We start from the raw sequence: 243,793 nt of genomic DNA, 5'->3' as shown, positions 1-243,793 counted from the left end.
TGAGGACTCCACAGAGCAGCTTATGACATGGCAGCTGCCCTCAAAGTGAACGATGAGAGAGAGAGAGAGCGCCATCAAGAAAAAAGTCCCAACAATCAATGTGGCCAGAGGACTGCACAAGCCTGGGGGCCGTGGATCGCTGGGCACCATCTCGGGGGCTGGCTACCACAGGCTCTATGGGCCACAAACCAAATTCAGAGATGGCTTGATGTTTTTCATGTACCAAATAAAGAGACTTCTATTTTTGTTGCAGGGTTTAGGGATGAATAAGTAATAGGCACACAGAAAATAACCCAAAACATGAGGCAATTATTAAGTCCAGGAAAAACAAGAGTTTGTACGAGAAAGATGTTGTTATGATACGTTACTGGGCCGTGAGTAGCATGAACGAAGAAACAATAACACACACACAGAATTAGGATTCGGCCAAATGGAGATGAGTGGAAGGAAAGTGTGTGTGAACAAACTCTCAACAGCAGAAAGTCAGTGGATAATTTCTAAATCTGAAAGAAAAAGAGCAACATTACCATGTTGTTTAGAAGTAAACACCAAAACAAACTAACTAAAATAACAACATTTTGCCTTGGAGAAGAGGAAATCAGGAACAGAGAGGGGTGGGGGGGAAGGAGCTGCTGGTTTTTCATTACAAGTCTTGCCCTCCCCCACATCCCTGCGTCCGGCCTGGGTCCTCCCGCCTGCCCACAGGGCCCTCCGCGGGCCCCCACCCTTTTCTTCCCTCTCTGTTGCCCTAGGTCTGCTTGCCTGTCTCTCTGGGACAGCGAGCCCACCTTCACTGCCCCCTTTCCCATTCTTCAGCCTGTTGGGTGGGGTAGGATCAGATGGAGGGGGGCCCAGCCCCGTCCCCAAGCAGTAGCTGTCCCTGTCCCCAGCACCGCCTATGGTGGTAAGAAACTGCCAGAAGTTGCTCCTGCTTCCTAGGGAGGTGAACTGGGGATAGCGGGCTGTGCTCCATCATTTCCATGACACCTTGCCTAATTACCCAGTGTGCTATTCATTTGGATGTCAGCGCTGCCGCATGCCTGTGCCTTTAATTAATAATTTGGTAAAACTCCATGCAGGGCCTGGCCAGGGCAGTGCAGCAGGAACTGCTGGGGCTGGGACAAATCTGGAGGGGGTGGGCCCGGCTAGTAAGGGACTCCGCCTCCCCCAGCGAGTGCAGAGGCCTTGGGCTGGAGCTTAGGACTCTGGCTCCTTGTCCACCTGTTCCCACCAGGCCCTGAAGGCCTAGGGGAAGCCCCTGCAGGGACCCATCCAGGAAGAGGCAGGAAGACAGACCCCGAGGGGTGCATGTGTACCAGTGACTGGGGTCCACGTGGGGGGATTAGTTCCCCTGGAGCCCAGGGGCCTTTGGGCCCTGGAGAGTTGGGACCCCAGGAGCCCAGGAGGAGGAGTGAGGGATGCTCAAAGGTGCTGAGGAGCTGGGCTAAAAACCAGGCTCAAGGGCAGCCCCGGTGGCGCAGCGGTTTAGCGCTGCCTGCAGCCTGGGGTGTGATCCTGGAGACCCAGGATGGAGTCCCACATCGGGCTTCCTGCATGGAGCCTGCTTCTCCCTCTGCCTGTGTCTCTGCCTCTCTCTTCGCTCTCTCTGAATGAATAAATAAATAAATCTTTAAAAAAAAATAAAAAATAAAAACCAGGCTCAAACAGGGGTTGGGGGGGATGTCCCTGGGACAGTTGGGATCATGGCCAGGCCTCCCCCTGAGGCCTGGCTTTGGCCTGATCGTGAAGAGCCACTCCCAGCCCTGGGTGCCCTGTATTCCTGAATGCCCCAAGAGAGGGGAGGGTGCATGGGCTGGGGTCCCCAGAGTGGGGAGACCCAAGGGGCCCAGGTGTGACCTGCAATGGCCAGGCCAACCCACCTCACGGGAGCCTCTTATTCCCAGCCCTTGAGCAGGGTGGGGACTTAGGGAAGGGGCGAGGAGGCCACTGGGTTAACAGGAAGATCTATTTGGATCGGACTTGAATTATTGAGTGGCTCAAGACTTATTCTTGGCTCTGGGGCAGGCAGTGGTCTGTGAAGATAGACATCATCTCGGCCCTATTTTTAAGGTTCTGTGGGAAGAAGCTGAGACACCACCCACCCAGCGCCCCCACACGCCCTCTGCACTGGGGCGAGAGAGCAGAGCAGAGCTCCTGAGGTGGGGGTGGAGGGGGCAAGACATGCCACCCAGGAGCCCCCTCCCCACACCCACACCTCACGCTTTCTGGGTCTCCCGAGAATGACCCTGGCTCGCAGGTCCCCACCTGCCCCTCCATCTGCGTCCATCTGTGTACACCGCCCTGCCACCGCCCCTCTGCTGGACCTCCCAGCCTGGCCCACGTCTGACCCCTGCATCCCGATCCCTGAAGCCCAGCCCCTTCTGAGAAGCCCTGGCTGTTTTCCCACTCGTGTCCTCAGGGTGGGCGGGCTCTCAACAGACTGCCAAAACCCTCTACCTCTTTGAGGCATCTCTGATCTGTGCTCAGTGCCTTGGTTGGCCATGGGAAGGGCTGAGGGGCCACGGCACCCCACACTTCTGTGGGTTCTCTACGGGCAGGCCAGCACTGCCCTGATATCAGAGCCGGACAAAGACATCACAAGAAAACTACAGACAAATAACCCTTAGGAATATCGATCTGAAAGTCCTCAACAAAATACCAGCAGATCAAATTCAGCAGCACAGTAAAAGGATTATACATCGTGACCAAGTGCAATTTATTTCAGAAATGCAGAGTGGCTCAAAATATGACAATGTAACCCATGCAGCACAGCACATGACGGAGTGAAGGAAGGCGATCGTTTCGACAGGTGCAGAGCAGCAGACAAACCCAAGCCCCGCTCGTGATAAAGACACAGACTAGGAACAGAAGGAAGCTCCTTCAACCTGAAAAGGGCGTCCGTGAAGAGCCCGCGGCCCACGCCGTCCTCACGGGGGACCGAGAGGTTCTTCCTAAAATCGGGAGCCAGACAAGGACGCCTGCCCTCGCCACTGGAATCCAATGTCCTACTGGAACTTCTAGCCAGACAATCAGGCAGGGAAAGGGCAGAAAAGACATTCAGATCGGAAAGGGAGAAGTAAAACTATCTCTATTTGCACATAACATGATCTTACACGGAGAGCACCCTGAAGAGTGTGTGCACACGTGTGCAACACGCACACACACACAATCCGAGCTAACAGATTGTAGCACAGCTGGAGGATGCAAGACAGAATCAGATGTGTTTCTGCACACACTAGCCACGAACAATCCAAAAACGAAATCAATAAAACAATTCCATTTGTAATGGCATCAAAAGGAATACTTAGGGACAAATTTAATCAAATGAAGTGTAGGACTTGTGCACCGAAGGGGCGCCTGGGGGCGCAGTTCAGTGGGCATCCGACTCTTGATGTCGGCTCAGGTCATGATCTCAGGGTCGTGGTGTCGAGCCCCGCATCAGGTTCTGCGCTCAGCAGGGAGTCTCCTTGGGATTCTCTCTCTCCCCCTCTGCCCCTCCTCCCCACCGTCTCCCTCCCTCTCAAAACCAAACAAACAAAACCCAGAGACTAGCGCGCTGGAAACCACACGGCCACGTGGAAAGAAGCTGACGAAGTGAAGGAAAAGCACCTGGGTCGGTCGGCGCCGCGCCCATCAAGTCCAGCTGCCTCTCAGCCGAAATGGACGAGCTGGTCCTGAAACTCTTACGGAATTGCCGGGGACCCCGCAGAGCCTATAGAAACATTACCTCAGAGTGGGCCAGAGATCGAAACGGAAGGGCTGAAGCCACAGCATTCCCAGGACGTCTCCCTGACCCTGGATTAGGCAGGGGTTTCTTACCTTCCCTTCCTTCCTTCCTTCTTTTTTTTCTTTTTTAGATTTTATTTATTTATTTATTTATTTATTTATTTATTTATTTATTTATTTATTTATTTATTTATTCATGAGAGACACACACAGGCAGAGAGAGGAGCAGACTCCATGCGGGGAGCCCGATGTGGGACTCGATCCCGGGACCCTGGGGTCATGCCCTGAGCCGGAGGCAGCCGCTCCACTGCTGAGCCCCCGGGCGCCTCTAGGCAGTGATTTCTTAAATATGACGCCAAATGCACAAGCAACAGATACACTGGACTTGATCAAATTAAACAGCTTTCATGAACCCAGAACACTGCCTAGGGAGTGACGAAGCAGCCCCAGAGCAGGAGAGCGTGTGAGTCACGTCCCTGAGAAGGCAGCTCAGCAAGAGCACAGCCCCACTTCGGACAGGGCCAAGGATTTCTGTAGACATTCCTTCCAGAAGGACGACAAATGGCCAAGGATCACTCAAGAAAGTGCTCCACGTCCTCTGTCATTAGGGCAATGCACGTCCCCCCCTGCTCCGGGATGGCCAGAATCAGGAGGGCAACAAGAATGTCGGTGACGGAGTGGACACGGGAGCCCCACGGCCTGCTGGCGAGGATGTGGAAGGGCACAGCTGCCGTGGAACGTGGCGGGAAAACTGCATGGCTCTTCCCCAAAAGGCAGACCCACGGCTGCCAAAGGGCCCAGAAGCTGCCCTCCTGGGTGGACGCCTGCGAGGAAATCCCAGGTTCATACAAACACCCGTCTACCTGGCACCCAGAGTTGCCAGGCAGGGGTGGGGGGTGACTGCTAACGGGGACGGGGGCTCCCTCTACAGTGACAGGGCAGCCTGGGAACTAGACAGCAGGTCTGACTGCACAAGAGTCTGTATCTAAAAACCACCAAATTGTCCACTTAAAAAAAAAAAAAGGCTTAAAATGGCAGCTTTTGTGATGTGACTTCAATTTCACAACGAAAACGACTCGGGTGAGTGGTCCGCAAACTTCTCTCCAGGCTCTGGTCTGGTCTTCCCTGATGGGGAGGAAAGAGGGATGGGGACGCCACGGCGCCAGGGCTCTCAGAAGAGCCCCCTCCCACCCCGGGGGGGAGCCAGGGCCACCTGCCCGCACCTGCTGCGACACGACGCCAATCCTCCCAGCCCCCAGGAGGCAGGAGAGACGGAAGGCACGGTCTGGGCCCAGGAGGCCTGGTCCTAGGAGCCCGTCTGGCCCTCACTGACCCCGCATTCGGGGGGCCTGGGGTGGTGGGAGAGGCTAGGAAGAGATGAGGACTCCTGCTTCCCGTTTCTTCCTTCTCGCTGGAGTTGACAGCACAGCCCCACAGACAGACGGCCACCAACCCCGGCCGCCACGGGCCAGCTCCCCTCGGCAGGACTGGCGGAGCCGGGCTCCGCGGCGGCACCGGTGTCTGTAGGGCGCAGCCTTGCCCCGGCCGGTTGGTGAGGGGCAGTAGGGCCAGCCGCCTCCACCTGCACTCCCGACGCCCCACACCTGGTCCCGATGCGCCCCGGGCGGGGAGAGGCCCAGGTGACGTCAGGAGGGCAGCGGGTGTGGAGAGCCCTGCTGCTGGTGGCGGGCAGGAGACCTGGGCAGCGGGCTGGCCGCCTGGCACAGTACCCCACGCTCTGGGCACTGCCAGCTCTCCCTGTCCTGCCTCAGACCCTCCTCCCAGAAAACAGGTGTCCTCCGGGCCTCGCTGGGCCTGGGGACGGGGTGGGGAGAGGCGCTGAGCCCGACGGTGCAGCCCTGCTGGCTCTCAGGACCACGGCTGGCCTTAGCTGCCGCGTGACCCGCCCCTGGAGGGGCCCCACTGGGGCTGCTTGTGCCGGGGACCCCGTGCCCCTCACACCTCACAGAGGCCTACCCGGGACAGACGCTGGGGTGCTGGACTCCCATGTGTTTGTTTACAGGGAACAGGGCCCACCACTGGGTGAGAGACTACATGTAACCTCACACCTCACCCACCAAACCTGGGGTGCTTATGACCCCGGAGAGAAGGCAGGCCCCGAGTGCGAGGTCATACCTCGGAGCTCCGTCAAATGCTGTGTCACACTTTCCCGGGGGACAGCCTTGTGCCTCAGTCCCAAAGCAGGGAGAACGGGGCCACCTTGGCAGAGGTGAGCTGGAAGTCCCACTGTCAGGATGCTGGGGTGCAGGGTCTGAAGTCGGGGGCATAGCACCAGGGCCCGGGGTCCTGCTGAGGAGGACAGCTGGGGCTCCCTGCACACCCCAGCCCCGATGAGTCCCAGGCCCAGGATTGGGAGGAACGGAAGCTAGGCTCAGAAAGGAGAGGAGGTGCCAGGGGAACACCTGTGGAGGCAGCAGGAGTGGGACAGGAGGATGGAAGCCAGCCTGGTCCTCCCCACAGATAGGAGTCCCTGGAGGGCCCCTGTGGAACATGCTGGGACCTGCTCAGCCCACTGGGCCGGAGGAGAGCCCCTGAGCATCTTGGTGGCACCCCACAGCCCCACCTGTCCTGGGCAGTCCTGCTTCCTACTGAGAGGCCCCAAACAGGAGCCGCGACCCTACGTGCCTGCCCCCAGCCACCTGGCCTTCCCTGGTGAAAGCAAGAGGGGACGGCGGCCAGCACCCTGCCGGCCCAAGCCGCAGCCTGCCTCGCTCACTGTCCCCCCCCCCCCCGCTGCTCCCGGGGGTCTGGGTCCCCAGAGAGGAGCTCACTTCCAAAGGGAGGTGCTGGGGCAGGAAGCGTGGAAACCCAAGGCCGTCCCAACCGGGACCAGCAGCTCTCTGACAAACAGCAAGAGTGGCAAGAAATCATACTTCCCAGCGAATGCCAGCGTGGGGAGGGAGCCTGGGGGCTGCGGCTGGGCCTGCCCCCCACCCACAGCCTCTCAACAGTGAGACACGAGACCCAGACTGGGTGGGGGGCATGTCGCGTCCCCACAGTGGAGGCGGGGCCTGTGCTGAGAAGGGGGGCGCAGCGAGGGGACGCTGATGGCAGTCCAGCCCAGGGCAGACGTGCCCCACCGGCTTCCCAGACGGGGCTGCCCACCTTCACAGCCCCTGCTCGGAGCGGAGGGCCCAAGCCCCTCCCCTCAGATACCAGCGCGGGTCCTCTGGCATCCAGGCTGCCCCATGTGTCCCTGTGCCCTAGCGAACCAGCAGCAGGAGAGCTGGCAGATGGGCAGGGCAGCTAGGGACCGCGCCCCGCCACCCCAGCCGGTGCTCTCCTGGGTCAGGGCGGAGGGGACTCAGTGTGGCCGACTGGTCAGGGGTGGAGACCAGGGGAAGAGCTGGTTTAAAATGAACCCTGGAAAATAAAAAAGCAAAAGCCAAGGAAGCGGTGGTGTGTGCGCCGAGGGGGAGACGGACGGGCGGCCAGGGACAGACAACGCAGTCTGGCAGTCTTAAGCCCACCTGGGCACTTTTAGAAAAAAACAGAAAACACCAAAAAATCCCCCTGAACACTGAACGCCCCTCTCCTGCTCTTGGGGAAGCAACGTGACACTCCCTCCAGGTCTGACGCTCTGTGGCGAGTGGGCGGTCTCCTGCAGGTGGTCTCTGGCCGAGCTCTTGGCCGCCTCGTGACGAGACCTCGGAGCAGGACGGGCAGTCCCCGGGCCCACCCAAGCTGGGGCAGGCCTGCTGCCACCCCGTGCGTGGTGTGGCCAGCGTGCGCTGGGGCCTGGGTGCCCCACCCATCATGGGGGCGCCGTCCCCCAGTCACGACTCCGAGCAGGAGCTGGACGTCAGACAGCTGGGAGTCTCATGTGACCGCTGCACCCCCTACTGCTTTCCGGTGTGTCTTCGGGCCTCAGCTGTGTGTCTCAGGGGGGCTGCCCTCACCTGCGGGCTCTTCCGAACCTTCCTTGGGGCACACCTTTGGCTTCTGTAGTTTCTGGCTCCTGGTAACGACATCGAGGAGGGGCAGCATCAAACGCAGAGGCGGCCCGCAGTCCCCCTTGCTCCCCGGGGGGCCTGGAAGGTGCTGCTGATGCAAGAAGGCACAGACCCCCTGTGCGCTCCTGGGGCCAGGCCCCGCACCTGCGCGAGCTTAGCTGGGCCTAGGACGGCCCCGGACTGCGTGGAGAAAGGAGCTGGAGGTAAAGCTGATGGTGACTGCTCTGGGGCTCGCTTGTCAATGCCAGGCCCGGTCCGCATGGAGCGTGGACAGTGGGCCACAGCACCTGTCTCGTGGCAAGCTGTGGCCAGGGTCAGATAACCATCCCCACCGGCCGTGACCATCCGAGCCAGGCTCTCCCACCTGATCTTGCCAGCCCACGAACAACTACGTCTGGCACACGGATAAGGAAACCAAGGCCCAGAGAGCGTCACCACCGCAGCAGCCAGGACGAAGCCCGGGGCCACCTGACTCCCACGGCCTCCCCGTGGAGACCACGACCCAGGGCCGCGCAGGCAGTGGACAAGGCCGGTGGGGGCAGCCCTGGTGGGCTTCAGGAATTCCCGCTGGACTGGAGTCTGCCCAGGCGCCACACCTGCTGCCTCGGCTCTGCCAACCCCCAGGGACTCTGCGTCTCCCAATCGGCCCCACGGGTCAGTGGCCCCACCACAATTGCCCCACACCGTGCCAAGTGCCCCCAGAACTCACCTCTCTTGCTCTGGTGGGGGCCTGGGGCTTCCCAGGGTCCTGCGGATGTAGTCTCGAGAGCGGATGTCAGCCTGGGGAGAGGGTGGCTCTGTGAGAGGTGGTGGGCCCTGGACAGCCTGGCGGAAACACTCTTGTTCCCCAGAGAGCCCACGGAGGTAACACCAGCCATCGCGGCCCAGCCTTTGGGACAAGGACTAGAGCCCCGGGGGTGACACGATGGCAGGTCCCTGAGGGCCTGAGTGGATAGGCTCAGGAGGAGGCCCCGGGTCACCCCCCAGGATCCAGTGGAGCCGCTGGGCTCTCACTGGGTTTGTGGCCTGCGCTTCCGTGCGCTTTGCTTGTGCCCCAGCCCTGATCTCCCAGGGTCCTCCTAGCCCAGCTGGCCTGTCCCTCTGGCTCTGGTCTGCACCAGTGCCCCCTGCCCCCCGGGGAAGTGTCGACGGAAGGTTCTTCCAAGTCACTGGAATGGACAGCATCGAGGCAGACCTGAGGGAGGGGGGCTCAGGCCTGAGCGGAGACCCCCAGGCACTGCCCCAGAGGCCTGGCCTTCCAGCCCCCAGAGAGCCTCAGGGCCCCAGGGCCTGGAGCCAGAGCCAGAGCCATGTGCGGGCTGCTGCTGCCACCTGCAGGCCACCCTGCACACCAGCAGCGGGGGAAGGTCCTGGCCCCCAGAGGCGGTGGCATCTATGAGCAGCAGGGGCGGGGGTGGGGGTGGGGATGCATCACCCCGTGCTGAGCCCTGTGCACCCGCTATCTCCAGGCAGTGGGCCCCGGGGCCCAGCCATGTCGAGCTGACCCAGCACAGGCCGTGGGGACACGGGGGAGGCAGCAGGTACCGGGGCACCGTGGTGGGAGGATTCCAGGCCCTTGGCCCTCTTGACCTACCGCAGCACCAGCAGGAACCTGGGCTCCAGGCCTGGGCGGCACAAACCAGCACCTTGTCTAGACGGGCTCCCCTGGCTCCTCTGAGCCACCCACAGAGCCTCTGCTTGTGACTCACACCCAGGTCCCTGTGGGGAAGCCTTGCTCGTGGGCTTGCACTACCCTGGCCTGGCTCCGGCCACACTTTCCTGAGTTTCCTGCTGAGACTCATTCCCACCCTAGGGCCTTTGCGAATGCAGGTCCTTGGGCCTGGACCACCTTTGCCCCTCCTCAGACTGGTCTCTTGCTGAGGAGGGCTCCTCACGGGTGCTCATTCCATGGCTTCTCTGGGACACATACCCACCCGTGACTGCTGATGCCCGGTCCCCACCCAGGCCACTGACGCAGGCCCACGGGCAGCTTGTGCTCACCTCTATCTCCTACAGGCTGAGGTTTTTCTCAGCCGAGCCAACCTGTTCCCCAAAGTTCTGCTCTCGCCCACCCCCGCTGCCGATTTAGGTGCTGGGGGCCCGGCACAGCCACCTCCTGCCACTTCCTGAGGACTGTGCCAACACAAGCCTTCCTCAGCACTGCCTGCAGCCCTGCAGGGGGCTCCCTCCCAGGCTGCTGGGCAGGTCGGGCCCTGAAGGGCTAGCCGGGGGCTGGCAGGGGTGAGCTGCCACCAGCTGAGGCTCCTGATGACCCCAGGACGGGTGCAGGAGGCTGAAGTGGCATGTAGGAGCACAGTGGACCATGGGGCCCGGCAGGGCAGGGCCCCAGGATGAACTCTGGTCACCCCCTAGGGCGTCCCACAGGTGCTCCTGCTGAGTGGGGAGCAGATGGTGCATGTGGCCCACCCACCTGGCGCACGGGCTCCGGGCTCCGGAACCTGCAGCAGCTTCGGGTCAGGCGTACAGCAGACTCCAGGCTTATCCTGTGGCCCACGGAGACGTAGAGGGGCTTGCTGCTGTGGCTGTGGCTCTTCAGGGCCTAGGACAAGGAAGGCAAAATCAGAGCACAGTAGAGACAAGCCCTGGGGGCTCCAGGACAGATGACATATCAGCAAGTGCAGCCCAGAGGTCCTCTCAGCACAGCTGAGGGTGGTGGTGCGGGGGTTGAAGGCACTGGGCACACCCTGTGTGGGTTGGAGTGGCAGGGGGAGGTGGACAGGGTCTGGTGCACACGAACAAGTGCCTGCATGTTTGTGGGTGCCGCCTCCTTGGGGTGCGGGCCGCTGGCCACTCACCATGCCCAGGACAGTCCCAGAGCCTCCTATCAGAGGAAAGGTGTCTCCTTCAGCCTGTAGAAGTCGTATCTAGAAAGCAGGAAGAGAAAGCATGGAAAAAGTCTTTTTTCGGTGAAGGGCAGGCCTGTGTTTTTGGAGTCGGACGCTAGGCAAGGAGGGGAAGGGCTCAGGTCCGCACATGGTCTGCAGCCGCTTCTTGCAAAGCCACGCAGCCTAATGGCTGTCCTGCGAGCGGACTTGGTGTCCAGGAGGACATCCCGGCGCCATCTGACCCTGACCAGGCCCTCGGAACCCAGTTCTCCCCTCCTTGTTCTGCGGCTGAGGAATCGCGGGGCCTGGAGAAGGGGCGGCAGGCAGTCCACCCAGGCCACAGTGCTAAGGGTGGAGGTGCCAGGCAGGGACGGAGGCCTGGCGAGCGCCCACCCTGCCTGGCTGGTGGACACACAGGTGCTCCCCTCGGGCCAGGACCACTTCCTGCTGCTTTGTCTCCTGTGAGGAATTGAAGTATGTTTGATTCGACCCAACAAGTCTTTTAGGGGCGAGCATTAGTCCACTGAGTGACTCAGAAGCCTCCTAAATTTGCTCTGGGCTCCCCGTCAACTCCATCAACAACTGTTCTGTGCAGGCACAGCATTGCCTGGAGAAATGAGACAGATGTGATCATTGTTCTCCGAGCCTGCCACCCAGCGGTAGAGCTGGATGTGTCCCCGGGTCTCTCTGGAGTGGGGTGTCACATTCCCAGTGCCAGCCTTGAGGCCAAACGAGGGAGATGCTGGGAGAAGGTGGGGCAAGGAAGCTCCGAGGCAGGCCGGGCAGCAGCTTCCTGCAGGCCCCGCGCTGGGGGCGGGGAAAAGCACAGAGGGCCACACGGACTCCCAGACGCCCTGTGCCCAGTAACTGGAGGGCCTTCCCCTATAGGAGGTGCCACAGCAGCACAAAGGTGGTGGTGATGGGGAGGCGAGCACGTGCCCAGGAGGCTGGGGGAGCTCAGCGGCTACTCCTCCACGCTGGCAGTCTGCGGTCGTGCCCCACGACCCACGGGGGAAACAGGGCACGCACAGAGAGGTAGGGAGCCAGGATGGTGAGGAGCGCGCCAGCAGGCCAGGGCTGGACCAGAGGTGTGTACGGGGCAGGTCACTGGGGCCGTCCGAGCTGCATGCCCCCCAGGCCCTGTGCTCGCCCTCCCCGCGGGCAGGCCATCGCCCCATCCCTCACCTTCTCCTTGTGCTGGGCGTTGTTCTCCAGCCCGTCCACCTGCAGGAGTTTCTTGGCCACCCCAATGCAGGGCAAGTCCGTGAGGATGCCAAGGTGGCAGGCCACCCCAAAGCCTACAGGGGCAGAGGGTGAGGCTGGGCTGGAGGGTCAGCGAGCCTACCAGGCTAGAGACTGTGGAGACGGAGGGCAAATCAGAACCCGCTGAGTCTCCCCAGGTAAACAGAGGCCTGTGGGCAGACTGAGGACCGGGACAGGACTGGGAGAGCCAGCTCGACAAGGGACATGGCCCCCTGCCCCAACCTCACGGTTGTCGGGCTGGGGTGGAAGATGCTCCTTCCTCCTGGAGAGGTCAGGAGCCTGATTAGCTCATGATACTTCACCCCAGTTCTCCTCCCACTTTCTGGCACTTTCTATCCTCCTGTTTCTTTGGCAGCTGCCGTCAGGCCTCTGCGTCACCCTCCTGACACACACTTGGGGCTCCCGCCAGGCAGTGCGCATGTGGGCACCCAGCTCCCCCTGCGGACCCACGCCCAGGCCCATGATGGAGGGGGAGAGCTCCCCTCTCCCTCGGTCGCTCTCCGGAGCCGGCATCCCAGTGCCCAGTTGGGTGCAAGCTTCTCGGTGTCAGCGGGGAACGGTTTCGGTAGAAGGCCTGTCACCACTCAGTGGGCAGCCCATCAGACAGGCCAGCGAGGCAGTGGTCAGGGTGCTGGCTGGGCAGGCAGGAAGGAGGCGGGCTGACAGGAAGCGGGACTCTGCTGGCCGGGAGCCCGACAACGAAGTCAAGGCCAGAAAGTGTGGCCGGGGCCCGGCTGGCAGCAGAGGGGCCTGGGCGGGTGCGCACACTCTGGGAGGACGGGTCAGAACTGGCCCCTCCTGGGCCCTGTCTTTTGGGAGCAGGATTACCTCGGTGGTGGAGAACCCCATTTCCATCCACAAAGAGGACCTGGAAGAGCCACAGGGGAAAGTCAGTCAGCCGAACGGCCCTCACCCATCAGGCCAGGGAATCCTGCAGCAAACAGTCTGGGATCACCACTCCCGGGACAGGCGGCTTTTGAGAAATTCTGATCCCTCCCCTCCAGGTCAAAGTACATCTTCCCAGCGAGGTCAGAGGACTCCCCGTGCAGTGCGGGATGCAGCCCGCAGAGGCCGTCCCTCCTGGGCGGAACCGAGGGCCCTTTTTGCAGTCGGGGTACCTGCCTGGGGCACCATGTGGGGCTCCTTCTCCTGCAGCCGCTGCACCGCATCCACCAGGAAGGGCACCTCTCGGAAGGCCAGGAAGCCCGACATGTAGGGAGCCGTCAGGTTAACCATGCTGCAGTCCTCATACACCACCTGTCGCCGGGCATCCAGGTCACGGGTGGGCGCAGCCTCGGCCCTTTGTCTCTCAGGCCTGCTGCTGCGGCCATCCCCCTCCCCAGCCCCCGGGCCCACTACCTCCAGCCTCGCCTATCTGGGGGGAGAGTGCCTGGTGTCAAGGTGATCCACCGGGGATTCAGCCTGCAGCCTCCCGAGGTGCTCGCACACCCGCTGCACCAGGCCCTCCTCCTGGGGCGCCCTCTGTCCACCGCGTACCTGCCTATCGGGGGGCTCAGGGAAGACAAAGGGCAAGAGGCACGTGTGTGCCACCAGAGCAAGGGCTTGGATGTCACTGTTGCCCATGAGCGGGGACTCGGGGGAGGAGAGGCCGGGTCTTCACAGGGCCTACAACCGCATGAAAGGCAACCCCGGCTCTACGAAGGGAGATTTCAAAGAATCCAGAAAAGGACAAGCGGCTTTCAGAGCTAGACAGTGTGAAAGAGGAAGGGTCCCGAGGGACAGGCAAGTGTCAAAGAGGCAGTGAGGCCGCCGGAGGAGCCAGCAGGGCGCCGAAACCACCACCTGAAGCTCCCTTGTCGCAGGCCGAGCACGGGGGCGGGGGCTGGGGCAGCCTGGGCACCATGCAGGGCCTCGGAGCGCTCGGGGCCTCGGCCGACCGCGGCCCAGGGAGAGGAGCCCGGCAGCTGGCGGCGGCGCCCACGGCAGGGTGACCCCACGGGGACGCACTGCAGTGTGGCCTCTCACATCGTTGCGGCCGCTCACGTCTGACCTGCCCGCAGAGGTTCCAGAAACCCGAGGTGCCAGAGCCCGGCAGACACCCAGCCCGGGGCGCACAGAGCCACGTGGCCTCCCCGCGGGGCACGCGACAGCCAGGGCACGGCAGCTGCGGGTCCAGGCCGGGCGAGGACAGGCAGGGACCACGGCAGGCAAGGACGGCACCGGCGGGGGCGCCACCCAGGCCGGCCTCCACATGCCCGCGTGAACACGATTCCCCGCGTGACCTCGGACGGCGGCGGCCCACACTCACGGCTCCACAAACACATGCTGCCCATGGGCGGTGCGGCGGGGTAGACGGCCCATCCTAAATGTGGGGGGGAGCGCGGGCAAACCCCAAACACTAGGGACGGACACGAACAAAAACATGGGCAGATGGATGGCCAGAGCACGTGACTGAAGGGGAAACCAGGGCGGCGGGGCCGAGCGAGTGGAGAGTGCGTAGGAGCCTCCATCCGAGCAACATTCCAGAGAAAAGGAAAGGTGACTCCACATGGTCAGAGCCAGCCGTGAGCTTGGGAGAAAGGGCCCTGGGCCCTCGACCGTCAGCTCAGGGTGAGTGAGAGAAGAGGAGGAAAGGAAGCGGGTGCCACACTGGGCACCCCCTGCCCCGAGCCCACGTGACCCCAGGGCAGCAGGGGACATGCACTGCCCCCTGCTCCCCACCCCCACCCCCGCTGCCCCAACCTTACTCCCCAGAGAGCAGGACCAGCTCGAGGCGACCGGGGAGACGGGACACGGACAGGGTTCTGGAGGTGCTGCGGACCCCGAGGTCTGCTGTTATGTAGGTCCCTCAGGACAGGCCTGTAGGGGGGCCCCCAGGTGAGCTGTCAGCACCTGGGGAGACACCTGCGGATCCCTCAGCGTGCACACACATGCACAAAATACGACATCCATCGGCAACAGCTGGATCTAAGCAGAGTATACGGTGTTCAACGTGTCATTCTTCCAATGTATCCACGTTTACGCATTTTGAAGTTAAATATCAGGAAAAAGTGAAAAACCTCAATTGCGTAATGGGTGTGTGGGCACGATCCGGACGGTCAGTAATCTCCGAGAAGATCTGCAGGTCTCACCCTAAGTCGGTGACGTGGCCCCGAAATACCCCGTCTCTTCGGTGCACTGCGGCCCACCGAACTCAGGTGCAGCTCGGTTCAATGCTGGCGCCTGATGCAAAGATGGACCTGCTGACTGCGGGCCCGCCAGAGGCCCAGCAGCACGGGAGCTGCATGTCACATGGGCGAGCCTCTGAGGACACAGCGGACCACACGGATGAAGCAGAGTGGTGTCCAGATGATGGAAGGGTGGACGTTCAGGAAGGCGGGTCTGCGCTCCGCTGCCCGAGGCACAATCGACAGGTCACAAACATTTCAGCTTCCCACGGAGAACACACTAACCAGGTGTCCGACCATGGGATGGGCTGTTGTGAGGCCCCCATTCATCAGGGGTGCTGAGGACGGGATTCCTGGCTGCACAGAAGACGCACCAGGGCCTCCCACCCCGGCTCTACTCTGTGATCACAGGGACGCTTGCTGAAAAGATTTCCAGGTTGTACGCTTGGAGATTTTTTTTTTTAAAGGAAATGAATTAGGGCTCTGGAATCTATATATATATATACATACATATATATATATTTTAAACTTTATTGAGGTACAATTTACTGCTATAAAGTTCACTTGAAGTGTATAATTCAATGTTTTTATTTACGGAGCTGTACAACCATCTGATGCCCCACAGCACCAATAAACCTTGCCTCTGCTACCAGTCACACCCCATCCACCCCTCTCCCTAGCCCTCAGCAACCAGGCATTTACTTTCTGTCTCTGGATCTGCCTATGGGGTTTGCATCTCTAACACAACTCAGGAGACTGATGGGGGCAGACCCGTGATCAGGCTTTTAGGAGCCTCTGCACCACACTCCGTCCAAGCTCCTTGCCCAGTCTAAGCTCCCACAGCACAGGACGACGAACACTGACCCCATCCCAGGGGCAGGCACTCTGCTCTCTGCCGGGGTTACAAGAGGAATACAGGATCACCCCACCCTTGAGAACCCAGTCAGTGCAGGAACTGTTAATGCAACGGAAGAAGCACCGCATGAGACAGAGACCACGGACAGGGATGAGAGGTGGCTAATCCTGCAGCCAGGACAACAGACGCGGGAGTACATGAACTGTCTTGAGAAGGGAGGTGTCCTAAGAACAGCTAACATCTATCTTTTGAGGACTTACAATGTGCCAACTAACTGCTTTCCATGGGTGATGCCATTCATCCCTCACAGTGGAGCTGGCTATCAACAGTGCCACCATCCTCAAGTTAGAAGAGGAAGTGGAAGGCCTGGGAGTGGGGGTGAAGTGGGAGGGGCAGACGGGAGGTAGGGACGCAGGCAGTCTGGCTCCCGAGGCTGTGGCTTATCCCCAAGGCCATCGTACACACTGGGCAGGGACTCTGGATCCACTAAGACCCTATATCCAGCCCTTAGCACGCAGCGGGCGCTCAGTATGTTTTTGCTGAGTTTGACTAATGGGGTCTTCCAAGTAAAGTGGAGAGACACAAGCAAGAACACGCTGCCTTTGGGAGCAAACAGACGACAGGGAGGGTGAAACTCTGAGCAGCAGAGCAAAGGTTTCCTCGTCAACTTCTTTAGTCCAGGCTTCCTGAACTGTGGTCCCCCAACGAATCCCAGGCATACTGCTGAGTGCGTGTCTGAGTGCCTTCCCTATGGCAGGCGTTGAGCTAGGTGCCCAAGGCTACAGCTGGTGGACATGGCAATATGGTTGCTATCACCGTGGAGCTCACATTCTGGGAGGGGAGACACACCCACCAATTCCATCCAGTGCAATAAAGAGGAAAGAGAGGATACTGAGTAACTCCTGGTCTTGCGGGGTGAGGGGGGTGCTCACTGGGGGACCTGAGAAGTGAGCAAGGGTTAGCCAGGAGTAGAAACATCAGTGCAAAGGTCAGGCAGGCAGATACAGCATGGCACGTTTGAGGAATCTGAAGAAGTACTCTGGGGTGGGGAATGGGGGTTGGTGAGTCACACCTACAGCTTTACACTCAGTATGGTCAGATCCCAAAGGGTCCTTATCCTTATTAGCAAGTTCAACCCCACAGAATCGGCACTGAAATGTTTCAAGTGAACTAGGTGGTGACGTGGTCATATTTACTTTCTAGGAGAATCACTTGCAGGCAGCATGGAGAAGGCACCACAGAAGGCGATCCTGAAGGCAGGAAACCCAGTGAAAACTCCACTTGTCCCCTGCAGGACAGGGGACAGGGGCGTAGCCAGGGAAGTGGCGGCGAGGATGCAGACAGGGGGCCAGATTCCTGCAATATTTAGGAGGTGCATAAACGGGGCTAGCGTGGGACAGAGCGGGACTCCATGTGTGAACGCATCTCTGGGGATACAGAGGTGTCCAGGCCGGGCAGTTCGGGACGTGTCGCTGTGGGGTCACTGACATGGGAAGGCCCAAGAGAATAATTAGCCTGAAGTAAAGACGTGAGTCAGGGATCCCTGGGTGGCGCAGCGGTTTAGTGCCTGCCTTTGGCCCAGGGCATGATCCTGGAGACCCGGGATTGAATCCCATATGGGGCTTCCTGCATGGAGCCTGCTTCTCTGTCTCTCTCTCTCTCTCCGTGTCTATCATGAATAAGTTTTAAAAAAAATCTTAAAAAAAAAAAAATAAAGATGTGAGTCAATTCAGGTTCTAATTCACAGAATCTCTTTTAGTTTCTACTGCCCCGCTTTTTTCTTCAAAGGCTTCCCAACCTAATAAGGAAATCCTACAAAAGGAGAAGCAGAGTTCTACATGGGCGCTGGTCCCCGAGCCCCGCCTCTCTCACTAATGCAGCCCACGCCAGGGAAGGGTGGCCCCCGCGGGGTTACCTCGAGCTCAGGGTAGCTGAGCACCACCAGGGAGGCACAGGCGCTGGCACTGTCGCCCTTCACAAAGGACAGGTCCACGCCCCCGACCCTCTGCAGGCCTGAGAACGCGGGGTCCCGCTGCCACGCCTCCGTGTCCTGCTCCACGAGGAGGGCCTTCAGCTGAGCTTGCTCCCTGAGGGCAGACACATGTCCAGTGGCCTCCTGGCCCCGAGCGGTCCGCAGGGCTTGCGGATCTTTCCTAGGGCACTCCCGGTCTCGGGGGACGCCCCTGCGCGGCCTCACCCCTACCTTCCTGGGGTCGCTCCTGCGCGGCCTCACCCCTACCTTCCCGGGACGCCCCTCCGCGGCCTCACCCCTACCTTCCCGGGGACGCCCCTGCGTAGCCTCACCCCTACCTCTCCCAACCCCCGCCCAGACCCGGCGCCGGAAGCGAGCGCCGCCGACCCTGCAGACTACAACTCCCGAAGGCCCTTTCTTCTGCGCGCCGGAAGCGGGTCGGGCCCCCCGCAGCCCCAAAGCCGCTCCAGCCCCCCGCAACTTGGCAGTCAGCCCGCCCCATTACCGTTTCCAGAGCGACAAGATCTCCTCCGGCGGCTTCTCCGCAGCCTCCCGCGCCATGGCGCGGCCCCCAGGGCTCCTTCCGGTTGCGTCGCTTCCATCTGGCGTCACTTCCGGCGGCCCGCGCGCAGGCGCCTGGCGGTCTTCCCGGCCTTGGCGCGGCTGGCGGGGGCGCGGGGTGGGCGAGGCTTTGGGACGCCGCCGCCTGCCGGCGGGAGGCTCGCTGAGCCCCGCTGCCCCCCAGCCTCGCCCCTGCAGCAGGGCCGCGCGGGGGGAGCCCGCCCGCCGGGGGGCCGAGCGCTCCCGGGCTCACGTGGGCAGAGCCCTCGCGGGGACGGACGGGGAGCTGCGAGCCCTCGCGGCCTGGGCAGGACCCGCCCCGCCCCCCCAGCGCGGTGTGCAGTGCACAGCGCGGGCAACGGGACTGACCTTCCCTCTTGCCATTCTCTCTCCGGGCGTCGCCCGGCCCACGGCACAGTGACTTTAGGTCTGGGGACCTCGGGGACCTCGGTGAGCTCCTGAGAGCAGGACGGAGCCCCCGCGGGCCCAGACTCCGGGGTCGTGGGAACATGGACTGGAAGCCCTAAGCTCCTCCGCTGAGTGAATACTTGGGCCCTGCCGCCTGTGCCAGGGCCTGTGCTGGACGCGGGGGTTGCAGCCTCCTGGGGCGCGGCTGCCCGAGGCGGACGCCCTCGGGAGGCCTCTGGGGCATGGCTACAGGGAGCCGGGCCAAGGGTGCAGCCCTGTCAGGGTCCTGGGGTAGGCAAGGCCACCGCACCTAAGGCGGCCAGTGAGGCATTTGGCCCACAGTTAATATGCTGGGGGGATTCAGAGAAGGGCAGGGGCAAGAAGGGTGGCCCCGGCGCTGGCATTCGGGGTACCTGGGACCGCTGGGCACACTCCGCAGGGCGCAGGCTGGGAGGCGGGGCTGGGGAGGCCGGAGGGCCCTCCCCTCCCCTCCCCTCCCCTCCCCCTCCCTCCCCTCCCCTCCCCTCCCCTCCCCTTTGGCCTAGATGGCTCCCACCTCACAAGGAAGCGGGGTCCTGCTGTCCCCAGGACCCTGACACCGTGAGCTCAGCATTTGCCCTTTTCTGGTTTTGCTGCTTTTCCAGTGTCAACGGGGACTTGCGATGCTGGCGCCCGAGCTTCATTTAGTGACCGACCGAGATGGACCTGGACAGTGCTGCCTGAATCCCGGAACCCCCGGCATGTCCCACGCTGGCTCCGTTAACAGATGAGGAAATCCCGCAGCCCCGGGACACGAGGTACAGCGTACACACACACACACACCAAGGTGTTACACAGGAGACAGTGATCGGCGGTGGAGACTTACGGGGGAGTCACACCCGCCTAGCGACCGTTTCTGCCTGGGCCGAAAGCAGAAGGAGCTGGAACCGTCCAGGCGGGTGGACGCGATTGGGAGATGGGAACGAGGAGGAGGAGGAGGAGGGAAAGGGGGCAGGGGACCCCGGGGTGGGCTGGAAACATCCTGCGGAAAGAAGAGCCGTGTGACCTCAGGGGCAAGCCCTCTGGAAGCCCACAAGTCCTCCGCCGGGCGAGCTTTTCTGTTCAGAAGAAAACATGCAATTTCCTCCCTAAAGTGGTATTTTAGCACTCCAGCTGGGAGCTTACTGCGTATCCCTTGCCTATATCTTTGTAAATATTTTATTTATTAATGAGAGAGGCAGAGGGAGAAGCAGGCTGCACGCAGGAAGCCCGATGCAGGACTCGATCCCAGGACCCCGGGGTCACACCCTGAGCCCAAGGCAGACGCTCAACCACTGAGCCACCCGGGTGTCTCTCACTTGCGCGTCTCTATTTCCTTTGACCGAGGCGGAACCGTTGCACGTGTCAGCAGGCGTGCTGCTGTCTTCCAGAAAATGTCTTAGGCAGGGAGGGCGGGTTTACTGTGAGGCCGAGGCCAACGTGTTTGCCCCAGAGCCTGGCGCCTGGGGACCGGGGGCCAACAGTGGACCCCGAGCTCTGCTGCTCTTGTGTCCCGACAAACATTTACCGCCCACGTTCTGCACCATAGTACATTTAAAAAAAAATTTTTTTTAAAAGCCACTGAGATGTTTTTATTTGAATCTTTTCAGATAAAGTTTTCCAAATATACAACATGCTTTACTAATTTCTCAAACAAAGGATACTTACCACAGTTTAATTTGTTTTGGAGTTCAAGATTATCATACTAGATGTTCATTATTTTTTTTATCCACAATAACCTAATTTGACAATTGTTTTATTATTTATTTTAATTTTTTAATTTAAATTCAATTTGCCAACATACAGTAAACCCCCTGTATTCATCCCATCAAATGCAGAGTGCATTTTGTTTTTGGAACCTTCCACTCTTATGGATGCGTCTACTAGTTCATTTTCACAAAAAAAAAAACCCTCCCAAAACCTTTACTCCCCAAAGCTGAGTTGATGTCTACTTGCCATAAATAGAAGCTCTGCCCTCAAAGAGGAGGATTCTTTTAGCAGCAAAACTCAAGTTTATTGAAAACAAGTATGACAAGTATAATAAAATTTACATTTGCCTGTGCTACGCCAGTGTGTTTTTGTACAAATGAGATAATGCTAGATAAGACAGTTAAGGCTTTGAAAGCATAGCATACAAAACAAAATCATTAAAAAACCTTTCATAAAAGTAGGGGGGAAATTCCCAGCCAAAAAAAAAAAGCTTTATAGCACAAGATTGTCACCGGACTCCCCCGGTAAGGTGTGGCACGGTGAGGACGCAGAGCAGCACCTGATGGCCACACCAGCTCCGTCCCAACTTGGAGGTATCAAAGGAATTCCAAGTGCAAGTCGAGGACCTGAAGAAGTTCCCCCCACCCCCTTGGTCCACGAAATGGGCAACCCTGGTGGAAGGTGGGGGGGTACCTGTGCATAGTCTAGAATCTGAGCAATCCTAGTTTACTCGGTGCAAATGGATGTTGTATCAGGTTAATCTCTGAGGGGTCTGGATTCCCGTGCATCCCCTTCATCAGACCCCGAGGAGCGTGGGGGGCAGTTTCTTCGGCCTGAGGCTTCCTCCACTGTAGCTACAGAGTCCCAGCGGTCCTGGCAGCATTTTCCGCTCCTGCAGCTCTCACCCCGAGGACCCGGTTTCAAGTTGATGGAGTCATTAACTCATTCAGAATGTAAACTGAAGACATTTGCCTGTGACTTGTCAACAGCAGTCGTCCCAGTGCCGATGGGTGCTGAGCCACCTGGGAGCAGGAGACCGTCCGGAGGCCACAAGTATCCGAGGACATTGTGCAAAAGAGACCCAACTCTCACAGTAAGAAAGGCACAGGATCAGAGCTGGTTGGCTAGTCTTTTCCTTTTTTCCTTTTTCAGAAACTTAGTGGGTTCTGTGTTCTGAGTCTGTTTTTATGCCGTGGCTGAGATTCAGAGGAAGGACCGGAGAGTCCCACGTCAGGGACACTGAGGCCACGTCAAGACCACGCATATATTTAGCAGGAGGCTGGACCGTCCAGAAGTTCCCATGAGAATGCCGGAAGCATGCCTTTGATCCAACTTTAACTGATAAATCTTTAGAGTCAGAAGCAAATCTGGCCGTCACTCCAGGCTCTTCATTGTGCAAACGAGGAATGGAAGGAAGAAGCAAGCGGGACTCTCCCCGTGCGTGTAGGGTGCGTTAGCGAGAGAACGGAAGCAAAACCAAGAATGCTGCTTCCTCGGCCTGCGTGGCCCCCAGGCCTCCCCTCCCGGCAGCGCCCCCAGCCCCGGGAGGGAGGTGAGGCAGGCCAGGACCGCGCATCTGTTCCAGGAGCGGTGTGGCGCAGGGCACAGCACGCCGGGGCGGAGGACGGAGGAGCCCGTGTCCCCAGTCGCCAGCAGGGCGGGCTCTACGTTGCCTGCCGAGCCCGCTTCAGCCCGACAGCCAGGCTCCAGGCGGGGACACAGTTGCTCAGCAGGATCTCCTCTGGGAACTGGTACTCTAGCTCAGGAGGAATTTCACTGTCTTTGGTTTCCATGTAACTTACTAGGGTGTCTCTCAGGCTGAAAAACCAAGGAAAGAGCCAGAAGGTTAGGCGCTGTCCCTTGGAAGGCCAGGGCAGCCTTAGCGCTCGTCCCTGGGTCCAACCAACGACTGAATGCCTGAGCAGGGCCTAGGGCCGGGGCTTGGGGGCTCCAGGACACACCTGCTGCTCCCCACGCCGCGCCACACAAACACCCCGGAATGGAGCTGACCCTGGTGGCTGCCGGGTCCCATCCCCTTAGGTGCTCCGCGAATGGGACCCGCCTTATGAGCACGCAGCTTTGCCATTCGAAAAAAGCTTGTATTCCATTTCATATTTTCGGTTAGCAAGATGCTAAATTCTCTAGGAAAGAGATCTTTGTCTTCTACGCTAAAAGTCCAGGAGAGTAAAGACTCGTTGAATATGTTCAAAGAATACAAATGTGTGCATATGTGTGCCAGACAGCGTGATGGAAGAAACTGCAAATACGAAGCGTGCTGGCGAGGAGCATTGGGATTGGACCATCCATGTAGGAAAACAGGAGTGGTAAGTCCCTGCCTCACACCACACATAAAAAATAAACCGGTCAACAGAGCCCGCGTACAACATGAAACCATAACTGTACAAGACAAAGTATGGCAGGCTACTTCGCACCCGGGGGGGTGAGGATGACCCTGGTGGGTGCATTTTCCTAGTCCTTATACAAAGAAGCTACCAGGTCTGGCTTCCTTGAAATTCAAGACTGAGGGAGAGCATTTGTAACATAACAAATATGAGGTTAATCTTAAATCTTTTAAGAGGATGAGAAAGGATAGCCCGAAAGAAACATAATGGATGTCAAGAAATAATTCAGGGGAAGATACAAAACTAGCAGATACATTGGAAAAATATCTAGGAAATAGGAAGATACAAGTGAAAATGAGACCTGTTTTTTGGCCAATGGATTGGCCAAAATGGAGAGTATCCAGCGTTGGGTATTCTCATATACTGTGTGTTGGTGTGGCTTTTTCTTTTTAAAGATTTTATTTACTTTTTCATGAGACACACAGAGAGAGGCAGAGACACAGGCAGAGGGAGAAGCAGGCTCCATGCAGGGAGCCCGACGTGGGACTCGATCCCAGGTCTTCAGGATAGCGCCCTGGGCTGAGGCGGCGCTAAACCACTGAGCCACAGGGCTGCCCAGTGTGGCTTTTTCTGTCGAGTTTAAAATGCACATCTCTCTCCTCTCTCTCTCTCTGGTGTTGAGTTATGTACGCTCTTTATATGTTTTGGGTACTAACTCCCCAATAGATGTGTCACCTGCAAAAACCTCTCATTCCATAGGTTGCCTTTTGTTCATGATTTTCTTTGCTGTGCCAAAGTTTCTATTTTGGTGTAGTCCAAATGGTTTATTTTCTGCTTCTGTTTCCTTTGCCTGAGCAGACATTTCTAGAAAAATGTTTCTACAGCTGATGTCAAAAAACTACCGCCTATGTTTTCTCCTAGGAATTTTATGGTTTCGGGAGAAAACAGAACCCTCATGCACTGTCGGTGGGAATGCAAACTGGTGCAGCCACTGTAGACAACAGTATGGAGGTTCCTCAAAAAGTTGAATATAGAGCTGCCCTATGACCTGGCGATTGCACTACTAAGGATTTACCCCAAAGATCCAAATGTAGTGGTTTGAAGAGGCACCTGCATCTCAATGTTAAGCAGCAACGTCCACAGTGGCCAAACTATGGAGAGAGCCCAGATGTCCATCAACGGATGGATGGATAAAGAAGACGTGGAATATTACCCAGCCATCAGAAAGAATGAAATCTTGCCATTTGCAACGACGTGAATCAAACTAGAGGATGTTATGCTAAGAGAAGTAAGTCAGAAGAAAACAAGTACCGTGTGATATCACTCATTTGTGGAGTTTAAGAAACAAATCAGATAAAGAAAAAAGGAGGAAACCAACAAACAAAAGAACCAGACTCTTAAGTACAGAGAACAAACCAGTGGTCACCAGAGGGGAGGTGGAGGGACGGGTGACACAGGTGAAGGGGATTACGAGTACTCGTAGCCTGAGCAGCACTGAGTAACGTACAGAACTGCTGAATCACCACATTCTACACCCGGAACTAACATAACATTACATTAATTACACTTCAATAAAAAAAAAGAAAAATAAGTAAAATGCACATCTCTGACCTAAGTACACTTGTTATAACAAGAATATAGGATTTCTGTAATTACTTTAAAAAACCCAACAGAGACCAAACCCCAGAGGCCAGCCCGTGGGGTGCCCGGAGTGGGTAAAACAGCAGGGCGCGGGGCTCCTGAGGTGAGGCGGGGGCCCCCTCCCCATCTGGGAAAGATCACGGGATGGACCGCGGGACACCTGCGCAACCCTACGTACCTCCACTCAGGTCTGAAGTTGTCCTCGGCCTGGGGGCTCTTCAGTTTCAAGATCATCATCTCATGGAGCTCCAGGAGGAAGGCGTCGAGGTCCATCTGATTCAGGAAAGTGCTGAGACACTTGGCATTTTCTGGGCTGAGACCAACTTTGTACCGGCTGCTAATTTCCCTGAAGGGCTCCTAGAACACAGCAGGAGGGAGGCAGCAGGAGCTGGGGGGAGGGGGAGCGCCCTTGCAGGTGCGGGTGCAGGTGCGGTGGGAGCGGAGCTGTGCTCACCTTTTGCAGGCGGAGCAGCTGTTCCGACCTGTGGGCGGACAGGATCTGCCAGAGGGCGATGGCATGCTTCAGCTGGCATCTGTTGAAGGCCTGCAAGAGCAACGGGCTCCTGAACAGGACGTGGGGCTGAGCGCGAACAGGCGGGCGTGGTGGGGCTTCTGCTCCCCTGCTACTCGGCTCCCCGACCCTCAGATGCCTCCCTACCCTACCACCAGCCACGGCCTCACCTCCAGAGTGTCCCCCCATCCCCACCTCAGGCCGCGTCTCGGGAGAGCCAGGTGGCCTCAGGTGGCTGCAGTGCTGCAGGGGGGCGGAGGGGGGTTGCCCAGCTGCCACGTGCCTTAGTCAGAGTCTTGCGCTGCAGGTGCGTCTCTGCCTCTGGCCCCAGAGTGCGGTCTGTGGCCCCCCCCCCCTTGGCACCAACCCCGCAGGAAGCAGGAGGGCAGTGTGGACTAGACGGTGAGGTGACCCCAGCCAAGACCCACCTTTAGTACCAGTTCTGCCTGGTCGCCCATGCGCAGCATGTCTTGGACGTACTCATTCAAGGACATGTTGGGGTCACCGCCGGCCGTGCTCAGGAACCCCAGAGTGACCTCTATGACAGACAGAGCCTTGCAGCCATCGCTGTAGGATGGCAGCTGTCCGCGGATGGAGCTGATGGTCGCGTTGGGGAGGGGTTTCTAGGGAGTCAAAGGCAGGACAGGGGTCCACGGTTGGGGCTACCCGCACATCGCTACCTGGCAACACCGCTTACCTTCTTCGCTGCCAAGGGCACAAGGTGGGACGACCCCGTGAACCATAATGACAGTTAACACGTCGTGACTCCTAAGTGGCAGCGGTACTCTGGACTCTTTACAGACACAGACCGAAGTCACGGAGCCCTCAAAACAGTTTTGTGGGGATATTCACGTGGATGCGTACACACGCCACACACACACTCCACACATGGGAATCCAAACGCCAGGAATAGGTAAGTTCTCTGGACCTTGTGCGTCAGCCTACCCGGCGTGACATCATCACTGAGAAGCTAGCCAGGATTTCAGCAGGAACGCTTTGGCTGATTGTCCTGCTTGCACCCTGGAAAGGGCGGCGGACTCAGGGAGCTCAGGGAGGCCACCCTGTGGTGCTCCGGGCCAAGGCCCAAGCGAGGCCCAGCAGTCCCCCTAGGAGGAAAGCACCACGATTCAGGCGGAAGCACCATGCAAATGATAAGGTGCAATGCGATCACCTGTAGCATTTTGTTCTTGATCTCCATGAAGAGCTGTTCATAGTTCCAGTCACGTCTGTACACCAGAGTGGGTATTCCCTAAATTGAGAAAGAAAACAGTCTTTGGAAATGGAATCCGCCGTGGGGTTTCCTGCACAGTAACTCCGTGGCAACGCCGTGCTGTCCTGCGCATCACCAGGCGGAGCGTGCCGCTTGCTGCCGTGTGACATCTGCATTTCACCCGCGGTCTGCGCCAACAGAAATGCAGGGAGGGGCCTGGGCCTCGCCTTAATGGCCACGCAGATGCCAGCACGCAGAGCACTGCAGGCTTGCGAGGCGCCGGGGGGAGCAGGAATGTGGGGGCCTCTGGTTGCTGCAGTCGGCCAACCACTACGGGCCACGGCCTGGGACAGGGCAGCGCAAGCTGACGTGATGCCGTGCCCACGCAGCTCAGGGCCTAACTGTGGGCAGTGAGGGGGCTCACGGATGCACAAGGTCTCCACCGGGCCCAGAAGGAACAACACTGGCCCGGAGAAAACGAAAAGGAGAGACATGATGGGTGCACAGTGTGTGCAGGGAAGGAGGGCAGTCCGGTGTGCAAGGTCACAGGAGTCCACGCAGTCTGTGAGCAGTGGCCGGAGACAGGCCTGACGAGCAGCGTGGGTGTTACCCTGCACCCCCTGGGATGCCCGCCGGGGATCGACTGCCAAGGGGAGCAGTGGGGGCTGCGTGGTAGTCACAGTAGGGATGGGTGCAGGGAGCGGGAGCTACATGGGGCGGCCGTGGAGCCAGGTGACAGGCTGCCCAGGGAGAGGAGAGCCCAGGTGCAGCCGCCAGGGGCTGTTGGGGGAGAGATCCAACAACCGGTCTGCTGGGACCTGAAGATGAGGGGGACGGAGGCCCGGGAGCAGCTCGGGAGAGCCGGGGGCATGGCCTCTGGGGGAGCACGGGGCTGCACAGGCATTCCCACCCTGCCTCGCTCGGAAACCACGAGTGGGACGAAAACCACACTCGGGCCGACTTCCCCAGAACAGACACGCCAACACAGTGATCAGCCCGGGGTCTGCCTCACCATGAGGGTGATCCTGGGCTTGCCCTGGAGGAAGCGGCTGGTGACCTGGCGCTGGATCTTCTCCAGGTCGAACTCCTGCAGTGTCTCCTTGCCCTGCTCCACCTGGTACTGGCAGTTGGACAGGATCAGTGGCATCAGGTCCTGCTCGACCTCGTAGCTGATCACGTGCAGGTCTGTGACCTCAGAGGCGTCTACGGAGTAGCTGGGGGACGACGTGGAGTCTCAGCATCCAGTGTGCCCCCCAGAGCCTGACCCAGGGGCTCACGTGTGCCCTGTGCCCTGCAGGCATGCAGGCGCTCACCTGTTGTTTTCGTCGGAGAACTTTCCCACCGCATAGACCATCTCGTTGTGCAGGCTGATCAGATAGCTGACTAAGGCGGTGGAACAGAGGCCCAGGCCGCGGCGGCGCGGCAGGATGACCTCGAAGTTGGTGTCCATGTCCAGGTCGGCACTGCAGTAGCTGTCTGGCAGCTTGATCTCACCTTCGCGGGACAGAGTGTTCTGAGCAGAGAGGCCCCCACCGGCCCTGTCTGGCTGCCACTCGCAGGGCAGCGGACACCTCGCAGCCACAGGGCTGGAGCTGGGGACGCCTGATGGCTCCGCCTTCCCCCTGACTGGCGTCCAACGTTCCCAACCCCGTCCTGAGTCTGTATCGACAGACCAAAGGTGACCAGGGATTTATTCCTCCCGGTAGGTCATTTCGTGGGTCCCAGCCGCCTCCACCCAGAGGGTCACAAGTGACACGCATGGGGCATGGCACCGTGGGATCGCAGGGCAGAGCTGGGCGGGAGGCAGGGGGCGTGGGGCCTACCGTTGGTCTGCAGTGATCTCCTCAGCTTATTCCAAGTTGACAGAAAGATCTGGATTCTTCTGTGAAACAACTGCTTCAACCCATCTGTCATACAAAAAAAAAAAAACACTTCTTGAGATCCCCGTGGAAGACACCTGCCCCGTCAGGTCCAAGTGACTACACCCCAAGCTCTGGAGAGGAGCATCCCATGGCGCTCCCGGGGCTGGAGCTGTGGCAGCGGGTGTGGCCGAAGCACAGCCTCTGGCAGGCTGGCGGGATTCACGCACCTGCCACTTTGCCCTAAAAAGCCCACAGCGTGTAGCACCTGGACGGCACTGATGGCACCTCTCCCGACCCAGCTGCAGCAATCGCCCAGGTCCACAAACACTGGGGAGCCGACATCTCACTAGGGCAGAGCCGTACCTCCCTGGTGGCTGCTAATGAAGGATCGGATGGACTGGTAGTCGGCTTCGGAAGCGTTCTGGAACCGCCTCACTAGGTCCTTCTGCAGGGCCAGGATCTCAGGCAAGAACCTCACGAGTCTCAGCTCTGCCTCCTGGAGAGGGAAGACGGCCCGGCCACGTGTTAGTTCACCTAGAACGTGTCCCTGGGGAGACTCTGGGGCTGGCTCAGGACCCGTGTTTGTCTGCTCGCGGTCTGGGCAACGTGCTGGGTCACATGACGCTGCGTCGGGCTGCTTGGACGGGAGCGAGGCCGTTGTGTCCCTCACAAGGGCCCGCTACCCACTCGCTGAGCATCCTGCACTCCGAGAATAGAGGCATGAACAGGACTAAGCCCCTGCCCTCGTGGGGCCGACACCTCATGTGGGTTTGCCAAAAGCTCGTGAAAGAAATTGGCGTCATGAGCCCTTGGGAGGGGCTGGGTGCACAGAGAATCTGCTGAGAGCAGAAGGGCCGGGAACGTAGGCTGCTGCGTGTTGTCTGAGGATGGGACCCAAGCATCTGCAGCGGAACGGGACTGGGCGCTTCCACGGGAGACCTGGGAAACCCTGTCCACGGGAGCTCCCGCCCTTTCACCGGCCGACAGACACTTCTGCTGGACTGGGAACGCTGCTGCAGAGGGCATCAGCCCAGCAGCCGACTGGGGAAGACCAGCCTGACCCGGGCCGTGTTTGCGGTCTGACGACGGGGCCAGCTCACCGCACTGCCCCCGTGCCCCAAGGCCAGGTTGGGAACAGGGGAGGTTTGGGGCCATTTGATCCTGGTCATGCACTCCTGATGAACACTTCTTCCTTCAACTGACACTCACGGATGGCCGGGGGCTCCTGGCACCAGGGACAGGTGGGTGCGTGGTCACAGCGGGACAGCCTTACCTTCTGCAGGAACTTCCAGAGGATGGGCACGCTTTCTTTGCCGTTCTTTTGCTCCACAATGTGCTGGAGGTAGTCAACGGTGACCTTCCTCCTGCAGGTCCACATCTTAGAGCAGTGGAACACGCTCTTCCGGGGCAGGTGGGGCAGGAAGACTGTTGGGTCCTTGTACACGATTCTGGCCACAGGGTTGGAGCTGATCCGTTCATCTTGGCTGATGCTGGCAGTGACCGTCAGCAGGGCTTTCTCCAGGTGCTGGGCGAGAGAAGGGCCCAGGGGCCCCGAGGTGAGCCACTCATGTGGGCTCGGACACCCCGCAGCTTCAGCAGCGGGCCAGTTGGGGAGTCTGCCCTACGCGGCCCAGCGCCCTAGCAGGTGGTTGCACTGGCTGTGTCCATTGTGACCGCTTACAAGCTCCTCGTGTGCAGGCTTCGTCTCCCCAAACAGGAGATTCAGAGGCCTGTGTTCTAAGCCTGATCTTTTACTGACTTTTACTTCCCGTTGAGCTCATAAACTCTCAGTACTGTTCTTATCTGACAGTACTGTTCTTATCTGCATGAGAGTTTGTCTGTCTGTCTGCTGCTCCCACATCCTGCTGTAAAAGGTGGTGGAGCGAGAGCCACCTGCACCTTCTGGACTCAGAGTAACCCCTCCACCTGCCTGCCCAGCCTCAGGGGAGGAGGACGCAGAGACAGCAGGACAGTGGAGTGTCCGGGGGTTCAGCCCTGGGCTGGGGCGCGGCCAGAGCCCCCAACAGCACCTGCGCGAGGGACACTGGCCCGAGCGCCTGCGACACACCCGGGACACCTGCCTGCAGGCTCCCAGCAGGGCTGCCGGCCACCGCGTACCTCCAGCTCAGGGAGAAGGAGGGTCTGCATGGCTTTCTCCCAGCTGTTTCTCTGCTCTCGGGTCTCCAGGTTTGCCTTGAAACAGAAAGGCCCTACAAGGGAACATGTGAGTTACCCAAGGAACGGAAACCACGGCAGCTCCGTGAACACGACCTAAAGGTGACACTGAAATCACACACCCTTTCAGGGCCGGGAGCAGGTGGGGTGCCTCTTCCTAAATTAACCTGAGTATTTAGAAATGGTTCCTGCTGTTCCCACCAACCCCATGATCTTGAGAAGAAACAGATAAAAAAAAGAAAACCAAGTCACTCCCGATGCCATCACTCAGAACCGTTTTCCTAAGTTACCTTATGGAGCGTCCCTATCTATGGATTTCAGTTTAGCTCAGTGACCACCAGGGTTTGCAGCCCACGTTTCCACACAGCAAACCGTGGACATGTCAACATGGTCAGGCAGCCTGGGCAGCCATGTCCTCAGGAAAAGCAGAAGGCCCCACAGACAGACCAGGGGTCCAAGGAGCACACATCTCAATAAGTTACCAGACACTGATGTCCGGCCAGTGATGACTCACACATGGCCCGTCCCGGAGATGGTGCACAGCACAGCAGGCTGGCGCCCGAAACTGCTAAGCCTCCCCGCGGCGTGTGCCCCTAACACCCCTGTGCACACGACCCTGCTAGCTCAGGTCTTAACCCGCAGGGGAAACGCAAGGGCGAGCCATCCTTCTGTCCGCTCTTCCACACCCGTCTCCCAGCTCCCTTTATCTGGCTCAGGCTCTGTGAGCCCTGCCCCTGCCCCCCCGCAGCACCCCATGTGCTCACTCCAGCTGGAGAGGCGGCGCTGCCCGCGGAGGAGGCTGCACAGCATGAGGTGCACGGTGGTGGTGGCCTCGTCGGCGCTCCTCCCCAGCGTCTTTGCCAGCTGCTCCAGGTCCCTGTGGATGTGCCGCTGCAGAAAGCTGCTGGGATCCCGCACTGGAGGCTTGATGATGTTCATCACAGCCTGTGAGACATAAGACCTAGTGTGTCGGGGGCCGGCACGCCCCGTGGGCCCCAGAGGGCAGGCCGGCACTGAGCCAGAGGCGGCTCCTCAGAGGATGCTCGTGAGGTGGCCGGAGCATGCATCAAACGAGCGGCAGAGCAGACGGGGCGCGGCCTGGGGACCACTGCCCTCGACATCGTCAGCGCGACACAGACCCTCATGGCTCTGTTCTTAATGCATCAAGACCACGCAGCACAAAACCCGTCTTCCTTCCCCAAGATGCATGTTTGTAAGCTTACATGGGAATGGCCTCATCCCAAACTCATTGAACCTACTATACTGTGTACAAACCTAAAAAAAAAAAAAGAACTCTCAGAGCCCCAACATTTTGCTCTCACAGTTCATCAGAGGAGGCACAGGATGCTCTTTTTTTCCCAGAAAGGTAAACGTCATGGTTACAGGAGCCTCTCTGCTCCCGGGTGCACCCCGAGACGTGGAGTGCTCATTTAACATGGATTTTAGGGGCGCCTGGGTGGCTCAGTTAGTTGAGCATCCAACACTCGGTTTCAGCTCAGGTCATGATCTCAAGGTCGTGAGATCGAGCCCTGTGTCGGGCTCTGTGCTCAGTGGAGAGTCTCTCTCCCTCCACCCCTCTTCCCTGCATGCTCTCTCCCTGAATAAATAAAATCTTAAAAAAAAAAAAAAAGACACAATGAGATGAGCACTGGGTGTGGTTATACTATATGTTGGCAAACTGAATGTAAATAAAATAAAAAATAAATAAATGGCTTTTATGTAACCTGATGGGTGGTTCCCCGCCCCCCTCCCCCCGCCATCGTACGCCGCAGCGGGGAGATGAGGACGTGCAAATGTACGGCTCTGCAGACCAGCACACGGCTCCGATCCACGGGAGGTGGCCAGTACTTTGTAGACAAAAGGACGCACTGTGAGAAACCTACAGTGGTCGTTACAAATGAGCGACGGACCCATGGCTTAGCAACAGTGGGCGTGTTGTACCTCAGGCCTCTGGGTCGCTCCCAGGAGCAGGGCCAGGTGTGTGAGCAACCGGATGAGCAGGAAGACGTCCGGGGCCAGCTCCCGGTCAGACACCAGCACCTTGTCTCTGGACGGCGGGGCTCCCAGCACGTGGCCCTTCTGTGTTCTGTCCGTCTTGTCTCTGCAGAGGACGAGAGAAGACAGGGTGGACACTGAACACGGTCATCTCTCCTCAGCCCTAGGGCCATACCCCGGATTCCTGGGAGTTGGAAGCGAGGTTCACCGTTTTGAGGAAAACGGCGTTCCGGGACATATCCTCACGCGCCCACACTTCTCACTTTGGGGTCTTTGTATAGCCTCTCCTTCCTGGATGACCACAGCCCGCCACGTTCTCAGCGCGACATGGCTGAGCCAAGTGGCTAACTGTGCAACCCCGGGGGCCGTGTGTCGGGACAGAGGTCCACACCTGCTTCTCCCCCTGAAATCAGCACGGGGAGGGCAGCAGGCAGGCCAAGGACAGTCTGAGTGTGGGACATCGGGATGTGGGCGCACCCGTCCCATCTTCCCAAATTGAATACTGAGATCAAAGACCCGGCAGGGAACTTCCTGTCACACCTAGATGGGAGGCACAGTATGATAGATATAGTCTGTGGCAAAAAATATTGGAGATTCTGGAACATTCTGAAGGTTTGTGGAGATAACAGACTAGGGCATTTTAAACAATCATGGCACCAGACTAGCCCATATGTGTGATGGCCACAGGGCGGCCCCACCTGCCATGGGGCGGGGAGTGGGGGGTGCACGGGGAACCACACTCTTCTCGATCGAAGGCTGGCATGCGGACCCCAGCCGTGCATGTGGATTCTGGGCTGTGCCTCCTTCACTTCCCGCAAGCAGTGAGGAAGCTAAGAGTTTACAAGTGAGACACTATGGGTTTAGATAGACAAAAGCCCGATTTGTGGCTTTGCGGCCTTCAATGTCCCTCTGAATTAGGTCACTTGTATGTGTCCGACACATTCCTACAGGGGACACAGCCCAGACCCAAACGGAAGACATCTGGATAACACATCTTACCGTGTGGTCTGCTTTACATTCAAGAGCCCAGTTAGCCAGTGACAGGTGAGACACCTCACCGTAGCCCAGGGACCTGGGCCTTGAGGTCCGATGTGACATGGGCCCAAATGCGTAACAGTAACTAATACTGTACTTTGCATCAGTTTATCCACTGGAATAGAAACAGCCCCCAAACCCGTGGTTCACTCTCTTAGGAAGGAGATGCCCTCTTACGTACGTGATAACATGAAATCCGGTCTCAGGACTGTGGTTAACCCCTCCAACTTGGACACCACAGTCAATGCAGTGGCTCTTCTCCATTGGCTTCCCGCACTAGGACAAAGGACAAAAGCGCCCGAGCTCAGTTTTGGAGGAGGAGTGCTCCATGCGCAAATGCACCATGCAGGCCAATCCACGCTTGGCTCCGGGGGCAGCTGAGGGCACTGGGATTGCTCATTTTCCTGCAAACACGTGCTGGCGGCGGCAGGAGCCACGGGGCACAGGGCAGGTGCTCCATGCAAATATGGTGCATGTGAGGAAATCTGGACTCTTGAAGCAGAAGTGACCATTTGAGTTTTATTCCCAAATAGATACTTTGTAGACAAATATGTGATCTGCCTTCCTTTCTCACACTCATTGGTCTTCCCCACTCCCCCGACCACCACTCCAGGGCTTCACTACCTAGCGCCAGAACACTACTGCAGCCTCCAAACTGAATTCCTGAACTCAGTTTGGACTTTGTTTAAAATAATATATATATATATATATATATATATATATATATATATATATATATATAACCATATGATCTGCTCCTTCGCAAGCCTCATTTTTCCAAATCTGGCTGTGGGCTACTGCAGACTGTGAATCACAGCGTGTCACAGAGCCAAACCAGCCTCGAGCCCCAGACCTCAGACCGTCAGAGCCGAGAGCAGTCCTGGGAAGAATGTGCCTCGAACTACCTGCTTCGCAGACAAGGAAGTGAGTAAACCCCAGAAACGCACAGCGTATATATCGGGTTTTCTCCTTGAGGTCTCTCATTTACTCTGTTCAGTTCAACAGCCTGTTGCTGGGCAAGCAGACACCTCGAAGGGCCCTGGCCGGATGCTGCGGGATGCAGAGGTGAGGAACCCACAGCTCTCTCCACCAGGGTTTAAGCTCCAGCGTCTCTTTTATCCCGTCCTTTGGTGTCTAGACCACATCTCCTGTCTGGGCCAATGACCCAGCCTACGGACCCACCAGTCAACACCTTGCCATCACAGGAAGACACGCATCGCTGACCCCATGCAGCCGGGGCTGGGCACAATGGCTAGCAGCAGTTTTGACTCCCAGAGGGACTTTGGCAATGTCCGGAGACATTTCTGGTTGCCACATGCGGTGTGGCTGGCTTCTGGTGAGTTGAGGCCAGGAATGCCACTCGGCGCCCCACCACAGCTCATGACAGCCCACAATACAGAGGTAGGTCTGGAGATCCCCTGCACCATTTAGATGTTTAGCTGGAGCACCGTTAAACAGCCCTGGAAAGAGTCTATGCTCTCTAGAAGGTCACGACCCTCACCAACCTCTTCCCCCACGTGCTCCTGCTCAGATCTAGAGGAACAACGTTAGAGCCCTGCAAACACCATCCCAAATACCAAGACTCACCTCTCCCACAGAGCACGGGTGACCGTTGGGACACACTGTTAAGAGAACAACAAGACTCACGTTGGCTGGTGAGGTTTTACCTAACGGCCCGAGGAAAAGAAAGCCAACACTCTCCTCTCAGGCCAAATCAGAGCAGGATGTACAGTTAACATGTCCTGAGCACGTTTGTAAAAAATATGCATGAGCTTCATTTGATGGAGCAGAGGGAAAGTCCGTTACAGTCTCCTATGGGGCTGCTCTGGGAGGCAGGGGCAGCCCATTTTACACTCTCCTTTTCTTTTTGATTTTTTTCTTTTTAAAGAGTAGGACCTTTAAAAAAGATTTTATTTATTTATTTATTTATTTATTTATTTATTTATTTATTTATTTATTTAATTGAGAGAGAGAGAGAGAGAGAGAGAGAGAATGTGGGGGGGAGGGGCAGAGGGAGAGAAAGAATCTCAAGCAGATGCCCTGAGTATGGAGCCTGACCCGGGGCTCGATCCCACAACCCTGAGATCATGACCTGAGCCCAAGCCAAGAGTTGGATGCTTAACCGACTGAGCTACCCAGGCGTCCCAAGAGCATGTTTTATGACAACTTTTATAGCTGGTTTATAAGGATAATTTACTCGGGGGCACCTGACTGGCTCAGTCAGAGGAGCATGAGTCTCCTGATCTTGGAGTTGTGGGTTCCAGGCCCATGTTAGATGTAGAGATTACTAATAAATAAATAAAGTTAAAAAAAAAAAAAAAAAGAGGGAGCCAGGAAAGGCCTGGCTTTACCTGTTTAAAAAAAAAAATAAAAACTTAAGAAAAAAAAAGGATGTTTTTCTCAGGCAACAACAATTTGAGCTCCCAGTTCTGTGTCTTGAGAATTGTCCTCAGGTCAAAAACTCGGTTGTAGGGATGCCCAGGTGGCTCCCTGCAGGGAGCCTGCTTCTCCCTCTGCCTGTGTCTCTGTGTCTCTCATGAATAAATAAATAAAATCTTTAAAAAAAAACAAAAAACAAACAAAATAAACTCCACTGTAGCAGGAGCCGGCCCCTGCCCAAGCCTCTGGCGTGGCTCACACTCCAGGCAAGGGAAGCGCATGCCACGCGGATCCCACCCCGGACTCAGGAAGGGCCTGGTGTGCGTCCTCCGCAGTCAGCCGTGCGCCCTGTGTCTGCAAAAGCCCCGACAGCAGAACAAGGCAAACATCTGGGACCTTTGGGCACAAACCACGGGAGCCTCGTCAATGCGCAGAGGATGTGACACCGTCTCAGACCCCGACACTCACTGTACCAGGAGAGGGTCTCCAGACCCTTCCAATTCCGAGCCTGAACCAGCAAGTCTTCGGGCATCGTCGGAAGATAAGAGTTCTGAAAAGCCGAGAAAGAGAGAAGGCTGCCGGAAGGCGAGAGATTGGGCCAACTGCCACTGCCCTGGGCAACAGGGGGACTCTGGACTCTCCCCCTTGTCCACCTCCAAGGTCTCCAAGGGGCAAAGAGAACAAGGCTCTCCGTGACCGTGGACTTGGGTATCAAGTGGGACACAGGCCAAGAGAGGAGCCGTGACACGGACACTTTCAAAAGGGCCCCGGGGACAGGCCGCCAGAGATGCCATCCCCCCAGCCGTCGCCCACCTGCCGGTCTTACCACCATGTCAGCCGGGGAGAAGGCCAGACTCTTCAGGGGTTCCAGGATGTCACCCTGTCCACACAGGAGGACAGCTGCGGTGTGAACAGCCAGTTCTGCCACTGTGCCCTGGAGGCTGCTGTCCCTGGGACCTGTCCTCAGCAGGGGCAGCGTGTTGTTCACCAGGGATGCTGCAAAATGCCTCATGTGCGGAGAAGAAAAGATCTTGCCTTCCTCGATGAACGCGTTCAGAGCCTCACATTGCTGGCAGGAGAAAATAGATCGAAAAATATATCAAAGAAGAAGATGAATGTGAAGCCAAACGTTTGTTCTTAAGTCAGGCGTTCGTGTGGATGCAACTATGCCTCAATATGGAGGAAAACACGGTTCGAGGGGCAGTAATCAGACAGGAGCGTTTCCATCTGCAAACAGCGCCGCACGGCCGAGCGCTAACTGCGACATTCTACTTTGTGAACAACAGCATCTCATCTTTTTGACTTTGCTTTTTATCATCATCCTGAAAGTTCTGGGTCAAACAGAAAGTTGCTCCTCCATGTAGGACAGCTGAGGGGCGCCCGGGGGGGTGGGCAGTCAGCTCAGCATCTGACTCTTGATTTCAGCTCAGGTCGTGACCTTGGGGTCATGAGATCGAGCCCCGCGTCGGGCTCCCCGCTCAGTGCACCGTCGCCTTGGGATGCTCTCTCTCTCCCTGCCCCTCCCCCGACCCTCTAAAATAAATTAGTGGGGATCCCTGGGTGGCGCAGCGGTTTGGCGCTTGCCTTTGGCCCAGGGCGCGATCCTGGAGACCCGGGATCGAATCCCACGTCGGGCTCCCGGTGCATGGAGCCTGCTTCTCCCTCTGCCTATGTCTCTGCCTCTCTCTCTCTCTCTCTCTCTCTCTGTGACTATCATAAATAAATAAAAATTAAAAAAAAATAAATAAAATAAATTAGTGAATCTTAAAAAAAAAAGTTGAGGGATCCCTGGGTGGCACAGCGGTTTGGCGCCTGCCTTTGGCCCAGGGCGCGATCCTGGAGACCCGGGATCGAATCCCACATCGGGCTCCCGGTGTATGGAGCCTGCTTCTCCCTCTGCCTGTGTCTCTGCCTCTTTCTCTCTCTCTATCATAAATAAATAAAAATTAAAAAAAAAAAGTTGAAAACCCCATCCTAGATTAAAAAAAAAATGGGGCATAATTTATGGCTTTTACTTCTATTCAGAAAAGTCCCTCTGGATATGGAGATGACGTGCACCTCCTCAAATGCAGACACTCACCTCTGGCTTAGGGTGGAGGCTAGTGTTGCAGGATTGGTACAGCACGGCAACCTCTCTGAAGAGCACTAACAGTAAGTGGGCCGCCAACTCAGGATCGTGGTTCCTGCCCCCCTGAAGCAAGAAATGAGGACGCCAGTGAGGCTCCAGCTGTTACACAGGCCCGTCTGCGGCCAGAGTCCTGCTGATGCAGCCCGACACCCTGCACCTTGAGGGCTGCCGCTGGCAAGTGACTCTGAGACCACGAGGCTCATGGACATTCCGTTGTGACACAACGGAGATTTATCAGAGTTTATCAGAGTGCTTAGGACCCAAGGAACAGAAATCACCGTCTGTTCTTTTTCTGACCACTTCGCTGCCCCTCGAAACTTCAGAGTAGAATGAGGCTATTTATTAACTCCCTGGCTTCCCAGCCCAGGGCCAGGGTAAACAGGGACTCTAAGAGGAAGAAGGACCAAAACTGCATAAAGATTAGATGCTAAAGACCCTGCCTCTTTATGAAAATAAACACCCTCGTCGTGCCGCCAGGAATCCTGGATGTGCATGGGAAGGAGTTTCCCCAGTGCTGCCCGCACCTGCCATCAGGGTGACCTCGGAGGAAGTAATGCACGTGAGCAGTCAGGAGGGCACTGCAACAGCCCTGGCCTGGCAGGTCAGCAAGGTCCAGCAAATCTGTCCCCTAACTCAGTAGCTAAAGGGCTCCTGTCTGGGCCAGGCACGCCGCGGTCGTGGACACGCGACGCCCAATATGGCGAGTGGCTTTGGGTGCCTCTTCCACAGCGTCATTTGACGCCAATGAGGCAGATGAGGATTCCAAGGGGCGCTGTGTGGTACAGAGGGAGGCCCGGGGCTGGTCCTACCTTCAGAACAGCCACAGTAGTCAGGGGCTCGTTCTGGAGGATGGCTTTGCCCACTGTGTCACGAAGAGCCTTATATTTGTCACCATGCACCAGGTATCGATCCATCTGGCTTAGCATATTCTCCTGCAAGCCCAGGAACACAGGGGTTAATCACAGGGGAAGGGGGTGAGGGCACAGTTGGCAAAGAATCATCTGGATAGGTAAATGATCCGGGCATGACAGCCAGAGGTCCAGCCCTGGGCATGACAGTCCCCTGCTGTGTGGGGCGGCGCCGCCTCCTCCTCCTCATTGTCCAGTGCAGAGGTGAGAGTGGGAGAGAAATGGGGGAGAAGGGGGAGTGGAGGAGGCGGCGGCGCAGACTCCATCGCTGCATCTTGCCTGTACCGAGGGTGAAGACCAGGGGCAAGTGAGTGCTAGTAGGTCGACTGCTCCCACTGGCAGCAAAAAATGCAAGCTGGGGTTTTGTGCTGTTATATTGTTGTATCATCCTCAAAATCATGCTTTCTGTCTCTGCCCGCCGAGGAGAGCAAGGACTTCTGCAAGCTGAATTACTTTTAACTGGTGGAAAGTGAAAGCCACAGAACCATTCTTTGGCTTTCCACATGTCACATTGGACCAGAAGCGATGCCTTAGGTAAACTTCCCTGCAGAGAGGCCCCACACCAGCAGCAATGCACGCACCTGTCCCCTACGACAGGCCGCCTCAGCGTCATCTCGAGCTGGGTCAAGTTAAGCGAAGCGAGACACAAGGGACCAGAGCAGTCACGGGGCAGTGTGGGGGTGGGGGCACAGGCCAGGTGTTCTCACCTCCCGCAGCAAGGCCTCCTCCGGGAAGATCCAGCGTGCCGGATGGCCCTGTGCACAGAATTGCTGCACATACTCTATCCCTCGCTGGCTGGAGAGCTTCCGCACCAGGTACACCCGGTACCAGTCATTCTTGGCTTGTCTGCAGAAGCGCTCGACCTGCTGCAGGTAGCACTGCTTCTCCCTGGCCGTCTCTGCAGGGCCCAAGAGAGGGGTGAGTGACGGCGGCAGAGAAGACCTGTGGTCGCCTGTCTCGGACACCGAGCCAGGCAAAAAGTGGGCGCCCTGGTCTCTAGGAACTCACAGTGAAAAACACCGGAGAAGGGGACACAACGCAGACTGGGATGGTTCTGAGAACCAGTTTCCCCTGCTCCCCCAATCTCTGAATAATGGAGTCTCGAAGCCTGGGGTAGAGAAAGGTGCAGAAGGGGACCTGCCTGAGCTGTCCTGAAGCTCGCTGAGGAAGTCGGAAGCCTTGTTGAGACACAGGCGGATGCGGGTCATCTCCTGCAGGTATTCCACGGAGGCCTCGCTGGCAGGCTCTGGGCTGCACCACATCGAGTAGGTCTTCAGAAAGGCTCCTTCTTCTCTCAGGTACCTCAGCTCCTCGCTGGTAGACAGAGCACTGGTCTTCTCGTACAGTGAATCCTAGGGAGGAAGGCACCAGGGGAAAGAAAAGGGCTTTTTTTTTTTTTTTTAAAGATTTTATTTATTCATGAGAGACACAGAGAGAGAGGCAGAGACCCAGGCAGAGGGAAAAGCAGGCTCCCTGCAGGGAGCCCGACGCAGGACTTGATCCCAGGACCCCGGGGTCACACCGTGGGCCGAAGGCAGGTGCTCAACCACTGAGCCACTCGGGTGCGCCAGGATGTTGTTCTTTTTCATATGCACATTCTCCAACCTTCCAAAATCTCCAAAGCATGACGGTGGAGAACAGGAAGGAAATACCCTAAGTTTGAGGGTAACTGTATCGAATCACGGGGAATGAACATCCCTTTTATTTCAGGGACAGGAAGGAGGGGAAGAGAAAATCTGGGGGAAAAAATATGCCGTATGATCTCCTTTTCTCACAGGCCGTGTGAAATCTGGGGAAGCAACAAACATACAGAGAATAAAAAGAAAAGCGGCTGTAGGCTGGCCAGTGGGAGACGGGCATGGTTACCTGGGGGTGGGGGGACGTTTCCATTCTCTCACCCAGGCCCGTGCGTCGCAGTACACACAGCCATGGGGGACAGAAGCAAGGTTGCTGAAACAGCCCCCACCCCCGTTTTTAAATATTTTATTTGTTTATTTGACAGAGAGAGAGAGAGAGAGAGAGAGAGAGAGAGACAGAGGAGTCGGGGGAGGGGCAGAGGGAGAAGCAGGGAGCCTGAAGCAGGACTTGACCCCAGGACCCTGACGTCATGACCTGAGTGGAAGGCAGATGCTTTTCTGACTGAGCTCCCCCAGGCGCCCCGCTGAAACCCTATTTACGTGTGTGCCTGCAACTGTGTCACTTCACCGACAAAAGTTATATTCTGTAAATTTTCAGACACACTTTCCACTGCATCAACCATATGGTGCAGCCGGTTGGCAGGAGGCGAGCAGGACAGGTCCGGGGTTGTGCTTACCTCCAGGCAGTTGCTAAACAGGATGTACAGCTCGGTTTTATCTTCAGTTACCAGGGCCTTCTGCTGTAGCAGGGACAAGTAAGCCTGGATATAATCTTTTACTTCTTGGAAGCTATGGGAGGAAAAATATGGTATCTGGTGATCTCGGGTTTTATCATGTCAAAAAAAAAGAAGAGAGACACACACAAAGTATCGGTCAACCTACCTACCTATCCATCTCTCTCTCTCCCTGTATAAATATAGACATATAGTTTGTAATATTTTATTTGAAATACTTTAGTGCAATATCGGAGGAATACAAAATTCCATCTTTATACCGGCTCTTCCCAGACTTTCGGGTTTTAGAACTCCTTAACAGTCTTAAAAATCATTGAGAACCCCAAGAGGCTTTTGTTTATGTGGGTTGTATTCATTGATATTTACAATAGTAGAAATTAGAATTGAAAAAAAAAGAAAACTATTAACTCATTTAAAAAAAAATAACAAAAATAAATAAAATAAATAAATAAATAAATAAATAAAACATTTTTTAAAAAACAAACTATTTTCCAGAACAAAAATTAATTAGTGAGAAGAGGGCCCTTTTGTTCTCTATCCCTGCAAATCTCTTTAATGCCTGGTTTAGTAGAATTTAGCTGGGCCCTCCAATCTTGCTCCGGGAAGAAAGTCTGATCTCACGCATTATGTCACTGGAAAGGAAAGGAATATTTTCCCAGTATTTCCTAGTGATGGTAAATATCTTTCTTTGACACAAATATTTTCCCAGTATTTCCTAGTGATGGTAAATATCTTTCTTTGACACAATGCCAAAACTTGATAAACAATAATTTTTAAAGCTTAGTTGCAATGTGCAATCTGAGACCATGTCAAGGCACTTTTCATACTGAATTACATTAAGGTTAAGTGAGCTATCTTGCACTTGAATGGATTTTTTTTTTTTTTTTTTTTTTTAACCAATGCATGACTCTGTGATATCATGCATTGGCCATTTGGAAAACAGTGGTTCACGAGGTATGCGGATCTTGCAAAGGTTAACATTTCTGTACCATGAGGTATTTAAAAAAAAAAACCTCGCATTCATTAACCTGGACCATCAAATAGTCCCTATGCATGAGGAAGCTGATAGGCTCATGGGGGACGGTATGAGTTTTCCAGAATTCCAATATTTGCTTAAAAGTTTGAATTTTGGGGATCCTTGGGTGGCTCAGCAGTTTAGTGCCTGCCTTCGGCCCAGGGTGTGATCCTGCGGTCTCAGGATCAAATCCCACATTAGGCTCCCTGCATGGAGCCTGCTTCTCCCTCTGCCTGTGTCTCTGCCTCTCTCTTTCTCTCTGTGTGTCTCTAATGAATAAATAAATAAAATCTTTAAAAAAAAGTTTGCATTTTATCCTTAGCCATGAACATGATCAGTTGCTTCCCCTGACAGGCTCCCTTTGCTTGTGTTCGAGGAAATGCCTGCCAAGCACCCAGCTCTGAGTAATCATAGCATGCCAGCCATTCTTGCAATCATAACTGGTATCCCACAAAACAACAGGCCGGCTCAGCACGTAACTCGAAAATTGCCTGAGAGCTCTCCCTTGATGTAACTGTTCGCTTCGGCAGGCAGCCGGGGCATGTTGTGTGCACTTCTCATTTTCACAGGCTACAGTCTATTAAAAAATAAAAAGCAAAATGAAATGTCCATAGACCAGGTTGCAGAAGATATGCATTTTAAATGTGTATCTAATCTCTATTCTGAGTCTGCCTTTGGGGCACTTAAGTTAGAAATAGTTGTTCCCATTGGAACTTTTTAAAAAAATTTGAGAGAGAGCATATGCACACGAGTAGGGGGGAGGGGCAGAGGGAGAAGCACCCTCCCCCCAAGCAGGGAGCCCCACGTGCGACTGGATCCCAGGACCCTGGGATCATGACCTGAGCCAAGGGCAGACACTTCGCCGATTGAACCACCCAGGTATCCTATCGGAACATTTCTTAGAGCCTCTTGATTTTGCCATCACCTCAAAGAATGCTGTGTCAAGTAACTCAGTGCCCAGGCCGAGTGTACAAAGTGTCCTCTGAAAGAAGCCTCTGAATATAGATCAGCTTCCTTCTTTTTTTAAAAAATATTTTATTTATTTATTCATGAGATACAGAGAGAGAGAGAGAGAGAGAGAGAGAGAGGCAGAGACACAGGCAGAGGGAGAAGCAGGCTCCATGCAGGGAGCCCGATGTGGGACTCGATCTGGGTCCCCAGGACCAGGCCCCGGGCCGAAGGTGGCGCTAAACTGCTGAGCCACCCTGAGCTGCCCTAGATCAGCTTCCTAAAAATTTTCTAAAATGGCATCATTTGTCGAAACCACTGATCAGTGGCACCATAGGGGCTTCTCTGTCTCTTCACAGAATCAGAGCAATGGAACCACTGCAATGAGACGTAGGCGGTGCGCCTGTAGGACCACGAGGGCGAGGGGACGTGGTGGGGTTCCAGCCCTCAGATCCCGGCATGAGGAGGCTCAGCACGGCCGGTTCCCACCTCGCGGGTTCCCACGCGTGCCACGGCACCGCGCTCCTCTCCCTGAAATCTGCACCAGGCGCTCGTGGCGACGCTGAGCTCATGTGCCTGCAGGTGAAGACGCTGAGCACACAACCAGTCCAGAGAAAGAAACCAGGTGGTGGCTCGTGGCAACGCTCCCCCAAATCGGGAACCACCTCCCAGTTGAGCCCAGAGCGCTGGGCGGCAAAGTAGCGACCCTGAGGACGGAAGCCGGGGGGAGATGGCTTCTCGGCCTTTTGGCTAAGATCAAGTGGAAGCAGGGGGCAGGGCTCTCCAGAAGCAAACTCCACGCTCGCTGTGCCTACCTGTACTTCAAAAGCAGTTTCAGGACCACGGAGCGGATGACGGGGGTCTTATCCACAATGTCGTCGAACGGAGAGAGAGATTTTGTGTGTTCACAGTGTCCTTAAACCAGAGGGAGACAGGTCATGTTCACAGCCGGCATAAAGAAGCGAGGCGGGGAACGGCGGTTTTAAGTCTACAGGGAGAAAGCGACTTACTTTGGGGAGTGTCTCTTAGGAACTCCTTTTGTACAAAGAGCAAATTTAGCAGGACGTCGATCACGTCCTTCTCTGGTGGCGTGTTATCCTTGAAGCACACGGTGGAGACCAGGTCTAAGAAGAAACTGTTGCACATCTGCCGGAGGCAGGCGTGCTTCCTGATGGCATCCCTGGGGAATGAACGGTTGGGAGGCACAGTCAACGGGCACGGAGAGCGTGCTCCAGAAGGCCCCCCCGCCCCACAGCTTCGGGATGTGGACGGCATTCCGTGTTTTACAATAGAAAGAGGCATTCCGTGTTTTACAATAGAAAGATGCAACTATCTCCTTACCCTGATGGGACCTGGGTGCGTGCCGCCAGATGCTACGCAGACGCGTCTCTTTCGAGGAGCACTTTGGTCCTCAGGACCAGTGAGCAACACCCTTTCACCCTGAAGTCTGCAAAGACCCTTATGTGTGTGCAGGGCTGACCTTGAACTCTGCTTTCACGAGGCATCCAGAGGTGGGGGGCCCTGACAGGGCGGAGCTGAAGGCCGCCAGCCCATGGAGAGGCCAGACAGGAGCTAGCTTTGCCCTCAGGTCATAGGAGCTGCGACCTAAGCCCTCCTCGGGTGTCCTGTGATGGTTTTATCTAATGTAGGACTTTCTGCTTCATTTCCTCTAATCGTGTTGTCTTCCCAGTCTCCACAGGTGTGTGTCTCGGGGAGGGAATAATTTTGAGACCCTAGGTGTTAATGAAGGTAGACAGGGGGCCGGTCTCTCTTAGGATGGTTCTCTGAAGTCAGGTTCTCTAAGGTTAACACACTTGATATTTCTCAATGCTATACTTGCCAAAAAAGGAAGAGAAAGAAGCGGAAAGGGTGATTTACCTGTGCTCTTGGTTCACCGTTAGAGAGAAGTCTTTTGGTAAGTCTGTTAAACAATAGGGGCATGCCATCTGCCCCAGGGTGATGCAGGTGTTGATGCATCTCAGGCAGAACACATGGCCACAGGGCAGGGAGACCGGCTCCTGGGCATCTCCCAGGCACACGGGGCACGGCTGGATCTCAAACCTAGAATCCGAGCAAGGGCATCGGGTCAGAAGCAAGGAAGCTGGCTGTGAGCAGCTACAGATCCCACATGTGCAGCGCTCCCCGCGACCCCCTGCAGGGACCTCCGACCGAAGATCTCACCTGGACAGGGTCTTGCTGGCCTGTTCCTTGCATTTACAGAGAGTATGCATCACTGTGACAAAAGGCCTGTATGTCTTGATGTCAGAGTCGTCCTGCAGATACTGACAGGGAGACAGGGGCAGTGATGAGGAGGCTGATGAGCCGCGAGGAAGGGCAGAGACCAGCCGGGCACAACGACTTTCCCCGGGGCCACACGGGGCATGCATTCCACACACGCCTTCCCCCTGCCACCCCCCTAACTGCTGGCCCTGGAACCATCAGGTCAGTTCTCTTTCTAGCAGTTTCTTTAGTTTTGAATGCCCTTTATCATTATGCTGCTGTTGGGGGGAGGCTGAGATTCCCAACTTCTAATTTTCCTCCCCTCCTCCCTTTTTCACAGGGTCACCCTTCTCCCATGACGAGGTATTTCAAACTTTATTTCTTTTGTATTTATTATTTATTCAAGAGCAAGAGCGAGAACTCGTGCACCTGAGTAAAGGGAGGGGCAGAGGGAGAAGGACAAGCAGATTCCCTCTCTGCTGAGCAGAGAGACAGGATGACTCAGTCCCAGGACCCTCGGATCACAACCTGAGCCAAAGGCAGATGCTCAGTCGCTGAGCCACCCACGTGTCCCTAAATTTGATTTCTTAATCAACAGCGTAATTCACAAGAAAGCAAAGAATCTGAACAGACGTCTCTCCAAAGATGTACAAATGGGCCACAGGCACATAGGAAGATGCTTGGCATCATTAGTCGTCAGGGAAATGCAAGTCAAAGCCACGATGAGATACCACCTCACACCCATTAGGACGGCATCGCAAACCGAACCACCTGAGGACCAAGTGTCGGCAAGGATGTGGAGACACCGGGACCTCGGGGCGTCGCTGGCAGGCGTGCGGTGCTGCCGCCGCTGTGGGAAACACTTTGGTGGCTCCTCAAAAAGTTAAACACAGAATTTCCCTATGGACCCAGCAATTCCTCCGCTAGGCGTATCTGCGAATGAATCAAAAGCAGGGACTCTGATGCTTGCACGTGCCCACTCACAGCAGCGCTGCTCCCTGTCGCCAAGAGGTGGCAACAACCAGAATGTCTCCTGGTGGATGGATGGGTGAACTAAATGTGTCCGTCCACACAGTGGGCATTATTCAGCAGTAGACCGGAAGGACATCCTGACACCTGCCATGACAGGGATGGGTCTCAAGGACACCGTGCTCAGCGAAGCCAGCCAGTCACAAAGAGACAAATCCTCGGGGATTCCACTGCTGTGGGTCCCTAAGAGTCATCAAATCACAGACACAGAATGTAGGGCAGTGGGCACCATGGCTAGCGGGGAGGGCTGGGGACTAAGTGTTGCATGGGGATGGTTTCGGTTTTGCAAGACCAAAGGGTTCTGGAGATGGACGGTGGTGATAAGCGTACAGTGGTGTGAATGTGCTTGATGTCACTAAACCGTGCACCTAAAGATGATCAAAATGACAAGTTCTCCATGACGCGTGTTTTACCACAATGAGAAAATGGCAGTGGTCTAGCGGTTGGATGGTGGATGGTCAGGCTGGAGAGCCGATGGCCTTACGAGCTGCACACAACATCTGGTAAGACTGGCCTGTGTGACCCCGTGGAAGGCAGATCATAGGGCAATACAATCGGCCTACCTACCTACATCCATCCATCCATCCATCCATCCACCCGTCTACCTGTCCTTCCTATCACAACTGAGAACACAGAATATCCATCTTTTTGCAGCTTTTGCTGAAGTCCTGTGGGACGCTCTGCTGACAACTAGCGCAGGCAAACTCTACGTGGTGGCTCTCAACAGGCAGCTCCAGTCGAAGATAAGAGTTGAGGCCCTAGGCCTCGCCAGGTTAAGACTTCCTTCCCAGCCAGATGACAAGAGCCAGCGCTACGGGCAAAGCTTCCCCTCTGGCCTCCTGTGCACGTGGCCTCACAGCTGGCCTTGGAGACGAAGGGTAGGGCACGAGGCCATAAACACCAGAGCCTTCGGGTGTGAAAACGTATTAGAGGAGACCCCTGGCTCTGGTCACTCACACATGGATCTGACTGGGAAGAAACAAGCCAGAAACCCAGTAGGTTTCTGGGGTGACTTTATCGCCCCAGACACGTCCCCACACACCTCGCCTGCAAAACACTGTGCGTGTGCACGCACACACCGGCATGCGGGGACCTGAAAACTTATCTTTCAGCTCGCCAGTCACCTGGCCATTAGGAGCCACACTGGGCTGGTTGGAAGGACAGAGCAGCCCCTAGGGCCTCTGGCCAGGGATAGGGTAGGCCTTGGAGAGAGGCTGCAGGTGGCTTCCATGCAGGAAGAAGGGTGTCACGGGTCCTTGTGCTGACCCCAGGGTGACAGAGCACTAGTTTTTTTCTAGAGGTCTTTCTCCACTTTTCTATCAAAAGAACTTCCAGGTTCTACCTGGGCACATGACCACGCGCCCGAGGTGTCCCCACCTCCTCTGCAGCCGGTTGAGGCTGCGACTGCATTCAGGACGGCGATTTATGACCTGCAGGGGCGTGGACAGACTCTAGGCTCTGCTCTCAAAATGGGCCCTATTTCCCACCCCGCAGCGCACGATGGCCAGCGGGGCCTTCTTAGACCACGAGGTGGAAGTCGTGCAGTGAGGACAACAAAGGGACAGCTCAGAGGAGCTGGGGCACCTGACATGGGGGAAGTGCCCGCTGCCCTGCTTAGGCTCACACTGCCACACGAGCGAAGGAGGCTTACATGTTGTCTCTGCCACTAATATTCTGGGCACTGAGGAAGGAGACTGGCCCCTGGTATCCAGGGCAGCTTCCTTGGAGCGTGCCCCCTGCATGCCCGTCAGAGCCTAGACAGCTAACGTTGTTAGATGGGTTCATGCAAAGCTCCAGGGGTAATTGAGGCAGAGGCCACCTTTCGCTGAGTGGCCATCGGGACTGAGTGCATGGGCACAGAGATGGTGGCCTTTCCTGCGGCACCATCCTGTGCATCGCTGACTTTATAAAGGGTGTCAAGCGGCAGAGGCACCGGGGCTCCCCATTTCCTTCTGGTCCACCCACAGCACCCTGTTAGAAGCCCACAGCCCAGGGATACCAGGTGGCCCACCGGTTTAGCGCCTGCCTTGGGCCCAGGGCATAACCCCGGGGTCCCAGGATCGAGTCCAGCATCGGGCTCCCCGCAGGGAACCTGCTTCTCCCTCTGCCTGTGTCTCTGCCTCTCTCCGTGACTCTCATGAATAAATAAATAAAATCTTAAAAAAAAAAAAAAAAAAAAGCAGGAGAGCCCACAGCCCAGTGGCACCCTTTGCAAACCTGACCTCCCCGGGGGGGCCAGGCTGGTCTGAGGCCACCGGAGGCCTGGGTGGAGCCCACCCCTCAGCCCTCCCCGATCCCAGAGCATCTTCCCTGCCTGAGCCTCAGCTGCTTCTATTCCCCGCAGGGGATCCCTAACTGGTGCTCACGAGAGGAAGACTAAGTGGCGGGCATGGTGAACGCCCAGGGCCAGACAGTGGGAGGGGCGTGCGCTGCCCCACAGATGTGCGTCAGGTCATAGCTGCGTCCTGCAAGGAGGCACATGAGCACGCTGCTTGCTGAGCTGCCCAGCACTCACCTTGTTCAGCAGGAAGAGGTGGTCAGTCACCAGTGCCTGCAGCTCAGGAATCTTGTTCCTGACCCCCAGGACCACGTGTTCCACGAAGAGGGCCACGGGGAAGATGCGGTTCCAGTGGATTCTGTAAGAGAGGGCTGTCGCTCAGGGAGCTGACAAAAATGTCCGAGACGCCAGGAGGAGGACTCGGGGAGGGACTGAGAAAGGGTGGGGCAAAGGCAGACGGAAGACCCACAGACGAGCCCTTTGGCCCCTACCCCCAGCCATGTCCGTGTCCCCCATGCAGCTCAGAGGGAGCTGGGGTGGCGTTCCTCCCCCCGGCCAGACCGCAGCCTCCTGAGCCTCCTGAGTACAGCCTCCTCATGTACCTCCTGAGTCCATGGGACCTGCCCTGGCTTGTCCCTCCCCTGCTCTGCTGGTCCCCGCTGGGCCCCTTCCCACGGCTCCCTCCTGCCGGCATCACTCCCGCAGGACCGTGAGCATCTGCTCCCCCTTCTGTCCCACCTGCACCCCTGGCACTCCCTGAATGCGGGTCTGCCCCCTTGTGTCTCCAGCGTCAGTGTGATACCCAGTGCTGGGCAGGTGTGAAGTGAGCGTCTGAGGACGCTTTCCCACAGCAAGAGAAGCACACGTGCTGGGGACCCGTGGGCCGGGAGAACAGGTCGGGTAGGGGTGGGCAGGGCCGGGCTGCTGATCTCACCTGACTTCTCGGATGGCATCTCTGGCCATCCTCCCACAGCTCTGCAGGTACCCTTTCGAGCCCAGGAGCTCCAGCGGCATGGACAGGTTCTTCACCATCTGCAGCCACGCCTGGGGGCTGGGCTTCAGGATGTCCCTCGTGAGCACCTCCGTGCAGGCCACTGCTGCCAGTGCATCCAGAGTCTGGGGACACAGAGAACAGGCCCCTGATGAAGCAGCACCCCTCCCCCTGCGGCAGTCCTCAGTCCAGAGGTCCCGGCTATGAGCCGGCATGTGCTGGCATTCCGTGCTCGGAGCCTCATCTTCCCTCGTCCTGGGACATGGGAAGCTTTAGCAGGGGGTGTTCCTGACGTCTGTGTTCCCCAGGCGCACCTGCCCTGGGAAGAGACCTCGCGGGCAGAACACAGCTCCTGGGCTTTCCCGCCCCGGGAGCACCCCCGCCCCTGCCCCCACCTGCTCCAGGAAGGCCAAGCCCCGACTCTGAGCACACACTGTCCCCACGAGAGGCCATACCAGCTCATTTCTGTCCAATCTGTCATTCCTTGTGCTCTCGGTCATGTTGCACAAGAGCACTTGCAGAATCTGGGGATAAATAGTCAAGATTCTGGACAGGTTTTGTAGTCGGCTCCTGAAGTGCTGGTAAGCCAGGTGCACCCACGGCAGGGAAAGCTGTTCGTCGGGCCTCTGCGTGTGCAGTTGATTGATGCAGGACCACAGTGCCATATGCAAAACCTGGCATCAGGAACAGGTTTTAGTGTATGTGCTGTAAACCACCGACACAGAACAGACACGTTTTCATGGTGGAAATTTTGAACTGATCAAACGTGACGAAAGGGAATGTTACAAACCACGCACCTGTTACCACCCTTGGGTGTCTGTGGTGTCACCCCACCACACCTGCCCCCGTTCTGTCCTCAAATTACAACCACACCGTATGCCTGATTTTTCTCCACTTAATATCACGTCGTGAACATCTCCGTCATGAAATACACTCGAGGAACACCCTCGCTGGTGTGCGCCAATAAAAATAACCCATCACCCATCAAACGGCTGTAGTTTAGTTGGTCTGACCTTTTACAGTGGACAATTAAGTAGTGTCTATTTTTCCTTTTTTTTTGTTTTTTTTTTTAAATTTATTTATTTATGATAGGCACACAGTGAGAGAGAGAGGCAGAGACACAGGCAGAGGGAGAAGCAGGCTCCATGCAGGGAGCCCGACGTGGGATTCGATCCCGGGTCTCCAGGATCGCGCCCTGGGCCAAAGGCAGGCACCAAACCGCTGCGCCACCCAGGGATCCCTCTATTTTCCCATTTTAAGAAACCGAAGCTGGAAAGAACATTCCTGTGGATAAAATGTTTGCCGGAGAACACTCGGAGAACACTCGGATAACGCTCCCGGGACAACAACGCTGGCTCCGATTTCGTAAGGTTCCCCCCAGTCGGTGCCTCCGGGCTTTTCCAGAGCACAGTGCTGGTTCCCGTGGGCCACGGAGGAGCCGCTGGCCTTTGCACGCACCAGGCCTGCCGCGTGGGCAGGTGAAGGTAGAAGCTAAAAACCGCTGGTGTGTTGTCGATTTACCAGTGAGGCTGGCTAGTTTTTCTAATATTTTTTTTATCTCTTCATCATTAGTTCTGTTGATTCTTAGTTTATAACAATCACCTATTTTTTTTAAATTAGGAGACTTTCTGGAGTGTCTGGGTGGCTCAGCCGGTCAGGCATCCGACTCTTGATTTTGGCTCAGGTTGTGATCTCAGGATCCTAATATCGAGCCCTGTGTCGGGCTCTGCACTCAGCGGTGAGTCTGCTCAGTATTCTCTTCCCTTCCCCCTTTCTGCACCACCTCCCCCCAGGCTCTCTCATAAATGAATAAATAAATAAATAAATAATAAATAAAATAAAGAGACTTTCTTATTGATTCCTGAGAAATTTTATTTTTTTAATTTTATTTTATTATTATTATTTTTTAAAGTAGGCTGCATGCCCAGTGTGGAGCCCAATGTGAGGCCAGAACTCACAACCCTGAGATCAAGACCTGAGCTGAGATCAAGAGTCAGACGCTTCTCTCACTGAGCCACCCAGGTGCTCGTATTTTATATTTTTAAGTCATCTCCACCCTCGATGGGGGTGGGGCTCGAACTCATGACCTTGAGATCAAGAATCATACGCTCCACCAATGGAGCCAGTTGGCCGCTCCAAGATTCCTAAGAACATTTTATTAAAACCCTTAATCATACTGGTTGTAAGTATGTTCTCCTCAAATTTGTATTTTTTTTTTAACATACTGAAGTTTGAAATCCTTCGGTAATCACAAGTATCATAACGTCCACTAAAATTTCAGTTACTGTTATTGCCTGTAGTGTCTGTTAAATAGTCACATGATTTTCTTCAAGAGAAACTTCACACTTAAAAAGGTGTTACAGGGAAGGTAGAGGTCTGCCTCGTATTAATGGAAAGCCCGTGGTTTTGGAGCCCTGGGTGGGGGCTGGGGGTTGGGTACACTTGGCAGTGGAGGAGGGGCGGTCCCCGTCCATGTGATGCCGGCATCACCCTGCCCCAGACCCAACACTTACGTTCAGTTGATCCCACGTGGACGGTCTCATGGTCAAGAGCAGGAAGTCCTTCATGTAGCTCACAAACAGTTCTTGCTGCTGCTTGACACTGAGCTGAGCGAGGAACCTGCCCAGGGGGGTCTGCTGAAAGATCTCCACTAACTTCTTGGACAGCCCTGCTGAGGAGAGGAGAGGGCGCAGAGGGACGGCGTGAGGCGTGACTCTTTCCCAACACCCAGCGTCTCCGGGGAAGGGCGGCTCTGCAAACAGCAGCAGTGGGGGAGGCTCCACCAAATGGCTGCTCTCAGCAAAGGAGAGCAAGCTGCAGGACGTGTTGGTCCTTTCTAGACGCCTTAAGTGTTTTCCCAGCAGAACATTACAGAAACAAGGTCAGGACAGGTGTTAGATTTGTCACCAAGAGCCTAGCTGGCCCCAAAGGGAAAAAACAATCTGAGACACACCAGGCTCTGTGGCGAGGGGGTCCTAATGGGCCTCGGGAACCCCAGGACCCAAGGGGGTCAGAATGGGTGGGCTGCTCTTCAGGGGATGGGGTCACACGCTGCTCAAACCAGAAAGACCTGCGTCTAGAGGTTGGGTGCTGGCCCCCCAAGTCACAAGCTCTTGCAGGAAAGCACGGTCAGTTAGGGTAAGGCTTCAAAGAAGGGAAATACTCTTTCCTCGGGACACAAATGGCTTCGATTTGTTCAGAGAAGTGAGATCATCCACGGTGTTGACCTGTTTTTTTAAAAGGCAATGCTATAAATAGACTTTGAAAAGACTATGTCTCGTAGGGAAGATGACTCTTCCAAAAGCGTGCATGATCCTGGGATTTCCCAGGACGCCTATGGTCAAGCTGCCGGGGCTGCGACGGCCGAGCAAGGAGCCTCGTGGCTCAGAAGGGTGTCGCTGGCACTGTCGGGAAAGGCTCCCCCAGAGCCACCTCCTGAATGTGGGTGCCCTAGCCATCCGGAAGCCTCGGAACGGGAATGACGGGGAGCATGACAGCACACGCCCCGCGTGACCGCATCCCCCAGCTCACCTTCAGCCCCAGTGATATACTGAGCCTGGACCCACAGCTCCTCCAGATAGTCTTTGATCCTCCAGCTAAACGGGACGTCACCGGACACGCCCTCGGGAGGGCTCATGTCGTTGTGCACCATGATGTAGGGCATCTCACTTTTGGATCTGCGGTCAGGCAAAGGAGAGAGGCTGGGATCAGCGAGATGTTGCTCGAGGCAGCAGACGCACCACGGATGCCAGTTGCTCTCCATGCTCAGCAGCAGGGGTGCCTGAGAGGTTTTGGAGGCCACCCGTGGGCCTGTTTAACGGCTCTGGGCCTGTATCACAAAGGAACCCAGGACGTCCGTGGGTCATCTCTGTCCCACAGACAAACGGAAACAAACCAACGCTGGAAGGAGTCAAGCAGGCTGCCCAGCATCTGGGCCAGAACTGGGTCTCGCGGTACCTGGACCTACGCCCTGCACCCCCACCCCCACCTGCCACGCATACGAAACATGACTTGTCCGAAGCTTCACAGTCAACAGAGCCTTGTCTTCTAAATCAGTGTTTCCACTGGAGACCCAGGGTCCCAGTTACTTAGGTACCCTCTGTACCCCCACCCCCCCCACTCCAGAATCAACGGCCCTGCGATCCGAAGAGGAAGCTTTCGGGAGGAAGCTGCGTGCACAGGAGCAGGCCTGGGCGGGCTGTGTGGGCCGTGCGGTGGCACCAGGGACAAGCAGAGCCACACGGGCTCTCGGAGGCACAGATTCGCCAGTGCAGATGAAGCTGAAGCTGGCAGTTCGACCCGTGATGGGTGCTCTGGAAGCAGGGAAACAGGGAAGGGGTGTGAAACCAGGATTTCTCAGAACTTTCGAGAATTCCTGTAACAAAACAGAGATGCCATCGCCCTCAGGCTGCAAAAGCATTTAAAAAAATAAATGTAAAAAAAAAATAGTAAAAATAAATAAATAAATAAATAAATAAATAAATAAATAAATAAACGTGATTCAGGGGCACCCGGTCGGCTTGGCCGGTGGAGCATGAGACTCTTGATCTCGGGGGTCAGGAGTTTGAGCCCCATGCTGCACATAGAGATTCCTAAAAGACAAAATCTTAAAAAAAATAAAATAAAATAGATGGGATTCCGAAACTGAAACCTATGCTTCATCAATTGCTTGGAAGAGCATTCGTCTGCTACGTCACGATTTTTTTTCCCCCTTCCCACAAAAAGAAACTCCTCCATTTACCTCATATCATATGTCACAAGAGGAATGTTCAGAAGCTTTGTGTCCTGGAAAATAAACATCCAAAGATCTCTTGTCCAGGATGGAGCATCTTGTCTGATCAATAGCTCGAGGTTGCTGTCTCTGTCCAGGACAGACACGATGCTCGCCAGGAGAGGGGTCACCATGCCCTGGACCCGCTTCCAGAGGGTCTGCCTGCAGCGTGGGAGAGAGGAGACCTCATTCTAGCTCGACGAGCACACGCCACCTTGGGGCTCCTGCCTCCGTTAGACATTTGGCTCCTTCTGGGCAGTAACAACACATCTGCTCCACCCACTCCATGCTACGGCTATGGCTGCAAATGCAAACTGCCATAGTTTTTAAGTACTTGGGTGCAAATTCACAAGTAGAGATGTCTAGGATTGGAGACAGGACCCGAACAGACCTTAATTCTACTCATAATACATGGTCACTGGTTCCCCGAAAGGGCCAAGTAGCATTTGTTGCATTCTATTATATCGCTATTTCCCTATTTCCTCAAGCAAGTCATCCAGGCTCTATAAAGAAAAGAAGGACCACGTGCATTTGGGGAAAAAAAAAACAACCCAAAATTAAAAAAAAAAAACTCAAAAACCGCAAATGTTATTTTAAGGAAAAAGAAACCCAGTTGTGGAGAGAATATAATAAAGCACGAGACAAATGTGTTCCAGGGCAAGTGCAACAGGAAAGTGCTTATTGCTCCAGAAGGTAGTTCCCGTCATGGTTTACGTCTGCTGGATCTGAACGTTCATCTATCCAGACACTCCACTGCGTCTACAAACTCGCTTCCTTCGTTGTTACCGCGCTGTTTGTACGTAATCCTAAACTCCGTAATACGGTGTAAGACATTCACTGCCAGGTAGTTAATGCTGGGGAGGCCCACTCAGCTTCCATTTTGAGAAGAAGGAAGACAGATGACTTCCTTCTTCAAGCACAGGCCGCGCAGGGACCTGGCGAGAGCACACAGGCGTCCTACCGAGGAAACAAAGCTCACTAACGGTCAAGCGGGCGCTTGCGTGAAGGAAATATGGCCAAGCGGGGGGGAGAGTCAAGGACCCCGGGGTGGCAGGTAGAAGAGGCTGGCTGCGGGGGCGTCCCTGGACAGGCACGCAGACGTCGGGCGTCGGGGAAAACCAGGACTAATCACGCCTCGGAATTTAATCCCAAAAGGGCAAACGACCTAGGCCCCAGGTACGTGAATGAAAACAGAGACGGGCCCTACAACACGGACACGCCCCCTGGGGGAGTCACAGGTGTGGTCCGGTGTCTCCTCGCAGGTGCGTTCACACAGCACAGGAGAGCGTGGAGGGGTGGGCCGCTCTCAACACCTGGCGAGAGCCTGGGAAGTCTGGAGGCTGGAGAGGGGCCCCAAGTGCAGCTGAGGGAGTGGTGACGGGAAATGAAGGATTTGGTGGAATCTGTGAGGAGTGACGGGGGAAACGACCTGGATTCAGATCTGATCCTCCACGACGTCTTACTCAGGAGGTGTAAGTAGGGAGGACAGCGGGGGTGACGAGAGAGGAAACCCCACTGCCCAGCCGCGGACCCCGCATCGACAGGCTCCCGGCGTGCACTCAGCTCTGGGGGCTCCACGTCGGCCCCGTGCCCGTCACACAGAGGCGGCGTCCCCGAAGCCACACGGACCGCGGCTGAGGAAGGCCGGACGGGCTGAACGTTCTCTCAGAAGTGAGGGCAGCAGGGACAGACCGGCTGTCACAAGCCTACGAGGACCCTGTGGCCGGGGGCCGGGGGTGGCAGTGGTGTCCCGCCGAGGCGCCCCGCGGGCCGTACCTGAACGTGCCTGCCTCCTGGAGCGCGTCCTGATTCGAGGCTTCCCGGGACACCCAGTCCTTCCTGCTGAACGCGCTGCTCTCCTCCTGCTGCTTGAGGAGGCGGTGGAGGCGCGCCTTGCACACCCGCAGGAAGGCGGCTGCAGGGGAGCCGAGGGGCCGCGCGCTGGGCACGGCCCGGGCCCCCGCACCTCTGTCGGCGTCGTCCTCGCTCAGCAGGCCCAGAAGGATCTCCACGCGCTGCATGCCGCGCGGGCGGGCCTCCTCCCGGTCCCGGAGCATGCCCACGGCGCCCTGCACGCAGCTGCGCAGCAGGCTGCTGGTGTCCAGGACCTGCGTGGGTGGCACGGTGAGGCCTCCCGGGCCGCGGCTCCCCCCCGCCCAGGGCCGTCACCCGGGGCACGAGCAGGAGGAAGTGGCCCGCGGGGTAAGGCCCAAGATCGAGAAGGAACCAGAACTCACATCGCTCCTGCCCCGCTCCCCACGCCAGCTGCCTTCCGGTGCCGAGCTCCCCTCCGCCGCCTCCCCTGACGCAGAAGCCTCGATCTCCATCGCCTCCCCCAGGCCGTCTCCGGCCTCCTGTCCCGTCTCCACTGCAACAGAGGCACGGGCCAGGCGCTGGGGACGGGAGCGGCACGTGGATGCCCTCCCCGGGCCTCCCGGTCACGCGGGTGGGCCTCCCTCCAGCCCGGTGTGTGAGCTGCACCCGGCAACCCGCCCTCCCGTCCCGGGCACTCGGCTGACACGCGGCCCGGGGACCAGACTGACACACAGCAGAGGCCGCACTCTACAGCCACCCCATCCACAAAGACCGGCTTTCCCCGTGGGAATCCTGGCGGCTGCAGGTACAGGGATTCGATGGGACGAAGGTGTGGCCTGGCCCTGGTGGCACCGCAGTGTGCCTCCTGCACATCTGCACCCCGGAACGCCACTCCTACCATCCCCGCTATGTCCCCAAAGGCTTCCTCTCGACTCACGTTTAGGCTTCTCTTCTGGCTCAAAGAGCTGGCTGATGGCCACATCCTGCAACTTAGTCACGTCTGCAATCATGACCGTGGACTTCTGGAGGTCATCAATGTGCACAGACTGCCACAGGCCTGTGGGGAACACGAGCCACCAGCCTTCCCGTGCCTGTCCTGGCTTCCCCTTGCTGGCCATGAGCAGGGCCACACCACGTGTCCCGATGTTTAAACACACTGCTGCTGAATGATCTGTGCCCCGAAGCCCAAAGCCAGAACACACGCAGAAACCCCCTGGCCCTGCCATCTATGCCAACGACTGTGACGTTAACATCGGTCGTAAGAATGAAAGGAGCTGCCTTTCTGTAAAGGAGATCTGAAGGTTTTTGAGTCTTTTGTACGTTTGGGGTTATACTTGCTGCATCACAGTTAGTAAAGAGCGTGGGAAACTGGCAAGGCTTGCCTCCTGTTCCCTGTGAAGTTACTGAAATAAACTGTGATGTGCCGATTTCTAGAATACCCATTGTCTCAATGTATTAAGTTGCTGGTTTAATTCCTCAGGAGAAAAAGAGAGAGAGGTTTAAAATAGCATCCCCCCTTCCTCCAGAAACAGGCATCAAGGGGCGCCTGGGTGCTCAGGGGTTAAGTGTCTGCCTTCGGCCCAGGGCGTGACCCCAGGGTCCTGGGATCGAGTCCCACATTGGGCTCCCTGCAGGGAGCCTGCTTCTCCCTCTGCCTGTGTCTCTGCCTCTCTCTCTCTCAGGAATAAATAAATAAAATCTTAAAAAAAAAAAAAAGAAAAGAAAAGAAACAACAGGCATCAAGCATCAGCGCTTCCATTACAGTGCCAGCCAGGAGGATCTGCCCTGTGTTGTCCTCGTAATAAAAGGCTCATCAGAGGGGCTAATCAAGTGTTTATTTAACAGTCTCTAAAGAGGATGCTGTACGATGGAACAGCAGGTCCAGATATGGGCGTTTCCTGCAGTGGCCACTGATACGAAATCTAATCGCATCCAAAAGCAGTATCGTTGAGATCGACGCCAGTGTTCTCATTCCAGACCCGCACACCCCGGGACCAGATGAGGAGGAACTCAGGCACGATCTCAGTAAGCGTTAGCACTAACATTTCCGTCCTACCTCCATGGAATCCCACGTAGGCTGCTCCACTTTCCATCCGGGACAGTTTTGTGATGAAATAGACCAAGATGCGGTCCTCATTGCCTTGTATCTTGTTGATTTCATTTATGGCCGAATACCTATTTTGGAAACGAATAAGCAAAGACAAAACAACTCAAAACAAAAAAAAACAAAACAAAAAAAACCAAGCAAATAAAAAAACCCAAAGCCCTGAGGGGGCAGAAGGGTGTCCCACCAGTAGTCATGTTTGATCTCGTGTCCTTTTAGCTTTAGATAGATTTCTTTCTTTCTTTTCTTTTCTTTCTTTCTTTTTTTTTTTTTTTTAAGATTTTATTTATCTATTTAGGAGAGATGCATAGAGAAAGAGAGACAGAAACACAAGCAGAGAGAAGCAGGCTCCCTGTGGGGAGCCCGATGAGGGACTCCATTCTGGGACTCCAGGATTACAACCCGAGCCAAAGGCAGATGCTCAACCTCTGAGTCTAAAGGGTACCCCTTTAGATAGATTTCATACCCTTGTGCTCATTATCTCCTCCCATGAGAGAAGGAGGGCAAGCTCTGCCCCAGCAGGACCCTCTTCGTCCCTACTCCTGTGTCCTTCTGCTTTGAAGTGTCATCTCCTTATTGACCAGGAGCCCTGCCTTGCAACCCTCATCGATGGGCCTGCTCTGAGGCTGCTGGGGATGAGGCTGGCTGAGCTTTCCATCTTGAGAATCAGGGTTCTGTGAACCCACAACCCTGCTATGAAATACGGCTTCCAATGCTTTCACAGGCCCAGAAGCCACCTTTCCCCTAAATTAAGTAACAAGGGAACACAGTTAATTCTAAAAGTACCAGATTTCTGCTATACTAATACTATAAAAATGTTCGATAAATACAAAATGAAAGCTTTTACCTACTGATTGTCCTTGAACTTGCAAGATATTCAAATTGTGTAATTTAACATTAGTAATTACCAAGACATGTCTGCACACATGTGTCCCTAGGATATTCTTTTTTTTTTTTTAATTTTTATTTATGATAGTCACACAGGGTGAGAGCGAGGCAGAGACACAGGCAAAGGGAGAAGCAGGCTCCATGCACCGGGAGCCCGACGTGGGATTCGATCCCGGGTCTCCAGGATCGCACCCTGGGCCAAAGGCAGACGCCAGACTGCTGCGCCACCCAGGGATCCCCCTAGGATATTCTTTTATATCCTACTTAATAATCTATTTATGCCTCTTGGCATTTTACCATTTTTGCCTTTTCTGTAGTCCATATCTGTGAGAGATGAAGAGCAAGAACCCTTTTATTTTTATTTCTTTATTCTGATACTATCCTGTTTTCATGGACAAAACTCTTTAGGAAGTCCTGGATAAAATCTGGGCTTTCTGAGAAAAATAACAAAAACGTACTTAGCTGAAGCAATGAGCTGAGCACTACGGACTCCATCTTCAAAATCCATTTGAATAATGAGGATTTTACATTTGGCTACATTAGTTAAGCAGTTTCTGAAAGAAAAAGGAAATTGTCCTAAAAAATGGGTGGTAGGACTCCCCAGAGTGATGGGAAATATGAAGACAACCAAGAAGGAATCAATCAGGTGGGGTTTTCCTCTATGTGAGCAGACAAGCCAGCAGAGAGCACATAAACCCCAGTGAATGCTTCTCCAATAAGACAAAAGATGCTGATTTCTGAGAAATGCAAAAGGCAGCTGAGACGAGGGGGCGGCAGGGAGAATGGGACACTGTCCTTCTCTGTCACGTGTCCTCGTGTTCACTAACCAGTGCTGGGGACAGCACCAGTGATCCCTGCAACCACGCAAGGGAAGCACAAAGCAGTCTGAGCTGGGAGTCGAGGGGACAGGGAGAGAAGGTGGGACCCTCACTGGACTCTTCTGAGGAATGAGCTCTCGGTGTCAAACTGCTGCAGAGACAGGATTGTAGGCCTCACGTCTCCATCCATTACTTCTGATTCCAAAATTTTACAGTCATGGCTGGTCAGCAGTCTGGAGAAAGTGGTGATCTGCAGAGTCAGGAAATGCCAATGATTTGCTAGAATTCAAGGGAGGTTACAGGTCTGCTGGGTTTAGGGCCTAGAAACATGAGGATGTTCAACAAATATCCTCTCTGGGCTCAGCATGCATTGTGCAGTTGGCACACAATAGAAAAGAATCCAAACCCAGAGGAATGTTAAAAGGGGGGGAGGGGCAGTGTTGAGGCAAACAGAACCTATGTGATCAAAGGTATCAGAGAGAAAACTCATCCTGTCGTTACGTGCCTTTACATCTCCTTGGACTCCAGCCTCTCTTCCTGCTTGACTCCTCCCAGAAATTCTGATGATCCCTTAGGGCTCAACACAAATGCCATTGCTCTCTCACAGTCTTCTGCACACTTCCAGACGGACGGTGCCCCTTTCACCCCATAACTGTTACCAATTCTCCTGTAACACTGGATCATAAGCCCTCCCCCCCACCCCAAGCAAACCAAAACACTCCTTATGGGCATGCTGATACCATAGCTCCTGAGCCCCAAACTCCAGGCTGGCCTGGCCACAGAGCTTCTGAGCCCTATATCAAACTGAATGATAGATGTGCCTGCGTGGATTCCCCAGGGCATCAAAGTCTGTCCCGAATGGAATTTACCACCAATTACTTTTGTTCATTCCCGGACTGTAATTAACCAAACCTCTGGTCATCCAAGGAAGAATCCAGGAAACCATGCCTAGAGTCCTCCGTCTTCCATAGCCCCCAAATGGTATCAGCCACTAGCTCTGCCAATTCACATCTTAACTATTTCTCAGGTCCATCTACCCGCTCCTCTACTTCGACTAAGTTGGTACAGCAGCCTCCCTACCCGCGTATCTTTCCTGTGATAGTCATTTATCGGGCTTTCTCCTCCACTTCTCCGAGGCAATGGGACACATCTCAACACATGTTCCTCTGTCTCTCCACTCTCGAAGGCAGACTCAACTCTTCAGCATTGCTCATAAGACCCTCCATGAAGTCTCCCCAACGAGACTCTCATCTCCATCTCTTGGCCTTTGCACCCTCAAACTTCACGCTGTGTAGTGACCAGTCCCTAGTTTCCAACACAGACAGTACTGTTTCACACCTCAACACCTTTGCTCAAGTACGGGATCTCTGCCTGTGATACTTTCCCAGCTGCATTTCACAATCAGCTTGAGGGTCCTCTGACCTCCTACCCTGGTCTACCTTCCTCCTTGCTGTCCGTATGGATAGCACTGTTGTATGGTGCCAGCAGCACCCATTCACGGATTTCATGCTGTATGCTCATCAAGGCCAAGAACTGTGCCAATGCATTTTTATATCCTTGGTGCCCTCAGCACGGTACTCAAATGTGTCACTTTGTTTGTTGAAGCAAACGCTGTTTATAATGTTACTATCAGCACAGACCTCTGCACAGAAACAGGCACTTAAAACTTGCTTTGATTCAATTTTCACGAATACTTGGGTTTTCTCACACCTGATGAAGAGAAACTAAAGTCTCACCATATCCATATGTGACTCCTGTTCACTGATTTGAAAAGAATCCTGAATTCTTGAAATGGGATTCAAGGCTTCTGAGATGAAAGAGGACAAGGGTAAAATTATAGAGATAATCACCTCTGTGAAGATGACACGGCGTTCCAGATCCACTGCGTGAAGCTGAGCCTGAAGGAAGTCTGCAAAGGAGTTATGTTGCTGCTTGTGGTAGTATTCTCGAGACAGGAATTGTGCAGTGAACAGGCCCAGGGAGGTAGTACCCAGCCGAACCACCGCATCTGGCGTGGCACAACCCAGCAGTACCAGCTTGGCCTCCTGAGACACCTTCTGGTAAAGTTCATCAGTCGGGAAGTTGGGACCTAGCCTCTGCGTGACCTGGAGCACCACTGAGGCACAAGCGTCAGGGTGGTAGCCAATGAAGACTTCAGAAGGGCTGTATTTGTGTGTGGCTATAAACTGTTCTGTTTTCACCTCTACAAAGTTCTCCACCCAGGTCTTGAGCTCTTCCACAATACTTTTCTGCCATTTCTCCAAAACGGTGTTGATATCCAGATAGTGTTTCTCCAGCCGGTTAATGAGGGGGATGGGAAAGTGTTTGTAGACAACATCTTTCTCTTCAATGACTATCAAGCGGAAGTCTGGGTGAACCCGACATTTGACCCGATGGGTCCCCAGACCAAGGTCCACGTACTTCTGGCCTCCGAGGTAGACGTAGTACTGATTCAGTGCATCGTAGAGGCTCTCGTAGAGGCTCTGCAGGTTGAGCAGCACCACCATCTTGCCAGTTTCCATGCAGATCTTCACTCGGTTGATGTTCCTGCAGACCTGGGTGTACTCTTGGTCCCTAGGAAAGCTGGAACCAAAAATGATCTCTGGCTGCTGGTTCTCACTGAAGAACATCTGCTGCTGCAGGACCTGCAGGGCCGCGTAGTTTCTGGTCAGCACGAGTAGGTAGCGGGATTCAGAGTCATCCAGCTCCCTGCCTGGCACTGTCTGAAGGTCGCCGTACATGTTCTGCTGGATCAGCTGCATGGTGCTGACTTCTTCCGAGCACTTTGCCTCAGGTAAATTGGCTGTAAAAATGTCCAGAGCATGGATGTCATCTTTGCCACTGAAGTTCCGAAGGATAGCCTGTGCAATATCTTGCGGGGAGGGCTCTTTGTTAGAAGCCTTTGCCTTGGCAAAGACCATCTTGATGAGGCTATAGTAGTCACGAAGGCCAAAGAATTCCTTGTCTTGCTTCTCACACACTGTTTCATAGGCTTTGGCAAAGGGTGCAAAGAACCCTTGGACTCTTTTCTGAACTAAGGGCTCTGAAGAGCAAATCCCCTTCGCGCTCTCTATGAGCTCTTTCTTGTTGGGACTGCCGCGTGACACAAAAATACCTCGGTTCATCTTGGCAGGGTCAAGGGCCCAGTTGGAAATGCCTATGAAGCCAACCTTTTTGTGGGGGGCGGGATTGTCTTCGATGCACCCGTATTCCAACAGTGGGTGCAGAGCCTTCAGGGGCATTTTAGGTGAGTCTTCGGCCAGCCCAACCTCATCCAACACCACCACGGAGACGTACTGGTATAGGTCCTTCTCCTGCTGGAAGCGGGCACACTGCTTGAACGTGCTTATGATGCCTTGCGGGGTAGAATGTGGGCTGCACTGGAATGACACCAGATGGACCTGCTTTAGGCTCCGGAAGAGGTCTGAGTGAGCCGCTGGGCCTTGCATGGCATCTGCCACGACGGTCTTAGCAAGAGATTTGGAGCTGCCAGGCTTCCCCACTAGGAAGAGGGGAATCTTCAGCTCAATGCAGATAACCATCATGAAGACATTCTCCTTCAAAGCCGCGTTCCTAGCAATGGTTTTCCTTAAGGACACACCATCTAGAAAAAGATCCTGAGTTTGAGTTATCTCCTCCAGGATCACCTTGCTATCGTTATATGGTTCTGGAAAGAACACGCAGATGTCTTTCCAATATGGTTCCTTCTGTTCTAAAGAGGCGTGATAGCACACCCCAAGGGCCAGCACCAGGGACCAGAGGACAGGATCTCTCTTAAAGTTGTTTTTGCTGACATGGGACTGTCGGAGAAAGGAATCCAGCTTTGCCAGGAGCATCTCACTGCGGTTGTAAAACCATCTGAACACTCTGACACAGCGCTCTACGTCCCTGAGGCTGACAAAGCTGCACTCATTTACTCTCGTCCTCATGAAACCCTGAGAGGTGGAAAGCACTTCTGTGATCACATGAGTCTTATCTTCATCTATCCTGATGGAACCCACCAGCCTCTGCATGATCTGCTGGATGTAGAGCTTCTCGGCATTGTTATTCAGCTGTCCGAAGTCCCACACCAGCGGGATCAGGCTGGGCGGCAGAGCGTGCACTCGGTACACCAGCTGCCTCAGGGGGATGGAGCCAAGCCTCTCTGCCGTGTCCGCTGCCCTGACCCTGTATCCCAAACCGGCTGACTCCAAACGGCAGATCATCTCCTGTGAGTGCTTCCGGTAAGGGTTGCAGGCCGCTATGATTTGAAGGCCCGAGTCCTTGACCAGGGGCTGGCCGTCCACTGTATGATCACACAGGACTTCCTTGATACAGCTTATGGCTTCCGTTGTATTGGCCTCATCGAAGAACAAGATGGTGTCCAGTTGATGTTGTTCCTTATTGAGGAGAGCTAGTTTCTCTGCCTCCCGGACTTTGGCATAGATCATCTCCGCAGTGGTTCCACCGTGGACCTTGACCAGCTTCATGGTTTCAGCTTTGGTGCTCCCACATCGCAGGTCACTGAGGAATTTAACGAGCCTGGTTTTCCCACAGCCAGTCTCTCCCATGATGATGACGGGGATCCCACACCGGAACCGCATCTCGATGGCCAGGATCTTTAGCATATTGTCCGTTGTGATCTCATAGGTGTCATCAGGGTCTATGGGGCACTGGATGCCCAATGCCAGGCAGAGCTTTGCAAGTTTCTCTTGCCTGGGCAGCTGATCAAAGTCAACATTGAAAGGTACCCTCTGCAGCAACAGCCCCTGGTACAGTTTCTGCCCCATGACGTCTTTCTTGATCACCCTTCCACTGGAGGGATGAATGGCATCAAGGCTGGCATTCCTGTTGGATTGGATGTGGAAGCCTATGAAGGTCATGGACGTGTGGTCACCATTGAAGAACACGTACGGGTGAGGCTCTGATTCCCACCTCTTCCGGAGAGAGAAAGGGGCTAGGTCTTCGTCCCTGACCCCGTCCATGATGACTGCGTGCCTCCCTGGGCTTTGGTCATTCGTGTGAAGTGTTGGTGTGGCAAAATCTCTTGCCATGAAGATCATGAAGGTGACCACAAAGTTCTTGAAACCTTGCAGTGTGTCTCCAACCACGTGTGAGTTGCAGAAGACAGAGGCCTCACAATCTCTGAGCTGATAATTCAGGAACCCGGCAAAGTTCTGTAGCTCTGACCAGGATGGATCAATCACCCCACAGTAAATCAGGAAATACTGAAGGCATTCCTCAGGGGTGCCTTCCACAAAGCCTTCCTGGTACTGAAAGTTGTCGAGGTTTTTTTTCTCGTGGAACCGTTTCAAATACTGGTAAGGCCTCTGGAAAGTCTCACTACGGAACACTGTCAGATCCATCCCTGGATCATTGTAGCTCTCTTCAGGATTCAGCTCCATGTTTATCACTTCTTTGGGAGGCCGGCAGGTGACTTTTGGGAAGACGTCCAGAAAATTGAACTGGGGGGTGTGTGTGCTCTAGAAAGGGGAGACAGGAATAAAATGGTTATGACTACATTGGTTATTTCCTTTTTTTATTTTTAAGATTTATTTACTTATTTATTTATTCATGATAGACAGAGAGAGGCAGAGACACAGGAGGAGGGAGAAGCAGGCTCCATGCCGGGAGCCCGATGTGGGACTCGATCCCGGGACTCCAGGATTGCGCCCTGGGCCAAAGGCAGGCGCCAAACCGCTGAGCCACCCAGGGATCCCCCATTGGTTATTTCCTAAAAAAAGCTTCTGCATTTTAACCCTCCATGTTACCTACACTGGATAGACCCTTTTGAGAACCCACTTTCTGTAAACTCATTCCTGTAGACTCCTTTGTGCATGGGCTGCTCTCTTTTGTACGTTGATATATCACAGGAGCTACCTGCACAACCGTTAGGTCTTTGCCACCCAACTTCCTGAAACAAAATCTCTACTAAGTACAGGTATGTGCATGCGTGTGTGTGTAAGACTCCCTTTTGTTAAGAAGTGTCTATGGCAAAAGCCTCCTTCCCATCTCAGCTGGCATTAAGAAGGACGGAGTGTGCCCAGCAGATGGATTTACTGTGCTTTGAGCACCACTGGCGTTTCACTCAAATGGCATCCACCCCAAAATGAATGCTACAAACTTGAGATACTCCTACCCAAGAAAAGTTTTTTATTTTTATTCAAGACGTTATTAAAGAGTAATTGTAAAGGCTGATTCATCTATACAAACACAGTGCCCAGCGGCTTCGCTGAGGCAGAAACAGGGAGCACGGGCACAGAAACGTGAAAGGGCCCTGGGTACACACCCGTCTTAAAGGTGCCTTGGGTAGTGCTGGAGTCGTTTCCAGGATTTCAATGATGTATAAGTGGCGCGGGTTCCGAAGCCATATTTTCCCATTTATATCCATTAAGTACCGCAGGATGAGGAGCTTGAAAATGAACACCCAAAGTCCAGTCTGCACCTAGAGACAGAATCACATGGGTCTGTAAGCACTTGCACAGACGGCGACACAATCCAACCCCGAGGGTCTTGGACGGAGTGATACTGAGGCGCATGCAGAAAGAGGAAATTCTGTATATAGGGAGGGGCCAGGGTGGGACGTGGGGACTGCGTCCTCCCTGGCTCGGCCATTCAACTGACAACCTGGGGCACTCACGGAAGAGGTCACATCAAAGTGGAAGATCACAGGCATCGTCTGGTAGTAGGACTTCAGGAAAGGCAGGAGGGAGCTCAGCACTTTTTTCTCGTCCACCTGAGGGTCGATGAGTCGGATAACTTTCAGGGGCACTTCTTTGTCTCTAAGCTTCCTTTCCAGTTTGCTATGTAACCTCTCCACATATAGAGACTTTCCTGTAACATGAGAACAGGGAAATTAGGGGGCGCCGGGGGGGGGGGCTCAGTCAGTTAAGTATCCAGCTCTTGATTTCGGCTCAGGTCATGATCTCGGGGTTCTGGGATGGAGCCCCGCATCCAGCCCTGCGCTTAGCGCTGAGTCTGCTTCTCTCTCTCTCTCTCTCTCTCTCTCTGCTGCTCCCTCCTCTCTCTCTCTCAAATAAATAAACAAAATCTTAAAAATAAAATATGGAAATTAGGTGCCAGGGTTGTGGACTTGGAATAAGAGAATCCAGAAAGATTTATTATTATTTTTATTATTTTTTAAAGATTTTATTTATTTATTCATGAGAGACACAGAGAGAGGCAGAGACACAGGCAGAGGGAGAAGCAGGCTCCCTATGGGGAGCCCGATGCGGGACTCGATCCCAGGATCTCGGGATCATGCCCTGAGCCGAAGGCAGACGCTCAACCAGTGAGCCACCCGGGCGTCCCCAGAAACATTTAGAACAGGTCACTTCTCCGTGCAAAATTCAGAACTGACGCAATATAACATCATGGTTAAAAAATGTACTCTTGAACTCTCAACTGTCCTTGCTGGGACGGATGGTGGGATCTGAATGGGAGGGCAGTGGCCGCGCCACCCACGTCTGGGGGAGGAGAGCAGGTACAGGTGCAGCTTTTCCGTACAGAGAGAGTAGTGCTGTTAACGCGAGAAAGTGAACAGAAGGGAAGTCAAGGGACATTTGTTTCTTCCTAAGACAAAGCAGTCACACCTCTCTCGGCTCTCAAGACCCGTATCAACCTGAAAGTGGCCAAAAGAGTTTAAGAGAGAAGGAGCTTTGGAGAAGCTTGTTGAGAGGAGGGTGGCTTGGCTCCCTGGAGTCGCCAGAGCGTGAAACCCAGGGAGAAAGGGCGTCCCGTTCCAGCACAGGCCCCGATTTACAGCTTTGCAGGATCAAAACCTCCCTGAGACTCAGTTCCCCCTCCTACAGAAAGCTCCGTCTGAGTTGCCCCTGCTGGATGGGGAAGGGCTATCAGAGGGTCCCTGGGTCCCGGGGGGCCCACCCACCCCGGAGCTGTCATTACCAACGCCAGCTCTCTTGGAGGTCACGACCCCCACGCACATCCGGTCCCGGAACACATCGGCGGCTGACGGCATGTTCTCGGGCACCTGGAAATGCTTAGCCAGGTAGGCCTGGATGTCTTGGAGGGGTGCCTGGGGGGTGATAAGGACTTTGTGCTGGCTGAAGGCCGAGGGCAGGTGGCAGTGTTCCCGCTGGGAGTCGCAGATCATCACCAGCTGGAAGTCACCCTGATGCGACTGCAAGCACAGGTTCAGGAAGAGCGTCTCCGCCTGGCAGGCCACCTCGTAGCTCAGCAGGTCCGCATACAGCAGGCTGTAGATCCCGCGCCCCCTGGAGCCTGGGGTCAGGCAGCGGCGCAGGAGCAGCGCCACCTCCTCAAATGTGGTTCCCGGGGTGCAGAGCAGCATCTCGTCGAAGGTGGGCAGGGGTTCGTTCTCCATGTGCCTGTAGATGGCCAGGGCCGCCGGCAGCACCTCCGAGTGTCCACAGACGATGAGGTTGGGCTGGCCGACGTGCAGGCCTTTGGGGAGGTCCCGCTCCACCGGGTGTCTGTTCATGCGGGCCAGGGAGGCCAGATAGAGGCCGAGGGCCTCCAGGTCCAGGCAGTGGGGCAGGAAGGCACTCATGCACACCATCGACTGCTCCAGGATGGCCCGCAGCTTGTCCACCAGGCTGAACTCATGCGGGAGCGCCTGCCTCAATCCCTCGGCCGCTGTCCTCTCGTGGTGCCTGGCAGCCTTGCCACTGGACCCCCGGAGGGCCTCTTTGACGTCCCTCAGGGTGCAGTTGCCTTTGATGAAGGACAGCATGGTGAGGGCGGCAGTGCTGGGCTTCTGTTCCTTGAGCTGTGTGCTCAGGTACACAAGCTGCTCGGCGGTGTAGTAGTTGAGATAAAAGTGCTTGGCCCGCTTCTCTGCCACGAAGCTTATCCAGTGGTCCAGGAAGTCCTCCATCTGCCTGCTGACGGCCTCCAACAGCTCGACCACCGGCCCAGTGCCCTTGAGCTGGTTTATGAGCGTCAAGCAGAAGTCCATCCGAAGGGAGACGCCGTGCCGGGGGGAGCAGTACACCTCAGCTTTCCAGGCCCTGAACAGCATGTTTCCGGCACAGTAAAGGTTTATGAAGGACTGGACGAGCCTCTGCACATTGGAGAACACCTGTAGGAAATGGAACCAGGTGGGAGATATCACAGGGCCATGTCAGAGGGGACACAACCATCTAGAATGACACGAACTGATCTCTAATTTGAAGAACTTGGGTTCACGTCTTTCCACTGATTCCCTGTGTGGCCTCGAGGGCCCCGGGGTAATCCCAGACACCTTATTTCCCCATTTACATAATCAGCTTCCAGGAGGGACTCTCTGATAAGGGTAAAGGCTGTCATCATAAGGTACAAACGCCCTTGAAAGACAAGAACACAGCACAACGTCTGGAGTCTCTTACGTACGATGGTATTCCTTTATCAACATGGTCACTTTTGATTCCGATGAAGAATGACTGTCTACATCTTCTAGTCTTTGTGGGTTCTCACTGACTTACAGGGTAAGTGAAGCAAGAGAAGTCCCTTCCTGAGGGCTGAGGACAATTCTGTCTGTGCACCTTAACAAAGGACCACCGACCACAGGGCTTGTCGGAGCTCGGTCATCTCTTGGGGTCAAGAATGGGGGTACTGCATTCTGCGGACCTGCTAGCTCTTCGTTCCATGCACTTAAAGCAGAGCGCTTCCTATCAATTAACCCAAACTCAAGTCCTTCTGACTTCCTCCAGCCACTGGGCTGCGAGAGTCCTCGGCCCAAACACAAGCTCGAGACCCTTGCTCCGCCCCGACGAGTCCTCACCTTGGAGAACACCTCTACTTGGACATTGCCGTGATCCTTCTTGCCAGACATCAGCATTAATTTGTTCAGAAGCTCCTTGAGCTGTTCCAAAGAGTAGACTCGCACCTCCTCATGGTCTCCGTGGCTTTCAGGCAGGAGCAACTGCAGAACCGTGTCTGGGGAGATCTGTGGAGCCGCACATGCTTAGAGGGCATTTCTCTAGAGGCAGGGCCCCCCCCCCCGCCCCATTTCCAGCAGCCTGCACAACCACTGCCAGCTGTGCCAGAAGGCAGGGCGGCTCACCTTTTGGCCATCTGTGGGGGCCCCAATCATATAGATGCCTTTGGTGTTGATGGCTGTCGCCAGTGACAGGGAAGAGAGTTCTACTGACCCGTGGCTTTCCCTCACGGTTTTCAGCCACTCCAAGTTCCTGGCGGAGTCACGCTGTTGGGACGGGAGGGGAACAGGCCAAAGTGTGAGCAACCTTCCTTCTCTTCTTCCTGTGGTGCCTCCTCTCTGCTCCCCATGGGGTGAGCCCCTCCTCCCCAGCTGCCCCTCGCAGTCCCTGTCCCACAGTGTTGCTCTTATGTGACGGGCTGTGGGTCCGTGTTCCCCACCAGTGGCCACTGGCCTGGCTAACACCTGGGGGCACGTGGACAGGACGGTGGGAGAGCTTCGTTCTGCTGGGCCCCCAGGCCAGGGGGATGCTGGGTAGAGCTGGGCAATGCAGCCTCACGTTCTAAGTGCGCTTCTGGGGACCCCACGTCCAACCAGAAGCACTCGGGAGAAACTACAGCAAAGGCCTTCTGTGCAGACCTAAGCTCCAGCAGCAGAAATGGAGACGCCTCTGTCTGGTCCTTCCATCAACTCTCCTTCCCTCCCTCACCCCTGGATGGCTCTGGCCAGACATCGCCTCTGCATGCTAGCCACGTGACGCAGTACGGGTCTGCGCCGACCCTGGTGCACAGTTTACTTAAACTAGCATGTTCATTCATTTTTCTGATAAAAAATTAATTTATAGGGGTGGCTGGCTGGCTCAGTCAGTGGAGTGTGTGTGACTCTGGATCTCAGGGGCCTCAATTCAAAAGCCCCATGTTGGGTGTAGAGATTGTTTTAAGACATTATACTAATTGTAGGAAATACGGAAGGTAAAGAGACATACACAGAATGAAATAACAGTTATCACCATTCAGCACAGAACACTGGTCCTGCGTCAGTCTTCTTTCCATGTGCATTTTGCACGATGGAAGTTGCTCTCATTTACATGAAATTCTCAATCCTCTTTCTAATGTCACAAGGGAGAGGAAGCATCTACACATATGAAGGGAAACTGGTGGATTTTTTTTTTAAGACTTTTTAAAAATTTTATTCATGAGAGACACAGAGAGAGAGAGAGAAAGACAGGCAGAGGGAGAAGCAGGCTCCATGCTGGGAGCCTGACGTGGGACTCCATCCCGGGTCTCCAGGATCATGCCCTGGGCCAAAGGCAGGTGCTAAACCACTGAGCCACCCAGGGATCCCCCGGAAAACAGGTTTTAAACCTCATTTGAACACCTGCTGTACAGGTGGGGTAACCTGCAGTCCTGCCCCTCGTGGTGCCCAGCGACCCCATACACAGCCTTGTCTGCTCGGGTGACGCCAGAAATAAGACATACCAGTTTATGGGGCAGGTGCGGATCTTTCTCCAGAGCCTTCCACATTTCTTTGAGGTGCATCATGAACTCATTGAATCCTGCACTCGTGTCCAGCTTATACAGCAGCGACGCGGAGCCCTGCACGGCATCGTGGAAGCAGGCCACCCGGTCCACGTCGATGTCGTTCTCCCCCGCCGAGATAGAGGCCAGGTCCACAAACACCTTCAGCTCGTTGATGCCTTGGGGGCAAAGACACGCAGGTGAGCCCCGGGCTGCTCCGGCACGACCCCCTGCTCCCCGTCAGACCTCCAACCACATTTAGCGAGGCTAGAAATGGACGGGGTGGGTTTTTAGGGTCTGATCCACTTTCAGCTTTTAGTATGAATCTAGGGCTGCTTTTTCTTCTGCTGTCGATGTTGACACCAGCGGTGGATGCCTGGCCTTATGAAGCAACAGGGACATCCAGACACGGCAGGAGGCCTCCGTGCACTTGTTTTATGTAATCCACGCAACGTCACCATTTAATACCAAAAGAAACCGGCTCAGCTGGTAAGTACTATGTTGACAGTGAACTATAAAGAAATGGAGATAATTCTCCTTGGGCTGCTTACTAGTCCAAGGATATATGTCAAAGTGGGCATTTGGGAGCACCAAGGCTCCAGATGAGAGCCGCCCCCTCTGCCCTGCCCCGCACACCAATGCTGCCACCGCCACTGCCCCCTTTCCTGCTTCGTCCACCTTACCCCTCCTGCTCCCCTCCATGCAACCCCTCTGACAGAGGCGCCTAGGCCACAGGGCAGAAAAGCCTTCCAAGCTCTTGCCCTCCCCCCCAAAAAAGAAATGCACATAACACTAACGAAGCTGATGTAATCAGAACTCTTCTGTGCACAAGAGCTTATACGTTTTCCAGTTAGAATCAACCAGAGGAAAAAGCTGAAGGGGGCAAGATTTGTAAGAATGTGATCCCCAACTGTATCCAGCAAGCCTCCAGAGTGGGGGAAGAAAAGTAACCAAGGAAATCGGTTTTATGCCAGAACATAAGACATACTACGGCCCGCATCATGCACGTTCTGCTGACAGTCGATGAGGCACACACTGAACACCCACGTACGGGATGCAGACATGCCTGATCATCACACAGCGCGTGACCTGTCTGCAAGTGTAGGAACCCCTCCACCCACCCCGTGAGCCATCTGCGCACCCTCTCCAGACCCCCAGCAGCCTCAAAGACCGGCTGTACCTCCAAGAGCCTCCCGGACCCAGCTAATGAACTCCTTCCTCAGGGCCAGCTCCTTCAGACACTGGGACCGCGTCTCACTGATGTCCTCCAGCAGCTTTTTGGCATTGATAAGCTCCCTGCTGATCCGCTCCAGCTTCTCGTGGCGGTACTTGTCAAAGTTGTCAGTCTGCAAGACAGAGCTCTACTGTGGGCTGGACCCAGTTACCCGGAACCCCGGGGTGGGAGCAAAGGCACTGACCATCCCAAAGGCCCCGTCCATGCCCCTCCTGGACTTGCAGCAGCTAAAGGCAGGTGCATGAAGCTCCTGTCCAGGAGCTGGGATGCTAGAGGCCCCCACTGCCATCTCCCCATCGATCCACGGTAACTACTCTGCCTCGGTACCTGGCATTCCGAGAAGCGACTTAGGTAAGAACTTTGCCAGGTGCATATTGTTACTTTTCCTATTTTTCCTACTTTTCCTATTGTTATTTTCCTATTTTGCCAGGTGCATATTGTTACTTTTCCTATTTTGCCAGGTGCATATTGTTACTTTTCCTATTTTGTTACTTTTCCTATTTCCTACTTTTCCTCTGGGCCTTTTGAAACAAAGGCCCAGAGTGGTGACCTACTTGAGAACACGCTGCTGGGATGCAACCTTATGTGTGTGCAATTCCAAATTTCGTGCTACCTTTGCATCGTCTTCGTAAGTGATTATATTGTATTGTAACAGAGGTCACGGGACGCCTTGCAAAGGCTCGCCTGAAGGAACCAAAGCAAAGGACTCGCCCCTCCACTGTAGCCGAGACGGCTTACGGTGGGCCGCTCCTCGCCAGCACCAGCCGATGTGAACAGAGGGGCCTCTCCCGCCTGTCTCTAACCTGCTGAGACCGGATTACTCTTTCCAAATCCCTGGCTACTGAAAGAGGGTCACTGTCCGTTCCCAAATTCTCAACCCTCGTGCCAACCTGAGAAAACGCTCACTTGCCAGGAGCACTCACGCTACTGATAAACAGGTAAAAATGAAGACCTTGGCACGGTCAGACCGTCAGGTGAGACACAAATGACAACTCTTGGGGAAGGCTGTGAACCTATCCTATCTGGCTCCCGGAATCTGGAGAGCCTATGGGAACCCCCACCTCCACGCCGAGGGTCCCTGGCAAATAACTTACAAAGTGTAACAAAGTGTGCAGAATACTGAAGTTGCCAATCAGGCCCAAATTCTCCTTGACCTCCAAGATGACCTTGGCTGAGCTGACAGCCTGGTCCAGGTGATGATACTCCTGGATCTGCGCAACGCGATCCTCGATCCAGTCCTGCTGGTCGCTGGGGTCCAGGGCACACATGGTCCGGAGGTCGGAAGTGAGGTTGCTGTATTTATTCACAAAGTCCTTGAAGACAGTGTTGACCTCCTGAAAGGTGATCTTGCCTGACCTCAGATCCTCATACAGTTTCATAAACTTCTTGAAACAAGGGACATACAGGTATGTATACACCTCCTCAAGCTGAAGAATCTGTTGTTCCAGCTCCTCCTCGGGTTTTCTCAGCCCCTCCGTGGTGTTTTCCCAGAAGACCTGGAATATGTGGCTGTCCTTCAGCTGGTCCACCTTCTCGGCCATCTCTTGGATGTGGGGACTCAGGTTGTAATGCACTGTCCTCTTCACGTCCGGGGAGCTGGATGACAGCCTCACTGTCACAACGTCACACAGTCTTTTACTGCCCAGATCTTCCAAGTTTTTCTCCACCATCTTTTCCAGATCCACTTTGAAACCACAAAGGAAATCAGAAGTCAAACCTCTGCTTGAGACACCATTTCACTTTACTTTCCCCGTATGTACTGTCCTTGCTGCTCATCAGAAAACTCATATAAGCACGCTTGCTGGCCATTTCCCTCACTAAGAACCCATCTGTCTCCCTGCCCCGAGCTGGTTCATGAACTCTCACAACAAAGCAAGCACAGTCGCTTCTGGGTGCAGATGGCAGTGTGGACACTGCCTGCCTCACTCCCTCCCCACATCCCGCGCTCCAGTGCTAGCACAGACTTGGTCTTAGAAAAGTCATAAACCGGCCGGGCTAGGAGGAGCAGAAAAGATGTTCACAGCTAGAGCAGGGAGCAGTAAAAACCCAGATGTGCACCGGTGGCCAAGGCCGAGCTGGGCCCCAGGGTGTGGACCCCAGCCCACAGTGGGGAGGTGGGAAGCAGGAAGGCTCTGGGTTCTCTGATGGCATATGCAGCGGTTGCTCGGCCGCTGGAGGTGGGACCTGCTGAGGAAGTGGGGAGGGTCTGGCTGGAAAGGCTGGAGAAGAGGTCAGACTTTCATGCCCACCCCATTCTAGGTAGCGGGCCGGCCACCCATTCCACTCCGGCCAGTGACAGCTGCTAGCGTGGGGACCGCAGGGCTGGCCAGCCCTTGGGAGAGGACCTCACGTGTCCACCGCAGGCCCCACTGCACCACCCTTAGGGTCTTCCCTAGGGTTGCCGGCCCCTCTCTTCATCCAAACAGAAAAAGGATGCCCAGACCCACATGGACAATCTTTACTGTGAAAGGCAGACATGGCAACATAAAGATAGAGGAAAGAGGAAACTCTGGGAACAAAAGACAAGGAGCACCTGGGGGGTGCCGTCAGTCGGTTGAGCATCCCGCTCTGGGTTTCAGCTCAAGTTGTGATCTCAGGGTCGTGCCATTGAGCCCTGTGTCAGGCTCCCTGCTCAGCGGGGAGTCCGCTGGAGATTCCCTCTCCCTCTGCTCCTCCCCCTGCACGCTTGCTCTCTCTCAAATAAATAAATCTTAAAAAAAAAAAAAAAAAAAGGAACACCTCTAAACCAAAAATGCAAATACTCTCAGAAAAGACAACTGCAGCTGTGAGCAAGAACAGGATAACATAAAAAAGGTCATTCAGAGAACAAGAGAAGTTCCTCTTCTAAACCAGACCCAAGTGTGAAGTGAAACGAAAAACAGTGGAAAGGCTGAAGGTCATGTTGCAGAAATTTCTCCAACAGCAGAGCGAAAACCAAAGAGACGGGCAGCAGAAGAGGAAGTTTAGGAAAGTTCCAGCGACTGCACCCCAGGAGGCCCAGCACCCAATGGCGCACGGTCCCATGTGAGAAAGGCGAACCACTCAACTAATTCTCGAGAATTGCCCAGGACTCAAGGACGTGGATTCCTGGACTAGAAGGACCCTCCCCATCATGCCCAATATGGTGGATGGAAAGGACTCCCACCGAGGATACATCCCCTGAAGCTTCAGAAGCAGGAGACCCGAAAGATCTGAGAGCTTCCAGAGAGGGAACGCATGCCACACACACAGGCCGGTGGTGAGAATCGCATCTGGATCCTCAGCAGTGCAGGGGCGATGCAGCAATGCACTCGAGAACCTGCAGGATTTCTGCTGTAATTCCGCCCCTGGCCTGGCAGTCACCCTGGTCGAGGGCAGACATCCTTAGGGGTGCAAAGGTTCAAGATCTGTTCCCTCTCTCGGGGGGAGGGGAGGGACGGAGAACTCATTGCACTAAAACGCAGGAGTGAGAGAGCCGGGCCGGGGGGCAGGGTCCGAGAAATAGATCTAGTCCGGGAGAAATGTGAAGGAAACCCCTAGGATGCCGAAGGAAGGTTCTAGAACCACAGCCTTCCAGTCGAGGGAGGATCCTTCTGGAAGATCTAACTGATTGTTTGGCAAGGAAATCCAGACAGTCCATAAAGAGCCAGGGGGCTGCACTGAGAGCAGAGCGTTTGAGAAGGCGAGAATTTAAACTCCAGAGACACCCCAGCTGGCGCGAGAAACAGAAGAAGAATATGGTTGTGGATGGTGCATGTACGCAGCCGGGATCACGGATCCCTGAACGTCGATCTGCTGGAGACGTTCCTGGCTGGAGCAGGCGTGGGGGCGGCTGAGGGGCCCGTGTGCGCAGGGGACGCAGAGAGCCCAGCCCTCGTGTCCCACGGGGGCGGATGCCCCAGCCCGAGCGGGGAAGGGGTGTCGGAGCGCCATGGGGGGTGGGGGGCGTCAGGAGAAACAGCAAAGGGGACTCTGCTGCCCCGAGGCTGCCGTGTGGCGTGAGGCCCCGGGGCCCCTCGGTGTCGTTCGTGTTAACTCTGAGGATCACCTTGGACCAGCTGTTTCACCTTCTCGCACATGCTCAGGAGACTGCTCACACATTTCTTCTCCCTCTTCAGAGAGCTCAGCTCATCCTTTCTCCAGACCAGCACTTCCCCCACGTTGTGTTCATTCTCCAGGGATGAAAGACTCTTTCTCTCTGGAAGGAAAGAGTAACCCAGTGGAAGTGGGAGCGGGGCCTTCCCAAGGGTGGCCACCATCCCCTTCACGGCCCTTTGGAGCTGCTCACGGCCACGGAGAGGGACACGGTGACGCTTCCTGGGTCACCCTTTGACCAGTTTCTCACCGGTTTCCGTGGGATTAGAAACCATCCCGTCTCCACTTAACTGACGGGAAGAGCCGCTCACCGTGAAGATGACAGAGGTCACCCCCCCAAGAAGTCCCCGGGCCAGCGCAGTCGTCGCACGCGGACCTGCGGCTGGAGCCCACTCGGAAACGTACCCGACTCCCAGATGCCCAGGAACTGATCCGTGTGCTTCTCGATGAGCTCCAGGTGTCTGACCAAAATGGTGCCGTGCAGGAGGTCCTCGCCGACTTTCATGAACACAGAGCTGCCGGTAGCCAACAGCTCCTTGCTGTCCTCGGTGATGTTGGCTAATATCTTCTGGTTGGTTCCTGATCAGATGGAGAACAGAGTGAGAACAGCGGGGGCCCGCCCCTCGCCCCGACTCTGGAAAGCACGGAGGTCCCCAACAGCCTCCCCGTTGGGCCCCCACTTCCACACAGGCCAACTCAAGGTCACCGGGCGTCTCTGGACATGCTTCGCCCTTCACTAGGTTCTACGTGTGCCTGGCAGGCTTCCCAGATGACCTTGTTCATGAAGACGACTCCTCCCAGGGCAGAAATCAGCCAAGAGAGCCATGTTGCTTAGGGTTTTAAAACCTGCGCCCCACTCAGCAGGCTGGATATTATTTTTCTTTTAAAGATTTATTTATTTGTTTATTCATGAGAGCCACACAGAGAGAGGCAGAGACACAGGCAGAGGGAGAAGCAGGCTCCTGGCAGGGAACTCGATGCGGGCAGGACTCAGTCCCAGGACCCCGGGGTCATGACCTGGGCCAGAGGCAGAGGCTCAACCGCCGCACCACGCAGGCGCCCCAAGATGTGGAAGAGACTTAAATGCACATCTCTAAGTGAAACAAACCCATCTGAAGAGGCCACAGACTGGACGACTCCCACCATACGACATTCTGCGAAAGGCAGAGCTTCAGGGAGGTGGGGGGACGGACGAACAGGACAGTGCAGGACATTCTGTAGCATATCACAAAGGTGGACACACGTCATACGTTTGTCCAGACTCACGGAGCGTGGAACCCTAATGCAAGAGGGAACCCTAACGCAAACTGTGGAGTTCAGTTAATAATCATGTACCCATATTGGCTCATCGGTTGTCACCAATGTCCCCCAACACAGCAAGACATGAAGAGCAGGAGAAACTATGTGTGGCGGGGGGCAGGCAGGTAAAAATACGGGAACTCTGTACACTCTGCTCAATTTTCCTGTAAATCTGAAATTGCCCTAGAAGTGTCTATTAATTAAAAAAAAAAAACACAGGGGCGCCTGGGTGGCTCAGCGGTCGAGTTTCTGCTCAAAGGTGTGACCCCAGGGTCCTGGGATCGAGTCCTGCATTGGGCACCCCGCAGGAAGCCTGCTTCTCCCTCTGCCTGTGTCTCTGCCTCTCTCTCTGTGTCTGTGATGAATAAATAGATAAAATCTTTTTTAAAACATTAAAATTTAAAGATTAAAAAAAACCCCACAAACGTAACCTTTTCAAGCAGGTAGCTTTCAATAATGTACATAAAAATCCCACATCCACGATCTTATTTTGTCGCCACCACAACACTTGCACGCAACAAGCTCAGCTTTTGTCCCCATCATCCGATGGAACAGAGACCGCAAATCATCTCACTGGGATTTTTCATTCTGAATCCAGTGCTTTTCCACTACATCTGAATCTGACGACTTACACACACACTTGAATATAATGTTTTTGGGGCGATATCTATCTCCCCCACCGAAACACTCAGGCACGGAGGGTGGGGGCGGAAGAAACAGACGGTACTTGGTCTTCTGTTCAAAGGTCAACATTGGATCGGACGTTGACGCTGACCTCAGAATAACAGAGCCGTTTCTACAGCCAGACAGGCTTGGGTTTGAATTTTAGTCCTTAACATGCATCCCCGAGACCTTGGGTAAGTCACACAGCACAGCCCCATCTGGAGGACGGGGATCTTTCAGGGCCATCTCAGGGTGGCCACAGTGGCTGGGGCATGGCTGGCATTCAGGGGATGGTGGCTTTCGGGGCTGGCTCTCGTTCACCAGACGGCACATCCTGAGTCCCCTGGGTTCCTCCCTCGGGTCTGCTTCCTTTGTCGAACACCAACCTGTCCTATCAGGTGGAACAGTCTGCCACCCACCCCCCCGGGGGTCGGGCAAGCGGGCGGAGCTGGCGTTCCCAGCACCCCCACGGACGTACTGCACAATTTGAAGAGATGCTTGATGTCCGGACATGTGAGCAGGTGCTTCAAGACCTCATCCAGGTAGCATGGGGCGTCCTCGTTCCTCGGCCAGGACTTTGTGATCACAGCCGACACAAGGGTGCCGAAATTCTGCAGGTTGTGGTAAGAGATCCTCTCTAGAATACTGGTCTGATTCTGTAAGACAAGGGACAGAGACAGAGAGAAATGCAGGAAGGGTTTTTTTTTTAAATTGGTTTGCTTCTGAATAATGGAAGTAAATCACTCATCCAATAGCACCCCAGGGATCCTCTGTGGCTCATTCTACAGAGCCTCAAGGAACCTGAGGACTAAATACCTCGTTTTCCCCAAGATCTTCCTGTTTCCTCACGTGACCAACAGCAGAGACGTGGAGATAGGCGGGCACACATATGCACACACGCAGAAAGAGGCGTGCACAGGCCATGCGGACACGCGCACACTCCATGCCCCCTCTCCTTCTGGCTCGCCGTCACTTCCCATGTTTTTTCCCTGGACTTACCATAAAAAGCACCAAACGTAATGTGCGTAAAACAATTCATATGCATAGACTCTGTCGTAAACCCTAATTCTGACCTGTGATAGGCTTTTTGAAAGCCTGCCTACACACAGCACATGTATTTTAACTCTCCTTTCTGGGTCCCCCGGCCAAGTGACAAAGTGTCCTCCCCTTCTTTGGGTTCAAAGCTTTTACAGAAATTTTCAGGAATTTGTTAGAAAAAAACATAATAATAAATAAAAATAAAATAGAATAAAAATAAAAGGTAGGGTTAGTTTATAAGAGATACTTTTTGATACCGAGAAAGAAAAAAAAACAAAGTTTTATCCAGCAACATATAAAAAGGATTATACTAAGACCAACTGGGATTTTTCCCAGGGAGGCAAGGTTGGTTTAAGATGAGAAATTTGTTACTGTGATACATCGTATCCAGGGAAGAGAGGAAAAAAAAGAAAAAAAGAAAAAGACAACATAGGATCGTCTCCGGAGATGCAGAAAACTTTCAGACAACATCCGATGCCATCTCATGATAACAACTCTCAACAAAGCACAAATAAAAGGAACATGCTCCACCTGAGGAAAGGCTTCCGTGAGAAGCCCACAGCTGCTGCCACCCTCACCGCCGACGGACCAAGGGCATCACCCCCCTGAGATGAGGAGCAAGGCGAGGATGTCTGCCCCGGAGGCTCTTGTCACACCCTCTCGAGAACAAGACACAGAGGCATCCGGATTGGAAAAGTAGTAAGACTATTTCTACCTGCCTATAACGTCATTTCATGTATTAAAAACTCCTAATAACAAAATAGAACAATTATAATAATATATTGTAATAAAAGGTAAATGAATGTGGAAGAAAAAAATACCCCACAAAACTCTAAAGCACACACGCGGTCCCAGGAGGTGTCCCTAAGAGGCAGCCTGGGGCAGAAGGCCTTCCCACCCGGCAGAGAAAACCCTAAGTGATTTCCCAGAACGTTTTCAACTTCACACGTTTCTCTTCCGTTCGGTCAGCCTGTGGAGTGTTCTGCCGACACCCGCCCAGCAAACGCCCAGACGCGGAACCACAGGCCCGCTGGACCTGCGCACTGGTGACCCCAGCCAAGGTCACCCGGATTTTGGATTTGTGGCGCGTTACCTGTAGCAGCGGGAAGCTGAGCAGCATCTCGGGGAGGCGGTCAAGGGCAACGAATTTCAGAACCCTTCCTCCAGGGCCGGGAGGGGGACACCCGGTGCCCACCCCAGCGCTGCCAACGGGGCTCAGGACCAGCGGGCACATGCCCCCCCCAGGTCCCAATGTCTGAAGACCCCCACTGCGAACCCCGTGTCTCCCGGGTGGGAGGGGTCACTCACCTGGCTGGCTGCGCTCACTGCTTCAACGACACACTTCTCGAAGCATTTTGACACACTATCTTCCTGCCCCCTGGCATCCCACTGGGGGCCACAGAAGATACAAATCTGGTCGAAAGGCTTCTCCTGCAAGAGCAGAGAGCGCATTGGCAACTGCACCCCAACACTCCGGGCGATGAGGACACCCGCCTTATTTCCACCTTCCCCACATGGCGGCGGGTCCCCGGGATTCCACTTCCCACCCCGCACTGACCGTGTCCCCCAGCCCCTCCCCACTTGTGCCCATCACACAGACGAGGCCCCAATTCAGAGCCTCCCTTCCAGCTCTGCAGGATAAGCAGCTGGCCCCGCCGCTTGCAAAAACAGGTAAACTTTGAAAAATAAGTGATTTTCCCTTGTTCCTACTTTCCTACAAAGCATTACTTAACAGTTACACATTAACGTCTCATATCCTATAAAAACAAACCCTAATTTTCCTACGGTCATAAGCTTTAATTAAAAACTAACATTTTGGGCAGCCCGGGTGGCTCAGCGGTTTAGTGCTGGCTTTGGCCCGGTGTGTGATCCTGGAGCCCCGGGATCAAGTCCCACGTTGGCCTCCCTGCATGGAGCCTGCTTCTCCCTCTGCCTGTGTCTCTGCCTCTCTCTCTCCCTCTGTGTCTCTCATGAATAAATAAATAAAATCTTAAAAAAAAAAAAAACCAAAAACGAACATTTTTGTTCCCCCATGTGTCGCTGGGTTTAGTGAGGCTTGTGTCATCAACAGGCCACTTGGAGCTACTGCAGATGAGGGCGCTTCACCCCCTCACCCCATGCCTAGGGTTCACCTGGTGGCAAGGCCCCGTTCCCTTCTTCTTTGCTGGAATGCCATCTTTGGTCAAACCAGTAAGGCTAGATAAAAAATGCAAGGTCACATCGACCACGCGCCCTGTGCACACTAGCACTGTCCATCCAAACGCACCGTTCCTATCTAGGTGGTTACAAACAGTCTGGCTTCATCAAAGCACTCCCCAAAAGGAACACCCCGATTTCTGGTACCTGTTTGATTCTCCCTTCCAAGTCCTCCAGCAAGGACTCCTTCCAGCCATACTCCACGGGGAAGTTTATCTTCATCAGCTGCCTCCAGACCTGCAAAGCCCACATGTCAGTGACAGCCACAGCAACAACTAAGTGCCACAGTGAATTCTATTTAAAAAAAAAAAAAAAGAAAGAAGGAAAGACTGTAACAGTAGTTCCAGGAGGGATGGGTACCTGGGTTCTGACCTCATCTTTGTCCCTGGTGAGCTGTGTCGGTGGCAAGTCAGAGCCACCCACCCCAGCCTTCAAAAAGGAAGGGCCCCGACAGGACCAGGCAGCCAGGATGGCCCTTCCACCATGTAGCTGGTTTTTATTCTGAAAACATGTCTCCCCCTTGCTTTATCTCCAAAACCTTTGAACGTACCCATAAAGTTGCAAGAACGGCCCAATGACACCCATGATCCTTCGAGTGGACTCCCCCGTTGTTGAGGCTCAACGGCTGCACTATCTCTTTCCTGCTCTCTCTATAAGAAGCGCTTTCTCTGCAGAACCCCCGCAAGAGAAGTTGCAGGTACCCCACCACATGGCCTCAAAACACTTGGGGCAGGCATCTGGAACACCGCAGCCGTTCTGCTGCATGATCCCGGTGCACGCAGAAAGAAAATAGCAGCGGAGGTAAAGCACCCCCCCAGCCTACAGCACACACCCTTCCCAACCCTCCGGCCTGAGCAGCTCATCCGCTCCCACCCAGGTGACCCCTGGGGGCCAGACCCCACAGCCGCCCCGGGCCTACTCATCCAGCTTCCTTCTGGAAACTTCCCAGCCTTTCTGAGGACTGTTTTTCTCTTCTTTGACTTCAGATGCCTTGTGCTCGGTCTCCCCTTCAAGTACCTCTCGCCTCCACAGTTTCCTGACCTTTTCAGCCATCCCTACCGGCCACTCTCCTTGCTGACACAGCCCGGAGGCGCCTCACCACAGGGCCTGCATGCCCACCCTTCCTATGGGGCCTGTCACGGGGAGGGGGCCTGTGGGCAGCGTGACCAGCACCGCATCTCCAATCCTGCAGGTGGACCATGGGCCCCGGGCCAGCACGTCGCATCCCTGCTCAGACCCCTCCGGGCAGCATCTCAGCCCAGCAGAGCTTTACCTTGATTTCATCTGTGTATCTGAAGGTGAGAACTGCCCTGGCACCAATGATATTGAAGATACGCTCCCGAAAAACGCTCTGCAGCCAAGCTCTGGTGTTGATGATGGTCCCCTGGAACACCGCATGCACAGAATTCCTCCTGGCTTCCTTTCCCAGGCCCTCGGCCGAATCCTGCTGTGGCAGGAGAGGGGTGTGTGTGTTAAGGTCCCCAAGCCACGACTCAGGCCATTCTGGAGACACTGTTCTCCCTTCCGGATTCTTGGCAGGAGCCCAAGAAGTAGCAACCTCTGAGTCACACGAATGCGTTCAGGACCCGGGCCTCGCCTGCATCTCAAGGTGCCTGATTTCCCTGGACTCTGTGGGTTCGCTCTGAGAGCAGGCAGGTCGGGCAAAGTGGGGCCAAGGTTGGGGGAGGATAAGCACTCCACCCCTGTGAACTGCTCTAGCACAGGGACAGCAGGGGGGAGGGGGCACCCTGCCTTACCAGTGAGCAGATCACGCCCGCCACGTAGAGCACGCCAGCCCACCTTCTCCAAATGGCTGGGAAAGGAGGCCCCAACAGCAGAGCCTCCAGCAGCTCAGAGAAGCCCCACCAGTGCGCCATGCAAACCCCTGCTCCTTGGCTGCGGGGACGGCCCACCGTGGGCCAGAGGTAAACCCAAGGCCCATGCTTTCTTCCATGAGGCTTCCTCTACTCCCTTTTCCCGTCTGAAAAATCCGTTTTCTCTGGGGTCACGGAGAGGGTCCTCCCAGTTCTGCTAGCGTGCGTCCTTCTTCAACAGAGGCCGGCAAGTCAGGCGTGCGTCAGGACCCACAGGTGGCTCTGCAGCCACTCCTCCTTCCAGGGACGCTCCCTGAGGACCACCCTGTGCCCTTCATCCTGCCTGGTGGCCAAGGAGATACCCTTCCTGCCGTGGGAGCTGATGCTTCGAGGGGGCGGGCCACAGTCCACAGACAGGCAAGCAGCTAGTCCTTAACCACAGTAGGTGCCAAGCAGGGAAAGCACAAGGTGTTCTCAAGCACACGAAGGGGATGGAACCCAGCCTGGAACAGGAGGGCGCCAGATGCGTGGGGAGGGGTGGACACAGGTGTACCCAGCCAGCATGCCGGGTCAGCGGACAGCGAGAAGTGGCAGCAGTTCTCAGCTGACTACTGGACATCCTAGCACTTGCCTAACATCTCCGAATGGCACGAATCCCTCTAGAACGATCCCGAAGCTTCAGCATGGTGTGCTTTCCCTGTGACCTGGCCTGCTCTAGACCTTGGCCCCTTCCCAGCCACACTCCGTTCCTTACTGGCCCTCGGGAACAGTGGTGCTCCTCCTCCCTGACCAGGGGAGGGCAGTTCCCACTCCGTAGGCACACCAGCCCTGCCATCGGTTCCCAGGGCACCACGGCGACTCTCCAGCCTACCACCTGTGCCCTGCGCTGCAGGTGCGTGTCCCCTGGGCAGCCCCCCAGAGACCCTGCTGCAAGGAGGGCCCTTGCCTTTCCCATCCCGGCACCTCCTGCACTCGGCACAGGGAAGGCAGAGACGGGCAGTCCGTGAGCAGCTCCATCTAGGCGGGAAGCCTCACGTGTGTGCTCCCTGCTTCTCTCCATCAGGTGTCATCAGGTGTCCCGTCAATTCAGCTAACCCTCAACATCAGGACCCAATCAGAAGCTGTATGAACACGCATCATGCACTTTTGTTGAATTTTAGATCGGCAAACCTTTTTTGTTTTCATGACACGGGCAGAGTATTTTTACCATGATGTAAGTTACACTGCTCTGGGGTTCCAACCCACATTGAAGACTTTTCTGCAGGAAAATATGCCCTAGAAAACCGACAAATTTCCTAAAATACAGTTTATCTGGAAGTGGGCATGTGCCTGCAATGGTTTAGATGACACCTGCTTCAGGAAAAAGCAATCGCCTCACCAATAAGAGTTATTTTAAAATGTGTCTTTGGTATTTTAAAAAGAAAAAGTAAAAGGAATAAAATTAAAATATATACTGAATTCTTTCCTATCATGAACGTCACGATTCTTAATCGTAATACGTGTAACCAAAAACTGGTCAGTCTAAATATAAAATCTTGAGGCGTCTGGGTGGCGGTTCCCCCTGGGAGGCATGTGGAGGGGGTTGAGGGGGCGGGCATAGGGCACTGGGGCCTCCCTACGGCTTGCTTCGAGAGGGCATGCACCTGCGTGGAAGGTACAGAGGTGTGGACTTGGGAGGTGCGGACTTTGCTGCCGTATCTAAGGAATGGCATGCAGGAAATGAGGTCAAGTGGGAACAACCGCACATGACATGCACTTGGGGCACACATTTTAGGATACCTTGCCTGACTTCCCAGCCACCCGCACTGCTCTTTGATTAACCCATTCAGTGGATGTTCTGTACCCTGACCCCCACACTGCCCCTCTGCCTCAAACGGAAGCCCTAGGATGGCAAAGGTGCAGGCTCTGACCCCAAACCATCCTCAATGCACAGAACAGAACAGAACCTAGCAAGGGGGCAGGTGCCCCAAAATTTCTGAGGACAGAATCAGCCACTCCGTGTCCCTCTAACCATCCTAGAACTGGCCAATCTCTGTTGTGAATCACTTGAAATTCCATACGTATCGTGGGTGTGACGTGGTGTGCGTGTGTGTTCCACTTACCACTAGAGGCTGAAGTGTAATAATTCTGCAAACAATCTCAGCAGATAAGGCAAGCAGCTCATAAAGTCTTTCGTCTTTTGTGATGCTGCAGATAGTTTCGTGAAGTTTCTGGCACACAGTCAAGTAGGACTGTATCAAGGGCTCCTCAAGAATCCTACCCCGCAAAGAGATAAGAGAAATCATTGAAGTAATTTATTTATTTATTTATTTTTTTTTTTTTATGATAGTCACACAGAGAGAGAGAGAGAGGCAGAGACACAGGCAGAGGGAGAAGCAGGCTCCATGCACCGGGAGCCCGACGTGGGATTCGATCCCGGGTCTCCAGGATCGCGCCCTGGGCCAAAGGCAGGCGCCAAACCGCTGCGCCACCCAGGGATCCCTCATTGAAGTAATTTAGGAGAAATGAGAGAACAGTACCCATTATCCACGACACGTTCCTTCCTTTCAAAATACCAGCGAGGAAGGCATGTTTTGACCCCCTATAGGTTAACATCGGGAACTTACAACCGACATAAAATGGAAACAAAGTCCTTTTGGTTTGCCTCCATGGTCTGAACTGTTTTAATAAAATCAAGTGAAACTAATCCCTAGTTAAAAAAAAAAAAAGGGAATCCCTGGGTGGCTCAGCGGTTTAGCGCCTGCCTTCAGCCCAGAGCCTGATCCTGGAGACCTGGGATTGAGTCCCACATCAGGCTCCCTGCATGGAGCCTGCTTCTTCCTCTGCCTGTGTCTCTGCCTCTCTCTCTCCTTTGTGTCTTTCACTAATAAATAAATAAAATCTTTTTTAAAAATTTAAAAAAAAAGGCTAGGGATGTTTATTACTGAAGATTAAGACACTGCATAAATTTGAAAAAAATTCAGAAAGATCGGGGGCGGGGAGACAGGGAGGGAAGGAGGGAGGGATGGGGAAAAGTGGTAGAATGGGCACTGTGTGTGGAGTCTCTCCCAGCCCTGTGGGGACCAGGTCTCATGTTCCCTGGCTGGCACAAGGCCAGAAGTGATGGGCGCTGACCGGCGGGAGGTGCGGCAGGTGACATGGGAAAGGCACCGTGGGGGTGCTTCTGTGACCCACGGGGGCTTGACATTAACAGAGATCTAACACCCCACCTCCATCCTGAACACCTTAAGAATTCAGGTGAGGGGATAGCGGCAGTGCTCTGAGAATCTCAGAAAACACCTATCGGGCACCTGCGCGTTTCTGTTCTGCATTCTATACCATGTCCCTTCAGGCTGTCAGAGGTCATACAAATCTGTAGGAGCAAACGCTTTCAAATAACTATGTAAAGTCAGGGTAGCCTGGGTGGCTCAGCAGTTTAGTGCTGCCTTCAGCCCAGGGCGTGATCCTGGAGACCCAGGATCGAGTCCCATGTGGTGCTCCCTGCATGGAGCCTGCTTCTCCCTCTGCCTCCATCTCTGCCCCCCTCTCTCTATGTCTCTCAAGAATAAATAAATAAAATATTAAAAAAAGAAAAAACTATGTGAAGTCACGTTTGATTTTTTACTTCCAACCAGCCTGGCTTGCAAAAAACATACAAAGACCAACATCAGAGGAATGCAGAACACAAGTATGAAGAGGCAATATGGTGATTGTTTAAAAAATATATATAAATGGAAAAAAAATGCATACAGGATAAAACACCCAGTGGAAATAACCCAAATCTCAGCAGCTGATACCTATTATTTTCCCCTTAAGACCAAACCCAACCAAACCAGGATGTTAATAGCTCAAAAAGGAGGTGGGATATATATCGAAGACCTTCTGATTTCAATAGCAAACACGGGACACTGTCACTCAGTCAGAGAGTAATCGTGTAACACCGAGACTGTGTTTCACTTTTCTACTTACTTGTCCTGATAAATATTCAGGAGGTCCAACAGCCTCGTTAATATCTTCCCAATGTTCTGGGGCAGTGAAGAAAAAAGATAGGAAAGAGTTAATCACAGCGCCACCATCTTTGTGAAAACAGAATTGAAGAGAAAAAAAATCTAAATAAGGCAAAACGAAGGATTCTCTTCTTCCTACAAACGAGTTTTATGTGCTCAAGAACCAAGCTTACATCTTTCACAAATAAAACTCAGGATTTAAACATTATACCTGATCCCTGCACCTCCATGCAATGAGAGAGTGTGCAGCTGGGTGGACCGCCCCCCCAACTACACGCACACACGCATACACGCACACTCGTGCACACACGCACACTCGTGCACACACATGGCCTGACCGTCCAGAGGCCAGAACTCTACTGCCCAGTGTAATGACAAACAAGCAACCCCGTAGCCATAAGAAACAGCAGTCCTGCCCTCTTTTCTGGCTTCTAAGTGCTTCCCTCTGCCAAGATCTCAGAAAAAAAGGAATCCCAGGCCCTGAAAGTCTAGTTTCTGATCTGCATTTGCTGAAGCAAGGACAGCCTGTTCTGAACATCAGACAACAGACCTCCTGATGTCTCTTGGAGAGTTTTGTATGGTGTTGAAGCCGGTACCAAGTCCCTTGAAGGCAGTCCAGGATGCAAGCAGGGATGTGACTCTGATACTCCACGAAGTTCTCCATATAGTCAAGCAAGTTGCTCAGAGGCACCAGACTGAACCAGGACCGGAACAGGTACGTGTCTACGTTCAGCAGATGGATATACTTGCTCATGAGCTTAACCAGATGTGTCCTATGTAAGCAAAAACAGGGAAAGAAGAGCAGCGCTGGGATCAGCAAACACAGATGGAGTCAGGGTAAGTACAGTCATGTTCCAAGAGACCTGTCAAGTTCAAACTTTAAAGATAATTGCAGGGGAGGAGCAAGATGGCGGAAGAGTAGGGTCTCCAAATCACCTGTCTCCACCAAACTACCTAGAAAACCTTCAAATTATCCTGAAAATCTATGAATTCGGCCTGAGATTTAAAGAGAGACCAGCTGGAATGCTACAGTGAGAAGAGTTCGCGCATCTATCAAGGTAGGAAGACGGGGAAAAAGAAATAAAGGAACAAAGGCCTCCAAGGGGGAGGGGCCCCGCGAGGAGCCGGGCTGAGGCCGGGGCGAGTGTCCCCAGGACAGGAGAGCCCCGTCCCGGAGGAGCAGGAGCTGCACCGACCTTCCCGGGCGGAAAGGGGCCCGCAGGGGGTTGGAGCAGGAACCAGGAGAGCGAGGATGCCCTCGGGCTCCCGGGGACAGTAACAGCAACTGCGCGCCCAGGAGAGTGCGCCGAGCTCCCTAAGGGCTGCAGCGCGCACGGCGGGACCCGGCGGGACCCGGAGCAGCTGAAGGGGCTCGGGCGGCGGCTCCGCGGAGGGGGCTGCGCGGCCCCGGGAGCAGCTCGGCCGGGCTCGGGCAGAGGAAGAGGCTCCGTGCGGAGGGGCCTGCGCGGTTCCAGGAGCAGCTCGGAGGGGCTTGGGCGGCGGCTCCGCGGAGGGGGCTGCGCGGCCCGGGAGCGCGAATCCACCAGCGCAGGCTCCGGAGCACAGGGCGCCGGGACACAGCCCAGGATCCCGCCTCCCCCGGGACAGGCAGAGGCCGGGAGGGCCCAGGACAGCGAGGACGCTCCTGCCCCAGCTGAGCAGATCAGCGGCCCCGCCCCGGAGCCTCCAGGCCCTGCAGACGGAGAGCTCCGGAGGTGAATCCAGGTTTCCAGAGCTGCCCCGCCACTGGGGCTGTTCCTCCTGCGGCCTCACGGGGTAAACAACCCCCACCGAGCCCTGCACCAGGCAGGGGCACAGCAGCTCCCCCAACTGCTGACACCTGAAAATCAGCACAACAGGCCCCTCCCCCAGAACACCAGCTAGACTGACAACTTCCAGGAGAAGCCAAGGGACTTAAAGAACACAGAATCAGAAGATACTCCCCTGTGGTTCTTTTTTTTTTTTTTTTTTTTTTTTTTTTTTTTTGGTTTTTTTGTTTGTTTTGTTTTGTTTTGCTTTTTGATTTGTTTCCTTCCCCCACCCCCCCCTTTTTTTCTCCTTTCTTTTTCTTTCTCTTTTTCTTCTTTTTTTTCTTTCGTTTTTTTTCTCTTCCCTCTTTTTTTTTCTCTTTCTCTTTTCTTTCCTTCTTTCTCTCCTCTCTTTTTCTCTTTTTCCCAATACAACTTGCTTTTGGCCACTCTGCACTGAGCAAAATGACTAGAAGGAAAACCTCACCTCAAAAGAAAGAATCAGAAACAGTCCTCTCTCCCACAGAGTTACAAAATCTGGATTACAATTCAATGTCAGAAAGCCAATTCAGAAGCACTATTATACAGCTACTGGTGGCTCTAGAAAAAAGTATAAAGGACTCAAGAGACTTCATGACTGCAGAATTTAGAGCTAATCAGGCAGAAATTAAAAATCAATTGAATGAGATGCAATCCAAACTAGAAGTCCTAACGACGAGGGTTAACGAGGTGGAAGAACGAGTGAGTGACATAGAAGACAAGTTGATAGCAAAGAGGGAAACTGAGGAAAAAAGAGACAAACAATTAAAAGACCATGAAGATAGATTAAGGGAAATAAACGACAGCCTGAGGAAGAAAAACCTACGTTTAATTGGGGTTCCCGAGGGCGCCGAAAGGGACAGAGGGCCAGAATATGTATTTGAACAAATTCTAGCTGAAAACTTTCCTAATCTGGGAAGGGAAACAGGCATTCAGATCCAGGAAATAGAGAGATCCCCCCCTAAAATCAATAAAAACCGTTCAACACCTCGACATTTAATTGTGAAGCTTGCAAATTCCAAAGATAAGGAGAAGATCCTTAAAGCAGCAAGAGACAAGAAATCCCTGACTTTTATGGGGAGGAGTATTAGGGTAACAGCAGACCTCTCCACAGAGACCTGGCAGGCCAGAAAGGGCTGGCAGGATATATTCAGGGTCCTAAATGAAAAGAACATGCAACCAAGAATACTTTATCCAGCAAGGCTCTCATTCAAAATGGAAGGAGAGATAAAGAGCTTCCAAGACAGGCAGCAACTAAAAGAATATGTGACCTCCAAACCAGCTCTGCAAGAAATTTTAAGGGGGACTCTTAAAATTCCCCTTTAAGAAGAAGTTCAGTGGAACAGTCCACAAAAACAAAGACTGAATAGATATCATGATGACACTAAACTCATATCTCTCAATAGTAACTCTGAATGTGAACGGGCTTAATGACCCCATCAAAAGGTGCAGGGTTTCAGACTGGATAAAAAAGCAGGACCCATCTATTTGCTGTCTACAAGAGACTCATTTTAGACAGAAGGACACCTACAGCCTGAAAATAAAAGGTTGGAGAACCATTTACCATTCGAATGGTCCTCAAAAGAAAGCAGGGGTAGCCATCCTTATATCAGATAAACTAAAATTTACCCCAAAGACTGTAGTGAGAGATGAAGAGGGACACTATATCATACTTAAAGGATCTATTCAACAAGAGGACTTAACAATCCTCAATATATATGCTCCGAATGTGGGAGCTGCCAAATATATAAATCAATTATTAACCAAAGTGAAGAAATACTTAGATAATAATACACTTATACTTGGTGACTTCAATCTAGCTCTTTCTATACTCGATAGGTCTTCTAAGCACAACATCTCCAAAGAAACGAGAGCTTTAAATGATACACTGGACCAGATGGATTTCACAGATATCTACAGAACTTTACATCCAAACTCAACTGAATACACATTCTTCTCAAGCGCACATGGAACTTTCTCCAGAATAGACCACATATTGGGACACAAATCGGGTCTGAACCGATACCAAAAGATTGGGATTGTCCCCTGCATATTCTCGGACCATAATGCCTTGAAATTAGAACTAAATCACAACAAGAAGTTTGGAAGGACCTCAAACACGTGGAGGTTAAGGACCATCCTGCTAAAAGATAAAAGGGTCAACCAGGAAATTAAGGAAGAATTAAAAAGATTCATGGAAACTAATGAGAATGAAGATACAACCGTTCAAAATCTTTGGGATGCAGCAAAAGCAGTCCTAAGGGGGAAATACATCGCAATACAAGCATCCATTCAAAAACTGGAAAGAACTCAAATACAAAAGCTAACCTTACACATAAAGGAGCTAGAGAAAAAACAGCAAATAGATCCTACACCCAAGAGAAGAAGGGAGTTAATAAAGATTCGAGCAGAACTCAACGAAATCGAGACCAGAAGAACTGTGGAACAGATCAACAGAACCAGGAGTTGGTTCTTTGAAAGAATTAATAAGATAGATAAACCATTAGCCAGCCTTATTAAAAAGAAGAGAGAGAAGACTCAAATTAATAAAATCATGAATGAGAAAGGAGAGATCACTACCAACACCAAGGAAATACAAACGATTTTAAAAACATATTATGAACAGCTATACGCCAGTAAATTAGGCAATCTAGAAGAAATGGACGCATTCCTGGAAAGCCACAAACTACCAAAACTGGAACAGGAAGAAATAGAAAACCTGAACAGGCCAATAACCAGGGAGGAAATTGAAGCAGTCATCAAAAACCTCCCAAGACACAAGAGTCCAGGGCCAGATGGCTTCCCAGGGGAATTTTATCAAACGTTTAAAGAAGAAATCATACCTATTCTCCTAAAGCTGTTTGGAAAGATAGAAAGAGATGGAGTACTTCCAAATTCATTCTATGAGGCCAGCATCACCTTAATTCCAAAACCAGACAAAGACCCCACCAAAAAGGAGAATTACAGACCAATATCCCTGATGAACATGGATGCAAAAATTCTCAACAAGATACTGGCCAATAGGATCCAACAGTACATTAAGAAAATTATTCACCATGACCAAGTAGGATTTATCCCTGGGACACAAGGCTGGTTCAACACCCGTAAAACAATCAATGTGATTCATCATATCAGCAAGAGAAAAACCAAGAACCATATGATCCTCTCATTGGATGCAGAGAAAGCATTTGACAAAATACAGCATCCATTCCTGATCAAAACTCTTCAGAGTGTAGGAATAGAGGGAACATTCCTCGACATCTTAAAAGCCATCTATGAAAAGCCCACAGCAAATATCATTCTCAATGGGGAAGCACTAGGAGCCTTTCCCCTAAGATCAGGAACAAGACAGGGATGTCCACTCTCACCACTGCTGTTCAACATAGTACTGGAAGTCCTAGCCTCAGCAATCAGACAACAAAAAGACATTAAAGGCATTCAAATTGGCAAAGAAGAAGTCAAACTCTCCCTCTTCGCCGATGACATGATACTCTACATAGAAAACCCAAAAGTCTCCACCCCAAGATTGCTAGAACTCATACAGCAATTCGGTAGCGTGGCAGGATACAAAATCAATGCCCAGAAGTCAGTGGCATTTCTATACACTAACAATGAGACTGAAGAAAGAGAAATTAAGGAGTCAATCCCATTTACAATTGCACCCAAAAGCATAAGATACCTAGGAATAAACCTCACCAAAGATGTAAAGGATCTATACCCTCAAAACTATAGAACACTTCTGAAAGAAATTGAGGAAGACACAAAGAGATGGAAAAATATTCCATGCTCATGGATTGGCAGAATTAATATTGTGAAAATGTCAATGTTACCCAGGGCAATATACACGTTTAATGCAATCCCTATCAAAATACCATGGACTTTCTTCAGAGAGTTAGAACAAATTATTTTAAGATTTGTGTGGAATCAGAAAAGACCCCGAATAGCCAGGGGAATTTTAAAAAAGAAAACCATATCTGGGGGCATCACAATGCCAGATTTCAGGTTGTACTACAAAGCTGTGGTCATCAAGACAGTGTGGTACTGGCACAAAAACAGACACATAGATCAGTGGAACAGAATAGAGAATCCAGAAGTGGACCCTGAACTTTATGGGCAACTAATATTCGATAAAGGAGGAAAGACTATCCATTGGAAGAAAGACAGTCTCTTCAATAAATGGTGCTGGGAAAATTGGACATCCACATGCAGAAGAATGAAACTAGACCACTCTCTTTCACCATACACAAAGATAAACTCAAAATGGATGAAAGATCTAAATGTGAGACAAGATTCCATCAAAATCTTAGAGAAGAACACAGGCAACACCCTTTTTGAACTCGGCCATAGTAACTTCTTGCAAGATACATCCACGAAGACAAAAGAAACAAAAGCAAAAATGAACTATTGGGACTTCATCAAGATAAGAAGCTTTTGCACAGCAAAGGATACAGTCAACAAAACTCAAAGACAACCTACAGAATGGGAGAAGATATTTGCAAATGACATATCAGATAAAGGGCTAGTTTCCAAGATCTATAAAGAACTTATTAAACTCAACACCAAAGAAACAAACAATCCAATCATGAAATGGGCAAAAGACATGAACAGAAATCTCACAGAGGAAGACATAGACATGGCCAACATGCATATGAGAAAATGTTCTGCATCACTTGCCATCAGGGAAATACAAATCAAAACTACAATGAGATACCACCTCACACCAGTGAGAATGGGGAAAATTAACAAGGCAGGAAACAACAAATGTTGGAGAGGATGCGGAGAAAAGGGAACCCTCTTACACTGTTGGTGGGAATGTGAACTGGTGCAGCCACTCTGGAAAACTGTGTGGAGGTTCCTCAAACAGTTAAAAATATACCTGCCCTACGACCCAGCAATTGCACTGTTGGGGATTTACCCCAAAGATACAAATGCAATGAAACGCCGGGACACCTGCACCCCGATGTTTCTAGCAGCAATGGCCACGATAGCCAAACTGTGGAAGGAGCCTCGGTGTCCAACGAAAGATGAATGGATAAAGAAGATGTGGTTTATGTATACAATGGAATATTACTCAGCTATTAGAAATGACAAATACCCACCATTTGCTTCAACGTGGATGGAACTGGAGGGTATTATGCTGAGTGAAGTAAGTCAGTCGGAGAAGGACAAACATTATATGTTCTCATTCATTTGGGGAATATAAATAATAGTGAAAGGGAATATAAGGGAAGGGAGAAGAAATGTGTGGGAAATATCAGAAAGGGAGACAGAACGTAAAGACTGCTAACTCTGGGAAGCGAACTAGGGGTGGTAGAAGGGGAGGAGGGCGGGGGGTGGGAGTGAATGGGTGACGGGCACTGGGTGTTATTCTGTATGTTAGTAAATTGAACACCAATAAAAAATAAATTAAAAAAAAAAAAAAAAAAAAAAAAAAGATAATTGCAATGCCAGGCAGTGAATCAAACCCAAAGCAAACAATAACATAGTAAGAATTCACCAAAACGGATGAAACTTGAGGATGCGATGTGGAGTGAAACCAGCGGTTGCAAGAGGACCCCCCCCTGACTCCACTTACATGAGGTCCTTAGCATGCACAGATTCTTGGGGCAGAAAGTAGGATGGTGCTTACCAGGGGGTGGGGGGACGGGGAGACAGAAATGTGACTTCGTAGGAATAGAGTTTCAGTCTGGGAACATGGGAACGCCTCTGGGGAGGGAAGGTGGCGGCACAACAACATGAGTGTACCGGGTGCCACTGAACTCTACGCCAAAAACGATAAAAAGGGCAAATTACATGATGTGGATATTTGCCCACAGCAAAAACCTGCACTAAGAATTAAGCACTTTTTCTGGCTTCATGGAGGTATAACGGACGCCAAACGTTGTGGACGCTTAACATGGACGAGGATGTGCTGACTTGATACACTTCACCGAAGCATTAGCTAGCACTGCACCATGTCACGTAACCAGCATTCCTCTTCCGTGCTGACAACACTGAAGATCTCCTCTCTCCGCTACTTGGAAGCACGTCATCCAGGATAACTATGTCACCATGCTGCGCAATAGGCCTCAAAACTTACTCCTCTTCCAGCTGGAAATTTGTACTCTGACCAACATCTCCCGATGTCCCCCCATCCCCTCGCTGCCAGCAGCCTCCATGCTACTCTGTTTCTATGAGTTTGACGTTTTTAGATTCCACACAAGTGAAATCACACATATCATGTTCCCCTGTGTGTGTGTGCGCACGTGTGTGTGTACCTCACATCTTTGCAATCCATTCACCGGTCAATAGGTACTTGGGTTGTTTCCGTGTCTTGGCTATTGTGAATAATGCTGCAGTGAACAGGTGACTGCCATATGGCTCCAAGATACTGATTTCATTTCCTTGGGATACACATCCACAAGAGGGATCGCTGCCTTACACGGTGGTTCCATCATTAACTTTCCATCATGGCCTCAATGATTTATGAATTAAGCATTTTGATGAGTGAATTAAGTGAATGCTCCAGATCAAATGGTCCACGTGAGCCCAGCAAAGGTATTTAGATTATGCTGATTCTGTGACATCGTACTGGAGACCCCAGAAGAAATAGAAAATAAATAAACCAAGGTGCCACAGAAGTCACAGGGGTGGGCGCCTATGTGGTTCAGTGGGTTAAGTGCCTGCCTTAGGCTCAAATCATGATCTCAGGGGTCCTGGGATCGAGTTCCCAAGTCTAGCTCCCAGCTCAGTGAAAAGTCTGTTTCTCCCTCTCCCTCTGCCCCTCCTCCTCACTCATCTTCTCTGTCTTTCTCTCAAATAAATAAATAAATAAATAAACTTAAAAAAAAAAAAAAAAGAATGTCACAAGGGCTTAGAAGGCTCTAAGCCTTTAAGTGTGGATAAAGGCTCACAACACAGTAAAGGCCACTTTTGCCTGAAAGACAAGATTTTAAAGACCAAGGCTGGTGTTTTCCATCCTCCACTATTAACAACTAAATTTCTACTAGAAAGTTTGGACACCTACAGAATGGGAGAAGATATTTGAAAATGACCTATCAGATCAAGGGCTAGTATCCAGGATCTATAAAGAACTTATTAAACTCAACGGCAAAGAAACAAACAGTCCAATCATGAAATGGGCAAAAGACATGAACAGACATTTCACAGAGGAAGACCTTGGCCAACAAACACATGAGAAAATGCTCCGCGTCACTGGCCATCAGGGAAATACAAATCAAAACCACAATGAGATCCCACCTCACACCAGGGAGAATGGTGAAAATTAACAAGGCAGGAAATAGCAAATGTTGGAGAGAATGTGGAGAAAGGGGAACACTCCTGCACTGTTGGTGGGAATGTGAACTGGCGCAGCCACTCTGGAAAACTGTGTGGAGGTTCCTCAAAGAGTTAAAAATAGATCTGCCCTACGACCCAGCAATTGCCTTGCTGGGGATTTACCCCAAAGATACAGATGCAGTGAAACGGCAGGACACCTGCACCCTGATGTTTATAGCAGCAATGTCCACAATAGACACACTGTGGGAGGAGCCTCGGTGTCCATCGACAGATGATGGATGAAGAAGTTGTGGTCTATGTGTACAGTGGGATATTCCTCAGCCGTTAGAAATGACAAATACCCACGGTGTGCTTCGACGTGGATGGAACTGGAGGGTATTATGCTGAGTGAAATAAGTCAGTTGGAGAAGGACAAACATTATATGGTCTCATTCATTTGGGGAATATAAACAATAGTGAAAGGGAATAAAAGGGAAAGGAGAAAAAATGAGTGAAAATATCAGTGAGGGAGACAGAACATGAGAGACTCCTAACTCTGGGAAACCAACAAGGGGTAGTGGAAGGGGAGGTGGGCAGGCGGTTGGGGTGACTGGGCACTGAGGGGGGCACTTGACGGGATGAGCACTGGGTGTTATGCTATATGTTGGCAAACTGAACTCCAATTAAAAAAAAAAAGAAAAAAGAAAGATGTTAGCCAAGGGCTATTATTCAAAAAAAAAAAAAAAGAGTTTGGACACCACTTAAAATAATGCAATTATATCATCTTAACTGGGCTTTAACGTCAAAAGGTTCCTATAATAGTGAAGAAGCAATAACTTAATCTAGCCATCTTAATCCCTAAAAACCCGCAGGCAGGAGCGTCCTGGGTTGGTGGATGGGTGGGAGCAGGTGAGACTTGGAATCCTTTCTTTCTCTGACACAAGACAAGGTGGGTGGGCGGGGGCGGGGGCGGGGGGGGGGGCGGCTCTGTGCTTGCAAAGGAGCACAAGTGTTCATCTTTCTGTATTTTTTAGTTTTGATTTTTTTGTACTTAAGTTCAATTTACCACTTTTCGTTGGTAGACTGTGCTCTCTGTCTTCTGTAAGAAAGCTTTGCTCACCTCGAGACTGGTATTTCACCACCTCGAGATTTGCATGTACAATGCGCTGAGCCTTGGACCAGCAGCCCCGCTTTCAGGGATTTATCTTGAGGAAAAGATTGGGCAGGGAGAGAATAAGGATGCTCGTCAAAGCATGCATGCTTACCAAGTCAGACTGAAAAAATAAGAACTAATCCACATGCCCAGTCCCTGCTTACGTAAAAATTAATTCTAATGGGTGAGCGGTCATTATAACAACGTAGCTGGGCGTTTACCAAGGAGGAGTTGCTCACAGAATACTATGAAGTGGAAAAAAAAGCCTGTTGGAGAACAGAATAAATGGCCAATCATTTGTCACCTAACGTTGAGCACCTAACGTGCCCACCAACATGCGTTTGGACAAAAACCCCGGAAATGTGCCCGCCAAAGTGTGAACAATAGTGATTATCTCTGGGAATGCAAGCCATTTTTTTTTAATATTCTTCTTTACATTTCCTGTATGTTTAAAATTTATTAAAGGAGTAGTTTTAAAAGAAGCGTCGCGAGAAGTGGGGGCATGTGCACCCAGGGAGCCCCATGGAGGTCCTAGAAGCACAGTTGTTATTCTAAGATGTACAGATGGAAGTGCAGCTCTGCAACTTACTGATCTGGCCTTTTTTCCCGAAACTCTGAGAAGGAGATTCCTTCCAGGGCCGCCCAGGTGTCCTCAGGCTGCATCCTGCAGTCCTTTCCTTGCAGGAACAGCTCCATGCAGTAGTGCAGGAGGGGCAGGGTGAGCACCCAGAGGTCAACTGTTTGCTCCATGCATTTTTGGCACAGGTTAACCAAGGCCTCTCGCCAGCTGTGGGGGGAACGGAGAGTGGCGGTGAGCTGGGGCGGCCAGCATCTTGCCCAGGGTCTGATGGCTCCTCACACTCAGGAGCACTCGAAAAGAGCAACCAGCCCCAAGAGAAATATGGTTGCACCGGGGCGATGGACCTCGGGGCGCCCTGGGCACCCCACGAAGCCCCGGGCCTTGGCCAGTCCCTCCCTGAAGCCCCATGGCAAATATCCCTCCTCGACAGCTGAGGTTCAGGGGTCCTGTGTGATCCATGAGCCCAGACCGTCTGGCAACAGTAAACCCGGATAGAAAGCCACTTTGCCAGTGCAGGGAGAAGCCTGCAGACAACATCCGGCATTCTCCCTACAATCGCAAGGTGCTACCGCTTGCCAGCTCTTCAAGACACTCGAAACAGCAAGCTTTGTACATCTGCCACCCGTCGTTCTCTCTTAAAAAATGTAGTGTGGGGACGCCTGGGTGGTTCAGTGGTTGAGCACCTGTCTGCCTTTGGCTCGGGGCGTGACCCCTGGGTCCTGAGATCGAGGCCCACAGCGACCTCCCCCAAGGGAGCCTGCTTCTCCCTCTGCCTGGGTCTCTGCCTCTCTCTCTCTCTCTCTCTCTCTCTCTGTGTCTCTCATGAATAAATAAATCTTTTAAAAAATCATTATAAAATCATTTGACACACACACAATACATACCTCTGATATGTTTCAAAGATGTCACTTAGGTCACTGTGAAGATCACCTGGTGACCTGACGTTCGAGCAGAGAAGGGTACAGAGCATGCTCAGGTCACTGTCTGATAAGGGAATGTTAAATTTTTCCACAGCAAAAAGGACAATCAGGCCCATTCTCAACGGACTCTTCACTGGGTGGTCCTCAGGCAGAGGGTCCACACTACTTTCCAGAAGTGGCGCTGCTTGATTTTTCAAATACTCCCACAGGTGTTTCTTCACCTGATCCCAGAAGAGAAGACAGAACCATGGAGCTGAAGCCATCAGAGGTGCCCGCACGGCCGGCCCGTCTTTGTCCTCAGGGTCACAACAGCCTGAGGGGGCCCAAGGCCCCAAGGGGCAGAGCCAGCTCCATGGAGGGGCCACCCCACTGCCCTGCCTCCCCAGCTGCCCCGGGGCCTTTGTTGGGGGCCACCATCAATGGTGCAGTCCAGAAGCCCTGCACGATGGATGGGCCCTCGACGCCTGCAAGGGTCCAACTGCCAACTCAGAAATGGCCCCAGGTTCTTCTCAAAACTGCCAGAGCCATCCCACCATGTGGGAGAGGGGCGATAAAGGAGGGTCCCATTCTCCCTATATTACCAGAGACTCGGTGTGGGAGGGGGTCTGTGTGTGTGGGGGGCCAGGGTGGGGCCAGGTGAGGTGAGACTAGGGGTGGGACCAGGGGAGGAGGTGGGAGCAGGGGAGGGGGGCGGGGCCAGGGGAGGAGGTGGAGCAGGGCAGGAGGCGGGAGCAGGGGGTGCCAGGGGAGGGGGCAGGAGCAGGAGGGAGCAGGGGCAGCCAGGAGAGGTGAGACTAGGGGTGGGGTCAGGGGAGGGGGCGGGGCCGGGGGGGGGCAGGGGAGGTGGGATGGGGGGGGTGAAGGGGGAGCAGGGGAGGGGTAGGAGGAGGGGCCAGAAGGAAGAAACCCGGGAGGAGGAGGATCCCAGGCAGTCCCGCCACTGCCACCGGCTCTGGCCTCGGGGGGGGGGGGTGGGGGGGGTGGGGGGGGTGGGGGGGGGGGGGCGGGGTGTCCGGTAGGAAGTGGGTGGTGTCCAGGTTGGGGGAGCTGCCGCGCCCCTGAAGCCAGTACCTCCTTCTCGTCGTACTTCAGCGAGAGCCAGGGCTGCGCTTGGCCCTCGTAGATCATGGGCACCCTGACCACAGAGAAGAACTGCTGGAACTGCACGAGGAAGCTCCTGAGGTTGATGGCGCCCCAGGCCTGCAGGAGGCTGAAGATGTTGTCCAGCATGAGGGTGGCGGCCACCTGCTTCCCCTTCACCAAGTCCTTCCTTATGCTGTCGGTGACGGAGCTCATGAGCTTCTGCAGCTTCCCCGGGGACTCCATGCGCACCATGTCGTCATACTGGTGCCAGTCTAGGAGCGAGGACAGGACAGCACCACACTGTAGGCCGCCCAAGCGCGCCCCGGGACCCCACCCGGGAGGTGACCCACACGCTGGCGCCGGCAGAGGAGTGGAAGGAATGGTCCCCGCAGTGGAGGAGCCACCCGAGCCGCCCCGTGAGTGAGCACAGCTGTGTTTAGGACACGGACCCTTGTCGCCCCACGGTGATAGAGGGGGACCCAAGGTCACATGATTCAGCTGGCCTGGAAATACTCCAAACGTGTCTTGATTGAACCGATGGCTCAGTGCGGTTGGTACACGGGTTCCTTAGAGAACGATGGCGCAGAGGTTAAGGATTCTCTCCCCAAACTGCCCTGGCTAGCGCCCGAGCACCATGCTGTAGGTCACTGGGTGCCAGTGCTTGGTGTCCTCTGTACTGGGAACTGTGACGCCCCCTCCATTAAGGACAGTGTGGACCCCACGACACACAAGACAGAGCCCTTGATGCAACGCAAGGGCTGAGAACGTGACTGCTCCTAGACTGGAGCTAGGAGACCCAGCAAAGCCGGCTGCACAGAATGACAAGACCAAGCGGTCACTAAGATGCCAGAGGCGACACAAACACACAGAATCAGCCACAAAGTTCAGAACGCGCAGGTCTCCGGAAGAGCAGGTGCTCTGCTCATCTCGCTGCAGGCACGGAGGTGCCCGCTCACCCCAGCCCTGTAGGCCCCGCGAGGACCCGAAATTACTGTTTGGAGTCACTGCTTTTCCTGCCCCCTGTGACCTGCCTCCAGAGGCCCCGGTGAGCTGCTGGCCTGGCCGGGCCCACATCACAGAGGAGGAGGGAGTGTCCCCAGGCTCCCGAGCAGGGGACACCGTCGACCCCGGGATTGCGGGGATTGGGGTGGGGGGGGTGTTGCATCAGATGTCTTGGGTCTCTCAGAATCTACCAAAAGAAAGGAGATGAAACGTTGACATTTCCAACCCACTAGAGAAAAGAGAAAGAAAATCTTGAAGGTTAGGAAAAAATACCCCAAAACGGGCATGAAAATGTGAATAGAGAAGACAGGTCAAGGTGACAAAAGTCAGTCTCCCAGCAGCAACCGGGATGAGTGCTGGCGGGTGAAGTGCCTCCACCAAGGACGGTCGGACAGCGTGAGAAACCACGAAACAAAACCAAGCAACGAAAGCCCAGGGAACAGGGAGGGCGGAGGCGGGGCAGCAGAGGTGGGGGCGTGATGGCAGGCCCCCCTCCGCCCAGCACCAGCAAGCGCTCTGCTGTCGGGGTCTCTGGGGGCGCGGGGCTGCACCGGGGGCCCCACCCTGGCGGGGACGCTCACAGAGAGGAAGGGCACAGCCACCTCTCCCCTCACCTGCGCTGGGAATAAGGAAACCTGCATTTGTTCAAGTCCCTCTATGATGAGCCACTGCTGCGCGATAGGGAGCAGAACACAAACCTCTCCCGGGTTCTGGCACCTTCCAGATGCCTTCCCAAGCCGTCCACCAGGATGTCAGCCGCCAGGGCACCCCGCACCTGTGCTCCAGCCATGACCTCCCGGCCCGCAGGAAGCCAGCGAAGGGCCTCCCATGGTCACCAGGCCTCAGCCCCATCCCGCCCACCTGGCTCGGGCACTGGCTCCCCAAGGCCCTGACGGTCACCCCGGCCGGGCGGCATCTGAAGCCCCAGGGTGCTCACGGCTGCCCTACAGGGAGGAGCACCCGGTTACGGAGGGACGGAGGCTCTCCTCTCTGGAGCTGACGCTCCAACCCTTCCAGAAAGGCCTTTTGATCAAATAGGCTTCACGTACGGGACGTGCAGAGATCCGAGCGGCCCCGCACGCTGCTGGCCTTGCTCAGCACATGGGGACACCTACCACCGACTGGGCGCCAGGCCACAGACAAGGTCCGCGTGAGTTCCCAAAGCAGGAGCTGCGGCGATCGTGGCTACATAGAACACACACGCCACACTCACACGCACCATACATTCATACAGGCCACACACATCACCCGCACGCCATACACACACCACACACGTCACCCCCATCGCTCCTACATGCCCACACTCACCACACACACACCCCCACGCTCTCATGTCCCACATACTCCTACACGCCGCACAACGCCACACCTGCCAAACATGCTACACATACCCCACAGCCACACTACACGGTCCTACAGCCCGCACACCACACATGCACCCCCCCACACACACACACACGCTGCATGTAACAAGTGGAAAATAGAGCAAAGAGACAACAGAGAAGACAAGAAAAGGAAGCAATTAGACATAAACAGGAGAAAGGAGAAGAGCGTGGAGGGCGGCGCGGACGCCAAGCAGCAGGGGTGCGGGTGTGGGTACGGGTCTGACTCGTGGTCTCCGGGGCAGGGGGTGGGTGCCCGTGGCTGGTCTCCGGGGCAGGGGGTGGGTGCCCGTGGCTCTGGCCTCATCTTCCTGCCAGCCCCCTGCAGCCCCCTCCCCTGCCCAGCTCCTCACCCCCAGCGGCTTCACCATCTCCCCCTTTAGCAAAAATCCTTTTCCTGGTTTCCCCTTGGAAATGAGTGGTTCTGTTACACTGATCAACTTTCCGGCTTCCAAACTCGGGTTTCCTCAACGCAGAGCCAGCGGCGGGGGTCCGGGGCCACGCCGGTGAGGAGGACCCACCGAGGGGCCCTGCTCTGCAGAGGAAGGCCACTCTGGGAGGCCTGGCGCCCGCAGTCCTGAGCTCGGCCCCGAGGCCCTGCCCCGACTCACCTCCCAAGGCCAGAAGCTCGGACCTCACGACCAGGCAACGGTTGACGTGGTCGCCGTGCTTCTGCTTTTGTTTGTAGATAAACTCGTACTCGCAGCAGCCGTCGCCGTCCACGATGACGTACTTGTAGGGGATGGGTTTATCCACGTGCTGCCTGGAAAGGACGGTATGGCCTTCCACGAGGTACCCATTCTCATGCAGGTCTCTGAATAAACAGGACACCAGTCACATCAAAAAAAAGAAAAAGAAAGAAAAGAAAAGAAAAAAATTCTATTTTGAACATTTTAGCTCTCCTCAAACTGCATGGAGCACAGACTCGAAGCTACACCTCACTCCTGAGCAGGAGGATGCTTCACGGACCAGTCTGCACACAGAACCAACATTCCATGGGCCATGGCGACAGAGGACAAAGTATGTTATGGGGGGAGCTCTTGTTTGAAACGGTCATTTTCCAAGAGTGTGTAAAAAACGTCATCAGCTTGAAAAGAATTATCGCCTCGGTATATTTCGAAGACTGGGTGTTCTGGATGTTTCCCCGAGGGACTCCCTGCAAGCCCTCCGCACACTCACTTGGTGTAATGCATCTCACAGACGTTATTCTGCCATTTGAGCTTCCCAAATTCCTCTCCGCCCCTGACATACACCTGGTGTGAGTTGAGGTTCACGTTGCAATCCTTAGGAATGATGGCGTGGAAGTACACGGTGATTCCTTCCTGGACACTCAGGGGGGTGCTGGAGGAAAGCCAGAAAAGAAAGCACCCATGAGCTTCAGGTCTGCCCCCGCCCCCCCTGCACCCGCACACACATGCACACGCACACACACACACGCACATACACGCACGTGCACAACAGGATCCTCGCTTCTCGACCCGGCCCAGTGCAAGAGCGTCCACGCTCCAGACAGACACCACACCACGGGGTCCTACTGTGCCTCCCTCTGCAGTGGGGTGGCGAGGAAGGGGGGCATCCCCCTGCAAGGGGGCTCTCTCTGCCCAGCTCTGAAGGGCTGGGGGCAGTGGTGGGAGGGGGCTGATGAGCACTTGGGGACATGCCAGCCTCTCCCCCCTCCACCACCGGGCCCTCTGAGTTCCTGGGAGGCCCTTGAGGCCCCAGGAGCACTGAACCAGGCAAGGAATGGGGACGCAGGATGCTCCCCAGCCTGCGCCCTGAGTAGGTGCCCCGTTTCCCCAAGAAGGGTCACCAAGAAGGGCAGTAGCCTGGGACTCTCCATCTCCAGCCCCAGGGTGGGGGTGGTCTGGGAGGCGGTGCCTATGCCCCGGGGCCCAGGGCTCACACCTACCTCCCCATAACCTCACTCGCTCTGGCTTTGCGGTCCCGTTGCTCCTTCTCATTTTTCGTGGTGGCCACGCAACTCTTGTTATTCCCTTCTGGTTTCTTTGGACCCCCCGGCTTGGCCTTCTCACTTCCACCTGTTTTGTCTGCAGGGCCGGCCATCTTCTTCTTGGGTTCAGCTTTCTGGAACAAGTAACCGAGCCCCAATCTTTACAACCAGTTTCCACACTTGCCCTGCTCCAGCCAACAGCTGTCACGACGGCTAGAACAGTTGTGTCCCTTCCCTGCTCAGAACCTTCTGAAGCCCTCTGACCCACGAGCCACAGCCTCCAAGAGCCCCCCCTGTGACCCTCTTCTCCTCACTTGCTCCTGGGGGCACTGGCTTTCTTATTGTTCCCTAAATGGGCCCACCACACTCTGCCGCAGGGCCTTTGCATCTCCTGCTATTGCCTGGGACATGTTCTCAGAGAGTGGCATGGCTTGGCCCTCACTCTTTCAGATCTCTGCTCCACCTGCACCTCCTTGGGGGGGCCTTGCCTGGCGACGTGCTCCCAGCACCCACTTTCAGCACCCTCCACCCTCCCCCTGCATTCTCCGTGGCTCTCCCCATGCCTGACTTTGCTTTTTGTCTTTCCCTCTGTAGTAGAATGTGAGCCATGATGGCAGGAGCCAGGTCTCCTTTGTGGCTGTATCCATGGCCCCCAAAAGAGAATCACCGAATGAGTGAATGAAGGATAAACTTTAGAGAGAATGGGGTTTGAAAGAGCAGGTGGTGGGACAAAGGGCAGGACTGGGAGGCTTCCAAGAACCAGGCACCCTACCTGGTGGTGTTCTGGGGGAGCAGGGGTGCCTGCTGGTGGCTGGTTCAGTTTCTGAGTCTTGGCCTTGGCTTTACCTTTGTCGCCAGCCCCTCCCACCGGCTGAGCGGGCTGGGCCGCAGCGGCAATTTCCTGAAGGAGACAGAAACCCCAAACGTCAGGGCCTGGGTGACGCCCTGATGGCGGGAGGGTCAGCATCTGCCACCAGGGAAGGGTCGGCATGTAAGACCAGGGAAGGGTCAGCGTCTGCCACCAGGGAAGGGTCGGCATCTGCCACCAGGGAAGAGTCAGCATCTACGACCAGGGAAGGGTCAGCATCTGCCACCAGGGAAGGGTCGGCGTCTGCCACCAGGGAAGAGTCAGCATCTACGACCAGGGAAGGGTCAGCATCTGCCACCAGGGAAGGGTCAGCGTCTGCCACCAGGGAAGGGTCGGCATCTGCCACCAGGGAAGGGTCAGCATCTACGACCAGGGAAGGGTCGGCATCTGCCATCAGGGAAGGGTCGGTGTCTGCCACCAGGGAAGGGTCAGCGTCTGCCACCAGGGAAGGGTCAGCGTCTGCCACCAGGGAAGGGTCGGCGTCTGCCATCAGGGAAGGGTCGGCGTCTGCCATCAGGGAAGGGTCGGCGTCTGCCACCAGGGAAGGGTCGGCATCTGCCACCAGGGAAGGGTCGGCATCTGCCACCAGGGAAGAGTCAGCATCTACAACCAGGGAAGGGTCGGCATCTGCCATCAGGGAAGGGTCGGCATCTGCCACCAGGGAAGGGTCGGCATCTACAACCAGGGAAGGGTCGGCATCTGCCATCAGGGAAGGGTCGGCATCTGCCACCAGGGAAGGGTCGGCATCTACAACCAGGGAAGGGTCGGCATCTGCCACCAGGGAAGGGTCGGCATCTGCCACCAGGGAAGGGTCGGCATCTGCCACCAGGGAAGAGTCGGCATCTACAACCAGGGAAGGGTCGGCATCTGCCACCAGGGAAGGGTCGGCGTCTGCCACCAGGGAAGGGTCAGCGTCTATGACCAGGGAAGGGTCAGCATCTGCCACCAGGGAAGAGTCAGCATCTGCCACCAGGGAAGGGTCAGCATCTGCCACCAGGGAAGGGTCGGTGTCTGCCACCAGGGAAGGGGCGGCGTCTGCTACCAGGGAAGGGGCGGCGTCTGCCACCAGGGAAGAGTCAGCGTCTGCCACCAGGGAAGGGTCAGCGTCTGCCACCAGGGAAGGGTCAGCGTCTATGACCAGGGAAGGGTCAGCATCTGCCACCAGGGAAGGGTCGGCATCTGCCACCAGGGAAGGGTCAGCATCTGCCACCAGGGAAGGGTCGGCGTCTACCACCAGGGAAGAGTCAGCGTCTACACCAGAGAAGGGTCAGCATCTGCCACTAGGGAAGGGTCAGTGTCTGCCACCAGGGAAGGGTTGGCGTCTGCCACCAGGGAAGGGTCGGCGTCTACACCAGAGAAGGGTCAGTGCCTGCCACCAGGGAAGGGTCAGTTGTGCCACCAGCCAGGCGAGAGGGATCAGCAGCTCAAGGGGAGGTGACGTGGACCTGCTCATCACCCCCAACAACTCACCGCAGAGGCGTGGGCCCCAGCCTCCTGCCTGGGGGTCTGTGGTTCTTTCCTGGGCTCAGGGCCCTGTTTGGACTCAGGCAGCAGGAGTTCCCGGGCAGCATCTTCCTTCCCAGGACAGTCTTTACTGGCAGAGGCAGTGGCCCCCACCCCTTTGGAGGGGCTGGGGGTGTCACGGCCCTTCCCATTCTGGGGGGCACTCCCTGTGGTCTGGTCCGGCAGAGGGCTTCCTCCAGCCTTGGCGTGCCCTGGGGGCCCTGGGGGCCCAGCACCCTCCAGCGGGCTCGGGACGGTGCCCGGGGGCTGGCTCGGCTGGCTGGACGGAGCACCTTGTGGAGCCTGGCCTTGGGGTGGGGCTGTGTCCCGGGCCCCGGGGTCTGCAAGCAAGGAGACGCTACAGGGGACAGAGGGGGCCTCGGACAAGGAGCCCGGCTCTGTGGAAGTGAAGGCATTCTGGTTCTTCCTCTTCCTTCCTCCTCTCCTTCTTTTCTAAACAGAAAAAGAGACACTAATTTTATTTCTAGGGTCACTACAGTCTCCCAGCATCTTCCTCCAGTTTCCTTCCAATGTCTCAAGTGCGTCGAGCATTGCCTGACCGAACCCCCTCCTGTCACACCTGCCCACGTCTTCATCTTGGGAAGACTGAAGCAGAGACACACGTGGCCGCGGGTGGTGGACGGCGCTGTAGGCCCCACAGCCAAGCCCTGCAGGCCCCGCGCTTCCTTCTGCCAGATCGAAGCTGAGAGCCTCCCCCGAGTTCCTCTCGACGGCGCATCCCTGGAAGCACGCTGCCTGTGTGTGACAGAGCGCACGCGGCCTCCCGGATCACACGCGGCCTCCACGGATCACAAGCGGCCTCCATGGATCACACGCCTACATCGCAGGCGTTCCATCCAGGGCCTTTCAGGCCTGGAGGTCCCTGTTCAGAGGCCCATGCTCGCTGGTCAGTCCCATTGAGTGCTGGTGGCCCGTAAATCCCCTGAAATGCAGTGTGGACACGGGACCCACCACCCACTCCAGGCCTGGGTAGACTCGCCAGGGACAGTGAGGGAGGAACGCAGCAGTTGCTTACGCATGGGGTTCGGCGGCCTCGTCCTGGGTCAGGTCCTGGCCGCGACAAGCGACAACCCTGCAGGACACACGGGGCCGCGCCAGCACTGCGTCCTGCAGGGGGATTTCCTGGCCTGAATGACAACTGACACATGCTGCCCTCCTGGTGGCAGGAAGGCTTTCAGGGTCATCTAAGCGGGAGGTTGAGGGCGCTTGGGCAGTTCTCTTGATTTTGGCTCAGGTCAGGATCCCGGGGTCCTAGGATGCAGCCTGCTTGTCCCTCTGCCCCTCCCCTTGCTCGCTCGCTCTCAAATAAATAAATACATAAATAAATAAAATCTTTAATAGGGGCACCTGGGTGGCTCAGGGGTGGAGCCTCTGACTTTGGCTCAGGGCGTGACCTCAGGGTCCTGGGACAGAGTCCGGTAAGGGGCTCCCCAGAGGGAGCCTGCTTCTCCCTCTGCCTGCGTCTCTGCCTCTCTCCCTGTGTCTCTCATGAATAAATAAATAAAATATTTTTTAAAAATTAAAAATTAAAAAAATGTTTAAAAAGGTCAACTGACTGGCTGGCTCAGTCAGAAGAGCATGCAATCCTCGACCTCAGGGTTGTGAGTTCGAGCCCCACATGGGGTGTGGAGATAAATAAAACTTAAAAAAAAAAAAACAGTCCTCCAAGGTGATAGCCTGTCCCACGTCTGTGGGTGTACAGAGCACTAAAATATTTGCTCACGTGCGGATGGTAATTCGGCAGGTGTGGGGGGCCCAGGGCCACTGGAGAGCGGGGTGGGGAGGGGGTGCCAGGTCAGGGCCCAGAGCTGCCCCTGGGAGCCCCGCCCACGTCTGGGCCGAAGGTCCAGCACCCACATCTCACTGGGTCTCCTGATGGCTCTCAGCCCGCTGCAGGCTGGCTTCAGTCAAGCTGCCCACCAACTTATGGGGGCACCTAGGGGACCTCAGCGCAGGGACAAGGAGCAAGAGAGCGAGACCTGCTCCTCCAGCAGCAGCCAACGGTTTCTGGGTTCGTAAGAGCGGGAGACCACGACGGTTTTAGCCTGTGGGAAGCGCCAGTGACAAAGGCGCTAGGATCTCAGAGGTGGCCCCGAGCCTGGAAAGCTTCGTGGAAGAGAAGCCTGAAAGACACTAAATCCCTAATAAGATGGCTTCGTCCATTCCACAAGGATTCCCTGGGCCTGCACTGGCTGCAAGTGGCCGGAGACTTGCTCGCCCAGGACAAAAGCTGCCAACCTCATCCTACAATGGCCTCTGGGATGACTCCTGTTTTTTATTTTCTGAAGCTAATGATGCTTTGAGAGTTTAGGGTCCTTGCTAAACTTGGAGCCGCCCCTCCCAGGGCTGGCTCCCTCCCTCCCTCTCATTTGTAAATCAACCAACCCAGAGCCCACACCCACACCCACCTCCCTCATTGCCCCAGGGCCAGGTACTAAATGACTAGTGACACCCCGACAGCCCAGAGACCACCAAGGTCGTGCAAACCAGCCAATCCTAAACTTGCTCACACTTGCCTTGCCCCCTTTGCCCCTGGGCCTTCCGAACACCCAGACCCCTAACCCATTCCCCCCACCCCCCCGTGGTAAGACGCCACCTCTTGTCACTCAGCCACAGCAGCCACAGCCAGGACGCCTCCTTGCTGTCCTCTCCAGCTCTGATTTCCCCCTTCCACTGACCCCTCCTTCCTCCTGCCCGCCGCCCCACACCCCTGCCCGTCCCTCCCGGACACCCTCTGTAGGAAATCGAGCCCACCCAGGCCTCCTGCCCAGTCCAGTAGGGGCACAACCCTGCCTGAAAACAATGCATTCATTCTTCACTAATAATTTCCTTTTCCACCCCCTTCCTGCTTTTAGAAAACCTTCCACTCAGCCTTCTGGAGTCTTTCTGTGGTTGGATGGGATGCTCCCCGATTCAGGACTCCTCGAATAAAGCCAACTCTATCTTTAAATCGACTTGGTTGAGTCTCACGGTCTAACAGACCACACAGGGAAGCAAGGGCCACAGCGAGAACCAGGACGGCTTGGAGGCTCAGCCTGCAGGGAGTGCAGGAGGCAGGCACCCTCGCGGGGCCCGTGACCCGGTCCCGGGTGAGAGCGTGGAGGGGTGACCCCAGGACTACAGCCCACTGCGTGGACACGGCCAGCTGGATTTCACGACCCTGGACCAGGCCGACCCCCAGCCCCTGGGGTGCCGCATCCCCTCTCCCGTCCCCGCCTCCCCCCCCCCCCCCCCCCCCGCTGAGCAAGGTCCATGGTGCTCTATCCATTTGTTCCTCTTCTATAAACTATAAACTGCCTTTTTACATCCTTCACCTGCCGTCCGTCCGCTACTGTCCTGATCATCTTATTTCTTGGAAGGAATTGAGTATCCCAGTTGCTGACCCAGCATCACAGGCCGACAAAGTTTTCTGGCTGTTTGCTTTTACATTTTAATAGCCAGATGGTCTCCCCTGACTCAGAATCTATGATTATTTTGATGGCCATATTAGCATTTACAGGTTTTTTTCTTTTAAAACGAGGCTTAGAAAAAAAAAAACGAGGCTTAGAAATACTGAAACAATTTTACAAATAAGTCACCTCTATTTTTTACAACTTTTAGGGTGTTGTTTTACGTTAAAACATGGAATCGCTCTGGTATGTATTTTATTTTAAGATTTTTATTTATTCATTCATGAGAGACACAGAGAGGCAGAGACACAGGCAGAGGGAGAAGCAGGCTCCTGCAGGGAGCCCGATGGGGGACTATATCCCTGGACCTTGGGGTCACGCCCTGGGCTGAAGGGAGATGCCCAACCGCTGAGCCACCCAGGTGCCCAATGTCACCATATTTAAGGGACTTATTTTTAAGTAATCTCCACACCCAGCGAGGGGCTCGAACTCACAACCTCGAGACCAAGAATTGGGTGCTCTTCCGACTGAACCAGGCAGGTGCCCCTCAATGTCATCATATTCAGAAAGTGCTTCAGGAGTTAACCAAGGAACAGATCCAAACCCTGCAGGCAAAAACCACAGCTGCTTCGGGCGCCTTGGTGGCTCAGTCGGCTGAGCGTGTGACTCATGGTTTCAGCTTGGGTCATGATCTTGGCGTCATGGGATGGAGCCCCCCATTGGGTTCTGTGCTCACTGGGGAGCCTGCTGGAGATTCTCTCTCTCTCTGCCCCTCCCCCCCTTCCCTGTCTTTCAAAGAAATCTTAAAAAAAAAAAAAAAAAAAAGACCACAGCTGCTTTGCAAGCTTTCCACCAACACCTAGACCTAGTGCCTCGTGCTCACTAAAGCTTTGTTAAAGGCATCAATGGTGCAGGGGAGCAAATTTTGCCACCCACAAATATGCCTCTTTGGCATATAGATTATTTTAAGCTGGTTATTTTTAAGAAGCTGCAGGTAGGAGAAGCTCTGAAAACCCAGAAGTTTTCCTTTTATGAGATATTTCCACATAAAAGGGAAATCTCCATGAGTACAGTTGTCTCCCTCACCACCAGGAAGATGGGGGTGACTCTTAATTGTCTAGAAACTCGTCTGTGGAGAAGGCTGAACTTCAATCTACACAACACTCTCACCTTGTTTACAGTGCTTTTCCTGATCACCCCCCACATCCACCCCAACATCTCCTATGTCTTTAGCTGGAGGTGGTATTTAAGATGATGGCTTTGGCCATTTCGGGGAGCTACTTCATTTTCCCGGGTCTCTCCTATGTATGCAGGAGGTATTTATGTCGTTCAACGACTGTCTGATTTCCTCCTGTTAATCTGTCTTGTGTCACTTTTAGACCAGCCAAAGAACCTAGAAAGGCAGAGGAAAACTCTTCCTCTCCAACAATGGTCATCTCACTCAGCAAAAAAGTTTCCACTCTGCAGAAACCCAGTATAAAAGATAAACTCCGCAAATATCAATCTCCGATGCAGGAAACCTCATTGCTTTTCCTCATAAGCGAAGAAACTTTCACTGCGCACCCCAGCTCGTTTCACTTTTTACATGAGTGACCCCTCAAAACTCCTAAATGCTCCAGAAAATTCACAAAGTCAGGATTTTAACTCCCAGGAACCAGAAATGAACTTGGCAGGGCATCCACTGGACCCTGGGGGTTCAGAGCATAGGCCCTACAACCTCAGACACGAGCAGCAGCTGTGACAGTCACCAGTCAACCTTCTCGGTCAGCAGAACATCCTCAGTCACAAGAGCCCAAACCAGAAGGCACCGTTGTGGCCGAGACCAGCCCTGGGCAGAAGCTGGGCAGGGCCTCACCACCTTCGTCCTTCTCAGGGCTGGGGGCACTCAGTCCACATGCAGAGCATGCAGGAGGCACCTTTTTATGCAAGGTCCCACTATTTATGCAAACCACAGACATACCTCAGAGACACCTGGAGTTTGGTTCCAGGTTCTCCAAATAAAGCAACTATTGCAATAAAGCAAGTCAAACAAATTTTTTGGTTTCCCAGCACATAAAACAATTATATTCACACTACACTGTATTCTAAGTGTACAACAGCATTATGTCCAAAAAGTCCATGTGCACACATTAATTTTAAAATACTTGATAAAAAAAAATACTTCATTTTGGGGGCACCTGGGGTGCTGGGATGGGGTCCCACATCAGGCTCCCTGCTCAGCAGAGTCTGCTTCTCCCTCTCCCTCTCCCTGCCCCACTCATGTTCTCTGTCTCTCTAATAAACAAAATCTTAAGAAATAATAACAACAAAATAAAATGCTTCATCGGTAAAAAGTGCTAACCATCATCTGAGTTTCAGCGAGTCATGATCACTATAACAATGATAATAGTGATAAAGTTTGAAACAGTTCGAGAATCACCAAAACGCGACACAGAAACACGAACTGAGCAAATGCTGTTGGGAAAATGGCACCAACAGACCTGCTCGGTGCAAGGTTGCCGCAAACCGACAATTTGTACAAAATACCAAGTCTGCGAAGGGCACTAAAAGGAGGCGTGCCTGGGGGACTCAGTGGGTGAAGCATCTGTCTTCGGCTCAGTCATGATCCCAGGGTCCTGGGATGGGGTCCCACATGGGGCTGCATCTTCTTTTCTTCCTTTGCTGGGAGGGTAATTAGTCTCCAGCCCCCGGACTGTGCTCTGCCACGAGGGCTAAGTCACCTGTTACTGAGATTTTGCGAAGGTCCAATCAAGCTTATTCTGGTTGTTTTGCTCAATTTTGTTGGTGCTTCTCTGGAGGGACAGACCCCTAGAGGCCCCTTCTCTGACGTTTTTTGCTGGTATCCCTTCCCTATACTTGGGGTTTGTTTTTTTTTCTTTTTATTTAGTTAGCTGATCTGATTGCAAGAATTTCCCCCACATCTTTGAGAAAATAACAGTTGGAGGCCACAGTCCATTCTGCCCTAAGGACGATACAAATGGGCCGAATGGGCCTGTCCGTGGTGGGGGATTCAGGAGGATTCCAGAATTTGGCCATAGAAGCTGAAGCAGTGATTAAATCTTATCTGAAACCTTCAGACGCCTTCCTGGAGTCCTTTTTCATAATGAAATCAAAGAAGAGCAGGTCAAAGGACACTTGTCATGCTGAGTGGTCCCACCATGTTACCTGCGGGTGCAGGGAGAACTCTGCCCCAAATGCTGACTTTAAACCAATTCTTTAGGGGCACCTGGGTGGCTCAGTGGTTGAGCATCTGCCTTCAGCTCAGGGTCTCGGGATCGAGTCCCACATCAGGCTCCCTGCAGGAAGCCTGCTTCTCCCTCTGCCTGTGTCTCTACCTCTCTCTCTGTGTCTCTCATGAATGAATAAATAAAATCTTTAAAAAAAAAATCAATTCTTTAATTTGATAGATTTCATATAAAAGCTTGCAGTTCTTTTTATTTTCAATGTTTGGGTTCAGAAGTGGGACATTTATACACTTACAGGTCATCTATTTATATCTTTCCAGTTGTGGACTACAACACATCACTGACCCATTTTTTCAGGGTCGTTGACTGTTTTCTTCTTGATTTCTATGAGCTTTTGACATATTGAGGCAACTCGTTCTCTGCTTTAAAAATACTTTTATGAAAATAAATAAATAAAATAAAAGTACTTTTATGTAGGGATCCCTGGGTGGCGCAGCGGTTTGGCGCCAGCCTTTGGCTCAGGGCGCGATCCTGGAGACCCGGGATCAAATCCCACATCGGGCTCCCGGTGCCTGGAGCCTGCTTCTCCCTCTGCCTGTGTCTCTGCCTCTCTCTCTCTCTCTCTCTCTCTCTGTGTGTGTGACTATCATAAAGAAATAAAAATTTTAAAAAAATATATTTAAATATTTAAAAAGTACTTTTATGTAAATACAAATATTCTCTATTTTTCCCAGGTTGTTTGCCCTTCTTTTGTTCTTATCATATTCTATACAGTTTTTAGTTCTTTTAAATCAAAGACACCAATCTTTTGTTTGTAGTCTTTCCCCCTGCATTAATTACTAGAAAGTCTTTCTCCATCCAGAGACCAGATAAATATTTATGTATATTTTCCCCCACTGTCCTTGTACGTACCAGGTTCTGACTCAGGGCTGTCTCTGCCGCTGCAGCGATCGCCCCCAGAAATCACTGTCTTACTGACTATGGCTTTGTGCCACGTTTTTGTTTGATTTAGTGTAATAAATCCCACTCAAGACTTTTCTTTTTCATAGCATTTTTGGTTATTCTTGCCCATTTTTGTTTCCAAAAGAGCCTTAAACTCACTCCGTTTACTTCAAGGTTAAAAAAGAAAACCCAGTCCTGCTGAGCTCAGTACCAGGTTCACTCACGGTGCTGCGCACCCTCCATGGGCAGGGCACCCCTCAGCACCCGTTTTCAGAGTCCACCTAAACCCTCACCATCCCACATCCTGCCCTGGACGGTGACTCGCCAACGGGAAGGACACACACGCACACACTCACATGCACAGAACACGCACCACACCGCACACACCCCCTACTCACACAGCCCGCTCACGCCCACACCCACGCACATACTGCACCATACCCCCCACACTTACACCCACCGCACATGCACACCCGGCACACAGCCCACGCCCGCACACACCGCAGCCCCGTGGGCGGCAGCTCCTCCCCCGGGGACCCAGACGCAGGAAGGCAGCGCCCTCCCTGGCGCCCAGCAGAGACCGCGGCCCCGGGCCCCACAGGCCGAGCTTCAACCGGGCGTCTGTCCAGGGGGCCCCGCAGGCGGCGGCCGGGCGCTGGCGCTCCCAGGGGGCCCAGGACGGCTCGTCGGGGGGGCGGCCCGCACCCACCCGGGGTCTGGGCCTCGGGACAAGGACGTCCGGGAGCCAGGTGGACGTGCCCGTGGCACAGCCCAGCCACCTGTCCGCGCCGGGAGCCACAGGGACCCGGAGCCACGGCCACCCGGGCACGGGGTGGGGGGCAGGGAGGGCGTCGGGCCGGAGGGACGGGCGTGCAGCCGGCAGAGGCGGCCTCAGGCCACGCGGGTGCGCGGACAGCTGCCGCTCCGTGTGGGCCCGCGCCTGCGCCCGCCACCAACCACCATGCCCGCCCCCGCGCCCGCCCTACTCACCCTCCGGCTGCTCAAGGACACGCTGGAAGGCGGCTCGTCCAGACTTCGCGGCGGGAGAGGACCTCTTGAGCCCGAGGACAGGAAAGGGCCGCCGTCCTCCCTCAGCTCCTGCCCGGGCTCCACCTCTCCCTCCGGGGCTGCCGCTGCCGCTGCCTCGCCGCTGCGGTTGTTCTCAGAATCTGTAAAGGTACAAGCACGTGGTCAAATCTCAGGAAAAGGCGAGGACGTCAGGGAGGAAGATCCTCCCAGGACGCTGTGGCCAGGTCAGTCCTCTCTCGCGTTACGCGCTCTCCCTGGGCCCAGTCTCTGCTCGCCCGTGGGCGTGAGGGGCCCAGGACCCTGGCCCCAGCCCCAAGGAAGGGGCCACACCCCAGAAGCAGCACGTGGGTCTGAGCATCCAACTCTCGTAATGTCAGCATCGGTGGGGGGGCCTGGCCCTGAGGCCTCCAACACTGTGTGCCGCTCCCCTCGCTGCCCCAAGCACTTCTTCCTCTCTTCACAGGGGCAGGCACCCCATTCTCAGCCCCTCTCACTGGGGCTCCTGGCCACCCAGAGTCTCCCAACGCCTCCTTGGTCCCCGGCCTCATTCATCCTTGCCGGCCGGCTGGTTTGCTTTCAGAGTCACACCTGCTTAGAGCTGTCATCCACATAGCTACCAGCACCTGAGCAGGGGCCCCTCCCAAACAGTCCTTCAGGGACGCTATTTTCAAACCTGGGTCTCCATGCCACTCCCCACACTCCAGATGGCTTTCTGCTCGGAACCCTCCCTCAGCCTGGCCTCCAAAGCCCCAGGCCCACTGGGCTCCCCTCCTGAAGCCCCTTCCTCTGCCCTCTTCATCTCTGTCCTTCCCTCTGTAAATTCTGGAGGGCAGGGACCAGAGCTTTGTTCCCCTTGGAGTCGCTGGCACCTGAAACATATAAGGCCATCAAGAGCCATCCACTGGATCGCTCTGACAAGACTCGCAATTAATAACAAATACATTAAACGTCTAAATACGCATATTCAGAAATTAAAGTTGCCCCAAGACAGGCCGCTTTGGCATGCAGATTATTCCCATCTGAAAAGACTCAAGAAGAAACTCTGCCCTTCCCCCCAGCAGCCTATAGGAGAGTTGAGATGGAGGCCCTGGGAGCCACCACAGATAGCCTCATGACACGATGAACTAGGGATGGCAGACGGGGGTACTCTGGCAAGGCCTGCTGGATCAGCCCTCTCTTGCAGGTCCCATGGTTTCTGGATGTTCACCTCCGACTCCTTTCCATCTTCCCGAGAGCTATTTTCTTCCCTTCACTGTCCCAGACGCCTACTGCCCTCTCCTGAGTTCAGGATGACATACACACCTCCCTTCACTTGTTTGCAATCTCTCACTGTGTAGAAATTAAATTTGATTTTCTCCTGTTAATCCGTCTCCCGTTGATTTAATTCTTAGACCAGCCAGAAGCATTTTGAAAAGTAGAGAAAAATTCCTCCTCCCCGATGACCTGATGTCGAAAGAACCGAAGCAGCAAGGATACCATGACACACAACAGCCCAGGGCCACTTGCCCTTGGCAATAAACTGTGAGCATTTTGGCCTTCTTTCTTCTACCAGCCTCCGCTGTGGGGCGGGCCCTGGGTAGCCTGATCCAATCAGAACCTGTCATTTCTCCTGGCCCCAGTGATTGGCAGGAAGTGCAGATGGCCTCCAGGGCTGGTTGCTGGGGTTTCAGACACATGGATTCCCTCCCCCTGGTCAGACAAACAGATGCCACGCACTGGAACTGGTGGACAGTCTGCCTCTGCGAACACAGCCAGCCTGAGGACAAAGCAGGGGGCCAGAGAAAGATGCAGAGACAGAGGAATTCGGGACAGAGAGGGAGCCCCGCAGAAACCCAAACCCGTGGATCGGGGGCTGAGTGTGTGCAGCTAGTGCATTCCTCCAGCTGATGAAGCAGGGAGCTGGGTTCCTGGGCACCTCCAATACAAACAGCCCCAGCGACTATGAGAATCAGTAAGGATTTTTCTAAAAAATGAGCTTCCCAAAAGGAAAACAAGAGGCGGTTCAAAGAAACAGAAATACAACTGACCTTTTAGCCCTCAAAAACACTGCTGGCTCCCTACTGATCAAGGAAATGAGAAAGGAATCTATGAGATACCATGTCTACCCATCTACTTGGCATTGATTAGCAAGATCGATAGAGCCCAGCGCTGGAGAGGCCTCGACCCGGGGAGACAAGAGACCTCCAAGCCCACAGGCCAGCAGGGCCAGAAGCCTTATGTCCTCACACAGCCTGGTTCTGGGGGCAAGATCCGGCCGCCAAGGGCCATACCGCAAAATAGTGGAACGAGGTGAGTGTCCAGTGATGCGGGAAACAAAGGCAGAGGAAAAATTATTAAACTTCCTTACTACCTACAGCCCACGGACATGTCCTTGAAACAGGCATGAGTGACCTTCCTCTAGGAATTCAGCTACCTCGATGTTCATACTTTGCTGAGGGCAACAGGCAACCTTAGCCTGACGCCCAGGACCCGTGAGTCTACTCTAACATATAATAATTCCAGGGACGCCTGGGTGGCTCAGCGGCTGAGTGTCTGCCTTGGACTCAGGGCGTGATCCCAGGGTCCTGGGATCCAGTCCTGCATCGGGCTTCCTGCAGGGAGCCTGCTTCTCCCTCCACCTGTGTCTGTGCCTCCCTCTCTGTGTCCTATGAATAAATAAATAAAATCTTTAAAAAAAAAAAACATATAAAAATGCTTTTGGAAACTTTCTTTATCTCTAAACTCCCAAGGTATGTGTTGGTGATCATCCCCCAAGCACATGACCCCCCAGTATACATCTGAAGGGTCTCATGACTGGTTTTACTAGATGGTAATAAATGACGTTCTCCCCACAATAGCTAGCCCCCCCTCCCCGGGGTCTGGAAACCTCGCTTCCAAAATCCCTTAGGGACTTACGCTGTCCCTGACCCCCTCCCAATTTGACATTATATAATTGGCCACCCCTCACGACCCCAGTGCAGCTCTCTCTGCCCGCGGGTCCTGTCCCTGTGCTTTTAAAAAAGCCACCTTTTTGCACCAAAGATGTCTCAAGAATTCTTTCTTGGTTGCCAGCTTCAGACCCTCACGTCTCTCCTACATCACCCAGGACTGGGCTGGCAGCTGAGCCAGGCCCTGCCCCGTGGCAAAGCAAACAGTGCTGTAGCCAGTCCTGAACCAGAGGCTTGGGGAAGTAAGCGATGGATGTGGCACGACCCCCCCCCCCCCCTTACAGAAACACGAGGGTGTGCGCATATTCCCACACAGAGGAAACATCCATAAGGGGACACATCAAATAGCTAACGGTGTTGTGTTAACTGGAGATGTGAAAGGCTGGGGGGCTCAGTGGTTTTGACACCTCCTACAATATGAGGGCCATTTGTGATGTGAGGAACAGAGACAAAAGAAATGTAGATAAAATTAAATGTCCTTTCACTTGTGACAAATACTTGAGACAGAGGAGTACATTCCTCCAGGAATTCCCAATCTGCATGCTAATGCCTTACTAGAGCCCAAACCCACCTTAGCTTGACACTAGCCAGGCCTCTGGGTTCCCAGAAGTTCCCAGAAGTCTTCTTTAAGATACAAAAATCCTTTTGGAAACGTTGCATTGTCTTTACCTCCCTCAAAGCACTTAGCTGTGCTTTTAATAAAGCCACCTTTTTGCACCAAAGATGTCTCAAGAATTGTTTCTTGGCTGCCGGCTTCAAACCCTCACGCCTCTCCTACATCACCCAGGACGGGGCTGGCAGCTGAGTCAGGCCCTGCCCCGTTATACTCCAAAGTGTATACAATAGCTCCTCATGATCCGGGGGCAGCTCTTTCAGCCCACAGATCCCGTCCCTGTGTTATAATAAAACCACTCTTTTCGCACCAAAAACATTTCAAGAACTCTTTCTTGACCATTCTCTCCAGAACTCGACTTCAAATCATCAATTCACAGCACGTGTGTTATCTCTATGATCCCCAAAATAAAAAGGGAAGTAGCTGGATTCAGTGAGAGTGAATCTTCCCTGGCCCTTAGTAGGCACGCTGCTCGTTACCCCAGTAAGTACCCCCAGCCACCCGACGGGGTAGGTGCTTCTCCCAGCACCTATCTGCTAGATTAAAAAAAAAAAAGGAAGAACAAATGGGGAGAAGGGTTTGAACCCAGGCATGGGGCTGCTTCCCGTGGCTTTACAGAGACCAGGCCAGGCCCTGGGGACAGGTGCTGGGGCCATGGTCCTTGCCTGCAGGACATTTTTGGCTGAATCAGAACATATTCCTGTCCCTCATCCCTAAAGCAGGCACGCACACTGGGCAGCTCGATCTCCCCTGGAGCTCCTGCTGACAGACTTGTGTGCACGTCCACAGACCTAAGGGTATCCAGGGAACTAAGTGGGTCTGAGCTCCCCTGCAGATCCCCAAATCAGGTCAATGGCTAATTAGCGCATGAAGGAGGGAAGAAGGCAGGGGCCCGCGCTGGCAACCCCAAATCACTGCTACAACAAAATGTCATGCAAAATTAACTCAACCTAAATCAGTCAGCAAGGCCGACTCCGACACCCAGGCTCCCAACGAGAGCCCCTGCAGCAGGCCCCGGGGCCGCAGCACATGCCCCCCTGGGGTGGCCCCCAGCTGTCCCCACTCATCCCTCAGCTGCAAAACAGGGGTGCGCCTTCCCTGCCCGGGAGGCTAGAGCTAGTAGTAGTAGGCACACATCCCACGCTCCCCCTCCGGCGAGGCCCTGGGGGAGTCACATTCCCAGAGACAGAACCAGGACAGCGGTGGGAGCGTGGGAGCGTGGGAGCGGCTGCGGGAGGCAGGAGGCGGCAGGGGTTACTCAGGAGGATCCGTTTGGGAAGATGAGAAAGTTCTGGAGGGGGATAGTGGTGATTGATTAGGGAGCAGAAGGCCAGCGGAGGACAGAGCACAGGCTCACACCCTGCAAACCCACCCCCTCCGTGGGACCGGGTGATGCTCATCCAGGAAGCTCCCCACTGGCTTCGTGGTAACCCCGCCCTAGAGGGAAACCGCCTCAGCTAGACGACGGCCGGGCCTCCGCACCCTGGGAGCCCTCTGCAGCAGGTGCCAGTCCTTTTGGACCCTTTCCTTTCCCTGACCTCCCGCAACGCCCTAGGATATAATCAGCTGCCCCCCCATGGCGCTCTGTGCCCACGGGTCTGTCCCCGTGCTTTAATAAAACCACCATTTTGCACCAAAGATGGCTCAAGAATTCTTGGGGCGCCCGGGGGGCTCAGTGGTTGAGCGTCCGCCTTCGGCTCAGGGCGTGATCCCAGGGTCCTGGGATCGAGTCCCCCATCGGGCTCCCCGCAGCAAGGAGCCTGCTTCTCCCTCTGCCTGTGTCTCTGCCTCTCTCTGTCTCTCAGGAATGAATAAATAAAATCTTTAAAAAAAAAGAAAACCTTTGGGGAAAGTTCCTTTGTCTCTCCCCCTCCCAACTTAAAAGTATATCATCAATCCCTCCTGGCGACCCTCATGCAGCTTTTTCTGCCCAGGTCTCCTGTCCCTTTGCTTTAAAAAAAACCACCTTTTTTGTACCTAAAACGCCTCAAACATTCCTTCTTGACCATTCACCCCCGAACCCCACACCAAATCACATCGTTCAGCTCCTCCAAACAGCGGCTCCAGCCTCTCTGGGCCCCCAGATCCCAGCCCTGCCCGCCACCCCGTAGTGCCAGGTCCAGGGTGCCTGCTTCCCCACCCCATCCATCCCATCTTCCTCACCCCACCCATCCTCCATCACCCCACCCTCCCCACCCCATCCTCCACACCCCACCCATCCTCCATCCCCCCACCTCACCCCACCCATCCCCCATCACCCCATCCCCCACCCTCCACACCCCACCCATCCCCATCCCCCACTGGCCCCTAAGCCCCAGGGGGGGCAGCCTGCCAGAGAAGATGCTGTACCGGGCCAGGCCAGGCGGCAGGCAGCGTGGTTTCAGTTTCTATTCCCGGTAAGCAGGAGGGGAGGAAGGAAGCTGTGGAGAGGTGGGAGGACTAAAGCACGGTTCCCCGGCCAGGGGTACTGGGGGGGACGGTCCAGGGGATTGGGTGGCCCCAGCTCCCACCAGCGGCAGGGAAGGGCCCTCCAGGTGACCCCAAGAAGCCAGCACCCCCCCAAGCAGCATGCCAGCATCTCAGAGGCGAGCAGGTGCAGGGCTGGGAACCCGACCCACCCTTCCAGCCCTGGGCAGCCCCCATATGGGGCCCCCCCCACCAAGGCTTCAGGGCATCCTGTGAAAGTGCCAGGCACCCAGGCCCTCACGGATCACCCTTTCCCCCGGTTCTCTGGCGAATACCTGCGCTGCCCTCAGCAATGCCCCGAGGGTCCCTCGCCCAAAACCAAAGGAGGCCAGAGGTAGAGTGGGCTCCCCCGAGACCCTGAGAAGAGGGAGGCCAGGCGGCCCCTCGGGGTTCTCCGCCTGCCACTCCGCTCCCGCCCCCCCCCCCCTTTGTCTGGCTACAGTAATTCGTTTCCACCCCACACCCCACCCCTGCCTTGCCCTGATCCCAGACCCCATGACCTCCACTACAGGCCAGTGCCAGCAGGGGCTGGAGCTGCTCACCCACCCAGCCCAGGTGGTGGCCCTTCAGAGCAGATAGAGGGGTGGGAGGAGTCCCCCACCCCGGACCCCACCTTCCCGCCCATCACTTGGAGGCAGCCAGACCACAGCCACAGCTTCCTCCCAGCACACTAGGGACTTCACTTCCCTGTGCCTCACTCCGGGCATCCGTAAAATGGGAATTCATGACAGCTCCTCCCTCCATACTTGGCACAGCACCAGGCTCAGGGCAATTGCACCAACTGGTCTGATTTGGGTTTTTCTTGTTCATTTTTTCACCCTCTGGGGTCCCAAAGAGCCCCTGACAAGGTCTCCCACTCAGGCGGATGTTCTAGGGACCAGGGGAGATTCCAGCTGGACAGGAGGAGCTCAGCGGCGCCGGGCTGCAGAATCCAGACAGCAAGGAATCAATGAGGAGAGCCGACACTGAGCAGATCGGAGCGCGACTTGCGCAAGTCAAGTCCCCGGCGTTCCAAAGGAAGACAGACTCCCCAGGTCTGACCCCAGCCAGGGCTCCCCTCTAAAGGGGCCGCAGCAGAAGGAAAGCAAACACAAACTGACAACCAGAGCAGCCTCCTACAGCCCAATAAAAGCATCCGTGACGTGAGCACTGTGCACACGGGCAACAGAAACAGGAGTAAGGAGCCAGTGACTCCCCCCACCCTTGACACCCAGTGCCCCCTCCCAGATTACCCAGAGGTCTGCGAGCAAGAGGGGCTGGTACCGACAGCATCTACTGACTCGCGTGCAAACACGCACGCACACGCACACACCTCACGTGACCTTCTAGAGGACTTTCTTTGGTCCAGAAATTATTAATTGAGCACCTACTATGTGCCAGGCACTGTGCCAGGGACTTGGGAGTAAAGCAGCTAACAAGTGTGAAGGGCTCATCTGAAGACACACGCTGCCGTGGTGCAAATGCTAGGAGGGCAAACAGTGTTGGCGAAGTGGCAGGAGGGTGGGGGGAGGCAGGTGTAGTCCTCAATGGGGCGGTCAGAGGGGGCCTCCAGGTGGGAGGGCCAAGGAGCAAAGGCCAAAAGGAGGTGAGGGGGTAATGGTGCTGCCCTGAGGAAGGGGATAGTCCAAGCTGAGGGAACAGGCAGTGCAAAGGTCCCGTGGTCCAAGAACACCAGGGAAAGGAACGAAGGCAGCCTGCGGTCCTGGACACCAGGAGAGTTGAGGACCGACCTGAGCCAGCAGGTGAGGGCCACCTGACACGGTTCCCCTTTCAGGCACCAACCTGCCACCCCTCACCAGTAAGGGTCCTGTCCAGGCTCTGGGGACCCCGTGCCCCTCACAGCACCTGGGATACCACTTGCACACGGCATCCTCTGAAATCCACTGAGACCCCCCAGCCCGGCCCGAGACCCCTGGTCCGGAGAAGGAGGAGAACCCTGGAGTTCCCTCCAAGAAATGAAACCAAAAGTTTTTAAAAAGTGACAAAAGCCCTGGGCAACAGGACCAGATGAAACTGTTTTTCTGGCACAAGCGCGTCTTCTAGGAAGTTCCTCAGCCACACGCCCAGGCCCTCTCGGAGCACCCGCTGCTGCCGCCCGCTGAGCTGCCTGCCGGCCAGCTTCCACTTCAGCGCAGGGAATGGGGCTCCGCTGCCGCCCAGCGCACGGCCCCCCGCGGCCCTTACCTGGCTCGGCTGCCTGACGCAGCCTCTGTCCACACTGGCTGCAGAACTTGGGGGCCTTGTCCTTGGAGACGTACCCACACGACACACACTCCATTCCTCCGGGATGGGCTCCCGCAGGTCTGCAAGAAAAGGGAAGGGTCCCGGGGCCGCAGGCTATATACCGAGCCTCCTGTCATGTGACCACAGCCCGGCTTCAGTTTCATTTTCTGGGAAAGTGAAATTACGGCACCAGAAGGTCCTCCGCACAATCGAAACCCAGCGCTAGCGCCTCCCCGCCTGCAGCGCTCAGAGCCCCGACCCCCCCACCCCTGTCACCCAGTGCCAGCGCCTCCCCGCCTGCAGCGCTCAGAGCCCCGACCCCCCCACCCCTGTCACCCAGCGCCAGCGCCTCCCCGCCTGCAGCGCTCAGAGCCCCGACTGCCTCCAAGTCTTCCAAGTCCAGTCCCCGCTACTGGCTCCCGCCCCCCCCCCAAGGCCCCAGCACCCTGTTCCCTCTCTGCCTCCCCAGCCAGGGGCGCCCTCCCGGGCTCTCCATCACTCGGCGAGTCTAAGACCTGCCCTCCTGGCCGAGGCTGGGGGTAGGACACCCTGAGAGCTAGGGGTGGGCAGAGGGGGGCTTGTTCCAGGCACAGGCGCAGCGCTTGCAAGACCCCGGGACAAGGCACGGGGTGAGGGTGGACGGGGGCGCAGGGACTGAAACCCCGTGCACAGGTGACGGGGGCTAGGTGCGGCACACAGCCCTGCAGGGATGCCACAGCCCACCCGAGGGACAGCCCGCCTGGGAGCCCCGGGCTGACAGGGCCAGGGGTCAGGATCCCTGCTCCCTGCCGGCCCTGCTCCCACCCCAGTGCCACCCCGCGCCCCCTGACTGGGCTTGCTCCCGCGGGAGCCTGGGGGGCAGAGCAGAGCCGAGCCACACTGGTGTGTGCGCGCGTCCTGGCCCAACCCGGGGGAGCCCTGGCCCCACCTCCCCCTCCCGCTCTGGGCCCTCACCCACACTTTCCGGGCCTCCCGGGGGCCCAGGCCGCCGCCCCTACGCTGTCCTCCTCTGCGGGGCTCTACTTGGCCCTCGGGCGGGAAGTCCCAGCGGGCTCGGAGGCCTCCCCCAAGCTCCGATTGCTTCCCGCCGCGCCAGGAGCCCGAGCGAGGACCGGAGGCCGGCCCCAGCCGACTCCACCCCATCAGCTGCCACACTTTGTCCTGCCCCTTTTCCCAGCTGGGGAACTGCCCCAAACTCGAAGCCCATTCCTCCGACCGCCGCCCCGCCTGGTGTGGAGGGTGGGGTCAGGGTGCAGGGGGGCGGGGGCAGGAGGGAGTCAGGGGGCAGGGGCGGGGCGGGGGCAGCAGGGATGGGTCGGGGAAGCAGGGGGTCAGGGGTCAGGGGCGGGGCAGCAGGGGGGTCAGGTGTCAGGGGCGGGGCAGCAGGGGGCTGCAGGGGTGGGGCGGGGGCAGCTGGGGACGGGAGTCGGGGGCCAGGGGTGGGGCAGCAGGGGGCGACAGGGAGCAGGGGCGGGGCGGGGCAGCAGGGCTGGGAAGGGGGGCCAGGGGCGAGGCAGCAGGGGGCGGCAGGGCAGGGGCGGGGCGGCAGGGGGGTCAGGTGTCAGGGGCGGGGCAGCAGGGGGCTGCAGGGGTGGGGCGGGGACAGCTGGGGACGGGAGTCGGGGGCCAGGGGTGGGGCAGCAGGGGGCGACAGGGAGCAGGGGCGGGGCGGGGCAGCAGGGCAGGGGCGGGGCAGCAGGGGGGTCAGGTGCCAGGGGCGGGGAGGGGCAGCCGGGGATGGGAGGCGGGGCCAGGGGCGGGGCAGGGGGCGGCAGGGGTGGGGCGGGGCGGGGGCAGCAGGGCAGGGGCGGGGCAGCAGGGGGTCAGGGGCGGGGGCAGCAGGGGTGGGGCGGGGGGGCCAGGGGCGAGGCAGCAGGGGGCGGCAGGGCAGGGGCGGGGCAGCAGGGGGGGTCAGGTGCCAGGGGCGGGACGGGGGCAGCCGGGGATGGGAGTCGGGGGCCGGGGGCGGGGCGGCAGGGGTGGGGGGCCGGCCGCCCCCGTCTCCGCCGTCCTTCCTTGCCAGCCCCCCAGCCCCCCCCCAGCTCGTGGCCCTCCAGGCCGCCCGGGCCGGGGCGCACCCTGGAAGCCGGGCAGGACGCTGCGCGGCGGGGCGCGGGCTCCGGGGGCGGGAGCCTCCTCCTGGAAGTTACGGCGGACGCGGCCAGGGCCCCTCGGGCCACGGCTCGGGCGCGGCGACTCGAGCGAGAGCAGGGATCCCGCGGGGGGCTCCGCGGCCGCCCCGCACCCAGCGGCTGCCCGGGGCCGGGGCGGGTCCGCACGGCGGGAGGGGCGGGACCCGGAGCCCGGGGCGGAAAGCGAGCGGGCGCCGGCCGGGGGCGGCGGGGAGGGGCGGCCCGCAGCTCGCAGGCGCCGCGCCCCAGGCCACGGCCCGCGCCCCCGCCGCCGCCCGATTTCGTTTCTGGGGTCTGGGTCCCGCAGGGGGCGGCCGGGATGTCCCCAAGGCGCCCCCCCACCGCGGACCCGGCGCGCGGCCCGCGGGGATCCTGGCCCCTGGGATGCGCACCGGGGTCTCCCCCAGCAGCCCCAGCCGCGGCCCGGAACCCTGGACAGCGCCCACCTCCCTGCACAGCCAGCGGCCAGGGAGGGACACAGGACACCCGGCGGGTCACTGGGCCAGCTTCAGGCTCCCGGGGTGCAAAGTGGAGGTCACCAGCCCCATGGCATCGGGGCGTTGCGCAGATTAAGTGACCCCAGCAGCAGAAGGTGGTGGAGGGTTTCCAGCCGCCTGGGCGCTGGGATGGCCACTGATAACCAGGAGGCCACCCCAGCCTGCGCTTGCACCCAGTCCCCACTGTCCCTCAGTGTCCTCATCTGTGAGCTCATAGCGCAGCATCCCAGGGCTGTTGGGGAATCTAGCAAATGTTGGCATTCCAGGGCCCAAGCAAAGTGCTTGACCTGCATTCCTCAGTCCCTACTCTCCTCACTGTCCAGCCCTCAGAACCAGTTCAGCCTGAGAGCACGTGTGGGCACAGGTGCTGCTACAAACTCCAGTTCGGATAATTATTATCAAATGTAATAAGCCGGGGTTCCCGTCCTGCCCGTGTCTCCAACCCTCTCCTTTCCACATGCTCCAGCCACACACGGCTTCCTCTGGAATGCCAACGGCAAACTCAGTTCTTGGGGTTCCCCTCCCGCGGTGCCCACCCCTGCACAGCTGGCTTCTTCATTCAACCCAGCATTGCTGAGTTCAGGCGGTGCTTAGGGGGTGCTCAGCGCAGGTGGCCGTGATTGATCTCATATTTACTCGAAGCCACAAACGCCTACTCACGACCAGCTACTCCCACTGTCTAGTTCATCTGGATCTGGGCAGGACCCAAGCCATGTCCACTGCTGTGGCCCTTGCCCTTGTGAATTCGTGTGGGGCCCAGGAGAGAGAGCTTGTCCTGAAAGAAAGGGCTCCAGGCAGGGCGCGAGGCCGCGCAGGCTGGACCGGGCTGTCCCTTCTGGGTCCTCGCAGGAGAGGGGGCTTAGCCAGAATCCAGGGAAGGCTCCCAGTGCTCAAAGATGCTCCACGGTGGGATTCCTCTGGGAGCAGTGAGCGAAGGAAGGGCCCAGTGCTACCTTACACTATCCTGTGCCTCTGTTAGATTTGGGGAGATGCCAGCAGAGCAAAACCCAGATGCCCTTCCACGCCGGTAGTGACAAGCTAGCCCTGCTGGCCTGGTGGCACCTCCTGCATGGGCCCTGGGGGCAGGGGTGGCTCATGTAATCCAGAACCCTGAGCCTGCCCAAAATAACAGGAAGTGGTTGACAGCCCAGCACAGTGGGCATTGCTGTCAGAAGGTCTGTAGCCTGGGGGCACCTGGGTGGTTCAGGGGTGGAGAGCCTGATTTTGGCTCAGGGCGTAATCCCGGGGTCCTGGGTTGGAGTTCCACATCGGGCTCCCCAGAGGGAGCCTGCTTCTCCCTCTGCCTGTGTCTCTGCCTCCCTCTCTGTGTCTCTCATGAATAAATAAAATTTTAAATTAAAAAGAAAATATCAAAACATTAAAAAAAAAAACCCTCTGTAGTCTGGCAGGGGCAGGATGCACCTCCTGGGCAAGTCAAAGAGCTGAGAAAACACACCTGCTTGTGTGGTGTAGCATGTTTGTTATAAAACCCAACATAGCTTTAGGAATGAGATTGCTTCTGGTGAGAGACAACACACCAAGGGAGACATCCTTTGTTTTTTTTAAAAAAATTGTTATCTATTCATTCATGAGAGACATGAAGTACGTAAGTGGCATAGTTGGCGTGGACATCCTGTTCTGACAGGTGCAGATACAAGCCACCAGAGAAAAGCAGAGGTTCCGGATGCTTCCGCCTCTCGGTGCTGAAAACCTGGCAGTAAGTGGCCCTGTGGACAGGACACCTGCACCAGACAGATGGTTAGTGACCCAAAGAACCAAGTCAAAACTCATGGAGTACACGAAATAAGGACCAAACGAAGAAAAGATGGAAAAGCCAGGTGTTATGAGTCCACTCTGAATACTCAGAGAAGACCCCTTCTGTTCCCTGGCCTGTATCAATGCAATAAGTGTGTATGTGGAATATGCACACTATTTTTTTTTTTATTCATGAGAGACACAGGGGGGGCGGCAGGGGCGGCCAGAGGGAGAAGCAGGCTCCATGCCGGGAGCCGGACGTGGGACTCGATCCCGGGTCTCCAGGATCACAGCCTGGGCTGAAGGCGGTGCTAAACTGCTGAGCAACCCGGGCTGCCCTGCACACTATTTTTGAAGAAAATAATAAATATACTATGGCATAAAATAATATATAAATGTAATATAGGATTTAATACCATTAGGAAATAAGAAAGAGGGGGATCCCTGGGTGGCTCAGCGGTTTAGCGCTTGCCTTTGGCCCAGGGCATGATCCTGGAGCCCCGGGATCGATCCCACGTCAGGCTCCCGGCATGGAGCCTGCTTCTCCTTCCGCCTGTGTCTCTGCCCCTGTCTCTCTCTTTCTATGTCTATCATGAATAAATAAATAAAATCTTAAAAAAAAAAAAAAAGAAAGAAGAAAGAAAATAGCAAGATAAAAGGACAACAGCAGATGTGGTTTCCATTGCGGGGCTGAGCCAGGAACAAAGATTGACATTGTTGCAAGAGGAGGATGGGGTCGTGAGGAAACGTTGCAGGCGGTGCCAACCTCAGCTTTGTCCCTACACATAGGGTGGTGTTGACCCTGCAGGATTGAATCTCTCCTCTCGGCTCAACGTTCACAAAGAGCCCGACCCCTCCCCGTGGAAGATCCCCTGGCGGCAGGCCTGTCCAGTCATTATTCCCGGGGTCAGCTGCATGACGTCAGTGGAGGGGCCCGTTGACTCTAGCCACGTGGTCTCCTGGGCCAAGCCAGGTGTAGAATATCTTCCAGATCCTGTGGATGTTGGATCATTTGAAATGTCCTTGATCTTGATATTGCAACCACCAGCATTTGTAGAATGGATTCAGTGGGACCCAAAACTCACTTTGTTAGCCAACCTGGCTCCTCACCTGCACATACTGAGACTCCTGGGGTCGCCTGCAGAAAGGATGCTCTCCAGCGGAGAGGCCCCCTTTGCAGGAGCGTGAGGGCCGGCAGGGGTGGGGGAGGCCGAGCACAAGGCTGCCTTATGAGGAGAATGTAGGCCTGGGGACATGTGGTTCTGCACTGCCCACAGCACAGCTCTGTGGCCTTGGTCTGGATCGGCGTGTCCAGACATCTCAAAGCAGGGCTTGTATGACCGGGCCGGGCCGAACAAAACACTCTCATTTATCCCAGAGCTGTGTAAATAAAAACCGTGCAAAATAAGAGGGCCTGGAGTGCTCGGCTTTGGCTGCATCTACTGTACCAGCCTGCTTCAGATCCTATCTTCAGCTCTGGTCTTTTCCTATGGAAAGACCCCAAATCTATTTGAAGGAGACTTGGCAGTCAAGCTGCTCATGAAACAGGTTTTGGGGTACAGATTGGTCGGGGCTGAGTTTGGCTGGTGAGAGGTTTCTGGGCCTGGATAGTCTTGAGCCCATTGAGTCTAATCCATCCCAGGGTCAGATGTTCCTCAGGTTAAAACAGTGGAATCCAGAAACATCCTCGATCGGCCCCGACCGAGTCCCCACATGGGCTGCAGGCCTGTGAGGCCAGATAAGCATCCCCCGGGGAAGTGCTATGGTTCCTTTTTTGTTTAGGGGCCACAGGGCACAGAATTGAGAAGGAAGTAACCGAGTGACTTCATGGCTCATAGGCAGCGTTCTCCTTACACGAGTGTGTCTCCATCCCCCCAGCCATCAGATTTAGGGCCACCTGATCCAGTATGACCCCATCTGAACACAACTAATTACATCTTCAAAGGATGTAATTTCCAAATAAGGTCAGAGTCACAGGCTTCTAGGGTCAAGAATTCAACTCTTTTCCAGGGACAGAATCCCTCCTACCACAGGCACCAGCTCCGTGGGCTTTCCCAAAAGTCCTCTAAAAAATGCAGCCCTTGGGCCCTGCAAAAGTTCACAGGGTTTGGATAAACTTGGGTCCTTCCACAGGATTAAAATTATTTTAAACAGTGGAGGAGCAGGGAGAGGTTCTCTGTCAGCATCAGTAGCTGAATTTATGGAGGATAGATAGACCTACAGGGAACAGATTTTATACAAATAACCACGTTACAGGGGATCCCTGGGTGGCTCAGCGGTCTGGTGCATGCCTTTGGCTCAGGCTGTGATCCTGGAGACCCAGGATCGAGTCCCACATTGGGTTCCCTGCAGTGAGCCTGCTTCTCCCTCTGCCTGTGTCTCTGCTTCTCTCTCTCTCTCTCTCTCTGACTATCATGAATAAATAGATAAATCTTTAAAGAAAAAAAATAATCACGTTACAGCCAGAAAAAGGTTTGGTGTTGTCTCCAGGTCAGCCCAGACAGGGTAGCCTGGCCCCAGGCAGGCTAAGGGTGATGGTCCCCGCCCCACTCTAGCTCTAATGGGGACACCCACTGCTCCCATTAGCATGGAGAGCAGCCTGACCCACGAGAAGGCCTTGCTGGCTGCAGGGCCTGCAGGGACGTGGCCACCAAGCCTGTAGCTGCCGCCTGTAAAGGGCCGGTGGCACTGGGGGCCCTGCTCCCTGGTGGCTTCAGACCGCAGAGCGGGGGTGATGGAGCAGTCACACTGGGCCCCCGACCTCGCCCTGGATCATTTCCCTGGGGTCAGGGGAGGAACACAGAGCTGCCACTACAGCCTGAGACCTAAAGCTTCCCTCTCACCCCCTCCTCCACGCTGCTGGGAGCTCTCCATCATCAGAGTGCTGCATCGAGCCACCTCCTGCTGGGGCTACCGCCCCAAGGTGCTCATCGAGGAAGGGCATTCGGTTCGTGCGCAGAGGGGAGAGCAGGAGAGAGCCCGAGAAAGGACAGTGCCAGGAGGTCCGGTTCTGGGCGGCGGCCGCTCCTTAAGTGCCTGATAGCCACCAGGCCCTTCTCACCCTGCTCTGCAACGAGCCCTGCAAAGGCTCTTTGGAGGACGTGGAAATTAAGGGCCGGGGAGACGAGACAATTCATTCAACGACACGCAGCGAGAAACGAGAACGGCCTGGCCTCGAGAGAGCTCTCTGCAAAAGCTAGCCGTCGCCAGCAGATTCTGACGACCACCTCCTGGGATGGAGCGGGGACAGCACAGGCCCGAGCGAGGAGCTCGGAACAGCCGGGGCCTCCGGACCACGCTGGATGCGCATCTCACACCTGGGGCATCCAACGCGGCAGCCATGCGACACGGCTGGCACGAAGCTCTCGAAGCGTGGCTGGTCTGAACTCAGACTTCCCGCGGCGCACAGCTCACAGTGGGGTTCGAGATGTCGTGTGAGAGAAAGCACGTCGACTATCTCCTCTGTAAGTGGTGTACAGGCCACGTGTCCAAAGGATAGGATTGTGGGTGTAACAGGTTAAATAAACTTAATTTCAGCTGCGATTTGTTCAGTGAGGCTACTGGACGCGGCAAGACGGCACGTGTGGCTCACATGTGTGGCCCGTGTCGTGCTTCCATGGAGGGCACAGTTCTGGGTCAGCGTTCACTGTAGTCAGGGCTCCGGGAGCTGCTGTGACAGGTGGCCAGTGCCGTGGCGGGTGCTCAGCAGATGCCCTCCTCACTCTCTCTGCCCTAAACTTGGCCATTCTCAGTATGTGGCTTCGTGGGCACCAGGGAGGTCCTCTCCTGCCAGCCCGCCGGCCAGCAAGGGGAGCGAGAGCTTGCAGGAGGCAGCTCCCAGGACCTCTATTAGTTCGCCAGGGCTGCTGTAACAGAGTTGCACAGACCTGGAGGAGCCAAGGTCTGGGGGGTCAGCACGGTCGGTTCCCTCTGAGGCTGTGAGGCAGCAGCTTTCCCAGCTCCTCCTCCAGCTTCTACGTGTCTGAACCAAACCTCCTCTTCTTACAAGGGCTGAGCTGCCTGGATTAGGGACTCACTTAACTAATTACACCTGGTATGACCCTATTTCCAAATGAAGTCACATTCTTAGATACCAGGAGTCAAGAACTACAAGTCAGCATATGAATCTTGGCGGGGGTGGGGGGGTGCGGTGCAGGCAGTGTCCAGGCACAGCACACACCACCACCCACATCTCAGGGACATGGCTACACTCACCGGAGGGGCCGGGAACTACAGTGGTGCTGGTGGCACCGTCGCCCCGCCAGCCAGCTGCAGGTGGCACACCAGCCAACGGTAGCATCCACACCATCCCGGAGGCCCTGGGTCACAGGCCAGGGCCCAGAGGGGCTTATCTGCTGATGAGGGGTGACAGTGGGGCCCGTCCTGCATCCTTCAGCACTAAATCCCAAGCTCTTCCCATGCTGTCATGGCCATACCAGTCTTTTCTCTTTTTCTAAAATTTAACTTTAATATAAATTAATTATAAATTAAGCTTAAGTATATGACTTATTATATATTATTATATTAATATACAGATTAATTTTAAAACGTCATTTTTAACTATGAATGTATCGTTGAGAAATTGAACCATACGTATATGGTTAAAATCAACTGAAGCAGTACAACATCAGAGTAATTCCTTTTATCAGTTTGATGGTATCTTTCCAGGACTTTTTAAAAAACCTGTACAAACATCAGAGCGTCATTCCGTGGGTGAGTTCACACGAACGTCTCTTAAGATGAGCATCACTCTGCAAAGTGCCTCGTTTCCCCTGAGAAACACTAGCGCGTCGAGATGCACAGCCCTACCCCGTTCCTGTAAGTGCCACACGGCATTCCAGCTCGTGCGTTGCATGGCTAGGACATTCCCAAATTGAGACATTTTAGCTCGCTTTCATTTTCTAAAATTGTTAACGAGGTGGTGATAACCATCCTTGGATTGGCTCCCAGGCAGACGGGCCTGGGCTTTGTTGGAGCCGATGCCCGGAGGCGGAGCTGCCGAGGCACAGGGGCGGCTCTGGGTGAAGATCCGGGAGCCCAGGTCCCGCCACAGGGGACAGATTTGCCCGCTCCACCACTGGGACGGTCTCTGGGCTCCAGGAGGGGTGTGCCTGGTGTGTGGGCCGGGAACGACTGGGCCGCTGCTCCACGGGGCCCTGGGCAGGGATGGCCCAGCAGACAGGGCTCCAGGACATGCTCTTTGGGCAGAGAGTCTGCTTGAGGCAAGGAAATGCAGATTCAGGGCCAGGGGCTGGAAAGAGAGATCTCCCAGGGCGGGCCCAGGACGCCTGGCCAGGATCGTGTTGGGGGGAACGCTGCGGAGCTCCGGGGGCCACGTGCAGTGCGTTGTCTCTAAGAAGATCCGGGAGCCCAACCTCCCTTGGCTGTGAAGGCAGGCGTGGAAAGGTGCGTGTGCAGGGCGACGGGAAAAGGCCGCGGGCAGAGGCTCATGGAGTCTGCCGTGACACAGACACAGAACAAAGCACGTCGGAGGCACCGTGATTCACGTATTCTCTATTTATTATCACAACGAGTCACTCACATCAAGGACTGCATGAAAGGGTGGGTCACGGAGCACCACGTATGAAATGACCCCATCCGCACGCAGCTGCGAGCACAGGCCCACAGGCTGACTTTTGGACACGCGCGCACCCCGCGGGGAGGCGGCCCCAGCTACCACCGAGGCGGATGGAGGTGATTTCTTGTACTTTTTACAATAAGCGTGTACGGTTTTTACAAAAACACAAAAGCTAGGACTTTAATTTAAAAAACACTGACAACAAAACTGTTTTTAACAGACCCGTCAAGTCATCTGGCACGTCTCAGTTCCCTTCCCAAAAGCAGCGCAGACGCCACCGCCCAGGTTGGAACCTGCCTCGGGGCCGCCCGCCCCCCAGCGTCTCCCATAACCAAAAGGCGCTGGGGTGTGAGGACCCCTGCCCGGGACCCGGTGGGAATCCTGCCTCTTTGCTCTCACATGGTCTATCATTCTAGAAGGCTTTCTCCAAACCGCTCTTCAACCACTCTTTGGAAAAAGTCTCGTTCCCAGGGAACAGAGGGAGGCAATATTTCAGTCACCCCAAATGCAGCCAACGAGCCCCACCTATGGATGTCCATGTGTGGCTTGCTTCCTCCTTTGGGGGTCACCTGGCTCAGAGCCCTCAGGCCAATGCGGTTATAGGGCAGCATCTGGCATCACAGCATCAAGACTCTTCTGTGAGAACCCCCCCCCCCGCCAGCATCAGACGCCCATCCGTGCCCCCATCAGGCCTTCAGCAGGGCGACCTTGTGTTCCGGGACTGAGTCTTCGCTGATGTTGTAGGGCTGGATCCCTGGTTCTTGGCTCAAGTGTTTCTCTGCAGAAAAGAAATACGAGGCACGGGGAACGGTCACAACACAGAATGCGATTAAGGGCTGGTGGCTCAGGGTCCCGGTGCACGGAGAGTTGGGGTCTCTCCAGCCGGCACCCCCACCAGAGTCCCTGTCAGTGCCTCCTCACGTTCCACGCCCAGGTAACCCTCCCTTAGTGCTGGTGGACCCCCCACCGGGCCTCGTGGGTCGGCGCCTGAGTGGCTCCTTGCAGCCATATGGATGGATCTCGGACACCGCCGTGAGCCACGGATGTCAGCCACAGTCTCTATGCTCCCGGTCACGTGCAGTTCCACAACAGGTGGAGCTGAGCCACGGTGGAAGGGACCAGAACAGTGGCTGCCCCAGAGGGTCATGGGGAGGGACAGATGGAAGGGTACGTCGCACCCGTGCATACCCGGCTGCACCCACCTGTCAGAACTCCAGGCGCAGGTACCCACAGCGTAATTACAAACACGCCCTGACGTGACTCCCCGGAACAGGGGGCCCCCTGACTCTGTACCCTCCACCATCCCCACTCTGCCCGTGCCCCCACCCTTGCACTTGTCGCCCCCCTCCCAACCCTTCCGGTCCGGTCTCCTGATCCCGTGGGCTGCGGACACGTTGGGCCGAGCGGCTCTCTCTCAAATGACTCTCTGCCTGCACCTACCTGCCTCTTCCAGGGTGGAGAAGTACTGGACCCCCTTCAGGTCGGCGGACAGCAGCACACGGAGAACGGGAACCTGCGGAGCAGAGAAATCTGAAGTCCGGGGGCGGGGGGGTGTGCCTCTGCAGCAGCCCGCAGGCTGGTGATCGCCTCCCTGCTACGCCAGCACAGGGATACATTTTACACAATTACTCTCTAAAGCACACAAAACACAATTCTGCACACAAGCAAGAATGTAACAGTTCTGAGTAAGCTCTGGGGCCAGGTGCTGAGTCAGGGAGCAAGAGGGCCCAGCATCCTTGCAGTGTGACCTTCGGCAGGTCAGGGAGCTTCTTGGGACCTGACAGAATGACAACACGGCCACACACCAGGTCTGAGAGTGAACAAAACCCTGGCCAGGGCGCCCTGTTCTGACACCCACCTGCAGGCCGACGAAGGCGAGGGTGACGCCCTGCCTGTGGAAGTCCCCGAGCAGCTCCTCGAGCCCCAGCACCACAGTGTAGTCGATGCTGCAGACGTGGGTACACTCCAACACCGCACAGCGTGGCGGGGACGCTGCGGAGAAGGTGCAACCCGTCACGCTGGGCGGGGGCAGCTGCAGGAGGCCCTGGCACACAGTGAGGCCATCGGGAGGCCCACCTCCCAGCAGGCTGGGGGGGGGGGAAGGGTCGCGGGACCCCAGACAACAGGCGTCCGGGGATGGCAGCAGCTACTTCCTTCGGAGAACAAACAGGCCTCTTTTCTCCCCTAAATACCAACCCCCGGGGCGGGGGGGGGGATGGGGCTTTAGGAACAAAGACAGGAACATCCTCCCCTGCTGCATGCAGACAGCGAGCACCCACTAGATGCCACTGAGACGCCCCAAGACCTCCTGGAGCCGAGAGCCAGTGAGCTCCCCTGATAGCTGAGGACGGGGCCCTGGGGTCCTGCGGAGGCGGACTGGGGTATGGAAACAGTGTCCAGCACTGGGGGTGACTGCAGCCCGCCTCGTCCTGGCCCACGTACCTTCCAGGGCTCGGCTCAGTATCGCCTCCCGGAGGGCCTCCACTGCAGGGAAGTGCAGACCACTGGCCGGCTGCAGGACCAACACCGGCCCCTCTGACACCTGGAGACAAGTGGACAGAGTAGGGGAGAGCCAGTGTGTCCTGGAGGCAAGTCCAACCTGGCAGCTGCTAGGGGAACGGAGGCCCCAACCCAGGCCAATAAAACTGAGGGAAGCAGGAGCACTGAGCTGACCAGCCCTCAGCCACCCCCCCGCGGTCTCGTGTGTGGCAGGAGCTCTAACCCTTACGGCAAGAGGCTTACACTTGTCCACAGAGTGAACAGTCACTCCGCAGTGCCACGGGCCAGTCACACCGAAGATATGCAAAACAGCTGAGCCAAGGAGTACTGCCCAGGGCACCTGCACCCCACCAGGCCCCTGAGGCCAGGAGATCCCTCTTTTGGGGAGAACGGATGGACTGCTACCTGCATCTTGGGTCTGGCCACAGAGTGCAGGAGAATGAGCACGGACACCAGGGTCCCGGCCAGGATGCCATACTGCACCTCCCAGAAGCAGAGCAGGAACGTCACGCAGAGAGGCAACAAGTCCAGCCCTGGCAGAGAGGGATCCAGCTGAGGGGTAGTCCCCCCTCGGTAAGCCCCGGCTAGCCCGAGCCCTGGGGGACCTCTGTCTGGGGACTCAGGACTGACGCCAATCATGGGCCACACGGGCTCAGAGACGAGTCAGGGCCACCCCTCCTTGCCTGGCTGAGGGGCCGCTAGGACCCTGCCCTCTGGGAGGAGGTCGACAGTGGGCACTGGTCGAGGCAGGAACTTGGCGACAGGGCCAGACTTGGGGACCAGGGAGGCCTTGCGACCCCTCAGGGGCCACGTGCAGACCCTGCATGACACACGTGACCTCCTGCCGCAAACAGGTGGGTGGGCCTGGGGGTCAGCGCAAGACTCGGCCATGACACGTGGCACTCAGACAAGGCCCCATCCTCCTGGGCCTCCGTGCCCCGATGGGGGGCGGAGAGAATCACCGTTTCCCTCCCCTCATGACTCTTGGGGGCTGACGGGAGAGAAACCAGAGAGCCCCACAAGTTCCTCAACTGCTTCAATGAACAGAACAAACACTTCTTCCTGTAAAGGCCCCACAGGCTCAGGGGTGTCCCGAGCCACCGGGACTGGGAGAGAGCAGCGGACTGCTCTGTCGGCCATGCTGGTCACCCTGGAAGTCTCCCCTGCTCCCCCAGCTGAGCAGGGCTTGGGGCTGTGAAAGGGGAGCAGAGAAAGAAGGATGGGAAGGGAGAGGAGAGATGGGGGGAGGGAGAGGAGAGATGGAGGGAGGGAGAGGAGAGATGGGGGGAGGAGAAGAAGGGGCAAGAAGGGGGAGGAGGATGAGGGCAGGGAGGAGGAGGGGAAATGAGGGAGAGATGGGAGGGGAAGGGAGAGGAAGGAAGGGGAGGGGAAGGAGGAGAGAGGATGGGGAGATGGGAGGGGGAGAAAAGGGAAGAAGGAGGAGGGGAGAGGAGGGAGAGATGGGAGAAGGGAGGAAGGGGAGGGGGAGGAAGGGGAGGGGGAGGAAAGGGAGGGGGCGGAGGGGAGGTAAGGAAGGAGAGGTGGGAGAGGAAAAGGAGAAGAGGTAGAATGGGGAAGAGAGGAGAAAGGGGAGGGAAGAGGAGGGGAGGAGGGAGAGGAAAGATGGAAGAGGGGAGGAAGGAGGAGAGAGGGAGAGGAAAAGGAGGATGAAGAGAAGTGGGAGGAGGAGGAGCAGGGAAAGGAAGGAGAAGGGAAAAAGGAGGAGGGGAGGAGGAGGAGAAGTGAGAGAAGGGGGAGGTGGGGAGGGGAGGTGGGGGAGGAGGGGGAGGAAGGAGGAGGGGGGCAGGGGAGCAGGGGGTACCCTGAGAGTGTCAGGTTTGCTCAGCGCCGCATGGAGCTGGTCTAGGGTGCTCCGCGCGGCCTGACCCGCGGCCAGCAGGCCCAGATCCCAGAACAGGGACAGCGCCCCAAGCCTGAGCGGGGTCCTGGATGGCCAAGGGGGGGCACACTCCAGGACGCACATGACAGCCGAGAGCGTACGTACTCTTCACGCGCCAGAGCGTCCGGAAGATACTGGCGTCGAAGAGCGGGGCCACGGCCATGATGGTGACGGCGGCCAGCGCGGACTTGGGGATGTAGTAGAAGGGCGACGTCAGGTAGTCCAGCGACAGCAGCACCAAGGCTCCTGCGGGGAAATGGGTGCCGGTGACCCCCAACCCTGCGCACGCGCCCTGGGCCCGACGGGGTGGGGTGCTCACCTGTCACCAGGCCCCCCGCTGGGGTGCACACCCCCGACTGGGCGTTCACGGCCGTCCTGGAAGGCAACACGGGGACCGTTGGCGTCTGTGGGAGCCTGGGGGGCAGGGTAGGTGCCCTGGAGGGGACGGCGGGGCCCCGCGGACACTGGCACCTAGTGGGAGCCACAGAGGGGCACCCTGACCTCCAAGGCCCCCCAGCGGGGGGTGGGGTGGGGAGGCAATTGATGTCCCCAGGGTCCCCAGCCTGCGGTGTTGTCACGGCAGCTGGAGCAAGCACATCTGCTCCTGGCAACCCTTGTGCACCAACAGGGAGATGCAGGAGACACCGTCGAGATGGGTAACGTCCCCCTTACCACACCTGCCATGCACACGTGCACATACACGTGCACGTGCACACGGAGAGAAACTCCAGATGCCCTCGCCAGCTGCTCCCAGCGTGAACCTGCAAGTTAACTTCTGCTCCAACCTTCCTCTTTCCTTTTGTGTGTTTGGAAAACCGCATCCGAACCCGAGTCTCCGCCGAGAACCAGCCCACGAGGACCACAAGGGAGTGGCCACCTGATTCCCACGACACGAGGCCTCTGCCTCGCACCCGTTCCCGACAGCCCTGCCGGTGACCGGCGCTGCCTGTGTGGCCCCGGGAAGTAAGGCCGCCTCTCCGCTGGTGCCCACGGGGAGCCGCCGCCCCTCCCGCTGCCGTGGACTGAACGCACGCCGACCGTCTCAGCCACGAGGTGCCAGGCCAGAGCCGTGGGTACAGGCGAGGACGTCGAGTGTGCCCAGGGCCGTGCTCTGGAGGTTGGGGACGTCTGGTACCAGACGGGGTTGGGGCAGCGGCGCTGGGGCCCCCTTACTCTTCTCGGCCACAGGCCGCTCTGTCCTGCCCTCCTGCCTGGCGAGGGGCCGCTGGTGGCACTGGGCCTGGGGCTCCGCATGACCCACCGCCTGCTCCAGGCAGAGCGCCGAGGTTCTCATCCCCCTGTCCCTTAGGACCGCGTTCTGCCCTGAGACGCGGCGAGCCCTGCATGGGCTGGGAATGGTTAAGGACCAACACGTGAGGTCACGAAGGACACCGAGCAGCCCCACTCCCACATCCCATGGACGCTGATCCAGGGCTGCGGCTGCTGCGTGGGAGAACAGAGCGGCGTCGACAAGTGGGCAAGCGCCCGGCAGGCCCCTCGAGGTGGACGCAGACCGTGTGGCCTGGGCGGGACCCACCCGCGGCGCAAGGAAGGAAGAACATGGTCACTCACCGTCCAAAGCTGCCCGTGACCGGGTAGGAAGAGACGAGCGAGCCCAGCACGTTGGTCAGGCCTGCGGAGAAAACGGAAGGAAAAGGTTTATCCACGAGGGAGGGGGTGTGAGATAGAGGGGGGTGTGAGATAGAGGGGGGTGTGGGGAGGGGGGCCCGAAACCAGAAAGGAAACAGAAGAGAGCGAGAAGATTCACCCAGGAGCGTCTGTATGTCTGCGTCCGTGTGTCTGTCTCAGGAAAAAAAAACAACCACGATCTTTGCCGAGTTCACTGTGGCCTCACTGGCCCCGGCCCTGCCCATGCGCACCAGGGAGGGGAACCCACCTCCGCAGGAGCGGCCGAGGCCAGGTCGGGCCAGCAGCCCCACAGGCCGTGCCCGAGGCCAGCTGCCCACCCACTGGGCCCCTCGAGCTCCTTCAAACCCACACCCCTCTCGGAGATGACCGGCTGGGGGACAAGGTCACGGCCAGTAAGCGGTCCACCCCTGTGACACTGACTCACCCACACCCAACAGAACCTGGCCGGGCCCCTGAGGACAGAGGTAACCAGCCCACGTTTATCACGGGTGGCCCTGCCAGCATCTGGCTCACGCTGGGGCCTTCACAAACACCACAGGCTCACACCACAACGGGGTCACAGGTCCAACGCCCCCTGGAGATGGCGGCGCAGTGTGGGGCCCGCTCAGAACCAGGCCCTCCCGGGTCCCACAGCCCAGCACGTGCCCCAAGAGCAGGGCAGACGCCGAAGAGTGTGGGAAAAGCTGTGCACAGACCACACGCAGTCACCCCGGCTCCTTATGATGGGCCCTCAGGACTCGGTGGGGAGCCCTACTGCTCGAGGCGCTGCGGACGCGTGGATCCCTCCCACCGCGGGGTTCTGGGGGGCCCCGGGAGGCCTCTCGCCGTGCGCCTGCTGGACAGCTGCCCAGCCTCTCCTACGCCATGGCGTCAGCAGCCCTCATGATCCCCATGTCCACCTCAACCCCAGCTTGGTGGCCACTCCTTGCTGGGCCCATCAAGGGGGGAGCCCTGTGCTATCTGCACAAGCGGGAACGGGAGGCTCCGAGGGCTACACTTGGGAACTGCTGCTACTGGGCGCGGGGAGGTCAGTCTGCAGACTCCACCTGCCACCTGGGTGACACCATGAGCTCCGAGAGGAGCCCCCCAAAGCCCGTGACCCACCCTGGCGCCCCATGCCCTCTGCCATCAGGAGATCCAACGGCTCTGGTCCAAAATGCTGCCGTGAGGTGAAGCGGCCTAGGGGAGGCTCCCGCGGACTCCCCAGGGAAGGACCTAGCACCGCTGCCCGGTCAGACGCGTGCCCACCTCACCAGCGGCAGGAAGGAAGAGAAGCCTGGTGCCCACAAAACTGAAAACAGTCCCGATAACTGAATTTAAGATTCATGCTGTGCCCTCAGAATGAATCCCCAGAGAGACCAGATTCACAAAGACAAGACAAAACAAAACTGGGGCACCGGGCACTGTCCCATCCACGGGGGGCCCACCCGAGTCCTCACGGACCCGCCTGCCAGCCTGGAGGGAGGCCACGAGCGGGCACAGGGCATCAAGGTCCCACCTGGCCACGTGCTTCAGCAGTGTGACCCCAGCGGGACATTCCAGGTATTCCCTGACAGGGACGAGGCTACAGACCTCGGGGTCTGGTATACAGCAAGCGCTCAGGAAGCTTCAGCCACAACGGACACCACGTGTCAGCGGTCTAGTCCCAGTGATTACGCGGAACCATCTGGAGGCTTAAGGATGAATCCATGCGAGTATTTCAAAGGGTCCGGCTCAGGGCCACCTGTGCTGCGGGTACCTCACGGTGCCCATCACTACGACCGCGCGGCTCAGGTGGGATGCGGGGCAGCACGCTCGCGGGCACTTACCGATGGCCAGCAGCTCCTGGTTGGCGTCAACACGGTAATTATTTTGAGAAGCTGAAGAGAAAGAAGGATAAAAACACGGTCACTGGGTACCCGACTAAGAAACCATCCGCAAGACGAAGACCTCCGTTATAGATCCCCACGCACTGTATCACCTACATGTCCTAAATGCGGCGCGTGAACGCGTGCAAAACACGAGCGTACGCGACTCTACGTGCGTACGTGTCTCCGTATCACAGAACAAGCAGAGATGGACGTACGGCAACGTGTTCACAAGGCGCAACTAGGGATGTGAAGGACGGCGCAAGGGATTCGCTCCTTTGTGCTTTTCTGCGCTTCAGACGTTTCCCACGAGACAGATCCGTGCTTGTGAGAGAAGGGGAGGCGTCTGAGCTGAGAGATCTCTGACCACAAGCGGAGAGACCAGCAAGTCCCAGCTGAGGCCGTGCAGAGGGGAGCCCGCAAGAGTCTAGGGGGACACGGCCGGGGAGGCTTGCACCTGACACAGCGCCTGGCGAATGTTCCCGCCAAGGGTCACGGGCTCTGCGGGCTGGAAGCCACCGTGGGAGCCCATAAACACGTAGGCGAGACGGTGTTCCAGCAGCGCTTCTTTAATTAATTAATTTTTTAAAAAAAGATTTTATTTATTTATTCATGAGAGACAGAGAGAGAGAGAGGCAGAGACACAGGTGGAGGGAGAAGTAGGCTCCATGCAGGGAGCCTGACGCGGGACTCGATCCTGGGTCTCCAGGATCACGCCCTGAGCCAAAGGCAGGCGCTAAACCGCTGAGCCACCCGGGCTGCCCAGCAGCACTTCTTTTATGTAAACGCTGGGATACAAAAGTCACATGCTTTTCATGTGTCACAACATCCTAATCTCTGGAAATATTTTACAGACTCATTTAAAAACATCAAAGCCCCCCCCCAAAATAAATTAATTAATTAATTAAATAAATAAATAAATAAATAAATAAATAAATAAATACGTCAAAGCCCCTCTTAGGTCGCAGGCAGCAGGCTGAGGTTCTCCGAGCCCTGGTTTTGGAGAACGGCAAGCTTACAAGTTAGGACATCAGGCGACTTCAGGAGAAAACGAAGTTGTAAAATGACAAGAGGCATATATGCTGTTGAGATGTAGCCTCCGAGATACCCCCAAAGTTCCTTCCCTACTCAGAAAAAATCAGAAAAACAAAAATGGCACAAAGACTTGGTTGGAATGTGTGGCATGACCTCGAGCAGCCACTGGCTGTTAGATGGGACAACCCCTTGGACTGGGCATCAGGCACGGGTGTCCTTGAAGGATGGGAGGCTCAAGAGGCTGCCACAAGCACAAGCCACAAGGTCCGCATGGTTATGGTGACACCCACGCCGTTCATTGGGGTCCATCTTTAGAAATGACCTATATCCCAATGCAACAGGAGCATAACCATCATAGAGCGGGAAAAAAATGCCACCACGCGCACAATACGAAACTGAACACCCCGGAGACCCAAGGGAGGGGACACGCGAGCGTCAGAGCAGCCTCAGCTCCGATGGAGGAATCCCAGTGCAGGGCGACAAATAGGTACTTGGGTACCTGGTGGCCTCCCCGGGCACTCAGCCAGCTGGGAGGGGCTCACTGTTCCATCTTGGGGGATTTTGGGAACTTGTCGCTAAACACAGCCGATGCTACCTACTATGTGAGACCTTTCAACAAAATTAATCTCATCAAAAACAGACTTAAAACTTATCCCTTCCTGACATCCTACTTTTTCCTACGACCCACAACTTTAACTGCCTGTGTCCAGGGGCGCCTGGGAGGGCTCAGGGGTGAAGCGTCTGCCTTCGGCTCAGGGCGTGACCCCGGGGTCCTGGGATCGAGTCCTGCATTGGGCTCCCTGCAGGGAGCCTGCTTCTCCCTCTGCCTGTGTCTCTGCCTCTCTCTGTGTCTCATGAATAAATAAATAAAATCTTAAAAAAAAAAAAAAAAAGAAACAACTGCACGTGTCTGGTGGGCAGAGGCCGTGACGAATCTCTTCCTGACTCCACGATCCGCTGGAAGTCGGCGGGTGGGGGGCACGTTTACGCCACAAAAAAGGCAAAGGCGAAACGCAGGCCCTTCTCTTTCCAGAGAGCAGCTGGCACATGTTACCAGCCGCCACCGGATGGGGTTTCTCATCATAAAATCCACTTTTACTACAACATGAGCATGTGTTACTTGGATAAAAACTCAAGCTGTTAGAAACCGAAGCAGATAAAAGCAAGCAAAAAAAAGCAGGCAAGCAAGGCGGGCTCCAGGCCACCACTAGGGAGGCAGGGACGGCAGGCAGCTTACCGAAGGACTTGGCCACCGCGATGCTCTCCAGGAGGCCCATCAGGGGCACCACAGCCAGCCCAGCCCCCATGTCCTGAGGGAGGAGAGAGGGGTGGTCAGTGACCCGCCCAGGCCACACCGGGCTCTGCGTCTGACAGAGGAAGGCAGACCTTAGCTGTGGGGCGGGACACAGAGCAGAACGCAGAACACGGCCCTGCTCTGCCAGCGTCCACAACGCCAGAAACTCCCCTGGGCTTGGGCAGAAACAAGACGTGCTGTCCTTCGAGGCTGTCCCTGCACCCAGAGCTGCTCCGTCCTGAGGACACCGCCGTCCTGGCGGGGCTCAGGGCTCCTCGTTACAGGCAAACGCGTCAGGGGCCCAGGCCCAGAGGCCACCACGGTTCAGCCCGGCGGCCCAGCTCCCCGTCTCTGCCCACCTGTACCATCTCGGTGAAGGAAACTGTCCCGTTGGCTGTGGTCACTGAGAAGGGCGGAGTCCGGACTGGAGGGAGCCCCTCGGCGGTCTGCCCCGTCAGGACGAAAGGCTGGTATCCGGTGACCTCGAAGGAGTAGGCGACCAGGGCGGCAAAGGAGACCACCAGGGCGTTGCGCGCTAGGACAGAACGAGACCCACTGGTGAAATCTGGCTCCTCTGGGTCCCTGGGCAGTAAATGCACCCGAGGAAGCAGGACCCCCTCCTCCAGCCACGGCGCCTGACACTCCAGCCTGAAAAGAGCACACACACTGGCGACCGTGGGGCAGGCACGGGCACGTGACACCACGGCAAACGCAAGACAGCGGGACAGGCCAACGGTGACACACGTGGCCTACCCGTCCCAGGCACTGGTCCCGGTGGGCTCCGTCCTTCACCTCTTGCCTGGGCTGCTGCTTCTTTTTTTTTTTTTTTTAATTTCCTTTGTCAGAGAAAGACACCGTGTGTGCAGCCGTGCTCGTACGGGGGGAAGCCCGCAGGAGGGAGAGACTCCCCGGCAGGCTCCCTGCTGACCACAGAGCCCACGCACGGCTTGACCCCACGACCCGGAGATCAGGACCTCCGGTTCCACCCAGGTTCCTCTTGGCCAAGGTGCCACCCTGGCTTCTTATGGGGGTGATACCTCTTCCCAGAGTACAAGCCCCGCTGCCCACTCAGCTCTCAAGGGGCTGTGTCACGCTGTCACCACTGATGTTGTCAGGACAGTTACATCAGCTGTTTACCATCTCCCAGGGCCCCGCTACCCATCGTGGGATGGGAGAGCCACGCAGTTCAGGCAGCACCAGGTGGTCCGTGTGCTTTCTCTGTCAGGCACCTGCCAGGGCGTCCTGGCCTCCGCACCGCCCACGTCCCGGCCAGATCAGCCTTTGCCATGGGGGGCCGTGCACGCTCAGTGGCCTCCCCAGCCTCTCCCACCAGAATAGCCTCGCCCAGGAATCTCAACCAGAAATGACTCCAGACGGTGCCAGCTGCCCCCAGGGCAAAACTGCCCCTGCTTGAGAACTCCTGCACCAAACGGGGCTTTCCACCCTGGCTGTGAATCGCCCAGACTGGGGACACGGGACTCTCTCGGGATGGGACTCCGGGCCCGAGGTGACCACAAGGTGCACCCCAGGCATGCAGGACGGCTGGAGAACGTCCTTGGTCAGAACCCCGCTCACCTGTCGTTGCAGTCCACACCAGCCCGTGGCTGAGCCGCACGCCCGGGGGCATCTCGGGGTGCACGGGAGGCACGTGGTCTCGCATCAGCTTCAGCACCAGCAGCAGCACCATGCACACCAGCCCCAGCACAGCATCACCCACCCTGCAGACGGACACACTGGTCACGCCCAGGCCAGCCCAGGGCATGCACCTCCGCCCTGCCATCGCCCCATCTACCCGAAAGCCTTCTCCCTCGATCGCTCTTTCTGCCTTTTCCTAAGAAGCACGCGTCTATGTTCTACCTCAAAACTTTATTCAAACCTTAGTGACCACACAGGCCAGCGTCGGCCTGGGACTCGAGACCCAGGTCACAACAGCAGTAGGGCTACTGGCTCATATTTGCAGAGACCTGGCTCTGTGGGCGACAGATGCCTCATCTATTCCTGAAGGTTCATTTCCCACAGCCCATGATGATGTCCTCTAACCAGCTTCCAATCTCCTACCCCCCGAGGGTGAGCCCCACAGGCCGCATGTCCTGGGCCAGGCTGGGTTCAGCCCCGGGAAGCCCCGTGATAGACCAGAGGAGGAGGACAGAACAGTTGGTCACAGGTCTCCCTGATCCCTTGGGCCTCAGCACTGCCCCTCACCACCCACCCCGGCAGCTCCCCCAAAGTCAAAGCGTCTTCCTGCTTCTCCCACTAGGGAGATGCCCTGGCTGCCGGCTGGGCTCCCTAGGAGCATCTCCCGCCTTTCCCCTGGGAGAGGCCCTTCACCTGAAGAAACCCCATGACCCGTGGCCTGGCTCACGCCCCCTCCCCCTGCACATCCTGCTGCACCTGCCTCCCCCATGTCCTGTGTTCTCACCCAACTACAAACCCATGGAGCAAGACTGCTGCTCTTGCCCTGCGTGGGGCCCTCCCACTCCTACCACCCGAGGAGGCTCTGCACAGGGGCATGCGACGGCTCTCAGGCTCCCTGGGGCAGAGCTTCTAGAACTGTAGGGCCTACACAGACTCGCCGGGGTTGCCACTGACCCCTGACTGAGCCGGTCTGGGCAGGGTGGACACTCTGGGTTTCCAACCAGCTCCCCTGTGATGCTGCTGGTGCTGCCCTAGGACCCGGGTTTGGGCGGCCAGGCCCCAAGGGACTGGGATAAATGCCACCTGGGGGTGGAAATGGGGCAGGGCCTGGGCGAGGGGGTCCGGAGGGAAGAGCTTCCTCACAGGAGGGCAGGGGCCACATGGCCGGCAGATACCTGGTCTCTCCCACCTTGCGGAAGGTCTGATACACTTGCAGGAAAAACTGCCTCGGGATGTCCTGCAGTCCCAGGAGGTTCTGTTCAAACAGAGATTGTGAGACGACCCTCCCCTGCAGTATCTCCGTACCCCTCAGCCCCCCTCCTGGGGGCACATCCCGAGGCTCTCGGAGGACTACCTGCCCATTCCCAAAGCCCCCGGGCAGGAGGTAAAAATTCTCAAGGGGAGAGGTACTGCCCATTTGGGGTCCGTGACCCCTCCTGGTGAATAATCCTGCCTTGCGAAGAAAATCAGTCTGGGTGATTTCAAAGCAGGGAGACCAGTACACTCATGCCCTGGTCCCTGGTCCAGGGTCCAGGGTCCAAGGTCTTGCCTGTCTGCCCTGTGGGCCCCACCGCCCTAAGCTCACTCAGGGAGGGCCCGGCCCCCTCTCATCACTGGCCCAAGGCCACAACCGTCACCCGGAGGCCCGCTCGCTGGGCTCTGCTCTCTGCCAGAGGGAAAATCAGGTGGAGCTACGGGCAGAACCACCAGGAGCTCCGAGAGCCTCCAGGGAAGAGCCGCTGAGGGACCCAGGCAGGCACGGTCCTTGGAGGGAAGAAGGGGAGTAGACTCTGTGTTTTAATTCTTTATCCCATGTGAGACCTGGTGGGCAGTGTTGGGGGGGCAGCTGAGGCCCAGATCCCGGAGCGGTCAGGCTCCAAGGACCCCAAACCCCGGCACGCAGCCATGGATTCTGGGACCCAGGGGCTCCTGCCAGGGCAGGTCAGGAGAACCCCCACTCCCGACCCCCACTCTGGCCCAGGGCTCTCAGATGGCTGTCGTGACCTAGTCAAGGTGCTAAAGATTTAGGGGACTCGAGCCACCAAGCACAAGTGCATAAGAAGCTACCTTCTACGCACCACAATCCCATAAACGAATGCTCCTGATGCCAAAAAAGGAAAGATATTGTTTTCCAAATAAAGGACAAACCCTCCCACGGAACAGCACTTGCCAAGCTTACCCTGACATATGTGCACACAGAACACACAAACCATGTCCACCCACACCTTCCTAAGGAGCTCCCTCCTCCCTACGCGCAGATAACGATGAACCTGCCTCGCAGAGGCATCAGGAGAATCGGCCTCGTACAGGAAGGGTTTAACCCAGCACGTGGGAGCGCAGAAAGGGTCAGCTACCTTCCTCTCGCTCATACCCTCCTGCCCCTGACACTCTCGCTCCACTTCCATCAGGGAGGCCGCCCTGGGCCAGGCCGGAGCAGAGCCTGGCCACGGGAACCCTGGCTTAGAGAGGCAGGCTGGTGACACCAGGTCCTGAGGCAGAGGTGGGCCTTCATTTCTTCGATCTGGCTCTGCCCCACTCTGCACACCCAGCTTGGCGCTCACCTACTTCTGCACACAGTTTGGGGCAGGGCGGCTGCAGCTGCAAGCAAAACCATTCCTGCCCTTTGGGAACTTAAAACCCAAAGAGAGGCGAACAAATGATGTTCTTGGATCACTGAGGATGAATTCTACTGTTCCCTACAGGCTTTGTTTGTTGTTTTAAGATTTTATTTACTTGCTTAGAGAAAAAGTACAAGTGTGGGGAGGAGAAGAGAAGAAGGAAGAAATCCCAAGCAGGATTCTAAGCACAGGGCCCAACATACGGGGCTCGATCTCACAACCTTAAGATCATGACCTGAGCAGAAGCAGCCAAGAGCCGGGTGGTTTACTGACTGAGCCACCCAGGTGCCCCTCTGTTCAGTATTTTTCAAACACCACCTCCTTAGGTTTCTGTTAAAAACACTTATGAGAAGAATGCCCTGGCAGCTCAGATCATGATCCCAGGGTCCCGGGGTCAATCCCCATATCAGGCTCTATGCTCACTGGGGAGCCTGCTTCTTCCTCTCCTCTGCCTCTCTCCCTACTCGTGCTGGCTCACTTTCTCTGTCTCATATAAGCCAACAAAAATCTCAAAAAAAAAAAAAAAAAAAAAGGAAAACATGGAACAAAAGTCAGAGAAAAAACATCACATCTAAATGAAATCATCTACCTAAATTAGCATGAGAGAATGATTAGCTTTTCAAAACATTGGTGGTACACAGTGGGCCTGAGAGGCTGCGCTGGCAGATGTGTACCGGGGGCAAAACAGAATCACCCAGTGAGGAGAACCAAGCACACTGGCGTGAAAACTCCAACAGGAGTGGGGCTGTGGTCACCAATCACCCAAATTACCTGTTGTGCAGTCGGGCCATCACTCGGCATCTCCCCTGAGGGCTCATGGAATTAATGGAGACCCGCTCAGGCACCTTGTGCTCTGAGCTCTAGAACAGCACATCACCTGGCCCACACATATGGAACCCAGCGTGGTCCTACTTACCCAGGAGGTGCCTGGGAGCCAACTAGCGGCCTACCTTGATCTGCCCGAAGCCGATGGTAATGGTGGCAGCAGATGTGAAACCTTTGATGACGGGACAGGAAATGAAATCCAGCAGAAAGCCTGACCATCCAAGAGTGGATACTTAGCTGGTGACCCCAGTCCACCCAGTCCCAGAGCATGTGGGTGGATGGGGGCTGGGAGAGGCGGTCTGGGTGGGAGTGGGGCTAAGGACTGGTGGGCCACACATCTCACTTGGACTGGTTTGGACATTGGGGAAGGGAGGCTAGGGTCTGAGGCCCTGGGCACTTCTCTAAGCGTCCCGGCCTCTAAGCAGAATAGTGGAGAGCCAAGGGGCCAAGGCATCCCCAGGAGGCAGGGGCCTGGGTACCCCGTGGCAGGAAGGCCTGAGCGTCTTACCCAAGCGCAGGAAGCCCATGGCTAACTGGATGCAGCCTGATAGGAAGGCCAGCAGCACAGCATAAGCAGGCTTGTGGAAAGTGTAGAAGGAGACCAGGAGGGACATGATGGCCGTCGGGCCCAGCGTCACATCCCGGGAGGTGCCCAAGAAGAAATACACGAAGCATCCCATGAAGGCAGAGTAGAGGCCGTACTGGTGGGGAGACAGCGTTGAGCATCGAGGAGGCGCTCGGCATGCCCACAGGGTCCCCGGGGGGAGATGTCCGAGCACAGGATCTGTGGTGGTCATTGCAACTAGGGGCACAGCGGCACACACGGGAGGGCAAAAGCACTCACCGTGTCAGTCATAGTGTGGGCCTACAGCGATTAGGGGGCCTCTTTTCTCCCTGCACCCCAGGTGGGTGCCAGCAGGAGCACAAAGGCCTGGGTGCTTGTCAGCCTGAGAGTCTAAGAAAGCATTCTTCAGACTATGGTGAGTCACCTTGCTGGACCCATCAGGCAACCCAGCACTAGCTCAGTGCCTGTGTGTGACAAGTGTGGCAAGAGCAGGTATGGGGCATGTGTCTGGCCAAAAACAGTCATGTGCTATACATTGTAAACTAAGACATTGTGGGCCTCATGGGGCTAAAGTTCTGGCATCCTGCTTGTCTGGAGGCGATATTACGTGTTTCTGCTGTTTCTGGGCAGATGCCGAGGCTGGAGTGGGGGCAGCAGATGAGGCAGACGTCTCACCTGGGGCGGGAGTCCAGCCACCTCAGCATAGGCCAGCGCCTGGGGGATGACCGTCAGCCCAACAGACAGTCCGGCGATGAAGTCCATCTTCAGCCACTGCACGGAGTAGTCTGGTAGCCAGGCCAGGATGGGCAGGCGCCTCTGCACCGCCGCAGGGGAGCAGCAGCCCGCCGGTGGGGCCATGCTGGCCCCCGAGGGCCTGGCCTGACCCAACGCCTTCAGGGAAGAGGGCATGCCTGGGGTGGGCATGGGGGCGACACAGACCAGCGGTCAGGGTCTGGGCTCGCGAGAATCCAGCAATAGGGAGGGGTCTAGGGCCACCAAAAGGGCCCCATCTGTCCCCCCTCCCAGGGGATCTGAGCCAGACGGATTAAATGTGCCCTTTGGCTGGTCTCTAAAGAAGCCAAACCTGTTCAGAAAAGGGGGGGGGGGGCTCAAGAAAAGCCGCAGCCCCCACCCTGGCCCCGGCTCACTGCTCTCCCTGAATCCACCTGCCCCAACCCCAGCTGCCTTCTTTCCGCGGATGCCGCCCAGGGGCCCCCTCGTCCGGCTGGGGGGGCGGGGTGGGGGCGTGGGTGGGGGGACTGCAGCCTCGAGGGCGCCAGGCTTTGCAAGTGCGCAACACCGCGGCTCCACCTACTACCGCGGACTGCGGCGCCGTGGAGGGTCTCCCCTCGCGAGGCCGCGCCTCCCCCCACCCCACCCCCACCGCCACCCCCCACCTGTGGCTTTCGCGTCCCTCCCGAAGCGCCAGGGACTCTGGCGGGCTCGCGGGGGGCACCCGAGGCCCCTCCGTCGGCGATTCAGGATGCGCAGCATCCTCCAGGGCCCCGCGCCCCCCGGCCCCCCGCGCCCCCGCGCCCCCCGCGCCCCCGCGCCCCCCGGCCCCCCGCGCGCAGAGCCGGCCCCGAGCACCCCTCCCCTCACCCCGCAGCCGCCGGCCCCGCCCCCGGGTCGCAGGTGGGGCCCCGCGCGGCCGACCGCTCCAGCGAGGGCGGTGGGGACCCGGCGGGGGCGCGGGGGGCGGGGGTCGGGGGGGCAGGGACCCCGCGGGGGCAGCCCGCGCCGCCCCGGCGACCTGGACCTGGGCCGGCCCCGCGGAGCTCGCCCCTCCGCCTCGGGCCCCGCTCCCCCCCGCGCGGACTCACCGGGCGCCGCCGCTCGGGGTCTCGGGCGCCGCCGCAGCCGGGTCCGCAGGAACCGCAGAGGGAGGCGGGGGCGGGGGCGGGGGCGGGGGCGGGGGCGGGGCCAGCACCACGTGACCGGGGCGGGGCCAGCGCCGCGGGGCGGGGCCTGCAGCGCGTGACCGAGGGCGGGGCCGAGCCGCCGCCATGCGCCGCCGAGGCCGGGCCTGCGGGCTGCTGCTGCTGCTGCTCGCCCTGGGGCTGTGCCGGCCGCTCGGGGCGCGCCCCCGGAACGTGCTGCTGATCGTCGGTGAGCGCGCCCCGCCGCCCCGGGCCCTGGGTGCTGCCCCCGCCCCCCGGAGCAGCCCGGGCCCCCTGCCCGGGGCGCTGCGCGGCTGTGCGGAGCTCGGAGGCTGCAGCCCCTGCAGGGGTGCTGGGGGACGGGCTGCGTCGGGGGCCCTGGGGCGGGCGCGGAGGGGCTCCCGGCCGTGCAACCCCGTCCCCCGCCCTCCCGGAGGCTCCCCTGGGGCTGCAGCCCAGCTGCCCTCTCCCGCAGCCCCACCCCTTCCCAGACACCCCAAGTTCCCCTAGCGCCCTGCTGTCCACGGGGCAGCCTGCACTTTCCTCCTTCGAGGTCTGGCCTTCTGCCAGATTCACTCTTTCTGATTGACTTTGTGGTCTCCAGCCGGGGCCTCTGCTGATTGTAGCACACCGCGGCTGTCCCGAGGGCTCCCGCCAGCAAGGCCTCGCTGGGGAAGGGTGCCAGGCCGCTGGGGGCCCGCCGGAGATTCGTGCCTGCCTGCTGACGGGTTCAGCTGGTTTTCACGTGTGCCCGGTAGCTGGCATTCCCACCCAGGCGTTGTGCCCTCGTGCCCGCCCGGGAAGCACACTGGCCCAGGCCGCCACGGCCTCAGCGTCTCTGCCTTCCTCAGCGGACGACGGAGGCTTCGAGAGCGGCGCCTACAACAACACGGCCATCAGCACCCCGCACCTGGACGCCTTGGCCCGCCGCAGCCTGGTCTTCCGCAATGCCTTCACGACCGTCAGCAGCTGCTCTCCTAGCCGAGCCAGCCTGCTCACCGGCCTGCCCCAGGTGAGGGCTGCCGGGGTGCAGGAGGAGGTGCATCCCCTCCCCGGCCTCCCCTGGGGATGTGCCCGCCTTGTCTACCCCACCCCAGCCACGTGGGTGCAAGTACAGGTGGGGGGCAGAGGGGCTCGGCCTGCCCGCCGTGAGCCCTGGCTCCATGCTCAGTGACCGTGAGCAGAGCACCATTTGTGCACCTCAGTTTTCTCACTTGTTACATGTGGTCACAATAACACCTGGTTCACGGGATCGTTAGGGGGTTGCCCAAGCTTGTACTTTATACTTAAAGCCATAGGAAGGTGTCTGGCACGCACCTGCTCAGGGTTAACTTGGGTTGTGATATTGTCCGGGAGCTTGAGAGCCGGTCAGAGCTGCCCCGGGAAGCCCTCGCTCTGTGCTTGCCGTGCTAGGATAACCACAGGTAATACCCCAATTGTTTGTGTTTAGCTCAGTGGCGCTAGGTCTGTTCACACCGTCGTGCATCCATCCACCTCCAGAACTTCTTCATCTTCCCAAACGAAAGTGCCACCACTCCCTGTTCCCTCCCCCGGCCCCTGGCACCCTCTAATCCTCCTTCTGGCTCTCTGGACTCCATGACTCCAGGTCCGTTACCTGAGGGGAGTCCTACAGTACCTGCTCTCCTGTGACTGCCTCATTTCACTGAGTGTACTGTCTTCATGTCCTCTCCACTCTGTGGCATGGATGGTGGCCAAAAGGGCTAACATTTGCCATACAGGTGTGGCTCAGTTTGCTTACTCGTCTATCCGTCTGTTCACGGACAGTTAGGTTGCTCCTGCCTGTGATGATTAGGAATAGTGCTGCTATGAACCCCAGGGATGCAGGTACTTGATGTGTTGTCTCATGACATTGTCTCACGGTGACCGGTGTGCTCTGGGTGTCCCCGTCCGGGACACTGAGGCCCACGTGGAGAGGGAAGCCATGGCCAGTGCCCTGCCACTCCTGCAGGGTTCGTCAGGGGATGTGGGGCGCAGGAGTCGGGACAGGGCTACTCCGCCCTGTAATTACTCCGTTAATTCTCTCCATTACTCTGTAATGGGTACAACCGGTTTTTTTTTTTTTTTTTTTTTAACACCGTGGAGCACGTGGTTAAGAGGTTTGCTACTCTTTTTGCACTATAGCACCTGCTTATAACGAAACTGGGGAAGTCCAGGCAGATGATAGAATGAAACCCACCCCTGATGATGGGTCCATTTTCCCAGTGTGTTGCATTTCCTGTCCCACGGGGAGGACGGGGGAGGCCGTGAGCACCCCCCCATGCTGGCCACCTGAGTCTGAAAGGCCTCCGAGGGCCGAGTGGAGGGGCCGTGGGAGAGCGGGAGCCAGCCTCACGGGCGTCTCCGGTGCAGCATCAGAACGGGATGTATGGCCTGCACCAGGACGTCCACCACTTCAACTCCTTCGACGGAGTGCGGAGCCTGCCGCTGCTGCTTGGCCGGGCCGGCGTGCGCACAGGTGAGTGGCCTTGTGTCCCTGGGGGAGGCCCGGCAGGCGCCCAGGGCCCGGGGCTGGGGGGGCGGAGAGGCGAGAAGAGGGCTGGGGGCGCCTCAGGGACTCCAGCAGGCCGGTGTCCCCGCCTCCAGGCATCATCGGGAAGAAGCACGTGGGGCCCGAGTCGGTGTACCCGTTTGAGTTTGCGCACACGGAGGAGAACAGCTCTGTTCTCCAGGTGGGGCGGAACATCACCAGGATCAAGCTGCTGGTCCGGAAGTTCCTGCAGACCCAGGACGACAGGTGTGGGGAGGTCCCCGTACCCGCCCTCGCATGTGGGCACTTAACACGCGATGCACATCTCAGGGTCTAGTTGGCTTTCTTGGAATCCCCAGGTGGAGGTGCAGGGGAGGGGGAGAAGGTTCCAGAAACTCAAGTGAATTGGTTCAGAGGGAGAGGGGCCATGGAGAGCCTGAGGCAGAGGATCCCAGACAGTTTCTACTATAGAGGAGTTAGCAGCGCTCAGGGGTGTTTCCTCCTAGAGATCGGGGCTCCCCAGGTGGCCTGTTGACCCACTGACCTCAGGACTCAAGCCCCCCCTCCCCGGGCAGGCCCTTCTTCCTGTACGTCGCCTTCCATGACCCCCACCGCTGTGGGCACTCCCAGCCCCAGTTCGGGACCTTCTGCGAGAAGTTTGGCAATGGGGAGAGCGGCATGGGGCGGATCCCAGACTGGACCCCCCAGACCTATGACCCTCTGGACGTGCTGGTAGGAGAGCCACATCTCACCCAAGATGCTCACCCTTCTTCCTCCACCTCGTCAGCGGAGGACTGGGAAGCCCCGGCCCCAGTGTGACTTCAGCTTGTTTCAGGGGAGACTCACTGGAGCTGGGTTCCCATCCGTGGGGCTGGCAGAGAGCGGTGTAAAGAGGTGGAGCGATGTGTCCAGGAGCAGGGACGTCCTGGGCCAAGCCATTCACTGGTGGCGGATGATCTCAGGCCCTGGGAGGAAGGCCGGCTCCTCCATCTCCTCCCCTCCCTGCCAGCCCGCCTCTCCTCTTCCAGCCCTGACCTCGCACCCCGGCATCTCTCCAGGTGCCTTACTTCGTCCCCGACACGCCTGCGGCGCGAGCTGACCTGGCTGCTCAGTACACCACCATCGGCCGCATGGACCAAGGTGGGTTCTAGGAGCCCGGACAGTGGGGTGCACCGCAGCGTGAGCCCCCGTCCCAGAGGTCTGATGACCCAGTGTCAGCAGGGCTGTGTGCTGCCTGCAGCCCTGGGGGACGGGACAGTCCTTCCCGCCTTTTCCAGCATCTGGTGGCCCCAGGCGTTCGTTGGCTCACAGCTGCTTCCCTCCGGTCTCTGCCCCGTGCTCTTGTGGCCTCTTGCGGGTGTTCTCTGTGTCTCCTCTATACGGACACTTGTCAAGGGATTTAGGGCCCACTTGGGCACTTTGGGATGATCTCCTTGAGATCCTTGACAGTTGCATCTGCGAAGGTTCCTTTTCCAAACGAGATCACATTCACAGATTCCCATGGTTTGTCTTTGCTGGGACCACCATTCAGCCGCCAGAGGAAGTTGGAACTTTTATAATGTCCCTGGTGGTGCCACTAGTGGGTGGTGACCTGGGAAGGGGGCAGGCGTAGAGGGAGTTCTATCTTCCAGCCACTGCCCCGTATCGTCCCTGTTATCCCTACAGGACAGTCATGAAATTCCAGAAAACAAAACAAAAATCAGCGTATGGTGGGTAGCAGCTGCGTGGGGTGACGTGGACGTGCTGAGGGATGGCCGGTGTCCCCGGCCTGCTCCAGGACAGGGTCCTGGGCAGGTGGGTGGGAGGGACGGCAGGCTGCAAGGTCCAGCAGCCAGATGAAGAAAAACGTGTGAGTGCACGCGCATTGCCGCCCCCCATGCCTGTTGGCTGCTGAGCTCTCCTGTCCCCTCTGCACCCCCAGGGGTTGGGCTTGTGCTCCAGGAGCTGCGTGGAGCAGGTGTCCTGAATGACACCCTGGTGATCTTCACATCCGACAACGGAATCCCCTTCCCCAGCGGCAGGACCAACCTGTACTGGCCGGGCACTGCTGAGCCCTTGCTCATCTCGTCCCCAGAGCACAGGAAACGTTGGGGCCAAGTCAGCGAGGCCTACGTGAGCCTCTTAGGTACAGCTCCGCAGCTCATGCAGGGGCAGGGGGTGGGGGTGAAAATCCAGGGCACCACCACGTGTAGATGGTGCTCCGCACCCACTGTTCTACGGGGTTTCTGTACCACCTGGGCAAGGAAGGGACGGCCACCCCTTTCCACGGATGCAGAAACGAGGATCAGAGAGGTGAGGTAAGTTGCCCAAGGTCACACGGTTCGTGAGCACCAAGCTCAGGTTTCACCTTGGTCTCAGTCGTGGAGATGGTTGCTTTTCCCACTGGCCCAGTGGTAAGTGTCAGAGTCACCTGGAGCGCTCATCAAGGTCCGCATGGCAGGCCCCATCCCCAGAGTGTCTGGTGTGGTGGACCTGGGGCAAGGCCTGGGAATTTGCATTTCTGACAAGTTCCCAGGGAATACTGATGCTGCGGGCCCTGGGGAACCCCTACCTTGAGGGGTCAGGGCAGCAGGGCCCATGTGGCTTGAGACCCACGTCTCCCTTTGGCCCCAAAGCCCAAGTCAGGGAGCACTGTGGCCACGGCCCAGGGCAGGAATAGATGACCCCCTTCATGGGGGCTTTCGGACTGATCTAAAGGATTGTGGTGGGATCCCGAATACCACCAAGTTGGGGCCTCTTGTCCTAGAGGGCCTAGACAGCATCGACTGGTGTTGGGCCCACAGCAGCTCCTCCCTGTTGGCGATCCGGTGGCCCACCGGCATCCCAGAGTGCCTTGGAGTCAGCGCTTCCATGGCGAGGGCTCTCCTACCCGGGAGGGCCGCCATGCTGAGACGTCTCCTCCTTTCCAGATCTCACGCCCACCATCCTGGATTGGTTCTCCATCCCTTACCCGAGCTACGCCATCTTTGGCTCAAAGACTGTCCAGCTCACTGGCCGGTCTCTCCTGCCAGCGCTGGAGGCAGAGCCCCTCTGGAGCACCGTCTTTGGCAGCCAGAGCCACCACGAGGTCACCATGGCCTACCCCATGCGCTCCGTGCACCACCAGGGCTTCTGCCTTGTGCACAACCTGAACTTCAAAATGCCCTTTCCCATCGACCAGGACTTCTACGTCTCGCCCACCTTTCAGGACCTCCTGAATCGCACCGTGGCCGGCCACCCGACAGGCTGGTATAAGGATCTCCATCATTACTACTACCGGGAGCGTTGGGAGCTTTACGACAGGAGCCAGGACCCCCACGAGACCCGGAACCTGGCCGCTGACCCATACTATGCCCCGGTTCTGGAGCTGCTTCAGACCCAACTGGCCAAGTGGCAGTGGGAGACCCATGACCCCTGGGTGTGTGCTCCCGATGGTGTCCTGGAAGAGAAGCTCTCCCCCCAGTGCCGGCCACTCCACAATGAGCTGTGACAGTTCCTGGGGGCACGAGGGAGGCCTCCTCAGGCCTGGTCCCCACCTTTTCAGCTGCTGTGGGAGGATGGGCCATAGTGGCCCACCTGAGGAGGGCTCTCCCTGCTGCTGGGGTCATTCCTGCCACTGCCTGGGAGGGAGAGTGGGGCAGGTACCCCGGCCCTCCCTCCCCCCGTGCTAGAGGACACTGCTGTTCCTGTGTCCAAGCCATGTCTCAGCCTAGGAATTCCAGGGGGGCCTGGAGCAGGGTGGGATCCCCAGCCCGTGACCTGTGAGGATGGTTGAGGATGGTCTGGGCAGGGGCGTCTTGTTTCCTGCATTGGGTTGGGGACCTCCAGAGAGAAAGGGCTTGAGATCCTCCTTGTTATTTGGAGCCACAGATGTTTCTGCATCCTTCACCCCAAAGGAGACAGGGCTCCCAGGTACCACACGGGTGACGGGAGGGTTCAAACTACACGCTATGTACGAACATGTTGTCTGCCTTTTATCAATCTCTGGTCTTGAAAAAATCTTTGAAAAAGCCTTGGGCTTGTGTTGCTTCCTTTGCTTTGCCCCACGGTCAAGTCCTGGACCCTGGCTGGGCTTCCACTAGGCCACCGATCCATGGCAGGCTCCCCGAGCGCTGACTTTCATCTGGTCTGTATGGACAGGCTCATCCTTCTTTTTGAACGTCCAAGGGTGAAGACCCCCCTCCTTGGCTTGGGTTAGTTCTGTCTGGTTGGATGCCAGTGCTGTGGCACAGATGTTGCTCGTAGATGCTCCACACCTGCCCGGCTTCCACCTGCCAGTGAAGCAACGGCTCTACCTGGGCAAGCCCAGGAAGCGGGAGCTTTTTTGCCTTGAGTGGGTGGGCTCCCACTGGCCTCCCTCCCCCACCGGCTCCATCCTGGGCGCATGGGGAGAGAGCCACAGGCCAGGGCACGGTAAAAGCTTTTTATTTGAATAAAATAACATAGAAGTTCATTTTCTGAACTTGTTTATGGTAACGCCAGCCTGGATTCCAGAGCAGCTTCCTGAGGCGCTCAGATCCGGGCCGCTGGTGCCAAGATGACATTCAGTCCACCACTGTGGGAGGCAAAGCCAGGTCAGGGGGGGGCCTGGGTCCCTGAACCAGGTACGGTGGCCACCAGGCACAAACCCACTGCAAGTACTGTTTCCATTGCTGGGATACCCTGTGTCCCAGTTTGTACACCTAAACTTAGGTGTACCTAACCCAGTTAGTATTTCCTAAACTTGAGTCCCTGAAGCACGTCTCAGCCATCAGAAGCTGAGAAAGTTCACCAGGATCACAGGGGGGTTTGCACCTCTGCTCTGGATGGGGGGGCAGTGACTTTGGGGGGCACCAGGGCTACTAGCCTGCTGCCTCAGTGGCTTTAGAACAAGCCCCTTGGCACACTGAAATGCAAAAGGGAAGATTTGGGTCAGACTAGTGGATTTCTGGAGACATCTGGGGCCTCCTGCTCTGCGGGGGGAGGCGCAGGAGATGCCTCCACCACAGAAGTGTTCTCGAGGCCTCTGGTTCAGAACACGGCAACCAAGCCTTGTAGGAGGAGGAGACCGTTTGCACAAAGTGGGCAGATGGTTCAAGTGTGTTCATCTGTGACCTGCATGTATTGTGGGTTCAAGGTTGGACCCCAATGGGAGAGGGGAGCTGATGCCCGGAGAGCTGGGTTGTCGGGTGAGCGCCCCCAAGGCTGTGCCTGAGAGGCTCTGAGCTCAGACCACAGGGACTCAGAGGGGACACCGGAGGCATCAGTGGGGGTTCTGCTCTGTCCACACAACCTTCTTCTGCTCGTCTGCGATGGCCACGCGGACACAGCCAAGCAGGCCTTCCAGGTCACTCCAGCTGTCGGGGGCCAGGCTGCCGTAGAGACAGGGCACTCGGTCCAGCTGGCCCTCCTCCTGCCTGCCCGCCTCCAGGAGCTGCTCCTCGGAGGTGCTGAGCCGCTGCAGGACCTTCCTGCACAGACCGGACATGGGGGGACACACTCAGGGAGGCGCCCCAGGAGGCTGGCCACCAGCTTGGAGTTGCGGGGACCAGCGTACAGGCGACAGCGCTGCACAAATGCCCTGCTGTGAGGGCTCCAGTGGCTCGTAGAGAAGACGGGAGTCAGGCCCCAGATGGCCTTGCCCCCATGGGGGCGCGGTCTAGTTTACAAGCTCAGCTGACACGTTATCAGGGGCAGCAGGATGCCTGGGCCGGCCCCAGCCGTAAACCACGTAAACCACGAGCTGGTTTTCAGCCCTCTCCTCACCTAAGGCGGGTGGACTGTCAGCGTCTACCCCAGCGAACACGTGGCCTTAGGCAAGGAAAGGCAGGGTCCAGGCCTCGCCTCACTGTCCTCCAGGCTGTTCCCTGGGGGTGGGCAGCAGGTCTCTGTCCCAGAAGCTGTGGGGGTCACGCCCTGTCACCCTTCCAGGGGCTGGCGCTGGGTGAGCTCCTGGAGACCCTGCCACGTACCCTGGAGGCACGCAGCCCCACCACCAGCCCTCAGGAAGCACCTACTTTTTTTTTTTTTTTTTTTTTTTTTTTTTAGGAAGCACCTACTTGAGTTTCTTTGCCGCCCTCTCGTTGATGGGGATGTGGATGATGATGGGGAAGATCTCCATCCTGTGCAGGGCACAGACGCTGTCCAGCCGGACGTCCAGGAGGGCGTGGGTGTTCTGGAAGGGATGGGGGATGGGGGTCAGAGGTCCTCAGCCTCAGAGGCAGCGAACGGAGCCCACACTGGGGAGGGGTGGTGGGCAGACAAGGCAGGGATGCTCTGTCGTGTATGAGGGCACTTGCTGTACAATCTCAAGAGTGTGTCCCTTTGGGTTTTCACCTGGAGAACTGAGGAACGGTGAGCTGTTGGGGTTGAGGGAAACTTCATGAGAGGCTGGAGCCCGAGGGGTCGGGAGGTTCCATTAGCCTCTGTGGGCACCGGGGTTGGGAAAGGGGCACCAGCCTCTGGCGGGCGGCTGGGACTGGCCCCCTTACATCCACATAGAACTGGTTGGAGCACCTGGGTGGCTCAGCGGTTGAGCATCTGCCTTCAGCCCAGGGCACGACCCCGGGGTCCTGGGATCGAGTCCTGCATCAGGGCTCCCTGCAGGGAGTCTGCTTCTCCCTTTGCCTGTGTCTCTGCCTTTCTCTGTGTGCCTCTCATGAATAAATAAATAAAATCTTTAAAAAAATAAAATAATAAAAATAAAAAAATAAAACCGCATGGTTCATGGTGAGCTGCCTTTCACATATTTGAGCCTTAAATTACGGAGCGTTACCTCCATTTTCCTTGTTACTCAATTAATGCTATTCAACATCTCCTGTGTTGAGGAATTGGGCTCAGGGAAGGTAAGAGGCTCGGCCCAAGTCCCACAGATGCCAGATGGCAGAGACGAGGCTCGGTGCTTCTGCGCTCCGCCCCCTGAACGCTGAGCCACACACGAGCGAGCACCGTAACAGCTGTCCTCGACCTGCAGGTTGGTGGCTAGCGTCCCCCAGATCTCAGGGTCGGTCCTTCCTGCCGTGTCCCGCCACCATCCTTGGAGATGGAGGTCCCAGAGCCCCAGAGCAGCCCCCACCCCTGCCCCTTACCTTTTCCATAAGGGACTCCACAGCCCGGCGGGTCACGCAGTAGCGGCCACCGGATGCCTCCCGCTCCTGGATGATGTCCCCTCTCTGGCTGCAGGCACCATGTTCCTCCTGGCTCAAGTACTCTGAAGGTGACCGGGGGGCGGGGACATCATACACTGGGCCGGCGAGGTCCTGGGGGGGCTCCGTGCTGAACATGCCCCCACCCCCAGCTCTGGGGGACGCCCCCCCAGGATGTCCTCTTTATGAACCTGGCCCTGTGCTCTTGGCACTCAGAGGAGCCTGTGACGGCGCTCGCCCTAGGCCATCGGACCAGCAGGTGCTCGGCCAGTGCCAGCACGTGGGTGGCCAGGGAAGGAAGGAGGAGGGATGTGGGTGCACAAGCCCCTCCCCCAGTACCACAGCACCCCCCCCCCGAAAGTGCGCATCCAGCTTCTTCGACCTAGAAATCCTTGGAGCCCCTGGGTCCACACATCTCGGCCTGGGGCGGCTGTGCCCCCAGGAGGCGTTTTGGAGCATCCCCCTGGGGGAGGCCATGCATCTGGCGTCTGGGGGGTGGAGCCAGGATGTTCGGCCCCCAATGTGACCGGAGGGGGAGGGAGAGCCCTTGCCCTGAATAAACCCATGGAAGCACAGCCCGCACTCGCCCGTCTTCCTGAACAGCCTGTGTCGTGGCCACTGTTGTCCCGGGTCAGACCTGCGCCCCCAGCCGCGGGGACCCCAGCTCGAGGGCCTCCCGCCCCCAGGGCCGCACCTGCAGCACCTTTGCCCGGTGCGCCCTCACGTCCCCGCCTGACCGGCAGAGCCCGGCCGCCCGTCTCCAGGAGCCCGCCTCTCCCCGCAGGGAGCCTGGCACAGGGCAGGTGCCGCTAGAGGAGCCACAGGGACCCCCAAGCGCTGGGGCAGGGCTCCCGCCCCCTCCGGTGGCCACCCAAGGCCTCCCATCAGCCAGCAACAAGCTGACGATGGAAGATTCCCACGACGCTGCTCTCCTGCTACGAGGCGCTCAGCCCTGTCCCCTGGGATCCAGGATTCCAAACGGCCGGTTCCTCCCCGAGACTCTCCACCAAGCAGCGTTGGAGGTGAGCAGCGGGTGGATGGCGCCTTTTGGGGTCCTGCCCTAGCTGAGAACAAACCTATCTGCCAGCGGTAAGTGCACCAGATTGAATAGCATCCCCCAGGACGCATGGCCCCTGGAACCTGGGAATGGGGCCCTATTTGGAAATCGGGTCTTTGCAGATGTGGTTAATGAAGACGATGTCATCCTGGAGCAAGAGAGACCCTAAATCCATGACTGGTTGCTCGTGAGAAGACCATGGATGACACAAAGACATGCAGGAGGCCACTGACAAGGAGGCAGAGGCGGGAGTGGCGCAACCACAAGCCAAGGACCCCAGGACTGTCAGCACCGCCAGAAGCCAGAAGAGGAAAGGAGCGACTCCCCCCGATGGCCTTGGGGGTGCGGGGACACCTGGACCTCAGCCTTTTGGGCCCCATCACCGCGGGTGAATAAACCTCTGCTGTTCTAAGCCTGCAGGCTGCAGCCCCGGGACACTGGCACGACGACCTCCCGCCGCCTCCCCAGAGAAGGCAAGCCTTGTCCCGCCACCTGACAGACGAGAGCGGGGGCTCCCAGGGGACACGTACCTGCTAGGCATTTCTTAAACCCTCGGAGGAGGCACAGCTTCTCGCTCAGGATCTTCCCCGCCACGCTGGGCACGAAGAGCACGGGCCGGGGCTGGCTGGGCCTGTGGGGGTGTACCAGGGTGTAGGGCACCAGGGTGAAGCAGCTCTCGGCCCAGAAGCACGCGGTGGAGGGCTCTGTGGGGGAGAGGAGGCGGGAGCGGGCTGGGCTCCCCACACTGGTGTCCCCCCCACCCCCACCGGGGGTGGCGCTTCCCTGCACCCGTTGATTAGGTGACTCCGTGTCCCTCCAGGCTCAGCTGCACAGGCCCGGAGGGGGAATAGAGAAGAACACTTCTCCTCCCTCCCCGCGGTCTACAAGGCCTCTGGCATCCTCACCTTTGCGGGACCCACAGCACCAGGCCTCCCTCCCTCCCGGTCCCTGGGCTCCTAGGTTGTGCTTCTGTTTTCCCATCATGCACCCAAAACACTTGCCAAAAAGAAGAAAATCTTCTCAAAACAATTCACCTTACCCTCAATCCGCTTCTACTATGTTCATTGCACGGTTAGACCCGATTGGGGTATGTGCCACACTGGCCACACTCGTCACACAGTGGCGACCAAGGGGCCCCTTGAGCCATAACACCCGCCTCACCTTCCAGCCTGCTGGGCTGCGGCGGGGTCCCATCAAAGGATGAGCGCAGAGGGCTGGGCTTGGTTCTGTCCACGCTGACGATGCGGACCAGCTTCTGGGGTCCCCCGGAGGACTGCTGGAGGAAGGAAGAGGGATGAGCAGGTGTCCAGGCCACCTGCACAGGGCAGGGGGCTTGCACCTGGCCTTGCTGCCAAATCCAGCTGCTGCCCGGACCACCAGACCGAATAGCCAGGAGGCCCAGGCCGCATGCCAGAGGGTGGCAGATGAGGGGGGTGGAGCAGGGTCCTCAGGCAGAGCCCCCGAGCAGGGCCCCCCTGAGCATGGCGTCCAAAGTGATGGCAGGCTGCATAAAGCAGGAGGGAAGAGTCGGGGTCCCCCAGCCTGGCCCTGCTCCAATCCAGGGAAGCTGCCCTAGCATCCTGCTAGGAGACACCTGGGTGTTCTGTGTCAGGACCTCAGAGGGAGTAGGAGGGGGTGCAGATGGGCAGGCAAATGGGATGAACGGGGAGCATGACGGAGAGAGCAGATGTGATGTACCTGCGCACAAGAGGAGCTTGAGGGCTGGGTGTGGTGTGCAGGCCTTGGTGAGGGCTTGGAGGGACGGCGGGGAGACATGCCAGGTCACACCCGTGGGGGCAGCAGCCTGGGGCCCCCAGGCCAGCACCCACCCTCTGCCAGCCCACGCCAAATTGGGCCAGAACCCACCCCCAGATGACGGGAGCCAGGAGGAGGAAGGCCAGGACGAGAGGCAGGGCCCACCCCAGCAGGGCCCTGTGTCTGGGATCCGGGTTGGCCGATGTCACCACCTCACCTTGCGGGCGATGGTGGTGTGCTGAGCCATGTCCTGGATGAGGGCGATGAGCAGCTGCTGAGCCCTGTGCAGAGGAGGACAGCCCTGAGCCAGTGGCCCCGGAGCACCCCCTGTGGCCCCAGGCAGCCGTTCTCCACCTGGCGGCCACCATGGTCCCCTGCGGCCTTTGGAAAACCGCAAACCCACAGCTCACCCCTGCAGCTGCCAATGGAATTGTTCTGAGTTGGGACCTGGGTGACTCTGGGTGAGCCTGGGCCTGGGCCACGCCCTAAAACCTCAACAGCCTGGCGTCCCCGAGAGTGATGAGGCTTTGGGGTACTGGGTGAGACGCTGCTCTGTGCACTATGGTTGATCTAGAACACGGTGCTCGGCAGGGGAGATGCTGCTCCCAGGGAGGGTGGCCCTTGTCCCAGCTGGCCCAGGCCTGAGGGGTTCCCCAGGACACAGAACTTTCCATGCTTTTGCCAAAATAGTCCTGGACACGCCAGGATGATGGGCACCCAACCCCAGGAGACACTAACTGGGCGATGTCTGGAGACACCTCTAATTGTCCCAACTGAGGGCCAGAGGCACTACTGGTGTCCAGTGGTGCCACTCAACATCCCACAGGGCCCAAGGTGGCCCCCCGTGACTGAGTAAGCCAGCCCCAAATGCCACACTGGTCCTGAATGCTCTAGAATGCTCTAGGATGAAGGGCCATCCCATTCCACAAAGAAACCCCTTCTAAGCAGTGATGGGGGTGGCACATAGGGATTCCACTTGAGGTGTCTCATCATGCCCACCCTCTCCTCTTGGGGAGGAGGGGTCGTCCACAAGAAGCCAGGCAGCGCCCCTGGCCCAACCTGGAGAGGTGCTGGGGCACTAGAGCTGCTCACCGTGTGTAGTTGGGGATGGTGCCATGTTCGGCGCCCGTCGTGCTGTAGGGCCCCACGCGGTGGGCGTGCCAGCAGCCCCGGCCCTGGAACATGGTGTCGGTGATGTGCAGGATGTCATTGCACCGCACCTGCAGCTCCCCCTCCGCCCGCGCCTCTATGGCCAGGTTGACCCGGATGTAGAAAGAATCCCCTGAGGTAGCCACTTTGGCCTCCAGGTCCTGGACCAACTTCTTATAACCTGATTAAAGATAAGCCCGGGGCTGTGATCCTGCACGAGGAAGGTTCTGGAATGTGAAAGCAGGAGAGAAGGAAGGAATCTCCCCTAGAGTCTTGGGAGCCGTTGTGGTGCTAGAGCCAGTGGGTAGGAGATCCCCAGCTGCCCTGCAGCCCTCTGCACACTTGGGGCACCGTCTGATTCTGGGGTGCACGGGAGGGCTGGCATCGCACAGCTAGGGGCTCAGGGACACAGGACTCAGTGGCTCAAGTCTCAGGTGGTGGGCTTCCCGGGTGGGTGGCGTGGGGGAGTGTATACCTTCCATGTTGACCTTCACGGACAGGCAGCAGAAGCCATTGACTCTCTGGAGGAGTACAACCGCTTGCTCTAGGGTTGTGTCCTCCAAGGTGGCTTTAAACAAGGGCTCTGTGGCCTCGCAATCCACCTGAGGGCAAATCACCAGTGTCGGCCCTTCTGACCTGGATTCTGCGGCCACAGTTCCCATCCAGAGAGAGACTCAACCACCAGCCCTTCCCCAACACGCAGCGTGCTGAGATGACCACTGAGGACCGAGTTTCCACTCTTCAAGGGGGACTTCCACTCTAGAGCATTCCCCAGGCTAGGGTTTCTCAGCTTGGACTATCGACAGTTAAGGCCATTGTTCTGCGCTGTGGGGCCGGCCCTGGGCCCTGCAGGATGTTGAGTAGCATCCCTAGCCCCCCACCCTGTAGATGCTGCGGCAACGGCTCCCCCGCCCCGCTGTCCTGGGGGTGAAAGGCCATGGGCACGGGGCTCTCACCATCCACTCCACTCATTCACTCAACCCTGGGCTGTTTTAAGTTTAGGAGAATATATGCGTACATATATATTTTTTAAAGATCTTATTTATTTATTTGAGAGAAAGATAGAGGCTGAGCAGGGGGAGGGGCAGAGGAGAGAGAGAACCAGACTCCCTGCTGAGCCAGATTCAGAGCTCGATCTCAGGACCCTGAAATCATGACCTGAGCCAAAAGCAGTCGCTTAATCGCTTAATCACTTAATATACTGAGCTGCCCAGTCATCCCAAGAAGATATATATATATATATATATTTTTTTAAAGATTTTATTTATTTTTTCATGAGAGATACAGAGAGAGAGAGGCAGAGACACAGGCAGAGGGAAAAGCAGGCTCCATGCAGGGAGCCCGATGCAGGACTTGATCCTGGGACTCCAGGGTCACGCCGAAGGTGGCGCTAAACCACTGAGCCACCCGGGTTGCCCAAGAAGATATATTTTTATAATGAAAAAATATTGTAGCTCCAGCAATCAGACGACAAAATAAATAAATAAATAAAAGCCATCCCGATTGGTAAGGAAGGAATAAAACATCCACAATTTGCAGGTGACATGATATCCTATTTACAAAAACCAAAAGATTCCACCCAAAGGCTGTTGGAACTGATATAGAAATTCAGTGATGTCACAGGTTACAAAATCAATGTACAGAAATCCACCACATTTTGATATACCAATAATGAAGCAGCAGAACAAGAAATCAAGGAAACAATCCCGTTTACAATTGCACTGAAAATAATAAGATAGCCAGGAATAAACCTAACCAAAGTGGTAGAAGATCTGTTCTCTGAACACTATAAAACACTGATGAAAAATATTGAAGGCGACACAAAAATGTGGAAAGACATTCCAAGCTCACGGATTGGAAGAACAAATATTGTTTGTCTCTCCTACCCAAAGTGATCTGCACACTCAATGCGATCCCGATGAAAATACCAATAGCATTTTTCACAGAATTAGAACAAGCAATCCTAAAATTTGCATGGAGCCACAAAAGACCCTGAGCAGCCAAAGCAGCCTTGAAAAAGAAAACCAAAGCTGGAGACATCTCAATTCTGGATTTCAAGATACTGCAGAGCTGTAGTCCTCAAGACCGTAGGGCACGGGCACAAATAGAGACACACAGGTCAGTGGAACAGAACGGAAGACCCAGAAACGGACCCACAGCTTTATGGGCAACGCACCTTCGGCAAAGCAGGAAAGAATCTCCAACGGAAAAATGATCGTCTCTTCAACACACGGTGTTGGGGAAACGAGCCACATGCAGCACGAAGGTGCACCACTGCCTCGCGGCGCACACAAAGATAAAGTCCAAATGGACGAAGGACCGAAACGAGAGACGGGAAACCATAAAATCCTAGAGAAGAACACGGGCAGGAACCTCTTTGACCTCGGCCATAGCAACCTCTTAGCAGACCCGCCGCCCCTTACCAGGCAAGGGACTTCATCAAAATAAAAAGCTCCTGCACAGTGAAGGAAACAATCAGCAAAACTAAAAGGCAACCAAGTGGGGCGCCCCGGGGGGCTCAGTGGTTGAGCATCTGCCTTCGGCCCAGGGCGTGACCCCGGGGTCCCGGGATCAAGTCCCTCATCGGGCTCCCCGCATGGAGCCTGCTTCTCCCTCTGCCTGTGTCTCTGCCTCTCTGTCTCTGTCTCTCATGAATAAGTAAAAATCTTTAATAAATAAAAAATAAATGAGAACAAAAGGCAACCGATGGAATGGGAGGAGATATTTGCAAATGGCTTATCCAATAAAGGGTGAGTATCCGAAGTACATGAAAAACTTCTCACCCTCCACACTCAAAAACCTAATAATCCAGTTTAGAGACGGGCAGAAGACATGAGCAGACGTTTCTCCAAGGAAGACATCCAGATGGCCAGCAGACGCATGAGAAGATGCTCCACGTCGCTTGTCATCAGGCAAGTGCAAATCGGAACCATAGCGACATCCCACCTCACACCAGTCCGCGCGGCTAAGATCAACCACACAGGAAACAACAGGCGCTGGAGAGGATGTGGGGAGAGGGGAGCCCTCCTGGGCTGCTGGTGGGCGTGCAAGCTGGTGCAGCCACTCTGGGAAGCAGTGTGGGGGGGTCTCAGAAAGCTAAATATAAAGCCACCCTACCGCCTACGAGCAATTGCACTACTGGGTGTTTAGGCAAAGGATACAAACACTGGTTTGAAGGGGCATCTGCACCCCGACGTTCATAGCACCCATGTCCTCAGTGGCCAAACTATGGAGGGAGCCCAGATGTCCAACAACAGATGGATGGATAAAGAAGGTGTGGTCTTGGGACACCTGGGGGCTCAGCGGTTGAGCGTCTGCCTTCGGCTCAGGGTGTGACCCCAGGGTCCCGGGATCGAGTCCCTCATCGGGTTCCTTGCATGGAGCCTGCTTCTCCCTCGGCCTGTGTCTCTGCCTCTCTTTCTCTCTCCCTCTCTGTCTCTCATGAATAAATAAACAAAATCTTTAAAAACAAAAAAAAAGAAGATGTGGTCTATACACACACTGGGCTATCCTCAGCCATCAGAAAGGATGAAACCTCGCTATTTGCAACATCATGGATGGAGCTAGAGGATATTGCGCTAAGCGACACATTAGTCAGAGAAAAACAAATACTATGTAATGTCACTCATATGTGGAATTCAAGAAACAAAACAAATGAGCAAAGGGAAAAAAAGAGAGATAGACCAAGAACCCAGCTCTTCACTATGGAAAACACACTGATGGTCACAGAGGGAAGGGTCAGGGGGAGGGGGGAAACAGGTGATGGGGATTCAGGGATCCAGCAGGGTTCCCATGGGCGTCGTGGGAACCGGGAACGGAGCCTCCCAGTGAGTGTCAGCTCAGCCCAAGCAGGAGCGTGGGCCACCCTGAGAACGCATCCTTGACCAGTGGGAGCTGTGGCCGCCGACCCCGCCCGGAGAAGATCCTTGGGGGTTTGCAGGGCTGGGGTCACACCTACCATCATGATCTGGGTGCCGGGGCGCAGGGCCATCTCGTCCGCCGCTGAGCCAGGGGTGACCCGGTGAATGAAGATGCCTGTGAGGTTGCCACCAATGACGCTTATCTGCTCCAGCAACGCGTCCCCCTGGAAGGCCAGCACGGTGACCTGGCTCAGGATCTTGCGGGCCGGCCTCCTCCGCACGGGGACGCCGCTGCAGGAGGGGAGGTGATGGAGCCCCCGAGGTACCGGAGCAGGTCAGGCAAGGCCCTGACCCCATGGGCCCCAGCATTCTGGAATTCTCTTTCTCTCTCACACACACACATAGCCCCAGCCGTGGCCTTATCCTCAGGAAGGCTGTCACCTCCCAATAGTGATGGGACCCAGTCCTCACTCTGCCCTGCCACCTGCTGACCCTGGCCCCTCCCACCGCTCACCTGGACGAGGTGGTCAGGCCCCCGGAGAATGGCTGTAGGCTGCTCTCACACTCAGGAAGGTCTGCACGGAGGGGGAGGGCTCAGACCCGGGCCAGGCCAGCCCCTGGGCTCCCCTTCCCCACTGAGCCTTGCCTACGGGGTGGGTAACCCGTCGCCCCTACCCTAGCCCACCCCTCCCTCCACTGAGGCTAAGCCTCCTCTGCCTCTTCCCTTCCTCACTGCCTAGAATCTTGATTTCATCTTCCCCCAAACAGGAGTGGGGTTTGACCTATAGGGTATCCTTAGGGGGTAGTTGGATGAGTTGCCAACACTTTACAGGAGAGGGCAGCTAGAGGCTGGCTTTCTGGCTTCATTAAAAATCAGATCTAGGGGCAGCCCGGGTGGCTTAGCGATTTAGCACCGCCTTCGGCCCAGGTTGTGATCCTGGGGTCCTGGGATCGAGTCCTACATCGGGCTTCCTGCGGGGAGTCTGCTTCTCCCTCTGCCTGTGTCTCTGCTTCTCCCTCTGTGTCTCTCATGAATAAATAAATAAAATCTTAAAAAAAAAAAATCAGATCTAGGTAGGGATGAGTGGGTGAAATAGGGGATGGGGATTCAGGAGGACACTTGTGATGAGCACTGGGTGATTAAAATAAACTCTTAAATAAAATAAAATAAAATCTGGAACAACCCTGGGCCCACGTTTCTGCCTGGACCCGCATCTCTGCCTGGCAGCGGTTGCCAGTGCCGGCCATCGGCTGCCCGCCCCTCCTGCTGCCCAGCTGGCCACCGCAGGCCCCAGAGTCGGCAGCCCGAGGACTGGACGGCCCCGGGGTCCCTCGGGGCTCTGCATTTTAATGTGCAGCTTGTAAAGCAGCCCCACCCCCACCGGCACCCCGACCCCGTGCCCGGGGATCGACCTTCCTGCAAGGACATGGCTGCTCTTCCCGACTATGGGGGGGTGAGAACCAGCCAGCCAGCGAGGACCAGTGGCCACCTGCTGTCATTGCCCAGCTCACAGGCTACACGCCATTCGCGATCACATTCAAAGCCAAGGGAAAATAGCCTAGTCCTGATGTATTTGAGGTCAGTTCCACCAAAAGTGTGCAAAACGGGGACGTTATGTAGAAGTGTGGCAGAATAAAGGGCATCGCATCCAGGATGGATATGTCCTGGGGGGACCCTCTCGGTTGGCCCTAGTTCTAAAGATGCCAATGGCCTCGCACAGGCCAGGGTTCTTGTCCAGTGACCCACAGGGAGCCCCGACCCCGGGCCCTGCGGCGCCGCTCTTCTGAACAGCGCGAGGCACGTGCTCCCCCTGGTGGCCACCGGGGTGAATTCCAGACGGGGCGCAAAGCACCTGCTGTGCACCTGGCCCGAGGCTGGGGGCAGGTGTGCAGGGGGAAAAGGTGAGGAGGCTGCGTGGGGCCCAAGGTTGAGAAGGAGACCGGTCAAGTCACAAATATGAGGAATAAGCCATAGGCGATGTGGGAAGGTCTCAGGGGCCAACACCCAGGAGGAGAGATGCTCCCTGCTGGTGCCTCTTCCAGGAGCAGAGGGGACAGAGGCCCGCTGCCTTCCAGTATCTCTGGGGAACCTAAGTGTCCCCAAATCAGAGCAGGGAGGGATAGCGAGACAACAAATATGCCTGGAGCTGCCTGAAGGTTACTGCTGAGCTGAACACAACTCCCTTGGCTTCGAGGGGAGACAGAAAGGACGCCCAGTAAACAGGGCATGGGCTAGAATGGCCAGGTAGCCTGGATTTCCCAGAGCCTGGGCCCCGGCAGCAGTGACACTTGCTTCCTCCGCCCAACCCCTGCAGAGGTACCCGGTCTCTCGGCGGCCTCCCTGAACACCCGTCTTCTCACTTATCCTCCTGCTCAGCCCAGGGGAGGTGAGTGGCTGCACAGGCCCAGGTGGGGTGCACTCACCTGCCCTGTCTACAATCTCGTAATCCAGGTCTGCATCACCTGCCTTCGCCCCCGGGGAGGGCCCCTGGTCCACCTGCAAGGTTTCTGGGAAGCCGCTGGAAAGCATGGGAAGAGGACAGCTCAGGCTGCGTCACTCTCCTCTCTACTCAGACTCCGAGCCCCTGGCACCTGCCCAGCCCTCGGCTCGTGTCCCAGCCCAGGGCCCATGGCATCTGGACCCCCGTTGCCTGCCTGTTACCTGAAAGACCAAGGGTCTTCCCAGAAGTCGTCTGTGACCCGCTTGTACAGGGACTGCAGGCTGGGAGGCCTGGGGCTACTGGAGCGGAAGCTGTCCACCAGCTCACGGTTGGATGTGGCACTCAGGTCAGAGCAGAGCTGAGACTGGAAGGGGACAGGACAGAGGTCGGCACAGGGCTCCCCCGGGCACCCCGTGACACCTCCCCACTGCTCCACTGGGCACAATGGACAACAGTGAGAAACCACGGCGCCTATAGGGCAGAGGCGGTGACAGGGACACAGCACAGAGAGAGGCACGCTAGCGGAACCCCTACTGTGTGCCAGGAGTCCTCCTAGCCGCTAATGGATAAAGCTGCGTGGTGGGTAGTATGGTCCCACTTCCCATACAAAGCAACTGAGGCCCAGAGAGGCCAAGTGCCTGGCTGCGAGGGTCACGTGCAGAGGGAGACACCGGTAGATGGCAGGTGTGCAGTGCAGACCTGAGTGCAGGCCCACATCCGCTTCACCCGCTGTGTGCCAGGGACCCACCCCCCCAGCCACCGAGGAGGCACCAGCCGTACCTCAGTGGAGCTGGGGCAGCTGTAGTCACTGTCATCCCGCGGGCAGATGGCGAACATGCGCACGAGCCGCTGCTTCCCCTTAGGACAGGGCTCCCTGGCACCGGCTTCCTGCTTAGGCTGCTGAGGACGGGGCGCAGGATGCTGGGTTCAGGTGGGTTTCCTCCTGGATGCTCTCGGGGGAGTTTCCAGCAAGTCACCTCCCTGCCGCCTCCACCTCCCACCTCCACCCGGCAGGCAGTCCCCCTCATCATGTCCCCTCCTTGGAGCGCCGGTTCCCGCCGGCACGGCAGGAGCCCACCAGGGAGGAAACGGAAAGCAGGAAAGCAAGCAGCTTGGTGAACGCTAGTTCATCTCTTTTGGAGCAGGAGCTGCTGATACACTGTAATCGGAGGTTTCAGTGATTATTTTCGCTCTTTGGGAACATTTTAGCTCTTTCCCTTCCTACATGGAAGTCAGCTCGTGGACATCGGGCTTGCAAATATGTCAGGAATGCATCATCTACAAAAGTATCATCTACCAGATATCCGGCCGTGTCATAGGCTTTCATTCTCCATGGAACACCGTGCTTTACAGGTTCCAGAACCTTCCACCAAGCTACGTCTCTCACGACTTGCATAAGATTGCCACAAAACGAACTGCAGACACAGGCTCAAGATGCCCAGTTGTGCATCTTCAACGATTTGGCAACAAGGTTCACCCACGAGAGCCAGCGCGTGGCCAATACGGCTAAACCCGAGGTCCAGGCCGGGGCCTCGAGCGGCCTGGCACCTCCCGCCTCCCCGTGGGTGCGGAGGGAAGCACTCACCCCCTGCAGGGACTCGGCCTGCGGCTTGCGGACCTGCTGGCGCAGCTCACAGACCTGGTCTGTCAGCTCAAACACTTTCCTGCGGAGGGCGTCCTTCTCTGTCAGGTTCTGAGCGATCTCCATCTGGGCTGCATCCCTGGCGGAGTAGGCCTGGGAGCCAGGAAGGGAAGGGGGGGTGTAGCGTGTGTCGGGGGTGACAGCCGTGGGGGAGAGACCGGGAGAGGCGGGAACCAGCCATCCTGGGGGGAGGGCGGTGTGCAGAGAGCCCTGTGGCACCTGCCAGCCCAGGGTCAACCCCCTCCCAGGGCTTCTGGGAGGAGCCTCAGCCAGCTGCCCAGGTGCCCTGGGGCCCTTCCCGGGGAGGTACCTGGTCCCGCTCTTTCTGCAGCTGGAGCAATTGGCTCTGCAGGGCGGTCACCCTCTCCTTGTAGATGTCGCAGTCCACCTTCGTCCTCTGGAACTGGAGCAGGGTCTGCTCCTTCTCCTCCCAGAACTGGCCGGGGACAAACAGAGCACACGCAGGGCGGGGGTTCTGGGGTCAGGCGGAGGGTGGGGCGGGGCGGGGGTGCCTCGGGGGCGGGAGGTAAAATAGGTGCTCGTTTCTTAAATGCTGAATTCCGAGGCGCTGCTATGGTGATCCCTACGCACCTGGGTGGTGCAGGTATGACCCCGTGTCGTTTACTCCATGTCCCAAAAGACATAAATGATCTCCCTCCACACTGCCTCGTTCTCTCCCTCCATCCCCTTCCTCCTGGTCCTCCTCTGGCTGTTGCAGCCACTAAATAACCCCCTGGTGCCCACCCTGAGGGCTCCCCCCACTGGAAGGCGCCCTGAGTTTCGGTGCTCTTTTGTCCGGTGGTTTTCTGATCACCCGCAAACCAGACGGGACCGCTGGCCTTGGGCTGTGAGTCCGTGCTCTAGAAGCTTCCGCGAGGGCCGAGAGTCTGCAAAGCCCGTCCTCCCCGCCTGCCTGAGCAGCCCTGATGCGGCCCCCGGAGGATCACCTGCTTGCGCTGCCTCTCGGCGGCCACGGCCCGCTCCCTCAGAGAGTGGATGCGGTCCACCAGCTCCTGCTTGCTCTCCAGGGCCTCGTCCAGGTTCTGCTCCAGAATGTCCTTCTCCACCTGGGCAAAGGGAGGTCAGCCCAGGGCCACCCCGGGAGGCGCCCCATCACTCTGCCCTGAGTAGAGGCAGCAGGAAACCTCGGGGCGGGGGCGTGGGGACGGATTCAGCGGGATTCCTGCGCGAGGCAGGGGGGAGGCGGGGGAGGCAAGTGCATTTCCCTTCTGTTTCTCTGTGATCATGGGCAGGAAGTGAAGGAAACTGGAAGTCCCCCGGGGTGGCGATCCCCCCTCGGAGGCAGTGTCGGGCCGCTCCGGCCACACGCCCGCCGGCACGGTCTCCGACAGGGGACACACCAAGGGACACGCCGGTCCCTCTCTGGCCCACTCCCCAGGGAGGGCCTTCGGCACCCAGGGGACGTTTAGTCATTGGAAGGAATCGCTCTATTAATAGACATGTTATTGATTGAAAGGAATCGCGGAGGAGGAGAGGCAGAGGGTTTGCATAATTCCGGGGCTTTGGCGTCACTGGTGCTGCCGCTGCCCCCCGGGGCGCGTGTGGGTGGGACCTCGGCAGATTCTGCGGGCAGACAGGCCCCCTCGCATGATCTTGCATCCCGTCATTCACCATCGGCCTGTCTCCCTCTAAGCCAGCACAGCAGCAGCTCACGAGCCGAGTGGGGGGCGCTGCTCGGCATGTCCAGCAAGCTGTCCGCCCTGCCCACGTTCGCGGCCGCACAGGATGGGGAAGGGGGTGGAGGGTGTCCCGGGATGGCACCCCAGTCCTCAGTCACCCCCACGAGGACCCCCTGGGCGAAACCCCCCAGCCTGCGGGAGCCCTGGGCCAGCTGCCCCGGGAAGGGATGGGGACCCACCAGGCTGAATGTCAGCGACCGGAGTTTCTCATTCTCCTCCTTCAGGCGGCTCAGCTCCCTGTCCCCGGGCCCCAGGCCGCCGGCCACCTGCAGGGACCGCTCTCGGGATTCCCGCTCATGGGAGGAAGATATCTTCTCGCGCTGCAGCTCCTGCTTCATCAAGTAGAGCTGCCAGGAGGAGGCCGAGAGGAAGGCCCGTGTGAACCCAGGCTGTCTGCTAGCCCGGGAGTCATCCTCGAGGAGGAGATGCTGCTTATACTCAGAAGGGTCCCTCCCCCAAGCTTTCAAAATCCACTCGAGAGTTTTACCCGGTGAACAGTTACGGTTCTTGTGAAGGAGGAAGGTGTTTCTAGCTTTATTTCTACTGGGGTGGGTCCGAGGGACCAGAGCAAGGAACCCAGGGAATCGGCTTACTCAGGCGCGAGTGGCCAGGGAGCGAGTGTCCTCCAGCACGCTCCCTGGCTTCCCTGCCTTTCCATATTCTGCTAAGTACATTGCATGAAGGGAATCAGGATTCGTGAAAATCAGTAAGTGAGAATAAAGAAGAAATCAAGTCAGACGGAACAGAGATGACTGGTCTACGCGGACGCGCTCACAATCCGTGTGCAAATATGTGCCACCTCCCGCCCGGCGGGCTGCGTGTCCCGGGCTGTGGGCCTCTGGAAACTACCTGGCCAGGTCGGTCCTGCTGGATGGTGCCCCAAGGGAAACTCAGGTCTGGAACCAAGGGAGACAGGGGGTTTTCCTCAAGAGGCAAACCCAGGAAGCCTGGAGGTCAGGGTGGAGTCAGCCCTTGCTCTGGGGTCAAGAGAAAGAAGAACCTTTCCTGAACTTGTTCCCTCCCGACATCTGCTTAGCAAATTTTCTGTAAACAATTACACAGCGCCTGCTACGGGCCACCTGGGTTAGGAGTGTTGTGCTCCACGTATTAAAAAAGTAAAACTAGGGAAGCCTGGGTGGGTCGGTCGGGTAAGCATCTGCCTTTGGCTCAGTTGTGATCTCAAGGTCCGAGGATGAAGCCCTGGGTCATCAGGCTCCCTGCTCAGCAGAGTCGGCTTCTCTCTCTCTGTCTGCCCCTCACCCCTGTTTGCACTCGATCTGTCTCTCATTCTCTCTCTCTCTCTTTCTCTGATAAATAAAATATTTTTTAAAAATTAAAAAGTAATATTAAATCATTAAGACCTGAAAGGGGGGTGGTGACCTAAAACTGAAAATAAACCTAAGCCAATTAACCTGATTATGTCTCAAACACTGTAGCCACAATGAGCAGAGGGAGAAGGGATGGAGAGGAAGGAAAGGGATCGAGAGCCGGGCAGCCCCGGCAGCTCGTGAACTGCAAACCCCTGGCTCTTCTCGGCAGCTTCATTCACGGGGCTGGTGTGGGCACAGCTAATTGGAAAGTATTTTCCGTGCACTAAGGGATTGAGCAAGCGAACACTAGTGTGGGTGGGAGGATTCTCACCGGGGAAGAAGGGGCACCCAGTATGGAATGAGGGAGGCGGGGACGCGCCCTGGGGATTGACCGGAATTAGAGGCGTGGGTGTGACCTCACGGTTTCTGAAATACAAGTATGTCTGTGGACATGCATACTCGCACGCATAAGGGCGTGTGCATATCTGCACACGCGTGCACGTGTGTATGTGTATGCGTATATTTACATGCACGTTTCCTAGTTCTGTCCTTGGATAGGGCCAAGGAGCAAAGACATCCCAGGAGCAAAGAGCAGACCTAGAGCCCAGATCTTGGTCTGGGGGAGACTCCAAGGCCCTTCCGGGAAATGCCTGAGCCCAGAGCTGCGGCAGGATGGGGACGAGATGGTCCTGGAAACTCTTGTGATGCCAGAAAGGGAGTCTGTGCTCATAAAATGGGGAGCTGTGCCACAGGACATGGAGGAGATTCAAGGGGCTCCCACTGGCCAAATCTAGGACAGTCTGAGCAAACTCATTCAGAACAGTAATATGTTACAGGCCACTGGAAATCGGAATCCACGTGTCCGTGCCAACAGCAGACGCATGAGCTGGGGGAGTCAAAGGTTCCTCCTCGTGGTCAGGGTGTTGAGGACCAACGGGGGGAGCAGAGGGGTCACTGGAGATGGGGCTCATCATTGAGCATCCACCAGAGTGAAGATGAATTCAGGCAAGGATCGCCAGTGAGGCCGTCTAGCAGGGAAATGTCGATGAGGAGCAGGGTGCTTGCTGGTTTCAGGGTCCCCCACCCACCCCAGGCTGGAGGAAAAGGATCATGATCAAGGCAGAGGAAGCAGCACCTGCTCCAGGTGGGTGACATTAACGTCCCCGGCGAGGGGCGCTGGGCGGGTCGCCACGGTGGGCGACGGCAGCCAGGCCCAGTGTTCCGTGCAGTGTCCTGCCAAAGAGGTATAACCCCCCATCTCCTCACGAGGGGACGTGAGGCAAACCCGAGATGGGGAGTGGTCTTATCACAGAAAAGAGGGGTCCCTGCACCCTTAAAAAGAATCCATGTTGTGGGGCGCCTGGGGAGGGGGGCTCGGTTGGCGAAGCATCTGGCTCTTGATTTCCGGTCAGGTCATGACCTCGGGGTCATGCTCTTAGGGTCACGAGATGGAGCTTCTTGCTGGGTGTGGAGCCTGCTTGAAATTCTCTCTCTCTGCCCCTCCCCCATCCTCTCTCTGCCTCTCAAAAAAAAAAGAAAAAGAAAAAAGTCCATGTGTGCTTTTGACCAGAAAATTAACTACTAATGGGCTACGGTTGTCTGGAAGCCTCACCGACCTCATGAGCAGCCGGTTAACACGTTCTGTGCGCTACATGTATCGTAAACTCTATTCTTACAATAAAGCAAACCAGAGCAAAGAGAAGGCCATTAAGAAGATCATAAGGAAAAAAAAAAAAAAAGAAGATCATAAGGAAGAGAAATTACATTCACGGTGCTGCATTTACAGAAAGAAAACTGGGTCTAAGTGGATTCCTGCGTCTCAAACCGTGTTGTTCAAGGGTCAACGATATTTGTATCTTTTAACAGATTTGGAATTATTTCTCAATGAAGATTTAAAAACTAAGAACAAGCATACCATGCCGCAGTTAGAGGCAAATGACAGATGCCAGAATGACAAGGAATGAACGTCCTCGAGATCTAAAGAGCTCCTGCAGCTCGACCAGAAGATAACGGCCCCCAGCAGAAAAATAGGCAGAGGGATCCCTGGGTGGCGCAGCAGTTTAGCGCTTGCCTTTGGCCCAGGGCACGATCCTGGAGACCCGGGATCGAATCCCATGTCGGGCTCCCGGTGACCGGGAGCCCGCTTCTCCCTCGGCCTATGTCTCTGCCTCCCTCCCTCTCTCTCTCTCTCTCTCTCTGTAGGTGACTATCATAAAAATGAGCAGAGGCGCTGTGGGGGTGCAAGGGCCCCACTGAGGACACAGACCCAGTGTGTGCCACTGAGAACGGCGCGGGAGGGGCTGGCAGGGGCCCACGGGCCCCGGGTTCCCGGCCGAGCAGGAGCAAGGTGGATCCCAGGTGTGTCCTTGGCTATGGGGTCCCGGTCGGGCCTCCCGAGCAAGGCCACCTCCCAGGCCAGCCGGTCCCGGGGGGCTTACGGGCCGGCAGCGGAGGGGTCCCGGCGGGCGGGGGGGCACCGAGTACCTCCTCTTGCAGGCTGCGGCAGCGTGTGGCGGCCAGCTCCTTCTCCCGCAGCGCGTTGCTGTAGTGCAGGGACAGGCCGAGCATCTCGTCCTTCAGCTTGAGCACCTCGTGGAAGTGGGCGCTGACCTCACGCTTCATGCGGTCGTGGTCGGCCTCCAGCTGGCACAGGCTCTGCGCGCGGGCCTCGGCCTGGCCCAGGCGCTCCTGCAGCTGCCGGCAGCGCTGCAGCAGCGCCTCCTTCTGCCCCTTCTCCTGGCTCAGCTCCTCCTGCAGGCTGCCGATGGCCCCGGCCAGGCACTCAGTCAGCTTGGCCGTCTCCATGAGCCCTGCGGAGGAGACGTGGGTGGGCCACCTCGCCCTCCCTCCTCACCCCCCGCCCGGGTCTTTGCTGCCTGCGCCGGACCCTCAGGCAGGAGCCCCCACCCTCATCTGCGGGTCTCCTCAAAAACTCCCAGGCTCAACCAGACTCTGTGTTTGGTTATATGACAGCATAACAGGCGCGGTGGGAATCAGGATTGTCCTGGTGCTTCCCCGTGGGACCCCGCTCTGCAGACCCAGCACCTCCCCGCCCCCGCCATCAGCTAAGATGTGCTCTGTGCTAACTCATTTCCTTGTCATCCTAAGAAAAATACGAGGAACACGAATCTGTATATTAGAACTCCAACCAACGGAACCACCCACTATGACGCCAAACAGGCAGAAAAGCTTTCTCATCCAGGTTCTGATGTTGGTCCCTTGTGTACAAAATCTTTGAACAGCTCCTCCAGGGGAGCCTCAAAAAGGCTGCCCCATCCACCCCTCGTCCCCCCCACCAGGGGCCTCTCCCAGCAGAAGCCGCCCCCTGCACGTGAGCAAGCTGCAAGGCTGAGGCCGCCCCAGGAGCACATAGGCAGCCCCAGGGAGTCCAGCTTCCTGTCTCCCGCAGGTGACTCTCAAATGCAGATTCCGTGTCCCAGGAGGAGTCTCCTCTTGGTACCGTGTAGTTAGGGACAGATCTTTTAGAACCACAGGCCACAGAGTCTGTCTCCTACCACCTGCACCATGGTTAGTGGGGGTGTCGCCACCCCCAGCATGCTGGGGCACAGGGACAGGAACCTCAGCTGGAGAGGGGCAGGGGGGGCGTGGTCAGGAGAAGCATCTAGAAGAGCATGCAGGCACCAGAACCCAGAGGCTCTGACGAAGCCCCTGCAGAGCATCACCCCCAAGTGCCCCCAGGACCCAGCCCTCACCACTGAAGTTGCTGAAGTCCACCTGGGGCTGCAGCCCAGTGACCAGGGTGTAGATGTCTGGGTTGTGGAACTTCAGGCTCTCCAGGAAGGCAATGGCTCCATTCTTCCCTCGAGTCTTCAGCAAGTCCAGTAAGTGCCCTTGGGTGAGAGAGTGCTATCAGCCACCAAAGCTCTGGGTGGGCTCCCAGGGGTGCACCGTGGGGCAGTGGAGGAAATCCTCGCCCGTCCAGGATCGGGAGGTGGAAGCAGTTTTCCAGGATCCCTGGGGCGGGGTGGGGAAGATGCCCTCACCACTCTCGTGGGTCCTTTCAAGTGACAGGTCCGCAGCCAGTCCCTGGAAGGGCCAGACTGATAGGCCTTGAGCAGCTACCACAACCCGAGAGCTGAGAGTTGACCATAAAAGACTAAGGAAGAGGACCTTTGCTGTCAAGACCTCCCAGGCGTTGGGTGGACACGTGCAGACACTGCACGAAGCTCCCGTGGCACAAAGAAAGCAAGGCCGGCGCCCCGGGGCCCAGTGAGCCCACCCGATTCCACCGCTCTCAGCCCGACTTAGAGGCTTGGATTCCTTCCTCCTATATCTGAGGTCCATAAGGAACAGGAAGAAATAAACTCCTGGTGATAGCTATCCCCACCCCGAATGCCTCCTACGGCCTCAGCTCAGAGAGCAGTAGTGTAGAAACCATCTCATCCAATCTCCTAACAACCCGACAGGGTGAAGCCACTTGCTTCCCTGGTTCTCAGTGAATAAACGGAGCTAAGCAGACTGTCAGGACTGGCTCCAGAGACATCTGCAGTGAGTGAATCGTGGCACCCCCAAAGGCACATCCACCTGGAACCTGTCAATGGCACCTTATTTGAAAAAAAAGGGTCGGTACGCCTGGGTGGCTCAGTGATTAAGTGTCTGCTTTCGGCTCAGGGTGTGATCCCGGGGTCCTGGGATCGAGTCCTGCATCGAGCTCCCTGCATGGAGCCTGCTGCTCCCTCTGCCTGTGTCTCTGCCTCTCCCTCTGGGTCTCTCATGAATAAATAAATAAAATCTTAAAAAAAGAAAAAAGGGTCCTTGCAGATGTAATTACAGCAAGGATCTCGAGATGAGATCAGCCTGGACTACCCAGGGGGACCCTACATCTGCTGAGTCCAATGACAAGCACATTCATAAGAGATAGAAGAGGAGACACGGAGAAGGCCATGTGAGGACAGAGGTAGACACCGGAGGGACATGGCCACCAGCCGGGGACCACCTGTGGGCCTCCAGCAAGAGGCAGGAAGGGCACACCCCTGGACACCTCAAGGGAGGCAGCTCTGCCCACACCTGGATTCCAAACTATGAGCAAATACATCTTTGCTAGTCTTGTGCCATTTGTCATAGCAGCTCTGGGGACACACTACAGCGTCCCCCGGGTCTGGAACGCGGATCTCTAAAGTCCTGCACTCCTGACACCAGGCTTCGTGCAGCACAGCCTGTGTGGAGCTGGCGTGGCAGGAGGCTGAGCTGGCCCGGCAGGCCTGAGGCCAGTGGCGTGGGCCGGGGGTCCTCACCGACTCGCATGACGGTGTTGGTGAACGTGGGGCTGTGCAGCACCTCCTCCTCGTCCAGCTGGTCCAGCACCTTCGCCTGGCGCAGGTAGGGGGTGAGGCGACTGGGGCAGATGCTGCGCACGATCTTGTGGCGGTGGCTCTCCATCATCTCCCACAGCGTCTCCTCGTCCAGGGCCGTCAGTGTGGACTCGGTGCGGTGTAGTGCCGCCATGGCTGGGTGCCCCGGGACGCTGGGAGGGAAGGGTGGTGGCCACAGAGGCTGGAACACGTGGAGGCCTTTCCAATCAAACCCCCTTTCCCCAGGTCATTGGGGCAGGGAGGAAACGAGCCATCTGGAGAGGATGGTGAGCTCACGCTGGCCCTGGTGCCCCATGATCGGGGCAGGGGGGCCGGTGGTGATTATTGAGGATCCATCCTTATGGATGATTTCAAATCAATTCCTCGTCTATCTGGAGAAGAGCAGAACTGGTTTCTTTTGGTTTCAGGAAGACCCTGCATTTGCCTTTAAAGCGCAGGGAACTGCCCTCACCGGGAAGCTGGTTTACAAGATTGATCTAGAACATGCATTCTCCACGGGGGCGATAGAGCCCCCAAGGGTCGAAAACTCGTTCTTGGGTGAAAATTCTTATATGTGCAAAGCACAATTGTGCATAAACAGATGTTCAGTACACCTGTGATGGTATCTCACGGGAGCACAGGGAGGGAGATGTCTCCCAAGGCTCCTTAGGGACGAGGATGGCAGAAGGTCGAGGGACACTGTCCTGGAATAAATGGGAGGGTTTGGAGGCCCCATCTGGCACCCCAGCAACCCGAGGAGGCACCTACAGTCCCAGTGAGGGGGTTGGGGGCGATCAGCTGGGAAGTAGGGCTGAGGGAAAGAAGAAAACACACCGCTTTCCCTTGGTGTGAAAAATCAGGACACTTGTCCTGAGACACTCAGGATATGTGCTAGGGAATGACCCCTTGGAAAGGAATATTCCAAAGCATTTTTAAACTAAAACAGGGATGCCCGGGGGGCTCAGTGGTTGAGTGCCTGCCTTCGGCTCAGGGTGTGACCCCGGGTCCTGGGATCGAGTCTTGCATCGGGTTCCCCGCAGGGAGGCTGCTTCTCCCTCTGCCTGTGTCTCTGCCTCTCTCTTTGTGTCTCTCAGGAATAAATAAAATTTAAAAAAATAAAATAAAATAAATAAAACCAAGGACTCAGTAAGTCGTAAAGCGCACCAGCTCTTGGCCGGCAGGGGTGTGGATGAAAGATGGGCAGGTGTCTGAAGGGGCTCAGCTGCACTGGGTCTGGGCAAACTCCCTGGCTAGGGTCACAAGCTCTCAGTCTGTCTAGGTAGAGATCGTGAAGCTGCTCACCCTTAAAGTACCTGAACAGGGGCCCTGGGGGAAGGGGTGTTGACGGTGCCTAATCCTCTGTTGGGAAGACCTTGGAGGGCACCACCCAGCCTCTCACCCGCGGAATATGCCCTGGGCACCCTCGGCTCTGCAATGAGCCACCCCCATAGCTGTGTCCCTGCCTAAGTCTCTTTCCTCCCTCCTGGCCCTGGCACAAGGTCACTAGACCATTAATCCATCTAAATCGTCCTAAAATGCTTATAAATCCTGGACTGGTTCAAGCATATATTTTGTCATTGTTTTTTATTTTTTTGTTTCATTTTTTTTTAAGATTTTATTTATTTATTTATGAGAGACACAGAGAGAGAGGCAGAGACACAAGCAGAGGAAGAAGCAGGCTCCCTGCAGGGAGCCCGACGTGGGACTCGATCCCGGGTCTCCAGGATCAGGCCCTGGGCTGAAGGCGGCGCTAAACCGCTGAGCCTTCCGGGCTGCCCTGTTGTTTTTTAGAGAGCAAGAGTCGGTGCAGAGCCTGACGCCGGGCTCAATCTCACAACCCTGAGATCATGACCTGAGCTGAAATCAAGAGTCAGATTCTCCAGTCTGAGCCACCCAGGAGCCCCTAGTTCGAGCCTATTTAAAAAGTCCCGCAGGTGCACAACATACCCATGCACCGGTCACGCAGAAGCAGCAGTGGGCACCTCAGGTTCCTCACTGAGGAGTCACCCCGGTCCCGCTGGCTGCAGCCTGGCATCCGTCTGTGCCCGGAGGACCATGCCAGGCCACGACCTACACCTGTACGTGTCTACAAATAGGCACCCACTTTTACCGGATTCTTTTGTGCAAAGAGCGACTGTACATAAACAGTATCTTTACTGTTGACTCTAACCTTCTGTAACAGTGTCAGACTGGGCATGCTGCTAGCTTGCGGCTCCAGCTCCGCGTCCCTGAGGTCTGGCAGGTGGGTGCGTGCACCTGACACATACTCCTTCCTTTGTTTACCTATGGCTGGATTCAATGATATGAGCAAAGCACAGCGGCCTGTGGGCCAGCATTAGGTCCCTTCCACTTTTTCCCCGTCATTGCCAGTGCAGCAGTGATGACCTTGGGCGTAGACGGGGGGCCTTCCTCTCAGACACCTGCATCCCTGTGATTTGGTTCTTTTCATTTGGAATAACAAGCCGGACCAGGTGGAGTCAAGTGCCTCCCGAAGAGGTCTGTGCGCTAAAAACGCTGGAAAGCCAGAGCTAACCAGCCTCGTCAAGTAAGAGAAGTGGAAAAGAGTGGCCAGAGGTCCTCGTGACACGGGAACGGCCCCCCACGATCCCCACGAGGAGCCCAGGCTGCAGCGAGTGCTCACCCAGAGATGCTCACGCTGGCTTCCACGGGCGCCCCTCACGGTGGGCTGGGGTATGGTGTCCCTCCGTGGCCAGGTAGGACGGGGCAGGGGCGGGAGGGGGCCCTAGCCCTCCAAACCTGGGCTGCCGCGGGCTGTCTGCTTCCTCAAGCCCCGTGACTTGCTCCACGATTCAAAGCTCAGGCACCGAAGACTAATGCAAGGAGGAGGGGGAAAAAGGCGAGCTCTCATCCAGGAAATAACTTGACAGATCTTTGACCTCTGAGGTTTGTTCAGTAACTGTAGATACTTCCTTGGGGCCTGGAAGTGGGTTCCTAGAAGGAAACCAGGGTGTGAACCATGGCACCGCTCCCCCTGTGTCGTGGCCCCTCTGAGACGGTGGTGATGGTTGCTCATATCTGCGAATGTCCTAAAAGCCATAAATTGCACCGTCTAAATGGGTGAATTGTGTGGCACATGAATCATATTTTTAAAAACTTGGTTTTTTGTTTGTTTGTTTGTTTGTTTTTAATAAAAAGTTCCCAGAGCTGCCAGTAACTACCCCCTGCTTCCCTGTGGCCCTGTTCCCCACCAGGATGCAGAGGAGGCTGGGTGGTAGGGAGGTGTCCTGAGTAGCTGGCCTGTCCCCCTGAGGCCAGCACCGGCCACCCTCGGCCCATGGGACACCAGCGCCCCGTTCTTCGTGCCTTCCTTTAAGTCCAGGCTGAGCCCGCAGGTGCCCTGGCCGTCGGGTGCCCCAGCCAAGCTCCGTCTCTGCCCCGGACGTTCCCTGGCGGCCTCCTCCCCTCTGTCCCCTATGCTTGCTCATTCCAGCATCCGTGCTCCCCTCGGCTGCCCGGCGCCCCCAGGAGCAACCCCCATGTGCGTGCCGTTGTCTTTGATGACATCGGGGACACTCTGCATGAGTGCAGCTGCCTCTCCCCACGTCCAGCTCCGACTCTGGGGCAGAGTCAGCATATAAAATCAGTCTGAATGGTAGAAGGTGGAAAGTAAACACTTTTTGCTGACCCTTTGAAAGATGGCAGGTGAGCCCTGAGACTGACGGGGTGGTGCGAGGGATGAGGGACCCTGTGACTCCTGCAGCCCCCGTGATGGAACCAGGGAAACGGTCTCCAGGACTTTCCCCCACGAATTGCTCGCCTCAAGAGAAAAAAAACTCGGGGGAAGTCTGCTGGGGTGAAAGAAAGCACCCGGCACTCCTACGACTCCCACTGAAGAACGCTCAGCAGAGGTGGGCTGGGCCCTCCGGGGACAGAAGAAAGCGGGGACCCCAGGCTGAGCTCCTCATGTGTGGGGGCGGGGGCACTGGGTCTGTTTAATTTCAGATCTGGCCCCGGAGTCCTCAGGACCCCCACGGAAGGCCTGGTGGCACTTGGGTTTTCATAGACGCCCGCTCCCATCAGCGTGAACACGGAGAATCAGGGCCAGTTCACGCTACCTGCGGCCCCACTGGGGCAGCTGAAGACAGAGGTCTCTCCAGGACTCTCTAAACCCCAACCAACTGCCGTGGGTTCCTGGGACCCCTGGCCACACTGGGGTCGGGTGGAAGCGGGTGTAGCCGGGTAGCAGCCACTCGGGACCACGCTTCGTGCAGTGAAGCAGCTTATAACGAAACCCCAAACGGCAATGCAACATGAGGGGGTGTCTTTGCAGCTCCCTTCTGATTTACACAGGGGTTAGTCCTAACAGTAAAGAAAATGTACCCCAGAAATCCGTCAGGATATTTTAAATCATGTAAAAGTCTTCTCTAACCCTGCTGCAATCCCAGAGAGAACCCAAGGTTGTATGAGGCCTGAGCTTCTGAGATTGGGGGTCCTCCTGCAGGATGCCCCATGCCTCCTCGTAGCTCAGAGCTCAGTCTTGCTTTATGTGTAATGGAGAGAAGGAGAAAGCGTATACACCCTCGAGCACACACATACACAGACACACACACGTGCCCACACACACCCGTGCAACACACAGGATTCCAGAACGGGAGGGGATGAGCTTAGGAAGGCTTAGGGAAATCAGTATAAATCTAATAAACACGACAGGTGAGGCGGGTGGTCACCAAGCAAAGCAGGCGCTTTCCTGCACCCCTCAGCTAAGGGCCCTCACCTCTGCTCCCCCCTAAATGTCTCTGTGTCCTGACCACCAGTAGGTAGAGGCAGCTGGGCTTAGGAACCCCCTTTCCCTGCTTGCATCTGGGGCCACCACATAGAGGTAAGGTGAGAGTGTTCTTTCATCCATCACGCCCGCACACCCAGGGTGACACTCAGCAGCCAGAGAGCCTTCGGTCCTCTAACCTGTCCCCTAACCGAGCCCAACGGGACGAGCTGGCTCCTCCGCTTCCATAAAGCAAGCCCCTCGGCTCCTTCCCAGGCCACAGCCTCTCATCCCCCGAGGACGGCTCCCGGGCCCCATCCCGGCCTTCCTCCCTCCCCCGGCGCTGACCTGCTCTCCCGGGGACGTCGCCATGCCATTGGCCTTCCTTGTCGCGGAGGAGCTTGGCTGACCTGAGACTCCCTCTGGCTCAGCAGCCGAGGAGAGGAGCAGGTTTGGCAGGTCCGTCCTTCTGGGCCCTGCCCGCGCCCGCACTTGCCTTGGGTCTCTGCGGATCGCCGGGGCGCCAACACCTTCTCGCGGCAGGGAGGACACATGTGGAGACGGTTGGCTTTTGTCAGCACCTTGGGAAACCTCCGGAGGCGGTGACCGAGAGGATGACGGAGAATCGCGGGGTGCAGGGAATCTTCTCCGTGAGCGCTCGGCCTCGTTTATGGTAAATCCCTCGGAAAGATCCTAGGAAGGCCAGGATGAACCTGGAGCCCTTCGCTGGTTCTCGCCATCAACTGCGGAGAGAGCTAAGCAATTCTGGTGGATCCCCCTAAAGTCAGTATTCGATAACTACTATTTGGGGTGAGACAAAAGTCTTGGTCTTCTGTGTTTAGACCTAACCAGAATCCCGTCCCTCCTACCCCTTGCACCAGTGTGTCCCGCCCTCTGCAACGACCTCCCAGCTGCCTGCAACCACCCCCGACCCCCCACAGGGGCAGGCAGGGCCATACTGTTCCCGGATGAGCCAGGGCATGTCATTCCCTTCTGTCTACATGTCCTCATGTCCTCACCAAGACCCACAGGGTCTTTCTTATCTCATACTTGCTGAGATCATATCCATTTATCTGCCCCCCACACAGGGGCTGCTTCAAAGCCTTTGAAAGCCCCAGGCACACTCCAGCCCCAGGACCTTTGCACTTGTGAGTCCTTCAGCCTGAAATGCTCTTCCCTTTGCCTCTCAGGACTCCACTCAGGAGCCATCTTCCCAGAGAGGCCCTTGCAGGACATTCTACTTAAAATCATGGGCTCCCCACCTGGGTGCTCCCTCCCCTTTACCCTGCTTCTCTCTTCTCTGTTGGGCTCACTGCTTCCTAAGGTATGACATCTTCCAGCTACGGGCTGGTGTCTTGCCTGCCTCCCTGAGATGAGCCTGCAGCCTCCAGGGGACGAGAATTCTCGTCTCTCCCGTTCTCTGCCGTGACGCTCCATTCGGGTGGGTTGGGGGAACGAGTAAACGTCGGCTGGGTGCCTGGTTCCCACCGAGGCAGAGGCTAGTCGAGAAAGAAGAGAAGTTCATGGCTCCGTGGATGGAGCAGGAAGGACCGTAGGATCATCATGCCAACAGACAAGGGTCAGTTTCCAAGGTCATGCAGCTAGGCGATGGCGGAACGGCGACCAGAACCCAAACCTCCTCCCTGGGGAGGAGAAGGACGAGGCTGTGGTCACCCGGGGGGAGCGGGCAAGAGCTCGGATCGGAGGTCAGACTCGATGCAGGCTCGGAGTCCGGAGTCCGGAGTCGCCGTCCTGCTGCACGTCGGGGGTCCCCTTGGGCAGGATATTTAAACTCCTAAGCCTTGGCTTTCTTCCCTCTCCAGTGGGGTTGACTGTGGCACCTGAATCACGCTGGGAAAGCGCTTTTCGCCATGCCTGGTGTGTGGAAAGTTCTAGATATCAAAAACTCAAAGAAATGCCATCGTTCTAGGTCAGAGCGGAGGCCAGTGGTGCGTACTGATGGTGGCTGGGAACTCGAGAAGCCCCTGCTGAAAGGGACAGAAATCCTGAGAGCTGTGGGCACAGAGCTGGGGAAGGCCCTCTCCCCTTGCCCGTTCCCAAAGGGCCATGAGCTCAGAAGGAGGGCAAAAACCATTTCTCAGTCACCATGGCAATGGTCAGGTGGACCCCGGCTGACGATTTTTCCACACTTCGGAGGTCAAGAAAGCAGTATATGTGGTAACCTTGGCTTGGTTGAGTGTCTCCTGGAGGAGCACCCCGAGGAGGGAGCAGCGGGGTGCGCGGTGGGGTGGGGGACCCAGGTGGCATGAGGACAGCACCACCTAGTGACCACATCCCATAGCAGGGATCCCTAATCACCGCCAACCCCCAGGGGCCAGCCACAGAGCACCTCCAGGTGACACTTGATCCACAAAACATAGGGAGGCCGAGTGGGGGGGCTCCTGGGCTTGCCTCGCCGTCAGGATGCCGGCAGCACGTGCAGGTGCAAGCGCCAGGGACACGGAGGTCTCGCGTGAATAAAACCAGACTCTCAACAGAGAACTGGAGCTCGGGTGGAGGACGGGGCCCTGCAGCCCCACCGCCTGGCAGGGGCAGGTCCCAGATGGAAGATGACATACTGTAAATGGGGACTATGCTTCTTCTCTCTTCCCACTAATGCTGGGGAGGATTCCAGAACTTCTGGACAGGTTCTCAACCGCAAGCTGGAGACCACGGGGCGAGGGTCCCCGGCAGGCAGGCGGGTGGGGCTGGTGAGGCTCTGCGGCCTCTAGTGTCCTGACCGGGCAGGGCGGACCCACACCCCCTGTGGCCCCACCAACGCAGACAGTGGGCTGAGGAGGGCAGGAAGCAGCTGTTCCCATAGGAGCAGGTAAAACCGGTCACTCTCTGTTACTTGTCCTATTCACACACGCAACCACCTGCCTGAGAGCCCCACTTGCACGTCTGGGCGTCTCAAATCCAACCCAGCGAAATCAGTTTCCCCTACAAGAATTTTTGTTAATTAAGGTGAAATTCACACAACATAAAATTAACCATTTTATTTATTATTATTATTTTTTATTATTATATTATTTTGTGGGGCCTGAACTTACAATCTTGAGATCAAGAGCCTCACGCTCTACCAACCGAGCCAGCCAGGCACCCCTAAGATGAACCGTTTTGAAGTGAAGCCTCCCGTGGCCTTTAGTGCAGCCACAGTGCTGTGCAAACATCACCTCTAAATACAACACATTTTTTGTCACCCAAGAAGCCGCCCTATGCCCACCGAGCAGCTCCTCCCCTCGTTCTCCGGCGCCGCTAATCTGCTTCCCGTCTCTATGGATTTGCCCCTTCCAGACATTTTGCAGAATTGTACACATGTGACCTTGTGTGTCTGGCCTCTCTTCACTCAGCATAATGGCTGAATAATTAATTCCACCCATCGTGGGGCCCGACCACCACCATGAGTGTTTATCCACTCATCCCTCTGTGGACACGGGGCTGTTCCCGCCTCTGGCGATCGCGAGTGGTGCTGCCTGCGTGCACACGTGCACCGTGGGGCTACAGGTTTTGCCTCCAGGTGACCAGCCGCTGCTGCCCCTCGGACTATCACACCAGAAACCCCGGAGTCAGCCTCAGTTCCCGTGAGCCTTGACAGCTCCTGTGCACCGCGCCCATCAGCCCCATCCTCCAGCCCGACTCTCCGGAGGCCTCCCCTCCCCGCTCCGCTGGCCTGGCCCCGGCGGCCACCCGTCCAGCAGGGCTCTGCGGCCCGTAAGCCAGCCTCTTGACCTCTCGCCACAGCCAGGTCATTTGTCAGCACGCAGTCCTCTCTTCCCAAAGATCACCCTGAAGTGGCTCCCGTGGCAACCGGAATGCATCTGAACCCAGCCACACCCTGTATGACCCCCTATGATCTGGCCTTGTTCGCTGCTCCCACCCGACGCCTGCCCACGTTCACGATGCACACCCGCCTTGGCTCTCCGTCCTTTGTGCCAATCCCCTGCCCGTTTGGAGTCTTTACAGTCACCGCCCCTTCTTCCCGGAACACTCCTCCCTGGGGTGCCGCCGCGGCCACCTCCTTTAATAACTTACAGGGCGCCGTCCTCCTGTCACCCGGTAAATCAGTGACCCATTCGTTCTCTTCCACTTTGTTTTTGTTTGTTTTTTTTCCCCATCACAGCAATGATAAAACCTGCAATTATCTTACTGGTCTGCATGTTTTGTAGGGCTTGCCCTCCTATGGAGCACAAGCAGCGTGAGGCAGTGCCGTCTGTCCTGCCCGCCACCGATCCGGCATCTGAATGGTCAGAGATGCTCTCGTACTCCTGCCCCCGAATGCTGGACGCCAGCAGCATGTAGTCTAGGGTCCAGCCACCGGGTTCAGGAGTTTAGTGAGGTGTCCCCCCTAACCAGATGGGGCTAGGGCGGTCCGTGCCTAGGAAGGAATGGTGATGGGCAGGGATCTCTGGCAGGAAGTCCATCTTTGGGGACAGCCCCTCCGATGGAGGGCAATAACTCCTGTGCTGATGATTCACGGGAGCCCAGCCCAGCAGCACTACACCCAAACCTCCTTCTGCCCCTGGACAAGTCAAGCCACTTGGACTGTCTCCACCCTGAGGCTGGCACAGGTACAGGGAAAAGGAGCAGGTGGGCTCCTGTGGTGTGAACCACAGATATGTTCCTGTCTTCCCCCGTTGAGCTGGGATGAGCTCAGGGATCTCAACAGCCAGATCCATCTGCGTCCCTCCCACCCTCTTGCTCTACACATCCAGGCACATCTATGGTGCACTCGGACGGCGATGGGGAGGCAACAGGCCTGGGGCCCTACCCTCCCTGCAATTAGTCTAATCTGGTAACCTCCCTCCCCCAGATAGAAAGGGTGTGGGGGTCAGATGCAGGAGACAGAGGAGGTATTGCACCCAAAAGGAATGGGTGGGTCCCCTGTGGTGACCTAAAGTCCTGGGATCAGGCCCCTGGGGCTGATGAGCCATCTAAATCCATTTCTTAGGGGACTCAGAGTGGGGCCCTCTTCTAGCCTGTACCTTCTAGCTGGAATTGTGATTGGGGTTTCTGAAGGAAGGGAAACATTAATCTGGATGTCCAAGCAGTGGAATTGGGTACCAACAGGCAAGCCAGGCTGTCAGGTCTTGCGCTGTAAGTAGATGCTTCTGCTCAACATTACACGGTTACGGGGAGCAAATATGTTAACAAATAGTGCAAGTAACTAAAGCATGTTCCCAGTACACAGCTGACTAGATGACACTTCTTACGGGAGATGAAGCAAGATGCGTTTCAGATCCTACTGACCCTTTGGTGCCTGTTGCATAGGCTCTGTGAAAACTGGCACAGCACTGGAGCAGAAAACCTCTCCTGAGAGGGACTCTCTCTGGACTGCAACTGCCAGGGGGCATCTGTCCTACATAATAAAAACACGGCTCTGCTGTGATCTCTTGAACCCACTTCTAGCTCCAAGCTCCCTAGAGTGGACTCACCCTCCTTACCATCCCAGAGGCCTCGTGGTCCCCAAGGGGGACCCGCCTGTTATGCTCGTGTGCAGCCTCTGCTGTGTCCTGCAACTCACTTCGCACACTGTATTTTGGGGGAGGGTGTCATCCCACCCTATTAGACTAACCCCAAGGACAAACACCCAAGTCTACCTTGCTCCCCCTTATTCCCGGTGAGCGCGGTTCAGGAGAGACGACACCTGACGAAGTTCTCGTCCTTTTCATGGGCTCTGGCCTAAAATGTTATAAAGTTATTGGCCCCAAACAAAAGGAAGAGGCATTTGAGATGTGTGTTCAAACACAGCGAAGGCACATTGCAGGGAAATGGCGTAGAAGTGTGAAGGCCAAAGACAAACCTCGGTGGATGGTAAGATGAAAAACCTCTGAACAAGTGCAAAGAGGCAGCTGTCCTCTTCTCACTTAGTAGGAACGCAAGGGTTTTTTCTCTCACTGATGTCACAACTTGTAAAGTCACTAATCTTTCTCCTACTCATGGCAAGGTTATTTTCCATGCTCAGTACCTAGAGCAGTGCTGTCCCACAGGAGTATCATATACAGTGTAATTAAAACATTCTGGTAGCCATATTTTATTTTATTTTTAAAATTTTATTTATTTATCAGAGAGACACAGAGAAAGAGAGAGAGAGAGGCAGAGACACAGGCAGAGGGAGAAGCGGGCTCCACGCAGGGAGCCTGACGTGGAACTCGATCCCGGGTCTCCAGGATCACGCCCCGGGCCCAGGCGGTGCTAAACTGCTGTGCCACTGGGGCTGCCCTGGTAGCCGTATTTTAAACATAGGTGCAATGAACTGAAATCACATATTTTATGTGACTCAGTATATGTAAAATATTGTCATTTCAGTCTACAGACAACATAAAGGTCATTCACCAGGTATTTTACATACTTTCACCCTGAAACCCACGTGTACTTTACAACCCAGCCCTAGACCACAGCTTGCCAAAACTGTGTGCAACCTCAGAGAGGGCATCCCGAGGGCTTTGGGATGATGCTTCATGGAGTAAGAAGATGTAACAACTCACGTTTTATTTTAGAGTCTAAGAAAGTCAGGTTTAGAAATATTTAAATTCGACTAACACCAGCATTCTCTTCAGGTGTGTTCATCAGATGAACCATCCCATAGGGATTGAATATGTTGGGCCCTTAAGGCCAGAGCTTCTGCAGGCAGGTAGCCCTCGTTTACTTGTTCCCTGCCAATGAATTGTAACCCACTGAACTCTACGCATGTCTGGTTTAGTGGATGAAACGATTATCCGCTTTTTTTCATTAAAGATTTTATTTATTTATTCATGAGAGACACAGAGAGAGAGGCAGAGACACAGGCAGCAGGAGAAGCAGGCTCCCTGTGCGCAACCTGATGCAGGGTTGCAGGACCCCGAGGTCACGACCTGAGCCAAGAGCAGCCGTTCAGCTGCTGAGCCACCAGGCGTCCCAATTATCCACTTTTAAGTAAATGCACCTTCACAACAGAGGAGCACTCAAACAGCCCCGGAAGGACGCCGAGGATGAAAGACAGGCCCAGTGATGGGAGCCACGCCAACGGTGAGACAGGGAGTGAAGTCCTCACCAAGGGAAGGGGCGCGCGCGACTCCCCGCCTGCAGCGGCGCAGGTCGGAGCCAGGTCAGGGGGTGACGCTGGTCCAGGAGGGGCTCTCGGGGACGTCTGGGCTCAGACGCGAGACTGGCTCCCGCGCCCCGAGGTCAGCAGCGCGGGCTCCCCTGCAGCGCGCAGGAGCCCGGGAGCTGCAGGTGCAGCGCAGCAGCGACGCTTTGCAAGTTCGCGCTGCACCTGTCGCGGCGAGCGGGCGCCCTCTGCCCGGGCCTCGGGCCTCAGGCCTCGGCGGGAGGAGGGTGCGGAGGGGCTGTGGGCTCCGCGGAGCTCCCCTGGGCCACCAGCCCCGTTGCAGACAACCCGCGCAATACGCGATCCCCGCCGCTTCGGCCGTATTTATAGGGCCTGGGCGGAGCCCCGCCCCTAGCGAGATCCCGCGGCAGCTTAGACCTCGCGAGAGCAGTAGCAGCCCCCGCCCCTCTCACGCGGAGAGCGGCTCAGGGTCCCGACGCACGCTCGTGCGCACGCGCGCGGTGACGTCAGTTCCTGGCGCCGGCGGCGCGGGGCCCTGCTTCCGCTTTCCTCCGCGGCGCGCGCTCCGCTCTCAGCCGACGCGGGATCATGGCGGCCGCGGCCACGATGGCGACCTCGGGCTCGGCGCGGAAGCGGCTGCTCAAAGAGGAAGACATGACCAAAGTGGAGTTCGAGACCAGCGAGGAGGTGGACGTGACGCCCACGTTCGACACCATGGGCCTGCGGGAGGACCTGCTGCGCGGCATCTACGCCTACGGTCGGGGGCCGCGGGGCGCGGGCGGGGAGGGCGAGGGCGCGGCCCGGGGTGGAGGGCGACCCCCGCCGGGCACCCTGCGCTCGGCCTGCGTGGGTGTCGGGGGTTCGGCGGGTCGTCCCCGGGCGCTTGGGGGGCGCTGCCGCCGCGGATGACGGGCAGGGGCCGGGCCCGCGCTGCCTGGGCCCCGAGGGAGCTCCGGGTACTTCGGGGAGCCGGGATGCTTCGGGCGCTGGTGATGGCTGCGAGGGGGCGGGTGGGGGCTCCCGGGGGGTTGACCTGTGAGCCCGGGTCTGCCCCGAGGAGCCCCTGGCACGACGGAGCAGCCGGTGCCAGTAGCCCGCAGCACGGAGCGGGGTGCTCTCCAGGGCCAGGAGGAAGCGCTCCGTGGTGGGAGCCCAGGGGCTACTCGGGAGCGGCAGGCAGGGCCGGATCTCGCCCAGCGCTCTGTGAGCTGAAGAACAGCTCGCATTTTGTTCCTAAGTGCAGAGGGAAGCCATGGGGTTTGAAGCAAGGGGAGTGGCAACGCTGGGGTCTGCACCCTCTGAGTCCGTGCGCTAGAAGGGGCATGAGAGGTGAGGCAGGGGAGGTGATGACGTTGAGCCGGGGAGGGGTTGAGGATTCCCCGGGCGTTGTGAGCAGCCGGTGGGTGCTGCTGGCGATTGCTCATGTGGGGAGCCCTCGGAGGCAGGGGAGTCTCAGGGGCCTGTGAGCCACCCGGCTGCAGGTGCCGGGAGCCTGGGGAGAGACCGTGTTGGGGGTCCAGACCGGGGCGATCAGCCTCTGTGCTGACGCCTGGGCCTGGAACTCCCTTTACCCAACAGTCCCTGGTGTTAGTTACCAGGTGTAAAGCAGAGAGGGGATGGGAGGTGACAAAGCGGAGGTGAGGCTGATGGTCCTACCCACCTCTCGGCCTCCCCGGCAGCCCTGCCCAAAACACTGTTTTTAGTTTCCCCGCCTGTGTGCTTGCTTGGATGGTCGCTGTGAGGGTTTTTTAAATCATCCGTGTTACAGTTTTAACTTTAGACGGGAAGTCCGGGCTGAGTTTTAAAAGGCTACCGAAGAGTAACTAAGATATATTTTATGCACGTGAGCTTTTGTTTACTTGGGAAATGTTTTTTTTACCCTCTCCAAGTAGCCTCGTTCTAGAGTGATGTCGTAGCTGGTGAAGCTGCATCACAAGTGGAAGGAGCGCAGCGGGCACTCCGCGGAACGGCCCGAGCCGTAGAGTCATTGCTGTGGCAGACAGCACAGACAGCGTGTAGAGCTGATGCAGAGAGGAAAGAGGGGGCGGCCACGGTGCCACTGGATTCATTTTTCTTTCTTGTAGCATAAAAAGTAATGGAAATGTTAAAAGAGCAGCGCAGGCTATCGTAACGTACGCAGTGCAGGAGGAATTGAAGTAAAAGATGAGCCTTTCCCATCCATTCTCAGGAGCACCACCATTAACATTTGGGTGTTTTTTTGTTTTTTTGTTTTTTGTTTTGTAATCTAACTGGGGTCTCTGCGTTCTGCAATGTTCCTTTTATAGAGATTTTGTCTGTGCACATAAGATCTGTGTTAGTGTAAAAATACAGTTCAACCCAATTCATTCAGCAGCTGTTTCTTGAGCTTTGGTGTGTTGGACTTTGCGCTAAGAGGGGTGGACGTGGGGGCTTAAAAAAAGATACCATCTGTGTCCCAAGGAGCTGCCAGTGTCCTCATGTTAGAACTTTCGCTTTCTTTTTACAGGTTTTGAGAAACCATCAGCCATCCAGCAGCGAGCCATCAAGCAGATAATTAAAGGGAGAGACGTCATTGCTCAGTACGTCACCGGTAGAGAATGGGGTTAGGTGCTTGTCAGCTGAGTACAGCGCTTTGAGGGGACCCCTGTTCTCCCTTTCCACATATGTGTCAGTAGCCCTTTCCTCAGCTTGAGCCACGGTGTCTTGTTTTTTGTTTTTGTGTCCTTTAGAAAGCTGTCATATTCTTAGCCAGCTTCACTTACCTAGCAGCTGGCATGCAGAATGGTTTAGCATACTCTCTTAATGGCTTTATTCCTGATTTGTGTTAATTTTAAAGACTTCTTTACAAGAAAAATTATTTTTGGAGGACGGTTATAGTCCAAAATTGCAGAAGAGAATTACATTTCTATAAAAGGGAGCCTCTTTTTTTGGAGTCTGTAACACCCGTCAGGGTTATAGATCCTGCGGCTCCGACTCCCCTAGTGCAGAAGTTGCATCCTCCTGATCTTACCTTATTGCTCGTGACCCCACCCCGGGCAGTGGAGGAGGAAGCCGCTGTTCTGCAGCTGTCCTGCAGCTGTCCTTTGGAGCACTGCTGTGGTGGGGTGAGGTGAGTGGGAACACATAGCCCATCCTTTTTCACCTCTACCTGTGTTTTCTTGAACAGATCACAATCTGGCACAGGCAAAACTGCCACCTTCAGCATTTCTGTCCTCCAGTGTTTGGATATTCAGGTAATTTGCCAGTCTTCAAATGAACTTATCTTTAATCCTTGGAAATACTTTTGTTTCTTTTGTAACTGCAGTGTCTGAAAAGGACGGTTTTTAAAAATGTGTACTTAGTTGTACTGACTCAAATTTTTCATGATATTCTTAATTACACACTAATAGGAGAGCTAACTAATACTCTGTCCTAAGTTCCTTGTCAGCTAAATGGAGAGAGACATTTTTAGTGGGCATTCTTTTAGTGGCCAAGCAAGAATTCTGCCCAGTGAACCCCATGATGACTGGGTTCACACATGAACTTACATTCAGGTTCCTTTGTCTCTATTAGAAATGAGATGTATGGTTAATGCGATGTAACATTCAAGATAGATCTGCATCTGACTTCGTGCAGTCTGCCTTGAGAATACTGAGGATTCTCTGTTTTCTGACAAATTATTTTACCAGGTTCGTGAAACCCAGGCTTTGATCTTGGCTCCAACGAGAGAATTAGCTGTGCAGATCCAGAAGGTGAGCCACTGAGAGTTAGTGCTGTATTCCCAAGTGCTGCTTTCTGATTCAGGTGTAAAAGGTTGGCTGGTTGATTTAATCTAATCCTGTTTTTTTCCCTCAAATTTTACTTCCTGATTTTTGGCATAAATCATTGTTATGATTTATGTTGCTGGTTTATACTGAGTCATTTTTACTGAGTCATTTTTAGTGTAGCTGGTATGATTCCAGTATCTTTTTGCAGTCTCAGAATTGTAGTTTTTTTCAACAAAGAAATCATTTTAGTAGTTATTTTTGTACTTTATATTAAGATGTTGTTAGAATTGTTTGTGAGTGGCTAAAATTATGAGTTTTACGTATTTCCAGGGCTTTTTGTAATTAAAATGTATTTCTTTCATAAGAAACCAGTAAAGTGAACTTTATTTTGGCATGGAAGCAGGAGGTTGGGTCTTTTTGTAGTTTTATGGTGTAAACGATGGAATAAGTAGTACTTGGTATGTCGGAGTAGAGATTACCTTCACTTTGGGGAAACTTGGAGGTCTCTGACTTTGGTCCTGAGGTGAGGCCCCAGACGTGACCCTTGTTTTAATTCAGGGTCTGCTCGCTCTGGGGGACTACATGAATGTGCAGTGCCATGCCTGCATCGGGGGCACCAATGTGGGAGAGGACATCAGGAAGCTGGACTACGGGCAGCACGTTGTTGCTGGCACACCTGGACGTGTCTTTGGTAAGTGCTTGGGGCGTTACAAGAAGTGCTTGAAGGACCCAGGACCGTTTCCATTTGCTGTGCTGTGTGGTAGAGCTTGCGTGCAAGTGATGTAAGAAGTAGGCAAGAGGCCTCAGAAATGCTCTGAAAACCAGGGGGAATGGCTGGCTGTTTCCTCGTGGTCCGAGGTCTAAGGATATCAAACTGATTCCACAGATATGATTCGGCGCAGGAGTTTGAGGACACGGGCCATCAAGATGTTGGTGTTGGATGAGGCTGATGAAATGTTAAATAAAGGTAGGAGTCACGAAAGCAGAGATTTTTCTCTTGACTTTAATGTTAACACGTTCACATCGTGGAGCTGAAACATGGAGCTAACGCCAGTGTTCTCGGTGCTAGCAGATGCCCTCGTGCTCTCCGGGCAGCTGTGAACGTGAAGCTTGTACTTGGCTCTTGGGGAGCTGAGAGCAGTCACGGCCAGAACCACAGCATCTCCGCCCAGACTGGCGCAGCATTGCTTCCACATGTCTGGAGCTCAGCATAGATGGGGAGGTGTGCGGCTGAGATGAGGCGTGTAGAAATGCCTACTGTGGGTTGTGGGGGGCACAACGGTGTGTCAGGGAAGCTAGATTTATGGCAACGGGGCGTCCCATTGTCTAGAGACTGTCATTTATTTAACTAGTTGTCCTGTTAGTTGTCTAGGCTGATTTTACTCTTTTACCAGTTAATAGGATAAATTTCTAGACTGGGACGTGTACTTTCTAGGCTTTTCATGTTGTTTCTACCTGAGTGTCTGAGGACAGATCTGTGATGCCTCTCTGTGTGGCAGCTGTGGCGTTAGTCCAGCGGTGAGGAAATACATCGTGAAGATGTACCTTGAGCCCGGGGCATTGTTACGTGCAGCGACAGGCAGTGCTCCCTCGTGTCTCCCCGCTTGTCCTTTCTGCACACGCCCTCCCCTTCGGTCTCCACATCATACTGGGGGGTATGGGGTGTCTCATAGACATCGGGGTCATCCAGGTGGAGGGAGTGCTTGCCTCTCAGTGCTCATCTGCTGCACGGGTGGGACCCTCAATGGTTCTGATGTCCAGGTCCCTGGAGGCTGATGCTGTCCTGAGGGCTGCCCCCCCGCCCCTCCAGCCCAGGGCTTCTCACCTGAAGACTTTGCTCCTCAGCTGAGAGAGAGGCATAGTGACTGGGGCACTCAGGTGGCTTCCTTAGTGTCTGAGGAAGCCATGGCTTGCTGGTGGCTCCTGTGCACCTGTCCCATGGGCAGCAGTTCTCAGAGTGAGGTCTCCAGACCACCAGGGTTCACGTTATCTGGGAATTTGTTAGAAATGCAGATCTTGGGCTCTGATGTTTGGTTACAACCTCAGTCTGTGAATGGGCTCTCTTGGAGGCTGGGGACCCCCTTGTCTGGGCTTTCTCACACATACTTCCTGGCCCTGTCCTGCCCAGTCAGGCAGAGATGGGGGTGGGGTGAGTGACCTGTGGGCCAGGTCCCAACGATGGAGGTATAATTGACACGTGATGCATTAGTTTCTAGTACACAACTGTAATGATTCCGTATATACATATAGAAGATTTTTTTAACTGGAAGATTGTTTTATAAAAATCCAGATCCCTGGATTCTCTTAAATGTGGGTGATCTTTCCTCAGCGGACAGATCCTCACAGGGTGGCAGGAGCTGGGACTGGGGTCCTGACTGCCAAGAGGCAGCCGAGGTCGTGGGATGACCCAGGGCTGGGGTTCTTTTGCTCTTAAGCGTTGGCACCCAGGCCTCCGGGTGGGGCTGTGATCCCCAGAGCCCACCTGGGAGGGGAGGGGTGAGGAGCGGCAGAGAAGTGGGGCACGTGGATTTCCTGGTTCTGTGGAAGATTCCTGGGGAAACCTCACACCTCACAGTCGTCACTTCTGTGTCCAAGTGCAACCTTCAGACTCCCTGTGCCTCCTTCTGTGTCCAGGTTTCAAGGAGCAGATTTACGATGTGTACAGGTACTTGCCCCCGGCCACGCAGGTGGTGCTTATCAGTGCCACACTGCCTCACGAAATCCTGGAGATGACCAACAAGTTCATGACAGACCCCATCCGCATCTTGGTGAAGCGGTAAGAACACCCTGCTTCTGGGTGGTACAAAAACAGCCACGTAGCTTGTATTTAAGCTTAAAACATGAAAATTCTTTGTTTTCTGGTTTGAGAAACCAGCTTACATATGTGTATGGCCCCTTGGCCCAGTAATTCAAAATTTATACACCACCTGATGGTGTTTGTCCGTCTGTGTTGTGGGGGTAAAATACATAAAACAGGGGCTACCTAGTGGCTGTTAAAGGCTCAGACAGGTCAGCATGTGGCCCGAATGGCGGGAGTGCTGACGGCCGGGAGCGGCGGGGGCCGCCGTGGGCCAGGCTAGGAGCAGTGCTCGGCTTGTGTGCGCCCTCAGGTCTCGGTGAGCGGATGAGTTCACAGCACTTGTCTGTATCTTCCAGTGATGAATTGACTCTAGAAGGCATCAAGCAGTTTTTTGTGGCGGTGGAGAGGGAAGAGTGGAAATTTGACACACTGTGTGACCTCTACGACACGCTGACCATCACTCAGGCTGTCATCTTCTGTAACACCAAAAGGAAGGTAAAGCAGTAGCTGTCTTGGCTGTTCAGTGTCCTTTTGGGCAAAACCGAAGGTTGGTTCTCAGAACGCAAGTCAGCCCTGCTCTGTAAAGGCTCAGAAGTGAACAGTCGGATGTATCCAGTGAAACCGAACAAGTGTTGATGCTGGTCTCATGACTGAGGCTTGGGAGTCCGTGGTTTTATTTATTTATTTTTTTAAAGATTTTATTTATTTATTCATGAGAAACAGAGAGGGAGAGGCAGAGACACAGGCAGAGGGAGAAGCAGGCTCCGTGCAGGGAGCCTGACGTGGGACTCGATACTGGATCTCCAGGATCACACCCTAGGCTGAAGGCGGCGTTAAACCGCTGAGCCACCATGGCTGCCCTAAGTGAGGAGGAGGGAGTCCATGGTTTTAGGTGGGACCCAGGCTTCGGTTTTTGTGGGCGCCCAAGTGATGATCATCTGCAGGCAGAGTGGAGAACCCTGGCAGCTCCTTCGAAACCAGAGGGGGAGTTGGGCTGCCTTCCAAGAGATTCAAATTTAAATTTAAAATGAGAACAGTGAGAGGTTTTTTTTTTTTTTTCTTTTGAGAAATTTATATGGAACAAATAGGAGTTTTGCCCCGATGTGTGCTAGGAAAGTTAAGTTTTCTGCACGTCTAATAAAGATTCGTCTGAATTTTAAGAGCACTTGCTCTCAGTGTTCACACTGGTTCTGCAGGTGATCACGATAAAGTCCAGAACAGTCTGGTTTGGTTTCTGAGCTGACGGTGGCATCTGCTGATTTGATGTGCAGGTCGACTGGCTGACAGAGAAGATGAGAGAAGCCAATTTCACGGTGTCGTCCATGCACGGGGACATGCCGCAGAAAGAGCGCGAGTCCATCATGAAGGAGTTCCGGTCTGGTGCCAGGTGGGCCAGCTCCTCTGTCTGCACCCAGTCCCGCTGGTGGTGTTGCTCGGGCCCTCTGTCCGCATGCCTTGCCGGGTCCCCCCATGGCCCCAGGCCCTGCCTTCCCAGCTGAGGTGGGAACTGCTGCTGGTGCCCTAAGCTGGGTTAAGTGGTGGCAGCCTCTCCTGGCTAGGATGGTCGCCTTACCTAAAGGGTGTTTCTTTGTTGCCTGAATGAGGAGATTGTTCGCTCAACTTGCCATGATCTTTAACTCAATCCCACTGTGGTCAGAGGACGTGCATTGATGACTTGTATTTGGATATGCTCAGTGGCCCAGCACATGCTTATCTTTCATATGCTGCGAGTGTGTGTCTGCGGGCCGAGTGCCTTACGGAGGCCACACACCGCGTCCTGTGCCTGCCCCGGAGGTGCAGATGGTCTGCATCCTTGCCTGTGTTTCTCTTAACCGTCTCCTCAGAATTGGGGGCACCATGGGTGCAGCACTTGGAGGCTCAGTGTGCTCTTGCTGGATGTGTCCTAAGGTCGGGTCTGTGGATTCAGAACTCCTCTGTTTACGGAGGAGCTGTTCTTGTCACGGAAGCGTCTGTGTCTCCGTGGGGGTGCTTTCTCCGTCCTGCTGTGATGCACCCACAGCGGCCACATCAGGTGGTCCCCTTGGGGCACCCTCACGACCTTGGCCTTCTGTTTGTGGCCCGAAGCTGTGGTGGACTTGGTGCACAGAGCACATAGTGTGTTTCTGTTTGGGTTTTCTTGTAGTCTAGTGGTGACCACAGCCTTTGTATCAGAGCCACTGGTCTGGTTTTGTTAATGTTGACACTGGTACGTATAATTTTATTTATTTATTTATTTTATTTATTTATTTTTTTTTAATTTATTTATTTATGATAGTCACAGAGAGAGAGAGAGAGGCAGAGACATAGGCAGAGGGAGAAGCAGGCTCCATGCAGGGAGCCTGATGCGGGACTCGATCCCAGGACTTGAGCCAGAGGCAGGTAGGTGCTCAACCACTGAGCCACCCAGGCATCCCACTTTTTTTGTTTATTTGGGATTTCTTCTTGGTATTCCTTTTTCCCAGTTCTTATTTTGGAAAACGTCTGTACTGTCGTTAGTTGAGTAGCCTTCTTAGAGAACAAAGCGCATGTGTCCATCATCAGCACCTGTCGTGATGGGCACTGGGGCCGTTGTCCTGCCTGCCAGGCTGGGAGCTCTGACTTTGCTGACCTGCCCTTCTGTGGAAACTCCACAAGAGATCTTTGCTGTGTGACAAAATTATTTACTCAGTTACATATTTACCATTTGATTCTCTTTTCCTTTGTCTCTGACCTCCATTGGGGGTGGGTTTCCTTCTTCCTAAAGAAGTCTTCCTGTATTTAATTTGGGGCTGCCAGTGACAAGATGTCTGGAAGTGTTTGTTTCACCTTGAAATGCCTCCTTCCGACATCTCGAGGGAGGTATTTGCTGAGAGATTTCTAGGTTTGCTGTTGTTTCCGTTGGGAGGTCCCTGCGGTCCCCCTGCTGCCCGCTGAATGGTCTCTTTTGCTGTCTCTCCCCAGCTTCTACCCTGATGAGTATCCGTGTGGCTTTTGTCTTTTTTCCTGCTTGGCAGGTGTCTGACCCCAAGCCCAGCCCACCCTCCCAGCCTGGCTGGGGTCTTCTCCCTCTCCCCCTGGGGCTGCGTGTGTAGGTGGTGATGTGGCAGTGACCCCTTCCTGTTTTGTTTTGAACTCTTCTGGTTTGCTGTCTCTCAATACTGAGTGCTTCTAGACCAGCCGTGTTTGATAGACCTGTAAGTCAAGCCATGTGTGTAACCTGAGATTCTCTGGTAGGCTCGTTTAAACAGATAAGGAGCAGTTGAAGTTGATTTTTTAATATATTTTCTTTAACCCGACATGGCATGTCATTTCAATATTTTCAACGTGTAATTAGCGTTAAAAATACTAATTAAGGTTTGGGGATTTTTTTTGCTTTCTTTTTGTGCAAAGTGTTCAAAATCCTGTGTGTATCTTTTTTTTTAATTTTTTTTTTTAATTTTTAAATTACTTATTTATTCATGAGAGACACACAGAGAGAGAGAGAGGCAGAGACACAGGCAGAGGGAGGAGCAGGCTCCATGCAGGGAGCCCGATGTGGGACTCAGTCGCGGGTCTCCAGGATCAGGCCCTGGGCTGAAGGCGGCGCTAAACCACTGAGCCACCCGGGCTGCCCGTCCTGTGTGTTTCTTACACAACAAGAGCATCCCATTCCAGGGGTGCCTGGGTGGCTCAGTTAAGTGTGTGCCTTTGGCTTAGGTCATGATCTCGGGATCCTGGGATTGAGCCCCACATGGGGCTCCCTGCTCAGCGGGGAGCTCGCCTCTCCCTCTCCCTCTGCTGCTCCCCCTGCTTGTGCTCGTGTGTGCTCTTGCGTGCTTTCTCTCTCACTCTCTCTCTTTGTCAAACAAAATCTGTAAAATAAAAACTAAAATAAAGCCTCCTATTTCCAGATCAGGCACACAGCAGGTGCTCGTGGGCAGGCGGGCTGGTGGCTCCATGTTGGATGGTGCAGGCCTGTGGCTTGTCAGGTCCTGTCCTGGCTGTAGGGCAGAGTGGTGCGAGCTGCGTTTCACGTTTGAACAGCCTGAACCCCACATCGAAGTCAGTGACGCCACCGTGATTGACTCCTTGCTAGGCAGAAGTAAAATGTCTTGCCTGGTTATTGATGTGGGACTGATTTTCAACAAATCAAATCCAGTACAGTACGAGATACTTGAATCGTCTCATAGGATGGGGTCGCGTGGGAGCTAAGTACCGGACGTGCCTTTCCACGCGGGTCTGGTGTCGTCCCGGATGCCTCACACCTGCAGACGGGCCTGTGTGAGGGGCGACCTGATGCGTTCACCTCGTAGCCAGGCTAAAACTTTCTGACTAGGGTGATGGCCTCAAGTACCTTCTCTTTTACAGCCGGGTGCTCATCTCCACAGACGTCTGGGCCCGGGGGCTGGACGTCCCACAGGTGTCCCTCATCATTAACTACGACCTGCCCAACAACAGAGAGTTGTACATACACAGGTACGGGGGTTCCTTGTGGGTCTGCTTGTCGGCGGGCTCGGTGGCACCTTCCCTGCTGCATTTACTGAAGTGGTTTGTTCTCTTAAAGAATCGGGCGGTCGGGCCGCTACGGCCGCAAGGGGGTGGCCATCAACTTCGTGAAGAATGACGACATCCGCATCCTGAGGGACATCGAGCAGTACTACTCCACCCAGATCGATGAGATGCCCATGAACGGTGCGTGCCCCCATCACCCTGTTCTGTTTGTTCGGTGGGGGGGGGGGGGTTCTGGTGAGCCTCTGGATGAAGGCACTTCATCGTGTCTGTTCTATTCCTTAACATATGCCTTCCTTTCCCTCAGTGGCGGATCTGATCTGAGGAGCTGCTGTGCTGACAAGGCGCTGGTGACCATCTGCCTGCCCGGTGCCCCGGCTGGGACATGCTTAGGGACAGTGTCTGGGTGACGGGGATTGTGGGGCTCTCCAATGGACCCCGGGACGAGCCGTTGGTGTTCTTTTCTTACCCACATGTAAATAATGCAGTGCTGTGAGTTTTTTCATTAAATGTTTAAAACTTTTCCCATAAGCCAACGTACGTGGTTTTTTTTTAAAAAAAAATATTCCTTTGAGTAATCTCCACACCCAGTGTGGGGCCTGAACTCGCCACCCTAAGGTCAAGAATCACCCGCTCCACCAACTGAGCCAGCCGGGGGCCCTTTGATGGACGTTTCTTACGGTGCCACAGTCTTTTCTAGCACCTGCAGTGTGATCTTGGGCAACAGGTCAGGCCTTTTGCCCTGTTCTCTGGTCTCTCGAGTGGTAAATGGAATGGTAGACACCTCTGCAGATGTCCTCCCGTCGATCAGAATGATAGCACTGCAGATGCTCGGGTTGTGGACAGCTTCACCTACGACAGGTCATCAGATGATTCTGTTTGTGAAGGGGACTTCTGCTCTGAGCTCCATCCTGGAGAGACCGTGCCCGGCTCAGGGCATTGTGTGCAGGGCGTTTCCGTGCTGGCGGCAGAGACTGTTGATGCTGCGGTCGTGGCCATGGGCAGCAGCCGTCCTCAGTGCCGGGTCCCATGTCTTTGGGGCGGGAGGGAGGGAATCAGGAGGCGGAGTGAGACTGCAAGTACTTGTCTCTCGGGTGGCCACCAATGTGTGCATCAGGTGCAGAGGGACAAGGTCAGGGGCCCTGGGCCGATCCCTGGAAGGAAGGACTTGCCGCCAGCTGTACTTCTGGACTAAGCACACCATGTTACGGTAGAGGAGAAAGGGGTACACGCGGGGCGTCAGCGGTGACCGGGGAGGAGATGGCAGGAAGCCAGCTGGAAGGTAAGATGCCTGAGAAGCTGAGCTCAAATGTTGTCTAAGAAAGATAGCAACTCAGGTAGTCCCGAAAACGTCCAACCTCAGGTGGCCCAGGTGTGCTCTATGGCTAGCAAAAGTTTAATAACCCTAAGTGTTGCAAGGGTGTGGGAAACGTGGTGGTGGTGTTGATAGGTACAGACTTTCTGGAAAGCAGCCTGGCTCCGAGCAGGGGGAGCAATTAAAATTGAGGAAGTCATTTTCCCTTAAGCAGTAGTCTGGACTGTGGGTGCACACATGCATTCCCCACCGCGTACTACAGGACCGGAAGGGGGGTGAGTGCTGGGCACTGGGGGCTTACAGGGGAGCTGCAGCACTTGCATCGGTGCGAGTAGGTGGGGGATGTCGGGAGGGCAGCTGGGACACTGGCATCCCAGCCCTAATGGGTGTAGCTGAGTCCCATGGCAGCTGAGCACTGAGAGAAGCAACGGGGCTGCCACGCCCTGCCAGGCAGATGTTCAAAGCCATTCAACATTCAGTACTGAATTTTTAAATATTCAGTAGCTATTTTTAGTGATTAATAGCTAAAAAGTGGAAATGATCCAAATACCCATCCACTGGGAAGTGTGGTTAAGTGCCCATGATGAATATTATCTAGCAGGTCGGGAGCGTGGTGCTGACACCTGCCACAGCTCCGGGGAGACTGCAACCACCTGCTCCAGGAGGGCTGCCAGCCATAGGCCACGTGCTGTGTGATTCTGTTTCTGTGAGATGCCCCAAACAGGTGAATTAGGCAGCGAGCAAGCCGGTGATGGTTTACCAGGGGCTGGGGAGGGCAGCCGGGGAGTGCGTGCTCCGGGGAAGGGTTTCTTCGGGGGAAGATGGGAACGTTCAGGACTTGGATAGTGGTAGTGGTTGTGAGAGTCTAAATTCAGTAAACATCACGGAGTGGTAGGTTTTAAAGTGGTGAGTTGTGTATGAGCGGTACGTCTCAAAGATTGGATGGGGAATCGGACACCTCCTCCAGTAAAATTATACTTAAAACTGGGGATGAACAAGGGGAAAGTAACTTGTCTGAAGTCCCAAGTTAAAAGATTGTTAGATTGGGTTCTAAAACAAGACACAGCAGTACACTGCTTACAAGAAACATGAAGGCGTAAGTAAGTGAACAGTGAAAAGATGGGGGACACTTGTCACAGGAGCACAGGAACCACAGTGAGCCTGGAGCGGGCGTGTCCACTTCCGACAAAGCTTTTGCTGTCAAGAATGTCACCAGGGGCATAAACGGGAAGGTAGTTCATCAGAAACAACGTGACAGTCCTCAGTGTGGACGCAACGCAAAAACCGATAGAACTGCAAGGAGAAATAGACGAATGCACAATTGGAGTTGCCCTCAGGAACCCTGTTAGGATAAAGGCACAGGGTCCTCGGACGGTGGCTCTGGCGGGTCCAGCAAGGCAGCAAAGAGGACAAAAGTCATCCAGGTGGAGAGGAAGAAGTCCTTATGCACAGATGACCCGATCCTTCGTGTGGAGAATCCTAAGGAGTCCGCAACACAGCCACTAGCACCAGTCACTGAGTTGAGGAAACGTAGCCCTATACAAGGTCAATATTCAAAACTCACTTGTACTCCTGCGTGCTAGCAGCGAACACCTGTGGAGAGAAGGGTAAAGGGTTAAACAGCAGCTCCAAATAGACCATGTCCTGGGGACCCATCAGACGGGAGGTGCGTAAGCTCTGTGCACTGAAAATCACAGGACATCGCCGTGGGAAGTGAACGTGAGCGAGAGGTGCCGTCCTGATTGGAGGAATGGGGTGGTTCAGGTGTCGCTTCTCCCCACATCCTGCAGTCTGCACAGCCTCGATCAAAATCCCCAGAGAATTGGGCAAAAATTGACTAGCTGCTTCTGAAATGTCTGTGGGAATAGGAAGGACCCAGCAGAGCCAAACAACCTGGGGAAGGCCAGCAGTGGCAGATTCTGCCTAACAGCAGGGACACCACGAAGTTACGGCGGCCCGTGCGGCATCAGCATAAAGGCGGACTCCGCACAGCCCTGGAACACGGTCCGACATCTAGAAAGACCACAGGTTTATGGTGAGGAGTTTTCAACACGTGCTGCGGCAGTGCGGTGGGGAAGGATGCTGCTGTTAACAAAAGAGGCCAGAACGGTTGGATAGCCATGTGCACAAAACACACCTTCGATCGTTCCTTCTTAACCATGTACAAAAAGTAGCTTGAGATGTGAGGCCCAAGAACTTCCAGAAGAGAGCCAGGAGAAAAGTCTTAGGGACCGCGAATGTCGCAAAGATTTCTTTAATCGGACATAAATAATTATAAATCAGACTCCTCAAAGTTAAATCCTTTTATTGTTCAACTGGCATCGTGAAAATAAGGCAAACCACAGTCTGGGAGGAAGAAGCACGAACCCGACGGAGGTCATACAGTCAGAGCACGTGACGGCTGTTAATGTGGTGGGTGGAGCAGACCCCCGAAGATGCCCAGGTCCTACTCTCTGGAGCCTGGGACCGTGTCATGTTGGATGGCCAAGAGGAACTTTGCAGATGTGGCTAAAGATCTTGGGACGGGATCATCCTGCGTTGTCCACGTGGGCCTAAACTAATCGTGACCTTTTATTTTTTTTTATTTTAATCTTTTTATTTTGCACTATAAAAAACAACAGTAACACCCAGTAACGTACTGCTGTTCTTCACATTCATATGGATTTTAGGAAATTATTGCCTTTTCCCCTGGAGAGAGAAACTGCAGACAAAAAAAGAAGTACCGGGCAGCCCCGGTGGTGCAGTGGTTTAGCGCCGCCTGCAGCCTGGGGTGTGATCCTGGAGACCCAGGATCGAGTCCCACGTTGGGCTCCCTGCATGGAGCCTGCTTCTCTCTCTGCCTGTGTCTCTGCCTCTCTTTCGCTCTCTCTGAATGGATAAATAAATAAATAAATAAATAAATAAATAAATAAATCTTAAAAAAAAAAAGAAGTACCACATTACAAAATCTGCTCGTGGCACCACGGCTACCCTGTCAAAGGGGTGATTTTTGGTCTAAGGTCTGAAGAGCTCTTTTCGAATGACACAAGAGATGCTTTGAGGAGGCGGTGGTGAGAAAGGTTCTATATGAATGAGAATCATGCGAAGTCCAAAGTCAGGGAAGAACCCCGAGTGGAAAGGACACCCAGACAGGTCAGCGTCTTGCTACTTCAACCACCTGCCTTCACACGGGACCCAAGAAGGAGTCTCAAAACCATGTGAGGGTTCAAATAAGCATCTCGATCCTGTCCCTCCGCACCCTGGGGGGGTTACTTTCCTGACTGGGTGGTGATCAGTTTGTGCCCTAAAGCAAGAGACAGATGCGGAGACTGCCAAAGTTACAAAAGGAAGGTGGAAATTGTGCTTCCTTCAGAACAACTTGGCTTCCTAACTGCCTTTTCTCCTGGTCTAGCAACCGCTCTCTCCCACGTTGCTGTGGGTATTCATTGCCTTGCGCTTGAAATGAAAAGGCGAGCTTGGAGGTGCAGGACCTGGGCGGTCCTGAGAGGGCAGGGGGTCTGAAGTACAGTAGTCGGCACGCGCTGTGCTCTCATGATGGCTTGGCCTTCCTTCGGTCCCCAAAACCTATCCCCGCTGTACGTGTGAAGTTCGTTTGCAAGCCTGGTGACCACTCCCTGTCCCACTGGGGCAGCGGGCCAGTGAGGTGTTCACTATTGCACAGGTATGAAATGTCCACAGAGTTTAAAAAAAGCAGAATCAGGGGATCCCTGGGTGGCGCAGCGGTTTGGCGCCTGCCTTTGGCCCAGGGCGCGATCCTGGAGACCCGGGATCGAATCCCACGTCGGGCTCCCAGTGCATGGAGCCTGCTTCTCCCTCTGCCTGTGTCTCTGTCTCTCTGTGACTATCATAAAATAAATAAATAAATAAATAAAAATAAAATAAAAAAAATTAAAAAAGCAGAATCATAGTTGTTCTTGAGGCTGGGCTGGTTCCCCCATCCCGGTTTTAGCAGGATGTGGCTGTGGCCATGGGGCTCCTGCCGAGCTGGAGACCGTCGAGTGGGTGGACGTGGGTGCCAGCACCGAGGTAGGGAAGGTGCAGTAGGAACCCTGCGCGTCAGGGCTCAGTGTCTGCAAATGGGCGAGGAATGAAGAGCCGGCCGCCTCCCGTTGGCAGGAAGGAGCCGGAGGTGTGGAAGGTAGGATGTCGGACTCCTGCAGGAGCTGGAAGCCAAAGCCCCGGAAGCCAAAGTTGGCCGAGACCACACTCCGCTGCTGCTTGATGTAATCGAGGGCATCCTTCAGGCGGAACTGCTTGGCCTTCGTGAGGTAAACCATGCAGATGGTGGGCGAGCGGGAGATCCCAGCCTCGCAGTGGACCAGGACCTGCCTCCCTTTTCCCCGACACAGTCAAGTCTAGTGCTTCTTGAAAGCAGGAGCTAATGTCGGCTGTGTGGCTCTTCCACGCGGATCCATTTGTCATGTGGGTGGGTCGTGCAGGACTTGGAAGTCCGCCGTGAGACATTCAGCAGGGCTGTGATGGGCAGGTTGGCGAGGAACTCGCACTTGGGTGCATGGTAGGCACAAGGTAGAGGAACAGAAGGATTTCGATGGGGCCGCCCTGCTCGTAGGCTGGCCTGTAGCTGATGTTGAGCGCTGGTTTCCCACGCTGGCTCACGAGGGCTTTCTCGGTGTCTGCCTTCTCTTGTGAAATGGGTCGTACATCCACACAGCACTCAGGACATTCAGAGTCTCATATCCCCCTTTGAGGAAATAGACCCGCGGGCCAGCGGGCGAGTGGGGAGTGAGCTCGATGCACGTGGTGCTCTCTGCGCGCAGCTTCTGGCACTGGTGGCTGCCCTGGGCAAGCACGACCACGGCCACCCCACCGCTGCCCTCCTGCAGCAGCCACATGTGCCACCGCGGCACCACCGAGTTGAGGTTGATGTTGAGTGAGCCGTGAACGCTCACGGTGGCAGAGGCCTGGTAGGGCCCGGTAGGGGCGGCAGTCAGGAGCACCACGCAGCACGCTGCCGCCTCCTTACAGAGCATCTTGCACAGCTGGTGCCCGTCGAGCGATGTGACCTTCATGCCGCTGCCCCGTGGTCCCGCGCCACACACCCCATAGGTGCCCATGGCCAGGGTGCCTGCCGGCGAGGCACGGGAGGGCAGCCTGTGAGGCTGCGGCCAGTCCACCGACCACCAGAGCCCAGCACCAGAGCAGCCACTCAACAATTCTTTCCCTCCCTGCGTGCTCGGCAGCCCGCCCGGCCACTCGCCCCCCAGAAGCCCATCGTGAGCTTTTAAAACTCAGTCATGGAAAAATACAAAATAAAAAAAATAAAAATAAAAAATAAAACTCAGTCATGGGGGGATCCCTGGGTGACTCAGCAGTTCAGTGCCTGCCTTTGGCCCAGGGCGCTATCCTGGAGTCCCGGATCGAGTCCCGCGTCGGGCTCCCAGCATGGAGCCTGCTTCTCCCTCTGCCTGTGTCTCTGCCTCTCTCTCTCTCCCTATGTCTATCATGAATAAATAAAATCTTTAAAAAATATAAAATTAAAAAATAAAAGTCATGTCCCCGGCGTTAGTCGGGCAGAGTGATCTGATGGGCTCAACCTGCCATCGCATGGCCAAGAGGAAGAGCAGCCTCTAGAAGCCTCGAACAACGTCTGGCTCACAGCGGGTGGGGACAGGCCTCAGAAACCCGTGGAACGGAAGTGAGCAAGGAACCAGATTCTCCCCCAGAGCCCGCGGGAAGGAAGCAGCCCTGCTGCCACCCGATGAGGCTCGTGAGACCCATGCCACCCTTCTGGCCACCAGCGGCATGACGAAGTCAGTCTGTGCTGGCTTTGGCTGCTGAGTTTGTGGTGACTTGTCACAGTAGCAATGGAGAAGCAATGAGATATATAAACAACGTAATATGACTTCCTAAGAGGCCAATAGTCCAGGTTAAAAAGGCCAGAGATTTGTGATAGATCTAAATCCGTGAAAAGATGCTCGGCATTGTTGAGCCGTGGGGACGTACGCAGGGCACCTCGAGAGCCACTCTAGCCAGAACGGCTGAAGGGGAGCAGACGGCTCCAGGTGGCGGCGAGGGTGCGGAGCACTGCCTGCCACTCACCGCTGGAACGTGGCCCAGTGCAAGCACGTTGGAGAGCAGTTTGGCAGCTTCTAGAACATTAGTCACACCCACCCCACAGCTCCCCCAACGACCTGACCCTGTCACCCTGTGCGTGCCCAAGAGAAATGAAGACCTGTCCATGATTGCTCAACGCAGCTTTATTCAAACTAGTGGGAAATCGAAACCAGCCCTAAGGCCCACTGAGCAAACCGGCACATCCACACGATGGGGCGTGTTCGGCAGTGAAGCGGGGACGCACAGCGTGGGTGCATCTCAGAGGAATCAGGCTGAGTGTTAGCCCCGTGCTGACTGGGATGGGGCGTGGGGGCACACCTCCTACCCCATGCCTCGGACCCCAGGCCCATGGGACGTTCTCCAGTCCCGGAGAGAAGGGTGAGGCGCGCTGGAAGGTGGCATGGGGGCGTGCTGCCGTCAGAGCTCACGGCACCACTTGCGTGCCCCACCCCGGCGTCCAGGGGCCCGGGGAGGGTGGGGTGGCAGCGTCCCATGGCCCTTGGGCACCTCCAGAAGGACCAGCAGCTTGCTTGCAATGTCCCTTTTATTAAAGATAATTGCACTTAAGATCAAGTGTTTCCTTGTGTCCCGTGAACCCCCCGAGTTCCCGGGCCGGCTCTCATCGGGCTTTCATCTGGCCGTCCATGCCGTGAGCTCGGGGTGCAGGTACGACAGCCTCATCCCAAGCACACGTCTGCCATCACGGACAGGCAGCTGGTGGCGGACGACATCACGCATGTTCCAGTGACGGGCTTCGGAGAGGTAAACCTTCCAGAACAACACTGCACACACCAGGCAACCCCAGGGGCGCTGCCGTCGGGTCTGTGCAGAAAACCTGTCAGGCACGTTGCTGGCCCAGAGCCCTAGAGCCCCAGAGCCCCAGGTCCCAGGAGGTAGACGCGCACGCAGATCTGGGTATTGGAGGGAGGTCGGCGGCAGGAGACGGCTTGGAGGGGCAAGTGCTCCTGACCCCGAGGCCCCCCCACGTCCTGACCAAGAACGCGCAGGTGCTGAGGCCACGGCGAAGCCCATCTCGCTCCGTAAGGGATCAGTGCCCCACCGGCCCCAGGTTAAGACCAGCTGATGAGAAACTGTTCTCCCATCGTCAGTGACACGGGGATGTCCAGGGTCTGGGAAAAAAAATAAAAATTGACCGGTAAACGCTGGCCATCAGAGGTGAGGCCGGGAGCGCTGGGCACAGGCCCCGGGCTTGGGTGCGTGGTGCGCGGGTGGCCCGGCCCCGGAGGCCTCTGCTCGCTCCTCCCCGGCTGAGCCCGGAGGACCGGCGTTGCCTGCGGGGGCTGCCATTTAAACCTGACCGTCATCAGTGCAGGCGCCGGCAGGGGCAGGGCCCAGGGTGCAAGGGGGCCCGTGGTCCCCTCTATCCCCACCCCTGGACGGCCGGGCCCAGTTGGCCCCAGGGCCCAGCGTCCTCGGCACCTCGCACCCCTCAGCCGCCCCGAGCCCTCCGGCCGTCGGCTCTGTGGGCTCTTGCCTTGGTGTCAGGGTTGTAGGTGAAGGCAACAGGGACGCCGTTGCAGAGGACCTGCCTGGGGCCCGCGGCCACCCCCAGGACGGTCACCTTCCTCAGCTGCAGGCCGGCACCCTCGCTAGTCACACGTACCAGCTCGTTCACGATGGTGTCCTGGCCGAGTGGAGACAGAACAGGGGTGTCGGCCGGCGGCCCAGGGAGCCCCGCGGGGTGCGGCCTCGTCGGCAGCACACCCCGCGCACACCCTCAGGGCGCCCCAGGTGCCCGGGGACCCAGTCGGGGTGGCTGGCCACAGGCCCTGCTCCCTTCACAAGGCTGAGCTGGGGATGGGGTCTCCACAGCCCCCCCCCACCCCGGGCAGCTCTGGGACTCACGTTCCTGGCCAGGAAGACCACCTCCGTGTAGGCCCCGCGCTCCAGCACCCCGAGGCTCTCCCCGTCGTCCCAGAACAGCTCCCCTCGGGCTTCCCCGTTTGTGCCCAGGGCTGCGACCAGGGCCATGGGCTGCTTTCGGGACTCTGTGGTCGTGAGGCCAGGGCCCTGGAAAAGCAGGTGGCATGTGTCACCGTCTGAGGCCTAGCAGAGGCGTCCCAGATCAGGACAGGAGGGACACCGGGCAGGGACTTCTCTGGCTGCAGAAACCAGGATCCACACGGCAGCCTACAGCCGCTAGGCTTGGGTGCCTGGGATGACCACACTGGCCAAGGCAGACACGCTGGAGGACATGCGAGGCCCCCAGAGGTTTGCAGGCCTCCCCTCCGCTGCTCATCTTCGACCCTCAGACACTGTCCTCTCTGCCCGAGGATTTGGGGGTGGACCCTCTCCTGAAGGGACAGTGTGGGGTCCTGGCAGCCCCAGAGCTGGACAGATAGGTTCGGGGGCTCCGCCCAGGTACCTGCAGGGGGATGATGTGCCCAGCCCGGAGGTGGACGTTGATGGTGTCCAGCGGGGCTGGCAGCGTCACCCACTGCCCCTTGCTGTGGATGGTGGACATGAGCGGAGCTGGAGGTGGGGGCGGGAGGCTGCCGAAGGCCCCTACGGGCACCTGGAGACAGCACGTCACGAAGAGTCGGGGCAGTGCCAAGGCCCTGGGGTGGCCATCTGGCCCATGCCCGCATGGCAAGGGGGAGGGACACCTCTGGTCCCCCACCATCCTCCCCGGTTTTAGGGTCTCCAGGACTCACCATCTGCAGGTCGTACCATGTGCCAGCGGGGAAGTAGCCAGTCACTTCGACCTTCCCGGCCTCGAGCACGGGGGTGATGAGCAGAGCCTCCCCCCACAGGAGCTGGCGGTCCACGGTCCAGGTGTGGGGGTCTTCAGGGAACCTGCAGACAGGAGGGGCAGGCGTGTGGACCTGGTGACCTCCGAGGGGCCCTCAGGGAAGCCCAAGGAGCCAGAGGCCTCCGGGTCGGACGTGGCGGGTTCCTGCCCTCTCTTCCCGAGGCTCGTCTGCTGGAGGGTGACCCTGGTCTAACTGACCAGCTGCGCCACGTGACGGGGACACTGGCTGCTGGTGGTGCTGCTGGCGTCTGCGCTGATCGATCGGCCTTCCCGATCCCGCGCTGAGGGGAGGCCAGCTGTTCTGTTTGCGTTCAGAGGAGTATTTGTTCCTAAACTCAACCCCCTGCCCTTTGCCTTTTGCTTCTGAGGCTCAGCAAGCCGTCTCCTGGCCGCGCGCTGGGGGACGTCGGCCTGTGTTCCCGCGGAACTTCCTGTAGCTGAATCCTTGATGTCTGAGTACGTAATCTGTCTGGAACTTAGGTTTGCACCTCAGGACGGGATAAAGGGATTTCTGCAAATGGCTGACCAAGTTTTACTACTCGGGGCTCCTCTGATCCCCTGACTGGAGACGGCACTTGGGCGCACGGCGCCTTTGCACGTGTCTGAGTCCTACTTGGGGGATGTCGCTGGGTTTCCGTGTTGGTCCTTCCTCCCCTACGCCAGCCCCGGGACGGCTTCACAGCTTGCTTCCCCAGCTGGGGGCCCGGTCTGTACCCGGGCTCCTTCAGCCGGGTGCCCCGTACCTGGAATGCCCCCAGCCCTGAGCCGCAGTCTCACGGGCGGGAAGGGGGGTCGGCCTGGGGCTCAGCCTCGCCTCCCTCGGCTGCATGGGCTCCTCGGCCTGGGGAACACCCCCTGGGGCAGGACGTGGGCCCTCGCTCCCCGACGCAGGGCACTCACTCGAGGAAGAGGGGCCGGGCCACGGTCTCGCCCCCCACGTGTGCCCGGTGGAAGAGCGTGTAGAGGTGGGGCAGCAGCGAGTAGCGCAGGGCGAGCGCCTTCCTCATGGCTTCCTGCGCCGTCGCGCTGAACCTGTAGGGCTCCTGGGGCTGGAGGGGGGGCGGAGGGGAGCACCGGCTCTGGGGCCGTGAGGTCCCCGCCTCTCCCCGGGACACCCGGCCCGCCCGCGCCCATGGTGGGACCCCCGGGCCCCAGGGCAGACCGCGCCCCCTGCCCGGCCCCTACCAGGCTGTTGAGGTCGTTGTGGTTCCGCATGAACGGATAGAAGGCCCCCAGCTGGGTCCAGCGCACGCACAGCTCCTCTGACGTGTTGCCCAGGAAGCCACAGACGTCGGCCCCGACCAGCGGCACCCCCAGCAGGTTGAACAGCAGGATTTCTGGGGGGCGGGGGGTCAGGCTGGGGCTCAGGCTCGAGTGGCTGGAGGGTCAGGTGGCCCCAGGTCCCCGAGCCAGTGCCCACCCACCGCTGCTCAGCAGGACCAGGCTGCGCTGGGCCCTCCCTCTCCTCAGGGGCCCCTCGGGGCCTAGGAGCTGATGGCCAGGAGCCCACCCAGCCCAGAGCCATGGGGGCTGGGACCTGCGTGACCTCTGCCACCTAAAGAGCCGTGCGCCAGGACTACAGCCCAGGAGCCCGAGGGGTGGGCACAGAGCGGGAACCGGCCTCTCCAGCGGCCTCGGAGACTGGCCTGCGGGGGCCTGGGCCCTGCTCTGGGAGGAGACAGCTGCTCCCCCAAGAGCTTGCCTGGCGGGGCTTCCCCGTGCCCCCGGGTCTGCAGATGTGCCCCACACAGCAGCAGCCCCACTGCTACCAGGAAGCCTCCCGCTGGGGCTTTGCCGTGTGGTGACCCTGGGAGGTGACCCCGGCCCCTTCCCAGAGCTCCCAAGCCGTCGCTGTGCCTGGCGCGCAGCAGCATCAGGGCTCTGGAGCATAATCAGGTGGGGTGGACGGCGCCTGCGGGCTGGGCTCAGCATGTGGTCGCCAGGGGAACAGGATGAGAGGAGAGGCCAGAACCTGACTGCTCTGTAGGCAGTGGCCGGGGTGAACTGGAGATGGGAATGTTGGGAAACTCCATTACTGCCCGCCAGAGCAGGAGAGCACCATAAGTGAGCCGACCCACACAGGTGCACAGACATATAGATGAGCCAACCCGGACAGGTACACAGGTGCACCGGTGAGCCAGCCCACACAGGTGAGCTGAATCACACAGGTGAGCCAACCCACACAAGTGAGCTGACCCACACAGGTGAGCTGACCTGCACACCTGCACAGGTGCATGGGTGCACAGGTGAGCCGACCCGCACAGGTGCATGGTGCACAGGTGAGCCAACCTGCACAGGTGCATGGGTGCACAAGACCTGCCGGCCTCCCACCCCAGTGAGTCAGCAGCATCTCGCTGAGCTGAGCCTGGCACTGGGTTCTGGGCCCATGCTCCCCTCCAAGCAGCCGCCCTGGTAGGTGCTCTCACCTGGTACAGAGTACGAGAGCTGCTCCCAGCTGCTCCACACGTCCCCTGTCCAGTGGCCGGCATACTGGCCGTGGCCAGCGAAGGTTGAGCGGGAGATCACAAAGGGGCGCGTCCCCCGAGCCTTCACGAGGGCCCTGGGCAGAGCAGGGGGGGGCAGAGCGATGCAGGGCGGGGCTGCCCGGGAGCCCGAGTGGCCCAGCGCCTCACCTGGCGGTGCAGCGGGGAGCCGGGAGCCGAGGCTGGGAGGAGGGAGGGAGGTGGGGCTCCGCCAGAACCATCAGGCTGCCCCAGGGAGGACAGGTGCCCCTTCAGGCTCCCTTGGGGTGTCTGTGCGGTCACCACCGGCTCCCCCTCTGGGGCACGGAGCAGCCCTGAGAGCCCCTCACCTGTGGGAGGCGATGGCTTCCGTCAGGCCGTACAGGTTGTGCAGGTTGTAGTGCGTGGAGAGCAGCTGGCGGCTGGAGGCACAGATGGTGGCTGCCCGCAGGGTCCCGCCAACCACCCCTGGAAGAGGGGGAGGCTGGCCGGCTGGTGTCCCCCACGCCCCCAGAGCCCCCCTGGAACGTGGGGTGTCCACTTTTCCAGGGACAGGGACAAGGTGGATGCTGTGTCTGCCCTTGCCGACCGCCGACTTCACCAACACCTGCTCCTGACCCATTTCAAGTCTCCCCGTCCCTGTCCCTGACCTCGAAACACCTTCCCTCTGAAGGGCCACGCCCAGCGGCAGGTGCCCGGTCTGCGTCGCCCGGCTGACGTCTCCCCAACCTGACCTTCCTCCTGGGGTTGCCCTCCCCTTTCCCGGGGGGCTGTGCCCAACAGCTCCTCACAGAGGATGCCTTCTCATCTCCCAGGCCAGAGAAGGAAAACCCCTGATCCGAGCCTTCAGTCCTCAGGCAGCTGGTAGTGCGGGCAGGCGGGAGAGCTCACCGGGCACGTAGGGCGGGTTCTCCAGGTCATTGTCGGGGCAGCCATACACCGAGCCCCTCACGAAGTTGGATGGCTCGTTCATGTCCTGCGAGAGAGGCCCTGGTGGTGGGCGGCCTGCCCGGGGCGGAGGCTGGGGCCCGATCCACAGCCCACGGGACACTCACAATCCACATGCCGTCGAAGGGCACCTGGGCATGGAACTCAGACACCATGTCCTGCCACCAGTCCAGGGCCGTGGGGCTGGTGAAGTCGGGGAAGACAGTGAACCCGGGCCACACCTGGAGGAAAGGCCAGAGGGAAGACCAGGCCCCCCAGAGCCACGGCCTCGCTCGTCTGCCTGGGGGTAGAAGGGCTGTGGAGGTGGTAGGGGCCGCGGGGGCTCAGCTGAGGCCTCGCTTTCGGACACAGGCCCCAGAACCAGGTCTCACACACCTACACCCCCGGCAACCTCCCCGCCCCTGGCTGGGACCCCCTGCCCCTTGGTTGTGGGCACACCCTGGACGGGAAGTTGGGGACTCTGCTGGGTGCCCCCTGGGAGAGTCTGGGAACCCCACCTCGGGGACCTGGGGGACAACGAGACCCTCACCCAGAGCCCCCCCCACCCCATGGAAGGATTTGCAGTGGCATCCATGTCAGGAGCCCCCGTCACCTCCAGCTGTGACCCCCACACACACTGTCCCACGGACAGGTGAGGATTTCCTGAATGCCGTCCCCTTCCTGAGGAGTGTCCTGTGCCCTGCCCTACCTGCCCCGGCTGGGGACACCTGCTTTCTCACCCCAGGCCCCCAGAAACCCCCCTACCTTCCCAATCAGCGGCTGCCCCGTCTCATTGGTGATGAAAACCTTTCTCCGCAGACCCTCGTCATAGGGTCGGTAGCTGCCAGGGGGGCTGGAGCTGCTGATGGCCGGGTCCTGAGGGAGGACAAGCAAATGCCCCAAAGCCCTGCCCTGAGCCCTGCCCTCCTTCCCGGGATGGGGAACCGGCTGAGGCCCCCCTGGCTCCGGCTGCCCGGCCCCTCCAGCACTGGGGGATGGCAGCGGAGGGCAGCCCCCCTGCTTTAAGCCGTCCACGTGACCTACAACCGAGTGGATCCTGAGCGACGCGCGTTTCCAGGGACCCTTGGGCTGGACATCACTGGACGGCAGGGCCCTGTCCGTAAGTCTGATATCCCCTCACCGGCAGGGACCCCCGGGAACCAGCCGGTGAGTTCAGCGGGCCTGAGACGGGGGGCACTCACCACGATCATCACGTACCGCCGGCCGCCCCGGTGGAGCTCCTGCACCATGGCCGGGAAGTCCCTGAAGCCGTCTTTGTTGAAAGTGAAGTCCCTCCTGGCGTCCATGTAATCCAGGTCGTTCCACTGCGTGTCCTGCAGCCACGGCACGGGGACCCCTGCAGCCGGCCAGGGGGGCGCGTCCCCCCACCCCCCGCCCCGCAGGCCCTCCCAGCACTCACCAGGGGGAAGTGGGCCCGGGTCATGTTCTCTACCACCTGGCGGGTGATGGCTGTGGACGAGTATCCCCAGCGGCACAGGTGGAAGCCCAGGCCCCAGTAGGGTGGCATGAACGGGGAGCCTGCAGCCGAGCACACTGCGTGAGCAGGGGGGCAGCACGGGGCCGCGGAGCAGACGGGGCGGCGCAGGCCGGGGAGCAGGCCTACCCACGACTTCCAGGTACTGCTGTACCACGCTCTTGGGCTCCGGGCCCAGGAAGACGTACACGTCCAGGATCCCGCCTGTCGACCTCCAGCTGAGGGCCGGGCTCGGCTGCAGGACCACGTCTGCGGGGAGCAGCCCTGGGCTCAGAACAGATCCCCGCGTGTCCCCCCGGCCCCTCGGCGTCCTGAACAAGAGCCACGTCCCACCCAGGGAGGCCAGCAGCAGGCTGCTCAGGCCTGGGGACAGTCACCCTGACTCCCCGAAGAGCCTGGAGAAGAACAGGAGAAGGCTAAGCAGCCAGACCCCAGGACGTCCCCCCGCCCCCCGGCTCTGCTCAGAGTGGGCCCCCAGAGTGTCCCTCAAGGGCACCGCCCACTGGACTCATTTCTTGGGAGGGTAACAAGGCCCGACGCCCTGCCCACGGCCCCAGGCCCCTACCGCCAACCTGTGGGGACAGGTGTGCAGAGCCCCACGCTCCCCCATGGAGGGGGATGTGGCCACAGCCGGGGAAGGCCCTGGCCTGGGGGCTCCGGGGAACTGGCTGCAGGACACGGCGGCGGGGGGGTGGGGGGGACAGGCTGCTGTTAGGGGTGGCGGCCCCCCTGCTTACCCATGGCATTGCTGTTCAGCAGGAAGACCCCATGAGCTGACCCGCCATCCTCCAACGCCAGGTAGAAAGGGTGGGACCCGTACAGGTTCACGTTGGGCTGGGCACGTGGACACGGCACATTAGCGTCCCCACCCCACGGCGCCCCCACTCCCCTCCGTGCTGCCCCCTTTACCGAGGGGGCGATGTCCCGGTTCCAGAGGGTGACCCTGGTCCAGTTGGTGCTGAGCATCAGGGAGCCGAGATGCTCGGCAAGGCCAGCGATGTACTGGGACGGCAGGGAGGTGGACAGCTGCAGAAACTGGTCGGCGAAGAACAGGGGGGCCACCGTCGTGTTCAGCCTGCAGGAAGAGCCCAGGCGGCCTTGCATCGGCAGTGGTGGCCCGATGACCCCCAGAGGGACCCTCCCAGAGAGACCCCTGGGCTGGCACCCCGAGGAGGGCCGGGGTGGCCCGGCACCTCCCTGACACACTGGCCCTGGGGCAGGAGCGGGCACTGGAGGCCCGGCGACCCCCAGGACCAGAGCCAGGGGTGGAGCACCCCCAGAGCACTACCCGGCTATGCCCATGATGCGCCGGGTGGGCATCCACGGGGGGACTGCCCCATGCGCCGTGGCCGCAAGCAGGCGCTGTGCTTTTCAGTCCTAGGAGCTGTGCCCTCAAGCTCCTCCCAAGGGCCAGGCTGCTCCCAGACCACGGCCCCGTCCTGCGCCAGAGCCCGTAGAGCTGTCCCCCCAGGGGTGGCCAAGGCCCCGTGAGGCTGCCCAGGGTGAGGGCACGGCAGGAGCCACAGATGGGGCACGAAATACCGATTAATGCTGATTTCACGGGAGGCCCGTCATGGCACCCTGCCTGCCCCCAGGCAGGACGTATCTGTGCGTGCGTCTGTGTTTTCAGGACCACAATCTGATTACAGGCTTCAGAAAATCTCTCTCTGATCTCTGCTCAAAGGTCAGCCTCCTCCAGAGGCCTTCGTAGCCCCCCTCCAGAGCCAGCCCTGCCCTCTGCATCCGCTCTGCTCGTTTCCAGAACTTTCTTAGCACTGGACTTGGCCTCGCTCACTGCCTCTCCCCAGTGTGTCAGCCCTGGGGGCGGCTCGACACGGCTCAGCCAGGAATGGGCACAAGAGAAAGATCCGCATCCCAGGAGGTGACTTCTCTGAAGACCAAGGCTGGTCCGAGGTCATCTCCGAACCCGTAATGCAGCCCTGTGATGAGCAGGAGCCTGGCCAGTTCGGGGCATGCGTGGACGTGGGGCCGTGCGGGCCAAGCGCACAGGGAACGTCCCGTGCAAGCGTGCTTGTCCCCGCCGACAACCGGGCAGGGGACGCTCTGGGAGGGGACGAGCCGGGCGCTGGGAGTCAGCGGCCACCACCTGGGAGTAGTCCAGGAGCGGCTTCCAAGATGCTTTGGTGCCTCCAGTCCCCGAGGCGTGGTACGGGCGGTGGGGGTGACGCGTCCCCTGGAGGCGAGGGCGCGACGGGCCGGTGCCCTCCCTCCCTCCTGACCCTCCCGAGACCCCGTGGGCAACCGCTGCAGCCCAGAACCGCTGGAGGAGCTGGAGGTCCAGCAGCGAGCTTCCGGGGGAGCGGGAAGACTCCCCGGGGCACAGATGGCAGCAACGATTCGGGCAAACCTAAGGTCTCAGGGGGATGCAAGCCCCAGGGGGATGCAAAACAGACAGTGGCCAACAGTGTGGATGCGGGGCCCTGGCTCAAGCTGCCTCAGTCTCCCCGTCTGTGCGGTGGGGACGGTCACCGCATACTCCTGAGATGCTGGGGTGCGTGGCCTTAACAGGATGCCTGAGGTGCCTTAGTGACACGCGGGACTTCATAAATAAGGTTAAGCAATGAGGGGATGTGGCCGGGGTGGCGGCGCCACTTCCCACCCGACTGTGGCTTCTCGGGCCCGGCACTGGTGACACGGGGGCTGGCTTGCTCTGCGCAGCGGGGCCGTTGCCAAACGTCCCCCCGCCCCCCAAGGATGCCACCCCAGCCGGCACTCCTCGGGGGTCGTCGGGGGACCTGAGGGAGGCTCCCGGCAGGGGGGTGGTGAGGAGGCCTGCGGGGGGCAGGGGGAGAGCACCAGGACTGCACTCACAGCACCCGGCCGTCCAGCTTCCGGCGCACGACCACCCCGAAGGGCTCCTCCTGGAACTCCACGCTGTAGAGTGTGGCCAAGGCGCGGCCGTGGGCCCGCGGGGTCTCCAGGGGCACCTCATAGCGCCTGTTGGTGGGATCTTTGATCTGGAAGTCAGACGGGGGAGCCGTGAGGCCCTCACCCTCCTGGGCGCAGGACCCCACGCAAACCCCAACGGGGCCCGCCCGGCATGTGGGCCCGGGCACTTTGGTCAGCGGAGGCTCCATGGCCTCAGGTGCAGAGCCGGGGAGCACCCCGTGTGGCTCGCCAGGTGGGACACGGAACACCCAGGTGCTCTGAATTCCAGAGAAACAGCTCTTTTCAGGCCATCTCCAATATCGCATGAGACACATGCTAAGAAAATAAACTTGTTCCTTGGTTTCCTGGAATTCCCATTTACTGGCATCCTGAATTTTTATTTGCTAAATCTGGCAACGCTGTTCCCCCCAGCATGACCGTCACAGGGTGGCCAAGAGGTCACAGCACGCAGCTCAGCTGTGCCTGCCTCGCAGTAATCACTCCCTAAACACAGGCCTGGCCGTTACACATAAATTACTTCGTTAAAATTATTATGAGTCGTGTGCTTTGGGCCCTCTCGGCTCGGCCTCCGCACACCCAGTCCTCGGATTTCTCCTGGGCACCTGCTACGTGCCAGACGCTGTCCCAGGGGCTGGGGATCCGCAAGGAATAAATCGGACGAGAGGTCCCGGCCTCACGGGCGGACGATCATCAGACTGCACTGCCCGCCGCCCAGAACGCTCCCCCTTCCTTCCTCCACCTCTCCGCCCGCTGACTCCTGTCCTGTAGGACTGCAGGTGGGATGTCACTTCCTGGGGGAGACCTAACCTCCCTCCGTGGTGCCCTGCCCTCTAGAGCATGTTCTAGAACCTTCTAACCAGGTTAGAAGTGACCACGGCTCCCTGAGCGTAGAGCTGTTGCGCTCACTCCGGGGCTCCCAGTGAAGGCACAAAACCCATCTGCACACTAAACCCACACCCCGTAGATTCCATCTTCGTCCACTGCCCGCCCCCATTTTCTCGGCCCCTGCCCACCGTGAAGTGGAGCCGGCTCTCCGTCTCCAGCAGCACGTCCAACCGTAAGGCCAGAATGTCCTTGGGGAAGAAGGTTGGGGTGCTACGGGTCAGAGCGGCCGTGTAGCCCGTCTCCGTGGTGGTCAGGTTCTCCAGCTTGTAACTTGGGTAGCTGGGTGGGAAGAAGCACCAGGGCTGTCCCATCCGGGGGAGCTGGGGCCAGGGCGTCGCGGGCCTGTAGCAGCAGCCCCGTGCCTCACACTGCTGCTGGGTGATGGCCTTGTCCGGGGCACAGTCGAAGCGGCTGTTGGGGGGCACATCACACTGTGTGGGTGCCGCTCGGGGCCTGCCGGGGTGCCCTGGGCTGGGCTGGGGGCCTGGGTTACGGGCTCCTTGCTGGTGAGCATGATAAAGCTGCTCGGGCCCTTGGGAGAAGCGCCGTTGCTCTTGGGGAGCCACCAAGGAGTCACGGAGCAGGACGTGGCCCAGGAAGGCAGCGGTGGCCAGGCAGACGAGGGTGCAGACCCCCAGCAGGGGCCGGGAGCTGGGAGGCCACCTCGCGGCCATGGTCGGTGGCACCTGCGGGCCGCGGGCTGGGTCCTGGAGGCCTGCCGAGAGAAGAGCAGGGCTCAGCAAGGAAGGCGGGATGGGGTGGCCGGGGGCCCTCGGGGACTCTCACAGCAGTTTCCAGATGTGGACCCGTGGCTGGCCCGGCGGCGCCCAGCGGGAGGTGTGCCCAGAGAGCGGGACAGGCGAGGACAGACAGGCTCGGGGCGCCATTTAGGAAGACGGCAGGGAAGGCAAGAGGGAAAGCAGAGAAAGCCCCGAAGCAGGAGTTGCAAAATACCCTGTACGGTGAGTGCTCGCGAATGGAATGCACTTAAAATGAGCCTATGATGACTGAATGACACGGAGAGACGTGCGTGGAAGCCCGACGGGTATAATGAGCGAGTGACAACACGCCAAGAGAGTGAGCCCCGCTCTGCAGAGACGGGTGGAAGGGCCCCTGGGGGACCCACTGCTGTCCCTCCTCTCCCTCGGGCCCTCTTCTGCTGACCTGTGGCTACAGCCTGGTAGGAAGACTCGGGCTGGCTATGGGGCGAGGGGGGCCGCAGGGGCGGGACGGCCCGGGACCTGGCAGGTGGAAGCCCCTCCCCGGCCCTGCGGTTAGGTGTGGAGCACCTGGCCTGGCTCCCCTGGAGGGAAGCCTGTTCTCCTCGGTGCTTCTCTGTATATTCTAAATATTTTCAGATGAAAGCTGCTGGGAGCAAGATCCCAACAAGACTGAACGTGCAAGGATTTAATTAGGGGAGTCCTTTCTCTCGAGAGAAAACGGGGAGGTTGCCAGGGAAGGCGGGGGGAGCTGTCACACCCCCGGCAACTCTGAGCACAGGGGAGTCAGGTGCCGGTGGACAGCCCTGTAGCTAAGGAAGGTTCCCCGAGGCCATGGGGTCCACAGCGGAGCGGGGGGGGGAACCTGAACCAAAGCTGGCGCTCGCGGGTCCAGGTCTCCCAGAGGTGGCCGGCCCTGGTGTCGTGGGAGCCGGAGCCGATGCATGCAAGCTCCGCGCAGTGGGAGGCCTGCAGGACGCTCGCACCCTCATGCCACCAAGACGCACACAAGGACTGGGGAAACGTCACACCCTAGCACGAGGGCCCGAGGGAGTCAGAGCCGGTCACACACACAAACCGGACCCCTGGGACATTCTGGCCACGGCGGGCACGAGTGGATCATTCACAGCTGGAGCAGACAGGTGGGGTCTTCCCTCACACCAACCAACTGCCCCAATCTCCAGGCACCAGCTGGGCGTCCCACGACTCACTCCAACCCCGACACAGTTCCTGCAGTCGGAACAGACCCCACAGCGGGGGCCTCAGCCCCGCGGGTGCAGACCCCAGTCACGGGCCCCACATTGCCACTCACACTCCTGACCAAATAACTGGCTCTAGGTTCGAGGGCTCGCCCCCTGCCCCCCACCCCCCGCCCCCCCTCCAACTGGGTAACCGGCTGCAACATCTCACAGCACACTCAGGAAAGGGCTTTACCTACTGTTACCCATTTATTGTACAGGATCCGGCTCAGGAGCTGCCGGAGGACGTGGGGTTGCAGGGGGACACGGAGCCTCCACGCCCTCCCCAGGGGGGCCTCCCTCCCTCCCGCTCTAAAAAAGGGTTCACCAGCTCACAGGCTCTCAGAACCTCAACTGGTGCTGGTTCCGTTACCCGAGCACAGCTGATTAATCATCGGTCGTTGGTGATGCCCCATCAGCAGCTCCTCTGCGCTCCCCGGAGGTTAGGGGGACAGGTGGGGAGGCCCACAGTTCCTAGCCTGGGTTCCTGCCTCCGCTTCAGGGGACCAGGCCCCGCCCTGAGCCTGTGCACAGGCCCAGCCACCACTTTATTAGCGAATGAAAGACCCCGCGACTGCCAAGGCTGGGGGGTCTCAGGAGCCCAGGGCGGGGGCCTGGGACGAGGACTCAGTGCGGTCTGGCTGCACCTGCCCCACCTGGACACGCACACCTGTGATCGTGAGGAGGCAGGCAGCAGGTGGGCGGTGCCCGGCCTCCCCTCGGAGCCCAGCAGCGCGGGGGTGGGGGGTGGGGGGGCCACAGGACAGCGCCCCGCCCCCCCCCGGCTCCACCCTGCAGAGGGCAAGAGCTGTGCACAAATGGGGAAAAGCCCAAGGTCGGGAGGTCGAGCGGCTGCAGGCCGGGAGGCCCCGGGACTCCGCCGTCGGGGAGGCGGCTCCTGACCCCTGGGTCACCCCGCACCCCCGCCGGGATGTGCCTCAGTTTCCCCCCCAGCCCCGGGGCGCGGAGGTGACCGTGGGGTCCCCGGGGGCCCGCCGCCCGCGGACCCGGCACGACGCGCTCGGCTTCTCCACCAGCAAAGTCGCAGAGAATCGGCCGCGTCCAACGGCTGCTGCGGCCGCGACCGCCCCACCCCGCCCCGCGCCGGGACCCCCGAGGCGCCGGGACCCCCGAGGCCCCGGGACCGCTCACCTCCGCGCACGCGCGCCCGGCCCGGGCCCCGCTCCCCTCTGCGCACGCGCGCCCGGCCCGTCTCCCTCTCCGCGCCCCCCCGCCCCCCCGCCCAACCCCGCTAGACTCCGCGCATGCGCGCCCGGCCCGGCTCCTTCCCCGACGACCCCCACCGCCGCCAGCCTCCGCGCACGCGCCCCGGCCCCGGCCACGCTGACGGGCACGCGCCGGAGGGGGCGGGGCGGGCCGCGTGACAGGCCGCGTGACAGGCCGCCCGCGCAGGCGCCCTGGGGTGGGAGGGAGCGCTCCTCGGGCCGCGCGCGCCCCCTGCTGGCGGGTCGGAGCGCAGGAGGGGGGCTGTGCACCTGCCGGAAGCACCTGCGCGGCGGGGCGGGGCGGGCGGGGCCTGGTGCTGACGCGCTCCCCGATAAATACTCCTTTCTCCCGCATTCAGAAAATGATTTATTTTAATGCTCAGAGTTTGAAGTTGTTTTGTAGGCCAGGAGGCCGCGGAGGAGCCGCGGGGGGGGGTGTCGGCAGGTGCCCCGGACTGGGGGCGGGGGCGGGGCGCTCCCGCTGCACCCCGGGGTGGGACCTGCAGCTGACCCTCCGCCTGGACCCCGCGCACCCGGAGGAGGCACCGCGGGCCCCTCTGGTCATTCCCAAGGGTGGAGGTGGGCGCCCCCCCCCGACCCGGGTGGGCCTGCGTGGGGTGCAAGACTCCCCGAAAGGCCACTGGAAACGCTGGGGGCTGGGAGGATCTGGATCTGCAGCGCTGGCCTACCTGCCCCTCCAACAGGGGTGCAAGAGGCTTTCAGTGATGCAAACGTGCCCCGTCCTTGGCACACGGCATGCTGGGCTCCGGGTGCGGGGTGGGGGCAGGCTGCTCTCTAGGGGGGCCCAGACGGCTGCAGCTTCCTGGCGATGGCCTCCCTGACCTTGAGCAGGGCCTCCTGGAACTGGGGGTACTCGTCCTTCACTTGGTCCAGGATGGTGCTGATGGTGGCCATCCGGTTGTCCAGGCGCCTGTGCTCGGCCAGCAGCGACTGCTTGGAGCGGAACAGGAACACGTACCTCCCGTCCTTCACAGCCTGGAGGTGCTTGAGGCGAGTCTGCCGGGCCACCAGCTCCAAGAGGTTCTGGGTGGGACATGAGGCCCCGCATCAGGTTATGCAGAGGGGCAGCTGGACACCCACTGCCCCACACAGTCAGGACTAGAGGGAATGTCAGGGGGAGAAGGGGGAAGTCCCGGCATCCTCCAAACCGTGAAGAAGAGGCTGGCGGGCAGTGAGTGGGGCCTTTGCCTTTGCTCCTGGCTGAGATAGTTGTCACCACTCCACTGCCTCCCCCCCTCTCCTGAGCAGGCCCAAACCCCGCAGACCCTGCAGACCCCTCTCTTCTGCTCACACCACATCTAGTGTAGCAGGAAATCCCACGGGGGCAGCTGAAGATACATGCAGAATCGCACAGCTTTGCACTAGCCTGGTGGCTACTGCATAGGTCCGTGCATCACCTCAAATAGGCCTCTCGTGTCTACCTTGACCCTTCGACATCAGAGCCAGAGTGATCCTGCTAAACCCGAGCCACTCCTCAGCCCCACACCCTCCACTGTCTTCCCACCTCCCTGAGAAGAGCCCAAAGTCGTGCCCACTGCCGCCCCCTGGCAAGCATGGGGCCGGGCCGCCCTCGGGTCCAGCCTCCTGGCCTCGGCCTGCCCTGAGAGCTGTCTTCTGCCCTGCTTTACCCAGCCGGCTCACTCTCCTGCTGCCTTCAAGTCTGGACTCAAATGTTTGCTCAGACCACACTTCTTAACCCCCCATCCCCTCCCCACACCTGACACAAGCTATCTTCTTCATTTGTTTCATCTGTCATCTGTAACTCTGTCCCCAGAATGTAGCCCCAGCACCCAGGGGAGCACCTGGGCCACAGAAGATGTGCGACATCATTATTAGGGAATACGAGGTGAGCAGGTGATCACAGGGCGATGGGCGGCGCTGCGATCCCCGCGCTTAGCTGGGCCAGGAGGAGGCCTCACCCGAGGATGCGCCGCTGCGGCTGCGGGTGGGTTCTTGTGGCCCTGGGGTCTCGGGGGACTGGCCTACCTGTTGCTTGAGGGCCAGGAGCCGGTCCAGGTCGGCCTCCAGCTCGTCCGTGCTGGACTGCATCATTGATAGCTGCTCCTGCTTCTCCATGAGGGAGCTGCTCACATGTTTTTGAGTTTCTTCCAGTTCTGAGATGACTTTGGTGCATTCCTCGGTGGCCTAGGAGATAGACAGGACTGTCCTGGGGCCCTGCCTCCTGGTGACTCAGTGGACAGAGTTGGGCCAGAAGGATACCATCCGGGGAGGAAGTCCCCACCCCCTCGGGATCCAGGGCCTGGAGGGCTGAGTCCCAGTGAGACGCCCAGGGCCCAGGTAAGCCCACTCTGCACACTGTTCCCCATGGGCAGGTATGGCTGGAGGAGAGACATAAGGGTCCCCCTCTTGAAGCAGGTCTTTGAGGGCACAGGGACCAGGGGCAGCTGGGCTGCTGCATGCCAAGAGCAGGAGCAGTAGACACCTGGGGTGGGAGCTAAGGCCTCAAGGATTGAGGAGTCCTGGGGGTGGGGGTGGAGGAGGCCTGGCTCCTTACAGTGAGGTTGGGCATCCGGGGGTGGGGGGATGCAGCTGCTGGGGTCCAGTGGATAAATGTGGAGGTGACTGAGAGACTCTCAAGGTCTAGCTGGGCACACAGGAGAATTTGGGTTAGACGTGGTGCATGAGGGAATGTGTGGCATGAGGACTTGGATGCAGCCCCCCTATTGCTGGAGTGGAGCAGAGGTCGGAGAAGGTAGGGCATAGGTGGCAGCCAGGGAGCCCCGGGGGTGGAGAGGAATGAACATCACCAGTGACCAGTGTGGCAGGGAGGATGGACCAATGGACCAAGGAAAGGCCGTTTTCCTGCCTAGGGTAACTTCAAAATGAGCCCTTGGGTCAGGCCTGTCATTTTTGAGTAATCTCTCCTCCTACAGGATTTAAACCCACAGGGGCTATTCCAACAGTCTCTGGGTCGTCCTCTGGACGAATCCGTGAGATGAGGACCCGTTTCACAGGCCAGGATGCCGAGGCACAGAGCTGTCACGCAACATGCCTGAGCCTCGAGCAGAAGAGCTTGTCTAGAACCCGGTGGGGTTCTGAGGCCGGCTTCTGCCTCAAGTGAGCCTCCACCTACCCGGGAGGGGGTTACTGCTCCTATTTCTACCCGATGGAGGTGGAAACGTGGGCTTGAAGGCCCCGCACAAGCCCGAGGCAGCGGGGCCCGAGGGAGTCTGAGCCAGCGCGGGCGATGGCCGAGGGAGCGGGCCCTGGGCAGGTGCACAGCCCGTGCTGGCTGGTACGGCCCGCTGGACGAGGACGTGGGCTTGGGCGCGTGCCCTCTGAGCGCCCCTCTGCTTGTCCCCAGCTCCCCCTCGGGGTCACAGACAGGGACTCCCACCTGAGCCGTGCTTCCCTGATGCCATTTCTGTGACTCGGGAAGGAGCCATCTCCGGGCCGGAGCCGCCCCGGCGCTCTGTGTGGCTCTTCCCGTAAACCCTGTGGGGCACAGCGGCAGCTGCTGCGTCTTTACCCAGAACCCCGACAGGGTTGGTCGTGGGGCCCGGGCCCAGGCCCAGAGGGAGCGGGAGACAGCTGGCTTGTCTGTTCCAGGGCCAGGCTCTTTCCGCCCCCAGCGTCCCCCCGCACCCCCCACCCCACCCCGGCCACTTCTCAGCCTGGTGAAACAGCAGCCCTGACCCCGCGGGCTGCCAGCAGGACCCCCGGGAAGCTGGCTGGAAGGACAGAGTGACCGGCCCAGCATGCTCCCTCCTGCCCGCGCGGCACCCCCACCTTGTGAATGTCCTTGATCTTGCGTCGCAGCTCTGTCTGCTTGTGGTGGAAGTCTGTCCGGGTGAGCAGCTTCTTATCCGTTTTGCTCTGCTCCTTGGCCTGGATCGAGATGGTCTCTCTGCGGGCGACGGCCAGCTCCATGTCCCGGATCATCTTCTCCTGCTGCTTGAGCAGCTGTCCATGCCTGACCTGGGCGCACAGGGCAGAGGGGCGGTGAGGGGGAACTCGCCTCCACGAGCTCCGCTGAGCCCTGAACCAGCAGGGCGGCAGCCGGGGGACGCGCCGAGGGCAGCACCCACAGTCAGGAAGAGGGAAGGTCCCTGTAAAGGAAGCACGGGCAGCAGAGAAGCCAGGACCTGCCAGAGGCCAGGGAGGCTACGGACCGAGGACTGCCTCGCGCAGCCAGGAAGGGGACAGTAGCCAGGAGGACGGGGACACCTGCACTGACGTTGAGTCCTCAGTCATGGTTTTGGGAGATGGTGACGTGAAGGGTCTGTGGGACCCAGGTTGTCCGGGAGATGGAGTGTAAGGGGCACGCAGGGGCTTTCTCGGGCGCTGGTGGCAGAGATCTGGGCCCGAGCTCAACCCATGCAGCCGGACGTTTAAAATAAGTACATCCCTGTGTGTGAGTTCTGCTCCAGCGAAGCTGACTCCGAATAAAAGGATAAACAGGCAGGCACCCCCAGGTCAAGGGTGGTGGTGGAAGACCCAGCCCACTCGCCCTAGGGTCACCGTAGCCACAGGCTCTGCACTGGCGCTGCCCTTGTCAGCGTGATTGTGGCAGTGGAGCCGGGAGCCCAGGACGGGGGCGGCACAGGGAGGAGGGCTGTCATCAGCGTGGCGGTGGCTCGGCGACCGCGCACAGATGATCCGGGGCTGCCAGCGCGACTCACGCCCCAGCTGCAAGAACAGGGGTGGGCCTCTATTCTATGCCATGTCCAAAAGTCAATTGTGGGTGGATTCAGACTTTAAAGATTGCAAACACGTGCAGAGGACTTGGGAACATATTTGTGTCACTTGAGACGGCGGTGACTGTCTTGAGCAATCCGGGAAACCCAGAAGCCACACAGGGAGACAGACACGCCTTACAGCATGAACGGTGGCAACCCTGTGAGAGGGGGAAAGACCCTGCACAGAGCGTCGGGCCAGCAGCAGGCGAGGGAGGACGTTGGGGACAGGTGTCCAAGGTGGGGGTTAGTAACCATGATGTGCTTTTCTCCCCCAAATTGCTAGGAAGTAAGAAAATGGACATAGGACATTGAGGAAGTGCTCAACACACACACACACACACACACACACACACACACACACACACAGGCACGTCCCGGAACAGAAAATGTGGAAGAATGAAGTTTCTAGAAGAAAACATATGAGAAAAGCATCTGTGCCCTTGGGCCGGGCAACGATTTCTTAGAGACACCGCCGGTGAGTGAGGAAAGCCACACTCAACAATACTTTGTGCTGTAGGATCTGCTTCTGTGACGTCCTGGGAGAGTCGGGGACTGGGACGCAGGACACAGGAGACACGAGGGTGACGGAGATGTTGCATGCCCCATGGTGGTGGTGGCTACGTGATTGTGTTTTTGTCACAGCTCATGGGACTGTACGCCACCAGGGCGAGCTCAGTTAAACACCCCAATTCAGGGGGGTCCGGGTGGCTCAGTGGTTGAGCATCTGCCTTCAGCTCCGGGCGTGAGCCCGGGATCAAGTCCCGCATCGGGCTCCCCACGAGGAGCCTGCTTCTCCCTCTGCCTGTGTCTCTGCCTCTCCCTCTGTGACTCTCATGAATAAATAAATAAAATGTTTAAAAAGAAAATACAAACGCCCCAATTTGAAAATGAAGGCCTCTGGGTGGCTAACACCCGGAGGGGCCCAGGCTGTCAGGACGCGGTGGCCGCCCTCGAGCGCCTCCCGGGACAGTGATCCGCGGGGCTCTGGTCAGGCACACCCATAGTCCCGCTGTTGGGAGTCTAGTGTACAGGAAACAGACGAAACCCAGCCAGGAAGGGTGTGATGGCAACGGCGGGAAGCGGGACAGTCTGGGTTCTCATCCGCCGGGGAATGATCTTAGAAGTTAGGCTGTATCTGGAGCACTTTCTGTAACTGCTAAGGCCTCGGCTAACGTCTGTATTTAAAAAAAAAAAAAAAAAAAGTTGCTGGGGCACTTGGGTGGCTCAGTGGTTGAGCACCTGCCTTCAGCTTGGGTCATGATCCCGGGGTCCTGGGATCGGGTCCCACGTCAGGCTCCCTGCATGGGGCCTGCTTCTCCCTCTGCCTGTGTCTCTGCCTCTCTCTGTGTCTCTTGTGAATAAATAAAATATTTTTAAAAATTGCTGAGCTATCCGCACAGAGCCCATTTTTGTGAAGTGAAAGCACCGCAAGGAGCAGGGGCGGGAAGGGGGCTCCATGTGCGCAGGCGCTTGCCCGGCTGCAGCCGGCACGTGGCTTCTGCGGTTTGGAAAGTCCATTAGGTGGAGCGTGTGAAGGACTTAGCAGCAGCACGTGCACCTGATCAGCGTGCCTCTGAGCGCCACAGACCCAGGGGGACAGTCTTTTGTGATTAAAAGCACCCTGGTCCGAGTGAGGCGCGTGTGCTCCCGCGAGCTGCTGCCCCGCACCCCGAGGCTCTCCCGCAGCCTTGACCGAGGTGATGGCCTCCAGCTCCAGAAAGCGGGGCTCCCAGGGGAGAGACGCGTGGGGTCCTCCAGCGCGTTTTACTGAGCCAGGCCCCTTTCCCTCGGCAGCGGGGGCGCCTTCTGCCAGTGGGTCGTGAGATTGAGGGCGGGGGCCGCCACCATCAGCCCTCGGAAACGTCGGGGTGCACCGAGTGCGCGGGGTGAGAGTTAAAACACGGCTGCGTGTGTGTCTCCCGGTGTCTGTAATCGCCTCCGTGCGGGAGGAACCAAGTGGATGGAGCCCGGGCGGGCGGGCGCAAGGGAGCAGCCCCCCAGCGAGGCCAGGCGCCCCAGAGCCGCCCCCACCCCGCCCCCACCTTCATCCTGTGGATCTCCGCCTTCATGGCTCGCAGCTCTGTCTGGCCCGTCTCGGAGTCCACCGATGCTCGCATCTCTTTGGCCAGCTGGATTTTCTTCTCCCACAGCATGATCTGGTGTCTTTAAAGGTGGGAGACACAGGGGGAGAGTGGGGAGAAATTAAGGAAACTTCTTTTTTTTTTATTTTTATTTATTTATGAGAAATAGAGAGAGGCAGAGAGAGAGAGAAGCAGGCTCCACACAGGGAGCCCCACGCGGGACTCGATCCTGGGTCTCCAGGATCAGGCCCTGGGCTGAAGGCAGGTGCCAGACCACTGAGCCACCCTGGTGTCCCAGGAGGCTTCTTTCTGAGGCCTGTGAGCTTCTGCTCTGAGGACTCGTGCCAGATTGAGCCCCACAGTGCGTGGAGGGAGGGTGGTACCCGGGACCCTCTCCTTCTCTCTCTCCCTCCCTCTCTCTCTCTGTCTTGCACTTGGCACCGAGTGAAGGGCTTGACGGTCAAACAGAACCAAATTTCCCCTGTTCTGGGACCTGTGTGCCCTCTCAAGTTCCCGCCCACCCACCCCCTGCCCAGGGCGAAGGGCCCCGGCCTGCCTGCAGACCAGAGTGGGGCCTGAGGCCTCCCGACTTTCTGTGGAGCTGGCCCCCTTGGGGAGGGGGTTGACCTCTCTGTCCTCTCCCTCTCCACGACCCAGAAGCCACACTCCTTCCCTGCAGTGCTCAGGGGCTGGGGCAGCCCGCCCAGCGCCCGCCCAGCACTCCTGAAGGGGAGCCCGCTGTGGCCTCTCCCCTCTGCAGCTCCCAGAGAGGCGCTGGGGAGAAGACGGGGCTCACGGGCTCGGCCTCATGGGCACCCCCCTGCCTTCCCAGTGGAAGGAGGAATGTGGACCCACAGACACTGTCACAGCCAGACCAGCTGCCAGCAGTGCTGGCCTCTCCTGTCCCACGGGGTACGGTGCCCTGGTGCCCATATGTGGCTACGGAGCGCTTGAACGCGGCTGAATCCGAATCGTGGTGTGCCATAAGGACATGACACACAGATTTCAAAGACTGAGTATGGAAAAAAAAATGTAAAATTCAAATTCCCCCATCCGCAGGTCAAGTTTTGCTGGTGCCCAGCCACACCTGTCTGCCTCTGTGTCGTCCATGTGGGCTCACGAGCTGTGACACCTGACCTACATGGCCTCGGCCAGGCTGTGCGGCTCCGAAAGCTGAAAGCATGGCCCATCTGGCTCTTTACAGAGAGGGTTGCCAGCCGGTGACGCCGGCAAGCCATGGGCATAAGAAGAGAGGCAGAGGACACAGCAGGTGACATCAGGAATCATGAGAAAACCACATGCACGTGATAGAAGTTTCCACAAGGAAGAAAAAGCTGGGGCAGCCCGGGTGGATCAGCGGTTTAGCGCCGCCTTCAGCCCAGGGCGTGACCCTGGGGTCCTGGGATCGAGTCCCACGTCGGGCTCCCTGCATGGAGCCTGCTTCGCGCTCTGCCTGGGTCTCTGCCTCGCTCTGTGTCTCTCATGATTACAAAAAACTGCCTCAAAGGGCAGCACATAGAACAGCCCCCTTGTTGTTTTAAAAGCAAGCAGATGGGAAAGATGTTTGCACAGTGGTTTCCCCATAAAGGGAGGGAGTTGGAATTAGGTGTGATTTTCTCCGTCTCGCTTTGCACACGTTGTTAGGGGTTAGGACGCTTGCGGTTGCGGGTGGGTGCCTCTCACAGACAGCCATCATAAAGATAAAATCATTTTAAAAAACGTTATCCCAAAAGAAAGGCACTCCATTTTCCCCGCACCCCCCAAAGCTGGGTGCGTGAGGGCGGGTAGCCAGCACCCTTCTCTTCCCTAGAACCCCCTCACCCCTCCCCGCCCCGCGTGGGTTGCAGAGCCGCTCCTGGGCAGGTGTAGATCCTGGGCAGGTGTAGCGGGGCGGTGGGCGCCTGTGGGCTGCCCAGGGGCAGTGATGCAGGGCCGGGGGGTCGGGGTGCGGGGTGCCGGGGGCCGGGGGCACTCACTCTGCCTCCACCAGGTTGTTCAGCATAGCCACCTTCTCCTCCTGCAGCTGGCTCAGCCTCTCCTGCATCTCGATAGTCTCCCTCTCTGAGGACTGTGCGGGGACAGGGCGCGGCGGGTTGTGGGGTGAGCCGGGGGACACCAGGGCCCTGCACCCCCGCGGGAGCCCCGGGGCCTGGAGCGGGCGTGGGACCCTACCTTCAGCGAGCGCACGAACTCCTTCTCCGTCACCAGGTTGTCCTGCTGCAGCCCCTCGGAGCTGCTCCGATTCTTGCTTATCAGCACGTTGAGCTTCTTCAGGTCGTTGTCCAGGTCCTTCATGTGGCGCTCAAGCTCCTTTTGCTCCTTCTTCTCCTGATCGATCTTGCCTGCAGGGAGGCGACGCAGGCGGAGCCCCGTGTTTCCAGGCAGCCCCCACCCCGTCAGGGCCCTGCTGGGCCGCCGGGCAGGAGCCTCTTCCTGGGCTCCGTTGGCAAAGCCAGGCCCTTTGAGGGATCGGACAGGGCAGCTGGTGCCCTGTGTGGGCAGCCAGAGGTGGGGGGCCGGGGTGGTGGTGGGGGCAGCTCCCCTGCCCCGAGAACACCCGCAGGGAACTGGCCGACGCTCAGGCGGGCCCTGCCCCACCCAGCTCAGGGGCAGGGGGCAGAGAACAACCACCCTGATCCCCATCAGAGACGTCTGGGTGCCCCCAGGGCAGGCCGGGAAGGCAGCAGGACCTCAGGGTGAAGGTGTTCAGGCGGAGGGGGCCCCCGACCACCAGGCAGCTTTCCCGTGGGGCCTCAGGGCCAGGCTGACCTGCATGGATCTCTGGTCGGAGACCCAGGTGGGGCCACGCGGGACCAGGATCCCTCAGTGGGGGGCCCTGGGGGTGGATGGGGCCACGAGGGGCGCCCTGGCATAGCAGAGACCCCTGGTCTTTACACCATTGGGGGCAAGACAGGGGCCGGGGAGGCTCTGGTGGGAGAGTTTCCTAAGTTCAGCTGCAGAGGAAGAAAGACTCTCTTCCCACAGCCCTGAGTTTGGGATGCGAGGTGTCCCCCGTGTGACCGAGCAGGGGGATGAGCCCGGAGTTGCTTCCGCACGTCTGCACCCCCAGCCAGGCTGCCCCGTCTTCGGCAGGACGGCAGGCCTTCCATGCTCCTTGCCCCGGGGGCACCTTTACACCTTTACTCCGTGCACTTAGCAAGCCCGGTACGTGTCCTCGGTATTTCCCGTGCCGGCGACGGGGCAACGGGCTCATGTTTATGAAGGGGGTTGCGAGCCTATGGCTGGCTTTTGGGGCCTGGTGGAGGGCCGGGACCCCCCTCCCGGGGCTGAGCCGCAGGAGTCCCTGCTCGCGCCCCATGCTTACTCTCTACCCGCAGCTTCTTCTGCTCCAGGATGTGCACCTCCTTCCTGAACGTGTCCAGGGCCACCAGCTGTGCCTCCCGCTCCTGAGTGGCCTTCACCATCTCCTGCTGCAGGCGGAGCCACGTCACCTGGGCCTGCGTCACGTTGCTGTTGTGTTCTTCCATCAGCTTCGTCAGCCTCTTGATTTCAAGATCCAGGGGCCCCACTTCTTCCCCCTAAAAGTGATGGTCCCCGAAAAAGCAAAACGAGCCTCCTTGTTTTCCAAGGTGTGCTTTCCGGGAGGGCCAGGAGGGCCAGGAGCCCTGAGGTCACGCATCTGTACGATGCCTGGGGGCATTTCCTCGGGGGCACCAGGGCTCCCCCCCTCCCCGGATGCCCCCCGGCTCCCTGTGGGAGACCCTGTGGCCCCCTCTCCCCCGTGCCGCAGCCTTGAGGGGCCAAGGGCAGGGCTGGCAGGGCCTCCGTTACCCCAAAGGGGCTTTGGAGGTTTTATGAGCAGGTGGTCCAGGGCCGGGGTCTTGACTCCCTCGGCTCCCACTCGGGCTGCGGCTTTGCGAGGGCTCTCCGGTGTTCGGGTCTACCTGAGAGCGTGCCCCAGCGGGCCATCTTACGCCTAGACCTGGAGCCCCTGGGGGTGGGGGGGCATGCGAGGGACACCTGGGTCTCCTATAGGACTTCAGGCCTCAAACTCATCAGACCACTTCACTCAGAGCAGCGGTCAGCGGGCCACGCCCCACCCACTGCCTTTGAGTGACAAGACAAAAAAAGAAAATTTTGTGTCCGCAGAAAGTCATATGGTCAAATTTCAGGGGCAACAGGTACGGCTTAGTCAAACACATCCGTTTACATATCACCAGCCTTTCTGGCCTGGACAGCAGGGGTGAGTAGCTTCGGCAGAGACCGTCTGGCCCCAAATATTGACTCTCTGGACCTCGACCAAGAAGGTTCGCCCGGCTTGGAGCGTTCCGCGCTGGTGCCACGTCACCCGCTGAAGGGGCCGGGAAAGGAGTGCCCCCCACCAAGGGCACTCATTTCTGAGTGTAAGGGGTTCCCGAGGTGGCCGGGCACAACCGCCAAGCAGCCCCCCGTCTTACCCCCAGCTCAGAGACCATCTGCTCCAGCTGCTTGTTGAAGAAGTTGATGAGGCCCTGCTTCCTCTCGATGAGGATGGTGCGCCTGGAGATCTCGTTCTCGCTGTTGGTGATGAGGTCGTTGACCTTTTTCACCTCCTTGTCCAGCTCGCCCAGCGTCTTCTGGTGCATGTCCAGCCTGCAGTTGGTGTTTGTGATGTTGAGGGTGGTCTGAGCTATGTCGCCGTCGATTTTGGAAAGATGTGTCACCTGAATTAGCAGAAGGAAACATGTCTGGACATTCCTTTTTCCCTGGGCAGGGCTGGGTGGGTGGGCTGGGGCTCTAGGGGACAGGCCCGGCCTGTCATTTCCTTGAGCGTCTGCCACACGGTCAGCCTATCCTCCCTTACAGCCTTTACATATAAACCTCCCCTCCATCTTCCTCCCAAAACCAGAGACAGGACCACACTCTGCATGTAAGTTTGTAAGCCACTTTTTAATTAGCTAAATCTTTTTTTTAAAAGAGAGGTTTTATTTATTTATTTATTTGAGAGAGAGGAAGAGAGAGCACACGCAGAGGGAGAAGTGGGGAGCCCGATGTGGGGCTCGATTCCAGAACCCTGAGATCACGATCAGAGCCGAAAGCAGACACCTAACCACCTGAGCCACCCAGGTGCCCCCTGATTAGCTAAGTCTTGACCTCTGTGCTCATGTCATTTTCGATGGCTGCGTAATACTCCATTCTGTCTGTAACATAGGGAGGAGGTCAGAGTTGTCAGCACTCCTCCTTCGTCCTGTCCCACGGTTCTGGATTCGGTGCCCAGGGGCCGGCCGGGACAGCGGGTGGGTCCCGGTGAAGGACACCCATTCCTCCGCCTGCGGGCTTACGACCTATTCCAGCACTCCTGTTCTAAGAAATGCCGTGGCGAACACAACCACCTCTAGTTTGTACTCGGTGGGACAGAAAAAAAAAGTGTCCTTTAGCTGAAAAGTCAGACATGGTCGTGGAAATAAGGACTCTCACTGGGGTGTCACCTGCCACCCAGGTGGAGGCCCCCGACCCTGGGCTCTTGCCAACCCTGGGTTCTGGGGGGTGGGGGCTTCAGCCATGGCTGAGCGGCTGAAGGCTTCTCAGGGCACGCCCGCTGTCTTAAACGTCTTGACCAGCACCCCCCTGCCTCTCGTGGTGGCTCTCAGGATTCACTTGATCCCTCCCGTGACGGACGGAGGGTTTACTGCGAGGATATGTGTGAGAACCAGAGAGGGAGCCGCAGCAGGCACAGCCGCTCAGGCCCCTTTGGAAGTGGGGTCTTTGCGCGGGCTCTGGGCCTGCCCCGACCCTACCGTCCCAACCACCAGCTCTTGCCCATGCAAGTCCTCAGCTCTCTCCTGGCCCCTGGCTCCCGCCAGCTCCCCGTCCCCAGGGTCGTCTCAGCTCTGCCCCAAGGCCCTGCCCTCTCTGACCAGCCACCATGAGTGACTCGGCAGGACACCCAGCATTCCTCGGTTTTCCGCCAGGAGCAGGAGCTTCCAGGGTCTCGGTCACCCCGCTTCCCGTGCTAAGGCTCCTGAGCCCTGCGGCCCTAGGAGCTCAGGCGAAGCCACCTGTCTCTTTCTTCGCCAGGACCTTGTGGGATGGCCGGGTCTTCACGGGGGTTCCCCCCCCCTCCCCTGTGCTTGCTGCCCTACAGGGCTCCCATTCCTGAGCCTCTTTTGGGTCACCAGCCGGACACGCCCCTGCCTGGGACTGCGCCCCTCTGCTCCTGGACTGCCCACTCTCATTGAGACCACCCTGGCCTCTCCTGGAACGTCAGTGCTTGTCCTGAGCTGACCTGTAGACCCATGGGCGGCCCGTGCCTGGACCCCAGCTCCAGATTCTGGGGGGGTGGGGGTTGAGCAGTTTGGAAAAAGAGCCCCCCCTTTAAAGAGCCGGACTTGCCTCTCGGGCAGTCATGATAAATGAATTTGTGGGACCGAGAGTCTTTACTGCCCTCCGCTGGATGTCGGCGGTCTCGTGTGTACCACTGACCAGGAGGCTGGTGGCCCCCAGGCACAGCCTGGTGGAAGGGCCGGTGGCTTACTTCGCACACATTGTGCTCCTTAGCTTCTCCGGTACAGCCCGGGTCCCTAGTTTTGCTGCCCGCAGGTAGTCTTGCCCCCACATCCCAGAGAAAGGATGTGTGGGACGCCCCCAGCATCAGACAGGACCTCCCAGGGGGACCCAGCTGAGTACAGCCCTGTCTTCCCGCTTCCTTGCTATACCCAGGCCAGGAGCAAGCTGCCCTCCAGGGGAGGGAGGGGATGGGACGCCTCAGGCTGTGCCCAGGTAGACAGCAGTCCCACCCTCCCGGGAGGACAGGTGAGCCCCACCAGCTGGGCCTCCACCTGGCCAGTATCCACCTGCCAACGGTGGCGATCGATCGCTGGCATTTAGGGGCACTGCCTCCGGCGCCCCAGCCACTGTGCTCTCATTGGGATGAACGTTAGATTTACCCCAAAGCCTGCCAGGTGTCTCATATGAGGAAAGAGGGCAGGCAAAGGCCAGGATCATGTGGGAACAGGACTCACGCTCTCACCCTAAGGCTGGGAGTGTCCCACGTCCCCTGCATCTCTCACCCCTCAGATGGAAGCTTCCAGTGGGCTGGAGAGCAAGGAAATACGTCTGTGGCACTGCTGCTGCACGCAAGCAGGCCGAATGGGCCACTGCTCCTCCTGAGACTTGAGGGGGCCCGTGGGGCAGGCTGTCTGCTGGGGTGTGCTCTAGGCCTCCATGGGGTCCTCAAGAGGGCCCACTGAGGCAGGGGACGCCAGAGGGGGTCACACCGCCAGAAGAAGCAAAGAAGGAAGGATTCACATAAGGAACTGCTTTTTTGAAGGACACAGGGACCCCCGACCACAGCTCAGAGTGAAGCAAGACCCCTGGGAGAGCAGGAGAGGACTCCGGTTGCGGGGAGGGGTGGGGGGCTGCCCAAGCCAGGATGGCCAGGCTCAGCGGGACACAGGCTCCGCCTCCCCTACCCTTTGACCAGGGTTTCTGATGTAGCAGCTGCTCCTCCGAAGTGTGGACAAAGGTATATGGCCGGCATGCTCAGTGCCGAGTTGTTTATGATGTTTAAGATCTATAAACAACTTGAAGTGAGAATTTTTAGGCAAAATACATACATTTGTATGATGAGATGTCATGCAGAAAGTGTAGGTATTTGAGGACCATTTCATGGAAAATGTTGTGTTCAAAGTAAAATAAAACAGTATCTACACCGTGAGAAAATTTGTGGAGTCCTACACTTACTATCTGCGCACTTTTCTCTGTATGTTATTTCAGTAAAATTAATGAAAATGAATTAGAATAGACTTAAAACCAATACATGAAAAGAGCCCTATGTGGTTTAAGGTGTGTGCAATCCATGTGTTTGTGTGTGTTTGCACGAGTGTGTGAGTACAAGTGTGTTTGCATGTGTGCATTGGCTCACGTGTGCATCAGGATGGGATGTTTATATGCATGTGTGTTTGCGCGTGACCTTGTGTGTGCACATATTCGGTCGCGTGCGTGAGGATGAGCGTGTGTGTTCAGGAAAAGTTCCAGAAGGAAATATACTCAACTGTTAGGGGAGGTTATCTCTGGACGGTGGGATCATAGATGTCTTATTTTCCTCTTTGTGCCTCTGTATTTCCAGGTTTTCTACAACAGAAGTGCTTGCTTCTACAACTAGCACAAAGTGAAAAGTGAGCAGACACGCTGAGGGCCCCTCGCTCACCCGGCTTCCTCTGAGTGCGCTCTGTTGGGTTTGAGCGCTGCCTCTCTGCCCGCCACCCAGGCGCTCGGCCCCTGCGGCCGTAGTGCGACCGGGCACGTACCAGGTTGGTCTTTTCCTTCTGGAGCTTCAGGATGAGCTGGTGGAAGTACTTGGTCATCTTGTTGGAGGTCATGTGCTCCTGCAGCTTCTCCACGATGGAGGCGTCCATCCTCCTCCTCAGCTCTAGCTCGTGCTGGATGGCCTGGTGGACGGACTGCAGCTCGCCCGTGGTGGCCGTGCACTCCTGGAAAGGAAGGGACAGGCGGGCGCTGGGGGGGAGGCCGCAGGGACACGCCCCGCGGGCTGGGGGACCCGGTCGTACCACTTGGGCCTTGCCCAGCGCGTCCTCCGTGGCCTGCAGTGCCAGGCGGTAGGTGTTGAACTCGTTCTGCAGCGCCTCCAGCTTGGTCAGGCACTGCGTGGTCAGTTTCTGCATCAGGTGGGTTTCCGTCTCCTCGCGGTTCAGGATGCTTGCCAGCTTCTCGTTCTTCTCTTCCTCCTTCATGATGGATTTCTTGTAGGCCTCGATCTCACCGTCGATGGACATGATCTGGTGCTGGCACTCGCTGCCGGGATGGAGAGAGCGAAGCTGGGGCATCAGAGCGCCCAAGCCCGTGGCTGTGCCAGGTGGGGGGGACCTCGCCCAATGGAGGACAAATGGGAGGCCAACTCTTGCTAGTAGCCAATCTCCTAGCACATTGGCAGAGTCATTGCCCATTTTGAGTCCAAGACTCTTCTAAGACAGGGTAAGGGTGAAGGGCCAGGGGGCTGAGGCACTGTCCCCGGGGGGCCTGATCCACCCACTGTCACTGGTCAGGAGAGCAATCCTGGAAAGGGAGGGTGCTATGCCAGTTTCACGTGAGCACTGGAGCTCAGGGCACTCAAGCAGCACGCCCCATGGCCACAGTGCACCACGTGTCATTTCCCCTCTGGGCACTGGCTGTGCAAGTACCTGTCACTAATGTCAAGTCAAACATACGGTGCTGGATGATGGTGCTGGGTGATGGAAGCAGAATTTTTGTTTGTGTGTGAGATATTGTTTCCCTTCATTCTGAGACGTCCTGCTGCTGTGCTACACACAGCCCTTTCTCCACCTGTAGTATCCTACCCTTCGACTAAGTTCTCACTCAAAATATCAGAAAATGCTTTCTCCCTTGAACCGGAATAACACCTTCCACATTTTTCTCACGTCTATACCCAGGCCTTCAAATCTCTTCCCAGGCAACCAGCTATTTCTTCGACGTCTTTCCAGATCTATTTCATGCTTCCTTAAGCATTATAATGTCTGTGAAACAGCTACGAATAGCAGTTTAGTAGATCCTCTTCTGCACCTTACTTCGTCTTGTGTTATCTGAGAAATATTCAATAGCAGCGCACACAGGAATCGCCTCGGTTCTTCTCAATGACCAGGTCTCAGTGATGACCCTGCCATAATTTAAGCACCCTCATGATACACAATTAGGCTCTTCCCAGTTTTTTGGCCTTTTTTTTTTAAATTTCAAGTGTAGCAATAAACATCTGTACATAGTTTTTAAAAGATACCGGGGAGATATGCCATGTTTATTAAGCAGAAGATTCAATATTGTTAAGGTGTTAATTCTCCCCAAGCACATCTATGGACTCAACACAATTCCAATTACAATCCCAGGAAGTATATATATATATTTTTTTTTTCCCCAGAAATTGACAAACTACTTCTAAAATTTATATGGAAATCTACAGGACCTCAAATAGCCCAAAGAACTTTGCAAGAGAAGTGCAAGGACTCCCACTACCCAAGTTTAAGGCTTTCTATAAGGCTATGGCTATCAGGACTATGTGGTATTGGTGAAACAACAGATAGATGGATGGGACACAACAAGGAGTCCACAGATAGGCACACCAACACGCACACACACACATGACTAATTGATATTTGACAAAGGTGACATGGTATTTCAATGGAGAGTGGTGCTGGGGCTGCTGGAGACAGGCACACAAACAGACTGACCTTGGGTCTCATGTCGTGACAGACATAACCATGGGAGGGCCACGTACCCACATGGAAGAGCTTAGCAGAAGACAGAAGAAGGAAACTTCATGATGGGTCAGGCAAAGATTTCTTGGAGAGGACATAAAAAGCATGAGCTATGAAAAAAAAACCCTAATTAATCGGCTTCATCAACATTTAGAGTCTCTGCTCTTCCAAAGTCACCGTTGTGAGAGTGAGAAGACAAAGCCACAGACTGGGAGAAAAGAGAGGACTTGTATCTAAGAACACATCAAGTCTTGTAACTCAGTAAGATGAACCACTCAGTTTAAAAATGAGCAAAAGAAGGGATATGGGTGGCAGATAAGCCTGAGAAGATGCTCAACATCATTAGTCATTTGCGTTAGAAATGCAAATTTAAACTCCGTGTGATACCACGATTCAGCTACTAATGGCTGAATTTAATGGCTAAAATTAGAATGATTGACAATACCAAGTGTTGGTGAGGACGGGGGAGTAACTGGGAATCTCGCCCACTGCTGTGGGGCGGAGGGGAAATGCAAAATGGAACAAACCAAATTGGAAAATGCACTGGCGGTTTGTTATCATGTAAAATATGCGCTAACCAGCAATCCCATGCC

At 56.8% G+C, this 243,793-nt stretch overlaps 8 protein-coding genes, 1 long non-coding RNA gene and 1 pseudogene across 30 annotated transcripts in view; 3 read left to right on the top strand and 7 right to left on the bottom strand.

The window, feature by feature from the left end:
- Positions 1-349: 349 nt before the first annotated feature.
- Positions 350-18,377, bottom strand: ENDOV (endonuclease V). 6 transcript variants are annotated; one of them, XR_012009380.1, is made up of 11 exons: positions 18,271-18,377; positions 17,709-17,880; positions 12,932-13,066; positions 12,638-12,677; positions 11,732-11,865; positions 10,517-10,585; positions 10,132-10,260; positions 8,410-8,480; positions 7,647-7,705; positions 3,610-3,712; positions 2,693-3,017 (listed from the first exon to the last, which is right to left on the bottom strand). XR_012009380.1 is itself a non-coding variant. In XM_072781918.1 (10 exons), exons 1-10 carry the CDS (start codon positions 18,324-18,326, stop codon positions 484-486), a joined length of 885 nt encoding a protein of 294 aa, XP_072638019.1. In that variant the 5' UTR covers positions 18,327-18,377; the 3' UTR covers positions 350-483. The 6 variants fall into 6 exon arrangements, 5 of the variants coding, with proteins under 5 accessions (XP_072638019.1, XP_072638018.1, XP_072638017.1 ...); XM_072781918.1 differs by lacking the exons at positions 2,693-3,017; positions 3,610-3,712 and adding an exon at positions 350-503; XM_072781917.1 differs by having other exon boundaries at positions 2,693-3,712.
- Positions 18,378-18,412: 35 nt separating this feature from the next.
- LOC140607274 (uncharacterized) lies at positions 18,413-31,840 on the top strand. 2 transcript variants are annotated; one of them, XR_012009378.1, is made up of 3 exons: positions 18,413-18,776; positions 19,379-22,786; positions 23,726-31,840. It is a non-coding gene; the product is annotated as an uncharacterized lncRNA (long non-coding RNA). The 2 variants fall into 2 exon arrangements; XR_012009379.1 differs by having other exon boundaries at positions 18,423-18,776; positions 19,379-19,531.
- Positions 20,742-124,987, bottom strand: RNF213 (ring finger protein 213). Of its 5 annotated transcripts, XM_072781912.1 has the most exons (67): positions 124,830-124,970; positions 123,837-123,955; positions 115,608-115,786; positions 107,048-107,533; positions 105,482-105,610; positions 104,668-104,843; positions 103,938-104,099; positions 103,370-103,572; positions 100,363-100,646; positions 99,256-99,512; positions 98,381-98,578; positions 88,145-88,367; positions 87,557-87,612; positions 85,711-85,864; positions 83,068-83,241; positions 81,942-82,031; positions 80,907-81,029; positions 79,039-79,216; positions 77,004-77,177; positions 76,552-76,701; positions 73,619-74,208; positions 72,471-72,636; positions 71,252-71,469; positions 69,900-70,040; positions 69,618-69,782; positions 67,781-68,936; positions 66,516-66,709; positions 66,165-66,320; positions 61,747-65,358; positions 60,010-60,146; positions 59,537-59,632; positions 58,143-58,261; positions 57,024-57,143; positions 56,509-56,639; positions 56,048-56,379; positions 54,242-54,433; positions 53,032-53,177; positions 52,014-52,171; positions 49,956-50,174; positions 49,444-49,625; positions 48,747-48,867; positions 45,164-45,264; positions 44,861-45,043; positions 43,993-44,162; positions 43,798-43,897; positions 40,963-41,074; positions 39,790-40,000; positions 39,356-39,546; positions 38,550-38,672; positions 37,693-37,803; positions 36,439-36,681; positions 36,081-36,162; positions 34,821-34,855; positions 33,415-33,509; positions 32,145-32,304; positions 30,968-31,148; positions 30,147-30,238; positions 29,302-29,553; positions 28,392-28,524; positions 27,990-28,073; positions 27,480-27,660; positions 27,179-27,380; positions 26,128-26,205; positions 25,385-25,579; positions 24,900-24,989; positions 24,624-24,802; positions 20,742-22,280 (listed from the first exon to the last, which is right to left on the bottom strand). In XM_072781912.1, the coding sequence occupies exons 2-67, from the start codon at positions 123,928-123,930 to the stop codon at positions 22,127-22,129; spliced, it is 15,579 nt and encodes a 5,192-aa protein (XP_072638013.1). In that variant the 5' UTR covers positions 123,931-123,955; positions 124,830-124,970; the 3' UTR covers positions 20,742-22,126. The 5 variants fall into 5 exon arrangements, with proteins under 5 accessions (XP_072638013.1, XP_072638011.1, XP_072638012.1 ...); XM_072781910.1 differs by lacking the exon at positions 124,830-124,970 and having other exon boundaries at positions 52,014-52,168; XM_072781911.1 differs by lacking the exon at positions 124,830-124,970 and having other exon boundaries at positions 83,068-83,238.
- Positions 124,988-133,761: 8,774 nt separating this feature from the next.
- SLC26A11 (solute carrier family 26 member 11) lies at positions 133,762-151,605 on the bottom strand. 2 transcript variants are annotated; one of them, XM_072781908.1, is made up of 17 exons: positions 151,529-151,605; positions 150,381-150,616; positions 149,649-149,841; positions 149,266-149,351; positions 146,873-146,952; positions 145,638-145,780; positions 144,422-144,597; positions 144,006-144,078; positions 141,695-141,745; positions 139,809-139,869; positions 138,556-138,611; positions 138,342-138,482; positions 136,742-136,869; positions 136,280-136,379; positions 135,696-135,829; positions 135,278-135,350; positions 133,762-134,615 (listed from the first exon to the last, which is right to left on the bottom strand). In XM_072781908.1, exons 2-17 carry the CDS (start codon positions 150,612-150,614, stop codon positions 134,524-134,526), a joined length of 1,821 nt encoding a protein of 606 aa, XP_072638009.1. In that variant the 5' UTR covers positions 150,615-150,616; positions 151,529-151,605; the 3' UTR covers positions 133,762-134,523. The 2 variants fall into 2 exon arrangements, with proteins under 2 accessions (XP_072638009.1, XP_072638010.1); XM_072781909.1 differs by lacking the exon at positions 136,742-136,869.
- A 76-nt stretch (positions 151,606-151,681) lies between these two features.
- On the top strand, positions 151,682-158,064 carry SGSH (N-sulfoglucosamine sulfohydrolase). 3 transcript variants are annotated; one of them, XM_072781904.1, is made up of 8 exons: positions 151,682-151,814; positions 152,437-152,597; positions 153,956-154,061; positions 154,190-154,340; positions 154,649-154,805; positions 155,132-155,213; positions 155,995-156,198; positions 156,983-158,064. In XM_072781904.1, the coding sequence occupies exons 1-8, from the start codon at positions 151,712-151,714 to the stop codon at positions 157,540-157,542; spliced, it is 1,524 nt and encodes a 507-aa protein (XP_072638005.1). In that variant the 5' UTR covers positions 151,682-151,711; the 3' UTR covers positions 157,543-158,064. The 3 variants fall into 3 exon arrangements, with proteins under 3 accessions (XP_072638005.1, XP_072638007.1, XP_072638006.1); XM_072781906.1 differs by having other exon boundaries at positions 151,728-151,814; positions 153,728-154,061; XM_072781905.1 differs by lacking the exon at positions 151,682-151,814 and having other exon boundaries at positions 152,457-152,597; positions 153,809-154,061.
- A 405-nt stretch (positions 158,065-158,469) lies between these two features.
- CARD14 (caspase recruitment domain family member 14) lies at positions 158,470-186,870 on the bottom strand. Of its 5 annotated transcripts, none has more exons than XM_072781899.1 (22): positions 186,474-186,870; positions 184,044-184,354; positions 181,346-181,575; positions 179,804-179,941; positions 178,575-178,900; positions 174,960-175,127; positions 174,028-174,147; positions 173,391-173,516; positions 173,024-173,173; positions 172,219-172,338; positions 171,660-171,802; positions 171,422-171,516; positions 169,512-169,572; positions 169,096-169,288; positions 165,613-165,739; positions 165,081-165,318; positions 164,206-164,269; positions 163,395-163,509; positions 162,764-162,937; positions 161,120-161,241; positions 160,091-160,206; positions 158,470-159,502 (listed from the first exon to the last, which is right to left on the bottom strand). In XM_072781899.1, the coding sequence occupies exons 3-22, from the start codon at positions 181,554-181,556 to the stop codon at positions 159,295-159,297; spliced, it is 3,015 nt and encodes a 1,004-aa protein (XP_072638000.1). In that variant the 5' UTR covers positions 181,557-181,575; positions 184,044-184,354; positions 186,474-186,870; the 3' UTR covers positions 158,470-159,294. The 5 variants fall into 5 exon arrangements, with proteins under 5 accessions (XP_072638000.1, XP_072638003.1, XP_072638002.1 ...); XM_072781902.1 differs by having other exon boundaries at positions 163,395-163,506; XM_072781901.1 differs by having other exon boundaries at positions 172,219-172,335.
- A 6,801-nt stretch (positions 186,871-193,671) lies between these two features.
- EIF4A3 (eukaryotic translation initiation factor 4A3) lies at positions 193,672-204,699 on the top strand. The gene is made up of 12 exons (XM_072781898.1): positions 193,672-193,933; positions 195,662-195,734; positions 196,322-196,388; positions 196,824-196,886; positions 197,460-197,592; positions 197,788-197,868; positions 199,536-199,677; positions 200,058-200,196; positions 200,973-201,088; positions 204,028-204,135; positions 204,224-204,351; positions 204,476-204,699. The coding sequence occupies exons 1-12, from the start codon at positions 193,765-193,767 to the stop codon at positions 204,490-204,492; spliced, it is 1,236 nt and encodes a 411-aa protein (XP_072637999.1). The 5' UTR covers positions 193,672-193,764; the 3' UTR covers positions 204,493-204,699.
- Positions 204,700-209,428: 4,729 nt separating this feature from the next.
- LOC140607267 (dual specificity protein phosphatase 5 pseudogene) lies at positions 209,429-210,670 on the bottom strand (annotated as a pseudogene).
- A 1,011-nt stretch (positions 210,671-211,681) lies between these two features.
- Positions 211,682-226,172, bottom strand: GAA (alpha glucosidase). Of its 5 annotated transcripts, XM_072781895.1 has the most exons (21): positions 225,975-226,067; positions 225,341-225,491; positions 223,139-223,725; positions 222,048-222,193; positions 220,125-220,290; positions 219,953-220,049; positions 219,345-219,464; positions 219,141-219,259; positions 218,923-219,054; positions 218,486-218,596; positions 217,849-217,962; positions 217,685-217,769; positions 217,144-217,261; positions 216,758-216,891; positions 215,517-215,668; positions 215,232-215,380; positions 214,234-214,375; positions 213,945-214,094; positions 213,425-213,589; positions 213,054-213,203; positions 211,682-212,688 (listed from the first exon to the last, which is right to left on the bottom strand). In XM_072781895.1, exons 2-21 carry the CDS (start codon positions 225,381-225,383, stop codon positions 212,629-212,631), a joined length of 2,940 nt encoding a protein of 979 aa, XP_072637996.1. In that variant the 5' UTR covers positions 225,384-225,491; positions 225,975-226,067; the 3' UTR covers positions 211,682-212,628. The 5 variants fall into 5 exon arrangements, 4 of the variants coding, with proteins under 4 accessions (XP_072637996.1, XP_072637997.1, XP_072637998.1 ...); XM_072781896.1 differs by lacking the exons at positions 225,341-225,491; positions 225,975-226,067 and adding an exon at positions 226,120-226,172; XM_072781897.1 differs by lacking the exon at positions 225,341-225,491 and having other exon boundaries at positions 225,975-225,992.
- A 406-nt stretch (positions 226,173-226,578) lies between these two features.
- CCDC40 (coiled-coil domain 40 molecular ruler complex subunit) overlaps positions 226,579-243,793 on the bottom strand; it is a 40,036-nt gene continuing 22,821 nt past the window's right edge. The window contains exons 11-20 of the mRNA XM_072781892.1: positions 241,506-241,749; positions 241,245-241,427; positions 237,414-237,659; positions 236,321-236,534; positions 235,168-235,337; positions 234,972-235,063; positions 232,957-233,077; positions 229,965-230,153; positions 228,201-228,359; positions 226,579-227,237 (exon numbers count right to left, since the gene is read on the bottom strand). Coding sequence (XP_072637993.1) covers positions 226,989-227,237; positions 228,201-228,359; positions 229,965-230,153; positions 232,957-233,077; positions 234,972-235,063; positions 235,168-235,337; positions 236,321-236,534; positions 237,414-237,659; positions 241,245-241,427; positions 241,506-241,749 — 1,867 coding nt within the window. The 3' untranslated portion in view covers positions 226,579-226,988. The remainder of the gene's footprint in view (positions 227,238-228,200; positions 228,360-229,964; positions 230,154-232,956; positions 233,078-234,971; positions 235,064-235,167; positions 235,338-236,320; positions 236,535-237,413; positions 237,660-241,244; positions 241,428-241,505; positions 241,750-243,793) is intronic.

This window comes from Canis lupus, chromosome 16 (assembly GCF_048164855.1).
Source record: "Canis lupus baileyi chromosome 16, mCanLup2.hap1, whole genome shotgun sequence".
Lineage (NCBI taxonomy): Eukaryota > Metazoa > Chordata > Mammalia > Carnivora > Canidae > Canis > Canis lupus.
The sequence above is the reverse complement of the archived record's forward strand: the minus strand, read 5'-3'. Positions and strand labels throughout refer to the sequence as shown.

What these genes read in the sequence shown, in the direction of transcription:
- SLC26A11 (XM_072781908.1), bottom strand. Translation starts at nt 150,614, where the DNA reads ATGCCCTCTTCCCTGAAGGCGTTGGGTCAGGCCAGGCCCTCGGGGGCC. An exon ending in TCGGCTTCGGGCAGATCAAG is followed by an intron (nt 146,953 to 149,265) that starts GTAGGCCGCTAG and finishes CTGTTTGAACAG; the next exon opens with AACCTCCTGGGACTGCAGGA. An exon ending in GTCACGGGCAGCTTTGGACG is followed by an intron (nt 138,612 to 139,808) that starts GTGAGTGACCAT and finishes GTTGCCTTCCAG; the next exon opens with GACGGCCGTGAACGCCCAGT.
- EIF4A3 (XM_072781898.1), top strand. Translation starts at nt 193,765, where the DNA reads ATGGCGGCCGCGGCCACGATGGCGACCTCGGGCTCGGCGCGGAAGCGG. An exon ending in TAGCTGTGCAGATCCAGAAG is followed by an intron (nt 196,887 to 197,459) that starts GTGAGCCACTGA and finishes GTTTTAATTCAG; the next exon opens with GGTCTGCTCGCTCTGGGGGA. An exon ending in GAGTTCCGGTCTGGTGCCAG is followed by an intron (nt 201,089 to 204,027) that starts GTGGGCCAGCTC and finishes TCTCTTTTACAG; the next exon opens with CCGGGTGCTCATCTCCACAG.
- RNF213 (XM_072781912.1), bottom strand. Translation starts at nt 123,930, where the DNA reads ATGGAGTGTGTGTCGTGTGGGTACGTCTCCAAGGACAAGGCCCCCAAG. An exon ending in CCTGGGCATCTGGGAGTCGG is followed by an intron (nt 76,702 to 77,003) that starts GTACGTTTCCGA and finishes CTTTCCTTCCAG; the next exon opens with AGAGAAAGAGTCTTTCATCC. An exon ending in AAACTGCTTTTGAAGTACAG is followed by an intron (nt 41,075 to 43,797) that starts GTAGGCACAGCG and finishes TTCCTCCCATAG; the next exon opens with CTTCCAAGAAGTAAAAGATT.
- GAA (XM_072781895.1), bottom strand. Translation starts at nt 225,383, where the DNA reads ATGGGGCATCACCAACGACCGATGATTAATCAGCTGTGCTCGG. An exon ending in GAAGCCATCGCCTCCCACAG is followed by an intron (nt 216,892 to 217,143) that starts GTGAGGGGCTCT and finishes TGCTCTGCCCAG; the next exon opens with GGCCCTCGTGAAGGCTCGGG. An exon ending in ACAACGACCTCAACAGCCTG is followed by an intron (nt 215,381 to 215,516) that starts GTAGGGGCCGGG and finishes CCCCCCCTCCAG; the next exon opens with CCCCAGGAGCCCTACAGGTT.
- ENDOV (XM_072781916.1), bottom strand. Translation starts at nt 18,326, where the DNA reads ATGGCGCGGGAGGCTGCGGAGAAGCCGCCGGAGGAGATCTTGTCGCTC. An exon ending in ACGCCCAGCACAAGGAGAAG is followed by an intron (nt 10,586 to 11,731) that starts GTGAGGGATGGG and finishes CCTGCTTTCTAG; the next exon opens with ATACGACTTCTACAGGCTGA. An exon ending in GCCCGGAGCCCGTGCGCCAG is followed by an intron (nt 8,481 to 10,131) that starts GTGGGTGGGCCA and finishes CCCTCTCCCCAG; the next exon opens with GCTGACATCCGCTCTCGAGA.
- SGSH (XM_072781904.1), top strand. Translation starts at nt 151,712, where the DNA reads ATGCGCCGCCGAGGCCGGGCCTGCGGGCTGCTGCTGCTGCTGCTCGCC. An exon ending in CCGGGCCGGCGTGCGCACAG is followed by an intron (nt 154,062 to 154,189) that starts GTGAGTGGCCTT and finishes CCCCGCCTCCAG; the next exon opens with GCATCATCGGGAAGAAGCAC. An exon ending in CTGCAGACCCAGGACGACAG is followed by an intron (nt 154,341 to 154,648) that starts GTGTGGGGAGGT and finishes CTCCCCGGGCAG; the next exon opens with GCCCTTCTTCCTGTACGTCG.
- CARD14 (XM_072781899.1), bottom strand. Translation starts at nt 181,556, where the DNA reads ATGGCGGCACTACACCGCACCGAGTCCACACTGACGGCCCTGGACGAG. An exon ending in TGGAGTCCCTTATGGAAAAG is followed by an intron (nt 160,207 to 161,119) that starts GTAAGGGGCAGG and finishes CATCCCTTCCAG; the next exon opens with AACACCCACGCCCTCCTGGA. An exon ending in AGGGCGGCAAAGAAACTCAA is followed by an intron (nt 159,503 to 160,090) that starts GTAGGTGCTTCC and finishes CGGTCTGTGCAG; the next exon opens with GAAGGTCCTGCAGCGGCTCA.